Source organism: Tetranychus urticae, chromosome 3 (assembly GCF_039701765.1).
Source record: "Tetranychus urticae isolate SD_2017Ah chromosome 3, NJAU_TeUrti_SD_1.0, whole genome shotgun sequence".
In the NCBI taxonomy this organism is placed as follows: domain Eukaryota; kingdom Metazoa; phylum Arthropoda; class Arachnida; order Trombidiformes; family Tetranychidae; genus Tetranychus; species Tetranychus urticae.
Window position 1 is genome coordinate 14,634,122 of NC_142960.1, and position 263,099 is coordinate 14,897,220.

The 263,099-nt window shown below is 33.0% G+C and overlaps 32 protein-coding genes, 6 long non-coding RNA genes and 2 other non-coding genes across 60 annotated transcripts; 17 read left to right on the forward strand and 23 right to left on the reverse strand.

Moving 5' to 3' along the window:
- Nucleotides 1-3,306: 3,306 nt before the first annotated feature.
- Nucleotides 3,307-4,337, reverse strand: LOC112539042 (uncharacterized). Its single transcript, XM_025161214.2, has 2 exons — nucleotides 3,977-4,337; nucleotides 3,307-3,808 (listed from the first exon to the last, which is right to left on the reverse strand). Exons 1-2 carry the CDS (start codon nucleotides 4,233-4,235, stop codon nucleotides 3,633-3,635), a joined length of 435 nt encoding a protein of 144 aa, XP_025016982.2. The 5' UTR covers nucleotides 4,236-4,337; the 3' UTR covers nucleotides 3,307-3,632.
- Nucleotides 4,338-6,174: 1,837 nt separating this feature from the next.
- Nucleotides 6,175-7,851, reverse strand: LOC112539038 (uncharacterized). The gene is made up of 3 exons (XR_016199591.1): nucleotides 7,394-7,851; nucleotides 6,375-7,306; nucleotides 6,175-6,237 (listed from the first exon to the last, which is right to left on the reverse strand). It is a non-coding gene; the product is annotated as an uncharacterized LOC112539038 (long non-coding RNA).
- A 13,149-nt stretch (nucleotides 7,852-21,000) lies between these two features.
- LOC107363846 (uncharacterized) lies at nucleotides 21,001-23,203 on the reverse strand. The gene is made up of 3 exons (XM_089268767.1): nucleotides 22,652-23,203; nucleotides 21,494-22,495; nucleotides 21,001-21,430 (listed from the first exon to the last, which is right to left on the reverse strand). Exons 1-2 carry the CDS (start codon nucleotides 22,908-22,910, stop codon nucleotides 22,323-22,325), a joined length of 432 nt encoding a protein of 143 aa, XP_089124893.1. The 5' UTR covers nucleotides 22,911-23,203; the 3' UTR covers nucleotides 21,001-21,430; nucleotides 21,494-22,322.
- Nucleotides 23,204-26,483: 3,280 nt separating this feature from the next.
- Nucleotides 26,484-29,210, reverse strand: LOC107364294 (ubiquitin-conjugating enzyme E2 S). The gene is made up of 4 exons (XM_015931631.2): nucleotides 29,092-29,210; nucleotides 28,817-28,967; nucleotides 28,456-28,646; nucleotides 26,484-27,672 (listed from the first exon to the last, which is right to left on the reverse strand). Exons 1-4 carry the CDS (start codon nucleotides 29,098-29,100, stop codon nucleotides 27,379-27,381), a joined length of 645 nt encoding a protein of 214 aa, XP_015787117.2. The 5' UTR covers nucleotides 29,101-29,210; the 3' UTR covers nucleotides 26,484-27,378.
- Nucleotides 29,211-42,660: 13,450 nt separating this feature from the next.
- LOC107364291 (uncharacterized) lies at nucleotides 42,661-46,837 on the forward strand. Its single transcript, XM_015931628.3, has 2 exons — nucleotides 42,661-43,109; nucleotides 43,892-46,837. Exons 1-2 carry the CDS (start codon nucleotides 43,071-43,073, stop codon nucleotides 46,784-46,786), a joined length of 2,934 nt encoding a protein of 977 aa, XP_015787114.2. The 5' UTR covers nucleotides 42,661-43,070; the 3' UTR covers nucleotides 46,787-46,837.
- A 261-nt stretch (nucleotides 46,838-47,098) lies between these two features.
- Nucleotides 47,099-48,320, reverse strand: mael (germ-plasm component protein maelstrom). Its single transcript, XM_015931500.3, has one exon. The coding sequence runs from the start codon at nucleotides 48,119-48,121 to the stop codon at nucleotides 47,234-47,236; it is 888 nt and encodes a 295-aa protein (XP_015786986.1). The 5' UTR covers nucleotides 48,122-48,320; the 3' UTR covers nucleotides 47,099-47,233.
- Nucleotides 48,321-48,391: 71 nt separating this feature from the next.
- aay (phosphoserine phosphatase) lies at nucleotides 48,392-52,883 on the reverse strand. Of its 2 annotated transcripts, none has more exons than XM_015931501.3 (8): nucleotides 52,619-52,883; nucleotides 51,892-52,010; nucleotides 51,352-51,418; nucleotides 49,542-49,938; nucleotides 49,301-49,435; nucleotides 49,062-49,207; nucleotides 48,811-48,959; nucleotides 48,392-48,672 (listed from the first exon to the last, which is right to left on the reverse strand). In XM_015931501.3, the coding sequence occupies exons 4-8, from the start codon at nucleotides 49,685-49,687 to the stop codon at nucleotides 48,562-48,564; spliced, it is 687 nt and encodes a 228-aa protein (XP_015786987.1). In that variant the 5' UTR covers nucleotides 49,688-49,938; nucleotides 51,352-51,418; nucleotides 51,892-52,010; nucleotides 52,619-52,883; the 3' UTR covers nucleotides 48,392-48,561. The 2 variants fall into 2 exon arrangements, with proteins under 2 accessions (XP_015786987.1, XP_025016936.1); XM_025161168.2 differs by having other exon boundaries at nucleotides 51,260-51,418.
- A 499-nt stretch (nucleotides 52,884-53,382) lies between these two features.
- LOC107364180 (cytidine deaminase) lies at nucleotides 53,383-55,234 on the forward strand. Of its 2 annotated transcripts, none has more exons than XM_015931502.3 (5): nucleotides 53,383-53,675; nucleotides 53,762-53,953; nucleotides 54,499-54,630; nucleotides 54,694-54,860; nucleotides 54,938-55,234. In XM_015931502.3, the coding sequence occupies exons 2-5, from the start codon at nucleotides 53,944-53,946 to the stop codon at nucleotides 55,046-55,048; spliced, it is 420 nt and encodes a 139-aa protein (XP_015786988.2). In that variant the 5' UTR covers nucleotides 53,383-53,675; nucleotides 53,762-53,943; the 3' UTR covers nucleotides 55,049-55,234. The 2 variants fall into 2 exon arrangements, with proteins under 2 accessions (XP_015786988.2, XP_015786989.2); XM_015931503.3 differs by having other exon boundaries at nucleotides 53,832-53,953.
- A 1,922-nt stretch (nucleotides 55,235-57,156) lies between these two features.
- LOC107364186 (uncharacterized) lies at nucleotides 57,157-60,677 on the reverse strand. Its single transcript, XM_015931507.3, has 4 exons — nucleotides 59,921-60,677; nucleotides 59,280-59,542; nucleotides 58,919-59,026; nucleotides 57,157-58,843 (listed from the first exon to the last, which is right to left on the reverse strand). Exons 1-4 carry the CDS (start codon nucleotides 60,108-60,110, stop codon nucleotides 58,376-58,378), a joined length of 1,029 nt encoding a protein of 342 aa, XP_015786993.1. The 5' UTR covers nucleotides 60,111-60,677; the 3' UTR covers nucleotides 57,157-58,375.
- Nucleotides 60,678-61,923: 1,246 nt separating this feature from the next.
- LOC107364184 (sialin) lies at nucleotides 61,924-64,179 on the forward strand. Its single transcript, XM_015931506.3, has 5 exons — nucleotides 61,924-62,221; nucleotides 62,280-62,841; nucleotides 62,918-63,197; nucleotides 63,269-63,510; nucleotides 63,592-64,179. The coding sequence occupies exons 1-5, from the start codon at nucleotides 61,974-61,976 to the stop codon at nucleotides 63,904-63,906; spliced, it is 1,647 nt and encodes a 548-aa protein (XP_015786992.1). The 5' UTR covers nucleotides 61,924-61,973; the 3' UTR covers nucleotides 63,907-64,179.
- A 1,133-nt stretch (nucleotides 64,180-65,312) lies between these two features.
- On the reverse strand, nucleotides 65,313-66,905 carry LOC107364187 (chromobox protein homolog 5). Its single transcript, XM_015931508.3, has 3 exons — nucleotides 66,744-66,905; nucleotides 66,287-66,634; nucleotides 65,313-66,226 (listed from the first exon to the last, which is right to left on the reverse strand). The coding sequence occupies exons 2-3, from the start codon at nucleotides 66,596-66,598 to the stop codon at nucleotides 65,732-65,734; spliced, it is 807 nt and encodes a 268-aa protein (XP_015786994.1). The 5' UTR covers nucleotides 66,599-66,634; nucleotides 66,744-66,905; the 3' UTR covers nucleotides 65,313-65,731.
- Nucleotides 66,906-68,732: 1,827 nt separating this feature from the next.
- LOC112539051 (uncharacterized) lies at nucleotides 68,733-70,509 on the forward strand. 2 transcript variants are annotated; one of them, XR_016199594.1, is made up of 3 exons: nucleotides 68,733-68,833; nucleotides 69,932-69,974; nucleotides 70,060-70,509. It is a non-coding gene; the product is annotated as an uncharacterized LOC112539051 (long non-coding RNA). The 2 variants fall into 2 exon arrangements; XR_016199593.1 differs by lacking the exon at nucleotides 68,733-68,833 and adding an exon at nucleotides 69,711-69,854.
- Nucleotides 70,510-70,778: 269 nt separating this feature from the next.
- LOC107364231 (SMAD family member 2) lies at nucleotides 70,779-73,264 on the reverse strand. Its single transcript, XM_015931561.3, has 5 exons — nucleotides 73,084-73,264; nucleotides 72,593-72,830; nucleotides 72,225-72,496; nucleotides 71,954-72,091; nucleotides 70,779-71,571 (listed from the first exon to the last, which is right to left on the reverse strand). Coding segments are annotated over exons 1-5 (918 nt in total). The 5' UTR covers nucleotides 73,085-73,264; the 3' UTR covers nucleotides 70,779-71,302.
- Nucleotides 73,265-74,002: 738 nt separating this feature from the next.
- On the forward strand, nucleotides 74,003-76,026 carry LOC107364230 (palmitoyltransferase ZDHHC6). The gene is made up of 4 exons (XM_015931560.3): nucleotides 74,003-74,146; nucleotides 74,376-74,909; nucleotides 74,978-75,109; nucleotides 75,182-76,026. The coding sequence occupies exons 2-4, from the start codon at nucleotides 74,424-74,426 to the stop codon at nucleotides 75,746-75,748; spliced, it is 1,185 nt and encodes a 394-aa protein (XP_015787046.1). The 5' UTR covers nucleotides 74,003-74,146; nucleotides 74,376-74,423; the 3' UTR covers nucleotides 75,749-76,026.
- A 147-nt stretch (nucleotides 76,027-76,173) lies between these two features.
- LOC107363848 (uncharacterized) lies at nucleotides 76,174-77,611 on the forward strand. Its single transcript, XM_015931112.3, has 2 exons — nucleotides 76,174-77,141; nucleotides 77,205-77,611. The coding sequence occupies exons 1-2, from the start codon at nucleotides 76,268-76,270 to the stop codon at nucleotides 77,531-77,533; spliced, it is 1,203 nt and encodes a 400-aa protein (XP_015786598.2). The 5' UTR covers nucleotides 76,174-76,267; the 3' UTR covers nucleotides 77,534-77,611.
- A 138-nt stretch (nucleotides 77,612-77,749) lies between these two features.
- Nucleotides 77,750-80,658, reverse strand: LOC107363849 (uncharacterized). Of its 2 annotated transcripts, none has more exons than XM_089268780.1 (3): nucleotides 80,556-80,658; nucleotides 78,220-78,809; nucleotides 77,750-78,153 (listed from the first exon to the last, which is right to left on the reverse strand). In XM_089268780.1, the coding sequence occupies exons 2-3, from the start codon at nucleotides 78,766-78,768 to the stop codon at nucleotides 78,070-78,072; spliced, it is 633 nt and encodes a 210-aa protein (XP_089124906.1). In that variant the 5' UTR covers nucleotides 78,769-78,809; nucleotides 80,556-80,658; the 3' UTR covers nucleotides 77,750-78,069. The 2 variants fall into 2 exon arrangements, with proteins under 2 accessions (XP_089124906.1, XP_089124905.1); XM_089268779.1 differs by lacking the exon at nucleotides 80,556-80,658 and adding an exon at nucleotides 78,998-79,112.
- Nucleotides 80,659-83,904: 3,246 nt separating this feature from the next.
- Nucleotides 83,905-84,070, forward strand: LOC112539078 (U1 spliceosomal RNA). Its single transcript, XR_003082660.1, has one exon. It is a non-coding gene; the product is annotated as a U1 spliceosomal RNA (small nuclear RNA).
- A 160-nt stretch (nucleotides 84,071-84,230) lies between these two features.
- Nucleotides 84,231-85,798, reverse strand: Pur-alpha (Purine-rich binding protein-alpha). Of its 3 annotated transcripts, none has more exons than XM_015931352.3 (3): nucleotides 85,524-85,798; nucleotides 85,295-85,331; nucleotides 84,231-85,197 (listed from the first exon to the last, which is right to left on the reverse strand). In XM_015931352.3, the coding sequence occupies exon 3, from the start codon at nucleotides 85,187-85,189 to the stop codon at nucleotides 84,353-84,355; it is 837 nt and encodes a 278-aa protein (XP_015786838.1). In that variant the 5' UTR covers nucleotides 85,190-85,197; nucleotides 85,295-85,331; nucleotides 85,524-85,798; the 3' UTR covers nucleotides 84,231-84,352. The 3 variants fall into 3 exon arrangements, with proteins under 3 accessions (XP_015786838.1, XP_025017003.1, XP_015786839.1); XM_025161235.2 differs by having other exon boundaries at nucleotides 85,295-85,439; XM_015931353.3 differs by having other exon boundaries at nucleotides 85,440-85,798.
- A 6,234-nt stretch (nucleotides 85,799-92,032) lies between these two features.
- Nucleotides 92,033-99,180, forward strand: LOC107364057 (uncharacterized). Of its 5 annotated transcripts, none has more exons than XM_089268769.1 (11): nucleotides 92,033-92,285; nucleotides 92,370-92,561; nucleotides 92,685-92,896; nucleotides 92,976-95,138; nucleotides 95,214-96,033; nucleotides 96,278-96,362; nucleotides 96,842-97,196; nucleotides 97,260-97,770; nucleotides 97,858-97,951; nucleotides 98,021-98,184; nucleotides 98,258-99,180. In XM_089268769.1, exons 3-11 carry the CDS (start codon nucleotides 92,862-92,864, stop codon nucleotides 98,474-98,476), a joined length of 4,446 nt encoding a protein of 1,481 aa, XP_089124895.1. In that variant the 5' UTR covers nucleotides 92,033-92,285; nucleotides 92,370-92,561; nucleotides 92,685-92,861; the 3' UTR covers nucleotides 98,477-99,180. The 5 variants fall into 5 exon arrangements, with proteins under 5 accessions (XP_089124895.1, XP_089124897.1, XP_089124896.1 ...); XM_089268771.1 differs by having other exon boundaries at nucleotides 97,275-97,770; XM_089268770.1 differs by having other exon boundaries at nucleotides 92,066-92,285; nucleotides 96,275-96,362; nucleotides 97,275-97,770.
- Nucleotides 99,169-100,127, reverse strand: Spase12 (Signal peptidase complex subunit Spase12). The gene is made up of 3 exons (XM_015931356.3): nucleotides 100,039-100,127; nucleotides 99,797-99,943; nucleotides 99,169-99,440 (listed from the first exon to the last, which is right to left on the reverse strand). The coding sequence occupies exons 1-3, from the start codon at nucleotides 100,072-100,074 to the stop codon at nucleotides 99,303-99,305; spliced, it is 321 nt and encodes a 106-aa protein (XP_015786842.1). The 5' UTR covers nucleotides 100,075-100,127; the 3' UTR covers nucleotides 99,169-99,302.
- A 514-nt stretch (nucleotides 100,128-100,641) lies between these two features.
- LOC149093452 (uncharacterized) lies at nucleotides 100,642-101,600 on the reverse strand. Its single transcript, XR_016199592.1, has 2 exons — nucleotides 101,426-101,600; nucleotides 100,642-101,257 (listed from the first exon to the last, which is right to left on the reverse strand). It is a non-coding gene; the product is annotated as an uncharacterized LOC149093452 (long non-coding RNA).
- A 222-nt stretch (nucleotides 101,601-101,822) lies between these two features.
- On the reverse strand, nucleotides 101,823-105,137 carry Elp2 (elongator complex protein 2). Its single transcript, XM_089268777.1, has 4 exons — nucleotides 104,862-105,137; nucleotides 104,344-104,802; nucleotides 102,756-104,280; nucleotides 101,823-102,192 (listed from the first exon to the last, which is right to left on the reverse strand). The coding sequence occupies exons 1-4, from the start codon at nucleotides 105,064-105,066 to the stop codon at nucleotides 102,072-102,074; spliced, it is 2,310 nt and encodes a 769-aa protein (XP_089124903.1). The 5' UTR covers nucleotides 105,067-105,137; the 3' UTR covers nucleotides 101,823-102,071.
- Nucleotides 105,138-105,309: 172 nt separating this feature from the next.
- Nucleotides 105,310-143,041, reverse strand: rk (G-protein coupled receptor rickets). 5 transcript variants are annotated; one of them, XM_015931416.3, is made up of 10 exons: nucleotides 142,418-143,041; nucleotides 139,939-140,154; nucleotides 137,748-137,816; nucleotides 114,085-114,228; nucleotides 113,859-113,999; nucleotides 113,503-113,568; nucleotides 112,173-112,388; nucleotides 110,693-111,156; nucleotides 106,397-108,175; nucleotides 105,310-106,321 (listed from the first exon to the last, which is right to left on the reverse strand). In XM_015931416.3, the coding sequence occupies exons 1-10, from the start codon at nucleotides 142,684-142,686 to the stop codon at nucleotides 105,435-105,437; spliced, it is 4,251 nt and encodes a 1,416-aa protein (XP_015786902.2). In that variant the 5' UTR covers nucleotides 142,687-143,041; the 3' UTR covers nucleotides 105,310-105,434. The 5 variants fall into 5 exon arrangements, with proteins under 5 accessions (XP_015786902.2, XP_089124901.1, XP_089124900.1 ...); XM_089268775.1 differs by lacking the exon at nucleotides 142,418-143,041 and adding an exon at nucleotides 141,486-141,610; XM_089268774.1 differs by lacking the exon at nucleotides 142,418-143,041 and adding an exon at nucleotides 140,651-140,789.
- Nucleotides 143,042-143,757: 716 nt separating this feature from the next.
- Nucleotides 143,758-144,608, forward strand: Tcs5 (TP53 regulating kinase). The gene is made up of 2 exons (XM_015931422.3): nucleotides 143,758-144,113; nucleotides 144,176-144,608. The coding sequence occupies exons 1-2, from the start codon at nucleotides 143,822-143,824 to the stop codon at nucleotides 144,538-144,540; spliced, it is 657 nt and encodes a 218-aa protein (XP_015786908.1). The 5' UTR covers nucleotides 143,758-143,821; the 3' UTR covers nucleotides 144,541-144,608.
- An 890-nt stretch (nucleotides 144,609-145,498) lies between these two features.
- Nucleotides 145,499-146,631, reverse strand: ATPsyndelta (ATP synthase, delta subunit). The gene is made up of 3 exons (XM_015931424.3): nucleotides 146,427-146,631; nucleotides 146,191-146,344; nucleotides 145,499-145,792 (listed from the first exon to the last, which is right to left on the reverse strand). The coding sequence occupies exons 1-3, from the start codon at nucleotides 146,562-146,564 to the stop codon at nucleotides 145,581-145,583; spliced, it is 504 nt and encodes a 167-aa protein (XP_015786910.2). The 5' UTR covers nucleotides 146,565-146,631; the 3' UTR covers nucleotides 145,499-145,580.
- An 82-nt stretch (nucleotides 146,632-146,713) lies between these two features.
- On the forward strand, nucleotides 146,714-147,666 carry Vps60 (vacuolar protein sorting 60). Its single transcript, XM_015931423.3, has one exon. It carries the CDS (start codon nucleotides 146,807-146,809, stop codon nucleotides 147,452-147,454), a length of 648 nt encoding a protein of 215 aa, XP_015786909.1. The 5' UTR covers nucleotides 146,714-146,806; the 3' UTR covers nucleotides 147,455-147,666.
- LOC107364106 (uncharacterized) lies at nucleotides 147,531-149,375 on the forward strand. The gene is made up of 2 exons (XM_015931418.3): nucleotides 147,531-147,674; nucleotides 147,843-149,375. Exon 2 carries the CDS (start codon nucleotides 147,913-147,915, stop codon nucleotides 149,326-149,328), a length of 1,416 nt encoding a protein of 471 aa, XP_015786904.2. The 5' UTR covers nucleotides 147,531-147,674; nucleotides 147,843-147,912; the 3' UTR covers nucleotides 149,329-149,375.
- A 16-nt stretch (nucleotides 149,376-149,391) lies between these two features.
- On the reverse strand, nucleotides 149,392-151,662 carry TBC1d7 (TBC1 domain family member 7). 2 transcript variants are annotated; one of them, XM_015931421.3, is made up of 6 exons: nucleotides 151,347-151,662; nucleotides 151,058-151,233; nucleotides 150,520-150,660; nucleotides 150,319-150,452; nucleotides 150,070-150,199; nucleotides 149,392-149,973 (listed from the first exon to the last, which is right to left on the reverse strand). In XM_015931421.3, the coding sequence occupies exons 1-6, from the start codon at nucleotides 151,537-151,539 to the stop codon at nucleotides 149,917-149,919; spliced, it is 831 nt and encodes a 276-aa protein (XP_015786907.1). In that variant the 5' UTR covers nucleotides 151,540-151,662; the 3' UTR covers nucleotides 149,392-149,916. The 2 variants fall into 2 exon arrangements, with proteins under 2 accessions (XP_015786907.1, XP_015786906.1); XM_015931420.3 differs by having other exon boundaries at nucleotides 151,058-151,242.
- A 183-nt stretch (nucleotides 151,663-151,845) lies between these two features.
- Nucleotides 151,846-153,592, forward strand: LOC149093453 (uncharacterized). The gene is made up of 4 exons (XR_016199595.1): nucleotides 151,846-152,224; nucleotides 152,339-152,555; nucleotides 152,668-152,841; nucleotides 152,939-153,592. It is a non-coding gene; the product is annotated as an uncharacterized LOC149093453 (long non-coding RNA).
- Nucleotides 153,593-153,653: 61 nt separating this feature from the next.
- Nucleotides 153,654-161,358, forward strand: LOC107364279 (limbic system-associated membrane protein). 5 transcript variants are annotated; one of them, XM_089268778.1, is made up of 8 exons: nucleotides 156,524-156,664; nucleotides 156,958-157,033; nucleotides 157,507-157,721; nucleotides 157,802-158,006; nucleotides 158,350-158,529; nucleotides 158,739-158,870; nucleotides 158,945-159,301; nucleotides 161,043-161,358. In XM_089268778.1, exons 3-8 carry the CDS (start codon nucleotides 157,527-157,529, stop codon nucleotides 161,327-161,329), a joined length of 1,356 nt encoding a protein of 451 aa, XP_089124904.1. In that variant the 5' UTR covers nucleotides 156,524-156,664; nucleotides 156,958-157,033; nucleotides 157,507-157,526; the 3' UTR covers nucleotides 161,330-161,358. The 5 variants fall into 5 exon arrangements, with proteins under 5 accessions (XP_015787100.2, XP_015787102.2, XP_015787103.2 ...); XM_015931614.3 differs by lacking the exons at nucleotides 156,524-156,664; nucleotides 156,958-157,033 and adding an exon at nucleotides 153,654-153,979; XM_015931616.3 differs by lacking the exon at nucleotides 156,958-157,033 and having other exon boundaries at nucleotides 156,010-156,664.
- LOC112539040 (uncharacterized) lies at nucleotides 155,404-156,144 on the reverse strand. Its single transcript, XR_003082602.2, has 2 exons — nucleotides 155,671-156,144; nucleotides 155,404-155,570 (listed from the first exon to the last, which is right to left on the reverse strand). It is a non-coding gene; the product is annotated as an uncharacterized LOC112539040 (long non-coding RNA).
- A 2,196-nt stretch (nucleotides 161,359-163,554) lies between the features above and the next one.
- ND-49 (NADH dehydrogenase (ubiquinone) 49 kDa subunit) lies at nucleotides 163,555-165,539 on the reverse strand. The gene has a single exon (XM_015931406.3). The coding sequence runs from the start codon at nucleotides 165,393-165,395 to the stop codon at nucleotides 163,953-163,955; it is 1,443 nt and encodes a 480-aa protein (XP_015786892.1). The 5' UTR covers nucleotides 165,396-165,539; the 3' UTR covers nucleotides 163,555-163,952.
- A 280-nt stretch (nucleotides 165,540-165,819) lies between these two features.
- Nucleotides 165,820-166,811, forward strand: eca (transmembrane p24 trafficking protein eclair). The gene is made up of 2 exons (XM_015931410.3): nucleotides 165,820-166,135; nucleotides 166,280-166,811. The coding sequence occupies exons 1-2, from the start codon at nucleotides 165,883-165,885 to the stop codon at nucleotides 166,678-166,680; spliced, it is 654 nt and encodes a 217-aa protein (XP_015786896.2). The 5' UTR covers nucleotides 165,820-165,882; the 3' UTR covers nucleotides 166,681-166,811.
- A 297-nt stretch (nucleotides 166,812-167,108) lies between these two features.
- On the forward strand, nucleotides 167,109-168,091 carry LOC107364098 (uncharacterized). The gene has a single exon (XM_015931409.3). The coding sequence runs from the start codon at nucleotides 167,109-167,111 to the stop codon at nucleotides 167,892-167,894; it is 786 nt and encodes a 261-aa protein (XP_015786895.1). The 3' UTR covers nucleotides 167,895-168,091.
- On the reverse strand, nucleotides 167,990-169,369 carry Bub3 (mitotic checkpoint protein Bub3). Its single transcript, XM_015931407.3, has 2 exons — nucleotides 169,058-169,369; nucleotides 167,990-168,987 (listed from the first exon to the last, which is right to left on the reverse strand). Exons 1-2 carry the CDS (start codon nucleotides 169,259-169,261, stop codon nucleotides 168,199-168,201), a joined length of 993 nt encoding a protein of 330 aa, XP_015786893.2. The 5' UTR covers nucleotides 169,262-169,369; the 3' UTR covers nucleotides 167,990-168,198.
- A 734-nt stretch (nucleotides 169,370-170,103) lies between these two features.
- Nucleotides 170,104-217,676, forward strand: LOC107364094 (cell adhesion molecule Dscam1-like). Of its 2 annotated transcripts, none has more exons than XM_015931404.3 (17): nucleotides 170,104-170,704; nucleotides 171,367-171,774; nucleotides 175,192-175,353; nucleotides 177,967-178,251; nucleotides 186,601-186,897; nucleotides 187,323-187,619; nucleotides 193,422-193,553; nucleotides 194,181-194,348; nucleotides 202,694-202,764; nucleotides 203,825-204,650; nucleotides 208,717-208,869; nucleotides 209,400-209,704; nucleotides 216,189-216,231; nucleotides 216,298-216,346; nucleotides 216,415-216,488; nucleotides 217,147-217,297; nucleotides 217,370-217,676. In XM_015931404.3, the coding sequence occupies exons 1-16, from the start codon at nucleotides 170,626-170,628 to the stop codon at nucleotides 217,191-217,193; spliced, it is 3,396 nt and encodes a 1,131-aa protein (XP_015786890.2). In that variant the 5' UTR covers nucleotides 170,104-170,625; the 3' UTR covers nucleotides 217,194-217,297; nucleotides 217,370-217,676. The 2 variants fall into 2 exon arrangements, with proteins under 2 accessions (XP_015786890.2, XP_015786891.2); XM_015931405.3 differs by having other exon boundaries at nucleotides 170,436-170,704; nucleotides 209,400-209,711.
- On the reverse strand, nucleotides 190,338-207,821 carry LOC107364100 (uncharacterized). Its single transcript, XR_001569062.3, has 3 exons — nucleotides 207,626-207,821; nucleotides 207,217-207,506; nucleotides 190,338-190,755 (listed from the first exon to the last, which is right to left on the reverse strand). It is a non-coding gene; the product is annotated as an uncharacterized LOC107364100 (long non-coding RNA).
- Nucleotides 194,955-195,073, reverse strand: LOC112539075 (5S ribosomal RNA). Its single transcript, XR_003082658.1, has one exon. It is a non-coding gene; the product is annotated as a 5S ribosomal RNA (ribosomal RNA).
- Nucleotides 217,677-237,010: 19,334 nt separating the features above from the next.
- Nucleotides 237,011-238,203, reverse strand: LOC112539044 (ovochymase-1-like). The gene is made up of 4 exons (XM_089269879.1): nucleotides 237,985-238,203; nucleotides 237,840-237,924; nucleotides 237,402-237,733; nucleotides 237,011-237,324 (listed from the first exon to the last, which is right to left on the reverse strand). The coding sequence occupies exons 1-4, from the start codon at nucleotides 238,043-238,045 to the stop codon at nucleotides 237,068-237,070; spliced, it is 735 nt and encodes a 244-aa protein (XP_089126005.1). The 5' UTR covers nucleotides 238,046-238,203; the 3' UTR covers nucleotides 237,011-237,067.
- Nucleotides 238,204-239,413: 1,210 nt separating this feature from the next.
- Nucleotides 239,414-240,633, forward strand: LOC149093454 (ovochymase-1-like). Its single transcript, XM_089269881.1, has 4 exons — nucleotides 239,414-239,653; nucleotides 239,714-239,798; nucleotides 239,905-240,236; nucleotides 240,314-240,633. Exons 1-4 carry the CDS (start codon nucleotides 239,593-239,595, stop codon nucleotides 240,568-240,570), a joined length of 735 nt encoding a protein of 244 aa, XP_089126007.1. The 5' UTR covers nucleotides 239,414-239,592; the 3' UTR covers nucleotides 240,571-240,633.
- The last annotated feature ends 22,466 nt before the right edge of the window (nucleotides 240,634-263,099 follow it).

Genomic DNA, 263,099 nt, shown 5'->3' on the forward strand with positions numbered 1-263,099 from the left:
AAGGCAAATGAATCTAACAAAAGTTCAAATTGTTTTATTTTGCTCGATTAAAAAACTACAATTTACGTTTTTTTGAGCAATGCTCAACTGAGTAGTCCTCGAACTCTCTCTTTCCCTCTTTGTCCTTTCGTAAGAACGGACAAATATTACAGTTTTTTTGATAGGAAAGAGGGAGGTCGAGTTCGACTGAATCAGACGAAACTGAGGATTCGTCATCTGAATCACTTACTTTATCGTCAAGTTCAGGCTCTTCAACAAATGACGAATCCTCAGTTTCGTTGGCCATTTCTTCGTCATCGAAGATTCGATGATGAATGATGATGATGGAGGTGGAGGTGGAGGTGGTGCAGGCTCAGTTGGTGAATAAGATGGTGATGGTGGAGAAGGGCAATTTTGTGGTGGTGGCGGAACAGAATTTTGCACGGTAGCAGCAACAGTTATTGTGCCATCGCTGACATTAATCAATAACTTCACAGTGCATTGCTGCCCCATGGCGATGGTCGTAGCTGCCGCAACGGCGGAAAAAACGATTTCATGCCCACTCATGATAAAAATTGAATAATTAAATAATTGTGAAACAAAAAATGATTGAATAAATTGATAAAAAATGATAAAATAATTGGAAAAAAAACCAAATCAAGTTGAAAAAAATTGAAAATGAAGGGAACAGAAGAGAGGTCAAAATGAAATGTCAACTTTGACAAACTTGCAATGGTATTTTCTACCGATGTGACTTATTCTACCTGTAACGCTTTCTTTGTTTCAACTTTAAATGCTACATTGAATGACTTTATTTTGTTTTCAAATAAATAATATGAACATATCTAACGGAATCTGGCATTTCTTGCAACAAGGATAACAAGTGATAGTTGAATAGCTTTCCATCAAAAAGGACTCTCTTTCAAATACACATTCGGGTAGCCAAATCCGGTTCCAATCATCTTGTACGTATTTACAAAATACAAGATGTATAACCTGACTTCAATATGCCCTCACCAGGCTGCAAATTTCACAAAAATCATTGAAAGATGGGACTCAATGAATAAGTACAACTTTTATTGAGTTAAATAATTTTCAAAAAGACTTTAGTTTAATAACAATTTCATCAGACATTAAATAGATTTTATTAACATGTGAAAATGTGAAACAATGAAAAGTTAAATCACTGCTGAATCGGTGTTAATTTGAATATTTCATTTACTGTTCACCGATGATCTTATTGGTCGGATAACTATTACATTTCAATAGTGGCCAGTCTTGTATTTTGACTGCACAATAGGCACTGAGAAAATTGATTGATTTTGATTGGTACCAGAAGCAAAATAGTCTCATTGAGTAAATTTCATTTCGATCATGTTATTATCTACAGATCGCACTAAGAATTGTTTGCATTTCTGTTTTTCAAATACTTGCTTCATTTGTTACACAGCTTCTTAAAATAAAGTCAAGAAATATTAAGCTATGAGTAAGTAAAGGGTTGCGATGGACTTTTGGAAAAGGGATTTCATTGTACTTACCATAACTCAAATGCTCCATGACTTTCCAAAATGAAACTTCACGTTTTGATGAACGTAACAATCGGGCTTCAATGAGTTGCGATACTTTGATGGGTTTAGCCTTTGAATCAACCAAAGTAACAAATTTATCTGTTTTATTAACATTTGGTGAGCTTAATTCTGATGATAAAAATCGTGTTAACGAACTAGACCAAACAATTAAAGTACAATGGCACAGCATAAGAATACTTATAAAATTTATTTGCTGAGATATCAACATGTTTTAGTTGGTTGTTAGATAATAACTGTAAGTTGGACACATGAGGATGAATCTAAACGGAAGAAAAGATGATTGTTACTTACGTTAGCCTCCAAAAAGCCTATTGATTATTTTGTATCAGTGTCCGGATATTGAGTATAACTTGTTCAGTCTGAACCGGTCCAGTCTCTTGTGTCCTCTCACTTGTAGCAAAATTATATTTTTTACTGCAAGCTAATAGCTAGTTCGGTAACTAGTGAGGGTCACCTGTATTAATCAGGAGGTCGAGAAATAATAGGCCTTCGAAAAATAATAGTTTATTGCGTCAAAAAACTTGAGTTATTAATAAATGAGATGGAGGTTGGTTTTGGAAACTGAAAGAAAAAATTTTGCACTTTTGGCATGAGATTCAGAATTTTATCAATCGACATGATGAGTAGAGTATGACTCATCAACATAAGATCGATTTGGATATTGTCGTTTGAGTTAGAACTTAAGAAAATCAAATTTTTGAACTAGTAAGAAATGGAATGGTTTGTGTTATTGAATGGAAAATGAACAAACAGAAAATTTGAAACAATCAAATATAAAATATGATTATAATTCCGATACTCGAAATTATCCAGTTTTTTCGTACACCACCTTTATTGATGATTTTCAACTTCAGAGAACTGAACATACAACAATAAATTATATTCATTACAGAATAAAAGTAAAAATTTAATAATTAGATCATAATTTACTCTACACAGGATCATAAGCACTATCAAGTTCACAATTTAAATTGAGTTTACATTTGGTCTTTGCCATACTTCTTGTTATGTTACCACGAATTTCAGGAATTTTTACCAAACCATTGAGCAATTTATCAGCTGACCAAACGAAAGGTACGAATGCAGTTTCAATTACCGTGCCACGGGCTAGCTTACGGGCTAGCTTAGATAGCTCAAAAACAAAGTAAAAAAATTTCCCGGGTGCAGAAAGATGCTCTGAAATGATACGTTAGACAGTTAACTATCTGGTCAATATTAGCAGTATACTCATATTAATATCAACTCACTATTCTCATCACAGAAAAATTCACAAGGCAACTTAAAAAATCGGGGTTCAACTTTATCAGTTCTTGACCATTCAGTTGTGTTATTATTATCTGGCAACGACGAGTTCACTTTTGTTACTAAAGTTGGTAATGTGGATGTAACTTGTAGAGGAATCGATGAAACAAATAAAAGTTTACTTTGGCACAAAAGACACAAAAAATAAATGAAACAACTTGGTGAATGTAACTTCATTTTTGTTGAGTGAATGGATTATTTGTATAAACTAATTTGCCGATTCAAATGTTACATAAAAATGTTTGGTAAAGTTATAAGGATAACAAGTGTTAGTAAAATAGCTTTCCATCAAAGAGGACTCTCTTTCAGATAGATTTCATTGGGTTAGCAGAACACTAATCCGGTTCCGATCATGTTATTAACAAAATATAACCTGACTTTTAAGATTCACTCACCAGGCTAAAAATTACACAAAAATCATTGAAAGATGGGAAGATTAATGAATAAGTACAATTTTTATTGAGTTATTCAAAAAGACATATAATTCGTTAGTTTAATAACAGTTTCATCAGACATCAAATAGATTTTATCAACATGTGAAAATGTGAAACAATGAAAAGTTGAATCACTGCAGAATCGGTGTTAATTTGAATATTTCATTTGACTGTCCACCGATTATCTTATTGGCCGGATAATTATTACATTTCAATAGTGGCCAGTCTTGTATTTCGACTGCACAATAGCACTGAGAAAATTGATTGATTTTGATTGGCATCAGAAGAAAAATAGTCTCATTGAGTAAATTTCATTTCGATCGTGTTATTATCTACAGATCACACAATTTTTATTTCTGTTTTCCAAATACATCCTCAAACGTGAATTAAAGTAGTCGATCGCATCTAGCTCCGGTCGATTATACTTAAGAACCTCTTCAATGATCTGTACTGGGGTCAATAAACGCAATAATATCCACGGACCATAAAACAACATCGAAAGTCCTGAAAATATAAATATTTTTATTAGAATAAGTTTGTTCAAACTTCATTTTTTCCACAGCTTCTTAAAATAAAGTCAAGAAATATTAAGAGGTGTTGTGAGTTAGTAGTATTATATAAATAGAAAAGGGTTGCGATTGACTTTTGGAGCAGAGATTTCATTGTACTTACCAAACTTCCACTGCTCTATGGCATTCCGAACTTCACGTTTTGATGAAAATGAACGTAACGATCGGGCTTCACTGAGTTGAGATGAATCGGTATTTTTGGCCTTTGAATCAACCAAAGTAACAAATTTATCTGTTTTATTAACATTTGATGAACTTGATTCTGATGATACAGATCGTGTTAACGAAACAGACCGAACTATCAAAGTACAATGGGCTAAAAACAGAACAGTTATGATGCTTATTTGCTGAGGTATCAACATTGTTGGTTGTTTGAATTTAACTGTAAGTTGAACACATGAAGATGAATCTAAACAGATGAAGAGTGATGCTTCTTGCCTACTATAAAAGCCTATTGATTATTGAGTAACATTGCCACTAAATATTGACCATAACTTGTTCAACCTGATCTGGTTCGGTCATTTTTTCCAGCTTATTTGAACTTTAGTTCCGATTCTAACTTAAAGTCAGATTTAGTTCTCATTTACGTTAAATATCAGTTCCATTGATTAATTAATGCAGAAAAAATGCAGAAAATAAAACATTTTGTTGAAGTTATATTGAAATGAATAAGAGATTGTAAGAGGTAGATTTAATGAGTTTGAAGGATGATTTATCGAACGAAATGTTAAGTTTTTAATTTGCATTTAATTTTAAATTCCAACTCAAAAATAAACTTCACTATGGAAATTAAGCAAACGTTCGAAATGGAAATTACATTCGACTACAAAGGTTAATCCCGTTCACAGCTAGAATCTAGTTCACATTTAGACTTGAACATTTCCCTTGCTTTATGGAAGAGTCGCAAACCAAGTGCATATATTGTTTCCAAACCAGTGAAAAATGTATCAGTTGACCAATTGAGAGGGCGTGAAATCGTTCCAACTACGATATTACGGGCTTTGAAGACTTGCTCAACAGCATCCCAAAAAAGCCTCTCGGAGAAAGAAATTTTATCTGTTATAATATACAAAAGACGCAACAGTTAATTATCTAGTCGATGAGAACAACATTCACGATAATTTTTCAAATATGTACTTACTTTTATCTTCACAGACAGGGCAAATAGACAAAAATCTGGGTTCAAATTTGTCAATTCTTGACCATTCAGTTGTTTTAAAATTATGTGGAATCAATGAGTTCACCTTTGTTAATAAAGTTGGTAATGCGGATGTAACTTGTAGAGGAAGCGATGAAACAAATAAAAGGTTACTTTGACACAAAAGACACAAAAAATAAACGAAACAGCTTGGTGAATGTAACTTCATATTTGCTGTGTAAAGTGAAGATTCAAGTTAACTAATTAGTTGAATTTAATAGTTGCAATTTTTGTTAAGGCTTTTGTATCATTTCCACATAAATATGAAAACTGAGTTGGGCATTTTGCTGCAAAAATAACAAGTATCTTTGAGGACTCACCTTTGACACATTAGGCCAGCTAAACAACAAATCCGGTTTAGGTCATGTTATTTACAAAATGCGACCTAGCTTATAACTAACTTACAAAGTTTTGACTTTGTCTTACCTTTGCAAAAGACGAAACATTTCAAGATCGTAAATTAAAATCAATCGAGTTAATTTAACAAAAAAACATGTTAACCTTATAACAAATGTTTCTTTATTGACATTTAAAAAAGGTTTACAGTTAAAATCTGAATCAATGAAAAGCTTAAAATATTTAATTGAAATTGATTTTGAACTTAAATTATTATTTCTGTGAGAAAAGACATTAATCATGAGGTTTTGCGTTTGTTTTAAGTCATTTTAAAAACTGGACAAAGTTGAATCATCTCCTGTATTAATGATTAGACTCTCGATTGCTTCGAATCTAAAGCACGGATACTACAAAAATGGTAAAATTACATTTGTTTCATCTTGTTTTCATTCAATGATTGAATTAAGGATACTTAATACTCCCAATATGTTGCCAAGCTTCATCAGCACGCTGACGAAAGTATTTGAATGGACCTGGACGCAATCGGGTCTCGCTCATAACACTAAGAATGATGCGCCCTCGTTTAGTTAACACCAAAAAAATCGGAGCAGCTTGTGCAACTAAAAAATAAAACAGAAGCTAGTTAAATTATATATTACATTGTATATTGTTTAGAATATTTAAACGAATATTATGAATTGGTTATAAGTAATTCGGTACGAAAAATTATCGAAAGACATTCGAAACTAAAACTTTGGAATACTTGCGTCTTTTGGAAAAGATAGCCACATTTTTCACGAATTCAAGTGTATCTTTAATCGAGCGTCTTTCTGTAGGAAAAAAAATACATTTTAAAAGTTCAATTTAACAGTGTTTTACATAAAGTCAATAAATATAAGTTTGTAAAGTAATAAGAAAATGATGTTTCACTTGATTTTTTAAAATGAAACTTGAGCACTTTACTTACTTTTAAGGGCTTCAGTCGATTGAGATAGATTGGTATTTTTGGCCTTTGGATTAACCAAAGTGACAAATTTATCTGTTTTATTAACATTCGATGAAGTTGGTTCTGATGACACAGACCGTGTTAACAAAGTAGACCAAACTATCAAAGTACAATGGCATAACATCAGAATGCTTAAAATACTTATTCTCTGAGATACTAACATTATTTAGCTGGTTATTTGTTGATAACTGTAAGTTGAACATGAAGATGGATCTAAACGGAAGAAGAGTGATGCTTCTCACTTGCCTACTATAAAAACCTATTGATTATTGAGTAACATTGCCACTAAATATTGACCATAACTTGTTCAACCTGATCTGGTTCGGTCATTTTTGTCAGCTTCTTTGAACTTTAGTTCCGATTCTAACTTAAAGTCAAATTTAGTTCTCATTTCCGTCAAATATCCGTTCCATTGTGCAATTAATACAGAAAAATGGAGAACAGAAAATTTCCCCCGAAGTCGCTTTAAGTTTAAAAGGATTCCTACCAAGCTACTTATAATACTTTTCGAGGGTAAGGAGTAAATTTAATAAATTAAAGCATGATTCATCCAACAAAATAGTTTCGTTTTTACTGTAAATTCATTGCAAATTTACACGCAAAAATGAACTATGGGAGTTAACTGAACAATCTCAGCATAAAAATTAAGAATATAATTTGCTAAAAATGTTAATCAAGTTCACAGCTGGAGTCTAGTTCACATTTAGACTTGAACATTTTCCTTGTTTTGTGGAAGAGTCTTAAAGCATTTGCCCCTATTGTTTCCAAACCATTGAAAAATGTATCAGTTGACCAATAGAAAGGACGTGAAATAGTTCCCACCACGGAATTACGGGCTTTGATGACTTTCTCAAAAACATCCCAAAAACATCTCCAGGGGAATGAAAGTTCACCTGTTATGATATACAAAAGACGAAACAGTTAATTGCCAAGTCGATGAGAACAATATACTCATGATAGTTTTCAAAATATAGACTTACCATACTCTAAACAGAACAAACAAGGAAACGCACCTCGAGGTTCAACTTTTTCAGTTCTTGGCCATTCAGTTGATCCAAAATTATCTGGAATCGATGAGTTCACATTTGTTAATAAAGTTGGTAATGTGGATGTAACTTGTAGAGGAAGCGATGAAACAAATAAAAGGTTACTTTGGCACAAAAGACACAAAAAATAAATGAAACAACTTGGTGAATGTAACTTCATTTTTGTTGAATGAAGGGATGATTCAAGCTAACTGATTAGTTGAATTTTATGGCTGAAATTTTTGTTAATTTAAGGTTTTTGTATCATTTCCAAATAAATATAAAACTGAGTTGGGCATTTTGCTGCAAGAATAACAAGTATCTTTGAGGACTCACCTTTGAAGACACATTAGGCCAGTTAAACAACAAATCCGGTTTAGATTATGTTATGAACAAAATTTGAACTGACTTTTTATTTACTAATAAATGTTCGATTTGTCTTCCGCATGCCAAAGACGAAACATTTCAAGAGCGTAAATGAAAATTATTCGAGTTAATTTAACAAGAAATAGGTAAGTTACTTTTATACCAAATGTGTCTTTATTGATGCATAAAAAAGTTTACATTCGAAAATCTGAAGCAATGAAAAGTACAAACAATTGTTTCAGTCAATTGTTTTGTTTCAATCAGAAAGGATTTAAGTTAGCATTTCTGTGAGAAAAACAATCGATAGTTTTGGGTCATCGATTATGTCTGTGTTGGACCATTTTAAGAACTGATAAAAGTTTGTTAAACCATTACATCTCGTGTATTCATGATCAGACTACATGGAGTACTCTGAAATCTCGAGTCTAAAGTACTGATGATACAATTACATTTGTTTCATCTTGCTTTCATCCAACGATTAAACTAAAGATACTTTGCAATTCCAGTGCCTGGATCAGTGAGTACAATGCTTGATTAGCACGCTGACCAAAATATTTGATTGGACCTGGACGCAATGGGTTCTTCTCAATAACTTTATCCATGATGAGCCCTGGTTTGGTAAAGAGCAATAAAAATTTAGCCATCCTAAGGACTAAAAAAATAAAATATGGAAGTTTATTAAATTATGTACATTAGAATATTTAAACGAATATTGTGAATTCGTTGAGTAATGTGTGTACAACAATTATCGATAGACGATCAAAACTAAAACTTTAGTATACTTGCGTTCTAGGGGAGCGAGCACCACATTTTTAGCGAATACAAATGCATCATCAATCGGGCGGATAACTGTAGGAAAACATACATTTTAAAAGCTTAATTTTATTTGTTTGAAAGGTTACAATTACTTAATCGTTTGAAAACGAATCACAATCAAATTTAATCACAATTAAAGATGAATTCAATTTAAACTCAGAAGATTTATTCAGCCTTCCAAATCCTGAATGTTCAGGTTCTTTTAGGATCACAGTTTCAAAACTATTGAATTAGACCAAAGTCAAACAAAAGGTAGAGTTTCTTTAAGCTAGGATTAGCGAAACCACAAACCACAAACTGGTCAAACTGGAATGTTGTCTTAGGACAGGAATGTTGAACTGGACAGTCACAAGACTTGAACTTTATTAGCTTTAGAAAGCGAGAAGAACTGTTGCAAGATTAGCTTGAAAGCTTTAGACAGAATAGTCACCAAACTGGAACCAAAATAAGCTTAACACAGAGGCTTCGATCTCGACCCAAAGTATCAAAATTATCACAATTAACTCGATAGCTTTCAGCTCTAGCATCACTTGAATTTATCAAATCAGGACAAATAGACTTAAGTCTCAAGTAGCACAATAAGGAAAATTAAGAAGCACAATTGGAAGTTTTAAAACTAGAAAATTAACTAAATTTATTTAAACATAAAACTGAATTAGATGAAGTAAAGGTTTTAGAACCATGTGAAAACTCAGAAAGAGAGATTATCACGTTAAGTAGAGTAATCAAAATTAACTAGTAAAAAGACAATTAAACTGAGAATTATTAACCCCTTATATATGTTACATAACGGAAGGAAGGAACAATAGAATTAAGGAAAAGGAAGAATTGTGTAAGCTTCAAAGCTATGGTCACCATCTCTGTGACAACAGTAAACAATCTTATGATGTCATTGTTAGGGATTAATACAAAATTACAAAAACCAATTTTTATGATTAAACCAAAATTTTAAAGAAAAGAAAGATAAAGCTTTAAAGCTAAACAAATGAATTAAATGAAATTAAACAAAATGATTAATGGGATTGTTCTTGGGTAACTCTACCCTTCACATCCCCTCCACGATGACCAAGATCCCAAAGATCAATTCCATTCATCATCGTTAGGAATATCTTGCATGGCGTCAACATAAATCACAGTTGCATCAGATGAGCTTGAACTTTGCGAAGTTTTTGAACTTTTAGATGAGTTAGACTTTTCAGAAGCATTTGAATTCCTTCTTTTAGATAAACCAGGATTGTTATCCTCCTCTGCTTCTCTCTTTGCATTTTCAATGGTTTCCGCGATAGATTCATATCTTTTGCAGTCTCGAATTGCTTTCAATTGTCGCTTGAGTCGAGCTTGAGGCGATTGCGATGGCAAAGTCTTATGACTTGTAAGAATATCCAATTTTAGTTTGCACAAATCAGCAGTAGCTTGTAGCATCTCCTTGTCAGGCAAGACACAGTTGTCACTGAATACTGGAATTGGAATTCTTTTTCGACGGTTTGCTTGATTTTTCCATTCGACTGGCCAATTACATAAACCCTTTTTAACTCCTTCTTCAAATTCGTAGAGTAGGGCTGAAGTTACTCGATTACCACAAGTACAGGGCATTTCAGCTAATTTTACCGATGTAAATCGGCTATATCTTTGCTCCTGAGAGAACTTGAGGTGTGATATTTTGTTTATGACAATTTGGGCGATACTAAATTGTCATATTTCAAGGTCAAGGTGATTCAAGGTCATTGCGTTATTTGACCTCTAACTGATATTTGGAGGTCATTTTCTAAGGCTGCAAAAATTTTCAGATTGGTTGATGCTAGTGACATGTTCACAACTTATTCTGGTCGAAAGATATGAATGTTTGCACATTGATGTGTCGATCAATTGGTTTTAAGAAAAACGCATTTATCTTTTCAACGGTTTAAGATACCAACTCGTAGTAAGCATCAACCAAACTGAAAATTTTTGCAGCCTTAGAAAATGACCTCCAAATATCAGTTAGAGGTCGAATAACGCAATGACCTTGAATCCCCTTGACCTTGAAATATGACAATTGAGTATCGCCCAAATTGTCATAAACAAAATATCACACCTCAAGTTCTCTCAGGAGCAAAGATATAGCCGATTTACATCGGTAAAATTAGCTGAAATGCCCTGTAGATGCAACATTTTCATTGTGAATACCTCCATTATTATTAGCAACGATTTCGATATCTTTCCATTGAAGAAAATAAAGTCTTAAGACTGTGAAGGTTTCAACTACCGGAGAATGAGCGGTAACAGGCAAAGTGTATCCATGAAACCAAAGGAAAGCGATAGCATTTAAATGCATAGGATGCTCGAGATACGGTGAATAATAATTGTTAACATCTCTTAGTTTAGGATGTAAAAGTCGAATCTCTGCAACAGTCATACCAAGGTTGAGCAAATGATTTATTAAGCCATATCCCACAATCTTTTTAGCGACAGCCAAATATTTAATTACTTGATCTCGTGCAGTGAGCAAGCTTCGTGCATACTTCAAGTCTTTAGGACTTAACCCGTGCCATTGGGAATCAATGTATTCAATTTCCCTGTACCTTACGAATGTCTCGTAAACCACTTGCATGTTACCGTCCATAATTACGATCCAACATGGTCTTGGTCGCATTCGTCCATTTTCCCAGACGGAAATGCAAAGCATACTAATTGAGAATATTAGTTGCTTATCAGGGCAATCAGCAGCACTGTCATTAATGACTTTTAATTGCGAATCCAACATCGCAGGCAAGTTTGCTTTTGGTCGGTTAGCAAAACTATCATTCAGATAACCACGTCTCTGCTCACGATAAAAAATAGTAGCCTCTTTCTGTGAGGGCTTCGGTGGCTTGTACATTGACCTAGGATTAGGACATGAAGGAAACTCTTTTTCCAACCAATCTTGTACATTTTCTGCTTCAGCAGGGGCCAAACGCTCGAAGGGATCAATCCTAATGAAAGGAGTATTTGAATCTTCAACATCAATACAATACAAAATATTTGTTGAAGTTGTTGAAAGAGAATCATCATCTCTCGGTTCAACATATCTGGACCATCTTTTCCAGGCTATCGAGTAATCAATTAAATATTGAGGGACTCTTGAACATCTTGTTGTCGGCCATCGTCTTGGGACGTCAGGAATTGGTTTAGTTGAACAACTAGGAAGACCAATTGATAAACAAAATTGTTCACCTTCTTCGATCGGCTCGGTTGGGTCATATTGTCTTTTGACATTGTTCCAGTAAGCAGAACCAAAACCAGATTGAGCTCTTATCAATTCAGGGTGAAACTCAGTAGGATTAACTTGATAACCCTTTACGAAAAATGCACATCCCAATGCCTTTCTATGCCAACGTTGCTCATGAGTTTGGGTCGGTTCCTTCAATTTCAAATGGGCAGGAAGAATGCTTTTGAGCGAAATCGGCTTCCTATTTAGTTCTTCACGAACTGGACCAGATACATATGACAATTGAAGTGTTTTGTCAAATTCCCAAACGACAGGGCCATTCCTACATCTTGTTAGGTGATACAAGATATGATCAATTTTAAGTTGAGCATCACAGAATTGTCTGTGACACGTAAAGGTGGCTTCTCGGTAAAACTTTTTAATCTCCTCATTTTCAACTTCGCCATACTTCAGATAGCCATTAATTTCGATTGAAACCAAACATTTTGCATTAATGCACATAAACTGGTCTGCAGCATTGACTTTAGTCAGTTCGATATCTCCAGGTAAGGACTGCAACCATCGAATACATCCCAAACAATAGATTCTGGTACAAGTTTTACAACTTTTCGGGTTAATTGCGATCTGTTCGCATAACTGGCATGTGATTAGTTCTTTTAATCTTCCTAAATCAGGATGGATAACCTGACTAGCACCTAACCCTTTCCTTAAGGAATCAAATCTTATTCCATCAAGATTGGTATCAGCGACATTGAATTGTATTTTCTCCTTGATAAAGGACTCAAACCAGGTTTTATCATCATTTGATCTCTTAATATCAGCTTCTACCCATTCTTGGGCCTTCAGGAAATACTCAACTCTGTTGTAATAAGGCAGCTCAGATTCATCGATTGGCTTTGGAGCCGGAAAAGAACAATTAAATCTACCTTGAGATGGATCTGGTGGAGGGTATGGACTTGTGTCCTTCATTCGTCGGTCAATTGAACATAAACCAAGAGCAGTAGACTCAGGCAAAGGATCTCTAATATTTCTTTGATTAAATTTATTACCTCCAAGAGTGAATGTCGGGTGAACCTTGGTTGTAGGCTGGACCTTCTCATCCCAATTTCCCCATAACGTTTCCAAACGTTCCTTTGCATTTTCCTTTCGACCATCAGATGTCGAAGCTTGATTTTCACCATCGAGAGTTACCACAGGAATTGGTGGAATTTCTTTAAGCTTTGAAGCTAACTGTTGACCAAAAACTTCGGAGGACACAATCGATCCTTCATTACAGTCGAAAGAGTCATTAGAATCTTGATTGTCGTAAGCTGTTCCAGACATGATGATTTCTCGGAAAACAAAGATTTGTTCAATTTTCAAAGGTGAAACACAATTAAGTTTTAAAACTAAGTTGAAACCAGAGTTCAAATTAACAGCACAAGAATTAGTCAGAAGACTTCCAAAGAGATGATTCAAAATGTTTCACAAAATTTCAATTTGAAGACAAGAGTCACAGTTGACTTCACAAAATGTTGATTCAATGTTAATCACAATTAGCTTGAAAAAGCTTCGCACAATTAGCTTTAATAAGCTCGATGATAAGTCTGAAGACTGAGTAAGAAGTTGAAAGACTTCAAAAAGCACAAATTCGAAAGAGAATTTCTTAACTTGATTTAAATCAAAAGGCACAAATTCTGAACAATTAAGACTTAATTTAACACAATCAGTCAAGAACTTTGATGATAATATCAGGAGAAACTCAGAATTGAATTGAAATAGTTTTAAAACTGGAAAAATTGAAATAGAATTTTCAAAGGATAATTTGACCAAAATGTCAACTTGAAACAATGGAAGTACAAGTGAAAGTGAAGACACTTCTTGTCCAAACAGTAACTCCCTCTCAACTGTAAAAGCACTTTGAGCGCGAACTAATTGGAAAGCTTCATTAGCGCTAATTTTAAATCCTTTGAAGTTTTGAAACTTAATTATCTTAATTAAGTTCACTGAGATTATCTTCTTTTTTCTGGTTGTTGGACCAACTAAATCAGCATTAATGCTTTCGATAACTTCATTATCCATAATCTCACGATTAGCAGTTTTATATCTTCTCCTCTTCTTCTTCTTTTTGCTTAATTGTTTGAATTGACTTAAGTCAACAGCTTGATCATCAAAGATAGTCGATTTTTCAGACTCGGAATCATTTGCATTTGCATTACCATTATTATTATCAGCATCTTCAGAAATGTTTGAAGTTTCAAAACTTGTTTGATTATCACTTGATTCATTTAAATCACTTGAATTTAAGTTCAATTGTTCACTTGAAACGGCACTTGAAAGTTGCTCATTAACATCTGCATCACTTATGCTATTTAACATCTCGTTTTGAAACGCTTTCAAAGAATCAGGAATAATCCCCCGATGTGGTTTAGTAAGCTCTAAATTCCATGTAAACCTTTCTTGATCCTTAGGATTAACCAGCAGAACTGAACCATATTTTACCCCTAACACCAAGTAAGGGCCCAAAAATTTTGGAACTAACTTTTTAGTTGTACCAATCGAAGGCGCACAATTCTTTATGTAACAGAAATCTCCTTTTTGATATGGATTCCTCTTCGTTGTAGACTTAAGTCTTTCTTGATAATAATTAGATTTTTTCAGCAATCTTTCTCGGGCTAATTCTCTGCATTTTTCAATTGATTGTTCAATTGTCGAAGTTTCCAAACTTAACTGCAAATCTATTGGCTTTCTCAAAAATCTTCCAAACACCAAATAAAAAGGTGAAAATCGATGAATCTTGTGAATTGAAGCATTAATTGCTATTACCGCATCTTCCAAAGATGACTTTAAATCAAGCTTGTCTTGATCACAAATTGACGTTCTCAAACGTTCAGCAATTGTTCGATTCACTCGTTCAACAGTTCCTTGACTTTGAGGATGGTAACTGTTGCTCACATCATGTTTAATTCCAATAGATTTTAAATAATCATTTACTTCCCCTGAAAGGAAGTTTCTCCCTCGATTAGTCTGAATGACTTCAGGGAAACCAAAAAGGCTGAAAAACTCGTTTAGAAACGTAATTACAGTAGATGCATGTTGGTTAGCATAAACTTTTGCATAAACAAATCTCGTTAAGGAATCAATTAAAACCAAAATTACTTTCTTTGCTCCACTTTTATAAGTAATTGGTCCTTGTGCGTCCATTTCAACACGTTCAAAAATCATTTCAGGAATAGGCTTTAAAGCCGGTTCAGCGTAGGTTACATTTGTTGATTTACCCACATAACATTTAGAACAATTAAGACATAAGTCTTTTACCTTTTCGTATAACTTAGGCATCCAAAACCTTCTCGCAATTTGTAAATATGTCTTCTCGACACCAAAATGTCCACCAATAGGAGAATCATGTTCTTCCAAGAAAACTTTCTCCAAAACTTTGTCATTGATGACAATACGATTTATATCGTGTCCAATTGAAGGTTTATGATAAAGTAAATTGTTTAAAAACAAGAAACTTTCATGTAGCTTTGAATCTGGGTTAACTGCCATTTCATTGATTATGTTGCTGATTTTCTCATCTTCCTTTTGAGCATCAATCAATTTGATCTTCCACTGATCATCGGTTTGATAATGATAACAAGTTTCAAAACTTTTCCAAAGTAATGAATTCACTGCTTGAGCATCACTGATAAATTGTTCATCTTTGAAATCACAAAATTCACTTAAGTCTGAAGACTGCACAAAATACAAATTTTCAATGTATTCCAATTCTGGATCAATTGTTTTCCTATGATCCCATTCGTTTTGATAACGCGATAGACAATCAGGTCCATGTTGATCACCTTTAGTGTAAATTACTTTGAATTTATAACTCGAAAGAATTATTGACCATCGATTTAATCTCTGATTTTTAAACTGAAGCTTTGGAAGCTGACACAGGGCATGATGATCTGTCTCCACGAGAAATGTATCACCATCCAAATAGTGGTCAAACTTTTTAATTGCTACCAAAATAGCTAAACACTCTTTTTCACTTACTGAGTAACTCAATTGATGCTTTGCTAACTTCTGGCTAAAGAAGTATAATGGTTTCCAACATTTTACTTTCTCAATTGGAACCTCATCCAAGGATTTAAATCCATCAGGAACTTTTTGTTCAGCATCTTCTTGCAGCAGAATTCCACCAACTGCAATATCACTAGCGTCAACGCTTAATTTCTTCCTAAGTTTAGGATTAAAATGTACCAGTAGAGTTGTTTCAATCAAAGAGTTTTTTAACTCGTCCAAAGCTTGATGGTCTTGCTTCAACATTTTAAATTTTCTTTCTTTCGATACCAATCGATACAAAGGTGCAGCTAAATTTGAATAGTTCTTGATATATCTCGAAAAGTAATTATAACACCCTAATTGCGATTGCAACTGACGAACACTAGTAGGGTAAGGCAGACGCTTTAAAGCGGCAACTTTATCAGGATCTGGTCTTATTCCATCACCATTGACCAAATGTCCTAATAACACCAATTCAGTACAACCAAATTTGCACTTATCTGTTTTAATTTTGAGATTCCAATCTCTTAACCGCTCAAGAACTAAACTCGTGTTTTCCAACAATTCATTCCAAGATTTCCATTTCCATTGCCATCAGGCGTTACGAATACTGTTTTACCTCTTTCACTCGGAGGTATTTCGATTTGAAAATAACCTTGATAAAGGTCGAACATATTGAAATACTTTGCATCTCGAATTGCTTCCAAGCAATCATCTATCCTTGGCATAGGATGGTAAATGACTTTTGTAAGTCTGTTAACTGCTCGTAAATCGTTCAATAATCTAAATGAACCATCAGGTTTACCTATCAGCATCGCAGGTGAACCTCCCTCAGAATTTGATCCATCTTCAATAATATCGTTTTTCAAAAGATCAGCAATAATTTTCTCATACTCCTTACGTTTTTCAACGGTACAAGGATACGGCTTTTGAAAAGGAACATGATTATCTCCAATATCGATTTTAATCGGCCATCTCTGCCAGGGAACCAAGCCAAGATCTGCTTTATTTTGGCTAAAAACTTCAGGGTATTTCAATAATACATTTAACAGCTCCATTCGTTTTTCATCATCCAAATTTGGATCCATACGCTTCATAAGTCTCTCACTTAGACTTAAGTCTTGTTTTTCATTCTGAAAATAAACCGGAAAGATGTTTTCAAACTCTTTCGTCTCAGACAGTTCCATCATGAAATTCTGTCTTTCTTCAAGTTGAACAGGGACAACTTCTTCTTTTTTATACGGAGAATAAGGCATAACAGGCAGGAATTCCCCTTGGAACATTCCTAATCCTAAACAATTAACCATAGGCATTTCAGGTCTACCAATCAACTTCTTTGATTCATCAGCGGTACAAAATCTAAACATCAACTCCGGAGTGAGCCATTCATCTCCAATCGCTTCTCTTACATTCACTTGGTATCGGCCACCATAATTCACCATACCAGCAAAGAACACGTCGGCAAAACGATTTCCAAGCACCATTACTGGTTCCAAGTTCCTCATCACTTGAAACTTTATTATCCTCGATACATTCATCTTAGGATGCTTGAAAACAGCGAAGGCAGAACCTTCCACAGCTTGAACTGTATTTGCAATGATACCGCGTACGGCAACATTTGAATGCAAAGTAAAAGCTTTGAGTTGTTGAGCAAGATTTAAATCTATACACGCAGTACATGCACCAGTATCCAGTAAAACATCGCCGACTCTAACAACCTCTTTATCAGGATAACAGAATGTTAACCTCACCGTAGGAAAATTCCTAAATTCATCATCAATATTGGTTATTAGCTCGACTTTCTTAGTTTCAGAACTTTCAGTCATCATGAAACAAACGTCGGATGCATCTGGGGCTCTAGCTAACTTCATTACTCCATTAGCTTCATTTAAATCTGGCTTTTCCTCGCCAACATAATTGCTAGTTTCTTGCTTTACAGCATTTGTCTGACCTTGACCAAACGTCGGTTGAACTCCAGCCATCCTCAAATTAGCAGGCTGAAAACGACCATTAGACTGACTGCTACCACCACTTTGATTAGCATCAGTATCTCTGTTAGATTTTCTCGGCTTGCGACAATCCCTTGACGAATGTCCCAAAATTCCGCAATTATAACACCTGAAAGCTGGCTTTCGTGCCGAAGCACTGAAGGAACTGGAACTTGAATTCCTCTTCTCGTCCTTCTTATCACCACTATCTTTTCCACCTCGAAAAGATTCTCGTTTTGATTCGCCTCTCTCATTGCGTTTTCGCATCTCAATATTATATTCGTTTACTAACGCAGCAGTTAGATCTTGAATATCATGAACAGACTTTGACCGAATCAAAGTGTCCTTTACCTCTGTAGGCAATCGTATTAATACGTCTTGTATAAACTCACTTGGCGACGGTTCGCCTTTCACCTTAATTACCATAGTCTCCAACTTACGAATGAATTCGTCTGGTTTCATATCGAAGTTCCACTTGAGATTATGAAATTCGGCTGTAGCTTGAGAAATTACTGCAGGGTTTCTCAGCTTCTTCTCTAATGCAGCGATGTAACTCTTACTCGTATGTTTCTCACGATCCAATTCTCGTGCATACGGTAAAAACTCGTAAGCCATAGCCTTTTGTAGGACATATAACTTATCGTCTTCATGACAGCGTTCTAGACTCAAAATTCGCTTAATTGTTTGTAACCACATCCATGAGTCAACAGTACCAGGAGTATAGTTGGGCAAAACTGGAAGTTTTGGTTTACAACGAGAGTAAGCATTGACGGCTAGACTTTGTCGTCGTCGAGGTCTTTCATCCTCATCATCATCATCACTAGCATCCATTTGGTCTTTTGACCTCTCTCTCTGAACAGGAACATCTCGTTCAAAATTTCTGCTTCGGTTAACTTCTTGAGAAGTACTTGGTCCAAAGACATCATCTACTTCAGACACTTCATCATTACCAATAAGGTCTTTCACATCGAAACCTGGGTTAATTGTAGTTTTGGCAGCATTAATGCTTGGCAGCTCTGATCGACTCCAACGTCGAAGAATTGATTCAAGAAGTCGCTTTGCAGGAGGTGCAATTGACATCTTTTTAATTGAACCCTCTGGAGCCATCAACATGTGCTTAGGGTCCCATCCAACCAATCGAATTATTTCGCGAATATCGGCTTCAGAAACATTATTTTCCCTTAACTCAGTTACCCATGAAGGTATTTTCAAAAAACATTGACTTGAGTCAGTTGTGTCCAGCATTTCTTGTGTTACTTCGTGTACATTGTGAATGTAAAACATCGTTTTGATCGCATCAAAAAATTTAGCACGAATAACTGCATCGTTCTGAATGAACTTGATTTTCCATGTCCCAAGATGGGTTCTCATTGTAATAATATCGAGAGCTTTTAAGCTTGAATCTGGTGAAGTTGTTTGAGTTGAACTCGTATCACTTGTTTTGTCTTTATTTTTATCACTATCACCAGCCATGAAACAATAGTCGAACTCAACGGTTGAATTTAACAGCGATCCTGCCAAGGTCGCCATTTGAAAGGTTACAATTACTTAATCGTTTGAAAACGAATCACAATCAAATTTAATCACAATTAAAGATGAATTCAATTTAAACTCAGAAGATTTATTCAGCCTTCCAAATCCTGAATGTTCAGGTTCTTTTAGGATCACAGTTTCAAAACTATTGAATTAGACCAAAGTCAAACAAAAGGTAGAGTTTCTTTAAGCTAGGATTAGCGAAACCACAAACCACAAACTGGTCAAACTGGAATGTTGTCTTAGGACAGGAATGTTGAACTGGACAGTCACAAGACTTGAACTTTATTAGCTTTAGAAAGCGAGAAGAACTGTTGCAAGATTAGCTTGAAAGCTTTAGACAGAATAGTCACCAAACTGGAACCAAAATAAGCTTAACACAGAGGCTTCGATCTCGACCCAAAGTATCAAAATTATCACAATTAACTCGATAGCTTTCAGCTCTAGCATCACTTGAATTTATCAAATCAGGACAAATAGACTTAAGTCTCAAGTAGCACAATAAGGAAAATTAAGAAGCACAATTGGAAGTTTTAAAACTAGAAAATTAACTAAATTTATTTAAACATAAAACTGAATTAGATGAAGTAAAGGTTTTAGAACCATGTGAAAACTCAGAAAGAGAGATTATCACGTTAAGTAGAGTAATCAAAATTAACTAGTAAAAAGACAATTAAACTGAGAATTATTAACCCCTTATATATGTTACATAACGGAAGGAAGGAACAATAGAATTAAGGAAAAGGAAGAATTGTGTAAGCTTCAAAGCTATGGTCACCATCTCTGTGACAACAGTAAACAATCTTATGATGTCATTGTTAGGGATTAATACAAAATTACAAAGCCAATTTTTATGATTAAACCAAAATTTTAAAGAAAAGAAAGATAAAGCTTTAAAGCTAAACAAATGAATTAAATGAAATTAAACAAAATGATTAATGGGATTGTTCTTGGGTAACTCTACCCTTCATGTTAAACAGTTTCAAGTCAATAAATATTATTATAAAAGTTTGTAAAGCAATTAGAAAATTGGATTTCACATGAGATTTGAAACTGAAACTTAATCATACTTACTTTTAAGGAATAAAGAAAATGTTTTACCGTCTTCTTTCGGTTGGGATTCGCTGATATTTTTGGCCTTTGAATCGAACAAGGTGACAAATTTATCTGTTTTATTAACATTTGATGAAGTTGATTCTGATGATACAGATCGTGTTAACGAAACAGACCAAACTATCAAAGTACAATGGGCTAAAAACAGAACAGTTATAATGCTTATTTGCTGAGGTATCAACATTGTTGGTTGTTTGAATTTAACTGTAAGTTGAACACATGAAGATGAATCTAAACGGATGAAGAGTGATGCTCTATAAAAGCCTATTTATTATTGAGTAACATTGCCACTAAATATTGACCTTAACTTGTTCAACCTGATCTGGTTCGGTCATTTTTTTCCAGCTTACTTGAAGTGTGATTCTGTTTATACAATGTAACTTGAAGTTAAACTTCTATGAAATATTTTCCTATTTTATTTATTGACTCATTGTACCAAACCATTGTGAAAAAACAAATACAGAAAATCGTCTCATTGTAATCGAGGTGATAAATTTCGAGCGATTATCTATCAATTGTCAACCAAATATTAATAAGCCTTCGAAAAAAAGAGAGTTTATTTTGTCACAAAAAACTTGAGTTACATGAGATGAAGCAAATACATTGGAAGACTCTGAAAGGGAAAAATTTTCAACTTTTGGCCTGAGATTCAGTATTTAGTCAATCGACATCCTATGATGATTAGAGTATGACTCTTTGAAATAATGTTAGATCATATTAATAATATACTCTACACAGGATCATAAGCACTATCGAGTTCACAGTTTAAATTGAGTTTACATTTGGTCTTTGCCATACTTCTTGTTATGTTATCACGAACTTCAGGCATTTTTTCCAAACCATTGAACAATTTATCAGTTGACCAAATGAAAGGTATGGATATAGTATCACTCATCATATTGCGGCCTTTTATAACTTGCTCAAAAACAAAGTAAAAAAATTTCCAGGGGAGAGAAAGTTTCTCTGAAATGATACGTTAGACAGTTGGTCAATAAGAGCAACATACTCATTTTAATATCAACTCACCATAATTGAAACCGAAAGGACCAGCACCTCGAGGTTCGACTTTGTCATTTCTCGACCATTCAGTTATGTTCAAATTATGTGGAATCGATGAGTTCACATTTGTAAGTAAAGTTGGTAAAGTCGATGTAACTTGTAGAGGAAGCGATGAAACAAATAAAAGGCTAGTTTGGCACAAAATACACAAAAATAAAATGAAACAACTTGGTGAATTTAACTTCATTTTTGTTGAGTAAAGTGAAGATTTATATAATTAGTCGATTTGAACTTATAAAAATGCTTGGTAATGTTAAGATTTTTATTTTGTTTTCAAATAAATAATATGAACATATCTAACGGAATCTGGCATTTCTTGCAACAAGGATAACAAGTGATAGTTGAATAGCTTTCCATCAAAAAGGACTCTCTTTCAAATGCACGTTCGGGTAGCAAAATCCGGTTCCGATCATCTTGTATTTACAAAATATAACCTGACTTCATTATGCCCTCACCAGGCTGCAAATTTTACAAAAATCATTGAAAGATGGGATGACTCAATGAATAAGTACAACTTTCATTGAATTTAATAATTTTCAAAAAGACTTTAGTTTAATAACAATTTCATCAGACATTAAATAGATTTTATTAACATGTGAAAATGTGAAACAATGAAAAGTTAAATCACGGCAGGACCGGTGTTAATTTGATTATTTTGCTGACTGTTGATCGATAATATGAAAATTATTACATAGTGGTCAGTCTTGTATTTCAACTGTACAATAGGCACTCAGAAAATTGTTTGATTTTAATTGGCATCAGAAGAAAAATAGTCTAATATTATCTACAGATCGCACTAAGAATTGTTTTTATTTCTGTTTTTCAAATACTTGCCCCAACGTGAAAGAAAGTAGTCCATCGCTTTTAATAGTTCCAGTGGATTTTTCTCAAGAACATCTTTAACGATTTGCCCTGAATTCAATAAAGACATTGCAAACATTAATGGAGCATCAAGCACCTTCGCAACTCCTGAAAATATAAATATTTTTATTAGAATACGTTTTTTCAAATTTCATTTGTTACACAGCTTATTAAAATAATGTCAAGAAATATTAAGCTATGAGTGAGGAGTGAGTAGAAAAGGGTTGCGATGGACTTTTGGAACAGGGATTTCATTGTACTTACCATAACTCAACATGACTTTCCAAAGTGAAACTTCACGTTTTGATGAAAATGAGCGTAACAATCGGGCTTCACTGAGTTGAGATACTTTGATGGGTTTAGCCTTTGAATCAACCAAAGTAACAAATTTATCTGTTTTATTAACATTTGATGAAGTTGGCTCTGGTGATAAAGATCGTGTTAACGAACCAGACCAAACAATTAAAGTACAATGGCATAACATCAGAATAGTTATAATACTTATTTGCTGAGATATCAACATGTTTTAGCTGGTTGTTTGATAATAACTGTAAGTTGAACACATGAAGATGAATCTAAACTCAAATCCGGTTCCCTTCACGTTATTAAATATAACCTGACTTTTAAGATTCACTCACCAGAGTCCAAACCTCTCACCTCAAATTTTCATTGAAAGATGAAGATCTTGAGTTCATCAATTAATTCAATTCTTATTGAGTTAACTATCGATTGAGATCGATTTAATTTGACAGAAAAGTAACTTCTTTTTGTTGAGCAAAGGTATTAAGATTCAAGTAAAATATTAGTTTGTTAAAATATTTGTTAATGTTATGATTTGTATTTCATTCAAATGAATGAATATAATAACTATTGTGTGGCAATGTGGCCTTTTGTGGCAATGACACAAATTATTAGTTTAACAACTTTTCATCAAAAAGGATTCTCTTTCCAATACACATTTGGTCAGCAAAACACAATTCCGGTTTGCAAAAGGTTTACATTTAATATGTGAAACAATGAAAATTCCTGTTCAAAAATCAGTGTCAAAAAATAACAACATACAATAAACTTTATTCATTACAGAATAGAAGCAAATATTTAATAAATAAGATCATAATTTACACTACAAAGGTTCAAAGGCACTATCAAGTTGACAGTTTATATTCAGTTTACATTTGGTCTTCGCTATTCTGATTTTGTTTCTCTGTATTCCTTCCAAACCATTGAACAATTTATCAGTTGACCAAATGAAAGGACGTGCAACAGTTCTCACTATGGAATTACGGGCTTTGATAGCTTGCTCAAAAACAAAGTAAAAAAATTGCCCGGGTAGAGATAGTTTCTCTGAAATGATACGTTAGACAGTTAATTATCTGGTCAATAAGAGCAGTATACTCATATTAATATCAACTCACCATGCTCGAAACAGAAAAAACAAGGAAATGCACCTCGAGGTTCAACTTTATCAGTTCTTGACCATTCAGTTGTGTTATAATTATGTGGAATCGATGAGTTAACTTTTGTGAGTAAAGTTGGTAATGTGGATGTAACTTGTAGAGGAAGTGATGAAACAAATAAAAGGTTACTTTGGCACAAAAGACACAAAAAATAAATGAAGCAACCCGGTGAATGTAACTTCATTTTTGTTGAGTAAAGTGAAGATTTATATAATTAGTCAACTAATGGATAAAAATGTTATCAAGGTTTTGTTAATTTGTAAATAAATATGAAAACTAACGGAATCGGTTTTCTTGCGGCAATGACAGCAAGTACAATTGTAAGTGTATTAGTTGAACAACATTCCTCTAATAAACTCCCTTTTATACATTGGGTCAGCAAAACATAAATCCGGTTCATGTCATGTTATTCACAAAATGAAAGGCCTTACTATGAGTTAATCATCAGGCTTTATAACCATTACCTTCATTTTGATATTGAAAGATCTCAAGATACGTAATTCAAATAATTTGCCAAAAGCATTGTGGTCACACAAATGAATCTTTATTTGATTTTAAAAAAATGTTTACTTGTAAAATTTGAGCAAATCTCTATCGAGCAATATTCAAATTATAATAATATTAAGCTATTTAAGTTCATTATTGACAAAATCGAAATCACCTGTTAAACAAAATCATAAAACCTTATTTCTCGGCTCAGCACTTTTCTTGTTAGATATTTAAAGTCACACAAGAAAAAACTTGAAAAATCCTGTTCCATAATTGTATGAAAAACGATCTAAGTGGACACTATTATATCGAAGACTGTCAATCAGATCTGCCTGTCAACTGATAAAGACCGATATCCAAAGTTAACTTAAAATTAATTTGCTTTTCTTGGATATCAGCTATAAAGGGATTCCCTAATTTATGGTTTGCTCAATTTAACCGAATCCCTTATAACTTTGAACTTTCATATGATTCAATCTATTAATGAAAATATGATCAAAATAAAGATCCCTTATCATACAGTTATGGAATAGCCTTTTACATCGAACTGCTTTTCTTGCGTTTATCAAGCTTCTGACGTCTAACAAGAAAAGTACTATTAATAGATTGAGGAATAAGATTCTCTAATGCTGCACAACAGTTCGCTTCGATTTTGTCAAGAATAAACCCGAAAGTATTAATAGCTTAATATTAATTTACACTTTTGAATGTTGCTCTTATGAGATTTTGCAAATCAACGGAAACCGATGCGAATCGGAGTGAATGGAGGAAGGGGGATTTGTATGTAACTCGAAAGGCGCCTCATGAAGTATATGAATGGACCTGGACTGATAGGATTTTTATGCATGAAATCTCCCACTTTCCGAAAGTAATCCTCCGCAGCTGGTGCAGCTTCAACTAGTTTGCCGTAAAATTTGCCGTTAGCTTCTGAAAATATGAATGTTGATATTTATATTAAAATATGTAAAACTGTTTAAATTTCATTCGCTACTCAGTGTTAAAATTAAGCAATGGCTATTATACGTTATTCATGTGTTGTGAGCTAATAAAAAATAGAATCGTAATAAAGTTTTAGAACTGAAACTTCATTATACTTACTTTTCAAGAGAGATGGCCCTAACAATCGGGCTTCACTGAGTTGCGATACTTTGATGGTTTTGGCCTTTGAATCAGCCAAAGTAGCAAATTTATCTGTTTCATTAACATTTGGTGAGATTAATTCTGGTGATACAGATCGTGCTAACGAACCAGACCAAACAATTAAAGTACAATGGCATAGCATCAGAATAGTTATAATACTTATTTGCTGAGATATCAACATGTTTTAGTTAGTGTTAGATAATACTGTAAGTTGGACACATGAATATGAATCTAAACGGAAGAAAAGCGATGATTGTTACTTGGCCTCCAAAAGCCTATTGATTATTTTGTATCAGTGTCCAAATATTGAGTATAACTTGTTCAGTCTGAACCGGTCCAGTCTCTTGTGTCCTCTCACTTGTAGCAAAATTATATTTTTTACTGCAAGTTAATAGCTAGTTCGGTAACTAGTGAGGGTACTTTCATTGTGAAGCGAATTTTTATTCTGAGATTTCTGATGAATCGCGTATTATCTGAATGATACATGATGATTTATTTACAATTGTCGTACAATCTAACAAGTTATAAAATAGAAGAAAATGCTTTGATCAAGAAAAATCTTTAGACAAATCTTTCACTTTTGAGTTGAGAGTAGGAATTTTGTTAGTTTGTAGGGACATAAAAACTGATTCTATTGGTTCTATAATATTAAAACATTACTTCGATTGCCTTTAGTACAGTTCAATGATCAGCTACTTTTTTCAATTTATCAACAGCTCTCTTGATTTTGGCCATTGGCCTAAATTTTGAGCATCAATATCTAGAGAATGGTAGCGCAATCACCATTCTTTGACCAATCATTAGATCTTATTATGAGCTGTAACATAATGTTACTGAATACCGGAGAAAATCTTAGCTAATTAATTCAATAATGAATATCCCTTCAACACAACATAAGATTTGTGTGCGAGCAACCATTTACCTTTAAAAATCGATTTTCAAATCTGACAAAATAATTAATATAATGTTATAATTTTTTTTGTAGGATCTTGAATGATCTGAAATTTCAATATGTTATAATGATTTATTTTATTTATTTTGATTAGGTTATGTTAATCGATGCGAACTTTGAGCTTACAATGTTTAGAGGTTGACAAAGGTTACGATGGACAGTGTTTAATTTGATAAACAGTGTATTTAGTGGTGAATTTGGGAATAGAGATTAGTTAATTTAATAAGTGTTGCCTAGTAAATTTTCAATCTAAATTTTGTTTCCATATCATATTTAAACGGTTATTGATCGATAAAATTGAATAGTCTAGATTGTGAATAATTTAAAATGTAAAAAATTATCGATGGTCTGGAAAACGTTCAAACGATGATATAGTTTTCGTTTTGAATTGAAATGGTATATATAATGAATATTTGAAAAAAAAGTCAGTCTTCACGATAGTACAGAATCATATCATGAAATATTGGTTTTGGCCAGTATAACCTTTAACATGACACGAAACGAAAAACAATACAAACAAGCAAAAAATTCGTACTTTCTTCAAGGCAACTAACTCTTGCTTGAAGTTGATTAAGAAATATGGTGAGTAAGCCCATGGTCTTATGATAATTTCAATGAATTATAAGACGAAAATACCATTTTGTTGGTGATCGAAGTTTCTGTTTACATATTTCCTGCTCTGTTAAATAACAATATTGCTACAGAGGATGCAACCAGTCTCTTCAATTTGAAAGAAAAAAAACGATAAAAAAAGAGGCTCAGAGCGATCTGATTGAAAAAAAAGAAGATCACGATAAAAAGACAGATAGACATTGAGAATACAAGTAAATGAAAAAAAATTGAAAATAGTGGTATGCAAGATTAGGCATAGTGAGACTGGAGAGAAAGCGTCTTAAGTATCAAAGATGCTAAATTATATATAGTCAATTTACGTTTTCCTAAAACATGATCATTTATAATCTTTTAAGGGTCTTCTTTTTGTCTTTTGCAGGATTGGACTTTGTCTTAAGCCTTTTAGCTGGTGGTAAATTATCATTATTTGATTCATTATTTGTTGTGCTCTTGGAGCTTGTTCCTGCAACATCACTATCAGTGGTCTCCTTCTTTTCCTTTGGTGCGCGAGCATGAATTTCTGTCATCATCTGGGCCCTTTTGCAATAATCATCATAATGGTCTAATAACAATTTACCGGCTTCTTCGTTAAGAGCTGATTCTGGATTTGGAACGATCAGCAAACATTTGATTGTCTGAAAAAGAAAAAACAAAAATATTTTAATGTCAAGATAAATACGAGTAGTGAATATAGAGAGGTTGGTGGATAGGAAAATTCAAGATAACATTCAATAACGAAATGCGAAGAGGTTAATGCTAAATAAAAATGCCCGACCATGAGACTAATTACGAAAATTATTTGTATAAGAAAATAGAAAGAAAACAGAAATCAAAATTGTTGTCAAGGCTAATGATAGGGACAAGGCAAGCAACCTGGTAATTCACTTTTTGACCATGAAGCAATTCACAATTTTGAAGCAAGCCTTGATCTGAAATTAAAAGCTATGAATTGTCATAAATTAAGCTAAAAAAGCTAATTTATGCAACAATAAATCAATCAGGAAGAATAATCAAGAGTATAATAAAAAAAATTATAACAATCTAAGATAAAAAAAGGATTAGTAACAATAGCAAGAGACTGGCCAGATGAGTAGCTGAACAACTTAAGAGTGCTAATAAAACGCAATTAACTCATGATTTGAAATATGACTTAAATCAGGTGAATATAAATTATAGAATGAGAAGACAGTACAATAATCATTGGACCATAGACCTATTTGACTTTTCAATAAAAAAAAGATTGCCAAGAACAAGCTTCACCAGTCAAGCTTAACAAAGCCATCATTCAGGTAAAAAGTAACTTGAAGGGCTCTAAGATTAACATGGTGCTAAATGAGTAGGAAATGGCAAGATAGGCATGAAATGATATGTGAAAAGGGTAAATGGGAGATGTTAAAAGTAAAATGAATGATTCTTACAAGAAGAATATGCTTAATACCAAGATCAGACTTCCACTCCTTTTTCAAGGTATTTACACAGATTTCACCATTTCTTGATACGTTGGGATGGAAAACTTTAGTGATGAAGTACGCTTTAGGAGGTGCAGAAGGGAAATCTTGCACTAGTACCAATCTAACCCGAAAAGATCCTCCAGCATAAGGTGTTCCAGCTAACCAATAGCCCAATAATACATAGGTAAAAAAGAGAAAGTAGAAATTAGATTCAATTGAGATAAATGAACAAAGCAAAGATAAAGAAACCAATGGATGAGTATTGGATTTGACAGTTGAACCAGAAAAGTGAAAGACATTGGCAATGTAACATCTCACTGAGACATACCTGGACCATCAATAATAGCTTGAATATTTGTAACGTCTTCATCATTTAGAACTACTTTAATCCCTTCTAATGGTTCAGTAACCAATTTGTGAAGTTCTTTAGTGACTTGCTTAATTACATGAGGAGATAAATTTTCTACGTTTGAAGATGTCTAAAGAAGAAAGGAGAAGAAAATGGTGATGGCAAACAGATTTGGTTAAAATCATTAAAATCAAAAATTAATGACATTAATTAATGAAACCTTGCAAAGGTGATATTAAAAGAGGCATACTTACCGAAGACATGATGACAAATTAATCACCAATTTGATTCAAAAATTGCTTTTGTTGGGCTAATGTTTTTAACAGTCAAAAAAATGAATTCCTACCTGTAACAACTGATTCTTTCAAACACAAGAAAGACCAATAAGCAAGGAGATCGTTATTCAACGGTCCCTAATACCTTTCTTTGACGTCAATGCCATCTGCTGTTTGAATTAACAGTTTCAGTCATTTAAATTCAACATTCATTGCTTTTTACGGTTACAATTAATTAACAAGTACTTTTTAATCATATTTAACTAAAGCAGTGAATAATATGCAACAATTTTGCTAAGATTTATTTGAAATTTGACATACGTTCAACACAAAGGTCTTACTTAATGATGTCAAAATTAAAATCGATTCCAACCATTGTCCAATTCAAATCGGAATCTTTACTTTGTGCCTTGGAATGAGTTATTGAATTGATTTTTGAGATGAGAAATTTTACAAATGAACTTGTTTTTGAGATTGTTTAATTAGCTCCAAAATCCAGCCAGAATGAGAGTAAAAGTGAATCCAAAATAATCGGAATTGGTCATTTACTTTTGTTTTTTCTGTTTATTCTGGTCAACGCAACTTAATTCAAGTATTACAAATGATCAAAATAAATTTTAAAAATGTAAACTGGTTTCTGTCATTGGTTAACGTTACAGTAAATAAGACAGCAGTTGCCGATTCAAAAGTGGTATATTGAATTCGTTCTGTTAATTTAAACTGTCACCTCTAAGGTTACTCACATTTCCGTGTTGATAAAAATGGATGATCAAGATAAAAAGGGTACAAATGAAGATGGAGAAGCATTCCTGTTTCCTAAATACAGAGTGAAAATCAACGCAAGAAAAATTTCAACCATTTCTTTAATTTTTTAACATTCGATTGCTATAAAGATCAATATAAACTATTGTGATCGCTTCGAAGTTGTAATCAGAAAGCATTAGGAGTTATACTGTTGTAATACTGTTTAAAGGTTGAATCATTTCAGATAAAGGAGTTCTCACCAACACTCACTCGCTCAAATTAGTTAATTTGGCTTATTAATAAGATCGAAAGTCTAGATTTCTTAGCAAATCTTAAATCCAATGCGAATTGGAGGCAGAAACAGTACAGTTAATTCGTCATTAGCTTATTAGAGTCCCATTGTTAACACTTGTTACTAATAAAAAGACTCGGTTAACACAATCATCAAATTTATGCACGAATTGAAAGAAATAGACAGAAACGGATAAAGATTATTTTCTTTCAAAATTAGACTTTATTGGTTTGTAGGGACATGAAAAATGAGTCTATTGGTGCGATTAAAAGATTTCTCTAACGAACATTTTTCGAGAAAATCGAGTTCAAAGTTGAAACTTCGATTGCGTTTTCTACGATTATGGAAGCACATTTCTTCATGAGACTCTTAGAACTGATTTAACTTCTGATGATTAATCAGGAAATGTATTCGGTTTGATGCATAGAACTTTTATTTTTCTGCAAAACAGATCAGTCCGATTTTCAAATAAACCGATCGTTTTCTACGACAGTAAGAGTTAGTGAGCTGAAACTTATTATTTGCCCATAAAAATTGTTCCTTCAAATCATTGATTGAATATTTTTTTCAATAGACCAACAGTTCTCTTGATATTGGCCATTGGCTCCATAACTTTGAACTTCGATATTTCGAGACTGGCATCACATACAAACATCATTCTTGCACCAATTTATCTCTTTACTAATTAATAATGCAATGCAATTCAATTACTCTCCATTAGCGGATTTGCAAGATGGTATTTGGACTGTAATCGTGCGAGTAACAACTTATTTAACAAAACAAACTCATATAAACTCATATCTTGGTGAAAAAAGCAATTTTCTGGTTAAACTTGCAAATGAAATGCAAAGAATGCTGCCAAAGGCACGAACATTTCAGTTGTGATTTGAGACTTAAAGGCATTTGTAGGGAAATGAAAACGGAATCCATTGGTACTAATAAATGATTGATCTGATGGACAGTTTTCGAGAAAATCGAAGTCAAAGTTGAAACTTCGAACGTCTTTTGCTCAGTTATGGAAAACGATTTTTTCATGAAACTCATAGTACTGATGTAAATTTTGATGATGAACCAGAAAATTAATTTATTTAGATCAATAAAATTTTCTATTTCCTTTAAAACATATGTTGTATGACGTCCGGTTCCAAGTTCTTCTAACACACTTTGAGTAACAGAAGCTTCCTAGAAGCTTAGAATCACAAGTATGGCTCAACCGGGTTGAGTATTTCAATAAATTCAACAGGGTTGAAACTAAGATTTGACCGGGTAGTCAATACTTCTAAACACAGTAATAGTCCAAGACTAATCACAGTACAAATGTAATACCGAGTATTACTAGTAGTTTAACCAACCTAGTTGGTAAGGCTGAATATTCCTGGAATATTCACCAAAGGCACAGATTCCTAGAATCTAATAAACTTGAAGGACACACGTTGATTTCTGATTACAAAGGTTTAATCTATCAAAGGTCACTTAAAACAATTGATCAATTTAGGCTCTATTTATACAATTAATAAAAGGAAATCAAAAAGTAAGGATATTACACAAAAAATAGAAAAAGGAAATACTCGGTATTTCCAAGAGCAACAGCTCTTTAGCAACCCGGTTGCTAGTAACAGTAATTGCAAAGCGCGAACATTGAAATGCACAACATTCCCCCCGACTGAAACTAGACCACCGGTCCATTAGCACCAAGCGTTATTTCCATTGACTGGCCATCCACAACCCGTTCACCGGGTGGCAAGGCAATCCAAAACGTTGGCCTATGACCCACTTGATGTTGTCTCAGGGTTTGGTGAGTTCCTAACACTGTGTAGTCAACTCGAATGATGGAACCCAGTTCCGTGTTGAAGTGACGCTCGATCCTGGATCTCAGCTCACTTGCTCTCATACCAAGGTCTAAATCGATGAACCTTCTCGAGCGATTACCGTATCGTACGATGACATGAGGTGATCCCCGGTATTGGTTAGCACAGCGAATGTGGTTCATCATTCCTCTAGGTCTTGTATCCTGACGTGCTTGGGCTAGTTCTTCACGAACCGCATCTCGTTCCATCATTAAATCGATCACTTGAGTGGACAGATTTTCGTTCCTTTCATTGAGGCTGCGAATCCTGGATTCGAGCTCTCTAACATGTTCACGGCAATTATGTCCACGCTTAGGAACTCCACAATTCTCACAAGGAGCATTCGACTCCGGATTGTGTTCACAATTTGCGATGTGATTTCCTAAATCACCATAATTAACAATAACGTTGCAAGCTTCATATTTACACCGTACTTGCAAACGATTTAGAGTTGCCAGATTCCTGCGACCACCTTCCAAAGGTAAAGGTCCAATACCATTTCGCAGCAACTCATTCCTATTACACCGAAAAGGACAATACGGATTAGCAGAGGCTTCCAGGAAGCGTGCAAAACAACTCGAGCAGAAGATCGTCGGGCAACCTGGTTGCGGTGAGGTTACATGAACCAATGGATCAACAGCTACATTTAAACAAGTTAAACATTTGTAATCCTCAAACTCTTGAGGGTTAACCATTTGACGATGAGTCAGAACGTTATCGTCGTCTACCAACTGCCATTCCTGGACAGGCGGTGGAGGTCTATTATCTGGACCAACAACTATATTTGCACCAGCAATACCAATCGGTTCCCTGGGTTGACCATTAGGGTCCCATCGTTGAGCTTCGAAGATAATCTCGGGTAAATCACCACCATCGGCATCTTCCAAAGGCTCCCAGTCGAGATTCATTTTCTCACAATTTCGGTTGAACCCGGTTCAACAAACACAATAGATTCTGAGAATCTCACTTAAGTATTCCGAGAATACAGATTCACTAAAAGTTCCCAAGAGCTACTCAGTAGCCAAAAGATCTCCAAGATCAAGAACGATGTTGAAGGTGTTCCCAGAACACAAATCTTTACCAAAAGCAAAGGTATTCTTAATCGATTAAAGCAATACAATTGCAACTAAAGCAAAATCAGATTTTGCAAAACACAAAATTAAACAATTAAACAAATTTCCAAATGAAATCAAAAGATGAAGTTAGTAGAATAATTGTTCCCAGAACAATGAGGTTAACTTCCACTTCCAGTTGCGAGGGAAACAAGTGTCAATGGTTACCGAGTAACCAAATGTAATGACCAAATGCACCTCCAAATTCAAAATTTAACAAATTAATTTAACAAATACCCAAAATGAAAATAAATTAATTTAAACAGAAACAAGTATAATTAGTTAAATCCAAGCATTTCCAGCAGTTCATCATCTGCCTCCTCATTCCTGGAATGAGTTCCATGATATGGCCGCAGTCTAGAAACATGAACAACTTCTTTCTTGACTGGCCCTTTTAAGTTAATCAATTCATAATTAACAGGATTTATCTTCTTAATTATTTTATAAGGTCCCTTGAACCTATCAATAAACTTCTTGTTTCTTCCTTTAACCAATAAAGGCTGTTTTACCAGAACAAGCGAATGCAAATCAAACTCTGTTTCCTTATGCGTTCGGTCGTACAACTCCTTTGACTTCGATTGAGACCTTTCAATGTTCGATCGAATCAATTCTCGAGCTTTTCCCAAAGCATCTTCTCTCGTGGAAACTCGATTCCATTCAATTGGCAATCCAATCTTGGATTCCCAGGGAAGCCTGGCTTCCACACCATGAGCTAAATAGAACGGTGAATACTTAGTAACCCTATGAGGCGTTACATTGTATGCAAAAACAACTTCTTTCAGGAATTTATCCCACTCATTCGGATTATTTCAACTGTAATTGCACAAAGTCGTACCCAAATAGGAATTAAATCTTTCAGTTTGTCCATCACTTTGAGGATGATAAGCTGATGTAGGCAAATGTCTAATGCCAAAACTTTTCAGAAAAGTTTCAAACTCCTCAGACATTAGATTTGTCCCTCGATCAGTTATCAGAGTTCCTGGAACTCCAAATCTAAGTATCCAATCATTGAACAAAACTTCAATAATTTGCTCACTTTCAGTTGATTTCACTGCAGTTGCTACGGCGAACTTAGTTAGTCGATCATTGATCACCACAACATACTTGAAACCATTTTTCGACAGCGGTAGCTCCATAATATCCAAGCTTATGTCACAAAATACGTTCTTTGGACATCTTATCGGAATCATTAATCCTTGGCTAGCTGCAGGATAAGGCTTTCTTCTCTGGCACTTATCACACTTTCGAATCACATTGGAAAGATCTTTGCACATTCCTGGCCAATAAGCTCGACACTTGAGTTTTTCCAAACATTTGTTCATACCCAAATGACCTTCATTATGAGCTTCGCTCATCACAAGAATTCGCAATTCTTTAGGAATAACAGGCACAAGTTCTTTTCCTCTTTTAAAGAACAAAATCTGATTCAGAATCAGAAACTTCTTTTTCAATCTGCTTTTTGCTCTCTTCGTTAACTCACTAGAGTTCAAAAGATCCCGGATCTTTAAGCAATAAGCATCTTTCAATTGCACATCCTTGAACTTTGCAACAGGTTCAATGTAACAAATTGAAATATCATTCTGATTCAATCTTCCTGGAAGATTAATCTCAACTTCATCATCATTACTGATCTCCTTTAGCGGATAGCGTGAAATGCAATCAGCATCTCCATGCAATCGTCCACTACGATACTTGACAACAAAATTAAACTCTTGCAATTTGATTGCCCACCGCATCAATCTCGGTGTCAGTCTTTTCGATGATGTGAACCAACATAACCCACAATGGTCTGTAACAACAGTAAATATGCGTCCAAACAAATAATGGCGTAACCTTTGTAAAGCCCAAACAATGGCTAAACACTCCTTTTCCGTCACTCCATAATTCTTCTCAGCGGGGTTCAAAGTACGGGAAATATAGCAGACAGGCTTTAAATTACCATCACTTTGACTTTGATATAAGACAGCTCCAATACCGTAATCACAGGCATCGGTATGGATCTCGACTTTACCATCATTTTGAAAACATGCTAAAACAGGCTTACAAGTTATGACTCTTTTCAACTCCTCGTAAACTTTTCTTTCCCTTTCAGTCCAACTGAAAATAGCATTTTTCTTCAACATAATTGTTAACGGTCTAGCTAAATCACTAAATTTAGGAATGAACCTCCTAAAATAGCTACACAATCCAAGAAACTTCCTAATGTCTTTACAACTTTCAGGTTCCGGGAACCTCAGAACAGTTTCAATGTTACTTTGACTCGGAGAAATTCCAGCAGCACTAATATGATATCCTAGATAATCAATACTTTCTCGGTTGAAGGAACATTTCTCTTTTCTCAGCTTTACATCAAACTTTCTCAAGCGTTCCAATACTTTTCTTAAGTTTAGATCATGCTCTTCCTCTGACTTACCAAAAATCAGTATGTCATCAAAATAAATATAACATGAAATATAATTAAGTCCAGCGAGAACCCGGTTCATCGTTCGGACAGCAGTCGCAGGTGCATTCTTTAAACCAAAAGGCATTCGAGTAAATTCATACAATCCTTGAGGAATCACAAATGCAGTCTTGCACTGATCTTCAGGTTTCATAGGAATATGCCAATACATAGCTGCAACGTCTAAAGATGAAAATCTTATACAACCTTCCAAGGCATCTAAAGCATCTTCAACTTTAGGGATAGGATACGGGTCCAAAGCAGTAATCGCATTCAGTTTTCGATAGTCTACACAAAACCGAGTTTGACCATTCTTCTTTCCAACAAGTACAATCGGACTTGCCCAAGAACTTTCGCTTGGAATCGCTATTCCATCCTTCAGCATATCGTTCAGCAATTTACCAATAGCTAGCTTTTCTGATACAGCAATCGGGTAATACTTCTGGTAAATCGGCGGATGATTACCCGTATCAATCGAATGTACTGCATCCGGGATGCAACCAACATCTCCAGGCGATCTACTGAAAACATCTTCAAATTCAGCAAGATCTACAACAGCAGCAGAAATAACCGAGTTATTTCCTTGATTTGAGTTCCTGGAACTCACAGAATTTATTAATCTCCTCGTCTTCACGACATCTCCATGAGGTCTGGTTAATCTCACACTTTTGTTCCCATACGTTATCGTAACGTTATGGCGAGTACAAAAGTCACTTCCCAATAACACATCTTGGGTTAACTTTTTCATCACAATTAGACGAATCGGTATACAATGGAAATCTGCAAGCAGCTTGCACTCAGTCCATCCATGAGGAACGTCCACGTTCGTATTTGCCATTGTTACTGGACCAAAACTCCATACTTTCAAAGGTAGACCACATCGAATTCTAAATGAATCGCTGATTAGTGATACTCGAGCTCCTGTATCCACTAATGCTCTGCTCTTGATTCCATTTATTTCGATTGGTAACGTTGGCAGTGAAACATTTCCGAGAAATGAAGACAACGTTATCGGCAAATCTGATGAATGAATACCAATCTCACTGGTAATCATTTGCCAATCATCTCTGAAACTTTGTAATGTTTCATTTTCATTTGATACTCCCTGAGTACCTGATGTTCCTGGAACATCCCTTTCATTTTCCAATGTTCCCTGAACATTAGCATTTGATGTTCCTCGAACATCTCGAATAACAGTAGCTGAGTTCACAACAGCAGCACTTCGTTGATTCTTCAATTGTAAAGAATTAGCTTTTACCTTAGCAGCATCATAAACTTCAGGACAATGTTTCATGAAATGCCCAGATTTCATGCAATTGTAACAAACAACAGTAGAAGGATCTTTCCTCTTGAACACTTTGTTCGCTTTATCATGCGGCTTTTCTTGCTTTTCTTCTTTACTCTTTTGGCTAGGTTTTGACTCATTCGACTTTGAGTCAACCTTTCGACCTTTTTCAATGATAGCATCATTGACTGAAATCAAATGTTCGAGAACTTCTAAAGTTCTACGACCAATCAATGACGATGTGAAAGTACTCCTCATTGCAGGTTCCAAACCTCTCAGTGTATGAGTAATAATTTCACTCTCCGTCATATCTGGATTAAAGTCCATACATAATGCTAAGACAGAATGCCAATAGGCAGATAATCTCTCAGTCTTGAGATGAACCCGGTTCATCAACTTTTGATATATCGCGTGCCTATCCTCGTCCTTAACATAGGTAGCTAGAAACAGTTGTTTAAACTGCATCCACGATTGACCTTTTCCAGCAGTCTTAGGTAGATAAATATACCAATACCAAGTCGATGCTTCATCTTTCATAGCTGCACCAACTCCTCGTATAAGTTCACCTTCCGTCCAATAATTCAAAGCAGCAACTTCTTCATACCTCCTTAACCAACTCGCGGCTTTCTCATGTTCACCATGAAAATGAGGCAAAGGAACTGCTTTCATTAGAGCACCTCGAGCTCTTTCACCATTCTCGTTTGTAGAAAACTCATCCAGAAAGGAATGAATTCTTCTATTACCAGGTAACTGAGAATCAGATTCTCCAGTAGGATTCAGGGAATCCTCTAAACCTGTAGATTCTTTCGATGATGTTGGTGTTCCCTGAACACGCAACTTATTGCTCTCAAGCAATTTCTCTTTATCACTTCTCTGCTTTTCAGAAACTCGCAAGGCGTGAATCATATTCACATGATCATTCTGAGTTTTTCTAACATCAGCTAAATCTTTCATGAGAATTTCTAAATTCGTACCTTGAGATTGCAGAGCTGTCAAGACTTCTCCCAAAGTCTTTTGTGTCTCCTGCTGAGTCTTTTCCATATTAGCCAAAGACTTCTGAAAGACATTATTGTTGTGTTTCAGAGCCTCAATCGTTTCAGGCGATATGGTTGGCTTAGATTGTTGTTGCCTTTGTTGTTGAGGGACGAGCGGATCTTTATCATTCATTTTGAATTCCGGGAATTCTACTGAGTGTTACACTGTAACCAGAACAAACTTAGAACAGAACAATAGAATTCAGCAAACAATATCAGCAAACCAATAACGAATTCTACAAGCGTAAGTTCCAACAGCATAGGATTCCGAATCCAAAACACCAATTCTCCCCCACACAGAGACAAAAGAACCACCAAAAAAACAAAAACCACCAAATAATAGAGCACAGCTTAACACGAGAATCTCACAAATCGAAGGGCATCTCCACCAAATGTTGTATGACGTCCGGTTCCAAGTTCTTCTAACACACTTTGAGTAACAGAAGCTTCCTAGAAGCTTAGAATCACAAGTATGGCTCAACCGGGTTGAGTATTTCAATAAATTCAACAGGGTTGAAACTAAGATTTGACCGGGTAGTCAATACTTCTAAACACAGTAATAGTCCAAGACTAATCACAGTACAAATGTAATACCGAGTATTACTAGTAGTTTAACCAACCTAGTTGGTAAGGCTGAATATTCCTGGAATATTCACCAAAGGCACAGATTCCTAGAATCTAATAAACTTGAAGGACACACGTTGATTTCTGATTACAAAGGTTTAATCTATCAAAGGTCACTTAAAACAATTGATCAATTTAGGCTCTATTTATACAATTAATAAAAGGAAATCAAAAAGTAAGGATATTACACAAAAAATAGAAAAAGGAAATACTCGGTATTTCCAAGAGCAACAGCTCTTTAGCAACCCGGTTGCTAGTAACAGTAATTGCAAAGCGCGAACATTGAAATGCACAACACATATAAGTTCGATTTTCATTCAAACCGACTATTTTCATTAACCATAATAGTTAGGGAACTGAAACTCATAATTTTGCAATAAAAACTGTTTTCACACACCATGGATTAAATATTTTTTTCAGTTCATCAACAGTTCTCTTTATTTTGGCCATAAACCTAAAAACTTTGAGCCTCGATATTTCGAGAATCGTATCACATACAAGCATCATTCTTTCGCTAAACATTAGATTTCACTATGAGCTATAATATTATATGACTTAACACCCAATAAAATCTGAACTAATTCATTTAATAATGAAGATTCTTCTAACGCATAAGATTTGTGTTTAGCTTTATAAACCAAAGTCTCAAATCTGACAAGCTAATATCAAAAGGGTATAACTTTATTTCTAGGATCTCGAATGGCTTACTATTTCAATATATTATAGCCCAATATTAAATTCAATGTTTCGTGAAAGAATGATGATTGTAGGTGATACGATTCTCGAAATATCGAGACTCAAAGTTTTTAGGTTTATGGCCAAAATAAAGAGAACTGTTGTTGAGTTGAAAAAAATATTCAATCTATGATGTGTACAAACAGTTGTTATTGACAAATTATGAGTTTCAGTTCTCTAACTCTATCGGTCAAAGGACAAGGTCGGTTTAAATGAAAAACGAACTTGTATGCTTTACAGAGAATCGAAAAATTTATTTCAAAAAATAAGTGCACTTTCTGGTTCATCATTAAAATCTACATCCCTACTATGAGTTTCATGAAAAAATCTGCCTCCATAAATGTACAAAAGACGTTCGAAGTTTTAACTTTGACTTCGATTTTCTCGAAAACTGTCCATCAGATCAATCATTAATTAGTACCAATGGATTCAGTTTTCCTATCCCTACAAATACCACTAAGTCTTTAATCACAACTGCAATGTTCGTGTCTTTGGCAGCATTCTTTGCATTTCATTTGCAAGTTTAACCAGAAAATTGTTTTATTCACCAAGATATGAGTTTATATGAGTTTGTTTTGTTAAATAAGCTGTTACTTGTACGATTAAAGCCCCAACAGCATTGTTCAAATGCACTAATGGAGAGTAATTGAATTGCATTGCAGTATTAATTAGTAAAGAGATAAATTGGTGCAAGAATGATGATTGTAGGTGATGCCAGTCTCGAAATATCGAGGCTCAAAGTTATGGATCTAATGGCCAATATCAAGAGAACTGTTGGTAAATTGTTCAAATTATTCAATCAATGATTTGAAGGAACAATTTTTATGGGCAAATAATAAGTTTCAGCTCACTAACTCTTACTGTCGTAGAAAACGATCGGTTTATTTGAAAATCGGACTGATCTGTTTTGCAGAAAAATAAAAGTTCTATGCATCAAACCGAATACATTTCCTGATTAATCATCAGAAGTTAAATCAGTTCTAAGAGTCTCATGAAGAAATGTGCTTCCATAATCGTAGAAAACGCAATCGAAGTTTCAACTTTGAACTCGATTTTCTCGAAAAATATTCATTAGAGAGATCTTTTAATCGCAACAATAGACTCATTTTTCATGCCCTTACAAATGATCAAAGTCTAAATTTGAAGGAAAATAATTTCAATCGTTTCTGTCTATTTCTTTCAATTCGTGCATAAGTGTGATAATTGTGCCTTTTTAGTAACAATCGTTGTTACTTGCAAAATTTTTACGAGCGACATTTATAAAAAACTGATGACTGAGTTGAACGTTCATTGTAAACTCAATTTGACTGATAGAATCGAGTCAAAAACTTGATGGTTGATGGAAAATAAATATTTTATCGTCAACATCACCATCAATCAAGAAGAAAATTGCATTATTATTTCAAGTTTTGAGCTTATCAAGCAATATTATTGGAGCAAGATGTAAAAGGAAAAATGGAAGATGCTCTTCAAGACCTTTTCTGCTTGAATAAATGAAATTGGTTGCATGGTTCAAATTCAAATCAGTATCAAATGCATGAACACAACTAGTAGCTGTCTGGTTAATTTGATATTCAGACATTTGCAAGGTTTTCATTACATTCCGTTCGCAGCGGGCAACAGTACAATACAATCCCGACCATTATTGTTTTCTAGCTCATTGATTCGCAATTACAATGATAACCATTGGACTGATAAAACCCTTTGAGTTAATGTTAAGCGGAATCTGAATAATGGACAAATCATTTTGAGCAAACATTACTTTCATTGAATCTTGTCCACAATTGAACTTGAGATTTCCTCTCAACTCTTAATGTCTTACAATGGCAAATCGCTATGATTGCTGCATTTCTTGAGCTATTATTTCAAGTTTTGCTGAATTTTTCACAGTCTTGGCTATTGTCTGAAATTATTGAACAGCTAAACAACAAATATTATAAAATATTAAAATTAATTGCCCATAAAGAAGCTGAATTTGCTTGAGGTCAATAAATATGTATTTTTATTGCAAACCAAGCATGAGTACCTTTATTATATCGTATGGCCATCGCCTTTATCTTGATCATCCAATGTCATCAACACGGAAATAAAAGGAAAGCAAAGTTAATTTAAGATGACAGTTTGAATTACAAGTTTCAATTCAATATATCACTTTGCAAATTTATATCCAATTAAACTGTATCAATGATGGTTAGTCAAGAAACCAGCTCAACTTTCAAGTTAATTAAAATACCTGAATAAATTGACTGAAGACACTAACATACAATTAAGCCAGACAATCCAATGTTTAGCCAAATGCCACTTTTACTTCTTGAGCTGATTCAAACAATACAAAAGCTAGATGATTAAAACTGTCAACCAGATGCTATCAACAATATTGCCCTTCAATAAGCCCAGTGAGTTGATTTCAACTCTTTGAACCTAAAAAGCTTGCACTTAATCAAATTACCTGATGTAAACATATTGAACAGACAATATTACACCACTAAACGTGATGTATTACGGTGTCCCGATCAAAGCGGGAGACACTAAAAGTGACATATCTTTCGGCATATATGGTACATAATTATATGCTTTAGCTCATTCAAAAGGCCATTTACTCAGACACCGTAAATTCAATTCATTTTTTTCAAATAAAATTCGAATTGTTAGAGAAACGTGAAAAAGAGCGAAAAGGTCAAATCGATAAAGTGGCCTTTTTATTCTGTATTATTTTTTTTAAACATGTGTTCTGAGGTCGAAATTCAGATTTTTCGGTGTGCATAAAGTCCAAATATAAATTTATCAATATCAAAAGTCCACAATTTGCACCAAAACAGGCGGCAAATGATTTTGAAGTCATGAGTACCCTTCGATTTCGTGAAAATTTTTCATTTTTTTCAATTTTCCCATGTTAATTTTCCCTATTCAAATTCTCCTCTTTAATGAATTATGAATTTTCTATTTAATCAGCACTGACCTAGAGAGTTTTAAATTATGATATCTTAAAGTGGACAAAATTACCTTTCGAATAAACTCAAAATTATAAATGACCACGATCTAGATCAGAAAATATTCCACTTTTAGTCGCTCCCGCTTTGATCGGGACAACCTAATAAAATGATTTATTTATTTTAGTAGTTTCACTGAACCAAGTTTCCATGCTATCAATAACTAGTTGTAAAGTTATTCAGCAAATGTATACACATTAACTAAATACTTGGAAACCTAGTTACTCGGATGAAATATTACAAAATACATGAAAACATTGAGTAACGGTTGCTGTCTTTGATAGGTTGAAAGGAGAGGGGAAAAGGGCGAGAACCGGTCAACAAGAAGTGCCCTCAAGACTCGATCAGGTTTAGTTATCTGATGAAGATAGCCTCAAGAGATGATGTCAAGTACCAGGTACACTTCAATGTATTTTATCACTATTATCATTATTATTATTTAAATCCAGTTTGATTCACCATTAAACAAAATACAAAGTGTAAGGCCTAAGGCTCGGTTAACTGAGCCACCCGCTACTCCTTTTACGGGCCTGTCTTTGCTCTCTTCCTCTCTCTCTTGTCCCTCTATTTTCATCTGTGACTCTTCCTCTCTTACCTTTAATTTTGATGGTGATGGTCATCATTTGCTCTTAACCATTGATTTGATTAGCCATTCTTAAAAGTTGCCTTCATATTGGTTTATCCATCGTCGTTTACCAATGTTGCTACTGTGGACACGACTTCATTACTAGCTTTAGTAACTCAACCAATTGTCCGGGCTTCAGTCTCCGGACAATTATCAATCAACTACTTAAAATATATTTTTAACAATTCCAGTTTAATTTATTGTTGAAGTCAACGTTTTGTGCCATCAAAATGATTTGGATTAATTTATTTTTATACTTTACACTTCTGGTAAGTTTTACACCTTTCAATGTTTCCCAGTCGTTGTGTGTTGGTTTGGGTATTTAGTGTATCTGCACTCGAACTGCCATCACACTTTTGGTTCTTGTTTTGGTTCGTTTTATTGAAATTAACTACCATTTTCATGTAAAAGTTTAGGATTTCATACCTGAGCTTGAGTTAGATTTCAATGTTATATATTACAAGGATTGATAGTTATTTAACTCTAGCGTATAATAAAGTTGCCTGAAAATGTATAAAATTACTTGAAAGCTGGTTCACTTGAATCAGTAAACTAAATTGTTATTTTGAAAAGCGTGCTAATAGCGGAAGATAACTTGAATTTCATTTAAATACAGCTCAAATTTAATCTTACATTTTAAGTAACAATCCTTGATTTAAGTTATTCCTGTAATAATAACTTAAAACGTTTTCAATGTCAATGTTTCACAACTTGAAACATTGACACCTTCAATAAACATTTACAACCCAAACTCAGATTAACTTGTCAATGCTTTTAATGAGTGATTTAATATTCAACAATTAACAATATGTGATTGTCTATCAATGAGAGATCAACATCTAGGAAATAATTTCATCAACAAATTCGTTTGTATTTCAGAGTAATTTATCAACATTACTCAATGAGATTGAACAGTTGAAATAATGAAAAGCTCAAAATGATCATGAAAAAGAGCGTCCTTGGAATGAGAAGTTCAATGTTGTCTGTTATGAATTAGAAACATAAAAAGTGAGAAGTTAAAAGATTGTATTTATTTTTATGCTAATTTCAGATTTTGTGTGTCAATGGCCATTGGAGTGATGATGGTCCAACTGGAAATGGACTTGGTAAACTTTCAGCTCTTGATGTAATCTGTGGTAAAGATCATATGACGGTGCGAGCTGAATTTGCTGGACCATTTCACGGAATTGTGGCTTCCAAAGGAACTTATGGACAAGATAATTGTGTCTACATCAAACCCTATTCAGGAGTAACTCATGCCACGTTCAAAGTTTATTACGACCAATGTGGAACCAAGCCTGATCTTCAGGGCAGATATTATGAGAATACAGTTGTTATTCAATATGGAACCGATATTATTGAAGCTTGGGATGAAGCGAAGAGACTTCGCTGTGAATGGTTTGAAGCGTATGAGAAACCAGCCACCTTTCGTCCAGCCATTCCTGTTGCTGATCTTGATGTTGTTGAAATGAACTTCCAAGGCGATGACATCGATTGTTGGATGGAGATTCAAGAAGGTAAAGGACCTTGGGGACGTGAAGTTTCACGAATTGTTCCTGTTGGACAACCCATGACCATTGTGATTGCTATCAATGATTATGGAGGGGAATTTGACATGAGAGTTAAATCATGCTTTGCTCATGATGGCATTAAACCTCCAATACACCTGACAGATGAACATGGCTGTGTTTTAAGACCTAAAATGTTGACCAAATTTGAGAAAGTAAAAGATCCAAATGGCAAAGCAACTGTCATTTCTTATTCACATTTCTATGCGTTCAAATTTCCAGACTCAATGAATGTTCAAATTCAGTGTACTGTTGAAGTTTGTCGCCATGGTTGTCCAAATGCCTGTCAAAAAACACCTTACCAGCATCAACCTGACAGACAATTTAAACCGCAAGTATCTTTCTCATATGATCAAAGATCAGCTCCATCAATCTCCAACAAGCCACATGAGGTAATCAAGGAGCAACCAGAAGTTCAACAAGACTTGCAAGGATTAGCAACAAGTGATGTTTCATCTCTATCATCACCTCCACCGTCACCACCGTCACCACCACCATTCACAGTTTCACAGACATCACAGGTTAAACCAGCTTCATCATTACCCTCTGAGCCAGGATTATCTGTTCAACCATTTCCAACAAAAACTTTTGACTCGAAACGATTACCCGTTTATTCACACCAGGAAGACAAAGTACAAAATAATTCATCTGAAAATGTTAACAATCAAAATGTTGCCTCCAATGAAAATGATTCAGATGCTGATGAAGAGCCCATTGCCGAGGAAGGCGAGCAGAGCTTTAAGACGTCTGACTATCAACCACAATCATCAACCGATAATAAAATGATCGTTCCACAGACACCTCACCACCCTCCTCCATCTCCACCTTCATCTGATCCTTCAACCTCTTCTTCTTCCCAAGAAGATGATAAACCAATTTTTGTTCCTGAAAATGAACAAAAAGAATCAATTTTATCAAAATTTGCCAATGACAATCTTGACAAAGCTTCTGAGCTTTTCAAAGATCTTGGTGTTGCTGATATGGCTGAATTTGCTTCAGGGTTTATCCACGGAATCGATCCCAACAATAAGCCAAATATCGCTTCATTATTGGAAAACTCCAAAGTTCGAGACATGGTCGAAGCAGCGGGTATTAATTTGAAGGAAACAAATCATTTGTCTCCTCAAGTTCAACCCTTGATAAGTAAACCAAACCAAGAAAATAACGATCAAAATGACGATGACGAGCAATTGGCTTCTGAAGAATCATCTGCTGCCAATGAACATTTGACATCGCCCGTTCCAACTTCATCTTATCCTAATTCATTATTAAACAGCAAAGAAGCAGGTCACTTGCAACAGCAAAATCAACAACAGACTAATGAACAATTTAAAGAAGCAACCTCAACAGGAACTCAAAGGCAAGTCAATCAAAGTGATCAGGAAGAAGGTCAATTATCACAGATTAATAATAATATAAATAATAACAACAACAACAACATAATTTCCAATCAACAAAGTTCATCTTTTGGCTCAGTGAAGCCCACCGTTATCAAAGTGAATCAAAATGATAATCAAAATGTGAGGCTTGGTATGCCTAAACTTGATCAAAATGCGAACCCTAATTTGGAATCTTCAGAAGGAATTAATCTTGCACACAAGAACCTTGAGCCTGAAGCACCAACGGGATTGAATGTTGAGAATCCGGTTGCTCAAGTTGTTCCTTTACAATTAGGGATTGGTCCAATCAATGGTTTTGTCCCACCTAAATTCAACAACTTGATACCTCAGCCTCAGGGACTGCAACATCCTTTAATTCATCACATTCCGCAAAAACAGAAGCTGCAACTCGTTAATCGTCATCACCCTCATTTTCAACAAAGACCAATAATAGTTCCTGATGGTGTCCAATTTAGACCACCGCAAAGACCAATCCATCCGAAGCAACCATTGAATGAACCACCACAACGACCACCGCCATCTAATTTACCAAATATACCTTTACATCGAGCTGCATCACTTTTGGCCAATTTTGCCGGTTTATCCAATCTTAATTTACCATTTTTAACATCAATACAGAGGAAGGATAGTCAACGAAATAGCTTTCCATCTTCTCCGGTAACATCATCGGCATTTCCACACGGACCTCGATCATTTCGGTCCAAGCGATCATCGTCTAAAGAACCCATGGTTAGTGTTAGAAAAGAGTTTCAAGTGGTCACTTCAATTGATCTTGATTTCAACCCTAATTCAACTGGTTTACCCGAAATTTATGAAGGCCGAAGAGAGGAAATCATTTATGGTGTTTGTATGCCTTTTAATGGTTTAATTGTTTCTTTATTAACCATCTTAGCTATCATTGCATTTTCACTTATATCTTCATTTATTTTGATACGAAGAATCAATAAGATGAGAAAGGATAAGATTCAACTTTCATAGTTTAAATTATAGATTATATCTTGTAAATACAATAAAAGATTTCATTCTGCACATATTAACCATTCTCACATTTATTAGGAAGATTAAACCGACAATTAGTAAATCCAATGAGTATTTTATCATTGAATATCTTGTAACTTAATTGTAAATTGTTTTTTCACGAAAATGAAAAAAGTAAATCTTAGGAGAGCGAAAACTGTCAAAGATTAATGCACACTGACTCAAGAGTACTTAGAAAAGGAGCCCCATCTTTTAATTTCGTCGATTTGGCCAGTAATGACTAATGAAATGACAAAATGTGGAAACAAAATATACCAAAAAATCAAGTTTAATTGAATGAATAAATGAAAGATGAGAATTTCGAATACAAAACTGGGAATGAATTCAAAGAGAATGAAAAGAGATTTCATTTAAATTCGAACGAAAGATTCTTGCCGCCACGGGTTGTTACCAAAATTCTGGTTCACCAATAGGAGGTGGTAAATGTGCAGGAGTTATTTTTACAGGGTAGTTGGGACATACAAAATCCAGAAAACAGTAAGCAACAGTATATGCTAAGTTTCGGGCGCAATTAAAGGTACCTATGTCTTTGTGGTATTCACAGCATTCATCAGCAGGTGGAAGGAGGATTTTTTTATTAAAGTTATCCTTGAAAATTGCATACGCTCGATCTGCACTCTCAGACTTCAATCGACACGCAAATTTGACCATGTGAACGACATCCATTACTTGGAAACCTTCATAGAACGACAAGTTTTTAGCTTCCGAGGCCAATCGTCGAAGACATCCATCAGTTTGAACAACTCCGGCTTCTTCTGTGGGATAACTAAAAACAGGTCGAACATCCAATCCCGGTCTGCCTCTTTCCGCTTCTCTGTAAACAACATCAGGTTTTACAAATTCATCAATTCTTTTGATAGCCTCTTTTATAGCAGTATGATAATCTTCCGTGTCATCAGCTCTGGATGACTTTTGACTGTTCTCCAAGAATAAATTGTAATTTTTCACGGTGAATCCATGTACCGGTATACCATGATAATTTAGATACAGATCCTTTGCTGTTGCTGCATAACCCAACGGAACCCTTCCAGGATGGATAAAGTCGTGATAGGAATCTTTAATTCCATCTTTGATGCTGAATTTAACAATACCAACCTCGATCGGAACAAAAACATTGCTGCGAGTCCTGCAACTAATATTAAACTCCATTGCATAGAAATCTTTATTAATCATGGTTTCCATTGTTTCTTTGGCGAAGAGCTGGTTAACAAGTCTTAAGCTGGCAGTTGGGTCGAAAACTTGTTCCTCGTCTTCATTCTGATACCATGAACTCATGATGAAAGTTAATAAGAATGGAATTAAGGTTTAAACTTTTTAACAATAAATTTTTAAAAATAACACAACTTGACCGTTAGTCACGATAAAGCACTGGTTAGAAGAAGTAGAATAAGCTATTTTTCGATTAACTTGAGTTTAAATAGCAAAGGCTAATCTCACTAAGGGCAATCGTAGGAGGCTCCGACTGGGAGCAGCAATTACAATAATTTCAAAGAATAAGTTCAATAAATAAAGATAAATGTATCTTAATAATGGATACTTTTGTACTTAAGTGTTAATATTAATATTTATTTCAATATTTACATTCTAGAACAATTTACTTGCCGACAATTGCAAATTTATATTAATAATACATTTTATATGTGATTAGATACATGGTTTATTGATAGAGATTAGTGAAATTTACTTTAATTCGATGGTCAATGGTCGAGGGGAATTTAATTTTTATTTAATTCCTCTATTAGGTCATAAAAGCTCATCACAAACCATTTGGCTTCATTACGAACACTATCCCTCACCTGGTTACCACCAAATCCAATAAAGGCATCCTGAAACGATCAAAATTAAGGAGGGAAATGAGAAAAATGTTACATTAGATAAAGATTGTCAAGTAGCTGTTGAAATTGATTGAATAGTAACATTTTGTAAATAGAGGCGACAAAAACTCTCTATCGACAAGCACTTACAGCAGGAGGACAAGCCAGTAAGTCAGTGGCACCATCACCAATCATGACAACTCTCTGATAACCATATCGCTTCTTCAGATAATCAATAACTTGTGCTTTACCATCTTGTTGTGATGTTGGAGCTTCCTCATCAAAACCAGCATAGCTTCCTATAAGTTTTTATGAAAATGGAAACATGACAACTTTTTAGTTTCAAACTTTTTTACTTTTTGGTGTAACTTCAACCTAAAAAGAGTTAAACAGTTAATTACCATCGTAGTAGAATTTGATTCTGTTGGCAAAGATATTTTTCACTGGTATGCCAAGATCTTTTGCTAAGGGTTCAATAATTACATCAAATCCACCAGAAATAAGGTAAACGTCAATATCACGATCTTGAAGTAAACTTATCAGTTCTCTGAATTGAAATAAGAGGGAAAAGGAAAATATATAACAAATGTAAATAAGACTTATAAAGGCTCAATTTTTGTGTCAATTTTCAATGTCTCACCTTATTCCTTGGGTTAATCTTAAAGGTTTTGTTGTGATAAATTTTTCCACCATATGTTGTGAAGGTTTGATTAACTCTAATCTTTTGGCTAGAGCGTCTTGAAATGAGCAGTCACCTCGCATAGCAACTCGAGTCCTGAAGTAAAATGTCAGAACGAGAAATCATTGTTGAGTTAAATTGGTAAAATTGAAGAGTAATGAAAAGTCAAGATGAAATGATTTGGATTTAATAGTAAACTTACATTTCGGCAACTTCTTTCTCGACTCCAGCAAACTTGGCCAATTCGTCTATGGCTTCATCTCGGCAAACAGTTGAATCGACATCAAAACAAACAGCATCAGCTGATCGCCAAATGGCTCGAGTAAGACTTTCTTGTTTTGTTGACATGATGGAGCTGATTGAACGATGCAAGGATGAAACAATTTGATGTTTAACTGAGAAACTTTTCCAGAACAGATTTATAACTCGTTATTTATCTCCTTTGTATCAGCTTAACCAGATTTTAACGATGATTGACAACCGTACTTATATATGTTTATGTATATATAGATCAACAGCGGCTAACAAATGGTTTACGTTCAACAAACTTATTTGACCAAGATATATGTTGAGGTTGATCGTAGATTGAGATACGTTGGCTGTAGGAACACGAAAAAAAACACAAGTTTTAATCAGAATCAATTCATAAACTGTTATAACTCTCTTGGTAGGGTTGTTGTTTATTCAGGGAGAGGGAGAGGAGAGGAGGAGAGTTTTGTTTAAAGAAAGAGGAGAAAGAAAGTGAGGGAATTTGAATTGAAAAAAAACTCAATCTTCTTCTATGACAGGTCTGAAGTGAATTTCAGAATCCAACAGAATCTGTTTGATTTACTAAGAAATCAACTTTTTTATCAAATGAATTGAATTGCAGACTGGTGAGCGCATTAAATTACAATCATAATTAGATAATAATCGAAAGATAGACAAATAATCGTAAAGCAAAAGCTCAAGGCTGATTATTATCAAATATTAATCTTTTTCGTTTTTTTTCCTTCCAACAATCAACCAACAGATTAATTGTAATGTTTGTCATTTATTTAATCACTTGTATCATAGTTAATCGTCCTCTTTCTCCCCTTTCTTCTTCCTAATCTTAATCTTGAAATTATTGAGAATCGCCAGATAATCATTACATCGATAACATAATGATTTAACCGATATCGGTGTTGATATCAAGTCAACTGGCTGGACAGACTGACAACCATGGACTGGTAAAAGCTAACTTGATCTATCTATGAATCAAAAAGATTGATCCATGAAATCAATTAGCTTGATAATCACTGTAACATGAACAGAGGAATCTGATAAAATGAAAAACAAAAGCTAAACATTGCTGAAAGACGTCAGAAGGAAGATTTACGACATTTTATCTCATCATCATCATGTAATCATTAACTTATCATTTACAATCATAGTTACAATAATCTCTTTTCTAGTTAAGTGGGGTTAATAAAAATAGAAACTAAGAACCCTAAATTGTTCAATCAACAGATAGAAATGGAAACATAGTTTACTGAAGCAGGACTCGATCAGCCAATCACTCAATCTGTCTTTCTGGTAATACATTTTACCTTATCAATTGATAATATAAATCATAGCAATTAGGCAATGAATAATTCCCTATTAATACATATTAGTAATAAATACTTTTAGCCTAGGATTGACAACTCAAGCTAACACTACATAACAACATGGCAAATCTAGGTTCATCTTGATTTACCTTAGTTAACACTAATTTATCTAGATTAGATTAGATAGATTAGATTAATTGATTTTATCATTAATAGAGAAAAACATTCAACACAATCAATGGTTTTTGATGAATGCCGATAATTGATCATACGATCCGTTTAAGGATAAAATATTTCTCTCTTGGAAACCTGTCAAAAATGGGAATCGATTGATCATCAAAATAAATACCCAGGCACGTATTGAGCGCATTCATGAAATTTTCCAGTCAAATTGAAACAACTCTGCAATTATGATTAGGTTCAAGTACTCCGGAAACTTACAATAAAAAATCTAGACGGCAATTCTTGAGATATGAACAGGTTAAACCGGTCACTTGAATGAAAGTTTCTGTGAAATAAAAAATGAGAAAATGAAATGAATTAATATCAGCAAATCATGATTTAGTGTTAATCGTATGATGAAAGTTGCAAATTTGGATAAAATTGCATCAACAACATCCTTGCGGCATTTCGTTATAATATTTTGACCTCATATTGAAGATGAAGTTAAAAGGTAATTCTGCTTTGTGGGTTAACTGAATCAAATTAGTCAATTGCTAGCACGAAAATTTCATTACACTGCAATATTTAACGATTAGTTGATTTCATAAAATTACATAAGCTTCATTTTCTGAGAAAATATCTATTACAAGTCTGGCCTCCGGTTAATCAATTCAATAACCTTTGGAAATTTGATTCTTTGGTAAACATTACATCAACTGGGATTGCCTGATGGGAAACTAGGCAATAAAGGGGTTGTTTATGACCTCGGGAAGCAATTGAAACATCGTCGACAACACTTTATCATAGATTGAAACTTACCTCATAAAAAGGATAGATGAAAACATGGAAAAGGGAAAACACGATTGACGTTTCAATAACCATTAATGTTAGGTGCAGGTTTCGTCTAATAACCAGAATAATGCTCTGAATAGATGAGTCTAGAAAAAAAATACAAAAAGTGTAAGTCAATTATGAATTAAGTGAAGGTCTTTCCCCCTTAACAACAACACAACCATTTCAAGGCCGAAAGAGTTAAAAACAAAATTTCAGAGTCACAGGAATGTTCATGATGGGTATAATAAATCATTTCAATGGTAAATTGTATGCTTGTATGGATGAACCATTGGCCAAATCAAAACCTCTAATCTAGGTACAAGACTTAATAGATCAGTAGTTATTCAAGGTGAATCAGTACAATTTCAAGGTAAATGGATGTTAGTTATCAAGAGAAATAGCAATAAACTCTTTTTCGATCATTGAGATATGGAACTATTTGAACATTTGTAGACTCATTTGCCCCTAATGGAAAAGGTTCAACTAATTTAGAAGTCCTTTGAGGCTAAAATATGACAATTTATACGACTGATTGAATGACTCGAGCCCAGTCAGCGCTAAAACAACCTACTTGGCTCACTGACTGGCTTAACATCTATTCCCATTATTTGAAAACAACTCGAACCAACATTATATTCGCTGTGAAATTTGAAGTTCGACAACTCAATCAGAGTTAAAATTCCAATTCAGTAGAAAATCATTATGTACTTACATTAAATTGGTGGGAAGAATTACCATAAACAATCAACAATGAAAGCTGAATGTGAACAAAAGCAGGATGGAAATAAATGTATTATGGAAAGAAAAATAAACAAACGCAAGCAATAACCAAATTAGTCTTGCAGCTAACTGCAAACATCAGATCAGGAAACAATTAACATTCAATAGATATGTGATTAGATGGCAAAATTTGCAAATGGTAAAATTGACATTTAAGTTCAATGTTAATCAAGAAAATGCAATGCATAACTTTCCTGCCAATTTTTTTAAAGGAAAGCGTCTGCACAGTAAACAAACATATTTCACCTGCTTTTTTAAAGATATTTCTATCATATATCTGTATCAAGATGTGTACACAAGAAGGCAACAAACCAGTATCGATACGTGATAAAAATATCTGTTTGAAAAAATAAACGGTTTTGAACCATTTATTTTTAAGTGAAACAATCTAATTTAATTTATGGAATTATTTTCGATGTAAAAACAGAATTGGCTCCATTCCAACAGAATGGGTAAATATTATGTTCCTTTCCAAGTCATTTGCGCTTGGACAAAATCACCTGATAAACATGGTAATCACCTAATTTAATTTCAAGACTTGTAAATTGCTATCCAGTTAATTTGCTGAATGATTATCAAAAAGCGAAGATGTTACTGTTTAAATAACATGAGACAATAAAGATAAAATCCTCAACATATGATAAAATCGAGACCGTATCCAAGCAACAGTTTTAGCTTTTAACGAGATTCTTCTGCTGAACCTTACCGATTTGTACAGACTTTTTATATGAATTTTTGTGAATAAGAATTTTAATAAGAATTGCTCGTGGATAATAGAGTGATCGAAATTACTATTACTGTCTGTGATTAGATTTCAAGTTGATAGCTATCAGTTTGTGGTGATTTTCATCTTTTAGTATATTTTTTATCTTACCAAGGAAATCAAGGATCATAGCCCTTGGTTTTGGCTAGTGTTGATTGTTATGGGATTACCTTTATCATCATCTTGATTTCTGATTAATAATCTTCCAATACTAATTGAAAACCTGGTAAGTCTAATAACAATTCCAATAGCTTTCGGTTTCTTAATTGGTTTTTCTTTTCTTCTCTTTTTTTGCTTATCTTTGTTTTGAAGCCATCTTTGCCCTTATTCATCTTATGGTTATCTTTTAACTGATTTGTATCAACTTGACTATTGATTTTAGTATCAATTATTAACCTGCCAGTCGGTATCGTTTTATTGACCATTGACGCTTTTGGTCTGGATTCTATACAAATTATAAGCACAAGAAGTCTACAAGTATCTCAAACTCTAATATGGCCACAGGTTTGTTTTTCCTCTTTCGTATGACTTTCTTGCAGTAATGTAAAGTTGAACTGAATCTCATTTCTCGATGGATTTTCTTGCTTATCGTTGGATACGAAAATATAATTATCTATACTTTTCAGAATTTGTACTGTTCATGATGGTAAGATGAAGTTAACTAGCCAGAGAAATTGATTCATTTTATTTTGCTTCTGCTAAGAAATTCTGTGAAATTTATCATTTCTCTGCAATCGCATATCTATTTTGGGTTTCATTTTAATGGTTCACCCTTTTTAAATGATTCAGCGGCAATATCTATCACGAAATATGGGTGATCGCAGGTCCTTCATTTTCCGTTTAAGGCTTGCCACTGAAATCGATAAACTTTTCTCTTCCTCTATAAAAATTCCATTTAGAGTGAATTTATTATCAAGAGTACATCTAACATTGCATTGAATGATATTGATATAACGCCACTTACCTAGAGAAACTCTGCAGAATAACCATTTCAATAACCAATCGATTGTACAGTTGTTTTAATTTTAATTTCCCTCCTTTTCTTTTAGATGATCTGAGTGAAGACCAAAAGAGCGAACTTTTCAAATTGGCCAAAGATGCGTCAAAATTATCTTACTCGCCTTACAGTCGATTCCCAGTTGGGTGTGCAATTTTAACCTCAGAGGGTCAAATAATCACCGGTTTGTTTTCTTATAACCATCTAGCAACAATTCAATAATTCGCTTTTTTATTCAACACTCTAGGTTGTAATGTTGAAAATAGTTCATTTGGTTTAACAATTTGCGCTGAACGAACGACAATTTGTAAAGCAATTTCAGAAGGTAAAAAACAGTTTAAAGCGATTGCCGTTCATGCTCCTGCTGGTGGCCTCACATATCCTTGTGGCGCTTGTCGTCAATTTATTTATGAGGTAATGATTTGAATTGAAACAGGATTATAATCAAACGAAATGATTTATTCAACTATCTTTTTCTCTTTTTTCAATAGTTTGGACCTACAATTTGGATTTATGTTGTCGATCAAGAAGATAAATATACAAAATCAATGATCAAAGAGCTTTTACCAAACGGGTTTATGTTGTCTGATCATATCAAATAATTGTTCAGACAATCATTCATTTTTTTCAAGAATCATGCAGCTGTTCAAATTCGAGCTTTTCTGGATAAATTATGAAAATGCAGTAACGAGTAGTTGACTTTTGCCAAAAGTAGATTAGTATTAATTGTCTCAAATTGTCGTATTAATTTATATAAAATAATAAACACTTGTATTTATATATTGCTACGCGAAATGTAGAGTGTTTGAATGTTTCTTTTGGTGATTACAATCTGGTAATTTTCTTATTTCCAATTGAAAGATAATTTATGGCTATGCTAATGGTTTGATAATTGGTTGCTGGAAATATTGAATTTCACAAAACGGATACATGACAAAACTATCAATTTTCAAGTTCCTTAAATCATTATTATCTTTTATGTAGTTATTATTATAATAATTAATTGTTTATGTTTCCCTCAACATGAGCTGTTAAATTATGGATAAAAGAGATAAAATGATAGCTTTAGTCGCTATCACAAATTGAGATTCCCAATATTCTAAGGCCATAAAATTGATCAAACATTTTATTATTATAATAAAATTAATTATAATAATTCTTAATAATATTTTTAATAATTTTAATGATATGAAACAACTGACTGTAAAACACAGCTTGGAATTCAATATTCGCGCCATTTTCATTCAATTGAGTAGTTAAACCATTGAGGATTCCCAATTTAAATGATATCTTGTTTTTTTACTTTTTGACAATTACATGTTCAAATGAGTGATCAAAGAGTGCCAATTCCCCCTCACCAAGGTGTTGTTGCGGCACCTCCAATGATTTATGACTATTGGAATCAACAACCTCAACAAAAGCAGTCACAGCAACAACAACAACAACAAACGCAGCAACAACAACATCGAGCTACCAGCCAAAATATGATGGATTATGGTCACCCGCCACCAATTCATCAGCCACCACCATCTAATGTACCACTTTATCATCCACCACCAATGGTTGGTCCGTTACCTATGCATATACCTCCGAGTCAACATCATCCTATGATAGCTCAAATCCCACCACCGCCACCATCTTTCGCTCCTCCACCGAATGCTCAAATTCAACTCACATCTGTACCTAATCCACAATTTTTCAGTACTGTTCCTCCGCCTCCTCGACCACCAACAACGGGCCCTCCACTTGCAGCACCACAGCCACCCATTATACCTAAAGAACCAACTCGGCCTGATGCACCTTATTACGAGCTTCCAGCTGGTTTGATGGTTCCATTAGTAAAACTAGAGGATTTTGAATATCAACCATTAGATCCTGACCAAATACGGCTTCCTCCTCCAGCTCCTGTCAGTGAAAGGCTATTGAAAGCAGTGGAAGCATTTTACGCACCACCATCTCATGATAGACCACGAAATGAAGATGGCTGGGAACAATTAAGTTTATACGAATTTTTCCGACTTAAGTCTCAAGCAAAGAATGCTGGTAAAGAGACATAATATTGTCAGAAATATATAGAAATCAGATTGAGCTTGGCTGATTATATTTGTTAATATTTACAATCTAACATATTATTGAAAAATAAAAATGTTTTTCCAATCTTTATACTTAAATCCTCATCCTTACTATCCGTGTATCGGTAAATTGTGGTTCATACTACGTGTTTTGCTAGCTATTAATATATGTATTCATATGTATATGGTTGTTTGATTCGCAATATTATTTGCAATTAAACCGAATTGCTTTGTAGTACCAGAAAGCTAGATTTAGTTAGTCTTTCTTTCATTGGAAATGAGTACTTTAGTCCTTTTTTCCGTGCTTTATAATTGCTGTGTCAATTACTAGATATGGGTGCAGTCGTTATGATCTGCAAATAGACAATAAATAGCAACATATTACTACCATCTGATAACAGTAAATTTGATGCCAATAAAAATTTAACAGGATTGTTTCGGACTGATCTATGAACTGACGAGGTGATGTTAGTGTTAACCAGGAAAACGAAGGGTCTAAACAGACATCAAACTTGAAACCAACCCATCCAAGCTAATGTTCAATAAACGATAAAATGACAGAATACGAAAATATTAAACAGCATTATGACAAAACTTCATCCCCTTTGATTTTTCTAATAAATCTTCAACAGTTAATATCATTTTTTTCATCGAGAATTTTAATTAACTTTTATATTACTAATCTATTATGAATTATGAAGAGGTGAGCAAAATTTATTACAATGAAGAGTTTGATTCAATGAGTTAATTTGGATTAACACATCAAAAAAGTAAAAAATTGTTTTGAAAAAAAGACTTTGTATGATAGTTTTTATCCAATTTGAATTTGTATTTGTGTTTATGAGATTGGAATTTGTTCATTTCATAAAAGATAGATTAATCATCATACTTGATCATAATATCAAAAAATAAAACAATGGTATACTACTTAAATACAGTTAGTAGTAGATATAGATCAGGTATTCAGAACACTTATTTGAAATGATTGCATTATTTAGGAAGAGCCAAAAAAATACCAATCAATTTCATGATTAGTAAGATGAAAGTCTATGTCTTCAAAATTATTTGCATTTTTCACTCAAAACAGCCATTTCCCATGAAGTAAGTTTAAATTTGAGTCCAGAAGCGCAAATCAAAATAAGAGGATATTAATCTAATAATGCTAATATTGAGCTATAAATAATGTTCGAGTGATTCAATTTAGTTTTCAAATCAATAAAGACCAAAAAATGTAATCTCTGTCGAATGAACAATTCACTGAAATAAGATATGCTTATTAAGTGATTTGTTAGCTCATTTTCGTTTTTTTATCAAAAATTTATGATAAATGATTAAATTTTATCCAACTGAAAAGAAGTTGAACGATTTTGAATTTTTACAGTCTTATAAATTTTGCTTGTGTGGACTTAAGCATTCTAGCTCTGGACTTTTTCGATGAGAAATAGCTGTGACAAAGTTCCCAATTTTTTCTATGCAAATTTAACATTTAGCTCAGCAATTAAGTGAGATTGATGAAACAATTTTTTTCGCCCTCCATGATCGATTAGGTTTGATAATTTCTTTCTTACAAGGAAAGATTTGAAAAATTAATGATAACGAGAAAACAATGTTTTCTAAAAAAAATGAAGATACACAGAGTATCGAGATACGTAAAATAAGAATGATCAAAGCTGATCAAATTTCTGATTAACAGTAAAAAAAGTTTCATCAAGCTAGTTTAATTGTTGAGATTCTTGAGTTACCATTTGCTCAAAAAATATTGTGAATCTTGTGTTGTGAAGATTAGTAAGTGACTTGAATCACAAACTACTGACTGTAATCTATTGCATAAATTTGTATCACTAAAGGATTCAAGCGTTATGTTAGCTCATAGTATGAGCTGTCACCATGATTAGGTGGTCCTAAGTGCAAGATACCGACGGTGTGATCTTTTGAAGCAGTGACCAAAAATTCATTATAAGGTGAAATGTCCATATCGTAAACATCTGCTTTATGAACCATAACATCACCAAGGTATTCATGGTCATTTTGCATGCGACGAAACCTTTTCACTTTCCCTCCAGCGCAAGCAGAGTAGAGAAGACTTCCATTAGATGTGTATTTGAGTTTCCAGATGAGATAATGATTGATATAATTAAATTTCTTATGTTTTTCGTTAGCAGCATTTTCTGGTGTATAACTTGATATTGTATCACCTCCAATGACTATATGGCTCTTTAAACCATTACTTCTTGATGACCCGTAGTCTTCTGGTGTTGTAGCTATTGAATTGGATTCATATCCAACAGAAAATGTGTGCAAAGAAAGTCCTTCTAGTGTTGTAGTCTGTGAAAAAGATAAAAAAACTGAATAAGTATTGACCATAGATAAAACAATTTAAATTTGATAATGAAAACTTACTTTACAAACTCCATCTCCAGATAGGGAAACAAGTCCACTTTGATGGGATTTTACAAATGGCCAACTACGGTTCAAGAAACATATATCTCTGATTACACTAGTGTGGAGCTGAGGAAGGATAAACGAGAAAAAAGACACATTTATCACCTACATTGAAGATTTTTTGTAAGACATGAAAAATTATAGGTTTTTGTAAACTAAACATAATCAATGTTTTGATGACGGCGATATAAACTAACAAATTGAGTAAAATATTGAACATTTCATGAATGAATAAATCAACTAAAATACAAAAATAATGCAGCCTAAACCAAGGTTTCAGGATGAGATTGTTCAGCAAGGATAAATGTGAAGGACCTACATCGAAAAGAAATTCACATGGCAAAGGCATCCTGATGTCGAGCAGGTTAAGACTTTTTCCATTTGGGCCACAACAAACTACCATATTTGGATTGTTAGGATCAGTGGCTAATGCAGCTCGACCTCTGCAATGACCAACACAGTTTTCATAACTTTGAATTTGGTGACCTCGGTGGACATCTAACACAGCTAGCCGATGCGAGGTTGAAGAAGCCAAAATTTTGGTTCCATCAGGAGTAAATTTAAGACCTGTAATAGTGCGACCTAAAAGAAAGGGGAAAATAATGAAAAGTAAATGAGCAAATGAATAACTGAAAAAAAGTCGAATATAAACATGAAGTTACATCAATAGTGGAACCAGGTTAAGAGAATTGAAGAAGGTGAGTGAGAAGTTTATCAACGAAACGGAGAATGAAAGAGAAGGGAAAAACAGGGGAAGAGGCCCTCTCAAAACAGGGCAACTTTTATTGCAACACATCAGAACGCAAAAATGAGAAAGAGAAAGAAACGTAAAAGTCAATCTATAAGCTGAAAAAGAGGCCAACAGATTAGGTTAGCAAAGATTGAGCCTACATGTATTATCTTCATGTTAATTTTAAAATTGATCGAATCTACGATTGAATAGTGATATAAAAAACAAACCTGTAGTGGGTGAAGCGAGTTTGAAAGACATCTCATGTTTATGGAAACCTCTATTATGAGCTCGGTATATGTTGATTTTTCCATCATTACCTCCAGAAGTGAAAAGATATCTATCTGTTGGACTAAATACAACCCCTTTGACTTCCTTAGAATGGTGGCGAAGAAACATAGGTTTACCTTCGCCTTGCATAGTGCTTTGTTCAGGCTCAATTTTGTTAATGGACGATTATACCCATACAAATGAAAAATTATTCACACGTAATTGGAGGATCGGGCTTATTATTGCTTATAACAATTATCTTTTTCTTATATCCTTCTTCTTTTGGCACTGAACCTTGACCAATCCAGAATGGACTTGATTCAGTGAGTTGAAAATGATATTATTGGTTCATTATGCTTACCAGCGATCAGCTTATATTGTTGAAACAAATAGATAAACAATCTTGAAATGTGGTTACAAACATGGAGGATAACATCTATAGAATAAATAAATGTATTAGAGAGAGAAAATGATCAAGAATGAAAGAAATCAAAGCTAGAAAGCATCAATTCATTGGTTTAAAGCTTCTGAAACGTCATCAAATCAGGAAATGATTTTCTCTTAAATCTTCTTTGAAAGTACGAACAAAAGATGCTTGAGTTAATTCATAATCTACTTTAAAGTAAAAATAATTCGATGGTTGATAATTAATTCACAGTAAAACGATATTAATAAAAACACAAGATGTAAATTCAATTCAGATCTTAAGATGAGCCTTCAAAAACTGAACATAAACAATGTTTGACTCAAACATGAAACAAAAACTGGTTTCTGTGCAGAGCATGTGTAACCCAAAAAAGCATAAGGACGCCAAATTTAAAAATGAAAGCAAAGAAATTTGACAAATTATTATATTATAATGGAATAATTATCACAGATTAAGATTAATTAGAATCATCCAAGTCGATTTGTTCAAAGAAACAGATCTTTCTATTTGATAAACTCTTGATGAGCTGTTTATGATGTTTACTAAAATATTAACAATGAACAAAAATCAAATGTTGTTTAACCGTTCAAATTTTTATTGATTGTTTCCGATTATGAAATTAATATCAATAATACAATACTTTAATAATCTTATATTTTAAGAACTAAAAATAAACTAATATATCGGAGGAATAAAACAATTTCTGTTTTTTTGTGATTCAATTTAATCTATTTATACATCTTTTTATGGCTCTTATTGTTAAATATTGTAAACAGAAAAGGATTCTTATTCACTGTTTAACAACCTTTTCATGAGATTAACAATCCGAAATATCACCGAGACAAGATAATTGAAACTTACATATACATAGGCTAACAAGTGGTAGAGGCAATTAAGAGCAAGAATCGACATTTAGTTACAGTTTGACTGAAAATAGGTTGAGTAATCAACTAATTGTCTAGGGGGGATTACGCATTTCGAGCGTTGTCTACGTAAGTTTGATTTCCATCTGTCATGGATCGATTTAAAATTTGACCAAAATCTATTTTCTAACCCATTTTTACTGCAATTATTTTTTCCATTTCAACATTTCATCATGATTTCTATCAGTGCAGAGATTGTATGAAGAATCCACCTTCATTCCGCTGAACAGGAGGTCAATCTTTAATTTCATTGACGCAAGTATGTTTCTGTTGAATTTAACAACTATTAATAAACATGAATTTTATAAATCTAATAGCATGAAGATTTCATTGCATCAGGTTAGATAATTTAAAAACACCCTAATATTGTACAATCTAATGATAATCTGCATGATATTTGGTTATCAAATCACAGGACAATAGTTTTCCAATAGACGGAGCATTTAATCTTTAAATTTGCCTGAATTACTGCACTGGAAATAAGTTGGTAATAAATTAGTAAGTAGTTGATGCGAGAGGTCATAACATTTTCATAAAACAATTTAGATTGTTAGATAATTATGAATGAAGTTGTGAAAATCTTTTAGTCGAGTTAAGTTTTATTGTGTTTTGCTGCAACAAGTTGTTAAGTCCTAATTGAAACTGATCTCTTCCAAATCGAAAATGGTTCATCCAGAAAATCAAATCACAACCAATCAAAACCTTGGTAAAATCCATGAAGACGATGAACGATCAACCGGTTCCTCCAATGATTCCTCCAATGATTCCCACAAAGTCAGAGTTCCGTTTCGTTTTTACATTGCTGTCCTTGGCCTTTTCTCATCTTTAATGTGTTTCTCTGTCCGAACCATTTTCAGTTTGGCTATTCTTGATATGCTTGAATCTCCCTCAGAAATTTTGAATGCCACCGGGTAAGTAATATTTATAACGAATTAATAGTTTTCTGTAACATGTTTCATTGTTTAACAGGCCACCAAGACCATATAAAGTGCGTTGGACTGAGGAAGAACAAGGAATTGTTCTCGGTGCTTATTCGTATACATATGCAGCCCTTCAAATCATTTGTGGACGCCTTTCGGACAAATATGATGCTGCTCATGTTAGCACAGTGGCACACATTTTATCCCTTCTTTGTACTGCTTTAACGCCTTTGTCTGTTTACGGAGGACTTGGTTGGGCGATCGCTATTCGTTTAGTTCAAGGAGTTGTCCAAGCACCAATAATCTCAACTCTTTATGTCATCTTTGCTCGATGGTTCCCTCCAAATGAAGTTGGTCTTCCAATTGCTGGAGTACTGATTGGTTCCAATGTTGGCTCTGCGATGGTTATGCCGATAACTGCTTGGTTATGTCCTCTTGATCAATACTGGGAAGGATGGCCACTGTCGTTTTACCTGTTTGCCTCTCTTAATGCGCTCTTTGTCATCTTCTGGATGATTTTTGTTACCAAAAATCCAAAGGATAACAAATGGATTTCACAAGCTGAACTCGAGCTTATAAGCAGTACAAGAAAAGATACTACAAAGAAAAAGGTTTGTCCATTCGACTTTAGTAATTTCATAAAGATGGTTTCGATGTTCACGAACTAATTATTTTTGGAAAACCTAGATGAAAGTTAACTGGTCTGCTATGTTGCTTTCACTGCCTTTATGGTCTGTAACAATAGCTCGAGCAGCAAATTCATTTGCTTACATGTTAATGAACTTCAAAGCTCCACAATATCTTCAAGATGAGCTCAACTTCAATCTAAAAGATAATGGATTTATCAATGGACTTTTTTACATCGCAATCATGACAACCATGTTTGCCTCTGCTCCAGCGTCTCAATGGTTGATAGAAAAGGGCTATTTTTCCGTTACAACAACTCGAAAAATATTTGAATTCATCTGTAAGTTTCACTTAGCCGTTATTAAATATTATTTTAACCAGATTTCCTCAAACTCATTTAATTTCTACCAGGTAACACAGGATGTGCCATATCAACCATTCTCATTCCATTCACTGGTGAAGATCCATGGATCAAAGTGTTTCTTCTTGTCATGCTGATGTTTATGAGAGGCTTTTCAACTGCTGGCGATCAATCAATTATTTCAGAAATGGCTCCTGATGCTTCTGGTTTAGCTTTTGGAATATCCAATACATTTTCTTCAGCAATGGGATTTCTTGCTCCATTAATTGCTGGTTTGATCATTGATGCAAATGTAATTACAATCAGATTTGTAACAATGTTTCTTTTGTAAGTTTTTTCGAAAACAGATAACCAAATAAATATCTCATTACAGGCTGGCTCAGCTCATCCATGGGACATGGTTTGGATATCATCAGGAATCGTCTCATTAATTGGAGGCACTGTATTTGTCCTCTTTGCAACAGCTGAACCTCAACCCTGGGGAACCTTAGACTATGAACCAGGAAAATCAAACAAGAAACGAGCCGTAGGCAGAGAAACAAGTGTTATTCCTTCATCGGAAGTTTACCATGTTGAGGCTGAGAATTTAACACTTAAAAGGAAGAAGAAGGAAGTTGTAACTGAAATTTACACCATTTCGAATGCAACACCAAAGATGGGATCTGGAACTGCAGAAGATAAAGTATAAGTTAGAAAATCTTTCTCATTAGATTCAGAATTCAAGTTAAAAAATGATGCATTTGTATGGAACCAGAAGAAGGAACAACTAAATGAAAATATTGTAAATAATCAGTCCAATTTGATAACAAGAAATCTCTCTACATAAATGATTTAGAAGGTCACATGATTGGATATGAATATATCTCAGGTAATCTGATCAGTGTAAGAAACAAAGAATAGAAATGATAGCGAAATCGCTAGTTAAATTAAAAACAATAAAATAAAGAAACGAAAAAGCTAACCAATCTCAATTCATATTGATTTGACATGACAAAAAGAAACAAAATTTGACTTTTGCTTTAAAACAGAGTCTTAATTTTAAAGTTAAAGATGAAGATGAAGAAGCAAGAAATTAACTTTAGATTGAAAAACAAATCATCTGGTTAATCCTAATCAGGTAATTCATTTAGGTGGAGCGAAACTAACCTCACAATGGGTATCCAGTCTTGCCATAGGTAAAAGTTTTCAACTTACCAATGATAGCCATTTGATATTTTTATGTCTTTAACCGTGCAAAAATTAGGGAATCGATTAGATTGCAACTTTAAAGATAGAATGTGGAACTGCATGAAGAATAAGTTAGAAAATCTTTCTCATTAGCAAGCTGCTGTGATTCAGAGTTCATTTCAATTGACTTACATTTCATTATGATAAAAATCATATCTAGAAGGGGCTTAAACCGTTAAAAGTAGCTTAAATAATTGTAAACTTTCATTGTCTTATCAGAGCATTGAGGATTGGTTAGGAAGACCAATTGATCACAGTAAATATGAAAGTTGGAAGACACCAATATTTACCGGGATTATAAAGAATGGAAGAATCCCTTATCCAGCTACCAACTATTTTCGATGTAATTGGAAAATCGATTGGATTCCATCGAGAATGAGTAGTTTAATCCTTTTTTTCTGTGCCGTGATTTATATTAGTATAATCGCTGTTGTATCCATTACTAGTTATCGGTATGGTCGTTATGATTCACTTCATGAGGACAAAGTAACATCTCGTAATAGTAAACTTGATGTAAATAAAAATTTAACAGAAGCAGCGACTGATTCTGATGTCAGTACTGACCAGGAGGATGAAAGTCCTAAGCAGAAAGATTTAGAGCGTGGATCGACCAATCATCTGGAAACCAAGAGAACTAGAAGTAAACGACTTTTGGATTATAAAGATCAAACTGATTCAGATTCAAAATCATCAGACAATAACATTAAGTCTCCGGTACCTAAGAAAAAATCATAAAAAAAATTTGAATTAAAAGCTAACTCAAATTTTCTGCTCAATAAATTATTGAATTATTAATGAAATTAATTGATCACCTTGTATTTTTTTAATCGAAAGATTTCAAGCTAAGAAAGCCAAATTTGACTAAAGTAAATTTTATATTACTATGTTTATTATGAAATATGAAGAGGTGAACAAAATTTATTACAATGAAGTGTTTGATTTGATGTGTTACATTGGATTAACACATCAAAAAGTAAAAAAATTGTTTTGAAAAAGAGACTTTAAATGAGTTTTTCTTGCGATTTCAATATTTGTGTTCATGAGATAGGAATTTGTTCATTTCACAAAAGATAGATTAATCATTATACTTGATCATAATATCAAAAAATAAAACAATGGTATACTACTTAAATAAAATACATCAGTAGTAGATACAGATCAGGTATGCAGAACACCTATTTGAAATGATTGCATTATTTTAAATGAATTAAAAATTTACCAACCAACATCGAGCTTTGATGAAAGTTTTAGCTCTTGATATATGTTTGAACAATTTTATTACTTTGCTAGTTTTCGTCATTTCCATTAAAATCAGGAACCCACTTGAGTCTTTTTTCGTAGTAGCTTATTACAACTTGTGGGCAACGAATGTTGGCCTCTTCAGCCAAAATGAGATCGCTCTTTTTACAAGATTCCCATTTGATTAGGAACATCAGTTTATCTTCAACTCTAATCGCCCCGATTATTTTCTTGGGCTCTAATCCACGATCAAATCCAGTGACTCCGTCTTCTTCCTCGTTATCATCATCGGCTTCATCACTGCTTTCTTGTTTGATGTTAGTGAGCTTGGAGAAGGTTTTATTTTCACTTATTGCTTTCAGGCGTTTTTTCAAATCATTGGACTCGTCATTATCCGAACTAATGCTGTCATCTGAGGGAAAGAAACGGTTTGAGCTAGATCCATTTTCAACACAAGCTGGTGAAGGTGTCCCTGATGAGGATTCGATTACTCTTGCTTTCTTCTTACGACCTGAGAGATCATCCTCAACACGATCTCGACTCTGTAAGAGAAAAAAAATTATTAAAAATCTAAACTCAATGACTTAAGTTAAAAAACTCACTTTCTTTTTAACTTTCTCCTTTGATTTGAACTTCTTGGCTCTTTCTAATTCTTTTTCTCTTATTTTGGCTTTAGATCTTTCTTTTTTCGCTTGTAAATTTTTTTCAAATTCTTCCACTAGATCAGGACAGGATAAATGGTTTTCTGGTTCCCAAGTATTATCCTCTTCGGGCCAATCTTTCCACTTTATCAGGTACTCGATTCTTCCATTTTTTTTACGCTTATCAACAATACTTTCCACAACATACTCAACCTCTGGCTCTTCTGATCCATCACTGTCAACGTCGTCTGGTGTATTTTCAGTTTCACTCATATTTCAATAAAAAACGAAATATCCACAAACAATTTACTAGTAATAAAAAAGAAACACAAGGAATATAATTAAAAGAAATTTTTTGATGTACACAACAGATAGCAAAAAGAGAAAGTGAAAAGAGACATCGCGAGGCAAAACTTACATTGATATATAACAGCAATAAACAAGCCAATCCAGAAAATATTAATTCACAGACTGAACCCAGTTGAACTAACAATATGATATAAATAAAGAAACACTAATTAGATAAATGAGCGGTTGAATTTGGTTAATCGGACATATTATTGAGATGTTTGTTTGCTCTGAGCATAAGTAGATTCTGCTTGCAGACTGTTTGCCGCAGACGCACGCTTTTTTATTGAAATAAGAGACATCTGATGGAATAAAAATTAACTCGCAAATCTCATTAAATCTGATGGATTAAACTTTGAATTTTAATCTAGTTGCTCGATCACTGTGTAAGCAAGCAATTATCAAGAAAAATTAAGCCTGGCAACAGCCATAAAGCAGCAACAAGATCTCATTGTTTACCGATGATAAAAAATGACAATAAATAAATTATCAACATTATCAGAATGTATCAACATTGTAATCTTTTATTCAATTTTAATCAAAATTTTTACAAGATTGATGAAAAGAAAAGGCTAATGACAGTTATTAAATAAATATAACGATGAAATGAGTAGATAACAAATGATGAATCAATTGTGACAGTTCGTCAATTAAATAGAGGAGTCCGGTTGACCGGTGGTGTATTTTACATTTGATTGAGATTTGGGTTAAAAAGTCTTAATTGTTCTAGAAGGATGGTTGATTCCACAGATTGGACATTGGTCTTCATGGTTGGAACCTATTTGCTTAGTCCATCGCCAAATGCAGTCGATATGAAAGTCATGGCCACAGACATAATGCTCTCTGATTGATTTAAGAGGAAGACCACATAAATCACATTCATGACCACCTTTAATATCAATCTCACTTCCAGAAATTGAGGAATTCAAAGATGATGAACATGAACTGAAAGACAATTTTCGCTCTCGACTTCGTCTCCGAGATCGATTGATAGCAGCGTAACCAGGCATGGGTTTTAGATGGGTAAGCTTGGAAAATAGGAAACCAGAAAAAAATGGAACCAGTAACTGCAAGATTTACTTGTTGACTTTAAGTCCAAGCTAATTTAATCTTTCCAAAAAAACACAGCTGACAAGATTTGGTGATAATAACAATATTTTACACAAATATTAGCTTTTAGTCAATTTATTAAACGTCCTTTTAACACTTTCACTAGATAGACACTTTTGGTCACAGAAATAGTCAGTCATGTTAGGGCTTAAAAACAAGCTATCCATTTGGCAGGCATTGGTTGATCTATTTTTGAAGTCATTGGTAGAGTCAAGACGCACAAACAAATAGAGTTAATTATTAAGAGTTAAGAACTTAAATATGTTTAAATTAATTCCAATTCAGTTGATTATTTGCTGTATTCAAGTCACTATGGATTGATCACTAAACAAACTTATTGGTTCAATTTATGGGTTTCATTTCAACCTGCTCACTCATATTTGGCTCCCAATATTTTATTTCTCACTCGACTGAGGTTTGCCTTTTTAATCTGAAAATCACAATCAACTGAAAATAGCAGTTTTATCATTAATCGTTGCTTTCTTGGTAATTTGATGGTTTACACCAGACAAACAACCGGAATCCGAATCAATAATAAAATCCTAAATCATGAGTCAAGTGTATTAAAAACAAGACATAGACAACAATACAGCTTGAAGGTTACTTTAATCAAAGTTCAATCCTGGCATTTTGTTAGACAATCTAATTTAGCCAATTTTTGGATGAATTGTTAAAATTTTCCACTCCTTGGACTATCAATTATTACTATTGATACCAGATGTTTATTGTAATTTGATTAGTGGTATTGAGTCACGTAGATTGGCTATTATCATTGTTTTTATTATTAATTTGTTAACCTTAACAGACCTTTTTTTCTGGTACAGATTCAGTAATTTCAACCCAAATTGTAAACTAACATACTTAGATTGTTGATGATGATCTCATTATGGGTTGATCACCGTAAACCATTATTTAAAAGTTCATCATTCAGACTATTCTGTTTTGCTTTTCAATGAATGTCAATCAATGTGAGTGTCAATGGCAAACAATTTTAATTTACACGGAATTACCATTAAATCCTGTTGACAATTTATAATGAAAGGTAAATCTGTAAGTATATTCAGACAAAAATATCAACCATCCAACTGGTAAACACATTTGAGACAATTTCTAATGACTAATTTCCTTCTAATCATAATCATATCGAAAATATTGTTGACAATTGGTTGATACAAATTGACGTAGATTACTGAACAATTGATTACTAATGAGAATCTGCAAATGAATACGGAAAATCGCCCATTGAAATATTCCCATAAAACAAACCAGTTTCAATGTAATTTTCAATACTGATTCGGTTCCTTGAAAAATGGCCAAACAGGTGAAGAATGAAGTTTATCCTTTAATCTTTTTTGTTGAATGGTTCCTAAATTAAAAGAGATAATCAAAACAAGTTAGATATTCGTAATCAGTAAAAAATATGATTCAGAAGAGAAACATTCAGAGATTAATTACAAAAAATAACCGAGAACCGGCGACTCTGCTGATCCTCCTTAGGATTTACGCACGAGATTGTCGTGATTGTTGTTTTTGTTGATTCATACAAGCAATTAGTAATTAAATTGTTATCAAGCCAATCTCTCGATAAATCAACAAAACATATTAGTCAGTCAATTAACCAATTTGAAGGTGCAAATCAACAAACATTATTATTCACCTATCTGTTAAAATCACAGACAATCTGGTAAACTTGTTAAATCCTAGATCAAATGAACAACTACAAATGGCGAGTTTCACGAAAATATGAAACAATTAAGACTTGGTAGCTAAAATGAACGGTTACTTTTAGCGTCATTATTAATAACAATCTAATAATAGCTGTTAAGTTTTTGTTTAAATATAGTCAACATCAAGGTCACCAATCAGCTTCATATTATCTTGCAGGTTAACAATCAACTAACGGTTGCCATCTTGTTTTTGGGTTTATCAATGACCAGCTCTTTATGATTACATGAATAGCATCATGAAACCAACATTTAGCCTCACTCTCGATGTTGCCCTAAAAAGTATCCACAACCTAACCTAACCAACATCATTTGATTCCATCATTTTTAACGTTTTAACTCTAATGGTTAGTGGTGCTTTTCTGGTTTCTTAGTGCCTTTGTTGATTACCAGTAAATTTTAAACCTTTATATTACCTCATTAGATTACTCAGGTGGCTTTGGATCACAGTTGAAATGCATATTAGGGTAAGTTGAATTTTGATTTCATTTTAAAAGACCAATGTTTCATCTATTGACTCGTTCCATTGATTCAATCCTGTTTCTATTCCAGATTTTGATTTTGATCAGTGTGATAATGATTGGCATAGGTCATCGTCAATCAACAGAAGCGGCGCCGTTATTTGGATTCGGTAATCATGGCCATTTACCAGTTGAGAGGCCGATTCAGGGGGAACCAATTAGTCTTTGTGATGGTGAAGTTATTGGTGGCAAAATTTGTATCTACAAGTGTAAATTATGTGACATGCCAAGAATGTTTGTAATGAAATATGCCAGTTACATCGGTTGAAACGAGAAGGAATATAATGCTGAGGAAAAGCTTTGACTCCAAAAATAACCAAAATCAAACTGCAGTTGAAATGATTCATAAAATAAACATGTAAATCCATGTAGTACATGTAAACTGTATAACCAAAAGAGGATATTATTAACCAATTGGAATTATCACACCAATATGAAATAATAAACTGGTTGAATCAGTTGGAAAATATTGATACATTTACAATGAAATCAGCAATTGATTCACGCAAAAATTCCGCGAAAAGATTCCAATCTTTAAACATGTTAACGTATGCAGATGATTGTTATTGATAAGAACTGCAAGTTGATTAATAAAAGAGTTACACTATTTGAAATAAAAACACAATAGTGATTAGAAATTAAGATTTATGAAAATTGAAATCAATGATTAACTAAATTGAAATGTTTCAAGAGGTGTTGATTATCTGTGAAAGAATCAGGTTGAACGAAATCAAATGTAAACAGTTTGGGTTTAAATGGTGACAAGCTTTAATGATTTGGGTTTTATTAATTTAACTATCAATTCATTTCCCATTTAACGATGATTAGTAATTAAAATTTATGAAAACTTGAAATCAAAAATTTGAAAGCAATAATCAGCAACTAGATTAAAGGGTATTTCAAGAGATGTTGATCATCTGTGTAAGAATCTGGTTGAGTTCAAACACGAAATCAATTACAAACAGCATGAGTTTCAATGGTGACAAGCTTTAATATGATAGTGGGCTTTATTAATTTAACTGTCAATTCATTTCCCATTCTTCGCTAATTATGCTAATTCGATCATTATTAAAAGATGAATTGATTAAGGTAACAGTTTGTATTTCATTTTTTTTTTGTACATCAATAATCCATCCCTGGTTACATCTTGCTCGCTCGTTTTCAAGTCATTTACAACATAGAACAAATTAAACAATCTATTGAACAAATTTGATTTAAGATTGTTGATTACGATCATCTTTTCAGGTTGCGGATTTAGGAGAGGATAAGAGTGCTCAAGACATTGAACTACAAGGAATTCGAGGTGCACCCATTTGAATTAGGACTCGGTCCAACCATTGTAATGGTCCATTTAGATGTAGCTCTATCCAGCATGGCGTACATGTTACTGTCTGTCTTCTGTACTCAGCTCCCCAACCTTTAACAAAACTTATACGAATAGTACACATTCTGGTGAGTGCGAACACAGCTTCAAAACCTTGACTGACCGATTGAGCGAGTAGATCGGCGAAGTCTTGATTTTTGAAAATTTTCAAATTGCAACCTTAAAATAAGAAAAGAAAAAATGTTTTTTAATAAAAAATAAAGACAAAAATTTCTTAAGAAAAATCAATTTCAATAAAAATCCAACATAATATTACTTGATACAGATATTCTTAATATTCAATTCTAACATCAATTATCTTATTTATACCAAAGAAGAAAACAAAATTATCAAGATAGATAAAGCTCAAAATTAATTTCTTTCGTAGATTGAGAATGAAAATATGGACAAGATTATTGAGAAAAATAAATTAAAATAAGCTCAGAAATAATCAAATAATATTAAATCATATGAAGTAAATCTGATCAAATGTAATCATTCTGATTTTAGTTAAAAAAGATATAATGAAGAATTGTAATTTGTTTCTGTAAAGCTGACTTACGAGGAGGTATTTTGCAAACGGTAGCCGGATGCCAGCCGTACATTCGATTGCAATTAGGACTTTGGACGAAAATGCTGCTCTCACTTAGGCATTCGGCATAGACGTCCCCACCAATATAATACAATCTGACGCCCCGACCTTCGAAGATTAGAAGATAGAGGCAATAAAAAAAGACATAAATGATGGATTTCAACACAAAAATTCCATAGACAATACTCAGTGGGAGGCAAGGGAAGAATCAAAAGGTATAAGAATCAAAAAACCTACTCACCAATGTGCCTACGAGTTTGCTCAACTAAACTACCTCGGTTAACATTTGAAAGTAACCCTAAACAAAATCTTTCTGAACTTGATGGATCAGTGAATCCATCCACCGTTAGTGATGGCTGAGATGCGTGAAAAGTATCACCAACCCTGTTCTTCAACTCATAATATGCAACTGAACACCAAAATTCTGGTTCTGTATATGATGATGGTCGAGTATCAATAGTAGGACTTGGAGGACCAATTTCTTGACTGATGTCACTGGATTTATTTTTACCACTGAATAAGGAAGTTAGATTGAATAAAATAAGATCATTACACACTAAAACTATTTACAAAAAATGTGTAAAGATGTTGTAAAGAATCAAATGATACCTAATTTTGTCATTGACACGTCTGTCAATAATGTTTATTTGAGAGCTGGTAGACTCTATTGGTTCATCATCTTCCAACAAAAATCTGTTATCGTCATGTAACTCTTTGACTTGATCTTTGGAAATATCCTCAATATTGTAATCGTCTTCGGTTTCTTCTAAAGTCAGTCTTAAGTAAGGATCGTCTTGATTTCCATCAGAATCAATAAGATGTTCTTCAGTATATGATGTACCACTCACTAAGAAGAAAAAAAGAGAAAATAGTCCAGTTATTGAATGTGAATGAAAATGGCAACAGGCTCATAAAGAGCATCAAACCCTTTAAATACTTAATCTGAATTGAAATGATTTGCAAACAATAATTAGAAATGCATAAACATCGAGACGAAGATAGATGAACAAAGAAAAAAGGAAGATGCAAGACAAAGAGGAAAAGTGAAAAAATAACATTTGAGAAGCAAGAGGCTTGATTGTATACAATGATTTACTCACTTTTTATTAGAAAATGGTATTCCGTTGGTAAAAATTACTAACAGGTCAACACAATTTTTCACTGGGAAAAAACATTCAGTATTCACTGAAATTCAAATAACGTGAATTTGATAGATAAAAGAAATTAATTTCACAGTAATTAAAGAGAACCCAAAACAGAATCAGAATTAGGTTTAGCTGATCAATAGATTCATTGCATTCATTACATTGTATGAATGAACTGCATTTGCCCTTAGTGAATCCCCCATTTAAGGTGGAGCAAAACAATTTTAGCGCTGTTTTTGATTACAATATATTTTGATCAAAAAACTGTCAATAAATTGTTGTGAGCCATTAAATTCCGAACCAACGAAGATTTTAGAATTTCTGAGCAATTTAATTCAATTTACATGTTAAATGATAGTTTTAGGCATGATAATAGCTTGAAGCACACACAGTCTGATGTTTTTCCCTGAACAGCCAATCTTGTGTAATTTTGAAAGATGGACAAATCCAGTTTGCCTTAATTATACAATCTTGTGATTAAATATCTAACAGTTCCAGCTGCGGCAGTTGTAGCGGCAGGACGTGTGCTCTGAAAATAGATTTGTTAGATGAATGAAACAGAACCAAGCCAAAAGTCTGAACATTTTATCATTCTTAGGTTCATTACAGGTTTTATCTGAAATTGAAAATAGCTTTTGAGTTTCAGTATTGTCTTTATCTCACAATATTCACAATACCATTCAATAATATTGAACCAATACCTTAACAATATTTTGATACTTCAATATTTTCAATTTATCAATATTCATCAGACTAATATCAATCAATACTTCATGAAAATATTTTGGTAAACACAACATTAAACGCTACATTGACATCACATGTTTTTGTTTTATTTTGGTTTTCTTAATGTTGAGAAACCATTCTCATGTGTTTCTCATCTCATCAAGTTACCTTCTTTTTGTTTCTATTAAGAAATTTGTCAATTTAAATTGCTGTGGAAGGATTGGACATTAAATCACAGTTATATTTACATTACTCTTGGTGTTTAGTTGATTGTTAAAGATTGACACTCTAGGTATGTAGTTTTAATTTTTCATTTTGAAAGATTTCTTTTAGATACAATTATTGTGAGTCAAATTGACTGTTTCTCTATGAACATTTTCCCTCTGATTTTCTCATTGAAATAATCAATGACTAATGATTTTACTCATTCTCTATTCTTGATTTTGATACCAATCATTTAGAAGTAACTCCCTAATTGAACTTTTGTTTTAACCTTGTATATTTTTCTATTCTTTTCTCAGGCTCAGAATAATCAACCCACCTAGATATTTATCTAATGACAACTCGTTATGTCCGGTCTTTTTGGATACAGGATACTGCACTGGGGACCTTTACTTGCATTCCTGATAATAAAATGGGTGGCAATTACTACATTATACATGACAAGCATGTGGATGCCAATATTTAGCTCCTATATTTCAATAATTAATTATCTCATATTCTTGAGCTTTGTGGGATTAACTCTTTATAACTTCTTTAGTGCCATTTTCATTGGCCCTGGTCATGTCCTTTCCAAATGGACCCCAGACAATCCTTCTATCTCTGAAAAACTTCAATATTGTTCAATATGCCAATCATATAAATGGCCTCGCGCCCATCATTGTCGAACATGTAATAAGTGTAACTTAAAGATGGATCATCATTGTCCATGGATTAACAACTGTGTTGGCCATAAAAATCACCTCAATTTTACTCTTTTCTTATTATTTGCTGTACTTGGCGCTCTACATTCAGTTATACTTCTTTCTATAGCAATCTACCGAGGTTATCATGCGGTAATTTTCAAAACTCCAACAATCCAAATCTTCCATTTCTCATTATCTTAATTTTTTTATATTGACAGACTTGGTACTTTTATCACAGAGGTCCAGAGTCAGTTGTTCTTTTGACGTTCGCCTCTTTCCTTTGCTCAGTTTTCAGTATTGGACTTTCTATTGGAGTTATTATCGCCGTTGGTGGACTATTTTATGTACAAGTAAGTTTGAATTTGAAATGCCTCAATGTTTATTTTTTAACAATTCCAAATTTCTTTTCTTACTCATTTAAGATGAAAATAATTTTACGGAACCGCACATCGATCGAGGAATGGATCGTTACTAAAGCAGAGGCTCGTACGAGGACAGAACCATTCGTTTATCCTTATGATCTAGGTTACCGAAAAAACTTTATGCTAGTTTTTAGGGACAGTAAATGGATGGATGGGTGCAATTGGCCTATCAAAGAGGGATGCACTCAATATACCTTAACATACGAGCAAATCTTACAAAAAAAGGAAAAAAGACAGCGATCTAGAACATACAAAGTAATTGCTGAATATAATGGTAGTTGGTTTCCTTTATTCAGTCAAGGATGGCGAACTTGTCTCAAATTTCCCTTTAGTGACGAAGCTCGTATTTCATTGAATGTTAATGATGTTGTTACTGTCACACGATGGAAAAAGCATTGGCTGTATGGAGAGAAGATTCACCCGATCAATGAAAATATAATTAAGCCTAGAGGGTGGTTTCCGAAACAATGTGTTGTTGAAATTGCTGAAGACATACGTGAAAGAAGAGGAATGAATTTTTCAGAAGATCACTCCGCCAAATCTAGCCGACTCAGGAAAATCCAATGACAAACACTTAAACCTAACAATAAATTAAGTCGTCGCAAGGCTCAATGAGAAATTGAAAAAGTGCATAATACATGAGTGAGATTACTGTTGTGATTGTGGTTGTGAATTTTTTTCTTTTATATTATATTTCTTCACTCGATTCAAGTTCTGCCAAGTCTGTTGGCCCGTCAATTGTCCCTCTCTGTTATTTGTAATATACATATATTTAAAAGTCATTTTTTTACAAAATTCATGAAAAAATAACACCAATTTCCAGAACTCTGTTCAGACAATTTGAATTGCATAAAGTGTTATTAATTTTGGCTATTAAGTGTATTACACAGAAGGGTAATACACAGAAAGGTGAAATTGAATATCAGTTTCATCATTTCAAGGAAAGTAAAAAACATATGGTAAATATTATGAATAAAACAAATCGCGGTTGAGTTAAAGTGATTGGTATTAATCATTGATGGCAATGTATTTTCCTAGAAAACGAGTTACTGAATCAAGCTCAGCGAAATTTCAAAATAACATCAAATGTTAAGCAATCTGATGAATATGTTAATAAATTTGTCCTTATTATTAATTGTGATAATCAATTTTGAAAGTTGTTGGACATTTGGATCATTATTAGAATCATCTCATGAAAACTTGAAGAACTCATTGTTATGGACGATTCATTTGGATCCTTATCACGGTTTACTTAGTGGACCACAGAGAGTGAATGAATCAATGTATGATCAAGAAGTTCATCTCCAATTGGAAATATGTTCGTGCTCCAAAAACCATGATGAAAACAGAGACTGGACTGTTAACCCTCAAATATCTTTTGAATCCATCGGAAACAATTTGAAGTGTAGTTTTATTTGCGATGAAAAGGAGAAGCAATTTAAAAATAAATTAATTAATCAACCTGCAGATAGTACAAAGAGGAAAAAAGATGGTAAATATAAAGTTTTGCTCATTTCTTTCATTATAGATGAAGATGATTTTAACGAGGAAAGTTTATATACTTACGAGAAAAGCTTAATGACAAGCTTCGATTGTATCAAAACTGGAAGATGTCAAAATTTTGAAAATCTCAGCTTGCAAAGTGAATCATCCGATCACCATATAGCGAAACGATTTGCGAAGAGACTTTTCAACCGAACCAAAAAGAAGAAACCTGGCAAGAATGTAAAAAATGGAAAGAAAAGTCAACCTCGATCAGAAGCAGTCAAAGCATCATCGACATCTCGTTCGGATTTGCGATCAGGAAAACAACAAAAACAGGATAACAATAAAGCTCCATCTGCTTATTCCAACATGGCACAATTCAATCTTCCAAGTGATACAGATATTCGTGATCTTCAGTTACATCCAAAAGTCTGTTTTATGATTGTTTGTCCAGAACAGCAGACAATTAAGAATGGTAAGTTTTGAGTTTATTTTGTGGCCATTTTCGTTTTAATGAGGAAATCTTCTTTTCTTTCAGTTGGTATTTTGGATGCGAATAAAAGGCCAGTCCAGAAAAAACCAATATCTAAGGCTCCTTCATTTAGATCAGCATCCGAGGATCATGAATCACACGATAATCAGAAGGAAACCCAATCAGAAACTTCAACTACTGCAAAACCAACCACACATAAAGAAACAAGCACTACAATCAATACCCGACCTACAGAGAAACATACAACAAAAATAATGGAAACTCGTCATACGGAAGTCACTACTCCAATATTTACAACAAAAAAGGCACCAAGTTCTTATAAGCCTGAAGAAACAACACCTGAATATGCTGATACAGATGATGAAGGTGATTAAGAGAATAAATCTAGTATAAGATTATTACTAAAAGAAAAAGAATTTTGTATTTCTGTAGCCATTAAAATTCAAAAGGTGGTGAAGTATGATTTTATCAATAGATTTTAATTTAAATTCACAAGTTTAACTTAATATGCTTGGATTTAAACAGCATTTTTTATTCAATGTCTGAATGTTTGAAAAAAATATGCAATAAATTAAACATCAGACAAAAAATCAAGACAAAAAGGCTGTATAATATGAATTTTAAACTAAAAAATACATCAATCAAGCAAATTATCCAATGTCTTAATATAGTCATGTAAATACGATTTTTTAGTTTAGAGAAAAGTTTCTTAGATTATTGATGGATCGGTTAATATCAATCAATTATAGATTTATAATTTATCAATTTAACCGAGTTTGATGAAGTGAGAGATTAATGGTATTTTGTATCAAGTGTAGTATGTTGGTAGAGCTTTACTGGTGGAGTCAGGGACTTAAAAAGATGCAACTATTAGATGGAATACTATTAGAGTTGCATCGAATCCGCAAGTTTAAAACTTCTTGACCTTTTTCTTGCTCTTGGTTTTCATATTCCTGTATTCCTCATAAACTTGCTTCTCCTCGGGAGTCAGGCTCTGAAAATAAACAAAAAACAAATGTCAGAACGAGGCTAGAAATACAAAAGATGAATGTAAACGTACTTCTATGAAAGCGTTAAGCTCTGTTTGGTATTTCAAAAGCATTTCTTTGTTTCGAGCATCAAAAGAAGCCTTTTCTTCCTTGGATATTACTTGACTCCAAATTCTTGCAACTTCGGACATACGCTTTTGGGGTTCAACATTCACATATTTAGCCAATTGTTCAGAGGTAAATAGAGAGTAACCGTTCTTGGGTGGCTTTTTAGGCTCTCTTTTCAACAAATCAGCCAGTGAAATATTGGAATTGACGAAAGAAGATGCAGTAGCTCGGCTTCGCTGTGCTGGTGGATTATTTGCTTGGCCATGATATCCCCGAATTTTCAGTTGACGAGCTAACCCCATTCTTTCTACTGTCCTTAAATATTTAACTTTTTTGTGGATGTTTAATTCAAGATTCCATTCTTTAACAGCAAGGGTTATAAGTTCATGCTGGCTTTTGTCTGGATATTTTGCTCCGAGAGTTGAAACACGTTCAGCTTGATAGAAACACTGAGCAGCACCTGAGATATATGGATCACTGTCAAGCTCATCTATAGTATGTTCTTCACTCATGTCGCACTAAAAATTGAAGAACCCACAAGCAGATTTAAGAACTATAAAAAGAAAGAAAAATAAGTAAGAGAAAATGAGAAAATAAATCAACAATATGGATATCAAAAACAGTAATTTATGAAGATTTAAAACCAAAACAAGTAAAGAAATAAAAATACAAGGAAAGAAACAAAGATATCGAGTAGAGGAAAAGAGCAATGATGAAGAGGATAACAGAAAAGTTTCTTACACAGATTAGAGTTGAGAGAGTACCAAACGAATCCAGAGTTATTAATTCACAATTTAATACAATTAGATAATAAGCAATAAAGTGAAACAAGACATTAATTTAGAAACACAAGCAATAAGAATTTTGAGCAAACCAAAAAAAATGTTTTATAGACACGTTTAGCGCCATCTTACTTTTAAATGAACAAACATCACAAGCCATTGTAACTCTTTGAGTTAACAGCAAACGTGACTATAGTGATGTGCGATATTTATCCGAAGATTTGGCCGAAATATGGATGATTATCGGTATTTATATCGAAATTTAACATTGGTTTCAATGGCGAGCAAAAATAGCGATAAATATTGAGCGCTGAAATATCGTTAAGAATCATCGATAAAGATAATATCGCCCATCTCTACGTGTATAAGAAATTTTTTGTACATTATGTGAAAAATTATGAAGAAAATCAACTTTTAATTTGAAGAAATCATTCAAAGAGGTTACATGTAATTTATTCTTTCTTTTTTCTCTTTCTTTTCTTTCCTCCTGCACTGTCATCTATCAACCGATTGTAGCGGGGTGTTTGCGTTCGCGCAGCGCTCCAAAAATCATTAAATGAATCAAAATTTTTGATTCAAAAAGCAGAAAGCACATTATCTCTGGTCTTGTTTACAAGATAAGACTCTTATCATAAGAGTTACTTTGAACAAGAAATCCTTTTTTAGGATTGTTATTGTTCAGTTAGACTCTTGGTCGTTGTTATGTAATAAGGAGAGACTCGGTATTTTTGGTATAGATAATTTATTTCATAACTTATGTTTTATTTGCGTTATTTTGTTTTCTTTAACCACGACAAAAATCATAATTAACAAGCTTTGTTTGTACTGTCTAACAATAACATTATTCTTGTTAGACAATAATTCTACAGGCAGACTCTGCACCAGGTTTCTCCCACGACCATAGATCTTCCCGTCTTTCCTCTTCAAGTCTCTGTTCCTCCCTCTGCACGTCTCTGTCGTTATTCTTCAGCTTTCTTTCGTTCTGCAAATATCTTTAGTCCAACTGCAAGTCTTTCTTGTTGCTCTCGAAGTTTCATTTCTTCCTCTTGAGCTCTAATCTGAGGTCTAAAATCATCTATTTTGCTTGGATCTATTTTACTCAAATCTACTTTAACTCTTACAGAAGCAGTATTATCAAATACTTTTTTGTCTGAATCATTATTACCATCCATATCAACCTCCGAATTAAAATATTATGTAACCAGTAAATTAAGAATCAATTATCAGCAAAAGCAGTTTTTAACACTGAGCAGCACCTGAGATATATGGATCAATGTCAAACTCAGTTATGGTATGTTCTTCACTGGTGGCTCACTAAGAATTGCAGAATCCACAAGCAGATCTAAAAACGTTAAAAAGAAAGAAAAATAAGTAAGAGAAAATGAGAAAATAAATCAACAATATGGATATCAAAAACAGTAATTTATGAAGATATAAAACCAAAACAAGGAAAGAAACAAAGATGTCGAGTAGAGGAAAAGAGCAATGATGAAGAGAAAAACAAAAAAGTTTATTACACAGATTAGAGTTCAAAGAATACCAAACGAATCCAGAGTTATTAATTCACAATTTAATACAATTAGATAGGCAATAAAAAGAAACAAAACATTAATTTAGAAATTCAAGTAATAAGAATTTTAAGAAAAAAATGTGACACATAGAGATAGGCGATTTTATACCGAAGTTGTTACCGTGAGTTTAGTGAGCCTAGTGAGTGAGTGAGTCGGCTTTAGTTTTAGTCGATTTTTACACTTAGCCGGCTTTAATGAGTCAATTAAAACCTCACTAAAATAACTGACTTTGCATTACGAACTCAAGTTCTTGTGTTTTCAATAGTTGGTTTGACACTCACCAAAAAAGATCACAGCTCACTCCTGAAAAATTGAACAAAAATCTTTTCATTCATGACAATTTTGAATTTGTTAAACAAAACTGTGATAACTATGAATTGAATATCAATTTTAGATACCGAAGCCAGCCAGAAAATGCTGGACTGGCTGAAAACTGTAAAAATTGACTTGCAACTGACTGTAAGCTAGCTGCTACTAGCTTAGCTAGCTTGAAGCTAAGTTCGCTCGCTTAGCTAGCTAATCGATTAATTTCGACAACTAGAAACATGCAAACAAAAACAATGTTTGATTAGTTTTGAAATTTTTTGAAAAATTGATAACGACAATATCGCCCATATAAATGTACAGAAGTGAGTTGGAAGTTTCGGCTCACTAACTTGGTGATATTTTCAACTCAAGTCGACTAATTAGCTTAGTTTTAGATGTATTTTTTACTTTATAACAGAATCTTATTGTTATAAATTGATATTATAATTCATAGTTATCACAGTTTTGTTTAACAAATTCAAAATTGTGATGAATGAAAAGATTTTTGTTCAATTTTTCAGGAGTGAGCTGTGATCTTTTTTGGTGAGTGTCAAACCAACTATTGAAAACACAAGAACTTGAGTTCGAAATTCAAAGTCAGTTATTTTAGTGAGGTTTTAATTGACTCACTAAAGCCGGCTAAGTGTAAAAATCGACTAAAACTAAAGCCGACTCACTCACTCACTAGGCTCACTAAACTCACGGTAGTGTTTCCCGATATTGCAAAAAAATGACCCGTTGAAAAGTATCGGTATCAATCGGAAAGGTATCGAGTATTTAATGAGTACAATTAAAGCGTGAGTTTATGCAGTGAGTCATTCTCATGGTCTCCAGAAATAATTGAAAGCTGGTTTTTTCTCAATTCTGTAATACTTTGCCTGATAATTTCATCAAATTAAGAGCTTTTTTGGTATCGAGTATTTTTTTCAAAGTATCGAGTAATATCGACAGGCAAAGTATCGATACTTTTACTCAAAAAAAAGGTATCGGGGAAACACTAACTCACGGTAACAACTTCGGTATAAAATCGCCTATCTCTATGTGTCACATTTTTTCTTGAAATTCTTATTACTTGCATTTCCCAAATTAATGTTTTGTTTCACTTTATTGCTTATTATCTAATTGTATTAAATTGTGAATTAATAACTCTGGATTCGTTTGGTACTCTCTCAACTCTAATCTGTGTAAGAAACTTTTCTGTTATCCTCTTCATCATTGCTCTTTCCTCTACTCGATATCTTTGTTTCTTTCCTTGTATTTTTGTTTCTTTCCTTGTTTTGGTTTTATATATTCATAAATTACTGCTTTTGATATCCATATTGTTGATTTATTTTCTCATTTTCTCTTACTTATTTTCCTTTCTTTTCAACGTTTTTAGATCTGCTTGTGGATTCTGCAATTCTTAGTGAGCCACCAGTGAAGAACATACCATAGCTGAGTTTGACATTGATCCATATATCTCAGGTGCTCGTCAGTGTTAAAAACTGCTTTTGCTGATAATTGATTCTTAATTTACTGGTTACATAATATTTTAATTCGGAGGTTGATATGGATGGTAATAATGATTCAGACAAAAAAGTATTTGATAATACTGCTTCTGTAAGAGTTAAAGTAGATTTGAGTAAAATAGATCCAAGCAAAATAGATGATTTTAGACCTCAGATTAGAGCTCAAGAGGAAGAAATGAAACGTCAAGAGGAAGAAATGAAACGTCAAGAGGAAGAAATGAAACGTCGAGAGGTACCAAAAAGACGTGTAGTTGTGGAGGTATCTGCAGAACGAATGAAAGCTATTGAAGAACGAAAGAAAGCTGAAGAAGAACGACAGAGACGTGCATAGGGAGGAACAGAGACTTGAAGAGGAAAGACGGGAAGATCTATGGTCGTGGGAGAAACCTGGTGCAGAGTCTGAATGTAGAATTATTGTCTAAATAAGAATAATGTTATTGTTAGACAGTACAAACAAAGCTTGTTAATTATGATTTTTGTCGTGGTTAAAGAAAACAAAATAACGCAAATAAAACATAAGTTATGAAATAAATTATCTATACCAAAAATACCGAGTCTCTCCTTAGTACATAACAACGATCAAGAGTTAAACTGAAGAACAATAACAATCCTGAAAAAAAGGATTTCTTGTTCAAAGTAACTCTCATCTTGTAAACAAGACCAGAGATCATGTGCTTTCTGCTTTTGGATTTATTTAAGGATTTTTGGGGAGCTACGCGAACGCAAACACCCCGCTACAATCGGTTGGTAGATGACAGTGCAGGAGGAAAGAAAAGAAAGAGAAAAAAGAAAGAATAAATTAACCTCTTTGAATGATTTCTTCAAATTAAAAGTTGATTTTCTTTATAATTTTTCACATAATGTACAAAAAATGTCATATACACGTAGAGATGGGCGATATTATCTTTATCGATGATTTTTAACGATATTTCAGCGCTCAATATTTATCGATATATTGCTCGCCCATTGAAACCAATGTTAAATATCGAAAAAAATGAATAAAATTTATTCAATAAATGAATGTATCGCACATCACGTCTAGCGCCATCTTACTTTTAAATAAACAAACATGAGCCATGAAAAAATCAATTAATTGAATAATCATTACAATTGAAGGATGATTAAGAAATAATGCAAGTTGTAAGGATCAAGAGAACCCTTAATCACAATTGGAAATGACTAAAGCTAACAAAAATAGATAAAACTTGCCCATCAATACTTAATACTATTGGCCATGAAATCCTTTATTTATTTTGGCTACATTTCTTGTCTGAATGTGATTGGTTATTACAGGTAAAATTGAAAATAAAATGATTAACCAAACAAGTATTTTTAATTAAAAAACTAAAGTCTATTGAATGAGTATAAATTGAAGATGTTTAAAATTATCTAAATGATGATTCAAAGCAAAGTAAATTCAAAGCCACAAGCTTAGTCTCTCACTAGAGTGTATATAAAGCAAGTAAGAATCGGCTCAACTCATACTTACCTGGCTCCGAGAACCCCGTGATCAAAAAGGCGGGGACTCCGGGTCGAGGCCCTCTCATTGCACTCCGAGGGTGGCTGAAGCCCGCCACTAACTCAAAACGAGCTAGATGGGGAGTGAAATTTTTGGTAGCGGGGTGTTTGCGTTCGCGCAGCGCCCCAAAAATCCTTAAATAATTCCAAAAGCAGAAAGCACATTAACTCTGGTCTTGTTTACAAGATGAGAGTTACTTTGAACAAGAAATCCTTTTTAGGATTGTTATTGTTGTTCAGTTAGACTCTTGAACGTTATTATGTATTAATAATAAGGAGAGACTCGGTATTTTTGGTATAGATAATTTATTTCATAACTTATGTTTTATTTGCGTTATTTTGTTTTCTTTAACCACGACAAAAATCATAATTAACAAGCTTTGTTTGTACTGTCTAACAATAACATTATTCTTATTTAGAGGTAGTTGTTGAGAGAGCATTGCCACCTTCACTAGCTGAAACATTCACCCCACAATCACCGCCTGGGGTTTGAGGGCATCCTTGTGATCCACCTCCATTTGCACCGGTACCGCCACTTGGAATCTTCTCTTCAGACGATTCTCGCATTTTGTCAACATACTCCGTGAATATATCTCGAAATTTAACCCAAGACTTTTCTGGAATGGTGATTGACGAACGGAAATTGTTTTTTACCTCAGATATTCGCAAATAGATTCCTAGATTATTTTGCCCAATATCGAAATAAAATTTTTTACTGTCAGTTCGAACTAACTTTCCTTCAGGCAGTTCTCCTTCAAAACCCGAACTTGAAACTTTATCTTCTTCCCGGCAACCGTCAGAGTTTCCAAATTCGTCAAGCAAATCAGTCAATGCATCGCGAAACTCGATCATTCCTTGGGCAGGAATAGCTATTTGAGCACGCTGAACTCCTCTAGGCATTGTTTGAGAAACCCTCAAAAACCTTCCTCTATTATTTTCCTTTAGATCAAGATAATAGCGTCGATTATCTTTTACCATGACTTCTGATTTTAATTTTCCATCCTCTGGTAGACTATCAGGATTTGGTGGACCCAAAGATGCATATAGTTCACTGAAAGCAGTAAGGTGATCTCTAAACTCGCCTGCTGTAGACATAGCCAATGATAGTCGACTTTTCCTACCAGCAGTTCCAACCTCAGCAACTTTGAAGAACCGACCTCTGCGGTTTTGTTTGACATCCAAATAAAACCTTTTGTGCTGAATTTGAAGCATCTTAGTTGCTAATTCTATTTCATCTGTGGATGACATTTGTCCAGCTAAAGGAGAGGCAGAGATAGAATCCATGAAAACTAATGTAAGTCATGCTGGTTGGGAGTAATATTGGGTTGTATAAAAAATGAACACATTACTCACCGAGATAGACTTTTGATGTACCAACAAACACAACAGACTAAAATGAAACCAAAAAAAGGGAAAAGAGGCAGTAGTAAAAAAAGGCAGAAAGGAGAAAGAGAAAAAAGACAGGGAAAGAGAAAAGAAAGAGAAAGATGTCACAGACCTGTGATGTAAATTAATTTTTCAAATATTTTATGCTTAATTTTCAATCTTAAAATGAGTAATTATTTATTAATTTGAAGGTTACCTTGAAATTCAAAAACTTAAAAAGATTTAATTTAACACAGAGAAAAAAAGAGAGTGAAAGAGACACAAAAGTGCAGAAACACAAGTAACAAACGAGCAAGAGAAGATAAAGGTAGAGACAAAACTATGGTGATGGTTGGTATCTTCAATCCCACTGGTTAATTTGAGATTTTCAGTTGGACAAAAACAATTAATTTATAAGTGATTGACCGAATCAAAGAGTAAATTGAAAAATAAAATAAATTTAAATGACAGAAACAAACCTAAACCATCCAAGAAATAAATGTCTTGTACAAGAAGTAAAGATGAGAAGATCGATTAATCTCAAATCAAATCTTTGGTAAACCCGATCAGAGCATGAATCGATCTTTATTTCCTTGCCAATTATTCGATTAAAGATCGTCTGTCAAAAACCCATTTTTTGCTGAAAAAATGTAGCCTTTTTCAATGAACAGTTATCTAATTGATTAAAATCATCTATTTTTGAAATTACTATTTTGCTAGTAGATAAACGTTTTGTTTACTCAATGATTTCATAAATCTCAATTTTATCATTTCTTTATTTACTATTGAAATGATAAGCACCTAGTGACATCTTGTAATAACAAAAGTACCTGAAATTGGAAATTTCAAGTCAATTCAATACAAAGAGTAAAATTGACTGTTTAATTGACGTTAATCTTAGATTCAATATTTAATTGAAATGTCAACAAAATTTCAAGCAATTATTCTTCAATCAAAAAAACTCTTTCATCAGGTTGGTTCAAATTTACGTTCGCTTTGAATCTACTCCTCAATCTAGTTGCACATCTGATTTAAAAGTGCATTGAAAAGATTTGTGTCAATAAATCAAGAGCACCATTTTACTATTCTTGTAATGATTGTTGGTTGATTTAGCTTCTTTACCAACTTATCATCACATCTCGCCCAATGAACAAATAACTTAAATCATTGAGCATTAAAATTGACTATTAAAGGAATGACTTTTATTCATTGCAATATAAACACAGAGAATGCAATTTCGGTAAAAAAGCCAAATGTTTAACTGTGTTTTTATTCAATTAATGATTCTATCCATTGATAATGATATTGAATTGTAATTTTTAGCTCGACACTTTAATTAATCTTGAAACAAAGATTAAATTACTTTTCATAACACAAGGTGTCACTGTGTTGCAGAGTATTTTCATCTGTTTGTGTTTTTTTGTTGAATCTGGTTAATTCAGAATTATTATTTAAAACAATTTGTCAAGTGATATACTAATTTGTGATGATGATTAACTTCAATAAAACAAACCAAGCACAAAAACTTAAAACATATGTTCCTCTCTCTCTTTCAACCTTCGCCACTAGGGCTTTTTCAATATAACTCAATGCATTACAATTGTATCTTTCCAATCAAAAGCAGGTAACCCTAGCGGTAAATGTAAACGTGAAATATTATACTTTTAACTACGCACATTTCAACCATTGTATTTATATGTTTATTATGATTATTTTTTATACTGAATTTAACTAAACCATTTGTACCCTGATATTCCTATGTCCCATGAGAGACATATATACTCCGAACTTTTCTCTAACATTATCAATAAAGTTTGACTTAACTTTCAACTTTGCCTCTTCACTCCCTTGTGCTGCCCTCTCTCCTTCTTACTCTTCACTTAAAACCGAAAGGTTTTAGAATAGTAAGATCCCTCCCCTTTCTCTCTTACTTTTCACTTTTGGTTCATCTCCATAGAAAAGTAAGTTCAATCTTCCTCTTTTGACTGTTAACAGTTGTGAACGGTCACATTTGGCGCAGTCGACAGGATCTCTTCTCCTGTTTTGAACAGACGTATCTCTTGTCTCCATCTATCAGCCAACTCTTCCAGCCTAATTGTCCTTTGGTGGAACCGAACCCCCTAAAACCAGTTTGCCGACCCAGCTTCCTCCGTCCTTTGGTAACTCCTGAAGTTCAAGCTGTTGAAACTCCCGCTGGTCCTTCTGCTCCATCTAGTGGTCCAATTTAACCTGGTAAAGCCGAGAACAAAATGGCAAATGATCACGATGATACTAACCTCTCTGATCAAATATCCTCAGATCCAGATGCCCAAAGAGACAACCTCGACTCAAACCCAATCACAAATCCAAATCAACCAACCCATCCACCCTTGGTCAACCCAACAAATGTTCGTCTACCAACATTAATCCGTAATCCATACCTCCCGCCTACACCAGCAGTTCGATTCCAAGACCAAAATAGGAACCGTTTATCCACTACATCACAACTAGACACGACTATCGACCAACCAACGCAGTACATAACCTTACCACAGAAGAAGGTTCTCAAATGTTATACTGGCGAACCATCTGGTATCCGCATCCAAGCTTGGTTAGTCCTGTACGAAAGACATGTCAACACCAACGATCCATACACCCTTATCAGAGACTTAGTCTACAGCCTAGACAAAGAAGCTCTAAGTTGGTACGCCGAAGAAATCGCAACTGAAGAGCATGTTGATTGGAACACTGTCAAATCTTTAATGATCACTCGCTTCGGTTCTGAATTCAAGGACCCACTTCTCGAAGCTCAACGTATCCGTCTTGAGCGTACAGAGACAGTGACGGAGTATTATCGCCGTAAGATAAAACTCCTTCGTGAAGCAAAATTGGCTGAACATCAAGTCATCTCGCAACTAACTTCTGGTTTACCCTTTGCTTGGACTCTCCATATGAGCTCTGGACGCCCTCGTACACTCTCTGATTGGCTCGAAATAGCCACTGAAACCGAAATGCGTTACAAACAAAAGGAAAAATTCCTAACAAAGCAACAACCAAAGAAACCCGCTGCTAAAAACATTGGTCGCCGCACCTCCACATAACAATAGCCGCCCTCGTCAATCTGCTGAACGCCGTCCTCCAGCCTGTAGGTACTGTGAAAGACTTGGTAAAAAGGAAAACCATTGGCATCGTGAATGCCCTAATCGTTCTCAAACCAGTCAACCTCGACCATCGACCCACACTGCCGAGGAAGAACTCCATCCAGATGACCACGGAGACGTATGTTTCGCTAAAAACATATCTCCAATACTGAAATTCATCGATATTCCACTAACAATCGAAGGTATTTCCGTCGAAGCCTTCATTGACACCGGTAGTACAATCAGCATTATGAGTCTAAAGACATGTAAACGACTCAACCTTCCTATCAACAATAAACAACAAATAACCATCAACCAATTAGAAGGTTCAACTAAGAGTGTTGGATACACTCTCGCCTCAACTACCATCCACAAAACAACCAAGACGATCAAGTATCACATCATCTCCAACTTCCGCTATCCAATCTTAATCGGTCTCAACACCAGTATCGAATTCGGTCTTCACCTTAACCTAGAAGATAAGACTGTCAGCATTCGATCACCAGAGACTCAAGAATTAGTAACCCTGTTAGGAGAGACACATGAGAAAGATCAACTTGCCGCCCTCATTGAAAAACATAAATCTGCCTTCGCCCAAAATGAAACAGACATTGGCCGCATCACCGTTGCCAAACATCGGATTACCACTATTAACCATCCTCCAATTCAACTTAGGGCCTATCGTCGTCCTCAAGCCGAACTTGATGAAATAAGTCGTCAAGTTAAAGAATACAAAGAAAAAGGATTGGTTCGTGATAGTGAAAGTCCTTGGGCCTTCCCAGTCACATGTGTACCAAAGAAAGGTGGTGGTACACGACTCTGCATAGATTTCCGTCGTCTCAATGCCCTCACCATAGATGACAAGATGCCGCTGCCACGGATCAATGATGTCATTGATCGTCTTCAAGGTAGTAAGTACTTCTCGACACTTGACGTCAAATGGGGATATTGGCATATTGAGATGGACCCAGAAAGCATCGAGAAAACTGCTTTCGTAACCCATGAAGGACACTATGAATGGCTCGTCATGCCATTTGGTCTTAAAAACGCCCCCGCAACTTTTCAAAGAATTCTACAAAGAGTACTTGGTTCTTTACTCTACAACGGAGCAATAAATTACTTAGATGACATCATCATTTACAGCAAAACATTCTCTGAACATCTCCAACTCTTAGAGAAGATCTTCACTCTTTGCAAGGATAACAACATCAAACTGAAGCTATCTAAATGCAACTTCGCGCAAAATGAAGTTGACTATCTTGGATACATCATCAGTTCTGAAGGAGTTAGTCCATCCAAACAAAAGGTCAAAGCTGTTGAACATTTTCCTGTTCCAAGTAATGTCAAGGAAGTTCGTCAATTCTTAGGACTTGCAAACTATTATCGTCGCTTCATAGACAAGTTCTCAACCATCTCTAAACCATTAACCAGACTCCTCTGTAAAAATATTTCTTTCCACTGGAAAGATGAACATCAAACCGCTTTTCAAATCCTCAAAAACAAGTTAATCAATGAACCAGTTCTCGCTATTTACAACAAAGATGAACCATGTACCCTTTACACTGACGCTTCAAAGATTGGTATTGGAGCTACGCTAGTTCAAACTGACAAACATGGTCTTGAACATCCCATTGCTTATTTTTCCAAAGCACTCAACGAACACCAAGGCAACTATACCGCATTCGAACTTGAATGCCTTGCAGTTGTAGAAGCTGTTGATCACTTCGAAGCTTATCTTAGCCTCCCATTCAAAGTCATCACCGATCATAGTGCATTGAAATGGCTCCTCACACTCAAGAAACCCAAAGGAAGACTCTATCGCTGGAGTATCAAGCTCTCTACTCGATCCTATGAGCTATTTCATCGAGCTGGCGTCTCTCAACAACACGTTGATGCCTTATCAAGAGCCCCAGTTACTTTCCTCATCGATGCTGATGAAATCAAGCAACATCAAGCTACCACTGACTTTTCTCATATCCAACAATCTTTCAAAGTGGATGGCATCGTCACCGTGAAAACTCGTGGTTCCACTCGAGCAATCATTCCACCAACACTCCGTAATAAAGTCTTGCAGCATTTTCACGACGATTACAGTCACCCTGGGAAAAACAAGACTGTAAAACTTATTACTCGTTTCTATTGGTGGCCTCATATGATCTCAGACATCAAAGCTTATGTCGATTCATGCCGTTCATGCCAGCTTGTCAAGCAAACCCATCGTCCAAGTATTGGTCAAATGATCCTCCCTTCAGTTGATCTCGAACCTGGTGATCTCGTCGGCCTCGATACTATAGTCATGGGACCTGCAGCTGGTAGTACTCGACATAAGTACATTCAAGTCTTCATAGACCACTTTTCACGTTATGTTTGGGCCTTTCCCACAACCACCAACACATCAGCATCAGTAGTAACCCTCCTAGACAAACTTATTCAATCTGGTATTCGCATCAAAGCTATTCTAACTGACTGTCACAAGAACTTCCAAAGTACAGTCTTGAAACAAGCTTTCAAACGCCACAACATAAAGCATATCTTTAGTACTCCATATCATCCACAAACCAACGGTATTGTCGAACGTATCAATGGAACTTTGATGGTCAAAGTAAGAGCTGCTTTACAAGATCATCCTCATCGTAAATGGACAACGCTCTTACCAAAGATTGTCACAGATTACAACAACACTCCACACGATATCACTGGTTATGCTCCTGCATATCTCTTCTTTGGAACTGATCCAACTCCGACTTTCTCCGGTCAAACCAACAATCTCCAGGAAGCACGAGAATTAGCCCGGACCAGGACACGTACGGAACAAGAAAGAAGGAAACAAAGACATGACGCTAAACATCCCGTCGCAAACTTTGAGATTGGATCCAAAGTACTCAAGGAAGTACCATTTAACCATCCATCCAAAACTAAAGTCACAGCTAAGTATACAGGTCCATACTATGTCATCAAGAAGATCACGGACGTAACCTACATCATCTCGGAATCACTTTCAGGAACACCAATTCAAGCTCATTCATCCCAGCTCAAGCAGTTTGTTGATAGACAACAAACTCAAATTACAGTGGGCGAATGTGATGATGATTAACTTCAATAAAACAAACCAAGCACAAAAACTTAAAACATATGTTCCTCTCTCTCTTTCAACCTTCGCCACTAGGGCTTTTTCAATATAACTCAATGCATTACAATTGTATCTTTCCAATCAAAAGCAGGTAACCCTAGCGGTAAATGTAAACGTGAAATATTATACTTTTAACTACGCACATTTCAACCATTGTATTTATATGTTTATTATGATTATTTTTTATACTGAATTTAACTAAACCATTTGTACCCTGATATTCCTATGTCCCATGAGAGACATATATACTCCGAACTTTTCTCTAACATTATCAATAAAGTTTGACTTAACTTTCAACTTTGCCTCTTCACTCCCTTGTGCTGCCCTCTCTCCTTCTTACTCTTCACTTAAAACCGAAAGGTTTTAGAATAGTAAGATCCCTCCCCTTTCTCTCTTACTTTTCACTTTTGGTTCATCTCCATAGAAAAGTAAGTTCAATCTTCCTCTTTTGACTGTTAACAGTTGTGAACGGTCACAAATTAACAATTCAATCTATTTTTATTTTCCAAATTGCTCTTTGATTCGGTCAATCGTTTAATAAATTAATTGTTTCCATCTTGCTGAAAATCTTATGTTAACCAGTGAGATAAATTTGAACAAGCCAACAACTGTAGTTTTGTTTCCCAGTTTCTCTCTTTCTCTTACTCGTTGCTTCTTTGCCCATTTTCTTCCTTTCTCTTTCTTTCTCTCAGTATTTTTAATTAAATCTTTTTGAATTTTGAATTTCAAGGTAACCTTCAATTTTTTAAATTATTGTTCATTTCATGATTGAAAATTAAGCATAAAATAATTGAAAAATTAATTTGTATCACAGCATTTGTGACACCTTTCTTTCCCTTTCTTTCCCTTTCTTTCCCTCTTTCTTTCTCCTTTCTTCTCTTTCTTTCTCTGTTTCTCTCTCTCCCTGTCTCACTTTCTTTCTGCCTTTATCAAAATCTAATTTTCAGTCTTTTGCTTTGCTTTTTTATTCTATTTGTTTCTACTGTTACAACAATAGTGTTTCTCGGTAAGTAAACTGTTAACTTTAATTATTAACATTCACAACCAACATCATCTGCGAAAAGTTGATTCGCTTTGATTTCCATGCATGTTTTATCATTGCTCTGCCTTCTTTCTTTATCTCTCTCAGTGTCTTTTTGTTTGGTTCAGTTACACCATTTCCTAAGTTCTCTACATAGACTGTTGGCAGTCTGTTTTCTCAACACTAAAATCACAGTTTTACCATCCTTGGTATATACTTCCGTCTTTTCTTCTCCTTTCAACTATTTGTTAATTATTGGATAGCTCTAAATTAAAAGCTACTATCATGGCAGAAACTGTTCTCAGATTTGGTCCTGAATGGTAAGTTTCTCCCATCTATATTGAATCTTCTTAGCCACCATTCTCTATTTTTAATCCATATTCCATTCTTTCATTCAAGGCTCCGAGCTCTAACAGATGGAGGAGTCAGTCATCAGAGTTCTTCTGTTAATCCTGTTTCCAGTCACCAGAATACCCCATCTTCAGCACACACCATAACAACAGACAGCTCATCTTCTATTTTGCCAAGTAACAAGTATAAACTGGCTCAGTATCGTTATGGTCGTGAGGAAATGTTGGCTTTATTTGATAACGATATTGAAATGGCCCCAGAATTGAGGGAAATACCAACTTTGACCGTGGATAAATGTCAGCTACCTCTAGCTCTTATTCCGATAACGGAAGAAGAGCACCGTTTGTGGTCAAAGTCTGTGAATAGTGAGGCTATGTTGAGGCTTAATAAGATGAATGCTACTGGTAGCAGTGTTGAACGTGATCGAACAGAAAGAACTGCTACTGTAAGTAGTGTTAACAATGAAAGAACAACTGGTCCTCCCATACGAACCATACGAGGTGGTATGACCAGCGAAAGAAGTAGAGGACGAGGAAGGCCTACTTATTATCAAAGAACAGGAACATTTGATGAGAATGGAGAGACGGGTGAGCCTCGAGAAGCCTTTAGAAAAAACTATGAAAAGAGCACTAGCGTTAGTGAAGATGGGCCCAGGGAAAAAAGCTTCGATAGATCCTTATCAAGAGGTGAAAGCAGTGATGAAGGCAATAGAAACAGGAAGGACGTAAGACTAGCTGATAATTGGAGATCAGGCGGTCGAAATGATGATCGTAATAATTGGAGAGCTCGTGGTAGAACTGATGATAACTGGCAAAGAAACCATGACTCATGGAGAACTGATGACCGCGATGGATTAGGAGATGATAATCATAGAAATGGTCCTATAATGCGAAGAGGCTATGGCAATCATTATAAAAGAAATTCTGAAGGTTGGGATGATGTTGATGACGAAGAACGTAGAGGAAACTTACCAGAATGGAGCTTAGATGATGATATGTCTTGTGAAGCAAGAGTGGGTACATTCGATGCATCGGGAGCATTTCGTGAAGGGACCATGGATGATGACTTGAAAGATATTTCATCTGGTCACAACTCTAAAGAAAATAGTGTGAAAAAGAATACAGTGGATCAGAATAGCTCACTTAGTTCTGATAGTGTAAATATGGACAAAAATGAATCATCACAGAATGATTCTAAATTACAATCTAATTTAGATGAAGATCGTATTAGTACTCATTCTTATGAAGAAAGTAAAGGTATGATGGCTCCACCGATTTCGAACTTACCTGATAACAATATTGATTCCCAATATCAGTTGCAATCTCAGTTATCCAGTCAAACACACCAACAATCATTATTGCCACAAATTCAAAACCAGCTGCAAAACCAACAAATATCATCCCAACTGCATTCATCTTTGCAACAGCCATTGCAATCTCAATTACAAGCTCAAGCTCAAACACAGTTCCAGTCCCAGATGCAACCTCAACTACAGTCCCAGCTTCAGTCTTTAGCTCAATCTCAAATGCAACCCCAACTTCAACAACAGTTACAATCCCAGCTTCAACCTCAGCTTCAACAACAGTTACAATCCCAGCTTCAATCACAACTTCAATCACAACTTCAGCCACAGCTTCAGTCTCAACTTTCTTCTCAGTTGCTTCATCAGCATCAGACTCAAAGTTTATCTCAGCAACAGCCACAATCTCAACACAACACTCAGCATCATCTTCAATCTCTCTTAGAAAATTCGCATATTAACCATAAACCTCATCCTGAGGAGGATGGTTTATCTCATCTTGAAAAGGCTGCAGAGAACATGGTCGCTCAATGGACTGCTGAAGCAGACCAAGAAGAGAGAGTAATGAGAGATAAACAAAGTAATAAGATGACGGTTGTCCCACTCCATCATGATGATGCTTATAAATGGTTCTATCGTGATCCTCAGGGTGAAATCCAAGGTCCTTTCTTACCTCAAGAAATGTATGAATGGTCTTGTTCAGGCTACTTCACTTTAGATCTACTAGTCAGAAGAGGATGTGATGAAAGATTCTCTCAGTTGGGTGAGCTAATTAAAGCATGGGGTCGAATGCCTTTTATTACTGAAAAAAATCCTCCTCCGGTAGTAAGCATAACACCCCAAACACAACCAATAAAGCCTATCAATGCAGATGCAATTCCTTCTGCTCTATCGCCAAACTCTCTCTACTCGTAAGTTTTATTTATATTAATTGATTCTTGCTTGTTAGAAATTTTATTTTTACATATCATTTCTTAAATTTGCAGTCAAAACCCATTTAGACAACAACAAATCATCCAGCAGCGCCAACAAGATCAAATACAAAGACAGCTTTTTTTGAATCAACAATTACAAATGCAAACTCAATTAAGACAACTCCTGGATCAATTAAAGAAACAAGATGGGTTTTCGACACTGTCAGCGCAAGAACAACAGTGTGTTCTTGTTCAGCAATATGTAACTTCTCAACATCAAGCCGACCAAAGGCGTATGCAACCCACTCCGCCTCAACCGACGAACATTCCTGATGAACCTAAATCAGTGATGGAACAGCTGTCAAGACTTGGTGTACCGGTTGTCCGTAGTGGTCCTCTCCTTACTCAATCAACATCAAGCATTTGGGACTTGAATGGTGGTGTGATTACCGCTTCGGCATTAGAAGAGTTACAACGTAGAGAAAGAGATAAATTAGAGCTTGAAGAAAAGAAAAAGCTTCTGGAAAAAGAACAACTAGAAGCTCAAAAAAGAGCTGCACTAGAGGCTCAGCGTAAGCGAGAAGAAGAAATGAGAATTGAAGAGCTGACCCGTAAACTGGAACATGAAAAGAAACTCAGGGAAGAATTACTTAGGGATCAAGAAGAACGTAGGCGTCGGGAAGAAGAGGAAGAAAAACGGAGATTAGACCAAGAAAGAATGGAGTTAGAACGAGAAAAAAAGCGTTTGGAAGAAGAGAGACGAAGACATGAGGAAATGCTGAGAGCAGAAGAGCATGCCAGAAAACAAAGAGAAGAAGAGCGACAAAGACGCCAAAAAGAAGCTGAAGAAAATGAAAGAATCTTACGACAAGAACAGATGCAGCAAGAAATGGTAAGTTCTTTCGATTTGCATATAATCAAAGCAGAATAATATTTCATTACCAATTTTATCATGATCATTGATTTTACATCTGAAATTAAAAGTCAAAATCAAATGATTACTGTTTGATCTGGCTTTTCTTGAGATAAATTTTTGCAGTCTGATTATTTGCATTCATTTAGCTTAATTCGGATTATTCTAAAAATTTATTTGCTTTTATTTACACTATTCTAATATTTTTATTCACTTCAAGCAGACCCGGAAATCAAAACAGTCAAGCCAACAAAAACAAAACCAGCCAGCTCTACAAAAGCAACTTCAGGCTCAGCAAAATCAACAAGGTTTGTTGAGATTTAATTTAAATTTATCTGTTATTCATCTGTTTATTTTATCGTTGACCACGTTGACTCACTTCGTCATCAGTATTTGTTGTTGAAATTGCAAGTAGCTCTTATTGTAACCCAACGTGGCACTTTCTATAACAATGTTTTAATCTTGCTTGAATATCAGATTGCTTTCATGCTGTCTGAACAAGATGATTCTCTTGAAACCCTCAATTACATAAACTTTAATACTATCACGATTACCCGCTCATCAAATACTTTGAATATACCTTGATATAAGCAACGGTTTTATTATCTCGATAACTGATGAGTGAAATTCTATTAGACCACTTTTGTTTGCACCATTTTAATAATTTTCATAATTTTAGAAGACTTTTTGTTCGTTATCTTAATCGCTCTTTATATGCTGAAGACATTATATCGAATTTCATAACTTGTATTCACTAGCATTAATTATATTTTTTTTGTTTATAAAGTTAAAGAAAGAAAAGAGAACCAAAAACAGGTACAAAATCAACAAGCTCATTCGCAAAAAGAATCCAAGAGAATCTGGCCTGATCTAGCTAAATCCGAAAAGAACGATGGCTGGTCTTACAATAGTGATTCCCCAAGCCCTGATTCAAATGTGGTATCCTCTGTCGAGTTCCCATCCCAAAACCAGCTATGGAAACCTGATAATTTATCATCTGAGAAACACATTTGGGGTCAAGCCTGTTCAAAAAACTCAACAACCATATCTCTAGCTGAAATCCAGCGACTTCAAGAGGCTAAAGAAAGAGAGGAAAAAATTAAGCAAGCTCAAGCTCAGACTGAACGGCAAAATATTTATTTGTAAGTCATTTTTATATTATTTTTTATGCTCTACTATTGAAATTGGATTTCTGACTTTTTTAGCGATATTCTTTACAGAGAAAAACAATCAAATGCCCAACAGTTATTTGAGCAACAGCAGAAACAGCAAATGAAGAATCAGTTGACTTGGGCCAGAAGTCACTTACAACAAACGCAAGCTCCTGTAAAGACATTGACTGAGATTCAAAGAGAAGAAGCGCAAAAGCTTGAGAAACAAAAAAAGGTCGAAGAAAAGAAAACTGTTAAGCAAAACACGGTTACAAGCTGTGGAATATGGAGTAATGCAGCAAGTCAGTTATCCTGGAAAGGGTCTTCCACTAATGCCTGGAATCAATCCTCTGTTAATACCGGTTCATCAAATCAAACATCATCTTCATCGGGGCCAAATTTTTCAAGTAACATGGGTGAAGCTTTTTGGGAAACACCCGCTGTTAAAGAAAGCAAAACTAATGCACCAAAACAGCAAAAAAGTAGTGCCTTGCAGCACAGCAATAAGTCCAGTGGTGGTAATAATAGCGGGTGCAGTGGTAAATCTAAATCTAGAAAAGATGAAGTGAGTAATGCTTAGCATTTGTTTCAATTCATTAATGTTCATTTTTAAACAAAATAATTGACTTATTTTTCTAACATTGACTTATAGGAAGCTGTAAAGAAAGTGTTTAATCGGCAAAAGACAGATGAGTTTACTCAATGGTGCACCGAAGCACTGAGCAAATATAAATCATCTATTGATAGTAAGTTTATTTAACAATTCACTAATTTAGATTGAACTAATAATTACTAATCTTGTGTCTATTTTCTAGTTCCAACGTTTGTTGCATTTCTCAAAGATGTTGAATCTCCATTTGACGTTAACGATTATGTAAACTCTTATTTGGGTGACACTAAAGAAACAAAAGATTTTGCCAACCAGTTCTTAGAAAAAAGATCATTTTTCCGCAATCAAGCTAAAAAAGAAGCATCAGAGGTGAGCAGATAAAAAACTTCAAAGATAATTGAAAATTATTCATTACAAATTTTTCATTATCTCAATCTTTCAGGAACTGATGTGGGGTCCAGCTCCTGCTATAACTCCGTCCGTTATTAAATCCTCACACAATAATCCTTCATCCAACAATGGAGGAGATGGTAACTCTGGGGCCGCATCAAAGAAGAAGAAGAAGAAGGCAAAGAAAGTTGCTAATTCGATCCTCGGATTCACTGTTCAGTCTGATCCTGACAGAATTAATGCAGGAGAGATTGAAACGGTGGATAAATAAATTTTTGGTCAACTTTTCTGATGATAACAATTAGAACGCGGAAATTTTTCGAGAACAATGTTTTGATTCAAAAAAAAAGCTTCAGCTAATATCGCCTTGCTTCACAGTCATCTCCGCTAGTTCTGTCGTATTATCTTATTATCCCGTTATGCTGTTGCAAAGATTGTCTTTTTTAGTCTGGCTTCCCTTGACTGATATTCATTTAATTAATCTGTTATTTTGATTTGCTTTATTCTCAGAAATTTTAGCTTATCAAACCTTTTTTCGTCGACTCAACCAACTAAACAGAAAAGAATTTAATTTAAGGAAAATTATTCCATCAAAAAATCATCGTTAAATTGATTGTAAATTGTTGTATAATCACAATGATGAGGCAGCAATTTCGGTCAAATATTGATATCAATCAGATTTGGTAATTCGTTGACCTTATCTTGTCAAGTTTTTATTGTCATTAATATGGTAAAACGAGATATAACAGTAGCAAACAGATTGTAAATTCAAAAGATGATTTATTGCATTTTGCTCTTTGGGAAAAGAATACGAAAAGAGGCTTTTGAATGTGCCTCATGTTAACTCTATCCTGTCTTCATTTTGGAAATTACTCTCAGGCGCTGAGATGAGACAAAACGTGACAAATATGTTGTAACAACCTTTAAAAAAAGACTTTGTAAATAAGATTAAAATCAAATTGATTAGAACAAAAATGTTTTTTATTTTAAAACCAATATCGTAAAGTAATGGCGTTTCCCATTAACGATTTATTCAAAAGTTAAATAAGGTTCGCCATTACTTTCAAATTACAAAACACTTGCACAATAATCATTAATCATTTCTTTTTCTTTCCCTTGGAACTAGGTGAAGATGGACTTGATGATTCGTCTTCTTTTGTTGATTTTGTTTCTTTCCTTCTCTTTTGCCATTTAACTGGATTCCTTCTATACATAGGCCAAGGTGGAAGAGTAATCTGTTGACGTAGAAATAGATTGATAATTAAGAGTTTACATAAACTTGAGTCACGCAAATGAATACACAAATTATTTAATCCTTTTGTTGCCTAACCTAGTTAAATTTCAGTCATTTACAAAGAAATTTGAACTCTATTAAGCTGTGGTAAAATTTGAGACTTAATGGGAAAGGACAAATTATATACAAATTGTATCTCATATTATAAAAGCTGATTAATAGTTTAAGATTAATTAAGTTTTGTTTAGTCTAAACTTGTTAATTGGCTAATTTTGATGACTATTTATCAACGTCTAACATATGGAGGACTAAATTTAGCATAAGTCTTTCAATGCAAATCATGAATTTTTAACTCACCAAACAAGAGATGACAAACCCTGCACCAAGAGAGTAAACAGTATAAGAAAACTGTTCATAGTGATAGCCAATCGCGAGACCAATAACAGCAGCAGCTAGGATTAAGGTTTGGAATAATTTCTCGGCTTTTTTCTGGCCAACGAAGTCCTGAAGATAGGAATGATCAATGATATTAGTGTAATATAATTTTCCTTGTCAATGCTTCGCAATAATCAATATGAACATTAAGAAACAAGGCTTACCATATGGGTAGGAATGGAATCGAAAAATCCCGACATTGTATGAATTTAAAATAATGGAGATCGTTATAAGTAAATTTATCAAAGAACCAACAGAAGACTAATTCAAAATAATTGAAACTTTAAATTAAATAAATTTAGTAAACCTGTCTGTCAGTGATTGGTTACTACTGTAACTTGACAACGATTCAAATAGGGACCATTTCTGAATTGAATCGATTTTCCTAAGCTCATTCATTATTAAGGAAACCCAAAGATATGTTTTGTTTTGCTCTCTGTCCTTTCATAATATTTCAACAAAAAAGTGGGTTTTCATGATATTTAATTATTAAAAGCATTATAAACGAGATAAAAATTTGAAGATTGAAGCAAATTTAATTTGTTTAATATTTAATGAAAGATTATGTGATTTTTCAAGTGAAAAAAGAATTTGTGAGTTTAGACACCGAAGTCAGTCGATCCAAGTATCGACTGACTGACTGAGGAATCTTGAGTGACTGACTGATTCGAGATGTGATCTGATTTGAACAAGAAATTCTTTTAGGGTTGTTGTTGTTGTCCAGTTAGACTCTTGATCGTTATTATGTAATAAGGAGAGACTCGGTATTTTTGGTATAGATAATTTATTTCATAACTTGTTTTATTTGCGTTATTTTGTTTTCTTTAACCACGACAAAAATCATAATTAACAAGCTTTGTTTGTACTGTCTAACAATAACATTATTCTTATTTAGACAATAATTTTACATTCAGACTCTGCACCAGGTTTCTCTCACGACCATAGATCTTCACGTCTTTCCTCTTCAAGTCTCTGTTCCTCCCTCTGCACGTCTCTGTCGTTCTTCTTCAGCTTTCTTTCGTTCTGCAGATATCTTTAGTCCAACTGCAAGTCTTTCTTGTTGCTCTCGAAGTTTCATTTCTTCCTCTTGAGCTCTAATCTCAGGTCTAAAATCATCTATTTTGCTTGGATCTATTTTACTCCAATCTACTAAACCTCCTCCAGGAGCAGTATTATCAAATACTTTTTTGTCTGAATCATTATTATCATCCATATCAACCTCCGAATTAAAATATTATGTAACCAGTATAATAAGAATCAATTATCAGCAAAAGCAGTTTTTAACACTGAGCAGCACCTGAGATATATGGATCACTGTCAAGCTCAGTTATGGTATGTTCTTCACTGGTGGCTCACTAAGAATTGCAGAATCCACAAGCAGATCTAAAAACGTTAAAAAGAAAGAAAAATAAGTAAGAGAAAATGAGAAAATAAATCAACAATATGGATATCAAAAACAGTAATTTATGAAGATATAAAACCAAAACAAGGAAAGAAACAAAGATATCGAGTAGAGGAAAGAGCAATGAGGATAACAGAAATGTTTCTTACACAGATTAGAGTTGAGAGAGTACCAAACGAATCCAGAGTTATTAATTCACAATTTAATACAATTAGATAATAAGCAATAAAGTGAAACAAAACATTAATTTGGGAAATGCAAGTAATAAGAAGTTTAAGAAAAAATGTGACACATAGAGATAGGCGATTTTATACCGAAGTTGTTACCGTGAGTTTAGTGAGCCTAGTGAGTGAGTGAGTCGGCTTTAGTTTTAGTCGATTTTTACACTTAGCCGGCTTTAGTGAGTCAATTAAAACCTCACTAAAATAACTGACTTTGCATTACGAACTCAAGTTCAAGTGTTTCAATAGTTGGTTTGACACTCACCAAAAAAGATCACAGCTCACTCCTGAAAAAATTGCACAAAATTCTTTTCATTCATGACAATTTTGAATTTGTTTATAACAAAATTTTATTATTATAAATTGTTATTACAATTCATAGTTATCACATTTTTTAAAGTAAAAACATAGTCCATAACAGCCATCAGGCTATTAATTACATGAAAATCATTATCCTGCTAACTTGCATTGTTAGTATTAATACAATAATAAGATATCATTGATACCAGCAGATGTCTTAATATAAAGTATTGATATTGATTGATACGAGGATTATATGATTAGTAGTATTTGTTTATTTCAACAAAATTTTATGGATAATAACTTTACGATCATCAGCACAGCTTGCTAGTAAAATCTCGTCAGGTTTATTTATTCCAGGTTTGAAACGTAATTTTTTGATCTGCGAGGTATGACTAAGAAAAAAAAGGATTTTATTATTTCCACAAAAATGCAATTCAATATTTTAGAGATGCACAATACTTTCATGAAGTATTGATTGATAATATTGGTATTAGTTGACCGAGTATTGATATATTGAAAGTATTGAAATATCAAAAATATTGTTTAAGTATTGGAAGTATTATTGTCGATCTAATATTAGTTTCTCAGAATATGAATGTAAAGTTCAAATAATACATTCAGATAGTGAATCTAAGAACTTTGATGCGTTAAATTCAAGTCAAAAGATTTAACTCAACCTTTCCTCATTGAAATCTTTTCAATTGAAGAAATGAAGAAAAAATTCTGGGATTCTAATTGTACGATACTTGAGAAAGTAGAGATTTTTTCAAGACAAAGGTTTAAATAAAGTCAAAAACTTGATTTAATTTGAATTTTCAACTAAAAAAAGTATCAAATTAGTATCGATACCATTGTTCAAAGTATCGATACGTATTGCTCAGTGAAATATCAATACTATTACTCGTATCGATAGTATTAGTGCAACACTACAATATTTTAAACATTAGATACTTACCAGTTGTCAATTTTAAGCTTTAATTTCCAGCCAGCTTGCAATGACCAAGTGTAAAGTAAAATGATTCCGGTTTCTAATCCAAAAGCAACCGTGTAAGGAGAATCTTGATCATTAGCAATGTCAATAGCCATAATCGGGTCAGTTAAAACTAGAGTATGATTTTCCATTGCCTTGACAGGTCCAGTTTGACTTGCAGTCTCAAAGTTTTCATCTAAACTCCAGATTATTGCTTTCTTATCCCGAGAACAGGTAATGAAAAATAAATTATCAGGAGTCCATGCAACGTCCCAAATAATTCGACTATGCAAACAAGTCTTTTTATCAGTATTAGAAACTTTGATTACTTTCAGATCATCGTCAATTTTTTTAACTTCGTAAAGGCACCAGGTTCTGTCTCTTGATACTGAAACAATATATTTATCATTTGGAGAGAACCGAATTTGAGTGATTGTTAAATTATGGAAATGAAGCTCTTGTAATTTCTTGAAATCACAACGAATATCCCAAAGAATCATATTAGCGCTATCAGCTTTACTTGCTTTACAGGCAGTTGCTAATAAAGTTCGTTCTTTATTACAGGTTGTAGTAAAAATCTCGTAGGAATGTCCGTATAGTTTTTGAATTTCAGGCCAAAGAGTATTTTGTTGTAAAATCTCTTCCAATGGAGGCTTATCCAGGACAACTGTTTTAAAATACTCGTCCATATCAACTTCACTGTAAATTGCTTTATTAGAAAGGCCTAAAGGAGGTACACTGGCACATTCAGGAAGATCTCGATTGACTTTAAGTTGATTGGATAAATCAATATTGGATACATTGAAAAAACTTTGAAGAAATGATTTAGTTCCACCAAATATTCTCACGACTTTCTCTTCTGCTCCTGAAGCAAAAGTTAAACCATCAATCACAGTAAGACAATTTAAATCATAGCCATGAATCTGAGGTCTGGCAATTTCATGCCAGGTAATTTCTGAATCTTTATTTGACCAAGGAGCATGCAAACGTGTAGTTTGATCTAATGAACAAGTTAACAAGAAATGGCCATTTGGTTCCCATGAAAGATCAGTGACAAGTTCCCAATGACCACCTAAGCCAATTTCAGGGCTCCATGTTTCAGAATCTTTATTACGGTACCAAAAATGTAAGGCACCATTGAATGATTGTCCGATGATTTTGGTTAAATCAGTATTAATTTGAGCCCCAACAAAACCCAAAGCACAGCCTCCTACATCTCCAACTCGGATAGACTCAGACCATATTTCATCATCATCAGATTGTTGCCAGAGCACAATACTTTTATCCATTGAGGCTGAAAGTAAACCAATTTTTCCACCATGAGTATTGACAAATTGAACGGAATATATCCACCCTTCATGACCAAGTAAAACAGTTTCAATCTCAACCTCGAAATATTTTCCTTTTGAATTGAAAACTCGACCTCGTTCTGAATGATCAGAATCAATTTTAGAAATTTTCCATACACGAATGAAATTGTCTTGTGATCCCGTAGCCAAATACAATGTATCTAAACAAGAAAAACGTTAGACAGTAATAACAAGGACTTCTCATGTCTTGCCGAAAAACTTACCAGAGCCATAAGGAAGCAGATCGATGGATTGAATCCAATTTTCATGACCACTTAATTTCATTAAATTATGAACGTTTTTATAGTTGTCAATAGCCACAAGATGAACTAATGAGTCACTACCAACAAGACTAATGAAAGCAACATCATTGCCAAACATAAGCTGTTCATTTTGCATTAAACGTAGGTCAAAAATGAATTGATGTACGTTAATGGAAGCAACCAGCTCATCATTGAGCCAAAGTCCTAATTGTTCACTATTGGATGATGCACAAGTTAGATAGTTTACATTGTTACTATTATTTTGAGATTGAGATTGAAAGTTCATTGTTGTAACAATAGAGTCCACAGCTATCAGTCCATCTCCAATTCCAGAACATTTGTATTTTTGAACATAACTATCACCCTGCTTAGTCCAAATAATAGCGAGCCCATCCAATGAAGAAGATACAAAACTATCAACTGAAGAAACGAATATTTTATTAATTTTAATGTCAGTTGACCAATAAAACAAATCTTACCTGATACAATCCACCGAACACAATTAATCGGTTTTGTATGTCCATTTATAAGTTGAACATGTTTTTGTTTGACAAAATCATAGATACATATGGAGAGATTTGAAGGATAAAGAAGTAAATTGTTTCTAATATCGAAAGCATGAGGCTTGCGATTACAATTAGCTGATAAATAGCTAATTTCATGATTAAAAACTTCACCTTTCATAATTAATTGAAAATTAAACGATACCACAAACAAAACAAAATTCAATTTAACCACACATTTTCCATGCAATGTTTTCAAAACAAACAGGTGACTAAAAAAGTAAACTAAAGATTATGAGAGGGAAGCTTAATAAATTTCGCTCCATCTTCAGAATTTCTCTCAATCTCAATTTAATCGTCTAATCAGTGTAATAATTTACATTAAGACAAACCATTTCAAGTTAATAATAAATGAATCGAAATCTTGAAAATTTTATAAAAAGAGATATGTCTTTATGTACTGAGAAAACAACAATAGACAATTGAACAGTAAAAATAAACAAACAAATGAGTTGAATTTATTAATAGTCAATAATAACAACAAGTATATCAAGCATCTCGGTGAGTGAAAAAAATTAATGGTACATCTTCATCCAAATGGAGATCACGGGTATCGTCTTTGTCCATGTTAGTGGACACATTTTTCAATTTAGGACTAGTTAATGTGTCAATTTGGTCATTCCAATTTTTATCAGCCAATTGAGCCATGGTGCAGCTTTTACGAAGTGTTGATTCAAAATTTTCCGATGTAACCATGGTTTGGCAAGATTTAGAAACTCGGATGGAACAATCAGGAACATCAGGAGATAATAAGTACCTTTGTGCAGGCTTTGACTGTTTTCCCTCCGATTTACCAGCTTTACGATTTTCTTTAAAGTTTTGGTTTTCATTGGCGTTTTTATTTGAACGAAATATCTGTGAACCAACACTGGAAAAGGATTTAAAAAGTGAAGGAATAACTTGGAACGGACTTTTCAATGAATTATCGGAGGAAACTTTTCTACTTTGGCTCAAATTCGACCCCATTGGTTCATGATTATTATCAGCTGTTTGATCACTTCCATTTTCATGGCCAGTAAGCTCTCTAGATCCAGATAGATTAGTTGATTCGTCAACATGAAGCTCAGCATCTGAGCTTACTCCGACGCCTATGGGGCTAGCTGTTCCTCCCTTTGGTATTTGGGTTCGAATACTTAAATTGGATGACGCTCGACTACTCTCCGGTTCAGGGTATAAAGTATATGAATTATCATAATCTCGTTCAGGACTAAATAGATCATCATAGTCGTCATTGAAATCATCATCATCGGTACACTCAATTTGAATCTCGGTCAATGGTGAGCTTATAGAGTTAGATCGACTGGACAACATTTGGCTATCGGTTGCTATACTGTCTTGTAATGATGTTTCAGTTGTCTCGTTTTTAATGCTTTCACCTGTTCGGATAAAAAAATAAACAAGAAAAGATTAATAAAATTACAAAAAAATTGATATTCAAATAAATGTTTCACCTGATGACAAGACGAAATGTTTTTCCTTTGAATCTTTTTTATCTTTTCGAGACAATTCAGTTAGCTTATTGAAAAACTTGTTTGAATCTCTTGATGAGGCGACAACAGCAGCCATCATTATTTTTTCCGTTTCTCGGCCATACTTGGTCGTCATATTGTTAACATTTATACTGGTTGAAGCTTCATTTTGTTTCATCGTTCCTATCCGAGAGCATTCAGGACATAGAAATGTTGCTTTAGCTGAGGATGGTTTGAAGTTTACCAAGGAACTGACAACTGAATTTGACCTCTGTTTTGAATTAAAAGTGAGCAGATAGTCGTCAGCTATTGGAAGCCTCGCAGGACCCTTTAGATCATGACGAAAAACAGCCGATGAAGAATCACTGGAAACACTTGACCGAGTTGTGGACAATTTGCGAGTTGATGTTGATGAAGAGGCTGTCCAAGAAGATCGACGTCTAACCATAGCAGCTGATCTTTTGGTAGTCAATAATTGCGGTGATATGTAGCTGTGTCTCCATGAATCTGATCTTGATGAATAGTTGCCACTTGAAATTGAGTCCAGGCGATTATTGGGAGCATTGGAACGTCTTTGAACACTCCCTGAATCTGTTGCATCCAATTTACCAACCAGATCTTTGGTTACTGATCGTCCTTGCCACCATTTGGTAGCCATTTTACGGAACAAAGGTTGACCATTGCAACTACCATTAGGTAATAATTTATTGATTGAGACAGTTGATTGTGCTGTCGAAGCTAAGCCACATTTACAGACAAGTTGATTGCTGTCTCCAGAGCTCTTCTTGTCTGCCACAGAATTGGTATTAACAGGAGTATGACGATTAGAAAAATTGGAACTATTTCGACCCCGTCCTATACCTCGGGTAACTCTTGATTCCTCTATTCGTTTGCACAAAAGGATGCAATCTTTTTTAAATTGTTTCGTGAAAATGGCATATAAAAATGGATTGGCACATGAATTGAGAGGTAAAACAAAAACGGTAAAAACTTTGGCTTCAGCGAGTGTGATAAGCTCATAACCGGCAATCGCTGTTAGAGTAAAAAACGCAATGGGAGCCCAACAAAGAAAATCCGTAAACACCAACAAAGCCATTCGTTTGGCAATTCGAGAGTCATTTGAATTCCAGGCCTGAGATCCACGGATGGCACAGTACATGCGAAGATAGCATCCCATGAGAATGAAAAAAGCTAAGCCATTGACAACAATTAAAGAGATGACATAAGTTCTGGACCAAATGTCTGTTATCTCAAAGGGCAAGCAAACAGCAAATTTACGATAATCCGAGACACCAAATAGAGGTAGAAGAGCCATGACAAGAGCAAATATCCAGCCAACAGCCATAATGTAAGCAGCATGTTTCAATGATAAACGTTTATTCAGATGCATGGCATGGGTTATGGCATAATTGCGTTCAGAGGTTATAACGGCTAAAGTGTAAACTGAAAGTTCAGTTGAAAGGACTCCAAGAAAGCCAGCAATTTGACATCCAAATGATCGCTGCCAGGGAAGTGCATATACTTTGTATTGACCAAGTGTGGCTGCATCAACAACGGCCAACATGCCAAGATAAATGCCCATCAGAAAGTCAGCCATGGCCAAATTACAGACGAGAAATCGGGGAACATCGAGTTTGGATCGTCCAAAAATTAGAACCACAACAACAACTCCGTTTCCAAGAAGAGCAAGAAGAAAGACTATCCATACTCCACAACGAAGTGTCCACCAATCAAACAGATCCTCACAGGGTGTAAATGGACCTAGAAATAAAGTGAAATTGATATTAATCTATTAATAATTAAAATAGATTGTGATGATATTAATGTGAAAATGAGGCGAGAAAGAACGAAGTGAGGGAAAAATGTAATACAAAAAAAGGAGAAAAAAAGCAAAGAAAATATTGATTTATCTTAATGCTGATCGATTTTTCAATGTTAACATCTTGATAAATGGTATAATAGTTAATCGAAAGTAATCAACTCTTCATTCCCAAGTAATCAAGGTCTAGATCCAGGTTCATGGTAAGACAAAAACCATATATTCAGCAACACCTCACCTAGCTTTTAAGTAAACTTGATAAAGACAAGTATTTTTTGATTAAAATTTGAAGCAAAACAAAAAATTCAATCTTGAATAATGAAGATTCCAAGATTCATTTCAAGAAAAATATTCTGAATAAAATTGATTGAAATTGTCCAAGTAAAAGCCAAGATTCATGTCAAGTCAAGATACAGATTTATTTGTAATCCAAATGTGGCTGAAAAATGGCCACTAAAATGACCATCTTATAGTCATAAAATTATCTGAATTTATTTGGTAAACAAAGACATGTTTACCTGATCAAAAAGGTAGACATTAATGTTGAAATGAAACTCCCTGTTGATTTGTTGTTGTTTCATGGTGGGAGGTTGATTAAGGTAAAAACAAAAAGGTAAATTTAGGGTCAGTAAACACAAGCCAATGACCAAGGTTTAATCAAATTGATATTGCTATCCCAACAAATGAAAATGAATTGGGCAAACATGAATTAAGGTAAAAGGTAAATCAATAGATTTAAGATGAAGCAAAATGAACATTGAAAAGGTTTCAACAAAAGTAAATAGGAAAGTTGAGAAACGAGAAGCAAAAATTGATTCAATTGTATTGTAAATATAGAGCATTAAGTATCATATTTAACCAGTTAATTTGTATGTTTAATAGATCAACTATCTTACAATTAAGTTAATTTATTATTCACATTTAAATGCAACCAATATCTTGTAATTGGCCAGGAATGGTAAATGTATTATAAAAAGAGCTGAGAAGCAGACAATTTAAGTGTCCAGTTAACTTGAAATGTAAAGCTTTACAATCAGCTTGAAATATTGGCATCAATAATGGAAAGCTTAATTTTGTTGCTGTTTGTCTTGAATTACATTTAGTGTTACAATTTGATGAGAATCGTTTCAATGATTGTTACAAGTCAATTGTTGAACCTAATTTAAAACTGGGAATAGTTACAATCAATTGGCATTCATTGATATTCAACTCACACCAACTGATCATAAAATGGGAAAACAAGAAATGTACATTCACTGATGACAACAGATGAAAGTAAACTCTTGTTTGAATTGTTGATCATTTACAATTTAAAAATAGCAATTCAAACCTTTAAAACAAAAAGCTGTTCAATAATTAGTGACCAAATTGACTGGAAGAAATGCTATTAAAAAACCATTTTCAATGTAAACTGACAACTGAGTAAATTCGGGGTGAATTGAGGTGAATTAAGGGTCAATTTAGAAAGAAATTTAACTAAATTAAAAATAAATTGCTAGCGAATTGAGTCTAAATTTACTCTTAAGTCAATATCAATTGTTTAACAAATGTTAATTGCTTTTTTTGCCTCAAAACAAACAACTTGTTGACATTTTGGCTGCTTTTTAGGCCTGAGTTTTTTACTCAACCTTTCAAATGCAAAATCATTCAACATTTTGATCAAATAATTGCATTAATCATAAGAGTTTATTAAAAATATTCATTGAGCGTTGGTTTAATGTATTTCATGCAACAGTTGAGTTAACAATTAAATAGCAATTGCAATCAATTAGAGACAGTAATTTGAAAGTAACCTACAAATTGACCAATAAACAATTGACAATGACTATTCATTTGGATGTTAGACTGGCCAGTTAGCTTGTATTTAACATCCAATGTTTACATTGACCATTGGTAAAATCATGTTTACACAACAATAAATCCACTCAATTACCATTTAGCCAACAGTTATCAACTCTCATCATAATAACTATTATCATTCAACCTTTTATTGACCTCAAAATCCTCAAGAGTTAATGGTTATTACAATTGATGTTATAATGCATTATCTGTATCATCATTTTGTTGGCCATAAAGTATCATAATAGACACAATCAAGTTGATACAAATGTAACAATTGAAGGGACAATCAATTGAATAAATTAGCAAATTCAATCAACATTGATTCATTGGTTAATGTTTGCCAAATTCAATTATTATCAATGAAATGGCTTCATAAAGTTGAGTCAAATTTTCAGTTGAAAAAAGGTTGACATTAAAGGTAAAGCTGATGAAAAGTGTACTTAAATAAATTGAAATGATTAAGTGAGAAAATAAATTATCGAAATTACAGGGAAAAAATAATGATGATCATGAATATGATTATGAATGTTATTATGAATACTATTATGATGATGATTATGGTTAGGGTTTTGTTAATGGTTATGTTAATGGTTAAATTGAAAGTGAATTAAACTTACTTGGTTGAGGAAGGCACTTGATGGGATATTTGAAGACAATATTGTCATAATTAATCTCTGTCTTGTAATCATCGAGATATTCCTCTGAGAATTGGCTGATATTCATGAGAAAGGAATCAGTTTCCGGAGACCAAATTGGGCTTGAAGATGAATTGATTCGGGTTGACCAAATATTGGGCCAACTTGTATTCCAAATGGACATGTTTACATCATCCCGATGAAGCCAGATAATGTCTTCTTCAAAGTGATTGATTCTGTTGGTTGAGGACGATGAGGAAGCTTCATCGATCAGATTATTGTACGAGCAACAATGATAGGCATAGGAAAGAGCTAATACTTGGATTGAAGGGAAAAATTCTGGTCCCGGGAATGAGATTAGGTAAGGATTATTGTGAACTTTAATTTGTTGAACACCTCGCAAACCAATTGTGGGTAATGATGAAAATTTGTTGGCCCCTAAATTGCTGTTGATTAAAGAAACAGACTAATTAGTTAATTTAATTGGGCGAACCAAAAAAAACAAGAATAAAATGAAAAGGTTAATTATTCAGTAATTTAGTTGACATTATTTGTCAAGAAAAGGCCTTAGATTGGGTTACAATGACTTATTAATAGACTCGGCTAATATCAATTAACCCTGATATTGAGAAACCAGAAAAACCCAAAATGAAACAATGACAATTAAATCATTGATTACCATTGGTTTGATTATAAAATGAAAAGGCAATTATCAAATCAACCCAAATAACATTATGACCTAAAAGGCCTTACATCAACTGGTGAAAATTGGGTTTACTTTTAACCCATTTTGATTTACTCTGGTTTAAAGGTTTAACATCTTGAAGGTGACCAACAATCAATATTGGGTTTAGTAAATGATTTGAAGGGTTGAAGTTAAACCAATGATTTAGGTTTGTATTTACTTTGATAATCAAGTGTTGCTTTGAGCATCTTTTTTTTCTTGATTCATTTTTATAACCATTATTTTATTAAACTCATCTGGACTTTTCATGATATCAATATGATAACATTTGCTTTCACCATTTATTATTATTGTTATTGGCTTGATTATTGGAAACAAACAGTTACCTTCTTAAACAATATAGTACAAGATTCTGATGAAAATTGTTTCATAAGGAAACCAAAGTAAACTTCCCGTTGATATTTCCAATTTTATTTATTTACTCCCAGTGTGATACTTTGATTATTATAATGGTTGACTCAAAATAACAGCAACAACAATTGTTACTTCAAGTGAAAGTAGAAAGGGTTAAGAATATAAATAATTGAATATTATCACAGTATGAATAACTGGACATTTTGGACATTGATCAACAATTACCTTTTAATCAATCTGGATTAATAGAGAGTCAAGACAAAACTTGACTCAATCTTGACTCTTTTGTTTTTTGGGTTTTCTGGTTTCTTTAACAAATATTAGCTTCTTGTAAATTGATTACAATTAAATGTTACAACTTACAGATCTTTGAGATTGAGAAGAGGTAAAAATGAGTTTGGATGGATTGACTTGATTAAATTGTTTGATAAATCCAACATTTTCAGGTTCTCCAATCCTGTAAAGGAGTTTCCATGAATTTCCTGAATCCAATTATGGCTTAAAAATAGGTGAGTTAATTGGCTTTGAGTGATAAAATGTTTCTCTCCGATCATGGTTAATTGATTGTAACTGAAATCTCTGGAAAGAAACAAGAATCATTTGATTAAAATCATTTACAATTTGACTTAACATTTACAAATCGAGACACTCATTAAGTTAATTAGCAAATCAGCCAACTCTATAACAATTAGAACCAATTAATGAACAAGATTTAACCAAAAAAGATCTTAAAATTAAATTAAAACCAAATTATCCAAGGCTTAACAGACTGGTGACTGTAACTGTCAATAAATTATCAACTAATTGTGATTCAAACTCAATGGAAATGTTTAAGGAGATTTCCCTGATTTTATGGCTTAAAATACATGGAAACCAGATTCCATTATTTGGGATAAACTATGAGAAAGAAATCTATAAAAATCATTGAATTGTTACAAAAATTGATTCAACTTAATCTACTTTTACACTTACACTTGAGTAAAGTGATACTCAAAGGTTAATCTGATTGAAACAACAATTTAAGTTGCGATAAAAATTGTGGTTTCAAATGAACATTCAAATGATATTTCAAATGTTACAAACCATTAAACCCTTGAACCACTTGAGGTAAACATTGACTCAATATTTTCATCTTAATCAATTTACCATTTATTAATCAATGTCAATTTAACAGGAAATTAATTTCATTGTTTCAGTGATTTCAGATGATGAAAGATTCCAAGAAAAGGTTCGGTTGAAAAAATTTCCCTTTCCTTTAATCATTTCCAAATCTTTTCAAGACGATTGAAAATCTAATAAACCATTAAGCAATTAATCAAAACTGATCAAGTTAATCAAGTTAGTTGAGGACATAAGGGTTAAAGAAATGGTTTGTTTCATCAAATCAAATACTAAAAAAGTGATGAATTATAAGCATTCAGATCGATCATTCAAATTTCCTGAATTGTTTTATTATTGCTATCCAAGCTAAATGCGTTGATGTGTTTGAAGGATCAAGATAAAGATGTAAAAGTTCAATGGTCAAGACTTCAGCTTTGACTGAATCCAATGAACCAAAAAAAGGCTTAAAAAATGTATAAAGTCAACTGATTAAATCAGCTGAAAATTGAAAAGATTCAGTGTTGATTCAGTGATTTTTGCAGCCTTCAAGTGAAAAGTGATATCACATGAAAATGAATAATTTAATACTTACAGAAGCTCTAATTTGGCACAATTATTTAATGCTGGCAAATATCTTAATCGGCTTGATTTGACAATTCTGTGAATGGTGAAGAGAGGGCAAAAAGTATTAAAATCATTATGCAGGGAATGAGGAATCATTAATTTTATGGTAAAATGAATTTCACTCCAAGTTGTAGGATAATATTTGGATAATTTTTTTCTCCTTGTAAAGTGAATTCAATGATGATTTTGATTACTCCTTTTGAGGTTTATTTTTTTCCTTTTCATCAAATTTTTCAATAAACATTTAGTTTTTGGGTGAAATTAAATTTTGAACCAGAAAATATTAATATAAAATAATAAAATGAAGCAAATCATTTTACATACAAACTTTTCAAAGCTGCTGATGAGATACACAGTAAAGGTGAAACTGTTTGAATGTTGGTTCGATCAAATGAAATATGTTGAAGTGAATTTGCATTGGACAAGTTAGGCCATCGAGATAAGCCATGTCCATCTGAGATTACGCTGATTGGCCAAGGGTAAAGTTGATCAATTTAAATAGTTGATTAGAATGAGAAAAATATAAAGTTGAGCAAAAAGGTAAACTTACATTTTACGAAGTCTTGTGCAGTTGAGGAAACTTGAATAATCCAAAGACTTCAATGGATTACCCTTGATTTCAATCAGTTGTAGATAATTGTTGGAATTGAATGAATCTTCATCAATCACTTCAATTCTATTCTTATTGATCATTCTAGATATGAAGGGAAAAGAAAATTAAATTACAATCGAATCAACAAAATCAATGGAAAAGTCATTTTGACCACTTTTGAGCTCAAACAATTTCCAACAAAAACTCAACCTTTTTTCAAATTTCATCTGAAATTCAATCCAAACACCATTCCTTCACAATTTTTTCAGAATTTTTTCTAAATTAAATTCAATTTTCCATTTCATCTGTTAATTCACAGTTTATCATTCCAAATGAGTTGGAGTTGAAGCTTGGAGTTTAATATTTTGTTAATGTCTTCACTCGCATTTCAATTTTCATTTTGCTAACAAATTTTTGCTTTTTGTTGTAAGATTCAAATTTTTGATTCTCAGTTTGACCGATTCAAGGTTGATTAACTTGAATAATTAAATCGGTGAAATGTGATCAACTTGTGAGGTTTAAATATTTAATCATTTGTGCTTTTCCATTAAACAATATGAAAAAAAGAGTAAATTATGATATTTGTCATGAAAAATGTTTGCTTTTCTGTTCCCTTTCTCCTTGGCATTCCTATTCTGGTTAATAGACTGAAAAGCCATTCTCATGAGCATTCAGTCTAAGAGTTGATATAATGTTGAATCTATTTCTTAATAAAACAAACTTATGTCTGTCTGTGACTCTGTCTAGTCACACGTCAATTGATGTTGATTGAATTAAGATGAAGATAAAAGATGAAGCTTATATCATTTCAAATGAGTTTGTCTTGCTGCTATTCAAGGGATGAAACATTTCAATCAAAAAACCATCCCAAGATGGTTAAAGAAAAGTATATAAAGATTATTACTATTATCATCCTGATCATCATGAGTATATAAATGAATGGCTAAAATTGTCAATTACCCAATCAATCAATCATTTCAAGAGTAAAACCAATGATCTTTGGTCATTCAATGGAAACCCAATGAGAAAATTTTCTTCCTCAAAAGTGAAAAGATGAACCTAAAAAAAGTCCATTTCATTTTATTATTAAAGTATAAAGTCGAACGAAAATTTCACTTTCAATTGAAAAACCTTTTTTCAATGTTCCATTCTTTTGCTTGTAACAATTTTTATCTCATGATTATATCATGAAAATGAGAACAGCAAAACAAGTAAAAAATGTAAAGTAAAAGCTTGATACAAGTCGAGTTTACTTGAGTTTACATTTTATATCTTTCAACCTTTTTTCACTCAAACTCATCTTACTTTTGCATTCATTGGATTATTCAAAGGAAAATTTTCATTCTTCTTCTTTAATCATGATGAAACTGAGTTTAACCAGTTCAACTGGTACTCTTTAATAATGACAACATTTGGTATTAGCGTAAGTCTTATAATATTTTAATATAAATACTTAACTAGGTTGGTGAAAAGTTTCAACAAAAAAACATGATAAATAACTTGCACTGAGGCAAAGGAAAAGGTTTCACTGTAACAAGACGATAATAACATTAACATTAAACAAATGGCCATATTTAACTGCTTAACAAAAAGTGTTGCACTTTAAGATGAGATTTAAAGGTTTCGCCTTTGAACAATCATTCCTTTGTTTTCAAATAATGATGAGATTTAAATCGTTAGGACTTAAGAAAAGCTAACAATTGGATTAACACTTGAACAACTGTAATAACCATCAATAATAAGGAAAAGCGAAACATCGCAATTTCATTGAAATCTTTGAAACATTAACACAAGAAATCAAAAATTTGTCTTCACCTGAAATGTAAAATGAATACAGAATAAATCAGATTTTCGCCTCACAGTTCTTGCAAGCTTAATTGATCGACTAAATTCAAGTTAATGGAATTGAATTCAATTGCAATTTGAGCTTTAAAATGTTCATTTCAATGGTCAACTTGAATGGGAAAATGTTTTGAAAATTTAAGGTTAGAAGCTTTCTTGACAAGAAAAGGTTTGAATTGTCAAAGGCCCAAAATTACTTGAACAGATTAAGATCATTGTTCATGATAGATTCTGAAATGAAAATTCAAGTGTGAGTTGCGATTATTGAGATTATCAAAAATTTTGACCGTTTCTTTGCTCTTAATGCGATTGTCAATTTTGATGAAATAATTTTCTAACCTTTCGTAAGTTGATTTATTAGCACTTTGCTGAGCTTTTGTTTGGGCTTGAAAGGAATCGTTAGGAAAAGAAAGGCGAGAATTTATAATGTGACAAAAAAATATTCAATAAATCATCGTCAATACACTTTACCGTTAACATTATCATTGTTAGTTTCAATGGGTTGCAATGTTTTATTGAAGCTAAACAAAAAGCTGAAATGACAAAACAAGAATGAAAACAAAGCCAAATAATGGAGTCTAATAGAGCAATTCATCATTTCAAATGTAATCTTTCATCATACCAATCATTTTGATCATTCTAATCATACTCATGTTTCTCATATTCATGATCATTATCGTAATATTAATAATGAATCTCTCTATTAATATTTACTCTGGAATCAAGTAGAACTCATTTTCACCAACTTCACTTTTAATGGACAGAAAAAGACATTCAAAGATTCGCCTTCAAATTATCACAAGTATCTTTTCTTGGACAAGAAAAATGATTACAAGTTGACCAATTTAATGGTCCAGATAAATTTCAAGTTATATTTATCATTTCAACAGAGCATAAGGTTTCCCTTTTTTATTCATGGATAATATCATTTTAACACCGAAACGTTTTGCTCGTTCAATTTAACCAGAATAGAGATGAAATGGAATCACAAGAAAAATAAAAACAATGAAAAAAGTTGAGGTTAAAACGAGAAACTAAAAGTACAAAAGCAAATTCAGTGAAAAAAAGGATAAAAAAGGCTGAAATGATAAAAGACTGGAAAGTGTAAAGTAAACCTTCAACTGAATATAATGTAAATAACATTTACAGGGAAGATGAAATTCACTATTCAGAAGTTCTGGTCTAGTCAAGGTTATCATTTATTTTTTTATATTCATTCGAGACTCAAGTATTGAAGCAAAAAAGTGACTGGTTAAGATGCAATTCATCTCTGGAGTAAAATGAGAAACGGAAAGAAAGTTCAACGATCAGAAAACTGATTCTGGACAATTAGACTGAAATTAACCAACCATGATTAGCATCATGAGAAAGTCATTACAGGCAAGAGCGATTTTGGTAGAAATTGTTGGCAGAAGGAAAAAAAATGTTCACATTTAATTGAATGCTTTGAGTAGCAATTTTGTGTCTTTGAATCAAATATGAAGGTTTGAATAAAGCAAGAAATGTAATTGAATATTAAATTTTGGATAAAAAAAGTTTACTGACTTTGGATGAATTTCATTCAAGAGATAATCAAAATCGATATAATTGAAAATTAATAAATGAAACTCAGAGAATTGTTGAGTAGGAAATGAAAGGAAATTGAATAGTTAACTGAATGTTCTGATTTTGTCCTGATTTTTTGTTCTCGATTTCAAGACAATGGAATATTTGTTCGTTTGTTTTCACAAAAATTGTGAATCACTTTGTTCATCATTTCAACTGGAATCATCTTTGGGTGGAAGAGGCTCACAAATGGAAATTAATTTCAAATGTTCAGTTTTGGAAGATTTTCAAGTCATTAAGGACAGTTCTTTAGGTGAAAACTTCGAAGGAAAGCAAAAGTAACTTGAACTCAAGAACTTCATGAAATGAGGAAATCTTTGAAATTTATTCAAACTAAGCAAAGGTTTTGAAAGATTTGATTAACTTTTTGTTTCCATTGAAACTTGTCTCAACTCTCGTCTTTGATTGAATATGTAATAAGTTTGTCATTTGATCAAAGTATCAAATGATGAACTAATAGCATTGAGGTTAATAATGAGTCAATCTTGAAATGCGAAAAGTTGATCGATAAAAATATGTTAAAATATTCTGAATCGAGTTGATAGGAGTGAGAAAAGTTGACGAAAAAACATTTTAAAATGTTAACTGTTGATGCATAAACTATTGTCTTGATTCAGCGATTCAATGAGCAAAACAAAAGAGATAAAAGAAGGCAAAAAATTCAGTTCTTGGTGCAACAACATTTTAAGCTTTTGCTTCTTTTTTTTCTGTACCATGTTATTCATTTGAAAGACTGAAAAGATGATGAACAAGAGGAAAGTTTATCCAATATTATTATTAGATTCTTCATCTTATTCATCTTATTCAGTGTTTTCAGTTGTTTCTCTCCTTTTGATTTACCCTGTTCGGAGTGAAATGGGAGTTAAATGTTAATAAAATATTTTTTTTCTTCTCGCCATTTCTTCTGATAAAGTTGAAATGTTGAGTGAAAAAAAAGTCGGAAATTGTGTGAAATATTAACATAATTCAACAATGAAAATTTGCTATTTCTGGGTTTACTTTGAATGAAAATTATCATCATTGTTATGAGAAATAAGCGTCTGGTTCAATTATTTTTCATGATAATTCATTTTAAACGAGAATATAATTTCAACAGTGAAATTGAAGATGAGAGAAGCAAGAAAATGGCTTCATCTTTAAATCTAAATTTTTAAACAAAATTAATATAAAAGACGCAAAAATTAATGAATCAAGATAAATTGATATAACCTGAGAAGAGAGTGAACATGGATTAAAGATCAAAAGACGATTAAATGATTAAATTTGATTATCTTTAAAGTAGTCTTTAAAGGATAAGCAATGACATAATTCAGAATAATCTGTTTTAGGTTCACTCAAAGAGATTCAGTCTTTACAGGGAAAAAAATCGTTGATGAAATTCAATTTTGAGCTATTTGAACATTCACTTTATGAATGAGTGAATAAGCTTTTACTCAGTTTTACCGTAACATGAAAATTTGTGCAAAAAATGGGAAAATATTTTTTCTCATTTACAAGTGAAACGTTAAATTGATCATCGCCCACTTGATCCACTAAAAGTAAACCTACGCAGGTAATTGGTTAAAGGTTAAAATTAGTTTTTGGTAATACTTTTAGCTATGGTCAATGGCAACAAAATATTGGCCAGTGTCTTCAACCTATTGGCTATTTGTCAAGAGTAACAAAGTAAACTTGAAATCTGATAATTTCATTTCATCAGGAAATCATTATTGTTGAGAAAGAAATGAAAGAATGTAATCTTTTGTACTAACGATACTGGCTAATTTGATATTATTGCTGAAGATGCTTAGTAGTATAAAAATACGATGTTCCTATCGCAAAAACAGGGGACTTCCTATCACAACAAATGCAATTAAAATTAGGTTGAATTTGAATGTAAACAAACATATAGCTAATTAAATCAATCAGATAAGGGGTATTCAATTAACCTGAGCCAATCAATCTTAATGAAAACATGAAAATAAAATGTTTCTATCGCAATAATAAGGGGACTTTCTATCACAAACAAATGATTAGAAAACAATTAACCTGGTCTAATGAAATACCTGTACAAGATCAATATCAAAGTAAACATAGCAATTAAATTAATCAGATAAGAAGATTTAACCTAAGTCATGCTACTAACCTTTACCATGATTTTGCAGCTGAAAGTTTCTATCATACTGATGAGACTAATCAGTTTAATTTTCAGTCAAGCTTTGTAATAATACTAAATCAGATAAGTTTATGATAACTAGTGCAAGCAAATATAAACATTGAAAAAGAAGAAGAGCAAAATTTTCGCACGCGGGCTGATTTTCTCTCAAGGTATATTAGATGTTGTTATGTGGATACTGTTTCATTTACTAACGTGACATATACATGTAAACATCTAGCTAATCATAATAAAGTGATAAATGATTAATAGATTACAGCTGATATTGTTCATTTTCTCTCTTCTTGTTTGTTTACTTTTCTATCGTATATACACATTTCAACCTTATAATGGAAATCTCACAATCGCTTGATTATGACATTGTAAACATCGTTTCACTGTGGGATATTGGAAAGGTGACTGTTGTGATAGATAATACAAGACGTAAAAAGAGATATAATGCTCAAGTGATTAGAAAGGAAGGTGGAGTCTTCTTAGTTTTTGCTTCTGGTAAAGTTGTTGCCACCGGATTCAAGTCAGTAACATTACCCGGATCATTATTACAAGAAATATATCCAGAAAAAGAAGTTATATTCAAAAGGGTGATAAACATAACTGCTCACAGCTTTCTACCATATGGATTTAATACCACTGCTCTTATCGAAAGATATCAAGATACAACATATGAACCGGAGATATATCCAGCAGTTTATATCAGATTACATGATGTAACCTTGATTTACTATACAACAGGCTCTATCATAGTGACGGGTGCAAAAGAAAAACAACATATTGAGCTTGCGTTGAGTGAATTCTGCTCCCGCACTGCTTCAATAAAAGTATAAAAGCAGAGATTGAGCTTCAAACAAGACATTCAGTTTTCTTTCTCTACATCTTCAAGCTACTAATTACTTTACAAAGTGATCATCATCATCATACAGTCATCATGTCTTGGTTTTCATATACCTTCTACAATGAGTCTGATATTTACTTGCGGTTAACTTTTGTGCAAAAAATTCGTCGAGCTGACCTCCGAATCCATGATCATGGCTATTCAACTAAAGATGGAGTGTCCCTAACTGCTTCTGAGCTGCGATTCGTCAACAGTTACATTGTTAATTATTTTGAAGGACGACCTGCTGATTTGTATTATCGTGTTTCAATTTCAAAACAACCAGATGGCCGTTTCCTGATTACTAAAAAAGGAAACAATGATGCAATCACCGGTGTTGCTATTTCATCTGATTTTTGGAAAAATGTTTCACCCATGGTACGTGGTTTAGTCTACCTGTGCATTTCATTCTAATATTTTATTCTTTTATGAGTGAATGTTAAGCAGGGATACAAAGTTTTAGCTTATAATGAAGTAAGTAAAACATAACTTTTTTAATAATCATCTTCACCATCCGACCTCTCATTTCTTCTTGCATCTCTCAATGAATTTCTCCATAGAAGGTTCAACTGGACAATTAAGTTATTAATGGCCATGGATTGGGTGCGAATTTGATTGATGATAGAGCGGTTAGCATCAGCCAAACTATCAAACCGTTCAAGGATATGACCAAACACCTGACCAATGTCATGATAAAGCTGGTCGTCAATGTCATTGTGAGTGTCAATTGACACGACCAGACGTTCCATCAAAGTGAACAATCTATTTAGATCATTGCCTGACGAAGTTGGTGATGGAGGTGGAGGTGGAGGTGGAGGAGGAGAGGAACCCAAGTCAGAGTGACAATTCAAACTTACTTCAGCTTCACTCGAAGGAAGGCCAATTTCACTTCCTGATTCCGAGGCTGTGATTGATGACCAAGATGAAGAAGTAGAGCAATCCATGGAGGATGAGGATGAGGATGAGGATGAGTCCTCGATATCAATTTCGGTATCCTCTAAATCCTGGAGAACATGTAGGATCCTTGTAAAAAACTGTTCACAGCGATCAAGGTCACTTTCACAATTTATGTTGCGGAGAATGATGTCGATGACATCCCATAGCTGGTTAATAATTGATGGATTTACGTCGGACATTGTTGGAAAAGAATGTAAATTAACTTTATGCAAATAATAAAAGAGCAATACAATTGACTATGATTGATTGAATGACTAACATTACATAGCCAACTTTTCTTCGTGACCTTATCGCGTTTTGCGATCTAAACCTCATGAGGGTGAACATGAGAATCTTGGGAACAGAGGAACAAACGCCTGGACCTTATCTGATGAGAAAGTTTGGAGCTTCTTGAAGCAATCTGTAAGCTGATATCAGTGTTTTTGCATTGCAAAGCAAAATAGAGCGGAATAGTGACCTAAGGAAAATTTCTATGTTCAGGTCAGAATCAAAATTGATCCAACAGCATAAACCATTATATTTTCTTGACCAGTATTTGATGCCGAGTCCGAATCTGCTAATCCGACAGACGATTTCCATTGATTAAAAAATGTCAAATGTCTGTGATTAATACATGTTAATTGCAAGTAAACTTTCTACGTCACAATAACAATTCATCATAAAGGTTAAACATTGCAAGTATACATTGTAACAGTTTGCAGTTGATGTCAAGTCATGACCGGGCCAGGTCAGGTCGGGGTCAAAGGTCAAAGGTCAAAGGTCAAAGGTCAAAGGTCAAAGGTCAAAGGTCAAAGGTCAAAGGTCAAAGGTCAAAGGTCAAGGTCAAGGTCAAAGGTCAAAGGTCAAAGGTCAAAGGTCAAAGGTCAAGATCAAAATTTCGGAACGCGCGGTTTTTTTGCAGAATTGTTGTTGAAGTCCATGGCACATGACAGTTGGGGTCAAATCATATGTTATTACGTTTAAAAGTCATTTTTAAACAAAATAAGATATAATAGCATATGTATCCTATTCGGATGGAGCACTGACCAATATAGTGACTCTAATGATTCAAGTTCGAATCCTACTTGTGGCCATGGAGATTACTATCAAAATTAACCCGCAATAATTACTAATCACATGACACATGGATGACACAATGACTTGTTAGCCATTGTATTGGTTAGTGCCCCATCCGAATAAGATTAATATGCTATTATTTTTTACAATAAAATGTATCATGCTCCGAATATTTATAAAATAAACAGGAAATTTTTTCCTAAAAATTATGCCGAGTTTTTTGAGATGAAAATAATGTCACAAACTTGATTTTTAACGAAGTTATGAGCGATCTAGTTCACGGACTGTTTTTTATTTGAACACATTCATTTATAAGTACTAAGGAATGAGAATTGCATCATCTTTTTTCAAAGCGAGTCAGTTGACTAGATTTTCTTTTCAATTAGATGAGCGATTAGGTAATCATCGATACCGCTATTATCAATTTCATCGTTATAATCTGTGTGCATCTTTAAAGTAATTCTTTTATCCAATCATTTGTTTTATCAACTGTTTTATTATCTATTTCATCAACTGTCTCATTAACTTTGTTTTCATCTATTGCATCAGCATCTGTTTCATCATCAGTTTCTTATCATCTGTTGCATCAACTATTTTGAACTTATCATCTTGTTTATCATCATTATTATTTTCTTCATCAACTTTATCAAAGTCATCTTCAACATCCAAAATGGTGAGTGTCCAGGAGACAACCAAGGATTTATTGTATAATTCAAATGATAATGTTAACTCTCCTTCATGCAATCAATCTTCAGATCAGCCTTCAGCTTCTACAGTACAAAAATTGACTAAAAATCAAAAGGCAAAAATAGCAAAAAGGAAGAGATTAGAGAAGATGAGAGAAAGTGATGAGTCGAGTGAGTATAAGATGAAATATCTTGAAAAAAAGGTCATAGTTAGTCAGAGGAGAAGCAATAAAGCTAAGGCAAAGGTCGATCATTTTTTGCATCAAGGAGTAGTAAATCCAGATAAATATGATGACTATGTAAACAAAGCGAAACATTACGAAAATGTTTATAATAGAGCCACGCATGATCTAAAACTAAATTTGCAAAGATCAAAAGATTGTTATTATCAGAATAAAAAATCAAAATAAAGCTATTTTTAAGATTAAATTCATTATGAAAATAAAATAAAAATTAAATGCATAAACTTTGTTTCTTTCTATTTTTTTTTATTTCAGTCATTAACCTGTGTTTGCTGCTTGCGGTCCTATCCCGCGCTTGGAAATTTTATTGTTCACCCATGTGATTGTCTTTACAGTCCCTGTAGACAATTAGAAAGTTTTGACTTTGAGGAAAACATACAACCTGTATCACCAGAACGAACATTATCATGCCCTTCACCATGTACATCCTCAGATTTTAGTTTGTGTAAGGATTTATCTCCATCATCATCCTCATCTTCTTACTCAAATATGCCTTCATCCCCCCATAATCAAGATCATTCTATTGAGATGAATGAAATGCAGATGGAGCCTCTTGATCTATCAAGAAAAACAAGTGATCAACAGCAACAACAGCAACAACAACCAGATAATTCAGCTGTTAACGTTTTGCCAGCTCAAGAAGAGATGGAACCACTTGATTTATCATTAAAGGTAACGCAAAGACAGGAAACTACTTCTGCTGCTGTCACTGAGAGGGAAACACATGACTCAGTTTCTAATCGTAAAAGAGCAAGAAGTACATCTACTGACTATGAACAATACAAGTGTCCAATATGTGATTATGTCTTCAAATCTAAATTTGATAAGATGAATCACCGGCGAGAATGTAGACCACCAATTAAATCCGGATTCCAGTTGATAGCTTCAGGACTGTGTGATACATTAAGTGTTTTTCATTGTAAACTTGAGAACATTAAAAGTTTATTAATGCTTCAACAGTTCTTGGGAGATGATTTGAAAGAATTGTTGACAAATCAATCGAATGCTAAATTCTTAATCAAGTTTCAACTATGTTTACATGTCATCTTCACCAAACCTGATCAAAGTGTAAAATCATATTTTTGGACTAAATTTCAACCGGTTCTTCAGGCAGATAACTTTGATGAAATTGTCAACAGTTCATTACTATCACTAGAATCATCTATTGATCAATTTACTGAGAGAGGAAGCGGCTGGACTCTTGAATCTATTGCTTGTGTTGAATTGAGAATTGCTAAATACCGACCACACACCGGCTCTTGTTTCAACAATCCCCTCCCTCCTGAATTGGCTAAAAAGACGAAATCATTGAGAACAATTGAATGCAAAAATGAATGTTTCATTTACAGTGTATTGGCTGGTTTACACAAAGATATTGATAATCCGAAACGTCCTTCTAGATATTATCAATTTATGAATGATTATGATTTCAGTATGGTCAGAGGAGCAGTTCCGTTAGAAAGGATACCAGCATTCGAACGTAAAAATCTAATCAGCATCAATGTTTACACCTATGAAGTAGAGGAGAAGCTGATCATTCCAATTCACATCACAAAAAATGAGCAAACTTTACACGTTAATTTGTTTCTTTTTGATGATCATTATCATCTCATTGTGAATTTTCATGCATTCATGAGAGGGAGGCAACATGCAACCTACTGCTGTCACAGATGCTTGTATAATTTCAGAGAAAAGGATAAACTAACATCACATCTTTTATATTGTAAGAGACACAAGCCGCAGCGGATTACAATGCCACCTGCATCTGGTCCATTCTCACTTGTTCAAAGAAAAAATTACAAAAAAGAAGCTAAGCATCCTTTCATCATCTATGCTGACTTTGAAACACTATCAAAACCAGGTAATTTAGATATTGGTGAACTTAAGCAGAATGAGCCTTGTAGTTTTGGATTGGTTGCTGTTGATTGGAATAGAAAGGTCATAGCAAAAAGATTTTACAGGGGTGAAGATGTTGGTTATCACTTTCTACAAACAATCATAGACTTGGAAGATTATTTGAAAGAATATTTGGATCAACATCAAAAACCCCTCAATCTCACTGATGACGAAGAGTTACAATTCATTCAATCAAGAAAATGTCACATCTGTGGTGAGCGTTTAAACAGATTTAATGATGGACCTTCAGTTCGTGATCATGACCATCTGACTGGTCAATTTAGAGGCGCGGCTCATCAGGAGTGTAATCTGGAATATCAAGTACCTAGGACGATTCCAGTAGTTTTTCACAACCTGAAAAATTTTGATGGACATATAATTGTCCAAGCAATCAAGAAAAATATGTTTCAAACTAAACCCCAGATTATTGCACAAACTCTTGAAAGATATATTGGTTTCAAGATTGATAACTTCAATTTCATCGATAGCTTAGCATTCCTACCATCAAGTCTTGATAATCTATCTTCAATCCTTCCAGATGAAGTCAAAAAAGAGCTTTTAGAGCAAGAATTTATCAATCAAGATGTAACTTTGTTAATGAAGAAAGGTGCAATGCCTTATGAGTACTTGGACTCTCATCAACGCTTTGAAGAGACACAACTACCACCTATAAAAGCATTTGATTCATCTCTAACAAATTCATCGATTGACATCACAACATATGAAAGAGTCAAGGCAATTTGGAATCAATTCAAATGCAAAAATCTCGGTGACTTCCATGATATTTATTTACGTGTTGATGTTTACCTGTTGGCTGCTGTTTTTGAAGACTTTAGATCAAACAGTTTAAATTTCTTCAACATTGATCCGCCGCATTATTATTCTGCTCCAGGGCTAACATGGGCTGCTTCATTGAAAACAACAAACGCAAAGCTTCAGCTTCTTCATGATATAGACATGTTATTGATGGTTGAGAATGGAATTAGAGGCGGACCAACAATGGTTTGCAAGAGACATGCAATTGCAAACAATCCATCTTGCCCGAACTTTGACCCTTCAAAGCCTCAGTCTCACATCATTTATCTTGATGTCAATAACCTTTATGGTTATGCAATGATGCAGAAGCTACCTTATGATCGTTTTACTTGGTGTGATGTGAGTGGGGATGATTTCATTGAAAAGGTTTTGAATACTGAAGATTCAGCAGATGAAGGATATTTCTTAGAAGTTGATTTGGAATATCCACCTCATTTACACGACCTTCATAATGATTATCCGTTGGCTCCTGAAAAGATGAAAATTGGTAAAGACATGTTGAGTCCTTACCAGTGTGAGCTGATTGAGAAGATTGAAAATCAAAAATTAAAATACATTTCTCAACCAAAACTAATAACATCATTCCTCAAAAAAGAAAACTATGTAATTCATTATAGATCATTGAAATTTTATGTATCAAAAGGAATGAAAATATCTAAAATACACCGAGCAATCAAGTTTCGACAATTACCATGGCTATCTCCGTACGTTGATTTCTGTACACAGCAAAGGAAAAAGGCAACAAATCCTGCTCAAAGTAATTTTTGGAAGTTGAATGTAAATGCTTTATATGGTAAAACTATTGAGAATACCAGAAATCATTTACAGGTATTGGTTGCTGAAAATGAACCACAAGCAAATTTTCAACTACGGAAAGAACTTTGTGAAAGATTCATAATCTTGAATGAAGATTTGGCTTTAATTCAAGTTGCAAGATCTAATGTTTACATGAATAAGCCAATATCTGTTGGTTTCACAATCCTGGAGCTTGCGAAATTGAAAATGTATCAACTTCATTATGACGTTTTCAAAGAAAGTTTTGATCAAAAAATTGATCTACTTTATACTGATACTGACTCATTGATTTATCATCTTCAAACTGACAATCTCACTCGAGATTTGACTAAAGTAAACAGTGTAATGGATTTTTCAAATTACCCTCAACAACATCAACTTTATTCAAATGTGAATGAAAAGAAAATTGGATTTCTCAAAGATGAAATGGCCGGTGAAGCAATCTATGAATTCATAGGAATAAAGGCAAAGCTGTACGCATTCAGAAGCGCTAAAGGTGACTCAAAGAGAGCTAAAGGAGTTCAAAGATGTGTTTTGGAGCGTGAAATTACATTCAACGATTACATTGATTGCATTTACAATGAAAGAATTCAAAGAAAGAATGTAAAACGTTTAGCTTCTCGAGAGCATAATTTATCTCTAATCAGTCAAACTAAAGTTGCTCTTTCTCCTTTTGATGATAAAAGATATTTGCTTGATGATAAAATTACCAGTTATGCTTTTGGTCATCATAAAATAATAAATCAAGACATGTAATGATCATTTTAATTATCTTTTAATAAATATTTTTTCATTTGCTTGAACAGAGTTTTTTCATTCTCAATATGTGCACATTTATTGAATAAAATATAAAAATCTTTCAATCTTTTAACTGAAATAACAAACAAGAGGCAAAAGTAACCACATGCAACAGATAAATTATCTTGAATTTTAACTGGATTATAAGCATATCCATAGCTTATTCGTTCAATAAAATTGAGTATCAGTCCCATTGGCTCTCGTCCAAATGAATCAAAGTAATGAGCAAAACGATTAACATCCAAATAAAGAGCGACCCAATGACTGCCGCGTTCGTAACTTACGTCTAAGTTTATTATAATAGCGGTATTTCTTTCCATTGTTACAGGTAACAAATCAATAGGGAAAACACCTTTGAACCAAGAAACATCTTTTAAAATATTTAGGATCTCATAAGTTGATAACATGATCTTAATAATCGATGAAAACTTTTCTATCACTGTCTATTGTAATCAGATTATCAAATTGAGCAAAAACGATAACCTTGATTGATGAGGATAGTTTCTGAGCAAATTTCAAATCTAATCTTATATGTCCTCTCTTTACAAGTGATAAGGTTCCAGTTTCAGCTCCGATTGTACCATCAGGGGTTAAATCAAATGCAAAGAATGTTTTGTCTTTTTTGAAATCGGCATAACTTATATCAATTTGAGGTAGACCTTCATCTTGATTAAAGTATCGGTATAAACACATAAATTCACGCATGCATTGTCCTTGAGAGAAATTAGGTTGATAGGGTATACTTGGTATCATAATTCCATCCATAGATAATGCAATGTAATTCACTCCGAAATTTTTAAATTCATACGGGTTTGTTGCTAAGGAACCGGTAAATGCTTTATCATCAACCAAACCAACAAGTACTCTTTTAGGTAATGATCCAGAATAAACGTTTTCAATTGCAACAGAAGTTTGATCAGCAGAAATTGAATATGTTTTAACCTCATTTCGAGTGATGAAATATTTAGCAGGACCTTTTTCAAGTCCCATAATAATACTTTTTTGTGCTTCCGGAAAAAGCTTTACTCGCTTGATGAATATTGAAAATTTATCAAATTTCACTTTAAAGGGTCCATCATCAGTTCTTTTCATAAGTACAAAATCTTCCAACGATTTACTGAACTTGAATCTCAGGGGCACTCCATTAATCAATAGTTTATCTTGAGTACACATAGGCAGATGAAGTCTAAAGTACATATCACAAGGTCTAGGATCCTGATCCGTGTAACCTTCTGATCCAATATCAGAATTATTTCGATGTTTAAACAGTCTATCTTCGATATATGATAGATAAGGATAAGTATTATTTGCTTTGATAGTATTGATTGATCCAAGAATCATATCAATTTGATTGAAGAGTGCATTTCCAAAATTTTCAATTGTTGAAACTTTTTTATCTGCTGCGAGAGCTGTTCCATCTCCATTAGTAATATTAACCAATAAATGAACGTACGTTGATGCTAAATCAGTGAAATCTTCACTTGCAGGAATATCGATCTCATAGCTAGTTGCTTGCTCTAAACTTGCACCCGGTCTATACTCTACTTCATAAGTAGATTCAATAGCAGTTTGTGTTGGAGGAATAGCAAAAATTTGAATTTCAGATTTGCTTACTGGTAGCGATGATGAATGAAGATACTCCATTATGAAAATATATCTTTTTTACGTCGTTTAGTAGCACTAGGCTTCTTCCTTTTTGATTTGGTTTTGCGTTTACGTTTTCTTATACCACTACCACTTTGATTCAATATATTATCCAATTGACCTATGCCAGCTTCCAAAGCAGACCTTATACCTGCTTTGCCTTGTTTTTTAATAGATTGTCTCAAATTAGTGCCGGATAAATATTCATTGCCTATGTTAACACCGGTTTTTAATGCCTGTTTTCCTAGAAATTTCAATATTGGGACTCCAAACCTCTTTAAAAGAGACCCTATTCCATATCCTCTCTGATAAGGATGACCTTGAAAAAGAGTCAAGTCTGAAAACCCTGCACCAGCTTGGCGTTGGAAATGACTTGTGAAATCACTGTCACATGAACAATAAACTTTACGATTCATTTTGACTAAAAAATTTTTCTTTTATTAGGTTTCATAAAATCTTATACAACTGTTTTACGTTTAAAATGTAAACTTAGGAAAACACGTCCAGATTTAAAACGGATTTGTTGACCTGTTTCATCACAAAGTAAAATACTAATGTCTTCAATGTTATTCGATCTAACAGGATAGTAATAAGGATTATTAAAAGTTACATGAGCAAGAGTATTTTTACTTTGTTTATCCAATGGTACAACTCTCAACACCCTTGCTGAGACATCACCAACAAAATGATCATCTATGAGGTCAGTATAAATAAACATCAAATGTGCATTTGGTCCGGTTTCAGGCTGATATGATGCAATAATCTCTTTTGTTCTTCCTTTTTGTAATGCTTCGTAATCCTTTTCTAATGTATTTGTGTCAAAACCAAGTATCCGTAAAAATGATTGATCTTGAAACAATGGCATTATTGGCTTTGGAGATTCAGGAATAAATCCTCCGTGCATCACACATTTTTCCTTTTCCCTATCTTTTTCTTTGATTTTACGCATTTCAAACTTTGGAGCAATGAATCCGGCTTTTTGATTAGTGGTTACACCATCATCATCGATAAGGTTATCTTGGTTGTAGGCAATCTTTATATGATCATTCAGTTTACTAATTATCACTTCTATTGAATCACCTTCACTGTAGGTGAAATTTAATTTACGAAGTGGGCGCAAACCTCTGTATGAGATTGAATATGTGATATTACGTTTCAAGGGCTTATGTGCTGTAGGATAAAATATTTCTTGGACAGCAACCATCCAATCACCATCCAAATGCAAAGTGCTAGGTAATCTATTGACAAATTTTGAGATTGTATTTCCAGGAAATATATCCATGCTAGCAATTGAAACAAGATCAACAAAATATTCATTGAACATTTTCAACCCAACTATTGAATTTAGCAGGATAACCGTACCACTTGACAAAATATTCAGTTTTTCGTGTATTGGGGTTTATTCTTGTTTTAATTATTTTCTCAATCTTATACAAATCAGGTCTTTTCACAGTGAAAACTTCATCATGATAAAAGACTGATGTTATCGGTTCACCATCATAATCTGTGAGTCTATATATGTACCCTTGAGGTGTTTTCTTAACTTTCACAATATTGAATATTTCTTCAGTCCAATTTTTTGTTGATCCTTTTTCGAAAATTGATTTTGCTCTTGTTATGCGAACAGTATCACCAACTTTGTAAGGTTTTTGTTTTTTCAAATTAATTGGTTGAGCTTTTCTGATGTTAACTCTTGCCCCTTCAGGATTATCCAGTGCTTCAACAGGTGACATCTTAATAGTTCTATGATAACTTGAGTTGTATCCATGAACAATATCTTCCAATGCATCTATATATCTTTGACTATTTATGTAGTGTAAATATCTATAGATTCTAGATCTCAAAGTTCTATTGAATCTTTCAACAATTGCACATTTTATTACGTCATCAGTTGAAGTGAAATGGATACTTCCATGTTGAGAAAGGAAAGATTTAAAATTTTGATTGACAAATTCTTTTCCTTGATCCGTCTGAACTTTGAATGGTTTTCTTTTACTACTTTCAAATATTTTTTCAAAAGCTGAAATCATAGTTGATGATGATTTATCTTTTAATGGAATAGCCCATGCATATCTGGTCAAACAATCAATGACTGTTAAAATGTATTTGAATCTATCATTTTCTTTACTTAACCATGTCATATCCATCAAATCAGATTGCCATTGTTCATCGACTTCATCAACCAATATTGGTAAGCGTGGGAATTTTTTTATTCTCTTTCTGAATAAATTATATGTATCTTGCTCATTCAACCATTTTTGAACGATAGTAAACTTCAAACCAGGTACTTTTTCTTTCACTGTATTATACAATTTGATGACATTTCCAAATGACCCTGGTGATTTAGGATCAAAATAAATTGATTTTAACGCGGACGTAGATCTCTCCATGTTTCTGCACGTTTTTCTTTATACAGGTTTGTTAATTGTGGAAGCTGATCAATTATAACTTGATTCTTAATAAAATCTTTCAATTGAGGCTCATTGAAGATAATGTGCTCCAATACTCTATCTGTACCATTTGGTTTTCTTAGTGAAGCACGCGGTCTTGCTAAATGAAGATGATTCACAATTTTTTTAATATCACTAGCATAAATTGGTTCACCATCCTCAGTAAGTATTGCTCCAGCCTCATCAACAAGGTCATCAACATTTCTCAATGCCATTTCGAATTTATCAGGAGAAAAAGAGGGTCTAGGCGTAGATGTACTTGAGGGGAGTAATGGTAATTCAATCGGTCTATGAATTGAAGGTGTTTGCATGGGGCTTTGAATAGGTGCAAATTGCATTGGGCTTTGAATAGATGATGCAAACGAATTTGATTGTGGAGGAGGATGAGCGGGGTTAAATAATGTTGCTCCGTGAGAATCCCATTTCATTGTTTCATTGTCTATTGATTGTTCTGATTTCATTTCTTCTTCTCCATTGTCATCATAAGCAACAGCAGGTTCATCACTCTTTTTACTGTTTACTTCTTGATATTCAAGAACATGACCCTCTCTTTCTTTCGATGGCTTAGATACCATTTTGTTGAGAAATTCAAGAAAATTACCATCTCTCCCTTGTGTTGGTTTAGTTATCATATTGTTGAGAAATTTGACTTTTGTTGATACTGGAATATTACGATTCATGATTTTTTGTGCTTTACTTAATGGTCTGTATACATTTCTTTTGTACTGATCTTCAGAAACAAGAAACATACGAGTTACAGAATTCATTTTTATGATAGTTTATCAGATACAATGTGAGCAAGTAATGAAACAGCTGGCCAAAGTAGACCTGGTAATAAACCTCCTTTCTGATTTACAATTTTCTTTTTCAAAGATAAAGATGATTTACTTGCTAACTTTCGCATTTGATTCTTATACCTTTTTAATCGGTTTTTGATTAAAGGCTTTAACTTTATTGTTCCATTCAAAATTTGTTTTGCAATATCTGAAATTACTGCATAGATACATTTAGGGCATTTTTTCAAATACTTTTTACGCTTATCATGTGATTTACAGCCAGCTAAAACTTTCAAATGAGAATAACACTTGATTGCCTTTTTAAGAGACATAATGAAATTTTATCTTATCTTGCATCATCTTTTTTTCTTATACTAAATATGCTGTGATGTAATCATCTTCATCAACTACATTTGTGAGAAATCTCGTTTCCATCGGTGTATCAGGTTTCAAATCAAGGAATAGATAAGAGAAAGGTTTACGTGTTGCGTCTTCATAGATAGCTTGTAACTTTTTAGTTTTCCCAGGAAGCATTTGTCTCGCAATGTTTGTGACAATAGTTTGATCACGTGGGTTTTTAAAAAGTACCAAATATTGAGCATTAAGAGTTATGTTTCGCATTTCTTTACCACGTGAAAAAAAGTTTTGTAAAATTAGAATGACAGACAGGTTACGATGATGAGATCCTTTAGTAAACATTTCACTAATTATCTTTGAATTTCCAGCTTCTATCATCAGATCATCAATGATTATCCATTCCGGTTCTATTCCATCAAACTTTTGTATTAAATTTTCAGGAAGACCTTGAATGAAATTGACATTTTGCATCGATGAGAAAATAGGTTGATATTCACCATAAAAATAATGAATTTTTGTCGGCGCAGGTAGACAATATTTATCTGCATTATTTATAAGTTTTTTAATCCAATAAGTTTTACCACTACCCGTTGGACCTGAAACAATCATTGTGAATGGATGTTTCAAGTATACGAAATAAGTTTGATTAGACATGATTAGTTTTATATTTAAATCTTCTTTATTGTTATTTCTTAAACAGTTTGATTTTGATTTCTTATAATTTTATCAATGTAGTGATACAAATCTTGTACAATGTTCAATGAACATTTAATACTTGCACCTTTACGAGCATGAAGATAACATGGGCGTCTTCCAGATCTGATCATAGTGAAACTAGCATCATATTTGTCCCTCAAATTAACGGTTGGTATTTTCAAGCTCTTTAATATCATTTCAGATTCCTTTGATATAACACCAACCATATCAGCAGGGAAAGATCGGAAAGATTTGTAGAAAAATTTAATGATGTTTTCCATTTGACCATCGTTAATTCCTCTTTTTCTCGGTTTTAATCCATGATCATTTCGCATAATGGAATGAACCTCCTCTTTTGTAAATTCACAATTGCAAGTTTTTTCAAGATTGAGATGAACTATTTGACCCTTTCCAAGCATAGTTACTTCAACTGGATGATAATTTCCATTTATGTAGTAGCCCTGAGTATCAAAGTAAGCACAAATTGATCTGAGAGAGCACATGTTTGTAAAATAACTATTAGGATAAAAGTTATGGCAATACTTAGCAATTGAATGGTAATAAAGAAAGGAAACAAATGAATAATTGAATTGAACTGAATCTTTATTTATTTATATTGCAAATCAAGGAGGGAGCTGAATACAATATTGTCACTCTCTTTGAAGTGAGCAAGAGTAGCAAGGTCTACCTTGCGAGATTTGATATCTGAACTTGAACACATGTTCAAGGCAAGCAGATAACAATTATCCAGGTTAGGAGTAGTTTCTCCACTGATGCCATCCAATGATAGAAAGTCCCCTTCCATTTCTTCCTTGTTGTATTTCCTGGTCATTAACCAAAGATCAATCAGCTGATTCATTGGTAAATCTTTCCCTTGGATCAGGTAGACTAAACCACGTACCATGGGTGAAACATTTTTCCAAAAATCAGATGAAATAGCAACACCGGTGATTGCATCATTGTTTCCTTTTTTAGTAATCAGGAAACGGCCATCTGGTTGTTTTGAAATTGAAACACGATAATACAAATCAGCAGGTCGTCCTTCAAAATAATTAACAATGTAACTGTTGACGAATCGCAGCTCAGAAGCAGTTAGGGACACTCCATCTTTAGTTGAATAGCCATGATCATGGATTCGGAGGTCAGCTCGACGAATTTTTTGCACAAAAGTTAACCGCAAGTAAATATCAGACTCATTGTAGAAGGTATATGAAAACCAAGACATGATGACTGTATGATGATGATGATCACTTTGTAAAGTAATTAGTAGCTTGAAGATGTAGAGAAAGAAAACTGAATGTCTTGTTTGAAGCTCAATCTCTGCTTTTATACTTTTATTGAAGCAGTGCGGGAGCAGAATTCACTCAACGCAAGCTCAATATGTTGTTTTTCTTTTGCACCCGTCACTATGATAGAGCCTGTTGTATAGTAAATCAAGGTTACATCATGTAATCTGATATAAACTGCTGGATATATCTCCGGTTCATATGTTGTATCTTGATATCTTTCGATAAGAGCAGTGGTATTAAATCCATATGGTAGAAAGCTGTGAGCAGTTATGTTTATCACCCTTTTGAATATAACTTCTTTTTCTGGATATATTTCTTGTAATAATGATCCGGGTAATGTTACTGACTTGAATCCGGTGGCAACAACTTTACCAGAAGCAAAAACTAAGAAGACTCCACCTTCCTTTCTAATCACTTGAGCATTATATCTCTTTTTACGTCTTGTATTATCTATCACAACAGTCACCTTTCCAATATCCCACAGTGAAACGATGTTTACAATGTCATAATCAAGCGATTGTGAGATTTCCATTATAAGGTTGAAATGTGTATATACGATAGAAAAGTAAACAAACAAGAAGAGAGAAAATGAACAATATCAGCTGTAATCTATTAATCATTTATCACTTTATTATGATTAGCTAGATGTTTACATGTATATGTCACGTTAGTAAATGAAACAGTATCCACATAACAACATCTAATATACCTTGAGAGAAAATCAGCCCGCGTGCGAAAATTTTGCTCTTCTTCTTTTTCAATGTTTATATTTGCTTGCACTAGTTATCATAAACTTATCTGATTTAGTATTATTACAAAGCTTGACTGAAAATTAAACTGATTAGTCTCATCAGTATGATAGAAACTTTCAGCTGCAAAATCATGGTAAAGGTTAGTAGCATGACTTAGGTTAAATCTTCTTATCTGATTAATTTAATTGCTATGTTTACTTTGATATTGATCTTGTACAGGTATTTCATTAGACCAGGTTAATTGTTTTCTAATCATTTGTTTGTGATAGAAAGTCCCCTTATTATTGCGATAGAAACATTTTATTTTCATGTTTTCATTAAGATTGATTGGCTCAGGTTAATTGAATACCCCTTATCTGATTGATTTAATTAGCTATATGTTTGTTTACATTCAAATTCAACCTAATTTTAATTGCATTTGTTGTGATAGGAAGTCCCCTGTTTTTGCGATAGGAACATCGTATTTTTATACTACTATGCTTGTTGAAAGGTATTCAATTTTCATGGGATCATGTTTTAAACTGACATTGAGATTAGTCTCTTAATATCCACGTGACTGTGATCTTGTTCATTCTTTGTTTTGTTTCAGGGTAAATCTTGAGATTCACAGATTCAGTTAAACATCTTTTCTTGTTCCGTCTTTCCATTTGTTTCCTTTTTTGTCATCTTGATATGATATTATTTTTCTTTCGCTTTCAATGTTTTCTTTACATTTGGCTTCATCTTAAACAGCAGTTAGTTTGATTGTGATGAGAAGCGTATCACCAAAATAGGTTTGGAAACAACAGCAACAGAAAGATATTGGTACAGCCCAGTTTGAATTGTGTTGATCATGAGAAATGACATTTAAGTTTCCTCCTTTAATAACCTAGAAAATACATGAACGTTTTCACCCTGATTCAGTGACAGAGTTGAACAATATCTTTCAATCAACAATGTGCTCAACTTGTTTTCACTTTAACCATGTTAAATGTGATTCTAACTCTATTACTTTCCAAAAATGTTTTGCTCATTTAGACTGTAAACAAGTTCAACAACCTTTTACTTCAACATACACACACACACACACACTCACAAGCTCACATAAAAACAACAACAACAACAAAATCCTATTCCAATAATATGAAACTGTTTACCAAATCAAGTCTACTTTCATCAAGATTGTATTACTATTACTACGATATCAAATAGTATAGGTTATAAAAGACTCATTCATTTACGAGTTAAGTTGAGCCTCTTCAGAATGCTCAGTTAATATGATGAATGAAGAGAAACTGAAGAGAGACAGAAGAAGAGGTGAGAGACTGAGAAAAAGCATTTGCTTATGAAGACGGATAGAAAAAAATCGATTAATTCTCATGTAGAGATACCTTTACTCTCATTCAGGATTCCCTCTAGATATACCTACGGATTGAATCATCTCAATCTATCTTTCACTCATCTTTATCTCCTTAGCATCACCTTCACTCTACTCCTTGGGCCTATCATCATTTTGCTACTTTTTTACTTTCTCTTACCATTCGAGTGACTCTCACTTTTACATTCATCACCTCAACTCTTCATCCTCTCTCTCTCTGACAGCCTCAGTTATCCAATAATTGTACCTTCATCTAAAAACGTCAATGAAAGCGTAAAATATTGCTCTTCCAAAAATTCTTATTTATCTTCTTCATTTCCTCTTCTACTGCTCATCTTCAATTCCAATGTGAAATCATTTTCTTTTTTTGGATTTTCTTTTTTTCCAACTATTTTCATCTTTCACCATTTTTCGTCGCTTTGAACCTTTTTTTTCCTCTTCTTTCTTTCCCTATTATCATCATGGCTTTGCTGTTCTTCCTAACATCAAACGGTGTCTTGAGGGTTGAATAAATAATCTGGGCATAAATTTGAATTTCCATGTTGACAGGGAGCTCTGTTGGCAAAAATTTATCGTCTTACATTTCCTTTAACAATGGAAGCTTCCGGATGGCAACAGGTACCTCCGCCAACGCATTGCTACTTAAATCTCTGTTAAAAAGGGATAAAAAACAAGATAATCATGAATTATTTTAAGTCAACTGTTAAACATTACAATATTAAGGATGAAATTTAATGTGATTTGAACCAGAATGATTAATATTTGAGTAATCGTGACAAATAATGCAGATAAAAAACACAAAACAATATGATAATCATCAGGATATTGTTCAAGAGTTAATTAGAGTATAACAAGAAAGGTTAACCTTTAAATTATCCATGAACTGTTCATAGAAGATCAATTGACCTTATTGATTGTATTTACTTATTACTAGATTCATGAAAAATCCATTATCAATCATAATCATCAATATATTCTGATATTACCATCAATATCATCATTGAGTCAGAATTGTGGAAAAAGAAAGAAAAACTTGGATCCATCTTAATACGATTAAAGATTATTAACCCGATTCGATTCTTGACTTTACGGAAACTCTTGTTTCTATCATGAATATATATCAAGTGTATGAAGTGGCCAAAATGAGGAGCAAGTCAATAATTAACTAATTAATAATAGAGTGTAAATTAAATTGAAGTTCTGTGATCTATTGAGTAAAAACCTGATTCAAAGTTAACTTGTCAAGTTGCTCAATTGACAAAGTTATATTTAAACTTGATTTATGAGGTTGTTAAATAGCGAAACAGTGACAACATAACAAAAAGCTGAGCAAAATTAACTGATCAATGTGATACATCAACTTGCTTTGTGTGACAAAGAAAGTAAAGGTGTCCAAATTATGTACGCAGCTATTAACTAAATTTTGCAGACATAATTAAAGTTTAGAAGAGGTTATTGGATATCAGAAATCACCCAAAATGGCAATTAGATGATATTGATAAGTGGATGGAAGAAGAGTGAAAAAAAAGGTTTTCTCATCAGTCTTTTCGATTGTCGAGCTTGTAATTGTAGATTAAACTTGTCAATTCTAGGAGTTTTTATCGGTTGGTTGGATCAACTAAACTCTCGTCTCTTCAAATGACACAGCCCATGGATAAGGTGAAGGTAAATTGTATTAAACAAGACTTTGCTTTAACTTTTTTTCCAGGCACCAATTTAAAATCTGACAATATAATAAAAGAAATGATATTAATATAATGTGATAGATATATAGAAGTATAAGTTTCAATGTAAATATTGGCAACTCATGAAAGTCATATTTAGATTCAAGTTAAATATACATTTCAAGAATATTATCGAGAGTAGCACAAAAGAGTGTAAGGATTTAATGAAAAGCTTAGGATCATTTTTCATTCAATTCACATATTTAGGGTTAGTTGAGCTTGACTCTTCATTTCATCGTCATCTCCATCTTCACTTAACTTGGTCTCATCCTAATCCTTGCATATACTCAAACAGACCTGAGAGAGGAATGGCAAGTGAAAGGTAAAGAAGATGAATTTATTATTATTCTTGATCTTTTTCTTTCGTGATGGAAATTATTGAAAATCATTTCAACAATTTTTTTTCATCATTTTGTCAAACTGCATGGGTTGATGTAATATCATTATCTTTCCCTCACACTAACTTGTTGATCATAAATTTGAGTGTATGTCTGTGTTTACACTAGCGCTTAATTGTACTCTTGAATAATCAAAATTCAAGAATTGATGGATTGATTGTGATTCAATGAGTACTTAGTCAACTATGTCCAGACTGACTGGCTATCCAACAAGAGTAAATTTATCCATGCATATAAATGACCAGAAACACTTCACTCATGAAGGAAACTTTAGTTACTTTGTTGAGACAGTTAATTGATTAATTTACGAGAAGGTGAAGAGTGAAATTTTTCGTCACCAGCAAAATTTTCGATTCAATCCTTGTCCTTTGAAATTGATGAAATGTCGTTGGTGTTGGCAAGTTAAACAGATTATTCAATGAATTGCACTGTATGGGCCATTTCCTATCTACAATCTTCATGATTGATTTATTTAATCTACTCTTAGATCAAAAGGATTTCAAATATTAATCATTGGTTTTGCTAAAAGGATGGCTTATAAAAAGATTGAGAAAAAAAATAAGTGATTTAAGTGAAAATAATGGTCAAAAAGGGGAAACAGGCAAAGTTTAAGTGAGATTGATGTAACTTGTAACAGCATTTGTACTTACAATTCCTTTAGCTTAACTAGTGGTTTTAAAGAGTCCGGATCAATTTGATTGATATTGTTATTGGACAAGTCGAGAAGTATTAAACTTTCAAGCCCATCAAACATTCCTATTACAATCTCCTCAATCATATTACTGGTCAAAAACAGATGAGTCAAATCGGGATAGGATCTGAATGTTCCGTTAATCCAGCTCGTTAACTTGTTGAAACTAAGATTTCTGCAGAGAAAAGAAAAATCAATTAGATTTTCAGTGTAAGATTGTCCATATATACTTGGAACACGTATAACTTGTATTTCATGGGTTCTAACAAGAAATTTTTCCACTATTATCATTGACTGTCTTTGTTGACAAATCTAATACAGAAATAGGCTATGGCGATGAGACGAAAACTGTCATTATGGGTTGATTTGTAGACAAGATTGAACCATCAATAATTGTCCTCATTATTTCCCTCTCTGATTGAAGAAAAAGGTTAAACTTGAATGTCCATCAGATTAATGTATTTTGTCTATCACAATCCATCGAAAATATTGAATAGCCATTCTCAAGAAAATCAAGCATCACGTGAAAAATCAATAACGGTAGATGGTTAAATCCGAAAGGATAATATGGATTTCATTGAAAGGTTGAGAAATACTTGAAAACACGTCATCCATTACTAATGACAATCAGGAATTACATATTTGACCATTGATATTTGGACCAAATTTACCATTTACATCTACATCTGTAGTAACAGATATTAAGGTGACCAGGTCCAGAGTGTAAAAAAGATGATGCGAAGTGATAGAGCAAGAATATCTTTCCATTAAACAGTTTAACTTGTAAAACAAATCCAAGGAAATTCATGGTCCAGCTATTCCAAATGATGAATCTTTTACAGATAACTTATTGAACAAATGGTAACCTATGCAGCGAAATTCTTGGACAACTCGTTCCAGACCATTTAATTAACGAACGGCTAAAGGTACATACTTAAATTTGGTAACAATGAGTAGCTACAGATCAGAGCTTCAAGATGATATAAATCAAGCTATAATCCAAGATTGAATTCAGGATCATTTAGGACTTTTCATGTAGCTCGAAAATATGGGGGGGTCTAACTTTTTTGGCATAATTTTTGTCTTATTTTTGATCCTATTAATTAGTGCGTTATAATTTCGAGCTGCAAAGTCATCAGCATAAACTTGAGGTTTCATATTAATATAAAATGCTTAAATATACCAGATTTTAGGAATCGTAAGCGGATTAGAGGACATTTAAATAAGCTATTAATTTAGAGTTAAGGATTTTCGAAAAAATACAGAGACGCGCGAATTTCAAAACAGCCGAATAAACACTTAACTACTTCTTGCAAAATTTTCAAATTTCTACTGGACATTAATCATGATAAGATGTATAATTGCTGAAAATTTCAGTCGTTTATCTCCTTTAGTTCCTGAAAAAATCTTGATCTTATCTGTCCAAGAATTTCGCTGCATAGGTTAGATGGAATACGAGGGAAAATTGGTTCAATCAAAATGACAATAAACAATAATATAAATTACATTAGCAACAAATCTTGCAATAAAATTTGTGTAACATGTAGAGGCAGCAAAGAAAAGCTTTGAGTATCACCAATTTGACACTAAGTATCTTTCCAATTTACAATCCCAAGATGGTAATCATCAAAATTTAAATCACAAAGCTTATTATAGGGTGAAAAATCAGCAGCATAATCATAATTAAATTGGCCCAAAGAATTGGTGAATTGTCCGATAAAAGTAAAACAAAAAATGGTGAAACAAATAAAGAGAGGAGAGAGTCCAATAGATGTTTCCAGATTGATTGTCGTGAAATTGTATTGAACTTGTTTTTCATATATTTTACAAATCAGATTTATTTCTTCACTTAGTTTAATCAATTTTTGATGAAACTGACAAGTTGACATGACAGATTGAGATTTTGTTGAACGTTAACAATTTATATTAATTTGTTGAAGTAAGAATAATAGAAAAAACAGAAAGCAAATGAGAAACGTAACAAAAGGATTGAAGAAGAAACAGTGTGATTACCACGTGACGTTGATTGGGAAAGGCGCCAAAAAATTGTCTTTCGATGACAGTTTGCAAGCTAATTAAGTACGCTTGTTGATAAAAAGCCATTGATTAACCAGAAAATAAATAAAAATGGCGATGAAAAGGGAAGAAACTTGTCAATATTAGTTAACTCAACTCTCGTCACAGCTAATACGACCAACAGTAAAAAGCTGTTTAAATTAGCATAATATCCATGACTACTTTACACCTAACAAGAGATTTACTACATTTGTGCTTGTGTATAATTAACTAATGTTTTGTTGGGTTTATAAAAGATTAATAAATTGATTATTGATCAGTGTCAGTGAATAGTTTGATTATTGAATTAGGAATGAGTTGTTGAAAAAAGTGACATTAAGATGGCAAGTTATACGGTTAAAGCAAAGGTTAGAGCAACTTACAATTTTTTGGTTGCCGAGGAAATGTTGCCGGGAAAATTGATTAATCGCCTATTTGAACAATCAACATAAACACCATTACAGGAGCACTCGATTGGGCACTTGGGTGTAACAATTGAGGATAAACCACTTTTCAATTGATGAGTATTACAGCCTATTGGGATGATTACCGAGGATAAAATAATACAAAAGATCAATAGTGTAACACCATTGATATCAATGGGTTGGCGAGTTGGTTGTTGGTGTTGCTCCTGACAAAACAATTGTTTCATTCCAAGGCCTTCAATTTATATTATTGACCTCAAGTTTTTTCATAATTAAAGGTGTAACTGAATGTCGATCGACTATTGTTGAACATTAAAATGGTGAATGGCAAAGTTGGACCGTTAATAACAAGGAAAGCACAACTGAACACACAACTTTTGCTGCACAAGAAAAGAATGGAAAAATTCATTGGCTTAATGGATGGCTTATAAGTTCCTAGTTGTTTTCAAAGTCCAACTGTTGACCAACTTGTAGCAATTTAGGAGATCCATGGTAATTGAAAAGGGTTGTAAAAAAAGATATCACAATTTAACAAAAGAGTTGTAAAAACATTGTACTGTTACATCGTCCATCAACAAACTCGATTAGAGTTTGAGTGAGTAAATGAGGCTAAAGAGAAATGTTTTTTTTTCAATTCTTTATTTGTTCATTAAGGGGTGTGGCCCAAGGTGGCACCACTGTTCGCCAATCGCGAACTACAAATGTGTATCTTATTACAAATTCAAATTACAAGCACAAGCTTGTTTACATCATATTCAGCAAGAGAGGAAAGATAGAAGAAAGAAAGAAGAGAGAAGAACCGGACCGAAGGAGACTCGAACCCGGGGATTACATGTTGATAGTCAGACGTCCTAACCACTGGACTTCAATTCTGTTCCATTCAAGATTACATGCGCATTCAATTTGATGAACTATTAATTTTAAGTTTACTCAGTTTCATTCATTCAACTATAACTGAGATTGAAGAACACTTTTAATTGATTCATCTAAAGGTCAGATCTATCTTAAATTCATATTCATTGTAACCAGCACTAAAAGTAAAGTGCTGTCACAATCTATTAATATTAAAGCTAATCAAAACATTCTACTTTCTTTTCTCATTCAAATCAAGTTTATTTGTTGTTGTAAAATAAGTGAACAGGTTAATTGTACAATTTTAATAATGTTGATTCACCAAATTGTTAAGTTAATTTTCATTAATTGAAAGAACCGCCTCTTGTTATTCAGATGGAGACACAGTCGAAAGTTTTGTTGTGAAAATTCAGATACAAATCTGTGATTCACATGTGAATTTTCGATGTTAATTGTTTGCGACTTAAAAGTTCTGTTATTGTAAATTGTTTTGGACTTCTTGGACTAACAATGGCTGCTGAATTGGTTCAACAAGGAGCTGAAGCGCGAATCTATTTTCTGGATTATGTTGGTTTCCCTGCAGTTCGCAAAGAAAGGTTTATCAAAACCTATCGACATCCACAATTGGATGAAAGATTAACTAAATCCAGAGTGAGAGCTGAGGTCAAGGCAATACACTGTTTAAAAACTAAATCAGCTCTATTGTCAAAATCAATGCCAACCATTCTTGGTGTATCAAATAACGATATAATCATGACAAGAATCGAAAATGCTTCAACCTTTCAAGAAAATATTTTGTCAGGTAATTCGCAAACTTGTTTGAGATTATAAAAAAATGTTCACTCATTTACTTTTTTATTGCAGAAATTACTAAATCAAATGACCGAGTAGAGCAATTATTTGACCAAGTTGGAGTTGTGATAAGTGAAATTCATAAAAGTGGTCTAATACATGGAGATCTAACAACATCCAACTTTATGATTAAAGACGATGGTACAATTGTTCCAATTGATTTCGGTTTATCGTCATTTAGTTCATCGATAGAAGATCAAGCAGTTGATTTGTATGTGTTAGAAAGATCACTTTTAACGCTTGGATTTGACACAAGTCACTTTTTCGCTATACTTCTCGCCCGGTATGAAAAAGAAATGGGAAAACCAGGATTATCTATTATAAAAAAGTTGGATGAGGTTAGAGCTCGTGGACGTAAAAGAGATATGGTTGGATAATATTAACATCATTTCAAATTACACTGTATAATGTTAAATTTTTATTAAATTTTCTAAGAGATATTGTACATTAGATCTCTATAAAACTCTTTGTAACAATAGGCTGTGCGGGCTTTAATATTCCAATTTTGAAGTACGTTAATCATGGATTTTAAATTCATTCTCATATGTTCTGCTTCCATATAAACTTCATTTTTGTCTAAACTGCAGAATTTTTAAACCGTTTGAATTTGTGTTTCCATTGTGCTTTTACATGACTTCTATGGATTCTGATAATATTGATGGTTACAAAAAAGAGCTTTTAAATGCCAGAGTAATGCTGAAAGCCAGACGAAGACTTGATGCACAAGAGAAACTCGAAAAATTGGTCGACGATTTAAGACCAAGGGATGAAAATTTATTGCTTGAAACGTTAATAACGTTAGCTGATCTGTTGGATGACATGGGATATCATACAGATTCATTGAGTAGAAGAAATGAAGCTGTTGATCTATCGATAAAACTATTTACTGTTAAGCACAAGAAAGTAGCTGATCAGTTGATCGCTCGAGCTAATACAACCTGGACTCTTCTGGATAAACACGAAGAGCGAACTTTGATACTCAAATATGCCAACGAAACTAAATCAAGTATTCGTGATGCAGTTAAATTGTTGAAAATGCTCCCTACTTATCCAAATATTGATAAAGTAATGGCTGATTTGAGACAGAAGTTAACATGTGCCATCATGATTATCGAAGCTAATTCTAAGATTAATGGAGTGATGCAAAGCAAATCGAACATGCAAAATGGAGGAATTGCTCAGAGTAGCGAGACTGAAGATCAGATCATGCTCGACGAGCCATACGCTATCTAATCCTTGCTGACAGCATATGATACTTCTGGTTGATTTGGTAAAGTCTTGAAATAGATATTTCTTTATAAGAAATAACCAGATAACATGAACATTAAAAAATCATTTCATTTAATTCTCATGAATTTATTGTTTAATTTTTATCTAACATAATGAACAATGACCAGGCTACTAAAAACTTTCAAATTTATTCAATAGCTTTAATAATTGCTTCACTGACTTCTACGGCTACTTGAGCGGCAGCTTTTTCCTCTGGGCTTGATGCTTTACTTTCATCAGTTTGAGCATCCTTCAATGCGTCACGAGCAGCATTAACATCAAGAAAATCCAATGGAACTGCTTCCTCAGCAAGTATCTGCACAGATGAATCTTCATTAATTGTAACTGTTCCACTGCTCACTGTAAAAATAATTGAAAAGAATTATAAAAAACATATTAGTAAACAATAAGACTGAATAATACAAGGAAATAAGCAAGCTTGAATAAAAACCCATTCATAATATTACGAAAAAAAGGTAACCTTTAAGATGATGTTTAAAAGACGATACTGACAAAGATGCTAGCGTTTATACTGTCAAATAATTGTAGGAACCATTGAATCGAAATAGATTATCATAAGGAAATAGGTTTCATGTTCTTGCATATGCTATTATAGACTATCCTAGTTTTATAAGTTGACTCAATTTAAGGGCAAACCTATTTGAGCGAGCAAAATATGCTTTCGTTGATTTTACTCATTTTAAATGATTAGATATATTTTATAGGATCTAATTGAATTTAAATCTAACAAAATTTACCAAAATATTTCTTAGCATCTCCTTCATTCTCAAAAACAGTTACAACACCGGGCTTCAAGACTGCCAAAGTGGGTACATGTTGTGGAAGAATACCAAAGGTACCACTGAATGATGGCACATCGACTTGTTTGACGTCAGCATCTTTATAATGTACCTGTAAAGGTTTCAAAATACAAATAGATTAATTAGATATAGAAAATATGAATAAGAAAATAAAAAAAATCAGTTGAACTTACCTCGTAAGGAGATGCAAAGGTGAAACTCATTGAATAAGCACGAGAAGATAATTTAGTAGAGCTAGCAATTTGGTTCACATTGCTAACACGAGTTAAACCTCGCAATTGAGTTAAAGATGATCTTAGAAGCGATGCCATATTTTTTTGATTTAAAAATTAATAAATACGAACAAGGGAAAATAATATAGTAAATACTTAACCAAATTCAATTTGATCTGACAAGGTCAACACAGCTGATGCAAAAACTGAATGCGCATGTTTCTTTATTTATCTGTTTTATTTGATATTTCAATTCATTTGCCTGAGCCTGCAATTCATTCACTCCTTTTTTAAAAAGTCATTTTATATCTTTGTTTTTCATTTTAACTCGACAAATCAAGATGAATCGTCTATTTGGTCGTGGTAAACCAAAAGAAGCCCCTCCGAACATATCTGATTGTATTGCTAATGTGGACAGTCGTGCTGAATCGATTGAGAAAAAGATCCAAAAACTTGACGCCGAACTGATGAAGTATAAAGAACAGATGAACAAAATGAGAGCTGGACCTGCAAAACAATCGGTGATGCAAAAGGCCATGCGAGTTTTGAAACAGAAAAAGATGTACGAACAACAAAAGGATAATTTATTGGCTCAATCGTTTAATATGGAGCAAGCAAATTTTACTACACAAATGTTGAAAGATACGAAAGCTACAGTGGATGCCATGAGATTGGGTGTGACTCAAATGAAGAAAGAAAACAAAAAGGTGAACATCGATGATATCGAAAATCTTCAAGACGAGTTAGAGGACATGCTTGACCAAGCAAATGAAGTCCAAGATGCCTTAAAAAGAAGCTACGGTGTTCCCGATGTCGATGAATCAGAGCTGGAGGCTGAATTGGAGGCTCTAGGATCTGATTTAGCTGCTGATGCTGACACTTCATATTTAGAAGGTGTTCAGCTTGGTGTTCCTACGGCCCCGAGCAGTGAGCCCGGAAGTAGTGAACTGGTTGACGAGTTCGGACTTCCTAAGATTCCTGCCTCTTAAAGCGATTTGAGAAACTGGCATCCATCTTTAAAAGGAAACTGGCGCCTCCTACTCAGCTGTTTCTTTATTGACTATAAAACTGTTTTTCTTATTATCATTTTTTTTGAAAAAATCTCCAAAATGAAATAAACTGTAAAATTATCAGTGATTACAATCTACTTTTGTTTTAATTTATCTTACAAACATTAATAAACTATTCAACTAAATTGTTATCAGATCCGTGAGTATTATTTTGAAACTTTCTCTGTAACATCTATTGTTCAGAGACGAGTAGCCATTTTGGTCTTTATTGTTTTCTTTGTTTGCAACAGTTCCCTTTGTTTGTTTCTGCGTTTTTAGTTACCTTTGTTTATTGTAAAGTTTTTACTTTTTTAACTTGTTTATAAAGGTGCAATCGGATTATGTTAAATCATTTTAATGGTAATTCTTTATAAAGCCAATTCAAAAACATCGAGCTTATGTCTTCGCCAAAAGAGATTGATCTGAAATGTCCCATCTGTGAGCAAGAAAAAACAGCGTTCATTTGTGTAAAATGCATTTGCAGTGGCGATTTCGACAAATCAACCATGTTTTATGGTCATCGTTGTACAGCAGATACAGCTATCGCTTTTGATGCTAAAGATGCCACAATCGTCAAATGTACGATGAAAGATCAAAAGGCCTTCTCTAAGCTCCTGGAAGCTGAACAAACAAAACTAAATGAACGCTTCGAAGAGTTGGTTGCTGAGTACAAAAAATTGGAAGAGATTGAAAGTTATATTGCTGAATATGAGTTTAAAATTTCCAACATTAAAAATTTGATCAAACTTCGCAAGTCGGAGGCATCATTAGCCGAGAAACGTTCCCGTTCAATGGTCAAAGATGAAGAAAAGCTACGTACCCGTATTGAATCAACCCCTAATATTACAAAAGACTTCCGTGAAAGAATTAGTCGGGATAAGAGCCGTTTAGCTGACTTTTATGCTGAAAATAATGAAATCGAGGCCGAAATAAAAAAAAAGAATAGGGAAAATCTCTTGAAACTTAAAGATCTATTCCATTTTGAAAGAAAAGATCCACCAATGTTATATAATCAGGATACTCAAACAAGCTCTTCTACTGATTCGGAAACCGATATCATTAATGATAGATCCCGTTCTTCAGGATATTACACTAGAACGAGTCCTCATCATTACTGTATTGTTGAATCTTGGATTCCCGGAGGCACTGGAGTTTTGGATTATTATGAATTTATGGCACTGCGTAAACAACGTGAAAAGTTAAACAAGGAGTACGAGGATTTGCATTTAAATGATGACGAAAGTACTCGTGATAATCCTGCTTTTCGTATTACTGCTGCTCTATCAAATATATCTCAACTCATTTCCGTGGCCTCTGACATTCTGGATATTCGATTGCCGAAAAAACAAAAATATTTCGATTTTTATACAGCATACGATTGCTACAAGCCGAAAGAGCCCGAACTTTTCCCCTCAGAAAATGAATTATTACATAGAGCTGCCAAACTGAATGCAAATATAATATATCTTTGCCTTTCTCAAAACGTCCATTTTGATTTTTTGAATCCAAGCTCGACGGGTAAAAATTTAAACGCATTTTTTGATGCAAACAACAGTAACCTCGGCAGAACAGGACCCATCTCAATTCCTCAAGATGTAAGTCAAGTTATTGAAGACTGTTTGCTTCCCAACAATAACCTGTACACGGATTTTGAAGATTTTGAATTTATTGAAGAAGGCGATTGGGAAGCTGTACCGAGATCTTCGGTAATTAATATTCCTCACGATAATCAAAGTACTATTAATAGTGAAAGCATCTTGACTAATCTTGCGGAAACATGGTACAACGCGGTAACATCCTTTATTAGAGGATGATGCGATTTCATCTTAATAATAATCAATAAAAATGATTTTTCAGATAATATAATGTTTAAACTATTCTTCTTAAGATTAATCACATGAGAGCAATTTATTTAATTTCAATTGTTAGGCTGTTTTTTTGAGACTTCAATACGAATTAGAGTCAAGAGATCGTGAGCTTAGCAGACGAGGTTATTTAGTAAAACTTCTCACATTGAGAATTGATGTGACTAGCCAAAAAGCTAATTCTATATTGACAATTTTAAATTTTTAAATTAAGCTGTTTTTGTTTTAAATTTATAAGCTTAAAAATGATTAAAAAAAAGAGAGAAAAAAAAGAAATTATTTTGTTCACATAGACCAAGCTGTCAGCTTACGCCACATTAGATAGATTCTCATGAAGGAAAGGGTCTTTCATATAGAAAGGTTCAACTGAATGTTGTGAAAAGTCTCAAAGAAAAATGAATTTAAATTAGCCCAGGCAGTTTGGTTTGTAACTCGATAAAAAAAGTTTCTTGTGACAAGACACTTTCATGAGGTTGAAAAGAAAAGAAGAGAATTGACATGGATGATAATTTTAAGAGTAATTTTTTTGAACGATTCTTATTTTGTTTCCAACACGTTCCTGGTTATGTTCTCCGAAAATGATAGAGGAGTCGGCTGAAAGAAGATGAAATAAAATTTAGTTTGATTAATGTTCAAAAAATGATTTCATTTAAGAGAAAAAGAAATTTATTCCGAAGAAAATTTTCTAACCTCCAACAATTTTCTTCGAATTTCAGTAGAGGATGATATCGTCAAGAGATCGTCTTTAAGTTCCAACAATGTGTATTTGGCAATGATCGGCAGTATTTTGAAGGAACCACTAACCAGGCGATCCCAAAGCCTTAAAAAATAACAAAAAGGCGAAGATGATGAAGATGCGCGATGATAAATTTGCGCGCAAAGGAAAGGGAGTTACAATTCAATTAAAAATCAAGGTTGTCGCTGGTGGCCATCAATTACCTCACTAAGCAACTATCATGGATTATTCCAGAAAAGCATCGACAAAACCATACAGAGATTGGCAAAACGTCTATGGCACCCGTTTCTTCCAAGTGTTTTTCTAAATCTTTGTCTTCAATTGTAAATTTTTGAGCCTGCAAATTGAACAGAGGGGAAATAAATTAAAACAAAGTTCGCAATAAAAATTTAGCAACAATTTACCATTTTTAAAATATTTTGCCTTTGCTCTTCGAGTTTAAGAAGGAAGGTTCGCATTAACCAATAAGTATCAACGAATGGGAAACCAAAATTTTCAAAGCTCATGGCTATAGCATTACATGTAACATTATCTTGTGAAGCAAGCTAAAGTAGAAAGAATGAAACATTATTTTTATTTTTAGCAGTAACATCGTGAATTGCAATTAAATTGATTGGCTATCTCTAGAAAAATGAAATGGGTGCAATAATTCGCAAATTTCTAGTTTCGATTATTAAACATGTGGGAAAAAAGTGCACAAAAGTTCAGGTTTCGCATGGAAAATCAATTAATGATCAAAACAGGTTCTTGATCTTTCACGCTTCTTTCTTTTTCATGGCAAAACACGCTTCCTCACTCTCATCTACGTGTACGATCATGTCCAAAAGGCTGAAAAGTGGAGTCCATAGCAACAATCATATAAGCCATCAACAAAATTCTGGTCTTTAAAATTCAATTCACCATGAAAAAGAAAGATATGTAAAGTTTTATATGCATACTTACTTGCTTATCTATATCAAAAGATAGATCTTTAATTTCTAATATATACATTAACAACAATTTAGTACTGTTTTTGGTGCAACCATTGATCATTGAGAGACTTTTCAAAGCCGATTCGAGGAAATTGCAAGTTTCTTTGTGAATATTTTCGATATACTCATCACCAGGTTCCGTACGAGCTGTGATCCCTAAACAAGAGATGTAAAGAAACGGAAAGCAAAGAAAAAAAACAAGAAAAAAAGGAGCTTTAGAAAGGAGTTTAATTGAAAGGAAAGGGTCAAAAATTAATTACCGAGCAGTGTTTTCCAGGCAATGACTCTTCTAGTAGATGTTAATCCAAACTTGAGAACATATTGTTGTAATTTAGTCAAATTAACAGGTCTCTCTTCCAATAGCTTATCAATTGCTTTAAGATCAACTCCTTTCAAAATTTTATCATAATAAGGTAATCTAAAATTGCGCTCTTCTTCACCGGCCATTTGCATCGATAGAGTAATGGTAAGATCCTATCAATGGTCACAAAGGTCAAATTAGTTAAAAACAAAAAAAAACGTAAAATTAAGAATCACAATTTTGACATAATAATTTCCATCTTCACTATTGATAAATTACAAAAACAGTCCTAGCAACAAGAACCCCCTTTTTTCAGCTCTCAATCCAAGCCCTAACGGAGTAAAAAGCAACTAACCAGGTCTGCCTTTGAATCAATTCAATTGATTCAATTGGTGGAAACAGATGTAGAGACAAGGAAGCGCAAAATTCAATTTAATTTCTGATCTAATATGACAGATTTTTTATTCACAAACAAATGATTGCAATTCTTAATGAACTTATCTTAACCAAGGAATATTCATATTTCTTTTAGCCTGGTAACTTCTGTAGATTAAATGGTGAAAGCTCGATTTTCATACAATTGTATTACCTTTAAACTAACCGTTACTGTTAGCCTTTTGTTTTATATTTACTTTGCATCTATTTAACTTTCATTTTATTTTATGTTAACATTAACCAAATTGTTTATTTATTTTGATTTATTTTTTAATCCGTGAATATTTAGTTTCTCAAAATCAACCGTTTCAACCGTTACAATTAACAGTGCATGAAACTACTAGACATCAATGTCAACCTTCACCATGGACAAAAAGGATTCAGTCCAACAAGCTAAACTGGGTAAAGTAAAAAAACCAGGAATGTAGTAAATTTTAACTAATACAATCATCATTATCTTCATAATCATCATGATCATCATCACCATCATCACCCACTTATTCAACTTTAAACAAGTAAACATGGTGATAAAGCAAGCAATAGTAGCAAATCAATGTGTAATTGTCATCGCTACTTTACGCCCATGATTGATGGTAAATCAGCTGAAGAGGAAGACCAGTCAACACATACACACAGTCAAATTACTGTGTATATTTTATTGGTTAAAATACATGTTACTGACATTGGTAGATGAAAGTAAAGTCAAAAAATATGCTCTACAGTATGTGTAAAGGTTGGTTTTAAATGAACGTGAAATGAATTGCAGAAAAAGGACTAAATGAGAATGATATTTGTATGAAACAACTTCTCTTCTTCTCTCTTCCCTTTTCCTTTCCAACTCCCAGGGAACATTTATCATGGTATATTTGGAAGACCATTTTTGGATGATGAGGAGAGATGAATAAAAAAACATAGTCTCTATTTGTAAGCCGATGTGGACAGTGGATCATCTTTACACCAATATATATATATTTTTTGAAATATATTGTCAAAAAAAATATATTGGAAAGTTGGTTGAGGTGAACGTGAATCGCCTTAAATCAGTAATAGAGTTGATAACTTTTTTTTCCTCTCTTCCTTTATTATCATTATCATCACCATTATTATTATTATTAGTACTATTATCATTATTACACTAAACATTGATGGCAAAGGATAAGGTAAAAGATGTTGACAAGATTGGCACTTTAGAGGAATCAAAAAATGATAATAATGGAGGCAAGACGAGGTGAAAAAACAAAATGCTTACTCTTCAAAGGAATCACAATGGACTGTTCGTGCCTTTACCTTCCCAACTTCACATTTTCCCTGTTTGTCTGGTGTAAAATGTTTACTCGACTGTTGATTCCTGTTGATTACAAGTTTAAAAATCATTGTTCCAATATATTTTTAATCATTGAAATGTCGCCTCATTATCAAGTTAGATGACACAAATAATTTCAAGCTTCATCTTTTCCCTTTTTTTATTTATTCAATTCACGGTTTCATCAGTTGGTCCCCATCATTCAGTTAAATTATCAAATCACCCTAATGGCAATCATCATCATTATCACAGTATTTTCATCATCACCATAATCATCAAGTGCAGTTAAATATTTGCTCGAGAATCTTTCAAAGTTAATGAAATCTCAAATTGTCAACATCTAAACATTTTAAGGTCTAGGATGAAGCTTTATGCATAAATCTTGAATTTTACCTTGCAGTTTAACTCCAATGTTAATCAAAAATGGCAACAATCAACTAATAATAAAGTTGATATTGATGGTGAAAGCGCTTGCGTCCAAAATTTACACAACTAACTGATCATTTTCATCAGCCAAATGATGATGTTCATCTCACTCTGAACCATCATCCGTCTTTTTTTTTCATCACAAGTTTGTCCAAGTTTAGTTTGTTATTGAAACTTGCAAAAATAAAGCCACTAAATCACAATACAAATTACTCGACGAATCACCTTTTATACTCAACTTTGCTTACAATTGGTTTACTTTGTAAAGTTACATATGATTTAATTGACTGTTGTGTTTCAATTTGTTAACAACAATCGGACTATCAAGTGAAAAGTTTCAATGAAATTTGATTATCTCTATCCGATTAACAATAGTTACAGTTTTAATTTGCCTTTATTTAAACTGAAACCCGATGTTAACCTAAAAGGTGAGTTTTAAATTGTCAAATCTCAAATCCCAAACAAATTAACCTGAAACCACTTGAAACAATTTGTGCTTTACGACAATCAAAACATTCATATTGTCCGCTTTCTTTCAACTTATTAAGATAAACTATTATTGCAATCAAAATGATTGAAATAATTTGCTACTAACTTGATTATACCTCATTTGTCTTACCAAATAAGATGGATCACCAGACTTTACCATATTTGTTAATCATATCATATCTTTAATACCAATAATTACCAGTTTTATTTAAGAAAGTCTCACGTAATATAACAATCTAATTTATCTCAATCAATCAATCAACCAACTTGATCAATCATTCAACATGGCAAGCAAAAAAACCGAATCTTAGTGTATAACAATTGACAGGAACAATGAAAGTTAAATATCAGCTGATTTTAACGATTCAATAAATCTAATTGATTTACAATTTTACAAATATTTTACTCTATATTTACAATTGACTGATAAATTTGGTTACATAAGCGATGGTAATTACAGTGAAATGAATGTGAAAATGTTTTGATTAGAGTTGATATTGTTTTACACACAATTGATTCCAATGTTTAAGATGATTGCCAATATTTTGGTTAACTGGGTAAATGGTTACCTTAATAGCTTATTTTGTAACTTTTTCATCTCAACTGGAGTCACTTACAAACTTGAAAACTTGCCTGATGATAATAATAATGATAGGAATGATAATAATTTATATAAATATGTTGGATGAGAGGTTTACCAAAAGGTTTTTGATAAATACATATAAACAAAAGGTATAAACAAACTCATAACTCTTTCCTCATAACCATTTAGATCCGCAAGTTTTTTGTTTGTATCTTGTTTTGCACCTTTTGTTTCCTTCATTGTTATATCCAATTTAAAGACCAGGCCAAAAACCCTTAAGGATTGCGATGAAAATTTCAAGTCATGTTCACAGTTTTGAAATTGAGATATCAATATATACAGCAAGATGAAGATGATGATGATGATGATGATAATCTTTCACACACACACACAAACATACATTTATATAACTTTCATCAAGTAATAAGATGAAAAAAAATATAAATGGAAGGTAAAGTAAAAAAAGTTAACCAAGAAAAAAATGACAATTTTTAAGGTTAACTTCGTTTACTTGTCCCCTTGCATTACATTCAGACAATTTACAATTTAATCTTGATCATTTAACCAAATTACCTTGCACATTAAAATTATCTTGATAGAATTGGCAGGAAGAAGGGAAAGTTGTAAATGTATCTGAATATAATACAATAACGAAACATGTTTCAACAAAACAGTTTACATAATATTTATCAACTGTAAGTATGTTTTGTTGTATACCATGTGTATTGTACAATACGTTGTGATTGTTTAAATTGATTAGTCTTCATTAGATGTTGATAAAAAAACAAATCATCAATCCCCTTGTGTCCATTTACCAGGTAAAAACTAGGGTTTCTTTAGGTCTTTACATTGTGCTTTTCGTCTTCTGGCTTTGTTTCAGTTGATAGAGTTGTTACATGAAAGTCTAACCGTTGCAATAGCCAAGACCAAGTCCATTAAAAGAGAGACTGGAAAAAGGATAGAAAAGATTAATTTTAAAATGGACATTCAACTTGATTTTGTTATTTATATTAATAATATCTCACCGACCAATTGAAATTGACTCACCTATTATCTCTATTAGCTTGGAACAGAAGTTAATTCAATAAAGCCAAAAGATGTTCTCTGGTTGTCTTTGTAGGTTTAGGTTGTTGGTTTATCATTGTTTTTTGCTTTTAACCAAGTAATCTGTGGTGATGGTTTCTCGATCAGGGAACATTGGATAAAAAGAAAATTTTGTTACATGAATTGATCAGAAGAAATTTGAACAAAAATCATCTCATCACATAATAAACCGAAAAAAAAGCTAAACATGAAACTGTCAACAAAAAGTTACTGTTATAAGAAGCTAAACTCACTCTAATAACTGTGAACATATTTGCTCTTTTTTTAGACACTCTTATAGCTACTAACATCAATCTTGTCAGACGAACATGAAAAAACTAAAAATCATTTTCAATGTTGTTTTATTTTTTATATTAAGTTTACTCTAGTTATAACACTATTATATCAAATACACCTTTCTAAGGTATCGTCTTAATTATAATTGTGTCCCACAAAATTATATCTTAAATCATGGATAGACTCAAGGATGAGACAAAGAACGGAGTAAAGGCGCGTATAAAACCACATGTCCACCCAAGTCATGGGCAACAGTTCAATAATGGTTTTATTATTAAATTGTGTAACAAGATTTGGAAATCTTACATCGCTATTTCAACAATTAATGAAATTTCAAGTCAATCTATTATCCTAAGCCTTAAGATGGTTGCCTTCAAATTCTGGTTGCGTTATATTTATATTGATATATGAGATAACTCACCACCAACAACATAATCAACAAAGAAGGGTTATTTATCAAGAAGCTTAAAATTTGTTTGCTCAGAACATTAACCAGTCAAAAGGATTCAGATTTATCTCAATTTTTCAATTGTTGAAACATACCTGTTCTGTCAACCACAGAAACTTCATCACTTTGTATTTTCACTTTCATAACAACCCAAAAAAAGCTGTTGATGTCGTGGTTTGATTGCTATATCAACAGGAAAAGAGATGATTCAAAGTAAGATTAAACAAATTGAAGATCTAATAATATTAATAATAACTTGTCCAAATCACACTGATTGTTAATATTATTTTAATCAACCAACTTTTATCCATTTGGATGTCCAGATTTCATGTTTACCTTTCACCCAAGTTTTCCACTCTACCCAAAGCAAATATTGCAACCACTACTCAATTCAATTGTATCAATAATATTTTTGTGTTTCAAAATTTCCGCTCTCATCTTCAATAATTATCAATTTCACTGGTTGCTGATGAAAATCCAAATATATTGAACACTTAAACATTTAGGATTGTAACCAGAAAAAAATAAAGACAAGATGGATTCAGATTGAAAAGATTTATTGATTATCATTATTTATGTGAGGTAAAAAAGCATAACTTCAACTCTTGAAATGTATTCACTTAAGGTAAACAGACGATCTCTAACAAGAAAAGGTTAAATCATTTTACCAACCGAATAAAATTATCATTTGATAATCAGATGATAAATATAAACATTTCTGGTTATGGTAAATAGCTGTGAAATGAATTGAAATGAACCACATTATCAATTCAAGTTAATAAGACTTATTTTTAAGCCAGAATCAATTGTTGTGCACAAATTGGCTTTAAAAATCTTGTTTAATCATAAGACATCTCAACTTTAAATTCATTTTCACAATTTAGTGCATTAAACATGGATTCCAATGATCCTGTATTTCATACACTCATGTTGAGCATTAGAGTGGTTATGAACACTTTATGCTGTGAAGCAAATTGCGAATCAACGATCTGTTGATTGAAGCCTTAAGATCAAAAATTGAGTTTTAATGATTTTCATCTTTTCTTTTCTTACAGAGATAATTGTATTTATTGTGATGACATTTTTCCTGGTTGAATGTCAACCATCAAACTATTATTTACCCAGCAATCCTAACCAAAACCATCAACCTACTTACCATAGTTTAAATCCAGAAAGACCAGAGTTTATTAAAAGTATACCTAATTTATCAATTGTTACTGGTAAAGACGCTGTTATGAGATGTTCCGTTAAAAATTTAGGAAACAATATTGTAATTATCATTTTACTTTGAACCTTTTATCGACTTCCAACAATTTTTTAACAACTCTTTCCTTTATCCATTTGTTTCAGATTTCTTGGCATCATTTAGAAACCAATTCTGATCTCACCATTAATAAACAAGTTTTATCTTCCAATCCTCGGATTAAAATTAAACAGGATAAAAATGATTGGCTATTAATAATAAATAACGTTTCACTGGAGGATAGAGGCTTTTATATTTGTCGTATCAATTGGCTTGAACCTAAGTCACAACTTGGTTATCTAAATGTTGTCGGTAAGTTTAGGCCTAAAAGCCAAATCAAACCTTTATTTTTACTGACTGATCATTTGAGTCCCTGTTTGTCGTTAGGATACTCGAAACGATTGAAACAAATGTTGAAATATTAATAAGAAAACTATTGAAACTCATTAAGACAAACACTTGTTTGAATTGTTTCCTATCTTCCAGTAAGCATTGAACCAACCGATCAACTTTGGTGCTTTGCTTTTCAATTTATTTTATAGAAACGATTCTTTAACCCATTTATTCAAATTTGATTTAACTAATGTGATGACTTAGTGAATCAATCGCTTAAAACTAGGATTAACATCTGATATTGACTTTTGTCCATTTCCAGAGCCTCCAAGATTTGATGAAAGCTCATTTACAAGTGGCAGTGAAACAACGGTTCGTGAAAATAGTAATTTAACGTTAACTTGTCGTGCTTCCGGTAATCCGAGTCCAACAATTGAATGGCGTCGTGAAGATGGTCGGCCAATATATCAATCAAGTCCAAAAGGATTGTATCCGGAGACAGGTATGGTTAACTAGAGTAAAAAATAGACATGAAAAGATGATCTTCCAATTAGTCAATTGAATGATCCCATAAAGGATATCTTTTGTTTGGTAAATGAAATGGAAAGTCAATTTCATCTTTCTGTGTCTCCTTAACCAGATAGTTTTGCTATTAAGTGTGTGTTACTTAAGATAATCATTGATAATCCATTAATCTGATCTTATTAAAAGGGGTGCCTTCGGTTATTGGTGAAGAACTGAGTTTCACCCCAATAACCAGATGGAACATGGGTTCATATCTTTGCATTGCTTCCAATGGTGTACCTCCTTCAATAAGCCGTCGAGTGATAATCTATGTCCAATGTAAGTATCTAATTAATTTATTATAAACCATCAGAAAGAAAAGTGACTAATTATTTTCTTATATTTACTTTCAGTTGCTCCAGTAATTAGGATACCTTCAGTAAGTGTTACTGGAACCAAAGGTGCAAATGTAACTCTACAATGCTCAAGTGAATCAAGTCCAATTGCTGATCACAGTTGGCTTGATCAAACTGGTAAACTTATCGGTTCCTCTGGTTTACCCAATCTGAAAGCTGCCAATAAACAAAACAACAAAACGTCTGTCGATGCCAAAACCAGTTTAAAATACACTATTCAATTAATTAAAACGTACCACTTCAAGATTACCTATCAATTGACCCTCACTGACCTAGACTATGGAGACACAGGTCGTTACATTTGCCATGCGAAAAATATTCTTGGATTTGCAAAGTCAAGCATTTTCTTGCAAGGCAAGTCATTACCAAACCTAACTCCAACTCCAATACAAAAAAAACAATATTCAGACAGGGTTAGATTTACATTTTGATAGATTCAGTTGAGTTGAATGAATTGATAAAGAGTTGGACAATGATTTGACCATTAAATGTGAACCAATTTAAAAGATGATTTATGAAAGATAACAAAATGAAGTTCCATTGATAATATTTAAAACAATGTTTCTTTTTGTTGCTGGTTGACTGACAAATGTATCAAAATGTATAACTAAATATTAGATAATAGATTCAACCAAAAGGGACAAACAAAATGGTAAACATATGGATTTGTGAATAATTATGATATTAATAGCAATAATAGCGATAATAATAACGATAATAATGATGATAATAATGATAATATATATTGGTAAAGATACAAAATAAATATAGATTTTAATTGACAATTGGACTTGTGTGTTGAACCTGCAAGTGTAAATCAATTGACAATTGGTTGTAAGTGTTGAGTCGCGATTGAAAGTCAATAAATTGTTTTCCTTTATGTTGCTCCAATAAAACTAAATAATATAATTGATGAAAGGTTAATTTAATAATATAACACAAGAAAAGGTATACAAGATATGGTCACGAATTATCATTCTGATTCAGTTTGCATATCATCCCATGAGACTTTAATAATAACCTTTTGAACAAACTTGAACAGTACAATTTATCTTGCTTTATTATAATTACCTTTTGTATTTTTACCTTTTTCAGTTTCTATTCATCTTTCAACTTTTTTTGCTAGTTTCAATTGATTGAGTTTACATTAATTAAAACTAAACACAATTGCTCTTTTTTTTATATTTTAACCCATTAAACCGATAATTATTATAAAACTGGTCAAAACCCAATTCATATCTTAACCAGAAACAGCAGGAATACCAATAGTCACAGGTTCACCAAGTTAATAATTAGATGATGAAAAGGTATTTGCTGAACCACTCCCAGTCAGTCCCTTAATCAACTCCCATTCAATTGAATAATTATCCAAGTCAACACGTATTTCAATGACAATTTACCTTGCAATTCAGTCTCTTGCTCCTATTTAATATTACAGTCATTTGTTTTGAATCATTAAAACAAGTACTTTACCTTATGTTAACCATTTTAACCTCAACAAGATATCCTTCAATTGACCAATTACACTGGTAAACAGTAGCCAGTGATGGTCAGCTGTTTAACACTAGAAATGTAATCTTTCTGTTTATCCTTTTCAAGTGTTTAAGATTAGTATTTGAGTTGTTGAATAATTGATTGCTATTCAACGTGTTTATTATCATCATGGAATCACCATCATTATGATTAGTAAATCAAACTGATACTTGAGTTTATAAATGTTGATCCAGGTTAGATTTATTCATTAGCAAGATCATTTGGAGGAAGAAAATGTTATTAATAATTAACTGATTCACTGTTGATAATGTTTCTACCTTTAAATTATATTTTCATATCAAACTAACTTACTAAATCTAGATTACAGTAATCATCATCAATTTACGCCAAAATTATCTTTTACCTCAACTTTAACTATTTATTAGCTAACAAACCGTAAATCTCATCCCAATGTATAATACAAATCACTTTGAGTTTTTGCGGTTTTACTTCATTAAACATGTAACCATTACTTTTGTTTTAACCCAAAAAAACCTAACTTATTGGTCAACCTTTAATACCAATTCAATTTTAATCTAATTTCATCTTCTATTCTCAACAGTTAAGGATTATTCAAAAGCAATTGACAATTCAATTTCAACAAAAGACGATAACAATTTGGATTCAGATTCGGAAGCAAATAGCGCTGAGATTGACAATTCAACCGTACTTCAACCTTCCGAGTTAACCACAATTGCACCCAAAACCAGTTGGATTTCAAGCGATGTCACTTCAACCAGTGAAGTCAATTCAAATGAATCAATCAAAGATTCTGGTTCAATTTTGTTACCAATCAAATCAACTCTGATTACTTTAACAATCTTATTGAATAATTTATTGTTCAAATAAAAGGCTAAACCGCAATTACAATTGTTAAACACTTTGTTTTACCTGAAAATAACAAAATTTTAAAACTGTCAATTAAACTCCAATGAGAATCAACTCCAAATGTAAAGTGATAATCAACTGCTTTTTTTAAAACTCAACTTTAGTCTTAAGTTGATTGTTACTCTGGTTAAATTACTGACTAAAGTTATTGTTAGTTAACTGAAGTCTCATGAGAAACATAATTGAATTGTTTTAAGGTTTTTTTTTGCTTCACTGTTGTATTAACAAGAGCAGGTAAAAAAAGCTGGAAAGTTATAATAAAAGTTGCTGGTTAGATTACAATTTAATGGACAGGTTAATCCATCAAATTGAACATTAAACCATTTATCATGAGCATAATAATTTGAATAACTTTTAAATTATAATCATTACAAGCACAAAACAAGAAGCTAATCAAGTTAATTTAACATTCATTTCAACCAAATAGCTAATATATTCATTACACATTTAACCACATTTAAGTCAATAATTATTGGAGTTGTAAGATACATTAGTAATGGCCATTTATTATGATTCAATTCAAAGGTAAAAAGTTAACCAGTCAATTGATTAATGTTTAACTCTTCGTTTAACAGGTTAATTTAAATTTCCACCGTTAATTGTTAAGTCAGTTGACTAAAGATTGATAGACTGTTTAAAGTGTACATTTTTGATAATATTGGATGCATACACAAATGTAATCAAAAGTGGAAGCTGATTATTGAAGTTGAAATGAAATTGTATGTAAATATAAATAACAAATGAATATATTAACTTTGATAGGTTTTTGGATTGTTGTTGTTGTGCTGAGAGATGTTCACAATTGAATCATAAATATTTAAGGGTGAACAATCAAGTCAACAAAATGCCTTTCAACTCTATACACATATTGCAAGTGTTCATCAATCGTCTTAATACTTATTACTATTATTATTAGTATTACTGTTATTACAGTGAAAATGGTTGTTAATAATAATGATAATAATGTGTAAAGTAATAAGTCTTTTTGCTTGTTGAAGGTTTCATATCAAAACTGATCCAATGGTAAGTTATCAGTTATAACAAATACAAAAGTGTTATACATTATACTTTTACTATGCACCTTCATTTTACTCCTTTCAACTCTTCCTATCACCAAACCTTTACACTAAATCATGTTAACATGCAACTGATTATCAAGGGAATTCCATGTGTTATTTCAGTAGATTGCTGTATAGGTAAGAATCAACCATTATCTTGCCGTCTTCATATTCACCTTGATTTGTTCAAGTCAACACCAATTGTAGGATCAACCTTTTAAATCATTTTCACTCTTCAACATTAATGCAATCATGGATTCCATTAAAAGCAAACTAAGCGTCAAATTATTTGGATAACATTTTAACTTGAATTTGGTTAATTGTTCAGCTTACATTTGCTGATACATTTGAATACAAGTCAGTGTTGAGTTAACCTTTTGTTTGTGTGGCCAGCTTTGGACAGCTTTTAAGGCCTAACATTTGTTAGTTGTTTTCCTATCCAGTTAACCCTGACCACTGCTGTATAAGCTTGCATTTGTTGATTCAATTGTTGAACAGCTATTTTTGTGTTGACCATATCTTTTAATCTGCCAATGAATTAATCATTTCTTACTCTCAACTGTCTTATTGAATCGCTTTAATCTTGTTATCAGATTAACCATTTGACGGTTTTATTTCGATTGATTAATCTTTTCATTTGATCCTCAATTAACTCAACTTTTGGCACAATTTTAACATTCTAATCAGCTACAGTTATGGTCACACATGATCATAATTAACATGAGAGTTACATATTACCGTATTTATTTCTCCCATTAAAGACAAACTTTTCATGGATTAACTCATGCAAAACATTGTATTTATATTTATAATGATATTCTGATGAAACCGAGTCGCGTTAATTACCTCAAATTAAGGATGATTAAAATGAGAGAGTAAATTTCATTGAAAATGAATTCATGCCAGGACAATCGTTTTCTTATTAATATTGAATCAACATCATTCAACACTTTTTAACCATTATAGTTTGTTTGACAGGAATATATCAAATTTATGAATAGATTTTGATTTGCTAAAAAAATTAAAGTCGATTTTGTATTCCAAATTGAAAATAAACATTAGCAAATAAGGTTAATAACGTAAAATAGCATTCAATTGTTTATCAGAAAGTTGATAAATGACTACAAATTGTTAATTTTGACCAGACTGTACAATTTTGGACTTTTATTTAACAATAAAATTCACTTTAGCCTTTGAGATTTTCATCTCACTGAACAAGTGACGGAAAAAAGGATTTACATTACATGGCATTTTAATTACTTTAAATTTACGGACTTTCGATATTTTTGGGGTTAATTCAGCTATTGGAATAATTAATATATTCCTATTTCTGTTTCTTACTTTTTCTGATTATCAATTTTGTTTTGTTTGTTTTGAAAATATTTCATAAAAGACAGATTAATAAGAAGGCGATTAACTGTAGACAGTGATCAAAGTAAGAAAAATATATTAACTATTCTAATGGATGGAGTAACCCCAAAAATATTGAAAGTCCATAAATTTACTGTAGTTTATAAACGCTCTTTTTAACGATCTATTTCACCGAAAACGATATCTAAAGTACCAATGACGGCCACTACATCAGCAAGGAATGCACCTGCACAAAGTTTATCTATGGCTGCTAAATGAGCGAATCCAGGAGCTTTGATTTTACAACGATAAGGTCGGCTGGTTCCATCAGAAACAAGGTAAAGTCCAAATTCACCTTTTGGAGCTTCAACTGCGGTATAAGTTGATCCTGCTGGAACTTGATAACCTTCTGTGAAAAGTTTGAAATGATGAATCAATGATTCCATAGAAGATTTCATATCTGCTCGTGATGGTGGAACAACTTTATTATCATCAGCTTTAACAGGACCACTTGGCATTTTATTCAAACACTGCTCTATTATTCGAACGGATTGTCTCATTTCGAGCATTCTACAAAGATAACGATCATAACAGTCACCTTTAACTCCTACTGGAACATCAAACTCAAAATCTTGGTAATCGTCATATGGTTGAGTTTTTCTTAAATCCCATTTAATACCACTACCTCGAAGCATTACCCCGCTGAATCCATGATTAAGAGCATCTTCAGCTGAAATCACTCCAATATCAACGGTTCGAGCTTTAAAAATTTCACTGCCAGTTAGCAATTCGTCAATTTCATCAATACGATTAGGAAATTGAGTTGCCCATTGATAAATGTCATCCATTAAACCTAAAGGGATATCTTGATTGACACCACCGGGTCTAACATAAGCTGCGTGCATACGAGCTCCAGATACTCGTTCATAGAATTCACATAATTTCTCTCTTTCTTCAAAAAGCCAGAAAAATGGTGTAATGGCACCCAAATCAAGAGCTTGAGTTCCAATATTCATCATGTGGTTTAAACAACGAGTAATTTCAGCATACAAAACTCGAATATATTTAGCTCTTTTAGGAATTTCCATGTTCAATAACTTTTCAATAGCCAAAGAATAGCATTGCTCATTGACCATCATAGAAACATAATCAAGACGATCCATGTAGGGTAAGGCTTGAGTATATGTTTTATATTCCATCAGTTTTTCGGTTCCTCTATGGAGAAGTCCAATATGCGGATCCAATTTTATGATTTGTTCACCATCAATTTCACAAATAAGTCGAAGTACACCGTGAGCAGCAGGGTGCTGAGGTCCAAAGTTGAATCTAGCATTTTGGATCACTTTTTCATGAGGCTTTTCCCTGATGTAGTCATTACGTTTAGGCCTCCATTCAAGTTCTGGTTCATCGATAGCAACACCTAAAGGAGTTTCCCATGATTCATACCATTGTCTGTCAGGCCACCACTGACGAGCTCCACGAACTTGTTCAATTTTAGAATTAGATAAATTACTTAACACACCACCAACAGCTTGGTGACCTTTGATGAAGGTAAGAGTAGATGAAGTTCTACCACCAAGAGTACGTCCAATGTTGACCAAGTTTAATAATGAAGTCATGGTGGCTTTGTTGGTGGAGTATGCAAATAAAATTAATTTAGCAGAGAAAGATTAAAGAAAACAATTAGTAAATTAATCTTATGTGATTTATTTCATTGCTTTGATGTTTTCAAAACAAAACATTACACATATCGATATCGATAAAAATACAACTATCGATAGATTACATTTATGCACCAATTTCCGGCTATTATATAAAAACCTTGATAATACATTAAATTTTCACGATTTATGCTCAACGTAATTGCACTTTTGGCTTAATTTTAACAAAATTTTGTCAAAAAATTGCTATCCACAAGAAAATTAGCCGAAAATCTGAATTTTTAAGGACCTAATATTGGTTTTGTGGCATATAGATGTCGCTATTTGATTACATGTTTTGCTTAGCCGTAAAAGCTGGTTAACGTGTCTTTTAGCCATCTTTTAAAATAAGGTTGATCACAAACCAAATTGTTTACGATTAGTTTTATAATCAGTGGTATTAATTATGTTTCAATCTAGTGTTTCAGTAACTTTATTTTTAGTTTTTATAATTCAATTGGCTGATTGCCTTTATTTCCATATAGGGGAAACCGAGAGAAAATGTTTCATAGAAGAGATACCAGATGAAACTCTTGTTGTAGGAAATTACAAATGTCAACTGTTTGATCCACAAACTGGTGGTTACATGCCATCATCACCGGGAATTGGAATGCATGTGGAGGTTAGGGATCCTGATGATAAAATAATGCTATCTAAGGGTAAGTTTTATTATGATTATGCTATCCTAAATAGCTTGATTTGATGAGCTCTTGTGATGCTTTAGGCAGCAATGAATGAAGTGTCACTTTTGACTCAATGTAACTGTATTATCAAAACTAATTGAGATTATTCCTCTCTCACAGTTTACAGCTCTGAAGGACGATTCTCATTTACATCTCATGTTCCTGGTGAGCACGTTATCTGTTTGTATTCAAACTCTACTCGATGGTTTGCTGGTTCTCAGCTAAGAGTTCACTTGGATATTCAAGTTGGTGAACACGCTGTTGATTACGCTCATGTTCAACAGAAGGAGAAACTCAGCGAATTGCAATTACGTGTGAGACAACTTCTCGATCAAGTCGAACAGATCACAAAAGAGCAGAATTACCAGAGATATAGAGAGGAAAGGTTTAGACAGACCAGTGAAAGTACCAACTCGAGAGTTTTATGGTGGTCTTTGGGACAAACAATCATTTTGCTCGTCATGGGATTCTGGCAAATGAAACACCTTAAGAGTTTCTTTGAAGCAAAAAAATTAGTATAAAAGATCTATCATTTAAGATCCACGTCAATCGATCTTTTTCACTTGTCAACATCTGTATCAATTATTAACGAAAAGGGAAATTCTTTTCTTATGTACGGTGACAGAGCCTTATATAAAATCTTTTATTTTAATATCTGCCTCTGTTTTGTTGAATTATGTGACAGAATTTGCATTTAAATCTAATTTTTATGGTTAAATCGTAGGTTTGCAAAATTTGTAATTCCCGGACAAAAATACTCAACAATTATCGTGAGGATTCGATTACAGAAAAAAGCGAAAGAAAGTTGATTCACACCTTTCCTTGGTATATTGTTCATCGCTTACCGACCATCAAATTTTACATCAAATTTCGTCTCAACATTTCAACAACCTCAATTTATTTATTTGGTTCAGAATATTTTCTTTGCTTTTGCTTCTTCATTCAGTAAATGGTTTTAACGAGAAGTAAATCTTTACAATTGCTTAAACACAAACAATCAACCTGTCACCAGCCAATATTTAAACAACAAACTAAAACTAACTCTAAAAAATTTCCAAAAACACCGAACAAATTTCCATTAAAGCTTTGGGATATTGTAGAGTCCAAAGAAATACAAGCAGTTGAATGGCGGAAAGATGGAACAGCTATTGGTATTGATCCAGTTGAATTTCAGTATATTTTGAGAACCAATCAGTTGGGTTTTAAAACAGTAATTCTCAAAGCGTTTCTTAGACAACTAAACATTTATGGATTCCGTAAAGTCAATAGCGAAACAAATTATCTTGAATATGAACATCCATTTTTTCGCAAAAACAAACCAATTCTTTCAAAAGTTTTAAGAAATGTATCTTACAAAAATGAATTGGACCAGCCGCAAATAACTTCGATTACATCCTCACAGGAGTCAGGTATCGAAGTCAAGAAAGAAAACTCGATTGGTGAAGAAAATTTAAGCGAAGATCCGGAATCGACAACTCCATATACTCAAGATTCTGAGACCTTGACTGAAAAGACCCCGAATTTATCGCAAAAGAAAAATCTAAATAGTGATTTTGGTGAAGCTAAAGCAAGCTCTCCGAAAACAGTCCAGATCGAGGCATCGAAAGCCCCCGAATCAGTTTATGTTCACTATAACTACTATGGAAAGACTCGAAATGGTAAATTAAAAGAAACGAAGTCCTGCTGGGATGCAACATTTGCCGAAGATTTACCTGCTAATGCTTATTTTTTTTGAGCAACACAATTTAATCATTTGAGTGTTCAATTCCACATTTCACTTTGAGATGCTTCACAAAACCCGAATGCATTAATTAAATATGCTTTTAACTATTAATAAAGATCAAATATTTTGGATTTGTGCAAAAAAAAACAATAGAATACATAATTTATGCAAAGTGCAATGGCAAGATTTTTTTATAAAAAAACCTCAAGTTTTCTGGAAGATGAAAAGTCCAGATTAAAAGCAAGAGAAGACATTGATTGGATGAAAACATTGGTTGACAGAGAAAATTAGAAAAATGGTTAGGATAAATTATCCCTCACTTTGGCTTAGTTTCATGATCTGTTACCCTACGAATGATGATACTATCCTCAGGGATATCTTGGGATTGGTTCGTCTCGAAAAGGAAAGAAGATGCAATAGCTAGATAATTGTTATCAGGTGAAAAAGCGAGTGAACTTATGCTGGTTGGATATTTATGGAATTGGCAAAGTCTCTTCTTATTGAAACCATCCCATATGTTGACATAACCATCAGAGCCACCGGTAGCAAAAGTATTATACACTTTGTGGAACGAGATTGCATTGACAGGGTAAATATTCTCAATTCCTGTTCCTGTATCTTTGTTCCGATGACACTTGAAGGCATACTTTTTCTTTTGAACCTCGGGTGCAGGATCAAAATATTCAACAGATACTCTGCCTTCTATAGAACTGAGAACGTAACCCTGTTTATTAGGGAAACACTTGATGTATCTTGTCTGATATTTCAAAGAAGATTCCCGTCTTTGTTGTACATAAGACATGTTCCTTAGATCCCAAACAAGAACACGGCGACCAGCAGTTCCAACCACAAGTGTTTCACCACATATATCCATTGTGTAGATTTTTTCAGGTTGAGCAAAAGATCCCGATGGCGCGGGTGCTCTTGGATCCCACAATTTGATACAAGCATCCCAACCTCCAGTAATGACAACATTTATCTCTGGTGCATATTCAACACATCTAATTGCTCCATTATGAGTACCAGCAATTGTTTCCTTGCCAGAGACAAAATCAAAAATTTTCACTTGCTGGTCTAACCCTCCACTCCAGGCATGATTTGAATCCTAATGAAATACAAATTTCCAATGAGTTATATTTTACTTATTCACTTGAGAAACAAACAAGAAAGCTTACCTGAAACGCACAATCAAGAACCGGTGAATTATGTTTATACTGGGTTTTCAATTTGTTGACAGAAATATCATATAAACGAACAGTTGTATCCCAAGAAGCAGCGAGTAAAAACTGTGAACTATTCAATCCAAATTTAACACTTTGAATACAATCTTCTGGAGGTGAAGTCAACTTGAATTCGTTATTACTTTCCGAAAGAGTCATGTTAATTAGGTTAAATGTATCTATTAACAAATTAAAGAAATGTTGATCAGCAAACACCAAAAGGAGAGGAAGTTTGTTAACAAAATCAAGACAATGATATTGAATCAAGAAGGCGGTTAACTAAAATTCAAAAAAGCCCCGTGTAACTATAGCAACAACATAAAGGGACCGTTTTTTTAAGCTAACAATTAACTTCGCTTGAATAATCATTTGTTAACGTTTTTACGTTACAAGTCGTTCCTTTTCCCAATTAAAAAACAATTTCAATTCTTAATTTCCATCATCCTCTTAAAATTCCTCAAATTAGCAACCAATCACAACCTAACCAATAAACAGTCAATCATGTAAACTGCCTTCAAATAAACCATATTAAGATTATGATTGCCTGGCGATGAATAAACAGCTGAACACAATAATTAATTGCTAAACACAATATCGCTGGAACACAATCGATTAAATCTTCAAACAAAGCTTGCAAAAGGTTCACTGAAATAATACAAAATTGGCAATCATTTCATTTTATATCACATTGTATCAAAAAAGTGACTTTAGATTGCTTATTGACTCTTGAATACCCTAAATCGAGTTGTTAAGCCCTTCTAAGATCACCGATCTTGTTAATTCAATTTTAATTTCTTTAAATTTAGAGGAATAAGCTGACAATTATTAAATCAATTTCCAAGAATTTAATAAATCAAGAATCTTTCAGAATAATATTGTTTTTCGTTAAACCGAAAGATGACGCTGCATATAACGATAAAAGTGTTTCAATCAAAGTGAGAGTCAGAGTTTATTCGAACGGTGAACATGTTTATATGAGGATAAAAGTGTTATTCCGAGTCAACATTCAGTTGAGATGTGAATATTACAAGAATTTCCATCTCTTTCTTTTCTCTTCCTCTTCTTCCTTTTTTATTTTACCTCTTTCTCTTTCTGTCTTTGTACACATCTATTTCATTACATTTTATATCACTCAAATGTTGCCTCAAAATGTTAACATTAAAACAATGTTTTACCAGTTATCTTATAATCGGACAAACTTTAACTTCCAGCTCAACTTTAACCAATAGCCAATCATTTTAATTTCCAGTTAATGTGTCAAAAATGATCATCAAGCCAACATTATGCCAAAATTAAGTTGACAACAACATCAATAATTATAAATGTCCACTTTTGTGTTCCTAAAGTGAAGGACTGCAAGAAACAGAAAAGCCAACGAAAAATTTTTGTGTGTTGCTTACATTTGTTTCAGTGTTTTATTAATGTGTGATATCAACAATTTTCAACTGCTAAACTAACGTCTTAATAGCACACGGATTATGTTAATATAATTGATACACAATTGTAAATCAAAGGTTAAAGTGATGTTATCTTCCATAGTTAAAGTGCTTGCCTTTCACTACATTTTAATGTTAACTTACTCTCTTTTGTCTCAAGCTTATGGTGCGTATTTAACAATGGTTATCCTCTTCCTCCATTTGACTGTTATTATCCTCTCCCCAATATGACCTGTCAATTGTTTAAATTGAACTATCCATCAAAAATTTAACACTCATAAAAGGTTAACAAGATGAGGAAAGCTCGGCGAAAGGGAAGACAAAATTTTGCAAGATAATCTAACAAGTTTAGGCAACCAAATAAACTTTTATTTTCTTCTTCTTCTCCTATTCTTTTCTGTTTCAACTTCAAGATTCAACAATTCTTGAATGGAGCTAAAAATTTCTCTACAAGAATATATCAATATATTGGAAATCGTTGAAGCAGAACAAAGAGACATCAAAATAATTTAGACATTTGTCTTGATTTAAGGCAATGTCTTTACTATTCTTCCTTTTTGTCTTCGCATTTCCCTCCTAGAACCTTATATTATATTTATTTTATCGTTTTCTAGTGACATTCCCTCTTATCCATTATCTATTTTTCCCTTTCTTTATTTTTCTTCAATCTTCTTTTTTCATTTTCTATTTCATGTGATTTATCTCTGCTCTCTCCTTCCCCTTTCCTTCACATTTCCTATTCTGATTTCATCCTGATCTCATTCTGATAGTATTTGTAAATCTCATGTTTATCTTACTTTTTCTTCTCTTTCTCTCTTTTTGTTTTAGGTCAAGCACCATTGTTACTAAAGCGACCGTCCAATGTGACTGTATCACCGGACTCAATGGTATCCTTACGATGTGCTGCCAAAGGCAATCCTTTACCTCAAATAATGTGGACTACTCATGGCTATCCAGTCTCTGATTCAGCTCGGCTTCGGATCGGTGATTATGTTTCCTCAGAAGGTTCAGTCATCTCATTCATCAATATATCTCGTGTAAGCGTTGAAGAGGGTGGCCGCTACGAGTGCACCGCAATCAATGACTTAGGATCAGAATCGGCTCAATCCTGGATTAACGTTATTGGTCCACCATTTATTAAATTAATGAGAAATTTAACTGTTGTTGCTAGTCGCCCAATTTACATTAATTGTCCATACTCAGTCTATCGTTTATCAACATTATCCTGGTTCAAAGGTGAGATACATTGAGATCATCTCAACATCTCGACATTCAGCAAAATGGCAAACATTTTGTGCGGAAAATAATTTGTTTATTCTCATTTTTTGACATGAAAAAAAGATAAATTTACTACTCAAATAATGCCTGAACCTAAACTTAAACTCACAATGGTGTTGAAAAGTGTTCAACATGAAAACCAAATGAATTGGTTGGTTTACAATGGTTAAACAAGACAGCAACATCTTTGAGTTATTATTTCCTCTTCACTCTGTCAACTTTATTAACCAAACAAGAAGTGAAAAAAAAGAGATGAGACAAAGTTATCCATTGAAGTTACCAGTTGTAACAAATTTTGGTGTAACTTTTGTTTTCTCTTCAACTTTCCCTTCTTGTTCTGACCGATTCTTACACTTCGATGAACAATGTCATCGTTTAAGATTCAAACCAAAAAGCATTCATGAGATCCCCAGAATACAGGGAGTTGTCCTCGGATTATTTGAACCGTACAAGAAAAGAAAGAAAGAGAAGCAAAAAACCAAAGACTAATCGTAAATGAGAAAAATCCTCTTCATCCTTCATCATCACCATACTCATGAACATCATACTATTATAATTTCCTATTTTTTACACCAAAACATCAAGTTAACCTTTTTTTCCTCCAATTTTTTGTTCACTTTCATTTGTAACTTTTCTGAATCACATTCAAGTTTCATCACTTCTCAGGAGGAGGCATTTGAAACTTATCCCTGTTTCCTCTGAATCCTACTCGATTCACTCCATGATAGCTAATCTCAGAGTTGATCGGCCAGTCTGAATCTGAGTAAATTTCCATTCCAAAAGCAAACAAAGTCTCAGGAAATTTGATACAGAAAAAACAAAAACTCCCAGTGAGAATCTCACGCTTATTATATTATCATGAACAGAATCACTGATAGACACATAGGCAAAAATATGGGAAAATCTTGAAACAACTGCTCAAGGCAATGAACTGTTCTGATAAGATTCACGAATACAATGCTAAATGATTTGGTTTCCTACTGAAATTAATATCCATTAAAATTATCAGTATCACAGGAAAATAGAGTTTGAAATAAGTTAAACTCTGAAATGGAGTTAATTCTTATTCCAATGTTTATCATGTTTTCTTACTCCCTTCAATATAATGTTTCAGTAAAAATTACTCGATTCATGAAATGTTCAATTTCCTTTCAATTGTATTTCAATTCAATTGTTGAAACTTGAACATTATTTTATTTATGACCAACAATCTTTTCATCCTCTTATTGTTATTGATATTACATATTGTATATTTTGTGCTCAAAATGTGATGAACAATATTATTCATGTTTACTTTGGAAACAAGAATCACCTTCCGGTTGATAAAATTGAAATAAAAGGCGGAAAAATTTTGATAAAAACATATTCAATGTTCAATTCAACATTCAATTCGTTCTTCAATCTCTTTCCTTTTCAGCATTTTCCACTTTTTTTCATTTCGTTTCATTTTGAAACTGTTCAATGTTCAAACAGTAATTAACAGTTCAATTAGCCTTTTTTCATGTTATTTATTCATCATTGACTTTGTAACATTAAACAAATGTTTCATTACCAATTGATAGTTAAGAGTTACAATTGTTTTTAATAATGTTTAATTGACTCGATAGCAACTAATTCATTTGAGTTCTCTTTTCGTTCTTTTCATGATTACATGAAATTTGTTTTTGCCTTCTTGTTTTTTCTCCCTGTATCTTGATTTTGTTTGTTCAGTCGCCATTTCCCAATGAGTTATTTTTCAATGAATCTCACAGGAATCAATTGTGTTTACTCAATACAATAGATTGGATTAAAGGTTTGCATTTGTGCCTTTTGTGCTGTTTAACCACAAATAATTTCTAATTAATCTGATTTAACTTAATTAGCTAACCAGGTTTTCAACCGCAAAGGAGGAGGAAACGAGAATTTCATGAAACTGAATGGCTAGTAATCAAGGAAAAAGCAAACTATAGCAGGTTAAGCAAAAAATAATCACCAAAATCTAAAGAAAAGTTATCGTGTTTGATAATTCACCTTTCATCAAACCACCTTGATCATGTCAATACAAAACTCCAATCAACAACTTGCCTAGTGAAACCTCATTTTTGCCTGATATTGATCCAGAATTCAATGCTTGTCGATAGTCAAAGAAGCATTCTCAATGTGCAAATTGAATGCTATGCCTTACAGTAAACAATCAGCTTGTAATCAGGCAATTGGATGCTAACCATTATACTACCAGAGATTTAATATTTTGTTTAATTGTTTGAATAACATTGAATTGGTTGATGGTTAAATGTTCAACAATTTGATTGAATGATTGAAGATGGCAAAATAGTTTTCCCTCGTTATTGAATGAAATCTGATTGAAAATGCACTTATGTGACAAGCAAGAATGACCGGAGTTCATCCTCTTCCTCTCTTTTCAATACTTAATTGACAATATTTCCTTCCTAATCATGAAGTCAATCATCATCTGTTACCATTTAAAAGTTCATTGAAGTAAAAATAATCTCAAGAATGGAAAGAGATGAGAATGGCAAATGGAAAGAAAGACTGAATGAAAGAAATGATCTATTATTGAAAAAAAAGTGAAACGAAAATATCATTTCTTTCAATATTTCCTGATAACTTAACTTATCCTTTTCCGGATTCTTTTCTTTTCTTCCAATACTTTATTGTAAGCAAAAAGATGAAGAAGAAAGCGAAAAACTTTTAACTTAAATTAATTCCTTTATATTGAATCATGTAATATCTACAACAATAATAGTCATAATAATAATATCAGAAATGATAATATCATGAAATATTTTTCCCTATTTTGCTCTCTCTGGTCAACAATGTTCTGATTAAATTTGACCATAAAAAAAGTGAATGAAAAATAAAAAAGGTCACTTATATTAAACTAATGATTCGTAACAATACAAAAAGAGCATAAATAAAGCCAAATTGTTACAATCCAAACTTTCCCATCTTCAACATCGCCATCTTCATCATCATCTTCCCTGTCAACATTATTGTTTAAAAAGATGAATTGACCTTAATTTTGAAAATCTTTTCAATTTTAACTGATGAGACAAGAAACTCGCTTTTCACGAAATTCTGGTCAACAAACTGATCAACATTTCTCATCTCGTTTTTACACTCAAACCCAACCATTAATCTTAACCTTTAAAACCATTACCAATGATATTTACCAAAACAAGAAACGCAATATTTTGTTGCAAAAAATGATACAAAATATCAAGAAATGATTTCATTTTCAATTTAAATTTTCATGGTAAAAAACATTGAAACGTTGCTTATAAATGATTATCTGTCAAAAACTGAGAATCGACAAGTTGAAAGTTTCACAAAATTTTTTCCATTCAAGTTAAACTTATAAAATGTTTCTTTCAGGTGATCGTCAGCTTCCTATTAATCGACGTCAAACAGTCTATCCTAATGGTACATTAGTTGTCCACAATGTTTTCAGGCAAGAAGACGAAGGTGAATATAAGTGCCTAGTTGAAGATAAAGATGGTCGATCAGCTGAAAGACGAGTTTCAGTTCGTGTTCTTGGTAAGTAAACCCTTTAACCGAAAAAAAGCAAAAAACTTTCTTCACTTGATTACTTGATTGGAGTTATAAGGCAAAAAAAGTAAATGAAAGTCTCTCCAAACTAATCATAATATTAATACAAATATCATAATAATAACATGATATACATTGATAAAAACTAATCTAAAGCAAAGTTGGACAATAAGCTTACGCTTGTTTATTTGGTTTTTATTGTTGCATTATTCATAAACCTTTGGTTGACATTTAGATGTGTGTATGTCTCTCTGTGAGTTACCATCATGCAAGGAGTGAATCTATTCATTCCCTGAATCATGATACTACCTTGGTTCAAGAATAGCTCAGTTTGATCCCAATTGATAGTGGAAGAAAAGGATGAGGGCAAGATAACGCAAACATCTTTTCTCATCCTTTTTTCTGCTCTTCCTTTTCAATTCATCCATTCTCATCTTTTACCCTTTCTTCTTGCTTTCCACTCCTCATTTTGCTCATCTTTTCCCTCTTCTTTATCTTCCTTTCAGTCTGTTCATTTTGTTTGTTCTTTCTCTTGTGAAAATTCATTCTCATGATGGTTGACATAATCTATTATAACCTAAAATCCATGGGAAAGGTGTTTAGGGTCACAGTTTAACACGACTGATATTCACAAATCAAATGTCATTATTTAAATTTTAATTGGACTCAATGCATTTCCATTCACTATTCAAGTGGACAACAAACTATTCAAACATTTCACCAAACAAATTAGCGAAAAAATTCAACCGAAATCATTATTTCAGAGAAATCTTTTCCAACTTTTGTTCTTAATTGCGTTTTTTATATCATTTCAAAGTCCTTTTCAAAATTCATTGTTTCCATGAATGAACAATTAGAGCAAGTTTCATCTAATTTCAGTTTGCATAAGTTTACAAAGGTTTGATAGATTATCAAAAGAAATTAAAATTTAACCCTTTTTCATTCATCACTTTTTCAGATTATTCTTGATTAAACTAGATTATGCAGATATTTTTATAACCAAAACTGTATTCCCATCCTTTGGTCAGTTCATTAAGGATTGATAAGGTAAAAAATATTGAAAAAACTATCAATTTAAAATGTAAATTGAAATTGTTTTCCTTCAGTAATGCAAAGTTGAATTCAATATCAATTCAAAAAACCATTGAAACATCTTCTGATGAAGTTTCATTTTCTCGCTTAATATCCATTGAATATCAGGAAAAAATCATCTTCTGCTTGTTATTCTGATATTGCATCTTATAACCCTTTACCTTTTACTATGTTTCTAATCTGATTAATTGAATTTACTTTCATCTTATATAAGCTCAGTTTGCTAATTAATGTACCAGCAAAAAGTTAACAATACAAATCTTGAGAGAATTGTTAGTTAATTGTGATGAAAATAAAGTTCTGTATGTTACTTTTTCTCAAATCTTTTTATTAGCAAAAATGAACTTACCTTCCCAGACCTACTGGGAGTTGAAATATAAGAAAGCTGTATAAATAGTATAGAAAGGGAAGAAAGGCAATGGAGAAAAGAAGAAGAAGAAAATCCAAATTAAGCTAAAATGAAGCAAAGGTAACGTTTTAATTAGATGATAGATTCACAATTAAAAATGATGTCCATTTATTGGGACGTGAAAAATCAAAGTTTGGTCAGTTGATGATCTTGTTGATTATCAACAAGGCAAGTGACAAATGATACAGCCTTTAAGTCACGTCTCATGTCAATTCAAGTTTTGCAAGATTCATGACTGATTCACTGACAAGGCCAGACAGTTGCTCTTGGAGAGTGACTTGTTAGGCATCAAGATCAGTCAATAGGTTGGCTTGGTTGCTGAGTTGCACTTGAGTTTCATTGAAAATCGACTTTTCTTTGGTAAAATTATTTAATCGTTTCAATTATTTTCGATAAATTTTTTACTCTTGTTGATTGTATTGATTGTTGACTCCTTTTTTTGATCCCTAGACTTAATATAGCAACAAGGTTTACTCGAATCGTTTAAATGTAATTTTTCAAAATCTTTTTAAACCATTTAATGATACAATATTTGATATAATAATGATGGTAGTTTGAGTCAACATAATCAGAAGGCAATCTTTAATCATTAACCTTGTCTAACACAATCAAATGATTGTTTCCAGGATAACAAAAAAGTACAAGTAACAACAAACAATCATGTTAAAAGACCTTTAAGCATTAATCACTTTACCATTGAAAGTTTAATCAAAATAGCTTTACAATGTTTCTCATCATCGCCATCATGATCATAAGAAGAAACAATTCAATTCTGAACAAGATAATTATTATTTGTACAGCTTGATTAAATTCATTTAGACAGCAAAACCTATCATATACACTAAATCAGATTAGTTGGAAACAAAAAACTGGTTAAGCTTATCATTTCAATCACCAATCAAGCAAGTGAAAAAAACATAAAGCAAAGCTAAATCGAGTCAAGAACATAAGGAAACATGAAAAGTGAAAAGCAATTTAATCAATTTGTAAACTTGAACTTTTGAAATTCAGATTCCATCGCCACCCAAACCACCAACTAACAAAGCTAATCAACTAATTATCCATTAAAATCTTTCTTTTGTTCAACCTCTTTACTTCAGTTGCACCAACGATAATGCCTTTCAGTTTTGGTGGCAACCTGCAGGAAGGAATGAGAGCCTCAGTGACATGTACAATAACAACCGGCGATGTGCCGATTGATATTCAATGGTTTAAAAATGGTCAACCTTTGACGTTGACGAATGACATTCATTTAGAGAAGGTCGACGATTTTATATCAACATTGATTTTCAAGCCACTTAAACAAGACCACACTGGGATATATTCATGTGTAGCATCAAATGAAGCTTCATCCAACAACCACACAATTCATCTTTCAGTCGACTGTAAGTAAACAATCATCTTTACCATCAATTCACATTGTCAATTTATCCATCCTTTTACCTTCATTTCTTTTCTTTGAACTTTGTTTTTGTTTTTCATAAGGCGAACCTGAAAAAATAGCTGATATATTGATTGATTGACTTTACAGGAAAATGAAGTAACATGAACAATGAATTAGACGGTGAAAGTAAATCAACGTTCAAGTACAAGATAAAGTTATTTAGTTGAAAAACTTTCATTAGTCTATATAATATCGATAAGATTCATTGAGAAGAGGTGAACACACTGATGAAATCAAAGGTTTCAAGTTTGAACTTTGACTCAATGAATAAGAGAAACAAGTTAACATTAAAAGCAATTAAGATTTGACCCTTTTACCTCTTCATTCAAACCTTTCAACCTTTCATGATAATGTTCACTCAAGTTTACCTCTTTTGGTCAAAATCAACAAACAAATTTCAAGTTTCCAGGTTAAAAGTTTCATTTGCAGATTTCAATGTTGACCCATTGAAAAGGGCAAAATTTGCATAACTCATTCATGGAAAATTTCATTCAATCTCATGAGGCCAACAATAGTGAGGAAAAAGAGTCAATATTGACCCTTTTATCACCAGAATTGCAATTTTCTCATTTAATTAGCAATTATATTGTCTTGCAAAGATCATTACTTTTGGTGAAATTTATCGAGCTTTTAAAATGTTGCTTCTTTGACTTCACTTTGAGAAAAATATTGACAAATATTTCAACTCATTTCTGACAGAATCATCAAGTTAACCAACAACAGAGAGTAAAATAACATGATAAAGGTAAAAGTTTCAATTGAGAGAGAGAGTCAAACATCCTTTTTATCGATTCAACTTGCAGACCTTTGGTTATCATTAACAAAAAAGATGAATCTTGCCTTACCATTCTCGTCATCCTCGTCATTTTTATCTTTGATCATCATTTTTCCTCATCTTTCATCTTCCATTTTCACTCTTTTTTTGGGTTTCTCTCACTTCTCCTTTTTATAACTCAGTCAACCATTGACAAAATGTTGAATCACATTTCTCACACCTTATCCATTATTGATCATAAGTAGAGTGTCAGAAAATAATCATCAATCCTTACCTTTTTAAGATTCCTTTATCCAGTTCTCTCATTCCTGTAAACCTTTTCTTCATTTTCCTCACTCTCCTCAACTCTTTCCCTTCCCTTTTCAACCTCTCATTCCATCAGCTTTTGCACTTAATTTCGTGTCTTCACCAACAAGTAAAATTTTTACCCCTTTTCATCCACTAAACCTGAACACCTCAAAAATGCACCAAAAGCTTTTCCCGAACTTTTCATTTTTCCTTCAAAATTTTCCTTCATTCAAATTTCTAATTGACCTCTTATCGATCACCAATTCCTTGATTTATTGGATCCATCGATGAGAAGAAACTTGCAAATGTTGAATCTGTTTCTTTTCCTTTCAATTGTGAGAAGCAAAAAAAACTCCCAGTTCAACTTGGAGTTATTTTCTATAATATTGAGCATAATCTTGATATAATATAAAGTAAATCTGTTGAACAAATATAATTCATATTCAAGTGATGGAACTGTTTATTTGAAGAAAATGAAAGAAGTAAGAAAAATGTAAACTTTACTCACCATTAAACAGGGAAAAAGTTGTGAAGATGAAGATGAAAGATGAAAAGCCAAAGCAAAAATCTCTACTCAGCTTATTCCATATAAACAGCAAGTTTGATAAGTTAGCTCAACTTGGCTATTTATGTGATTTAAGAAATTGATGATTCTTATCATTTTTATCGCCTCAAGCAGTTGAGATGCAATTTGAGTCTCATGAGGAATTGAAAGATGATCAGAAGGATGATGATGAAGGAGGAAAGAAAGAAAGACTAAGACTGTTGCAACGAAAAGAGAAAAGAAATTTAACCCGAAAAAAAGAGAAAAAAAACATTGAGTTTTGGTTCTTGCATTTTTTTCACTTCCTTGTAATAGTACAAGATTTAGTGTGAATAATGACATTATTCAAAATAATGGGACAAATATTTTACCTTACGGCACAATATCACAACCCATTATTATTAGCATTATTATTAAACATTCAGATGAGTTTTTGTCGTCAATCGTGATTCCCATTCGTTCCTTGTGTTTACAGTGTCTCTATTAACTGTATTGGGTTCAACAGCAAGAATGTCAATTGCACTGAAATGAGCTTAATAAATATTTCATTTCGTTTTTTTTCCTTCTCATTCATCATTATTTTTCCTCATTAAACTTTGTTCAACCTTAAAGATGATAATAATATCTTTAAGGTGTTTCTCATCGTTATTAGCTTATTTTTATTTCATTAGCTTTGGATTCTTGTTTTTGTTTCCAGCTTGTTAGTTGTTGTTTATTGCTTCAGGGAAATGAAAAAAATTTCATGGTAAAAGAATAAAAAGGAAAAGATTTCTATTAATTGGGTAAATAACTCTAATTAAACAAATTATCAGCATTGTTTAATCATTCATTCCTCACTCCCAGTTGCTATAAGTTATCATAAAATCGATTCTTGTTATGAATCAAAATTGCAGGAAAATTTCCGATCTAAAAATTGAAAGAACTCGAATCTCTCAGAAAATAAAAGATTGGATTGAATGGAAATCAGAATTTTCAAGAAATCTGAATTCTCCTCAAAAATTGCACTTTTGCTCAATGAGTAATTAATCTGAAATATGAAGAAATAAGCTTGAAATTGAAATCATTTTAGTCTAAATTTAATATTCACTTGTTAATCAAATCTAATTGAACTCTGAAAATAAATGAAAATGTCTTTCATTACTTTTCCAACAATTTCAATATAAAATATTTTTGAAATGCTCTTAAGGCAGACACATAAAATCATTTAAATTAGTTGAATTTGAATTGAATTTCTTTGACAAATCAATTGAGGCTGATAATTTATCGTTATTATTATGATAATTTAATGTCAATGGTAACAATTGTTAAACATTAGTCCAATAAATTGTCTTACAAAAAGTATTGCTCGAGCAAAAAAAATCCAAATCTTTCAATGGAAATGAAATTGATAAAAGCATGATAAAAAAGTAAGCATTTTTACTTATTTTGCTGATGAGCAACTCAACACATTAGTACAGAAGAAGCAAGGCAACATTTAAAGTAGGCATAAAAAACACTCAAATTTTGGGCAAAAAACCAAGTCAATTTAACTGATTAACTGAGTATGTGAAGAGAAGGAAGATTTTACTATTGAAAGCGAAGCCAAATTATGATCTAAAAATGTTGATCACTTAAAAGTCAATCTTGTTGAATAGTCTTAATTTGTTTAAATGGCTTGTAAGCCTATTAGTAGCCCAAGAAAAGTACTCAATGGGAATTTTAAACTCAAACTTTTATTCAATTTCATCACATTCACATTTCAATTTATTTCATCTCAGTATTGAAGCAAAAAAGTATGAAAAAAATCTCATTCCTTTGAAAATGGCAAAATATTAAAGGCCCAGAAAAGACACTGAATTAGTGTGTATAAGTGTACAGAGAAAAAAAAGATGAAGATGAAAAAGAAGATGAAAATGAGGAAAAAAAGAGAGAGGCGAACATGATGAACAAAGTGATGAAGAAAATGTTGACTGGGAGTGAATATTATCATCATCAAGACAGCAGCAAAAAAAGAGCGTTCGGTTTGTTTCTTCATATTTACCTTATTTACTTGCGATTAAGAAATGAGTTTGAGAAATGAAAAGTTCATTTGATGATGAGAAAAACGTAGGTAACATAAATCCCATTAAATTAGCTGGTGTAATGCAGAAGATGGAAAAGTCTGCCTTCTTTTCACCTTCATTTTCAATCTAATATTTCATGATAGTTGCTAGTTACACCTGATATATTCAATTTGTTACTTGTTCATGATGATAATGATGATGGAAATGTTTTCCATTTTGTTCGTTGCTTCTTCTTTTTTCCTTTCATTTTCCAAGCTCAAATGATTTTATCAGAGTTACCAAGAAAGTAAAAAATTGAAGCCAAGATTTCATACTTTTTATGGATAATCAAAGGTTTTTGGCTTTTCTGGTTAGGTTTGAATTAACATTTTAAATTTGTAAAAATGTGAGTTTTCTGATTAACATTCAGCTCTGGTAGTTCAACTTTTTCATATACATGTTCATAATCATGTTATCAAGAAAACTTCAACTTTTCAAAGAAAATTATTTCTTTTCAAATCAACTCTTTCCATCTCTCAACATCAACATTTTTGAACCTGTGACTTGAGCCTCAATAAATGAAACTTTCAACCTAAAGAGGTTGCCCTTTGCCCATCAAATGTTGAACACAATGAGACCCTTTTTTCACGTAGAAAATTTTTCCTTTTATTTTGCATCATTTTCCATGCTCTTCCTCTTTTCATCTGCTGAGATTTCTTGTGGTTCCACATTATCATGCATTCTGATAACAATTTAATAAAGGCGAGTTTTGAGATGAAAATTACCATAATTTGAGTTAAAAATGATTTACATAATTTTCCTAGATTCAACTTGATTGTGAATCAATTTAATGTTTATTCACATAGAGTGTGATGAGAAGAGAGAAACATTTGAAATGATAATAATAATGTAAAAAGCTGAACGGCAAACTCTTAATTCTGATTAATACTGATTCCTCTTTTTCCCAGATAACTTTAATCTACTCAAAAAGTGAATCAATTATTTTTAAATTTCAATTTCAACTCCAATTATATCAATATTAACTTTACAAGTAAAATTGAGGTGAAAAGAAACGTTTCAAGCTCTGGAACAAAAAAGTGCTCATTTCATTTCCATTTAGCATTTCAATATTTCTTTTTCAATTCTAATTATGGAATTATTGAAATTTTCATCTTGAAAGGAAAACATTTCAATCTTTTCAGATTTATCATGTTCCTCAACATATTATTCAAATCAGTTCCAATCAATAACTTGATCTCAACCTTGATTGTGAATACGATTATGTGAAAGAAGATGAAAGAATGCAGAAAAGGTTACAATTGTTCATCAGATAATCAAATATTTTCTAATCAAGCATCTGATGATAATCATGTTTACCTAATTCACAATGAAAGTTTATTTTTTTCATGAGTTTCATCATTCTCTTTTGACATCAGTTTCCACTTTTATTAAGATAGATTCTGTCATTGGCATTTCCATCATCTTCATCTTCCTCTTTTGGGCCACTTGAACTTGAGCTTTTTCTGATTTTCGAGCAATTTTTCTCTTCTCTTTGCTTTTCCATTTGCTCATTACAAATAAGATAAAGATTAGTGGTCAATCCCTTTGGATACTTTTGGGTCAACAGATAACATTGAATAATATTGTTTGCTTGTTTCTCTCCTTTTTGTCCAGATGAAGCAAAAAGACTGCAACAGAGAAGAAAAAAAAGTTCATCCAAAAGATCAGGTTATTCTGATTGAGTTTCAGCTTTATTCTCTTTTTCACATTTCTTTAATCATTTCCCAATCTTTTCAATTATAACATTGAAGATGTAACTCAAGACCAAGATTAGTGTTGCTTTAAATACAATCTTGTGTTAAAATAAACTCACAATTGAGTCCGAATTGGTTCAAGAAAAAATTGAATCAACCCTTGATTAGTTGGCCAAATTATTATCTTTAGATTAACTTGTCATATTGACGAGAAAAGCCCTTTTTTAATCAATAAAAGTTTACATCTGAAATCATTTCAATGGGAATAAAGGTGAGGCTTTAACGTCAACTGTGTCAGAATTAAATGTGAATGGTGATAAAAGACTGATTAATGTTCATCATAATCATTAAGGAAGATGAAAAAAAGAGCTTCAATCGATTACTTTGTCACAACATGAAAAATGTTTTCAAACGAAAGGTCAATGGCTATGGTCAATGTTTACTAATTGATGGTAAATTTTCATAATTCACTTTCTTAAAGGTCAACATTTTAAACCTAAGAGTTTAATTTAGTTACGATAATTGGTTTTCACCAAAAATTGTCATCAAACTTGAAATTGCGAGATTACAAGAGAAGACTTTTTTCAAATGGCTTAAGATTAATTATTCAACAGATTAAAGATCAACTCGGAATTTTGAAAACTGTAATCTTGTTTAATCTAATTAGTCTTGTGATTAGAAACTGAAATGATTTAATCTGATTAAGATGTAAAGATTGGCAAAAAAGAGTTGAATCAAACTGTTTAATGATTTTAAAAGATGAAACAGATTCAACACTTCAACGATAATTACTGTTCAACGAATACAAATTAACTATTGATTGATGATGTTTGATGAAATTTCGTATCAAATGTGTGCACTTTAGACTAGAAATGCTCATATTGATAGACTTTGCCTCTCTCAAAATGGTTAATTTAAATTTTATTGTAAATCATTAATCAGGTAAAAAGCTGTCCAAGTTGGGATGAAAATAAACTTTCACCTTCCAATGATACTTTCTGTATTATCTTGAAATCCAAGTTGTTTACTCTGTTAACAATGGCTAATGACTCCAAATTATGATGGGTTTCAAGATAAACCTTGTAATCCTCTTAAGTTATCATAAGCATCATTAATTGTCTTAAACACAGTAACACATCTGATTAACAAAATGATCAACTAAGAAGATAAACTGCAGATTAACCCGAACTGAACATCAAACCATATTGAACCGTTGAACATGCATTCAATTTCAAATGAATTTCGTTCCATTTTACACTTCAAACATTTTCATCTTCTTATCCAAAAATTCAGACTTTCATTTCGCTTGAATTTTCATGAAAAGTTCATATCGTTTGTCTTCGAGAAAATTGTAATTAGAATCATTGATTCATCAAAATTAGCAGTCAAATGATATCAAAAGGTCAAATTCACTTTACTTTGAAGCTGAAAGTGGACTTCAGTTTAGCTTCAAGTTTTTTGCTCATTTCTAAATGAAATTCCAGCTTTTCTGAGTTTCAAAATATTCTGTACAGATAATGATTCTAAGCTGATGGATTGAAATGCTATAAAAGTTTGATGATTGCAAATTGTTGTTTTTTCATTTCAGCCCAATATCATTTCATCTTCATTTTCTGGTTCCTCTTGAAGCTTGCAGTAAATTTAACCTTTTGCATTTAGCTTTTACTTTGAAGCTTCTTCACTAATCTCATGACTGTTAAATTTGATTGATGAAACCTGAAAGCAAGAAATGTATTTCAATTGGTATGATTAATTTTGATGGTTTCGCGTCAACTAATTTATCATTTCTCACCTTAACTAGTAAACATCTAAATCTGTTTCCCTGCCTTCATTCACATTGTTATAATGTATATGTGTTATCTATACAACATTGTTATTATGAAACCCCAAACAATATTACATTAAAGTATCCAAAAATGAAGATGAAGGCAAAAAGATAATCAAAAGCATCATTAATCAATTGTTTTCATCATTACTTTTTACTTGCCTTTTCAACAACTTAATACACTTACAGTTGATTTAAGTTTTTAAAGAATCACAAGGAAAAGTTTCACTTTAAATGTTAATGCAACATCTCAATAACAAATGAATCAAGTGGGTAAAGAAAGGCTTTATTAGCATGCAAACCCAAAAAGGTTGACGAAAAGGCTTCAATTGTAATTTTAGTAAATTCAGTTCTCTATTCATCAACCCTTTTAAACATTATATTGATTCTCAATTGTTAACGACAATTTATCTTGTCATCATGATCATAATCATCAACAATTTATTCAATCCTTGGAGCACAATGTTTCATCATCAAATATTTTCATGACTCCATTTGTTTGAACATCATCATCTAATATCCTGAACACTTTCAGTTACTTCCGATAAATTGTCACCTTATTTACCTAATTTTTACTCTTTGCATTTCAAGTCAAACCATTTACAAACAAATTGATTGATATGAAAAAACGAAAAAAAAGTAAATGAAAAAAATGTGAAAATCAGCCAACAATTACAAGAGATTCAATTGCAATTACGAGCAATTTGCGTTCAAAATCTCGAGAAAATTGTTGACGAAATAAGATGAAAAGGCTTTTGAAAAACATTTCATTTACCTTCAACTTTTAAAGCATCACTTACTTCACCCTTAGGCTGTTGATAAATATGGACTGCAAGAACTAATCAGACTCTTTGACCGTAAATCTTCAGCAATCAACAAGTCAAGAAAGCGATGAAAACTTCACTTGAAAAATTTTAGTTTTTTCAAGTTCGATCAAAAAACAGTTTTAAATTAATTTCAAATCCTTTAATGATTTCAACCCAAAACGATTTTTTTAACTTAATTTCGATTCTTTTTAATTCCTCAAAATTATATTCTCATCAATTCATGATTATCTAATTGTCTTTTCAATTTTCCTTCTAGCTCCACCACAATGGAAACTTGAACCTGATGATAAATCTGTTATTGAGGGTCAAAGTTTGGTCATTGATTGTCAAGCTATTGGTAAACCTGAGCCTCGAGTTTTATGGAAAAAATCGACTGACCAATGGTCAATCAATAATTACAAGACAATTATAAGTGGAAGTAGAGTTCAAACTTTGGTTAATGGATCACTTTATTTTATTGAAATTACTCCTGAAGATTCGGGGAGTTACATGTGTGAAGCATCAAACGGTATTGGAACACCTTTAAGTGCAGTTGTCAAAGTAAATGTTCACAGTAAGTTGATATAATTTTTGGAGCAAAAAATTATCTCCTTCATCGGGTCAACAATCATTTCTTTTTTTTCATGGCAATTGTTGGAATTTGATTTTTCCTTTTCCCCTGATTTTTAATCAGAAAAATAATGAAACTGAATGACAAATGTTTTCCTTTCAACTCATTAGTCTATTGATAAATATTATATAATAGTTATAATGAATGTAATATGCATTATTAAGATCTTCAAGCCTCATTAATCAAAGAGAGGGAAAAGAGTTGATCTGAAAAGATTTATCTTCATTAAACAAAATCTTTATTATTGTATGAATAATATTAGCTTATTTATAATTATTATCAACCATCAACATGATTATCATTATTTATGTTTATTGTGATTAAACTTTTTCTCTCTCCTTCTATTAATTATCATCATCACCATTTAGTTCCTGCTCGGTTTACTGAACGCTTTCAATCAATCAAAGCTCAAAAAGGTGAAAGCATTGAGCTTGGCTGTGTTTCTCACGGTGAAATGCCCATTAAAATTGTTTGGAGTAAAGACGGTAAAAATGTTAGTCCGTTGATGATGCAGAGTATTTTCGAGGAAAACAATGCTCTGTCCAATGAATACATTTCCAAATTTTTGATCCGTTCAAGTTCGAGATCAGACTCAGGTCTTTACACTTGCACAGCATCCAATTTGTATGGAAGTGATGAACGAAAAATCGAGCTTATAATCCAAGGTAAGTTTCACCAAATACTCATTTCGATTGGAAATGCATAACATTTCATTTTTGCGTTTTGCGTTGAAGCCTTGTTAAGATCTGAAGGTTGATCGGAATTACGATCGAAAAGTTGTTCTTATTTAATCTTTTCGAGATGGTTCGCCAACAGAAATCGTTCATCAACTTTGCAGCATTTTTGTAGCTTTTGGTTGGGAAAGGATGAAAAATTTCATTCTCTTTTGATCGAAATTATAATTTAGAGTTTTTTCCATCTAAGGTTTCATGAGTTTGTTGAAGTTATCTGGATTCTGTTTTTGATATTTTTAGCACGCAAAAGTGGGAACAATTGTTTCTGCTTTCTTTGGTCATCAGTCAATCCACGCAAAAATAAATTTCAAATTCAAACTGAACACATCCAATTTCGCAGCTAGAAGTTATCTAATTCTGAATGTAAGTTGAGTTTCAGGAGAGATTTTTGTGTCACATTGTTGCTAGAATTTTTATTTATAATCAAAATCTGTCAAACCACTTTAATCACGCAATATGATTTCATGATAGAAATGAAATGGATTTAGACTGTTTCCAAAAGGAGCAACCTCAACATTTTATTATGCTCATGCAACTATCAGAAATTTTATCATCTTAATAACTAATGATGATAATTATTATGATCAAACAAAGGAAAGCTCATTGTTTAATCTTGTAACAAGAATGAAAACAGTTGCTCTGATAAAGATGGTATTATAATGGAAAGGATAAAATGATGAAATTAATGATAATAAGATTAAGGTAATTACTTAATTGATCAACCTACTGTAATATTAAATTATCCGAATGCAAATGGCAGACTTCAACTCACATCAGATTTATTTGAAACTTAATTTCCTCAAGTTATCGCGATAAAATTTACAGGCTTTAATCCTAAACCAAAAATCGACTTTCAAACTTTTCCTCAAAACTCAAAACTCCAGCACTTTTTCAAAGTGCTGGAGCCAGCCATTTCATACTAGTTATACTTTTGACTATAAATTGTTGCCGAAAATTTGGGTTTTAGTTGGTTGGAATTGAACTTGTAACCAATAAATGGTCAACACGTTGCATTTATTCACCTGAAGACATTCACGATTCAATTTGGTCTATTATAATATCAACAATAACATTCATGATGCTCAACTCAAACCTGATATTATCATTATTATTTATTATTTCAATAAGAAGAAAGAATTTTGCTCAGAATATTGTTTTACAGATTTTTGGTTCAACGAAAATTGTTTTTTTCCTTCTCTTTTGACTTGCCTAGTCTTTCATATATTCAAATAATATAAATATCAGTGAAAACTTTTATCATACTTTTGGAGTCTTTCCTTGTTTTTCAATAAATATTCATAACAGTCTCTTGAGAGTAATGAGAAAATAATCTTTAAAAAGAGGAATTCGCTTTTCTTTTGAATCAATGCAATTCGAATGTTCCTGGATGAAGGCGATGAATAAAATGAAAACTATGAAAAACCAGCAGCAAAAAATGTGATTCGTGAAATATTGATAATGATGTAAGAAATGATGAAAAATTTTATCATCAAAATTCGACAAATTCTGATGAAATTCAGTTTAAAATGAAATACCTTGAAATATTTTCCAACGAAATGATTAACGAAATTAATCCATTCATTAATCATCTAATACACAGATTATTCCTTCTAACCATGATTTTTTGCTCTCGAACAATCTAATATCGGTTCAACATTCGCTTCTAACTGAATATTATCCTGACTTTGAATTTCGATAGTTATACGCTTTCGATAGTTGGAGAGATTAAAGAAATGTAACGATAAGGTGAGAATTTCAAAGTTGACCTGAGAACGGATGAATTTTCCTCATTACTACTCATGATTTATGGTTGAAGAACTTTTTTCAAGTTATTGGTAAGAGTTGAACAGTATTATGGTGATCATGAAAAGAGCGTGGAAAACATTTTCAATTCAAAGATGAGCAAGAAATGAATGGAAATGTGAAAAGGCAAAGGAATAACTTGAAGAAAACTATCAAACATCTGAACTTGATGAACCTCCTGTTGAGACACATCAGGGGATGTTAAGAAGATAAAGATATATCTTGTTTCAAGTTATCATGAAGATGATGATGAGAATCACCAAGTATTGAGTAACTAAACTTTTCAATAGTTTCTTGTTTATCAGTTTATTCTGTTTCCATTTTACGTTAACATTAACTTTTCCCTTCCTTTTCTTAACATCTTTTACTCCTGAAAAGATGAAAGATTCTGGCTTCCATCAATTGGCCATGGAAAGTTGAGGCAAAAGTTTCATTGGTTCAACCATCAACTTGTTCAATGTTGCCTTGAACCAGCAATAATTCCTGTGAAAGATTTTCATGAAAAATCGAAAAAATAATGATAAAGATAATTTCGAGAGAAAACAAAATATTTCAATTTCCATTTCATGAAATATTGTTGAATATATTGAATTTCGTTTATGAATCGCCTTATGAATGAAATGATGAAAAGAAATCTTGAGAAATGAGAAAAAAACGAAAAAAAAAGTTTTGTTCAGATTATTATGACATGGAAATAATGTCAATGTAATACTTTTTTCACTCACTTTTTTCATGTTGAAAATTCTGACAAGTTTGTTTTTTTCATGAGATGGCTTTTTGTTTCTGTAACTTTTTTCAATTCACGATAAGGTAAAAATGAGAGAGAAAAAAAGATTGAACAAAAAGTTGTTGTTTAGTTGTTCATTTGGTTTAATATAAAAAGTAAACAAAATAATATTAAAACTGGGAGTTTTTTTCCTCTCACTTTACAGGGAATGAACTTGAATATAAATATAAATTTCAAGTCAATATTGTTGATACAAAACTTTACACCAAATGAAAATCATTGATAAAAGTTGCGAACAAGAAAGTTTATTGATTATATTTTTTCTTCCAGAATTGATAAGTTTACTCAACTTTCAACTTCGCCAACCGATAAGGTTATCATTATTATCATTAATATCATCTAGAAATATTTGAAAATACTTTTCATCTTTTCCCATTTTTGCCTCTTCTTTCCGTTGAATACTTTCAGTCAAAGTCATGCAGTTTGAATGTCGACAGGTTAAAATTATTTCGCCTTTTGCTTTTCTCTATCAATTCCCTGTGAAAAGAAAAGAGAAAAAAGGAAAATTTTAATCTGATTAGAATCTGTTGAGGGAAGAAAAGGCGTTGCAGGAGAAAACTCTTTCAACACAAAATGCTTTTCTCTTGATTTCAGTTTTTGCCCAAATTTAACCTAACAATTGGTTTACCAAGTCTGAATTAAAGTTATTACGGAACAGTTAACCCAAATGGGATTGATGAACCAGTTGGAATCACGATTCTATTGAATCATTTCTTGGTTCCTAATCAGGTTTTTTCTTCTTCTTCTTCTCGCTTTTCCTCCATTTTTACCTCTTTCAGCTTGTCTCTCCTGACTTCATTCTCAGTGACGAAAAGGATAAAATTCAATTTCAATTCAATATTACATTATGACTTTGTATAACTCAATGAGAAAAGGTGAACAAGAAAAGACGAAATTTTCTCAACTTCTTTCTTCTAAAACTGCAAAACATGACAAAATTCAACATTTTTCATCAACTTGGAACACTTTGTTTTCCCTGAAAAAAAACGCAACAAAATTTTACTAATAAACTGATTCAATGAGCTCAACTGTTGCAGAAAATTTTGCTTCCTTAAATTGAGACAAATCTCGATTCTGATTTGCAGCCTTCAAGAGAAATGGAAAAATCATCAAAATGTTTACTGAAATTTCATGAAAATTTTTCTTCGATCATTATTGAACAATCCATTAATCATTGGAATATCAATTTTTCCCTTTCAAAGTTTGATAACTTTATCGATAGTTTAAAACATTTTGATATGGATTAATAAAGAGTAATGATATTTACTGACGATCAATTGAAAAATAAGATTGAATAAGGTTGAAGATTCAGTGAACCATTTAAAGTTGAAAAGTTTAATAAGTTTCAAGCTATTTAATATTTAGAATGGCAAAAAAGGAGAAATGATAATTTTAGAGCTTTTTTTGTTCGCTCTTCAATTGAACAAAAACAAACAAAAGCTATTTAGCTAATAGTAAAGTAAATTGAATAAAATTGTTGAAATTATTTGAGGCAAAAAATGCAAATAAAAGAGTCACAATGAAACGAAATTTTCAACCAAGGTTGAGATTCATTATATTCATTATTCCCATTTTGTTATGAATAATTTTGATTGAGACAAAAATTGTTCTCATAAGTTTATTCTTTACTTTGACAAATGATAAATTGTTGATGAAATAATTTATTGAGATTTGCAATCATTAACTTTGTTTAATCATGATCAGTTGAACAGAAGATAATCAAAAAAACGGAGAAACTCGAGCAAATCTTTTAACCATCAACTATGCTGAACTTTTGCTCTTTTCGTTCACTTGTTTTGTTTCCTTTCTTTTTGTCATTTCATTCATTGACCACTCAGTGGACAGATAATGGTGTAGTCAGACAAAAAAAGAGACTCGAGATGAGCAGGAAGATGAAAGATGATGGGAATAGGATATTGTTGGACCAAAGAGAATGAAAAGAAAGAGAGAGAAAAAAAACATGAACAAATGAATGAAAAGATGATGACCAAGTAACATAACTTATATTTGGCTGAATATTTGTCAACATTTTCTGTTATTCTTCATCTACAACTGTTCCAATGTTCTTGATCATTGATCTTGTGATTAATCTTCAGTAATACAGATTTGACCAGATTCACCAATAAAACATATTAAAACAATGAGTGCAACTCAACATAAATATGCTTTTATGGAGTGGAAAGATGACAAAAAGAGAAACGAAATTTTCCACTCAAAACTCAGAAACTGATTAAGAAAATTTCGATTCATTTGCATCAGAGCTTCGATCATTGTTTTTGATTTGGTGATCGATGTTGCCTCGAACTGACTTTTTCAGAACTGATTTTAGGTTGAACTCGACAATTTGGGTTCGGATTGAATGGGAAAAGAGTCGAGACAATTAAGGTTCAAAGTTAATCTTTTTCTCAGTGAAAGATGACTTCAATTTAAAAGCTTGAACAACTTGAGCAAGAGAGTTGTGATTAATTTTCAATCGATTTCAAGATTTCTGTAAAATAACTATTCAAAGTCGAGTTTCAACAATGTTCGTTACCTGTTTATCTTGTAAAATAATAGTTTATTAAATGTCACCAGAGTTGATTGTTTTGCACTTATTTTCTGTATCATATTAAAGCTCAATGTATTATATAAAAATATTGGAAAACAAAAGTCAATATTGTTATAGCATTTGGACCTTTTGTTGTTTCACTTTCTCTACTTTACCCAAAGTCGACTGTTTTTACTGTAAATGATTAATGTTGCGATGAAAATGGAATCGACTGTCAACTAGAACAAACTCGGAAACTGATTCAAGAGCGAAACAGAAAACTCTTTTTTTTACTGAGATTAATGTATTTCTCTTCTCAATGAAATAGATTGAACATTTTCATGATAATGTTTTTCATTTGATTTTTTCTTCTCTCGGTCTTTTTGACTGAATATTCATGGAAACAAGACAAGGAGAAGGAGAAAAAAAGTAATACTTGAAATGAGATTGATTCTAATTCTGTATGTAATAATGTGAGAAAACAAGTCAACAAACGCAAAATGTAAACATTTATTTTCATGTTTTTTTCCCTTTTTTTCTGTACATCAAAACATCGAAAAATGTTGACAGAAATATTCACTTGGTAAACAATGAAATATTGTTGCATTCATTTCAGATGAACCCGATGCTCCAAATGGACTGAAAACAAGCAAAGTAAACAGTCGAAGCTTCCAAATCCAATGGAATGAACCTTTCAATGGAAACAATCAGATTAAAAAGTACATCATCAATTATAAACCCGAAAATGGTAATTATAGTTTCCACACATTTTCCCCTGCCTGTCATGAACAACTTTTTGTCCAATTTTCAATTTCACTCTAAATTAAATGTTATATGAAACAGTAAAGTTAACAGCAAATTTTATCAAGTTGATGGAGTCAAAAAGGAGGTTGAAAAAAGTCGAACCTTTTTTTCATGAAAAAAAAGTTACATCTCTATTCATTGGATACAATGAACATTGAATTAAATATAATAAAAATAATCCTTCAAGTGTTTTCCTTATTGACTTATTGATCTTGTGTTTTGTCCAAATTTTGTTTCTTTTTTTGAGTTTCAGATTAAGTTGAACTTTTCATTCTAAACGGTTCAACCTTTGTTGCTCTTTTCTGGTTCCTTTTCAATCTAAAAAGGAGTGAAATTTTACCTTTAATTTTTTTATCCTGTTTACTTAATGTAAACGTTTCAATGAAACATTCAATGAATTGTTTACTTTCCAGTATTAAAAAAGTTTTCATTGATCTGTTTGATTAAAACTTTACCATTGTTATTATTTTTGTACCTTCACTTTTCATCAAATTTCATCTTAATCTTTGAATCCTCTTCAATTGTTGCTCATAATAATTTATCTTTTGCTCTCTTTTGCTCTTTTTAAAAGGTATTTGGGAAACCAATGGAAAGGAGATTATCATAGAGCCAACTCGAAGTGAGGCAATGATTCGTGGTTTATCACCTAAAACAAGTTATCATATAAGAGTGAGAGCCGAAAATGATTATGGTAAAAGTGGTTGGAGTGAAATTGTTCCGGTTACAACTGATGAAGAAGGTAAGTTGGTAATTTATTAAAGACCATCATAATGATGATGATGATGAGGTTGACAATGATAATGATTTTTCTGCAAATCTTATATTCGGTAATGACCATGACAAAGAGCCTAAGCCTAAGGGAAGAGCTCAATGCATCTGGGTTAATGGTTGATCGTCTGTTTGCCTGGTTACCATCATTCAACTTCATCTCATTTTTCAATTTTACAATAACTTGCATCAATGAATATTTGCATCTGTATTAGGAAGGAAAAGCAATCTTCTTATATATTAATACTGTTTTGGTATTTTTCTGTCAAAATTTCTCCACACTCAAGCGGTCTATGAATTTTCTGTTAATAGCAAATGAAAGGTTTTGGCCTGAATGTCGCCCAAAAATATCAAATTTTTAGAATCCGACCCTGAACTCAGGAAAAGCAGATGGAAAAGAGACTAAGATAGACTGTAAAAAGGAAGAAAAGTCTAAAGAAAGACAAAATGACACTTAACGTTGTGGTACATGAAGAACGATGCACATTAATTTGCAAGCCTAAATTTTTTTGAATGTCTATTCATATCCATTCAATTTGGATTAATTTGGTATTTTAATACTAAATTGAAACAAAAAAGTCTACAACACCGGGGGTTCCCAAGTGGTCTCCCTCCCAAGTACTAACCCGGCCCGAAACTGCTTAACTTCGGAGATCGGACGGGATCCGGTGTTTTCAGTCTGGTATGGTCGTAGACGTTGATTTTGGCTCAAAACTGCAATATAAACATAGTGACTTAATCCAACAGCAAATATCAATATTTTCTTTCTTTAAGCTCAAATTCTGCATTCTAGCGAGAAAAATGTGCATAGAAAACTTTGCAAATGCCTCGAATGCACGAATTTCTAGTTTATTTCATTATCAGTAGAGGATACAGAGACCCGTCAGTAATTTGGACTCGCTTGAAATAGCTTATTTTCACTATTTGTCGAGCAACATAATTCATGATTTTCAATTTTCTTTAATCGAGAAAATTTATTCTAAAATGTTGCTTTAAGCTGATTTCGCCAGTTTTTGCATCAATATTTCACGAATGGAAATTAAGTTAAGTTAATTAATAACTAAAAAAGTCTAACTGAAATTAGGTTAAATCCAAATAAAATTTTGCCCTTTTTCAATAGGGACCATAAAAAAATTTAGTCTAAATTACTGGCAGGTCTCTGTATTTGTTATCAATCAATTTTTACATATTCATATTGAATTTGCCAATTATTTCAGTTTTCGATCAACAGCTAATTTGAATGTCAGAAATCCTTGGGCTTGTTTAGATTTAAATTAAATTGTGATAAATTGTTGTTCGATTTACAACTGGATTTGATTTTTTTTGTAAAATCTCGCAATTCTTAATTGATTGATCTTTTCTTTGAATTTTCTTCATTGAATTTGCTCTTGAAATCTTGTGATTTTTGACTTGCGATTAAAAGTCTAAGTTGAGATTATTTCAAAAATTGATTCAATGATGATGATAAATGATGAGTAAAGATGATTTAAGATGAAAATGATGGAAGTGATGAGGATGAAACAAGTTGAAAATTGTTTGAAGGTGCAAAGAGAAATGAAAAGGTAAAAGTATTGCAATTGATTGTCAAATGAAATTAAAGCTTATCAAAGGTTTCGTTGCTATTTTCAAGGTAAGTATAAGGTTTGGTGGGAAAGTGATGGTTGATTACATGACAGCAATTCAATGTGTCTGTATATTTACACATAAAAAGGCCTTTTTCTTGTACTCTTTGCTCTTGCTATTTTCAATCCCAAGGATTGCTCCATATTTACTCTAAATGTAAGTTGAAAGGTTGCTTCTTATTGGGAATTGTTACTTTGAAAAGCTCTTTGAGTAAAGGTTAGTTTCCTTTGAAATAACATAGTTTCAACTAACCAAATCAAAAGTTCAACCCTCAAGAGGCCTTCATCTTATTTATCGAAATTCATTACTATTGAGTTAAATTTTTTATTTTAATTGTGAAATTTTTGTTCCATCAAATTGAATCAATGGTCAGAAACTAAGAGACAAATTGATAAACTATCGAACAGTAGCTTTTCAATTCATCCAAAGAAAATCAATGTTTACAAGAGTAATTTTCCAATTTCATTATTGCAATTTCAACCTGCCAAACTCAATCGCTACTTTGACCCAAAATAGAAAATACAAAATTCTTTGAAAAATCATGCAATTCGAGTTTATCAGTTTTCCAATCAGCTTGTCAACTCGTTCACATACTGGGTGTTTTTATCCTTGACGCTCGTTTGTTGGCATATTTTGAGGATTTGAAAAGATGTTTAGTTGATGATAAATTGTGCTTTCCGTTTGCTAAATGTTGTTTATTTGATGGCAGCTTTTTTGCTCATCAATTGGATCAATTTACGATTAGATTGAGAGATGAAGTTTGAATTGTTTTGATGCAAGTTGATAGTGATAACTGGAATGATAAAAGTCAAAAGGCACAGGAAAAATGAGCAAGTTTAAGCAAGCAAAGCAAATCCACAGTAAATGGGAAAAGCTTAAGGCAATATTTGGTTGAGTATTAGAGTTAAAATGTGAAATGAATTTGACTTGAATGAAAGGGAAACATTTATCATTTGATTACCAATGAGCTTAAACAGGAGACTTGAAGGTTGGCCACAGGAAGAGATGAGCAAAAAGGATGAATCTTCATCATTCGGATCATCATGTTCATCATTATTATCATCATCATTTTGATCAACAAAAAGGTTCTTGTTTCAATGCTCAATCTTAAGACCATTAGAAGATGATGAAGATGTTGATGAGAAAAGAAGAAGAAGAAGAAAAAGAAAGAAGGTGAAAATGGATGAGAAAGTGAACTAATATTGGTATAAAAATGGCACAAAAACAGACAGAGTCAATGAATTTACTGAATCAACTGTCAATTAAGAGGCTCATTGAATATATATATTCACATAGGAAACGGTTGAAACTGAAAGGCAAGATAAACACAGTAAGATGTGAACTGTTCCCTTGTTCGCAAATTCACCCATTCCAATATTTAATTCAAACTCAGCTTATTTCCTATCCTCAGTTAACGTAAAAGACAAAATTATTTCCAGTACTCAAATTTAGTACTAAATTTTAGTACTTGAAGTTAGTACTAAGAATTAGTACTAACTTTTAGCCCTTAAAGTGAGCACTTAGAATTAGTGCTTAAATCTATTTGAAACAATCCTTTTTAATCTTTTGACCCTTCTGCTGACACCTGGTCAGTCTATCCAAACTATTTCCTCTATTTCCTCTCCAACCCAATAAAAGACAAAGATAATCCTTAAACAAGGGGAGAATGTGTTTTGACTTAAACCCTGACACTTAGCTTCAAACATTTTTCTGTAGACCTTTTTTCTGTTTAAAATAAAGTTTTTTCACTTTTCAATTGAGAAGTCTACAATTTTGGCGTGAACGACAGGATCGCTAAGATGTCAACTAAGTTTCAATTCTATTTTCAACGTGCTGAAAATCAGCAAGTGCATCTTGTGAAATATAAAGTTCATTCAGAAAACGAATGGGTCATGGTTGATCCGCAACATCGACTCATTTCTTCTCATCAAGTGATAGTTGCAAAGCCCTCCGTAGCGTCCGCTCTTGAAAACTTCACTAGACATCGAACTCTGACCGTCCAACTCACTCAGGACGAATCAACACCTTATGTTAATTGTGAATTTGGTAGTGTGCTTAGTGATGAAGGTGATGTCCAGCAAATGTCTGACAACTCCGAGAGCATTCCGACTTCTGCATCGACAAGTTCCAATCAAGACTCAGTTGTGTTACAAGCAGTGAGAGAGATGATGAGGGCTCAACAAGAAATGTTTTTCAACACTTTTCAATGTTTCCAAGATTCAATTCGACCTTTGGTCAATCAAAAAGTGCAACGCATGGAAATCTCTAAGTTCGATGGCAAGACAGAAGATGCAAAGACTTGGCTATCAACATATGAAAAGATGTGTGAGCACAATAACTGGGTTCTAGATAAAGCCAAGATAAATGGTCTTAAATCCAACTTCGAAGGAAATGCATTAAAATGGTTTAATAGCATGATCCGTGATAACGTTCCTGAGGACTGGGAACAATGGAAATCTTCTTTTTTACGGTCATTTGGTCAAAACCGAGTCAGCTCAGCCAGTCTTGCTCTTAAATGGGAGTACCGTAGTGGCGATATTTTTGATTATTACTACGACAAGCAAAGGTTAATTCAACTAGCTTTCCCTGATTTGGATGAGTACAACTTTGTAACTATGGTACTATTGGGGCTGCCTGATGATATTCAGAATCAACTTTCCAATCGTCAACTTCGAACCAAACAGGAATTAAGAGAAGCTCTGGAGATGATTAAACCTGCAAAAAGTGGTAAGCTGAATCATTCTAATGGCAAGAATCAATTTAGACCAAACCCTAAGACTAACACTAACTATAATACTAAACCAAAACAACAATCAGATAGTTTTGTCGCTCTAACCGAGAACCAAACTAAAAACCCAACTGATACCCTTGATGTAATCGAAAATTCATTAGACATGACTGAAATAAGTACTAAAAATGAGTGCTTAGAAAAAGAGCTAAAAATTAGTACTAAAAATGAGTGCTTAGAAAAAGAGCTAAAAATTAGTACTAAAAATGAGTGCTTAGAAAAAGAGCTAATAATTAGTACTAAAAATGAGTGCTTAGGAAAAGTACTGAAATTTAGTACTGAAAATAAATCAAATTGTTCTGAATCTTCAGATGCTTTCAATTGCTCAAGTTTAGAACCTAAAACTGAAATAGTTGTTAATGGTATACCTTTACAATGTGTACTTGATTCTGGTTCTGACAGAAGCTTCATTAGATCAAAGATTGCCTATGAAAATAATTGGAATCTTTTTGATGAATTTGCAACCATAAGACAAATAAATGGTGACTCTTTCAATTCAAATAAAGTTTGTAAAACGGACATTCAATTCAAAGGTAGATTTGCTAATGTAACCTTTTCACTTCTGGATACCCTACCATTTCCAATAATTCTAGGATATTCGGATCTCAAACGTCTAGGGATAGAACTTTGCCAAGTTGACAAAGATGCTTTCTTTTCTTGTCCATCTATCAAAGACACAAATGATGTTAAAGTAATGTTTCCAAAACTTTGCTCTCCTTTATTACCAGAATCCAACAATTTTGTTGAATTCAAGTTGAGAGAAAATCATGAAATTGTTAGGCGAAAACCTTATCCAATGTCAGCAAATAAATTAGCATTCGCCCGAGATAAAATAAAAGAACTACTAAGTAAGAAAATTATTACAAATTCTAACTCTAGCTATGCATCACCTGTTACTTTTGCTCCGAAAGAAAATGGTGATCTCCGTTTCTGCATAGATTACCGAGATATAAATAAACAGACAGATTTAGATCCGTTTCCTTTCCCTCTGATTGACGATATCATTTCTCTTTTTGGTGGCTGCTCTTTCTTTTCAAAAATTGACTTAAAAGATGGGTTTTGGCAATTGCCTTTAACTAAAGAGACCAGAAAATTCACTGCATTTGTTACACCTTTTGGGCATTACGAATGGACTCGTCTTCCATTCGGATGGAAAAATAGTCCTTCATTGTTCCAAAGACACATGAATACAATTCTTTCAGATTTAATTGAGACTGGTAAAGTATGTGTGTACATCGATGATATCTGTTTGGGTAGTCGATCCGCAGAGGAATGTCAAAAACTAACATATCAAGTTTTAACTAGATTAGATAAAGCCAATATGGTTATCAATGTTGAAAAATCTGAATTTGTTAAGCCATCAGTAAAATTTCTAGGTCGGATAATCGACGGCAATACCAAAACTACCAAGCAAGAATCTATCGAAAAAGTACGCAATATGCTTCCTCCTCATGACCTTCATTCACTTAGACAGTTTACTGGATTGACAGGTCATTTTAGGGCATTCATCGAAAATTATGCTTCAATTGTAAGACCTTTAGATAGATTGAAAGGTAAAGATGTTCCATTTGTATGGACTGAAAATTGCCAACAATCATTTGACCGTTTGAAAGAACTCATAACTTCAAACCCTGTTTTAAATTTACCAGATCTGAATTTACCATTTGAATTATGCACAGATGCATGTGGTCTGGGTTCAGGCTCTGTTCTCTACCAAAGAGACATTAAGAGACCAAGAAACCAACAACTTCGTGTTATTGGTTATCAATCTTATACTTTCAACAAACAAGAATTAAATTATTCCATTACTGAAAAGGAAGCATTAGCAGTCATCAAGGCCATAAAGTACTTTAAATCTTATCTTGAAGGGCGCTCTTTCATTGTTCACACCGATCATTCTGCATTAGCTTATTTAATGGAGCTTAAAGAACCTAAAGGTAGATTAGCTCGCTGGCAGCTTTTTCTTATGTCTTATGATATAAAGATTAATCACAGACCTGGAAGAATGCACTCAGATGCTGATGCATTATCTAGACTTTGTTTAGAACCAACAGCTTACGCTTTACTCTCATCAAGCTTATCTTCATTCAAAACTAGTACTAAAAGCGAGAACTCAGATTCAGCACTGAAAATTAGTACTAAAAATGAGCACTCAGAAGGAGTACTCAAAACTAGTACTAAAAATGAAAACTCAGATTCAGCACTAAAAATTAGTACTAAAAATAAGTACTCAGAAAAAGAACTCAAAACTAGTACTAAAAATAATCGCATGAGTAGTAATAAGCCTAAGCCTATTGAAAAGGCTCAAATGAACCAAATTCTTAAAGCATATCATGATGACCGTGACTCAGGAGGTCATAGTGGTTATTGGAGAACTTATTTTAAAATTAAAATGCGTTTTCAATGGCCAGGAATGAAACGTGATATTTTTGATTACATCAAGTCGTGTCACCTTTGCCAAATTAACAAATCCAAACCAAAATTTGACCCACCTTTTCTTCCAAATCATTCAAAGATACCATTCCACACAGTACACATAGATTTCGGTGAACTAGAAAAGAAATCCGATGTTAATAAGAAAACTAAATCTTTCTTGCTATTGGTTGATGAAGCTACCCGCATTATGCATGGTAAAGCCATGAAAGAGTCAACATCTGCAGTAATTAACTTTCTAAACTCTTTTAACAGAATTGACGAAATAAAAGTCATAATTTCAGATAATGGTACTGCTTTTACCTCAAGAGAAATGAAAGCTTGGGCTGCACTCAGAGGAATCACTCTGCGAAATACTTCACCATATCATCCAGCTGCTAATGGGCTAGTTGAACGGAAAATGAGAGATGTGAAATCCTTCATTGGCATATACAAAGGCTCAGGTGGTGACTGGAAAGACTTATTAGCTTCAGCCATACGCTACTCAAATCGTAGTTATCACTCTGTTATCGGGTGTACCCCGTGGTTCAAACTTTATGGACAAACTCCTTTGTTACCCGCCGATGAAAACTTTGGCCTCACATTACAAGATTTAACTGAAGAAAGTCCAAAAGACGATAATCAAGTAGCCAAGACCCGACAATCAAACGACAAAAGAAAATCTGGGAATTTTACCATCAATAAAGGCGACAAAATATTAGTTAAATTGGGCTATCATGGTAAAAAGAGAGTGCAAAAAGGACCTTTTGAAGTAGCTTCAGTCAAGTATTTTGATGGTAAACCAAAGACCATCATTTATCTGGACGAAAATGGAGATGAACATGTATCTCACATATCCAATATTTCACTTTATCACGAACGGAGTCGAGATTTTCCTAAGTAGGGGGAGATGAACTGTTCCCTTGTTCGCAAATTCACCCATTCCAATATTTAATTCAAACTCAGCTTATTTCCTATCCTCAGTTAACGTAAAAGACAAAATTATTTCCAGTACTCAAATTTAGTACTAAATTTTAGTACTTGAAGTTAGTACTAAGAATTAGTACTAACTTTTAGCCCTTAAAGTGAGCACTTAGAATTAGTGCTTAAATCTATTTGAAACAATCCTTTTTAATCTTTTGACCCTTCTGCTGACACCTGGTCAGTCTATCCAAACTATTTCCTCTATTTCCTCTCCAACCCAATAAAAGACAAAGATAATCCTTAAACAAGGGGAGAATGTGTTTTGACTTAAACCCTGACACTTAGCTTCAAACATTTTTCTGTAGACCTTTTTTCTGTTTAAAATAAAGTTTTTTCACTTTTCAATTGAGAAGTCTACAAGATGAATCCTTTTGGCAGCTTCATTTATCCTCATCATCTTCTTGTTTACCTTTAGTAAACATTAACCATTCATTTAGACAATAAAACAGCTTTTCCTTGGCTAACTCTTAACCTTTAACTTTCTCCTCATTCCTTCCTTACCTAATCAGTTCCAGATAATCCTCCAAGTCACCTTCAAGTATCAGCCACAGGATCAACAAGCATTCGTGTCTCATGGCAGGTAAGATGATTATCATTATCATATCAACACTTGACAATCAACTTGTGAACAAACGAATAGAAATACAAAAAACATTTTCTTCTTTTGTTCAAACTCTGAAGAGTCAAAACGACTTTTCACTTTTAAAACTGTTTTAACAATCAACTTGTAATCACTTTAGTTGGCATTTTGTTGGTTTTCAATTCAATTTAAAACCTTTTCCACCTCAAAACATGATAATAGATTTGACTTTATCAATCGTTTATGGATTATTCAGCCTTTTCTTTCCAGGGTAAAACTCAGAGGATGAAAAGTCCTTAGGAAATTGTTTTCAAATGATATCATCTTTTCAGTCTTTATTGTTTTCCAGATCAACTTTATCAGCTTTTTTTACATGTTTACTTGAGCTTATTCATTTTCATCACATTTATCTTGTTTATTGTTCAACTTTTTTTCATTCCAATATAAAAATGAAAAGATAAATAATCATATTAATAATGATGGTTAGCAAAAAAATATGGAATATGGAAAAATATCATTTTCGGTGAATTGATAACTTTCATTTTCTCACCAACATCACAAGTAATCAGTTTTACAGTTCTCATGAGCTTCAAGAATATCAGTAAATAATCTTTTTTTTGAATTTAGTTTATTGATCAATGATCAATATTGAGGAAAGATTTTCTTTTTTCCACCTGAAAAGTTCAATATTAATTGAATGAGAAACATCAGAGAAAAAAATAGAGTTTAATCCAAAAAAGTGAAACAAAAGTTGATAAGATTAACAAACAAAAAGGTTAAAAGTTGTTCATTTCAATGACAGTTGAATGTTGGTTCAACTTTTTTCAAAAATAATTATCTTTTCCATCATTTGTGTCAACTTTAAGAATGTTCATTAAGAAATGAAATTAACGTCACTTGTAATGAACGTTTCAAGACTTAGATTTTCAGCTTTCAAATGATCAGTTTAATGCGTAAAATGAGATTAACTTTTAATGCACGGAATTGCATTCTGATTATGTTTATGCGATTATTTAAAGTGACAACAATTTAAACTTTTTTCTGTTTATTCATTGCTCAGGCTCCTGTATCCAAACATCGGAGTAACACTGTTACTGGTTATTATATTGGTTACAAGAAGGTTGACGATAAACGAAGTGGTTCGTTTATATTTAAAACGGTCAAGGCTGATCCAAGTAAGCAACATTTTACCGAAGAGTTGAGTGGACTTGAAAAGCTGACCAAATACACGATTGTGGTTCAAGCTTACAACAATAAAGGTGCTGGACCTTTGTCGGAAGAGTTGTATGTAAGTACAACCGAGTACGATAAGCCGAGTTCACCCAACTTGAAAATACTATCAATTGGATCACACAACATTGAGCTTGCTTGGGATCCACCGAGTGATGACAATCCAATATTTGGCTATTTCGTTCGCTACAAGAAGCAAGATGAACACACTTGGCATGAAAATCAAGTTGCTGGTGAGGTTACATCTAATACTCTCATTGGCCTTGATTGTGGTTCACCTTATCATCTCTCCTTGTTGGCCTACAATTCAATGGGACGAGGGAAAAGCTCAGACATTGTGTCTGTCAAGACTCAAGGGTCCATTCCTAGAGCACCTGAAAAAGAGTCTCTTTTAACGTCCAACTCTAGTTTTCTGATTGTCCACCTCTCTGCCTGGATGGACTCGGATTGTTTGATAGACTATTTTTCAGTTCAATATAAGAAGGATAAAAGTGAATTATGGACCAAGTTGGAAGAAGGTTCACTCATGTCGGATAAAAATTTGTACATTAAAGGATTGGAACCAGCCTGTTGGTACAATATTTGGATATCGGCTCGCAATGGTGCCGGAACCACTGAAGCCGAATACAAAATTGCAACTCTAACGGAAAATGGAGGTAAGAATTTACAGGGAGTTGAAAAATTCCCTCCCAGTTTTGATGCTTGTTATCTTGTAAAAGTCAGAATACGATCAGAATAGCATGAAAAACTATTTCAATTTTCCAATCATTTAGAGTTTTCAATGATAAAAAGAGAAACTTGAAATTTTATAAATGAAACGGAAAGTGCCATTCATGGAATGAATAAGAATCTAAAAATCGATAACTCGAAACATTAAATTTTTTGAAAATCGCAAACTTTCAAGTTCGATGCTGACGAATGCAAAATTTTGCCAATTTTGACACATGTAATTAATTAATTTCTCAGGTGTTCTTTTCATGTTAAAAGGCAAATTGCTATCAATCAATGAAACCATTTACAATTTACAATTTTCGATTTTTCGGCGAGTTGAAGACGAATGTAATCGTTTTAAAGTCCAATCAGTCAAAAGTCATTATCAGTTTACTTTGGTAGGAACTCATCAAACAATGAAGTGATATTGTATTCAGTTGGTTGAAATGGAGATGAAATTTAAATAATACATCATCTTTTATACGTTTTTCTTGGTTCAACATTCCTTTTCTTTGTTTCCCTTTTTGCGGCACTTTTCTCATTTCTACTGATGATACTTTCCAACACTAACTTTGTGCACAGTTGAATGACATTTCAATTTGATAATGATGATGATGAGGTGATAAATTATTTGCCAGTTTACTCTTTCTCCTTCTTTCTTTTCTAAGCCTGATTCTCGTTGAGTATGAAAAATTGTTTTCGTTGAACAGTGAAAACCACAATAACTTGGAATAAAAGTCCATTTCAAATGCTATTTACCCTCAACTCTTATTTTCAAAAGCTTATCCACTTATCCAATGTTCACTTTTACCAACATTTTCCTCGTCATTTTCATCCTTTTTTGTTCAAAACTATTTTTAAACTTGAATAAACCATCAAACTTATATTTCTATTCCCATTCAATTCGCTCTTTAAATGACTTTCATTTTTCCTATTAACATTAATTTTCATTTTTGCTCAAACATCCAACTCAACTCATAATCAGCAGATTATTTGCATTATTGCTAACAAAATGATTTCAATGCTGAATCACTAAGGTGATCATGTCGATAACTTAATCTCTTTGACTCAATAAAATCGTCATTAGACGAGTTTGACTTCAAGTAAAAAACCAATAAAAGTTCAGTTTATTAACAAACGAAGCTAAAAAATCGAAAAGTTTGATTTCTTGTGTATTTGTATTAACGATTGAAATATTGTCTCAATGTGAACTTGAATTTGTTCATGAATTGTATTTAGTTGATTAGTTATAGTCAATATTTTTTAAGCTTTTTTGTGATGAAAAAAGAAACCTTTTTGGATAATTTGTGTAATTTTCAAATGGAAAAAATTCAATTCTTTTCTTACTCTTTTTGCTCTTTGATTGCCAGGGAATGAAATGGCTGAACAATTTGGTGAGAATGAAATGTTTTTCTCTGAGATTCTTGATAAGTAGATTGGAATTGACATGAGGAATCTTTTTCATCTTTTGTTTCATCTCTTTTTGTTTCACCTTATTCTTTGTACAGAGAGTTGAGTGTGAAACTATTTCAATGGAAGCAAGAGAAAAAAAAGATATTAAAGTGTCACATGAATTATAGAAATATCAAGAATCATGTTGATTATAAGTTCACAGGAGGTCGAATTATTATAAATTCAGAGGATTTCATTGTCTTACTGAGGCAATGCTATGAAATGAAAAAAGAGTAAAACTTGCGAATTGCAACTTTTCCAAACTTTTTCACTTTATTTTTATAATACATTAACAAGCAGCAGAAAATTTTCATTCTTCAGTTTCATTCTGAAAGTCATTAATGAGGATAACTCGTCTTTTTTTTGTCGACGAAAAAAGCATCTAAAAGAAAAGGGTTAAAATCTCATTTTTTTACTATTCATGCCTCAGCCTGCATTCAAATGGTTAATAACAAATTTTGATAAAATTGGCAAAAGAATAGACAATTTTCAATGAAATGTGGTGAGAAGTGGAAGAAGGAGAAAAAAGGAGAAAAAAGAAAAGTTCTTTTTTGTGCATTTTCCCATGAAATGATAATAGTTGAGCATTCTTTCATTATTTTTATCAAAATTTAAATGATTATAAAAAGATTATCAAAGACAGGAGCTTGTTATATTTGTATGTATAAAATTGTTAACCAAAGAAAGAGACAGAAAAAAATGTCAAACTTTAATCTTGATAACTTTTACTCCCAGTTTAAAAACAGTTCTGACTTTATCTTCATATTCTTTGTTCTTACTCCTTCCCATCATCATCATTTTCTTTATCCCATTAGCTTCTGTATTAAACAAGATGCGTGATTTATGATGAACAGAAAAGTTCAAAACCATTTCAGTTTGCAACAAAAAATAGAGCAAAAATGAAAACAAAATAAAAGCTTTAACTTGGGCTTTCTTATTAAACTATTATCTCGATTGAATTACTATTAAAACAAACTTAAAGTCAGTTTGTTCCACTGAATACAAATAAAGACTGAAACAGTTTATCTTTTATCGTGATAAGGCCAAGCTCGAACTTACCTTATGTCTCAATCAATTATCGATTGAACTTCTTTAATCTTTCGATAAAATTCATAATAAATTTCTTATAACATCAAAAATCTCACAGAAAAATTTGCAATTTCAATCTTTTGAACGATTTTTGACCTCATGAGTTTTAGAAGTAATGCCAGAAAAACTTTTCGCTGCAAAATCTTTCAGCTATTAGGCATGGGAATAAGCTTCGCCTTTCCTTATAACGATCGATTTTCATTGGTTCACTTTCCAGTAGCCTGTGATTTCTTGTTCTGGTAAATGTTTAGGTTGTGGATCTTTCACAATGAAAAATTATGAAGAAAAAAATTAATTTGAGTTTCCATCTGTGAGTACTCTACAAGGAGATGAGTTGTAAAGCAACAACATGATTTGATTCAGTATAAAATTTACTTACATTGTATTTAGATCTTTGAATCTCAGAACAGTTCACTTTGATTAAATTTCAAGCACAATGATGACACAAAGGTAAAAGCACAGATATTAGAGGCTCAGCATTTGAGTTTAATACTCATCAATAAACTGAACAATTTTCTTGAGACAATATCAAATCACACATTAAAATTACTTACTATTGACCAGTACATCAAAACAAAGGAAAAGGAAAAGGCTAAGGGAAAAGTGAGGGAAAGCTAAAGGGGTTAACTGTTAATCACAAACTGGAAAATAAATAAATAGTGAACAGATCCCTTACACATCAAAGAGTCTAATTGATGACTTGAATGCAATACACATTTAATTTTGTAACGAATTTCCAAATTTCCAGAAAAAGGTGAAAAATAATTATAATTTCTTCGAATAGATTATACCTAATATTGAGACATTGAAACATAACATTGAAAATGAACTTACGAGATATTTTCAAAATGAAAAATGCTATTCAATTCCAATTAAAGAGATTCTATTTGAAATAATGCAAATTCAGTATCTTTTATGTCAAAAATTTTCTGTTTCAAAAGATTCTCATTAGCGTTTAGTTTCGTTGGACTGTAACTCGGAGTAAAATCTACAGTTGATCAACCAATTGAAAGTTTTGACGACAAACAGATTCACAAATGATCAGACAATTGAACATAATTGTTATTTTATTGTTGAAAAATCAGGAAGAAACAATTATTAGCACAATAAATACAAAATTGCATATAAAAATGTATTAACAAAAGATGGAAACAAAAAGCTCAAAAATAGCACAATAAAGGAAATTTAATATACAAAGTTTGAATAAAGCGAATAGACGAGAGAAAGGTTTACTATTATATTAACCATGAATGGCAATTTAATTCATTTAACTTGTTCAAATAAAACATAAATAATATGTAATGTTTTAAATGAACATGATAACTATCGGGTTGAACATGAATGAGATGGAACAGCAAGAAAGGCAAGCAAAAAAAACCTAACCTAACCTAATTCAGGTTTTATGGTTCATCAAATTTATTCATTTTTCCATTTTTTCTCTTCTTCTTCTTCATTCATTCTCATCTTCAGAGTATCTCCATCAACAAGGAGATTCCTCAAATGCTCAAATAATATCGTTAATAGTGCCTGTTATATCTTCATTTGCCATCCTATTTGCTCTCATCATAACAACTTTTGCACTCGTCTATTGTCACAACAAATCACGATCATCTTCAATTCAATGTAAGTTTTTTTTGATTCCTCAACAATAATCATTTCCATCATTTCCATGACACTCATCATTCCATTGTCTACAAGGCAAATTAATATAAATTAACTCATTAACCAACCATTTTGATTTCATTATAATTCTCATCTCTATCATCCCCATCCATCTATTCATCATTTTTCATCTCTCTTCATCATAATTATATTCTCACTTAGAGAAGAAAAAAATTACTAAAAAAAGAATCAATTCATTTTCATTATTCTCATGTAAATATTATGCTTATTGTCACTTATCCTTTATCATTATCCTTTCATCATCCATATTAAATAATCATCCTCATCAATCTGTCATTATCAAATTATTTTCAATGATTTTTTCACCCTTCAATTTCATTTGAACATTTCTTCATCCTTTCCTCACTTCCCACCATCATTATCATGCAATTTATCGTCAAACATTCCTTCTGTTGACACAATGTTAATTATGATGGAAATGAAAACAATTTTTAAAAGCAAAAAAATTTTGATTCTTCCTTTTGCATTAGATGGAACCTCATCTTGTGGTGAAAGTCAACCTAAAGCTGAATGCCTTGCCTTGGATGACATCTCAATGGGTAAACCTAATTACATGGATAGTTATTCACGATCCGATGGACCTGATCCAGAGGCTATTTACTTGGCCTCACCTTATGCCTCTTCACGCCTTGGGACACCTATGGTTGACTCGAGTGACCAACTGAGAGAATGCAATCGTCCAAGCTTGAATAAACATTTATTACCTCGTAATTCACTTCAGTCAAGCAACACTTATGATGTTCCCCAGCAACGAAACCATCCAGCTAAAAGCACAGTAAGAGGTGCCCTATCATATACCTGTAAACATGAGCGTATCAATTGAATGTGCCAAAATACAATTGAACCTTGTAATCAGTCATAATCAACTTTTCAACTTGATACCAGTTCATTGATATTCAGCATCGCATGGTTACAAGTTTATCGATTGAATATCTTACTATTGAATTCAAGTTGAATCAAAGTTTATAATCACTGATAATAACCAATCATTACCAATGGTGACATTTGAGATGTGCTTTATTGACGATAATCGTCCAATCAAAAATTGCATTTTTCATGAAAAAATAATTGACCTTCAATCAATCAGTTCTCAACTTCCAGATTTTTCAGAGTTTTCCGTTTTGAAATTGATTTTCGAAAAGAATAAAAAAAGAATGAAAAAGTTGCCAAAATGTTGCTTCTCTTTCAATGTGATATTATCAATATTCACTTTTGAAATGTGAAACTTCATCTTGAAACAAAGTCTAAACATTGGTTAGATATTTGATGAGCAGCAAGATCAATCAGAAAAAGATATTGAATGAAATTGAGAACATGGCAAAATCAGGTGAAAGTAGAGTTGAACGTTTTAAACAATTTTTTATACGCTTTGAAAATAACAACTTCAGGGAGTGAAACAGGAAGAAAAGTGATAAAACTAAATTTTCATTCATTATTTATGATTTGAAGAAACAAAAGGCGAAAAATTGAAAATGAAAATTTTGCAAACAATTGATGGTCAACAAGCTTATCCGGTAAGAAGGAAATTCATGACAAAGAACTTCCTTCCGGTAAATGTTTACTCTAACATAACTTTTATGATTATCATTATATTCAGTGATATCATGTATAATATGTATATATAGGTGATGTAATATGACAGGGAGTGAAAATGACATTTCATGTGTTATAACTTTACAATCTAAATAGATAGTATTCAATATCGAATTATAGGTTTTTCAGAATAAGATGGAATGATGAGAAACAGAAGAAATGGTGAAAAAGGGAAAATATGAGAAAAGAAAGAAGATGATGAAGATGCCAGGGAAGAGAGAAGAGGATTATATGAAGAAGATAGTTGGAATCATTAAGGTGAGAGACAAAGAAATGAGAATGAGCACGATAATGATTATGAAGACTAGAGTATGAAATACCTTGTTTGTGATGATGATGATGATGAAGATGGAAAGAAAGCTTGAAATGGATGTGAATAGAATTTTGCTGTTCAAATGGTAAATCCATTTTGAGTCGACACTGTAATCCATATTTTTGTCCCATTTTCTTATCATCATTTTCATCTTCCTTTAGCATCCTCTTTTACCAATAAGGAAGGAAAAGTAGGAAAGGTAAAAATTGTTTCGTCAAAATTTTACTGACTAAAGACAGGGGAAAAGTTTCAAATGAAATGAATCGAATAAATTTTGAAAAGTTTCATTCATTCTTTTTTTTTCATCATTTCATTTTTTAATATTTGCATTTCATGATAAAAAGGAAATGTATTCAAAGTTAAAAGTAGCTTAACCATGAATTTTCAAATTGCTTTTGACTTGATGAGTGTGTTAAAGATGAAAATAATGAAGTTGAAGATTAAAATAGATGAAAATTTTTACCGTGAAAAAGGTCTCACTGTATGTTGAGTTGATAGGGAAAAGTGACTTCTCTAGGTTGTGATATGCTCTTTTTGTGGGTTCAAATATGAAGCTCAAGATTCACTTTAAAATGTTGATCCATTTTCACACCAATCAATGGTAATCCCAGGCAAAGCGATAGTTTAATATCACAAATGTTTCAGCTTTGAACGAACTTCAAACTCGAGCAAAAACTTCGATCGACTCAAAGTTGACCATTCAATGAGTTTCAATAAATATGACAAGTCTCAATAAAGTGAACTGAAAATTGAACCTTGAAACCTTTCTATCAAAAATTACAGAAAAATGTTGAACAAAAACGAGTGGGTAAATGTTTACCGTGAAAAAGGTCTTAGTGTATGTTGAGTTGTTCGGGAAAAGTGACTTCTCTAGGTTGTGATATGCTCCTGCTATGGGTTCAACTACGAAGCTCAAGATTCACTTTAAAAAGTTGATCCATTTTGACTGTTGATCAATCAACTTTTTCAACTTTCTTCGTGTTCGGGTCAATGTTTTATTGTCCACTTTTTTACTCGTCTCTCGATTGAAACAGTTTGCAGCTAAATAATGATGATCATGATTATTATGATTATCCTGATGATAATGGTGAGGGTAAATGTTTTGAAAGTTTAAGGATTCAGTTTAATGGATGGAACCTTTTTTTCAATTTATCAATCAAAGTAAATAACTCTTGGTTATGGTTAGACTTTTTTATCATCCAATATCAATTCATCTCGTTTCCCGTTCATTTGCTCGGTTCAACTTTTGCTCAAATTGTTTCAACTTTGAGCTGTGACCATACCGTGGAAATGATTAAGATGACTTTCCAATTCCCAACTAGATCCTGCCATCTCAATCAGACCTGATTAATAGACTGTTCAGGTTTTGAAAGTAGAGAAACAAAAAGACAAACCATTTCTTCTTCATCTTTTTTCGGACACTTATCATCGTCTTCAATTGTTCAGTTGCATTAATCAGATTTAAAAAGCAAAATTTTTCACCCTGAATCAGCGAAAAAAAGTAAGCAATAATATATCATGAAACCAGAAAAGGGAAAAAAATTTCCTTTCTTTTCATGAAATTATGTTTATAACCATTTCTAGTCTTGACTTGAACATCATCTTGTTACTCATCCAACAAGAGTCACCAGTGATGATGATACTGATGATGATCACTCTTATTGATGATCCTTATTGCTCTTGCTTTTTAAATCACTTTTGTTTTTTTCTGCTGATTCCATGATAAATACATTGTATTCAACTGGGTAAATTCAATATTGAATGTTGAAACAGAAACAAAGAACTCAAAAGACTCGCGCAAAGAGAAACATCAGTCTCTCAATAACATGCAAACTTTACCAGTTTTTATTATATTTTGTTCACTTTCTTCAAATCATTAATCCCATAGTTTATTGATTTTCATCCTTCGCCTTCCCTGTTCAGCACGACATTCACCCTGATTTACAGACAAAACAATGATTCAATCAAACCGATAAAGTGTTCTTATTTTCCATCTCATGGAGTGATAAAATTTTCACTCCCTTGATATAACTCCCAACATAATGACGACAGTTTAACGTCTCTTTTCGAGGAAAACTTGAAAATCTTTCATTCAAATGAACCTTTCAAATTGACAACATTTCGTTCAACAATCAACTGAAAATTGAAACAATTTTCTCCTTCATCTTAACATGAAGTCCAATTCGCTTCTTAGGAATGATAATTATATTAGCAAAAGAAAAACATTTAGCATCATGTGTGATAAATATCATGATAATTGAAACAAATTATCAAAGCATTGAGAAGAAAACAATTTTTCGAGTTTCGTCTTTTGGGAATTTGGTCAAATTACTTTTCAACTCTTTTCATCTTTTCACATGTAAATGTTACGATAAACTTTTAAAGCATGAATTGATGAAAAATTAAACAAAGCAAACCTTTTGGTTAAAGGTTTCATTAAAAATGTAGAAACCAATTTTCATACAAAAACTTTATAATGAAACCTCAAAGATTAACAAGGTTAATCATTTGTTTCACACAGCTTTTCCTAGTCACTCTATTAATCAATTGATTCATGTGCATCCATTTTATGCTCATGAATCTCTAGACAATTTTCAGTTGAAACTTTTGCCAATCCAAATTGGCTTCAAGCCGAAAACATTTACAATCAATGAGAAGAAAAAAAAGCGTGAAAAAGACAAAAAAATGTATTCCAAGCCTTTTCAACAATCCATACAAACGATGCTATTTAAAAAGCATAAGTTGATTAATACAAATTTACACTAATGAGATGAAATGTTGACTGGATTTGATTTGTAAGGGAAATCATGGTGAACTAATGAGAATGGAAACAATTATTAACGATGAAAGCGAAGGAAAAATGATGACAATTTAGTCTGCGATATTTATGTTTTCACTGTCATCTAATTGCGTTAACACGTTAATATTCATATTCATGATTTGATGCGTTTAATGAGCTTGTTCAGCTTTGCTTCAATGGAAATGTTTCACTTTGAGTTTACATTAAAAAACAATTGAAGTAAATTGGGTTCTTTTTTGTTGCCTTTTAAATCAAAAGATTTTTGTATCAATTCAATTGATATTGTGTTTGCTTTAGTTTCACAGCTTTTCTTTGGCAACCTCTTTGTTTGGGTTAAAGTATGCAATTTCAGTGTGTAATCATTGGTAAAAATAGTTAATTGTTTGCCTGGTTGAACAATTTTAATGATTACATTTAAGTTTATCTTTAGTCTAATTGTATGATGATGATAAATAGGGAATCTTGTCTTCTTCTTGTTCGCTAATTTTGAATTACAATCATTTCTAGTCACAATTTGAGGCTCTTTTTGTTCATGTTATTGTCAATCAAGCTGAACAAAACAACATTTGTAAAATGTTTTCTCCTCTGTTTTACATTCAATTTTGGTCGACTTCAAATTATTGCTCATTGCGTTTCATTTTTATTATTGTTAATCATTTTTGCTCATTTTGTGTTACTGTTGTCTGAATGAAGATGGTGAAACTGTTTCGGATTCATGTTAGGAAAAGATGAAGGAGAGGAAACAATCGATTTAACATTGTAAACTAAAATAGAAATGAATTGTTCAAAAGAGGAAAGTTATGATGAAAATGATGAACAGAAAGGCAGTGAGAGGCTGAAAAAAAACGTTGGCAAACTACTTAAGCCTTTTAATATCATTATTTGTATTATCTTGCAACATTGAACCTGGAATGTTGTATTCAATTTTGTTCTAATTATCGATCCTAACAGAATCATTCAATCTTAATATATTTTTTTCTGCCAGTTAACTCAGTTTCCATGAATTCTTTTCCTGCACTCTTTACGGCTCATTTTTTTTCATTGCTCACATCTTTACACTCGCATTGTCAGTAAAACTGCTCATAATTTAACGATGAGCAAAAATTCAGTAATGATTAATGAAACTATTACATTAAAACTATGCAAAAGGTTTACAGTCTAGTTACAATGACTTGACATTAAGGCTGAAGAGAGGGAAAAGTTGATGCATTAGAGTTGGACTTGTAAGACTGACTGAATCGTCTGGTAAGCTCAAAGTCAAATGTCAATAACTCGTAAAAATCAGACTCCAATTTAAGGCAAGTCAAGTTGACAGTCTAAAGCTGCCCAGTGGCAACTAAACTTAGACCCAGATGAAGCCTTACATAAGGTCAAAACAACTTGTTTGGTTAGGGTAAAACTTACGCTAAGACCTGAAGGAGAAGCAAAGTTGATGCAGAAGAGTTGATCAGTCAGGTTGATGCAAAGTCTCTGTTAGGTCCTCTTACAGAGACTAAAGTTGCAACTCCAAAGTTTTATTATTTTAGTGAATAAACTTTTTAGCGATTTTCATGAAGTTGTTGAAATGGTTAATGAAGTATTTTTTATTTCATTGATGCACTTTGCTCATCAATTTGATAAAGGTGGCTGGAAAAATGGACTGTGTTTATAACTGAAGATTTGATTTGGACAGAAAATGTAATGGATAAAAATTAGGGCATTTATTTTGCACTTACTTCTGTTAAATTGGTGAATAAGTAGATGATGAAGTTAGGGATAAGATGATATAAAGGAACAGAAATTGGATAAAATTCAGATATAAAATATCTGTATCAGGGTCGAGAAAAGGGAAGAGAGAATGATAATAATCCATCTAATAAGATGGATTCCTGTGGTGAAATAGATGACCCTTCTGTATGATTTGAGTGAATCAAATAGAATCATCAATTCTTGATTATTGCTTTTTCCTTCTCATCTTTTTCGTCTTCTTCATCATTCTTCTGTTCACAACATGATGTATTCAAACTAACATCATGTTAAACCTTTATGATTCCATCCAAATGTAAGAGGTAAGTTCATTAGAACCAGCTTCTCTTAATCACGACTTTGATATGAAATTCAGATATAGAAGGTAATAATGTTCACTCCCAGCCATTTAATAGCCTCAATATTATCCCAATGAATGAGATAGTTAAGTGACTATTAAACATTTAGTCCTACAAAAGTTGATTATCACAAATTAACGAATCTTTTTGTCAAATTCCTTCCATTGATAACATCGATGAATTAAACTTACGATTGAAACGACTATTCCAGTCAACTTGAATTTGTTACTCTTTAGTCAAATAAAGCTAACAAAATTTTAAATCGAGGAAAGTTAATCCAGTAAACTTGCAAAATTCAGCCAAGTTAATCCTTAGTTGTAATGTGAATAATGATAACGACTATTAAAGAAAGTTCAATTGTAGGCACATTTGTGAACTTAAATAACGCTTAAGGAAAAATGATTCAAAATGAGATAAAAAAAGTTCGATCAAACTTCTAATTTAAACTTTTCTTTAACTTTTTTTTCAGGACGAACTGAGAGTTTCTTTTCTTGAATGCATCAAACAACAAGGTATGTTTGGTCAATCATTAGCCTGCAATTAATTGTTTCAAGCTAACCTTTTTGTCTCATCTGTAGATGAACAAAACAATGCTAAACGTCGAGCGCAAAGTCAAGCCAATTTACTGTAAGTTGAAAAGTAAAATGTTGTAAACATTAATGAACATTTCTCAATGAAACTTTATCATCCTTCAGATGGAACTCACATGGTTATTCTTATGGTCACATTTTATATCCAACAAACTCTAGTCCTTTGAATCAAAATTATGGTAAATATTTTTCCCTACTTTATCATGTTCATGAGGGTTAAAGTGAAGACAAAAGTTAACAAGCGATTTGCGTTTTTATCCTTTCATTGTTGCTCAGTTTTATACTTTTTTTTGTTTCTTTCGTTGATAAAAGAAGTCGACTTGATGAAGTATAATGATGATGATGATGATGATGGCGATGATGATGATTAAGGCTTGGATTGATCTTTTTTTGCTCACCAATGATTATAAGATTAATAAATGTTGATTCAGCGGAAAGCTTATTGTCAGCTTTATTCCAATCTTTCAATCTCAAGTCTCATTATTGATTCTATTGCTTCAGTAATCACTTTTGCTTATTATTAGTATCATCATTATTATGAGATGGAAGACAAAAAAAGCGCAACTTTTTCCCAATGAACATCAACATTAACTCGCGATAACAATCAGATTAGTATTGTATGTATTGTTCAACATTACAAAAGCTGCTTTGTCAGCTTCGTATCATTAGCTTAACCATAAGTTAATCATCAATCGTCATTTTCAACATTTACCCTTTTCCAATCAAAACTGAAGCAAAACAAAAGCAAAGCAAAAATGAAGAGAAAAAAACTGATTTGTTCGTCATGTTTACTCAGGTTGAAATGAAACTGAAAAAAAACTTCTTTTTCCTTTCCAGGTTTTCGTACACAAAGTGAGCTTCTTCAGGCTTCACTATTGAAGTAACAGGGATTGTTAATGGTTCAACCTTGATATTGTTTGGAAACGATTCAAAGGCAACTCAGAGTAAACTTCAGCCGACGAGTTGGTTTCAAGCTGAAAATAAACTGGTAAATTGAATCATTTTCATTATCTTTTCTTTGGTTTTTGATGGACTTTTGTTTCTTATCCGTTTTCATCAGATTTATCGTTTTGAATCGAAGCCAAAGAGTTGTGAAGGAAACGAGAAAAAAGCAGCCAATCAACCATTTGCTTTCCACTCTGTCTTGGTGAATGAAAAATCATCATTTCTGAGGCTAACACAAACACAAACAACAATACTAATAACAAGATAATAAAAAGCAACTGTGATAAATATAATGTATATCTGTATAAATATATCATGTTGTGATAACTTTCACTCCCTTTCCTTTTTTCGCCCTCCGCTCTTTATTCAGAATTTCAAATTCTTCTTTTCGTCAACAAGAATAAATTTTTCTTTTCCTTTCACTTTATTACTTCTTTTACTATTTTTTTTACTTCATTCCTTTCGACTTTATCCTGCTCTTGTAATGATGGCTCAAGATGATGCTCATGATGATCAACATGATCCTTGAGAGACTGATAGCTATTTATTTCCGGTGAATTGTTACATTTTTTTCCGGAATCAACTTGAAGATGAGGGTAATTATTATCATGAAAATAGCCTTAATATTGACGAATGAACAGTAAAAAAACTTTATTTACACTTGAATTGTGAAATGAGAAAATGAAATTTGCTTCATTTTTTTCCTTCTTCATTTAATATCCTTTTAATCGACCTTGTTTCTCTGTCAAACTGTTGAGAAAAGTTCAATTCAATATGACAGGAAATGCTTTGAATGTTTCAATTCGCAAGTTTTCTTATGAAATGGACCAAATAAAGAGTTTGAATGTTTTGAAAAAAGTTTATAAAATTTTTGTTCATTCATTAAACCAACAATCGTAAGTTTATTGAAATTTCACAGTTAACTTTGCGGCTGGACTTATCAAGTTGATCCTAAGAGATAAGCTGCTCTGGGTTGATCAAAAGTAAATAAATCCGCCTTATTTTAAGTCAACATTCACATTTACAAGGAAATACAACTCAAGTTTGTGTTTACATTATGCAACAATTTCCTTTTCGATGAACAAAATTTCGTTGCCAAAACTTTATCACGTTTATTTGAAGAGTCGAGAAATAAAAATCATTATGCAAAATCTTAAAAAACCGATTAGATGGGGTTATCTATCTAATCAGGGTTCCTAGAGTGAATTTCAATGAAAATGAAAAGCTAGTGAAACATAAGATCAAGAGGTCAAGGTGCTATGTAAGATTAAAGGTTATCATGGTACAGAACATCTCAAATGATGTCGATAAACTTGTTCCATATCGGGCGTTACATTGCGTGTGAGAGGTGTGAGATTCATTCAGAATGGCGATAAAACTCCTGATAAGAAAATGAAATGTGCTCCACAGTCGGGGTGAAACAACTTGCTTGGTTGATGCAACAAGATGGACCTTCCAGGTTGATAATGAGCCTTTAGTTAGAGTCAAGGTTTGATTCTGTTTTTGTATCAAAAAAACTGAAAAAAGCAAGTTGAAGTTTGATGGACCAGATGAAACTTTGTCTGAACTTGAATGAATCAAAAATGGGTAATTATCAACTTTTCCGCCATCAAAGTATATTCAACTTATTGACACTTGAGATCAACTGAAGCTCATCATTTTTACTTCCTCTTCATCATCTTTTATATATATCCAAGATAATTTGATAACTTGTTCAATTCAATCAATTTTTTTCCTCTTCTTATTTATACATTAACATCATCCTTACAATCTGATGACCAATTTTTTTTCTTCTGGCTCACATTATCATCCATCTTTGCTCTTTTTTGTGTATTTGTTTTTTTCTTCCTCTTCTCCTTTAGTCTTTACTCTCTTTCAATATCCTTCCTCTGAATCAGAACTGAACATTGAACACTAAAGAAGGCAAAAAAGAAGGAAAAACAAATTTTTTTTCCAATCGATTCAATGAAATATATATTACTGGAAAGTTAACCGACAAAATGGATTCTTATGGACATTTATTATGATAATCCAATGTTATTAAATGTTGTCATCTCTAGACTGGTTGTAAAAAAGGGAAGCAAAGAAGAGAAAAGTTCCAGTTCAGAATTGCGTTGTGACTAAACAGATTAAGAATGTTAGCCTTTTTTGTCCATGCTTGTGAGTCTTGATAAATGTCTTGCTCAAACCTTATAAATATCTTATCAAAAGTCATGAAAAGAGAAAAGAAAAAGGCAGAATAAGAATAGCCTTTCGAATTGAAGGAAACAGAAAAACAATGACAAAAACTATTTGATAAAGAAAAGAGGAAACAAAATAGTAAAAAGAATATTTCTTTTTTTCGATGTTTTTCTTTCATCATCAATTCTAATGGAATAATGGAAACTTAACATGAAAAAAAGCAAGATAAATGGGATAACAATATTTCCAATATCAGGTTAGTTATCAAATGAAAAGATTAAATTCAATATCATCTTGTTATCAAATAAAACCTTGCGCTTGCAATTTACTTGAAATTTGAAGGTAATAAAACTTTACTCCCAGCTACAGTTACTATCAAGATATAAGTCGAAATATGATGAAACAAGATTAACATTATCATTAGCTTTTTTATTGAATTGCAATAGATGAAGCTCCAGACTATCAACGTGAAATAATGAATCAAGTGAGCGGCTAAGTTAGGTTTTGGAGTGAAAACTGGGAGTGAATTTTTTATGCGCTATTTTGTCAAAGTTGATTTACAGGGCTATTCAGCCTCATTTACTTCACGGGGCATCCAATATCTAAAGAAAGAACAATGCTAGGTTACTTATACCTGAACGCTATGCTTTTGAAGAACAATTTTTAGAAGTTTCAAGGTCATTCAAGGTCATTCAAGGCCATTGATTTATCTGACCTCTAAACTACTTCTGAAGGTCATCTTGGTATAGCCCATCCTTTCATCGCTCTAATTTCATCTCAAAGTACCAAAAGTAACTGAAATGAAGATATCATTCACGAAGTATTTATCGCCAGAATTGAATGAAACTTGTGTAACTTCTCAGAGAAGAATGCAAACTTTTATGACATTCATTTTTCAGAGTGAAAAAGTGTATGGAATCTGAAAATGACATCTAGAAGTCGTTTAGAGGTCAAATAAACGGATAAACTTGAATAACCTTGAAACTTCTAAAAAATGTTCTTCAATTCTCAAAAGCATACCGTTCAGATATAAGTAACCTAGCATTTTGGATCAGCATCATTTAGATTTTGGATAAACTCTGAAGTAAATGAAGCTGAATAGCCCTCTACATAGATGGATAAGTGATACAGAGACGAAAAATATTAGCTTTTTAATTCCGCAATTGTTTTTTGAGTAACAATTAAGTCAATAGTTATCTTTTTGTGTATATTTTCAAGCTATTGATAAATATGAACCAATAGCACGGCTTAGTTGGTCACGACCGAGCGCAAAATATATATTTTTGTCATTATCGTCATCTGCTGACGCAACTGAAAACCCTTTTACATCAAGCGCGGATCATATACAAAATATAATAATAGATCACCATGACGAACCTAGAGTGCCACCAAATGAAATGGAAATACGAGAATCGCTTGATTCTTATTGTCATGATTACTACTGTGTTGACATCGACGAAGAGCTTGTAATGCTTACCAACATGGGAATAGACCCCCAGGATCTTCAACTCCAACATTCAAGCCATTGGCTCACATGTACGAATTTCAGTAAAAAATCAATAATGCATATTGTTTGTTTTATAATGCATGAACCTCTTTTTTTGGATTTTTATATTCGGTTTTAAAACTTCATGATTGTTCATTTCTAAGACATTCCTTCCTTTTTACAAGATAGACACTGCATGTAGGCAAATGAATTGTTCAAAAGTGGCGTGAGTTTAACCCGGATACTTCTTTAACTTTGTTATAATAATCTCAAAAACAGTGATTCCTGCGACTAAGTTAATAAGTCTGTAGTTAAAAGCTTAGTTTTCGAGGATGAAAAACAAAGCTCTAGATTATATTGACTAAAGGACAACACATATCTTCGGTATAGCGGTCTTAAAATAGTGTCATTGGTTTGAAAAGTTAATATCTCTGGTAAATGTACGCATTCCTTAAAATCTAGGAATGAAATATTATCAGAAATAAAGAAACTAAATTAACCAAACAAACTTTTATTAAAAGTCTTTTTTGTTTTTAAGATCCTGCATTGATTTAATAGAGTCGTTATCGTATCTGTGAGCTAGTTCAATGAAATAAATGCGGTGAGATATTGTATCATTCTGTAAGGGGTCTACACACTCATTAATCATTTCCCCTTCACAAATTATATCATTGTCCAATTATAACTCTTTACTCATTTACACTAACCTTATTGGTCAAGATGAACAATCTTATCATTCAAATAATTTGTATATAAAGAAATCCTTTTTACTACATCTTAGTCAGTTGTCACTTATAAGTCAGTACACACTCGTCAATCAACAGTCAGTCACTGGTCAATCACTGGTCATTCCTCAATCATTATACTTGATACATTTTTATCCTTACCTTACAGTATTGTACTCAACCTTCCGTATCCTTTTACCTTACTCTGTACTTCCAACCTTCATTCCGATTGGCCCTATTGTGATCAATCTACATTCAAGTTTAAACTTACAATAAACGTGCTCTCTCTAGTTAACCTTATACATCTTAAGTTGTGACTTTATTTGTTGTTAGCTGTGTACACATTTTCCTAAGATAAAGCTTAAAGCCTTGGCTGATCATCCCTCGATCTCGATACACAATCGGTCTTTGCATCGCTTGTGGTTCTTTCACGAACCCTGACCCTAAAAATTCTTTTTCACGTGTTTTAGAAAAAACAAGGATCGCGAATGAATCCTTGGAAAGATTCGCGTATTTCTTCGCAATCAAGTCCGAAAATCCGAAAGTCCGATTTCTCGTAATCCATTGCAGCTAAAAGTTCCGATTTTCGCCATAATTAAATTCGATCTTGAAACAATTTTCTGAATTTGATAAGTTTTCTATTAATTATACGTAAATTGCCCACCACCAAAAACATTTAAACTTTAGATACAAATAAAGATGAACAGAATCTGAGTCAGATGGAAGAGGTGAAAGATTTCCAGTAATGAAAAAGAGAGGAGATAAATTGTGAATAAGATAATTGAATAAAAACTGATTTGATGAAGCGTAAGAGAGAGAAAAAACTGTTCCTATCATCTGAATCATCCATATCATCATTGTCATCATCAGTGTGCTCATCTTTTATTAAACAATCACTTGTTTGTTGGTTTTGGACAAACTTTTTGACATGTAAGTGTCTCATTTGACATCAATAAAAAACCATTGGTCCAAAGCATTATAAATAACAAGTCAAATAAAAAAAGTTGATAAGTTAACATAAAACTAGCAGATCATCATTATTTTTGTATAAATTGCAACAATGGAAGAGAAAGAGAAGGAGGAAAAAAAAGACTCTGTTCAAGAGTAAAATTTGTTCATTCTTCTAGACTCATTTCACCCATACAATTCATGTGTGTTTGTTTAACCATCGTTATCATGCAAAAGGCAAAAAGTCACAAGTAAACAATTGACACCAAACTGGATCCATAAAAAGGTTCAACATTAAAAGTAAACAAAAAAATCCAAATCAACTCAAATGGCTCTATTTATGTAAAAAGTTAAACTTGAAATTGGTTCATCATTGGTTGCAACAACAAAAAGGATTGAGGAAAAAAAAATTTATATCGAGTTGAACATTTGTATCTTGACCATCATCATCATATTCATTGTTGACTGAATAACATTAATTTTGCCTTTGCAACTCCAACTTATCATTCCCAGCAAGTCCAACTTTCAACTTTTACTGACCAAATAGTAACTCGTTTTGCCTCATTTAACCAGCTCATCATTGAACGATTTTTTGTATTATTTTTTCATTCTTCTTCAGGTTCATGATGACTTTTAGTTTTATTGCATTCTTAAGACTTATTATCTCATCACTAATAATCTTAGTTGAATCATAAACCAGTTGACCAATCATTTTATCAATCAGTTTGATAAGCTTAATTTGTGATTCTCATCATCGTTATCTTCATCCCTTTAGATCGTGCCTAAGAATGTTCATGGAAATTCATGCGATTATTCTGCCATATTTCACTCCATTCCCAGTTAGACAATAATCGTCTTTAATCAAGTGAACATTATCGGATAAGGAAGTATATTGACATTTACGATTTGGTTCATTTGAATTGTTCCCTAATTGGATAACAAATGAACTTTTGGTGAACAAATTTCATCCATTGTTCAACAATTATCGCGAGCATGTTTAATCAACTTTTCGTGATTCAGTTGATTATTCATTGAATATGATGAACATGAATAAAGGGGAAAGAAACAAATGATTAGGTTTTATGATGAGTTCATCGCAATTGACTTTAGCCTGTTGGTTGATGATGAATAAGCAAATGGTTTCATGTGGTAATCAAATTTTGAATGCAAGATAATGTAAATGATTCATGAAATGAGAATCATAATCAACATGAATCTGATATTCTGTGATTGGCCATTATCCAAGATTGATGATCAACTCATTGATAGCATTTGTATCTTTTTAGCTACACCAATCAGTTGGTTGACTTAATTTACATTTAGAGATACAAATTTGGTAACGATTATTTTCTGGTGGCAAATGAGTAAAGAGCTGTTTTATTATCATGATTAATTCAGGGAATATTATTATGAAAATATTTATTGACCTTAACATTAATAATGAAGGGTAGAGTTACCCAAAACCAAATTAAATCATTTAATCATTTATCACAAGGTTGATTATTAAGAGTTAAAAATTTTAAACTAAGATTAGAATCCCTTGTGCATTACACATTTTTCATTTTTTGTTTCTCACCAATTTTGTAATCAAAAGACTAAGTCTTTTGTCTTTCTCCATTTTTCTATTTTTCTGTCTAAGACATCTTTCGACAATTGTCTAAATTTGTCTAAATTGATAAATTCTTTTTCCTTTTCCTTTGTTTAAGAAATCGGGTTTCCTTCCGATATAATTGGTATAAATACCAGAAGTTTTTGATTAATTAATTGTCTTTTTCTAGTAATCTTCAACTTATGTTAATTTCATGTTTAAAACAGTCAAGTGAAACACATTTAAAATATAAGTAAAATACAGTACTTTTCTATTCATTAAATTTCCTTTTCTAGTATCCATATCTTTCAAGACTAAGTCTAATCATCGTTCTTGCCCCTGTAAAGCATCGAGAAAATCCAGTTTTCCATCTTTACAATTGATTGTGGTAAAGTGCTTTCTAAGTTTGCCTAAGATAGCCTGTTCGAAGTTCAACAGTTTGGTAATAAAAGACTAAGTCTATGATTCTAGAGTTAAAAGCTAGTGAACTATTGGTAGTTATCCTGATATTGCTTTCCGAGTTATACTGTTCTACCTTAAGCTTATTTTGGTTAGAATTTGGTTTTACCTTTTAAAAGCTTTCTGACTCGTGCCTGTTCAGCTTTAGTAAGCTATACCTGTTCAGATATTTGGTCTAAGACTTAACCTACAACATTCTTTGGTTGAATTTGTGGTTAAGAGAAGATAATCCAACAATAGTCTAAGACTAGTTCCAGTTGAATCTGTGGTGATCCTAAAAGAACCTGAGTATTCAGGATTTGAAAGGCTTGAATAATCTTCTGAGTTTAATAAATTGTGTTTGATTTGTACGCAATTGAAGTGAATTTATTTAATTTAGTAAATTAGTTTAAAACTATGAACTCTTCCTTTCAATTGGCGACCTCGGCAGGATTGCCATTAAATTCCTGTTATGAAATTGACTATTGCTTCGTAGTTAGTGAAGGTGATAAAAGTGAAAAAACTAACAGTGACAAAACTGATCCCAATGATCAGAGTGATAATGTGAATACGTCTAAGACATCAACAACACAGACTCAAACTATGCCAACACCGAAATATTTTATCAAAAATATGGACGTTATTGAAATGAAACTCTACTTGAAGAATTGGAATGTGCGATTCATTGACAACGATGAAATTGTGAAAGAAAAGTTCTACGAGGCAATACAAACCATGTTTGCCCTCGAAAGTGTATTTGATGCAACCGATGAAATGGTTGGTGAGACATGTTTTAACGCTCTTACGAGAAAGACAAGTTTTCCTGATTGGATAAAAGAATTGAGAGCTCAAGGCGTAACTGAAAACGATATTCGAGAGATAATCAAGAAAATGGGTTTCGAACCTACAACGATGATGCTGACTAGTGACGTCTCAATTAGAAAATTGCCGATAGCATCTCCTGCGAAAAGATTACTCGAATCTATGGTTAAGAAATGGGCTAAGCCTACTGAATCAATTGTTACCCGACAAATTATCAACCCTGGTATTGATGTACAAGACATCTTGAACAGAACTTTGCCTGATAACTCTCAACATTCTCAAAGTCCTCATGCCTTAGGCAATAACGCAACGGTAACTCGACAACAGATTGAAGATGCAGATGAAAATGAACATCCTGAAGATGCAGATAGTGATGATGAACCTCGTGCTTTAAATGAAACCGTAGTTTTACCAGTTAATCAAACAATTCAAACAACAGTTCCTAGAACAGAAAAAGTTGAGGAGAAAGCTAAGGCTGAACCTAAAACTTTTGCAAAATGCAAACCAAAGCTACCTAAGCTTCCTGTTTACACTCAAGACGCTATGGATCCTTGGCAATGGTTACAGACAATTAAAAGGATTCTATCTTTGGAACGCTGTCATGATGACGATAAGTTGTATGTTTTGCAGAAAGCTATGGCGTATGATTTCTTGCCCTATGCTAAAATTTTAGATAAAGAAAAGCACACCAGCGAGTCATATATTGCTGCATTGGAAGACAAGCTGAGAAATCCAGCGGTAATTTCACAAGCTACATCTGAGTTTCATCAATGTAAGTGGAATTTTGATTCACACCCTGCTGAATTTATTAGAAAGTTGGAAACGATGGTAATCAAGGTAAAAGGTGAACCGTCACCTCAAGAATTCATACAAGATGTACTGATAAGATTACCAGCAGAAGTCAAAGACTCATTATTTAGGTCCAAATCAGTTCACGATATACAAGATCTAACTGCCGCATTGGTCAACGAGTATAATATTGAGTTGAGAAAACGCTCTGAGCGTAAGGAATCCAACAAAGATAAGAATGAGAAACGAGGAGATGACCGTAAGCATGCTGCCGTTAATGTTAATACTAGTGGATCTAGTGGAGCATCAGCATCCTCATCAAGTCGTACGGGGAAAACACCTTTCAGGTGTTACAATTGTAATAATTTGGGTCATTCATCAAGAGAATGCCGTCAACCCAGAAGGTCTAAGACCAGTGAAATTCCTAGTTCTAACAAGAATGAAGGTCGAACTGAACGGTTTCAACCAGCTCAGTTAAGGATGGCTAATGCACCAACGTTTGGTCAAAGCCAGAGTCAACAAAATTCGAATCAGCCACAGGCTAAAGAATCAGCTAATTTGGTTAGAGAAACTAATATTATCAATGCATACATGGCGAGAGCACCAGCTAAAGATTATTTATTCATGATGAATGAATCCGATGGTAATCAAGAAGTTGAATTGATCACCAAAATTGATCCGTCACCAAGAAACTTTCCGACAGTCAGAATGACTTTATGTTACCCAACGAGGGAAATATTTAAAGTAGGTGATGTGTTACTGGATACTGGCGCTTGTACAAGTTGTATTGATTATCAATTTGCCCAGAAAATGAAAGCCTTCATTATGAAGTCGAATGTTTCAGTTCGGGGTATAATTGCCGATGCCTACCAAACTGTTGAAGGAGCCGCTTATGCTATTTTGAAGCATCCGAAAATGTCTAAGACAAGGATAATCAAGTTCCAGGTAATGAAAGATTTGGAACCAGTGATGGTCTTAGGTAATCGATTCGCCGACGTATATTTTGTTGGAATGGTAAATCATGGAGGTAGATACCAAGTGAATTTACGAGAAAGTGCTGAAAGCGGATGGCTAAGCCCTGAAGTCGCTTTTAGATTTTGCACCGCTGAAGAATCCTGGGGATTGCTTAATGTGCCTGAGATACCCTCTGTTAACACAATTAGTGTCAAAACAGCCGAACAATTGTTACTTGATAGTTTGCCGTATTCACCCTGGATGGATGAAGAATTAAAATCAAACTTTCAATTTCCACAAGTGGAGGTGGACCGACTTCATTATATTCAAGAAATGTCTAAGACACCGGAATTCGAGAATGTAATGCCGATTTATTTGCAAATTGAACAACCTGAACTTCAATTAGCTGAAAGACTTATGAAAAGGATGGATCCTAAATTGAATACTGAAAGACGAAACGAATTGTTAATTGTTCTTATGGAGTTTCAAGAAGTTTTCAGTAAGACTAAGGCTGATATGGGATTAGTTCCTTGGCAGAAATGGCCAATTAAGATTGATATTGGCGATCAGAAGATTCCTCATCAACAACCCTATCCATGCACAATTGAGAAACGACGTGAGTTTCAAAAGATAATTGCCGAATTGATTAAGCATGACATAGTCGAGAAGAGTAATGCTCCTGGAGGATCTCCTGCGATGTTGATTGGTAAACCAGATGGAAGTTTCAGACTATTAAATGATTTGAGAGCCGTCAACAGATTAACTAATGTGATATTTCACCCGATGCCAAGAATTGATGATTGTTTGGAAGCAATCAGAGGAACTAAGTTCTTTAACATGTTTGACCTTTACCAAGGCTATTTTCAAATTGAAATCCCTCCAAGTGAACGAGGTAAAACAGTGTTTTTGACGCCTGATGGTAAATACCAATACAAAAGGTTGCCTATGGGCCTAGCTTGTGCACCTTTCGAGTTTCAGCGACTTATGAACACAGTCCTGAATGGTTTAAATTATACCGAATGTTTGGGGTATTTTGACGATATTCCGGTTATGGGAAAAAGTTGGTCAGAGTTATTGTGTAACACAAGATTAGTGCTCGATCGACTTAGAGACTGGAATCTGAAAATTAAGACTGATAAATGTCAGTTTGGAGTTACCGAATTAGTGTTGTTAGGACATCTTGTCAATGGAGATGGGATTCGACCTGACCCTAACAAAGTTGCTGCATTGAAAAAATTACCGTACCCTACAAGTGTGAAACAACTTCAATCGATAATGGGTTGTTACAACTATTTTTCAAGGTATATTAAGAACTATTCAACTTTGGCTGCGCCTTTGTATAAGTTGATTTCCAAGGAAAGAAAATTCAAGATGCTAAAGCAAGATCATCAAGCGTTAGATGAATTGAAAAGTGCCTTAATCGAGGAAACGATGCTAGTACATTTCGACCCTGAGTTAAAAAAGAAGATCACAGTCGATGCAAGTGATGTAGCAGTGGGAGGAATTTTGCTTCAAGCAGACCCTCATCAAGAAATTCCGAGTGAATTTGAATCAATCAATGATGTTCCAATAGACAAAGTCAAGCATTGGAAGCCTTTATACTTCTTTTCACAGAAGTTAGCAAAACACCAACAGAGTTACTCTGTGTCTGAAAAAGAGTGTTTAGCTGTGTTAGTAGCAATTAAGAAATTCAAGCATTATTTGGATGGATCAGAATTCTTAGTTGAAACCGACCATCATGCATTATGCCAATTGCCGAAATTAAAGTTTAAAAATCAACGAATGGAGAGATGGCAAATCATTCTATCGAGTTTTAAATACAAAGTTATTTACACCAAAGGTGACAAACATGGTCCTGATTGTTTGTCAAGGTATCAAACTGAATGGTCTCCGAAGCTGTTAGACCCTGAAGCCGACTTCATAGAAGATTTGTTTTGGATTAAATTCATCAATTTTGACGAAAGTGAAACTGATGCCGTGATTGCTGAATCTGAAATTAATGAAATCAAGTTACTTGATTCTCTGGTAAAAAGTCAGTTTAAAACTATTTACTATTACCAGACTGATGACAATTGGAATGAAAAGTTGAGAACTGCACAAGTCGAAGACATTGCAATCAGTAAGATTATTCTCTATTTAATTATTGATCCGAAATCAGAACTACACAAAAGTTATCTGATTATGAACAATTTGCTGTTCCGTAAACCAATGTTTGGTCACGACATAAATCGAGTTGTTATAAACGAGAAGATTCTGAAAGAATTATTTCAAGAGGAACATGAATCTCCTCATGGTGGACATTTTGGTGTTGAAAAAACTTATTTGCAAATTGCAAGACGATTTTGGATGGAGAAAATGTATGACAAAGTCAAAGAATTGTGCCAAAATTGTGAAAAATGTTACCTTGGAAAGTCATCTAATGTTACTTATGCTGAACCAAGTTTAAAACCGGTTCCTGAATCAATCTTGGAAAGATTGGAAATGGACGCTCAAGGTCCAATTACGTTTAAGAATGGAGCTAAAAAAGTAATACTGGTTTTGATTGACACTCTATCAAGATTTGTTTATGCGAAACTTTTACCTGATCAAAAGTCTAAGACTGTTATAAAGTTTCTGGATGAATATTTCAGCGAGTTTGGATTTCCTTCAGTAATTCAAACTGATAGAGGGAGAAACTTCCTTTCAGGGGACGTTGAAAATCATATGAAGAAGTTGGGGATAAAACATGAAGTTTCAAACGCATATCATCCTCAAAGTCAAGGAACAGTTGAGAGAATCAACAGAACAATTGCAGAACGTTTACGAACATCAATTATGAATTTAGAAACAATCGACTTAAAGTCATCATTGGAAAATGCTGTCATAGCAATCAACTCATCAGTGCATAAAATCACGAGATTCTCGCCGTATTATTTAGTCTTTGGTAGACAATTAAAGAAACCGATTGATCTACACCTGAACTTGAACTCATCAGTTAACGATACAATTGAAAATTGCCGAAAGTTAGCTCGTGAAAGGCTTTTAAAGCAGCAAACTTATTATCAAGAGAGGATTCAGTCTATGACTAAAAGAAATCCTTTCAAAATTTTGGATTTGTGTTATGTGAAAAACAGTGCACCTTCATTGGGAACGACCAAGAAATTAGTTAACAAATTTTTTGGACCATTTTTTGTTTTGGGAGTAAAACATGGCTCAGTACTTTTACTCAATCCTGAAAATCATGAACGATTTACAAGCAATTTGGAGCTGACAAAACCTCATGTTGGAATTATTCCAGATAAGTTAATTCAATTGAAAAATGAATTGTTAAGAGAAGCTGACTTAGTCAACACACTTGAAGCAGATGATCAAAATGATAATGAACACTTAAGTGAAGCATCTGGAGTTAATCAAGATTTAAATCAAATTGATTTAAATGAATCTAATCAAGTTGGAAATGTTTCTAATTCAAGTCTAAGACTAAGTGCCGCCAATCAAACTTTGCCTGATAGTTTGGAAGTCAATATTAACTCTGATAGTGAAAAATCAACAACAATTGAAAAATCAAATCAAGTTCAAAAGTCAAAAAAGCAGAGAAAAAGAAAGAAACGAAAGTATGTTACTGCTAATCGAGAGATTATGAGAGATAATCCAGTCATTAGTGGTCAAGATGTTGAAAAACTTGGACCAGTAACAAGAAGAAGAAAAATTGTTTCAGTGAACTGGATTAAGTTCGAGAGCTTAAAAACTCTAAAAAGTCTAAGACTAAAAGTGAAAAAGTTTAAAATTAGCGCAATTAAGCATTTGGCTATTTTTCGCGCTCTTAGTGCATTACAGTTGGGGGAGACACTAACTGTCTCACTTTCACTTCTGCCTCTAATTAGTCAAGTTGACATCTTTGATCAGTCATTGTTCTATTCTTTTCCCTTTCAAGTTCATTTTGATTTTTCTAGTTTTAAACTATCTTTTCCTGAAAAGTTCAAACACCAAGTTCAGTCTTTGACTATTTTGTGCAAATTGTTAACTAAATTAACTAAGTTTGTTAATTCAGTTTCATCGAAAAATCCAAATTGTGAGAATTTTCAAAATTCTGTTCCAGCTTTAAGACTAAGTCTGTGCTCATCAAGCTTAAATAAGCTAATTGGTTTCAACCTTGATTCAATCGATCAAGATTCAACAGTGAACTTTGAACAATTAACATTCAGTGAACAATTCAGTGAACAGTTCAACGAAAACCTTTGTTTAAAACAGATTTACTTTTTCATCGAGATGCCGTCATCAGTAGTTTCAACCGCATCTTCATCAAGTTCTGGTTCCTATGCTAGCGCTAATACTGTTATTCAAGATGCAAGATTTGCAATGAGACTTCGAAGACAATTAGCCAAAATTGTCCCTGTGCCGGTCATAGACCTGGAAGCTTCTGAACTTGCTTCAAATTCAAGAGACAACACTAATGCAATGGAAACTGATAATAGTAACAATGTTACTGCTCAATCTGGATGGGATTGGCCAGGAATGGAAGATGATATGAACTCATCTACTAAGACAGTGATTCATTTGGATAATGCGAATGTTCAAGACGCGCTTAATCACTATTATGACCCGTTACCAGAGAAGACAGCCTATGGACTTAGTTCATTTTCAAAGACTTTCACTGATAACAGTCCTTACCCTCCACCAAGCGCAGATCAAGGACGAAGGTATTGTTTATTTCCTGCACCTAAAAGAACTGCAGACCCTCATGAATTTCTGAAGCCAGAATTTTTCATAAACGCAAGAGAAGACGTCAAGAAAGACATTGAAGAATCTGATGCCGATAAAAAATGGTTTAACTCATTCATCAGAGAGAAGATTCAGTTAAATGTTGTCGAAGACAATTTGGATAAAGTTAAATTTGCTACGCTGAGAAAAGGATACACTGCTGCTGAGGTAATCCACCCAAAATTCAACGAGTTTAAAACTATTATTACCTGTATTCTGTGTGAGCAAGTTGCTCTTAACCCAAGAAGTTGCCATCAATGTAACAAAATCTATTGCCTTGGTTGTGCAAAATGGCTTCAAGCTCTGCCAATCGATTTGGAATTGGAAACTGTCAAGCAAGCTGATGGGTTTATGTGTATAAATCAGAACTGTTTAGTGGATTTGCAAACGATGGGATACCCTAAGTTTGGAGAGGTCAAAGACCAGTCTATTGTTCAATTCTATAAAGACGCCAGTTTCAGATGTCATAGAAAATTCTGTGAACAACAACATATCAGTTGTAATATTCTGCATCACTTACAGAAGTGCCGAAGAGGTCCAATTAAGTTCAAATTCGACCGAACTTTGCAGTTGACTTTTATGTCTGGCCCTATTCGAGACGAGCTCAACAAGCGTCCTAAGGACATCAATTCCTTGTTGCCGGTGCATTTGAAAAAGCAAGAGCCCACGAAAACAATTCCTCAAATGTGGCATGAAAGAGCTCTCTGCTATGCATTCCTTATCAAAAGTTACGAGAGGAAAGAAGTCACACCGATTGAAATGCGTACTCAAGCCAATTTTCAACTGAATTATTGGAACAATAAAAAGAGAATGGCTGACCCTACAGAACCTTTGGATGAAGGTGAAGAATGGGCTCTACAGATTGGATTTCCGAGTTGTGCACCTGTTCCTATTCCTGATGTGCCTCGACGATGGCCTATGGCCAGAAATAGCACAATCCCATACTATCTCCTTGCTGAGTCTGAGACTTGGAGACGATGGGCAAAATATGTTGATATTGATGCTGATAGTGTTTCTACAACATCTTCATTGGTACTCTACTCTCATGATCTTAATGATCCAGAGTCACCATTTGTTTTATCTGACCCTTTCGAACGTATGGCTCCAGCAGAAGCGGACTCAGTCCAAGACTGGATAAGGGAAAACTTCCCTAGTTGCAAAAATCCATCAAACATTTATAGAGAGTTAGCAGTTTCTACCAAGGAAAGAACTGTGATAACAAGAAATCGCAAACGCACTCAATTGGCTCAATCTTTCCAGAATCGACCTGAAGCAAACATTCCGCCAATGCTTCAAGAACAACTCAATGCTATCGAAGAAATGTCGGCAACATGCCCTGATAAGGAGTTAACTTTTTCGATTTCTATGTTTAATGTCAGAATCAATGAGAATGGATATTATCGACCTCGACCGTGTTGGATAGCAATCATGGATGCAAACCTGGAAGTGGTATACGAAACTTTCGTTAAGTATCGTGAGATTGACCACGTTGATTCTCGATTCCATGGTTTGACAGTCAAAGACTTGAAATACGCTCGCAACTTGGCTACTGCTAGAGACCAAGTCATCAAATTCTTAGCTTGTGCAAAGAAAGTGGTTGGCTATGGATTAATCAATCATTTGAAAAATTTGGGTCTATCTCGAGATGAAATTAAGGTGTTACACCCAAAGCTCCGAGATATTAATAATTACTATTCACCATACATTGAGCATCCCATGAATATACATGCGATTGCATTTCTTTGGTTTCATGGATACACTCTTCCTGCAAACCCTCACTCTCCAGTGGTCGAAACTACTACGGTAATGAGACTCTATCTTTTGCAATGGAATAAAATTGAACGAATGGCTGAAGTTCATGGTGGAATTCACAACCAGAATTGTCAACAGACTTGTGGCAACCGAGTTACTTCTGGATTGCTGAATGAATTTACCGAAGGCATAGCCAAAGGAGTATGCAAATGGCCAGAGGAGTGGAAGAAAAACCCTCGAAGTATACGAATCCCTGAGTTCAATGATAATTGTATTCTCCCTGATAACGAGATTTTGAAAAGAACTGCTGAACTTTGCAAGCAGGACTCAAAGAAAGTCAAAGGAGATACTCCGCAATCAAGAAACAAGAAAATTGTAGAGATGCTTAAAGCAAAGAGGAGTGCAGAATCATCTGAATCTGAGAATGCCTCAAAGAATCAAAAAGTTATGGACCCCAATGAAAAGTTTCAAACAGTTTGGGAAGATATGAGAAATAAAAAACCGGATGATGGCTCAGCCGCCGCCTCAAGAATGCTACAAGAATTAGATGGATGGAATGAGGAGTAAAATGATTTAATTCAATTCTGGGTTCTTGATCAAGGGTCCGAGGATGTGAAGGGTAGAGTTACCCAAAACCAAATTAAATCATTTAATCATTTATCACAAGGTTGATTATTAAGAGTTAAAAATTTTAAACTAAGATTAGAATCCCTTGTGCATTACACATTTTTCATTTTTTGTTTCTCACCAATTTTGTAATCAAAAGACTAAGTCTTTTGTCTTTCTCCATTTTTCTATTTTTCTGTCTAAGACATCTTTCGACAATTGTCTAAATTTGTCTAAATTGATAAATTCTTTTTCCTTTTCCTTTGTTTAAGAAATCGGGTTTCCTTCCGATATAATTGGTATAAATACCAGAAGTTTTTGATTAATTAATTGTCTTTTTCTAGTAATCTTCAACTTATGTTAATTTCATGTTTAAAACAGTCAAGTGAAACACATTTAAAATATAAGTAAAATACAGTACTTTTCTATTCATTAAATTTCCTTTTCTAGTATCCATATCTTTCAAGACTAAGTCTAATCATCGTTCTTGCCCCTGTAAAGCATCGAGAAAATCCAGTTTTCCATCTTTACAATTGATTGTGGTAAAGTGCTTTCTAAGTTTGCCTAAGATAGCCTGTTCGAAGTTCAACAGTTTGGTAATAAAAGACTAAGTCTATGATTCTAGAGTTAAAAGCTAGTGAACTATTGGTAGTTATCCTGATATTGCTTTCCGAGTTATACTGTTCTACCTTAAGCTTATTTTGGTTAGAATTTGGTTTTACCTTTTAAAAGCTTTCTGACTCGTGCCTGTTCAGCTTTAGTAAGCTATACCTGTTCAGATATTTGGTCTAAGACTTAACCTACAACATTCTTTGGTTGAATTTGTGGTTAAGAGAAGATAATCCAACAATAGTCTAAGACTAGTTCCAGTTGAATCTGTGGTGATCCTAAAAGAACCTGAGTATTCAGGATTTGAAAGGCTTGAATAATCTTCTGAGTTTAATAAATTGTGTTTGATTTGTACGCAATTGAAGTGAATTTATTTAATTTAGTAAATTAGTTTAAAACTATGAACTCTTCCTTTCAATAAAAACTTTTACTTCTCGCCTAATTAGATTGTTAATCGAAACCCATCAGTGGTCAATTGATGGGGAAAGCTGCACAGAGTGAACACAAATTTACCATGAAATACATTCCAGAACATTGAGTAAACATTTCAACCAATAAGATCAAACCATTGATATATTTCACCAAGGCTCAAATTATCATAGTTTCATGGTAAAGTTAACTTTCGTTTTCAGGTAAACAAAATTGCTCTTCCAATATCGCAGCCTTTGTGAGCTTCTCTCATTATCAGTGTTAGTAGGGCGGAAGAACACGCTTCATGTTGAAATTAGGAACGAAATTCTGTTTTAATAGAAAATTAGCTTTTCGAAAATTCGATTGCAAAATGTTTGCACAAAAAAGGCAGCAACGAAGGAAAAAAACAAAGTGATCTTTTCTTTTTACACATTTCTTTTCATCAGAATTCTTCTCTTTTGGTAATGAAATTCGATTTCGTTTCCAACTGAAATGAAACCCTAATAATGCATCTCAATTAATTTTCATCATCTCGAATGGTGAAGAAGCAGGGAAAGGAGAAAATGAAAATATGAGTTTTCATTGAATATATTGAAGGAAGAAAACAAGAAACAGCAATTAGTATTGACAGAAAAGAGGATTGATGAAAAAAACATGAATGATAATATCGATACAGAATTCACTGGGAGTAAAAGTTATTGTTATTAAAGATTGAATTGCGAAAAGCTGCGGTGTTTTGAGTCATTTGCTTAAGGATCAAAACTTTTATTTTGGCCAATGATGAACAAAATTTTCGAATCTCAGTAATGCTCTTTTGTCACAATTATCATATCACATCATAGTAATATTTAGACATTAGAATCGGAGAAACAGACATAAAGAGGGAATTGTAATTTGCTCTGAAACTAGTCTTCATTTTTATCGATTTTCATGGCATCTTCTTCACTTTCATTTTCCAATTTGGGTCATCAAAAAATTTTATCGAATCATGATGATAATGATAATGAATATTTATATGTTTGTATGTTTATTTTCATGTTTTGCAACAAAATTTGTCTGCACAAAATATGAACTTGATTGGAAATGATAACTTGGCAAATGAAAGGTTATTAAGCTTGTAAAGCGAAATTAGGAATTCAAATGAGCTGATTTCAGTCAGAATTGATGATAATGATGGCGATGGTAACGATGAAAATAATGATGATAATGTTAACAGATGAAAAGAAAAACGATAAAATCTAATTCACTTGTACACATTTGCATATCCAATGATGTGATGCGAAAAACAAATTTTGATAAATTTGTTGAAAAATCGATTAATGGTTATCATGTTTATCCTCTTTCTCGTTACATGAAAATATTAAATAAAGGAAACTTATTATTTGCCGATAAAAACTGTTAGTTATCAATGAACGAACACTTTTTCAACTTTTCACGAGTTCTCTTGATTTGGACCATTGTTCAAAAACCTTGCGTAGTAATATCTAGACATGAATGCAAACACATGCTGTAATGTTATTGTATTAATATAACAATCGTACAACGTTGAAGGCCAACTACAAATTTAGAAAGTTGCTAAACACTCAAATTCATTGATCTTGTAACATTTGCAAATTAACTAAATGCAATGTACTTCATTAACAGATCAATTGCTATATCAGTTCAATGTGCGAAATAATCAAATACTAACACAGTTAGAAGTTTAAATTATGCAACTCGTTTATTAATTAGTTATGAAAGACATAGGACGTACTAACAATCGATTTAGTAATATGGTTTCCAGCAAGCATTAGGAGCCAACTTTCCAATAATGTCATTGTATTTGAGGGCTTCAGTGTAAAGGGTGAGTGATTCTGGACCTTCTTGACATTTAGCTTGGAATCCAACCAAGTAATGTTTCTTGTTGTAAGGACGAGCTGCGAATACTGCTTCATCGCAGTCGACGAGTTGAGAACCATCAGCAGCGAGTAATGAAGCACAAGCTTGAGTGTTTGATAATTGGATTCTACACTCTCCTTCAGCTATAAAGTAAAACGGAATACTTTGGTTAGTTATATTTTTATGCAATTACAAGATATAATTCTCTCTAGAAACTTACCGAAGTTGTCAAAGTATTTAGTTTTGATACTGCTGTTGAGTAAAGGACTCATACGAATACGTAAAGCTTCAATATCTGGATTGTTTTCTAGAAGACAAATTGGTGTGAATCGATCGTCAACTGGCCAACGCAAAGTCAATATAGCAAAATCATTTGAACGAGTTTCTGGATCATAACTAGGATCGACCCAAAGAGCAGAGACATTTCTCTTTGTTCTATCATTCAATTGAACTTCTAACGAATTAGCTTTTAGATCGCCAATACAATGAGCAGAAGTAGCAACATGTTGATCATCAAGCAAAACAGAGCCACAGAGGTTTTTGTCTTTGCCACTTTTATTATTAGCCAGAGAAAAGGATAAAGTATAATAGTTAAAAGTCAATTTATGTCGAAAGTATTTAAACTTATAAGCAAATAATTTGTTGTTATAATACTTACATAACATTAGTAAACCATGGAAATCGACTCAACTTTCCTTCAAATAAGCTCGTTTCGAAAGGTCTTCCAAGTGAATCACCGCATTCTATGACAATAAAGATTACGAATTAGTTGAACGACAGCTTAGTTGTATGAGTGATCTTACCACAAGCGAAAGACTGATTGATCGAAAAGACCAAAAGAGAAGCAAACAAAATAAAATTCATTTTAATACTGTTGTAATATAAATTGAAGTGTTGTATCTTAATAAACTTTTGTAGGATTTACAATGATTTCATTACGATTTAACGATCTCCTTTTATACTTGAAATCAATCCTATTCTTCTTATAGCTTGAAGTCTTTTCGCTCACACGAAGTCTGACAAAAGTGACATAATGTGAACACAATAGCTAATAAAACAACTGAAAATGATGATTATTGTTTGATTGACATAGTCAAATGGAGATTCTTTATATTGCAGATGTTTAGTCCTAATTATATGTACTTTTTTCAGCCTAATATTAACAGGGAAAACAATTGCAATCGTTTTGCGAGTGCAAACTTCATGAACGCACAGAGAAAATTGAACATCTCGTCTCTCCAGTTATTAATTATATCGATTTGAAATATCTTTCCATTGCTGTGTATAAATATATTGAATATTAAGATGAGAATAAGAACGAAAACGGCATTCACACTGTATTTTAACTCATCTAACGACAAACTGGACTAAAATTTCAACTCTCTTCTAACTCGTAAACTTGATTGCATTTAGTTCTTGCAAATGCGGAGTATTGACTTACAAAACTTGAACTGATTTATCAATTGATCGATTGCTGAAGTATATTGCATTTAGTTCATTTGCAAATGTTGAAAGATCAATGAAACTGAGTGCTTGTAACTTTTTAAATTTTAAGTTGACTTTCTTTTTGTCCGATTGCTATATTATTACCTGCTATATATTATAATACTATGTTAACATTACCATAAACAAACGAAAAGCAAACAAAAGGATATAAATTGTCGCTTTAAAATTGAAACAATTTCAATGGAATCATTGTTGTTTGACTGCAATTTGTATTGTTGTTAATTAATGAATAATTCAATTATTTTTATTCAACATATTTTGGATCAAGTTAGCTTTCTGTTGCAACTTGATCATTAGCAGAATGAAAAGCAATGAAAATGTTCTTTTATTGCTTTCCTCTTCCTCTCAATATTCAATATCGATACTTATTCAGTGTAAAGAAAACAAATTACACTTCACGTAATTATCAATTGTTTTGCGCGTGAAAATTTCATTAACGCACAGAGAAATTGAACATGGACTATTTCAATTCTAAATCTAATATTTGGTGTTAGCAATTTTACCAACACTAATGGGCTCAGTTTCTATGCAATTGCAAACTTTCAAAGTCTTGCTTGTGCGTTCATGAAGTTTGCACTCGCAAAACGATTGCAATTGTTTTCCCTGTTAATATTAGGCTGAAAAAAGTACATATAATTAGGACTAAACATCTGCAATATAAAGAATCTCCATTTGACTATGTCAATCAAACAATAATCATCATTTTCAGTTGTTTTATTAGCTATTGTGTTCACATTATGTCACTTTTGTCAGACTTCGTGTGAGCGAAAAGACTTCAAGCTATAAGAAGAATAGGATTGATTTCAAGTATAAAAGGAGATCGTTAAATCGTAATGAAATCATTGTAAATCCTACAAAAGTTTATTAAGATACAACACTTCAATTTATATTACAACAGTATTAAAATGAATTTTATTTTGTTTGCTTCTCTTTTGGTCTTTTCGATCAATCAGTCTTTCGCTTGTGGTAAGATCACTCATACAACTAAGCTGTCGTTCAACTAATTCGTAATCTTTATTGTCATAGAATGCGGTGATTCACTTGGAAGACCTTTCGAAACGAGCTTATTTGAAGGAAAGTTGAGTCGATTTCCATGGTTTACTAATGTTATGTAAGTATTATAACAACAAATTATTTGCTTATAAGTTTAAATACTTTCGACATAAATTGACTTTTAACTATTATACTTTATCCTTTTCTCTGGCTAATAATAAAAGTGGCAAAGACAAAAACCTCTGTGGCTCTGTTTTGCTTGATGATCAACATGTTGCTACTTCTGCTCATTGTATTGGCGATCTAAAAGCTAATTCGTTAGAAGTTCAATTGAATGATAGAACAAAGAGAAATGTCTCTGCTCTTTGGGTCGATCCTAGTTATGATCCAGAAACTCGTTCAAATGATTTTGCTATATTGACTTTGCGTTGGCCAGTTGACGATCGATTCACACCAATTTGTCTTCTAGAAAACAATCCAGATATTGAAGCTTTACGTATTCGTATGAGTCCTTTACTCAACAGCAGTATCAAAACTAAATACTTTGACAACTTCGGTAAGTTTCTAGAGAGAATTATATCTTGTAATTGCATAAAAATATAACTAACCAAAGTATTCCGTTTTACTTTATAGCTGAAGGAGAGTGTAGAATCCAATTATCAAACACTCAAGCTTGTGCTTCATTACTCGCTGCTGATGGTTCTCAACTCGTCGACTGCGATGAAGCAGTATTCGCAGCTCGTCCTTACAACAAGAAACATTACTTGGTTGGATTCCAAGCTAAATGTCAAGAAGGTCCAGAATCGCTAACCCTTTACACTGAAGCCCTCAAATACAATGACATTATTGGAAAGTTGGCTCCTAATGCTTGCTGGAAACCCTATTACTAAATCGATTGTTAGTCCGTCTTATGTCTTTCATAACTAATTAATAAACGATTTGCATAATTTAAACTTCTAACTGTGTTAGTATTTGATTACTTCGCTCATTGAACTGATAGATCAATTGATCTGTTAATGAAGTATATTGCATTTAGTTCATTTGCAAAGTTAAGAGATCAATGAAACTTAGAGCTTAGCAACTTTGTTGTTGGCTTTATTGTTGTATGTTAACATTGCCATAAACATAAGAAAAGCAAACAAAAGGATATAAATTGTTGCTCTAAAATTGAAACAATTTCAATGGAATCATTGTTGTTTGACTGCAGTTTGTATTGTTATTAATTAATGAATAATTCACTGATTTTTATTCAACATTATTTCAAATCAAGTTAACATTCTGTTTCAACTTGATCATTAGAAAAATGAAAAGCAATGAAAATGTCGTTTTATTGCTTTCCTCTTCATCTCAATATTCAATATTGATATTTATTCAGTGTAAAGGAAACAAATTACACTTCACTTAATTATCATTATTTTCATGACTTTTTCTTCTTCTTTTAGCGTAATAAATGATTCCATATAAATAATGGTATAATATTCATGGGACACTCATTGAAGATATTTCATGTCGATATTATTACATAAAAAGAAAGAGTGAAAAGAGAAATGAATGAGTCTCACCAAGTTACATGAATTAATTTCAATATTACATGATTATTATGTAAATTATTTATAGTCAAACAAGAAATAGCAAGGAAAGAGGATAAAAGATGGAACAAGGTTATTCCATTGAATCGCTGAATAACCATGTAAAGAGAAAATTTTCTCTGCTTTACTTTTGTTCTCGTGTTTATTTATTATTTAGGAGCCATGAAAAGGTAAGGCTCATGGGTGAATTGAATTTGGATTATGATATTCTCTGTTATTAGGGTTTAAGGGCACAATTTCTCAGTTCACAATCAATTCCATTTCATCAGTCGCTCGAGCCACCAAACATAAAACATTCTCAATCTTTATTTGTCTACGAGTCGCACAAATTCAGAAGTTTTGCTGGGTTCAACAAATTTTGGGAATTTTCAATTTAACTTCAAAAGTCTTTTGCCAAATCAAACTTTTCAGTCCATACACAAAGTAATATAAAACTTTGGATTATATGATAATATCATATTTTATGTTTGACCAAAAGAGCAACGAATTTGCAACATTTGTCTTCGTTTGCTGGAATCAACTTCGTTTTTGACTTCGCTCGACTTTTGCAAACTTAAATTGATCAATTTTAAATAGGAAAAGTTCCGTTCTTCTAATGAAGAAAATCCTGCAAACGAATTTCAGTTTTTGTCAGTTCTTAAGTCATGAAACCTTTAGATCATTGTAAAGCTAACAAATCTTGATTGACAAAGACAATGAATTGAAACTGACAGAAAATGTGTTTCATAAAACTCTTTGTTGAAGCGACTGTCTTTGCTCGTTTCATTGTTCAAAATGATTTTCATTTCTAAATTTGAAGCAGGAAAAACAATGAAATGAAAACAAAAGTCTTTTCCTTCGGTCGCTCATTTTTTGCAACTTGAAAGACGTTCATTGTAAAGTTACTTTACAGTGTTTCCTGACTTTTTTGCTTCATTTTTTCCTCTGTCCATCTTTGGGTTTATTGTCTAGTTCAAGTCCATTGGAAGAGAAAGAAATGAATGTGAATGATGACCACATTGGAAGTAGATGATGATAAAGATGGTTCCTCTTTTGTTCTCTTTTCATGTTTACTTGTCTCTCTCTTTTTGCCTCATTTTCTTCTTCTTCTTGTGTTCATCATTCTTGAAATGAGCAAATTCACCGAACCGAACGAATTATGACTTCTTTATGGTTTACTCGTATATTCAGTCTCTTTATCATCCACCATTCACCTTCATCATTTGGCTTTTGTCTATGTCCCTCTCTAGTGTCCATTTTGATTAAAAAATAATTCATATTCTGTCTTCATATCTATTGATTATTGATATTTATCTCCATTCCAACTGGCCATCCAATGATAAAAGTGCAATAACAATAAACATTCTCATTGTTACAATATCCATTGTATTTTCATTAATTCAAGTCAACATTGTGGCTTCATCACTTGTCAATGAGCAAAAATCAAAATTATTTTTTCTTCTGCCACCATTTCATGTATTTTGTTCAGTGAAAATTGAAACTAAAAACAAATGAAACTCTTTATTTGTGCCCATTGAATGTGAAATGTTCATTTTCATTTCATTGATTCTCCTTTTGCTAAATAATGTTTACATTTCAATTTTTATTCTTACAGTTTAGTTTTCACTGAAAAATGTCCGAATTTCAAGGGAAATTCATTTGATCGGATAACATGAAATTGAATGAGCAAGTTGACAGAGTATGAAAATTGTCGAAACACTGAATGTGGCGATATGGAAAAACGAATAAAAGTTTGCTCAAATTTCAATATCAAGATAAGCCTTGATTGAGTGAAAATGAGAACAATATATGAAAATGTATCAAAAGGTAAAATAATTTTGTCATATTTGTGCGCAAACATTTAGACAAGTGAAAGCTTTTGACATTCAAAAAGCTTCTGTTTCCAATTTTAAATTCAACTCGACTTCAATGGTTTACAAGACATTCAGCAAAAGCACAGAAAATTGTTGAAAATTCGAAGGTTGAAATCAGTAAACATGATGAATTGAAGCCTAATTACGATTAAATTTACTCAAAAGTTATTCCTCTTGTTAGCTTGCGATTCTTCATGAAACTAGATTCATTCTGGCAACTTTTATTGAAGTAATTTGACTGATTGCTTAAAAAATTTTGAGTTAAATGGAAAATCTTTTTTCAATACTTTTATAACATTATTTCATTTTTTGGAAAATTTTCAATAAGCTTTAGGGAATCTTGAATCCAGGGACTTGAAGTGAAATATTTTGAATGTTATCCATGAATGAATTCATATTGAATAGATAAAGATGTTTTAAGTGAATGTCAAGAGTGAAGAGCATTAAAAGATGTCAAAGATGTTTGTAAAATGTTGATCAATTTGGTTATTCTGATAAAGACTAGTTAACGGACATTCATCAGAAAAGAGTTCAATTGAATTTTCTATCAGCAAGTGTAACACTTTCTTGTTGACTCTAGTAACTAATGATAAACCATGAAGCATTTCAAGCTTTTTCAGAATTTTGTTGGAAATCAAAGATTCTTTTTTGGTTCAATTTTTCAAATTAAACTCATTTTCTAGGTTTCCTTTCATCGTTGAAATGATAACAGTTTTATTAATATTTTGAAAACGAAACCAATTTCATTTTTTACTTCCAAAGAAATGATTCCAAGTAACTGAATATTCAATAAATCATCCAAGAGTGAATAGCATTTCAAATAAAAGGTAAAACTTGGGCAAAATGTCATTAGAGGTAAATAAAGGTTGAAAGCTTCAAAGGTAAACATGATATTGTGATTGTTTCAATAATAACGAAAACTTTGAAATTTCATCTTCTCCATCCAAGTTGAACAATTAGATGAAATGAAAAATGTCAATTTCCATCAGAAACATTCTGTTGATAAACTCTAATTGTTCAGTTTCAAGTTATCAAGTGTTTTCCAATGCAATCAAAGTTAATAAAAGTTTGTTTCGTTAACTTGAAATGAATGGAAACTTTTTTTCTGCAAATTTTTATTCAACTTGCAGCTTTGAATGATTTAATGAAAAGAAAATTTTCGATTGAAATTGCGATATAAATGCAATGATTCATTGGTTTTATAGTTGATTGTAAATCATGATTAGAAGACTTTTATGGAGAAACTATTTTTCATTGCACTTTCTGTCCATTTGAATTAAATATTGAGTTAATGTTGGTTTTTATCAACTTGATATTATGTGCTATAATAAAAATGGTTTTGTGGATGAAGCAAAATGCTAAGAAACTAGTAATGGAAGAGTTATGAGTTACTCTTAGCCAGTCAAATGATTTCACATTTATATTCATAATAAATGTGAAATATACCGAGATAATCAACATCATACATCTAATGATAATGATCAAGATGCTTTTGGGATTTAATAGTCAGCCTCTTTTCAATCCGTTCACTTGGTTCATGTTAAAGGGCAAAAGGCGCAATTTTGTTGAAAAAAGGCAAATTAAGATGAAATTCATCTCATGCAATAAAGATTGCTGTTGTTGTTGCTTTTGAACATTCAATATCCAATGCCATTGATTGAGGCTATTGAGATGGTGATGATGAAAATTGTCAAGATTATCAACTAATCTTGTTCATTATCAATGTCATTATGGAGTGAAACCTTTTTATCCATAAGTACAAGAGTCTTTATTTTTATTAAAAAGTTTTTTTTGTTTCTCTACTCTTGGAAAACTCAGTCTTATTTCCACCATTACACTCGAAAGTGTTTATCAGAAGCGATTAAATCACAAAACTGTTGTAACTTTAATTGGCGTGGACTTGCATGGAAACTTGGCCTCTTCACCCAGTCGAATAAAAATTGGTACACTGAATCGCGTTTCATGCTCATCTTGATACGCATTGAACTAAAACGCCAGAAACTTGCGTTCAACAAAGATGGCGCCATTTATGCTTTTTTTCTCATGCTTTCACATGTGCATGAGCCTTCAAATTACGCGCTCTTGAGTCATTATCTAGCTAACACCTCAATTGGCAAAGCTATTGTTCTTTTTGTATTCTAATAGAAATTTTTCAAGCGCCATTTTTCACCATCTTTTCAAGCGCCATTTTTCACCATCCTATTTGATTTACGTGTTTTTTGTTGAACAAATAATCATTTAACATGAACCAGGTGAGTTTACATGTCTCTTTTAACCAACAAACATGTCAATATTTTAAATTTTTCATTTTCCATATTCCAGGAAACTCAAAAATTATTCTGTGGACACCATCAAGGAGTCATGTTTTACATGCATAAATGCTTGAAAACATTTTGTGTTGAATGTTATGACGCCCGAGGAACATGCCCATCATGTGAAATCCCTCTCATGGAACAAGATTTCATCTCCACAAACATACAAGTGATCTGTGAACATGATAATTGCTCGACTCCAGCTGCATACAGATGTGACTGCTTGGAACTTGCCTTATGTGAATTACATCTACTCTCAGTTCATCGTAAAATAATTGCAAGCAAAAGATGTATCCCATCATTTATTGAAAACGTCAATGCTGATGCTTCATGTGTTAAATGCAATAAATTTATTGCTACTCACATGAATGATGTTACAGGTGAATATTTGTGCGAAAAATGTAACAAGGAACATGCTTCTTCAAATAGCGTACCACTTGAGGCGTCAAATATTTCTGAAAATTTAGAGCGTTTTCATTCTACAATAAAGAAAAACCTAGAGACATGCAGTCGAAAATTGGAGGATTTTTATGCAAATATAGCCAAAGAAGAAGCCACATTCCATGAAAACATTTCCATTATTAAAAATGAATTCACGAAACTTCAACTTGAAAACAAGTCGAAAGCCGATTCATTGAAAGAGGCTATTAATCGTGGTGAAAGTTTTTTGTCATCTCTCATGGATCAAGATCATGTACATAGTGTCAGGTACTTGATCGAAGCTAACATGTTGAATAAAAAGGTAGTTCAAGCCAAACTTGAATCATGGATAAAGGAATTCTTGGAATCACTTGTAGTTCCACAATTGATCAAATTTTCATTTGATATACACGAGTCAAGGTCTTTAATGAGTATAAGAAAAGTCATTGATCATGATGCGATGGTTCAAACTAGATGTGACGCTCATCACGGTAGCCAGAGACCAATGTCCACAGAAAACATCTTAGCATTAAGCATCAATATGCTTGCAGACCAACTTCCACACACACATGATTGCGGTAACCTTGACTGTTATTGCCAATACATTAATAAAAAACGTCCACATGATTCTGTGAATCAACATCAAGCAAAAAAGCGATGCCCACCTGTCGGACCTGATCCATTTGAGTCCCATGACAGCGATGAGAGTGAACATGAAGATGAACATGATTGGGATACTGTATACACTGAAGTATACACTGAAGACAGCTTCGAAGCCATGAAAACCATTGCGCCCAAGACATCATCAGCCAGTGAATCATCTTTAATTCGCTTTCATGACAACAATGAAGTCACTGTTAAAGTTACATCATTAAGATGTCCACTCTGGTTTTTTCTTGAAAAACCTGAAATGGTTAAAAAAAGAGAGGAAATATTGAGTGAGCTCAATAAGCCTGAGGCAGGTCTAATTCAAAAGCTGAGTATTCGTCCTCATGAACGAGTTGTGATCCAGGATAAACTTGGTTATGGTCCTAGAATGAAGCGAGCATTTGTCAGGTCTTACAATCAAGAGAGAGGAACATGGCTGGTTAAACTACTTGATTATGGAAAAGACATTAACATAAGTTCAGATAATGTTTTCACGATTCCTTCTGAGTTTCATGACATTGAGGAAACATGTTTCAAAGCCAGTCTTATTGGCGTCAAACCTCGCTCAAATTTTTGTTTTGTCCAGGAGCTTGAAAGAAATGCAACAAGTTACATCAACAAGTACCTCAAGCCTTCAAGTGGCCGTGTTAACGTGATTCGTGAATACCAAACAACAAACGATTCCACATTTTGCCGAGTCTCAAGTTTCATGAATGGCAAAAAAATGGATTGGGCTAAGGAACTGATTGAAGCAAATTTAGCACTACCAATTGAATCAGAGTCCAATTGTTTCCTCGCGAATGAGGATTATTGTTATTTAGCTCATTATTATGGAAAATGTTTTCCAGGATGTGAACGTGTCCATAAATGTCCATATTGTTCATGTAATCATTACCTCAAGAATTGTGTAGCATTTCGGCGCGAATTGAAAGAGAAAGAGGGACAAGTTCAAGTGCAGAAATGAAACATTTATCATTTTACATGAACAATTGTTAGCATAAAACATAACATCAAACATTGTAACATTGTAACATGTGCTTAATATAGCTTCAAAATTTGTTTTATAACATAATTCATTTCATTGCCATCTCTGAATTTAGAAAGTTTATCATATTTTTCTGACACAATAAAATACATGTTAGTTGGACTCAATCCGATGCATTTTGCTATTGTTTTCATTTCTGATGTCAAGCCATGCTCAAAAGTGTACATTGATACAAAGGGTGATTCAAGGAGAACTTTGTTAACTTTGATAATGATTACATCTTCAATGTTAGTGTAAATACTTGATATCATGTAACTTGATTCATTTATCAAAACAATTGAGTTACAACGAGTCTTTGACTCATCATATCGTGATGTTGTATAGACAGTTCCTTTATAGTTAATCATGGGGCATTCATATAAATTTGAACTATCTATGTTGTTTTCATGACAAAAAGATTCAAGTGATGGATGAATATGAGCAATCTTTTTCCTTGACTTGTACGTGAAAGCATGGTTGCTACTATCTTTACACAGAAATTTTTTTTCTAGTTCGTTCAAACAGTTATTTTTCATGAATCTTTGTAGATTTAGATTATGATGAAGCTTGATCACATGCAAGTTAGCGATAGTTTGCGGTAGATCAACAAATTTTCTACACTTTTTCTTTATGCAGCCCATCTCGTTTTCAGAATTAAATGCAGAAATTGTGCATGCAGGTCCCAAAAATGAAACTGACTGTGCCAAGTGGGAAAGTACGTGCAAATTGTACGTCATAAATTCTGCACCGTATAAGCATTCAAGTTTAGCACTGAATTCGTAAATCTTTTCTTCTGCATGAATCAAATCACGTTTCATGATTGGTTTGGATTGTAAAATGCAAATTGCTTCCGAAAGCATGGCTAGATGAGCAATGTATCTTGCGGGCATCTGATCTTTGAGAATAATTGGAAAGAAATATAGTAGAAAAGAAGCATACTCAGTTGCCTTCCAATCTTTCCATTCAGTTAGTGATCTTGGCTTTCTAAAATGCTCACTTGTTACTTTTATCGCTGCAACTCTACGATCCATCAAACTGATTTTGTCTCTGTTACCAAGATAATATGCAGTATTCCTTTTGCTCACATTGAACCAAGCATTTTTGAACAAGTTCTTGATTACCCCTAAATATACAGCATGCATGATGTCAACGCTGAAGCCCCAGACAATATCAAAGGTCGTTAGGTAAATGAATGAGCTTGTTCCTTTGAGAGAAAGAATCACTCTTTCATCCTCCACGTTTCCTTGTGCATACATCAAGAACTCTTCTTTCGTGCGCAATAATAGCTGAGAATCTTCTTTCGAAATCAATGGAAATTTCATTGAACCATTGACAACATGCCCTTGTATTTTGCACCAGTCACAAGCATAACGAGCATTGAATTGTTTCACAGCACGAAGATAAGCTCGCATTGGAGCATCAGCTATCACACAAATGAGCTTAAATTTACGGATAAATTCTTGTTGAGTCGAGTCACATCTCCATGAAAGTCCATGTGATTCTAGAGCTCGTAATTGATCAATGATTGGATTGAAAAATGTCAAAGCGTTTCTTGGTTTGACTGCACCGACAAAAATACCACATAGAATAACATTTTTCATGCGAGTTTCCGGTTCCAATTCATTAATCATGAGAAAAACTGGAAATACTGAGATCTTACTCGATTTTGATGCAGGCACTTCATCGGTGAACATAGTGAATGTTAACGAATCATCATCATTTGTCGCATTTAACGCTGCCTCTGAATCATTAATATCATACATGTAATCATGATTGTGCCTGTTCACATGCTGCAATTTAGATGAAACTAAAGGAAGAATTAGTTCGAGTTGTTTCGCCACATCTAGTCGCAAGAAAAAGTTTCCATTTTTCAGTTCAGGCGAAATTTCTTCGCCATTGCAATGATATGGTGAGAATTGACATGGTTTTCCAATATATGGCCCATGAGCATGGTTCTGTTCACAAAGAAACCAATAATCTTTTGGGATTGTTTTAACATATTTATTCCAAAATGTCCAAACTTGTGTCACAGAGCCATTTACTCGACATCTTGCCATCAATAAATTCACAAAATTGATGACATGTTCAAGTTGTGATTTACTTAAATTGACATCGCACACGAGTTTACCAAGTAAACAATCAATAAGCATTTCATTGTTGAAGTTTCCATTGTCACTTTCCTCCATGTGCACACTTGGGTAAATTTCATCTTCAATCAATGAACTGATTGATTCACTCTCGCTATTGTGAGCATCGTCACTTTCAATATCGCCAAGTAAATTATCAATGAAATTGATTCTATTCAGCTGGCGTGCACGATAATATGTAGCACGGGATGTAAAATTCATGTTTTGTTAATTATCACACAAGACTAATGATTACTTTTAAATGAAAAACGAAACCATGTGTTATCATGTATAATCACATATGTTCAACTCTAGTTTAATTTTGCTACTAGAGGGCCTTAATTTAAATGCCTTTTTCTTGTTTTCAATTCTCTTGAGAATTATTCAATTTTTTTATCTAAATGAATAATTTTACTTATTTCCACTTCCTTTTTGTTTTGAATCACATGCTTCTTCATTAATACATTTTGTGCAATCATTTTTTCGTGAATCATATTTGTTATAATCATGAATCCTTTTTTCATGTCATCAAATCTCAGTGATCAAAGTAATAAATTTGTTGCAAGTGCCATGAAGAAACCTGGTAGAGGCCGGAAGAGAAAAATTGAAAAGCCACCTGGACAACTAAATCTAATGGATTTCATGCAAAAACATCAACTTCAAACTGCTGTGGTATCATCTGCTTGTTCACTTGGCTCAATTACCCAGAAGTTACCAGAAAAGGCTAATGATGGCACGCTTTTCATTCTTGTTTTCGCCACCAATCGAGACATCAAGTTAATAAAACCAATATTTTTACTTGTAAAAGAATCAAGTATTACGAAAAGCTATGAAAATGGTATTTATGTGATTGTTAGATTCAGGTTCAATGGAGAATCATTGGTTGGTCGAATAATGATGATTTCATGTAAGTATTTCGTGTGAATAATGATAAAAGCTAACATGTAAACATGTAAACGTTTTCGTTTTTTAGGTCATAGGGCCATGTTGGAAGCTTCTTTGAAAGATATGATGATCAAGCTAAGTTATAAACCAGGATTCGATTCACTTAAACTTGAATCATTCAGTTATGCCATAACAAAACCTACAGAGCTGCATCGAGCTGAGCTAACAGACAAACGGACAATTTTTATATCATCAGTTTTCAAGAAAAAAAGTGCACATGACGATTGTACAAGTGAAATTTTCCATGATGGCGCAGGTACAAGCAAAGATACTCCCACAAATAGGAAAGATATTCCAGATGCATCATTCGAAAGTGATGCAACTGAAGAATATGAATTTGAAGGCAGCGAGAAAAATGTTTTCGAGATTTCAAGTGGAGATGAACAAGATTATCATGATAAGACGAGCGATGATAAAGTGACAAAGAAAAAGAAACATGTCCATAATTACAATGATTCAAAAATAATCGCAAAAATTCTGAATGATCAAGCAATGGACATCTCAAAGGCAAATACTGAAATCACATATGCACTTGACAAGCTTGAAGAAACAATTCCCACGCTTCCAGCTTCTGATACTTTTACTCCTGTGGTAAAAAATCTCTTGATTGTATGTAAAAGCTTGAATGTCAAGATAAATTCAAGCAATAACAATAACCCATCTGAAAAACTGATACCACTCAAACGTAATATTCCTTTACAAAAGATTCATGGAAAGGTGAGTCATTTTGATGCAAATCCATGTTTATATAGATCATTAATTTATCTCTATGTCCATCCACAGGAAATCAATATCGGAGGCAAATTGACTTTTCCATTGGTAAATTATTGCAAGGCAATCGAGGCAAAGAAACCATGCCTTGTTATCTCAAGAATCATTCGTACGTGTTTTCCAGATAAAATGAAACTAAATTGTGAAATAAATAATAAACCAGACAATACTAATTTCTTATGGAGACTTGGAAAGGATCATGTATCAGATTCAGCGCGAATTCAAGCAGGACAAGAGATAATTGACATGTTAATTGGTAAGCATGGTAAAATACTTATTCATTTTCATTGTTAATTTCAAAAAATTTTATCATTAATCTTTATTCTTAGAGCATGCACACATCATTAAAGATCAAACTGGAATGACGCTTTCTGGGTATCGTGATTGTATGTACCAAATCAACAAAGCCTTATATGACTTGAATAGACGCGTTCAGCTAAAGAGTAACTCTTCAAATAATGAGGCTTTGAATGAACCAAGTAATGGTGGTACAAGCTATCAAAGTGATGAACATGAAAAGAACGACGAAAACAATGCACATGATAATGAAACTGATTCATTATCAGAATTAGCCAAAGACTCTGTAGTTTACATGTACTAAGATACATGTACAATGTACATGTCTAAGATTCATGTCACCATCATCATGTACGCGTACATTTATGCATAATCATGAATTTCATTTAGAGCTTTCATATTTTTTGTAATTTTTCATTTATGCGTTTATGTATCTTTCGATTTTTCTATTTTTCTATTTTCTATTTCTATTTTTATATTTATCTATTTTTCTATTTTTGTTGACATGTTCAATGTTTGTTTCATTAAAGTTAATATTATTTGTTGAAATCCATGATCTAAAAATATATTTTTATGAATAGTGAAAACAAGTTTCATGAACGCGGATATTCGCGTTGTTCATCCGCGTCAGGTTTCTCTAACGCACATTAACTTGGTTAAACGTGCATTTTGCTGCATTACGCATTGCTCGCGCTAAATCTGAGACTTTTATTCGGCGCGCATTTTCTGGCGTGTATGCCGCCTTCGACTGGGCATAGTGGTGTTAGAATGACTGGAGAACTGGATCAGCGAAAACTGGAGCTGATTTTGTTGAGGTGGCACTCGGGGGTATATTTTACTAGAGTTTAATCATAACAAATAATAAAAAGTTTTTATCATGTTTTTCGAAACCCTCACACGAATTTGCATTCAGACAACAATTGACTGATGTAAAGGAAAAAGGTTGATAATGCTTTAACAATCAACTTTAACCAGTGACTTTTCGGATTCGATTGAGATTTCCGTTTCTAACTTAAACATCTAACAACTAATGTGACAATGAAAAGTGAATGACAGTTGAATTTTAAGGTGACACATTATGCACTTAACACTATCAACCCGATTCGCTAACAAAGTAAGTCTTGGAGAATCTGAATGCTTCGCAAAATCCAAATAAAAAGTTGATTCCTCTTTCAATCGGTAGCTGATTAGATTTTGCAATTTTGACCTTAAATGAAAAGAACAAAAATTCAAATTTTTCATTTTATTCTCTCGGAAAAACAAAATTGTTCAAATTAGGTGATTCAGTTGTTTTCTAGAACCAACAATGTAATGCTTGAAGCGATGGTTTGAAGCATTTAAAGCAACAAGCCGTCATTGGAATCATGATTAACATCAGAAGAGTCACCAGAACAAGAGTGGAAGTGAAGTATAGTTAAAATAGACTTAAATCAATATTCGGTATGTTTTTTGTTGCAATAAAGCAAGACATATTCACAATATGCATCTCCTCTAGATTTGATCTCCTCTATTCTAGATCCTCTTTTGTAAAAGTTACATCTCTGAACTTCTTGTGACTTCAATTTTTAGTCTTTTTGTGAATTAGCCACTTCAAGACAAAATTGTCGTAGATTATGAGCGCTAATTTTCTCTCCATCAGCACAACTGCTGTTAAAGGATGCAAGTTCCTCAAGTGGGGACGCGTGAATTCACTCTTTTGAATCACATCGGCGTACTCCAGTTGTTCCATCAAATGAGTATACTGGTGAATTCCGACTGAAAAGTGTATCAGAACAATATGTTTGGGCGGCGCTGCAATAATTTTTATCATTTTCAAGGTGTCTATCGCAACCACTACCAACACAAATAAACCCAAGAGATGAACGAACCTGTTGGTAAGTAGGTTTATATCCATCTTCGCATGTGTAAGTACTTGGATTAGTACAGTAACTGGAACCATAACTCCATTCAACAAAGATTATAATGATTGCTGCATAGATATAAATAAAATTGTATGAAAACATTTTCTTATAGATTTATAACTGAGCAATGAGTATCAATATTGAATTGTTTGAATGAATCGCTTTTATACACTTTTATTATCAATGAACACGCCCTTTCGACACCAATTTAGGCTATTCAACACTCTGTAAAAACAAGTGATTAGTCTACGAAATGAGACAAATGTGCTTAAATATTTGTCATAAGTAATTGATCAATTTTCTAGCTTTGATTTTGCAATGCAGTTAAAAGGGACATGAACTGCAAAGTGGACCTTAATCTCTTTGGTGTCGCATTAAAATATTTTGATGAAAAGTGATTAAATCAATTCAGAGAAACCAAACTTCAATAATCAAGACCAATCGATTTTTAATCCATTTATTTGCTTTATCTTCATAAAAAATGCAAATTGATTGCTTAATCATAGAAACGGAAATAACAAAAATTGTTTGTTCACATCATTCATTGTCATTTTGTGAGTAAATAAAACTCAATTTCTGATATTTGCAGACCCTTCCTTGCATTTCTCTTGAGCTTGGCTTGTCGTTTTCTTTTCCTTCGTCTTGCTGTTTGTAAGTCGTCATTGTTGGTTATCATAGATGGATAATTATCATTGCAGTGTGGGTGAAACATTCTGTAGACAATAATTGTAAAGTTAAATGTCAACCAATTTTGGTAGCAATTACAATTTACAGTTTAATCAGCTTTTGTCTCCATTTGCTGACTTGGAAATGACAAGAGAGAGACAATAATTTTTCAGACTAAAATTAGCTAATGTTTAACCAAGCTACTAAAAATATGTATGCCAATTTTGATCAAGTTTGGTATAGAAACAAAAGAGTTATTAAAATCAAAACACGATTCCAAAACTTTTGCAATGCACTGTAAGTTAATGAAATGAGTATAATGAGATGCTCATTCCTTAATGTGGTCACAGCAAGAGTGAAGATATCAATGGTTCACTTGAGCTAATAGTCCTTAGTACTCGCAAATCCACCGAAAGAATAGATACGTTCATCAACAGCAACAGCAACATGATTGACTCGCTCAAGTCCACCTCCAATTTGCTTCCAAACTAACGTGTTGAATCTAGTGCCCATACCTTAATTGAAAGCCCAAGAACCAACTGTAAGTCTATTACTGGATCTACGATCTTTTCTTTCGTTTAGGCTAATGATGAATTTTCAATCAGATAATTTTTCTTCGTGTTTTTGTGATTTTTGAAATGAGTGAATGCAATTAATTGAATCAATAGAGATGTAAAGATAATCTTGAGAATTGAAAATAAATTTATTTGTATGGTTCATTTTTGGACCTCTTCACATCGTCCAAGCACAATTACTAGCATTATTATGATGAAAAGAGTAACAATAAAACTAATCATAATAGTAACAATAATGTTTATAACATGATAATACTTTACTGTTATCATATTTTATTACCTTTAGACAACAATAATAGAATCACGTTGTTACTTTACTCTTACAGCTTATTATCATTACTATTATAATAGCTCAATGTTTGCTATTATTAGCTTTACAACTATTAATATTTACTTTATAGTTTCATGGTAAATTATTATACTGTCATGGATCAAGCTAATTATACAGCGTTTTTCCCATTTATGTTAAGGTGCTTGAGAAGCCACTATAAAATGACCAATCAATTTATTTTAATTTTTCTTCTGACAACTCAATTAAGACTCAAAATGACTGCTCTTCATCAAAACGATCAAGCGAGTTCGATCGATGAATTCTGTAATGAAAAAATCTTTCGTACCTGGTTCAAGTCTTTGTCATTTAATTTTAACCAGATTTCGAACTCGATTCACATTTTTTGGGTTCTTTCACTTCACCTAAACATTCATTGCACATAAAAGTTGGATAGTTTAAATGATTGTTAATATTACTTGCTAATTGACGGGAAACCATCGACTCATCAAACATGAAGTGTTTTCAGATTCATTTATTCAGTAAACAAAAAAGTTGATTCAATCTGATAGGATTCTTATGGGAGTTTCAGTTAATTACATCTAATTTAAGATTAATTAAATGGTCAGTTGGATTGATTGTTTGCAATAACAATTAGATGATTTTGACTGGAAACAAAATGCTATGTCTTTGCAGTTCAAAAGCTTTCCATGATTTTTTTGTTTCAAGATCAATGATTGGATCAGAAAATTTTGTGGTAAAACTTGAAATGGAAACGTGTAAATGTTGGAATATTTATTTATTCTGATACGTTTTTCCACCAGGCAAACACCCAACTGTGATTAACTATCGCCCATGAAACAACTTTTCCTGAATCATCATCATTATCCTCATGAAACTGATAAAGAAAGCTTGTTCCATTTTCACTCCCAAGTGTCTTTCAAGTTTAACTTGCCAGTGTTATCGGAAAGCCAAGAGTAACTGACTTCAAAGATAACCATTTCATCTTATTACATCTTGAAGTAAATGCTGAGAAATGCAGAAAAAAGAATCAAAAAATTGTAAAATTCAGTTTAACTTGAATACTTGCAATTTGCTTTGTTTAACCTTTTTGATTTTCAGATTTGAAATTGAAAATTTGCTTTAGCTCAATTGGCCAGCTAATGATGCAAACTGTCCAAGTTTGAGTCTTTTAGTTTAAACTTCAATTTGGACAAATGAATCTGTTTGTGATTTGCTTTGAAAATTGAATCTTTCAAAGTTTATTTAATCTCATCATGGAAACTTGGTCGAATAGGAAAAGAATGGAAAAGGTTTTTTGCCTTCAATTCTCATTGGTATTCTTGATGAATACTTAGGATTCATATCTGATGAACAATGAGACTGTTTTGCCTTTTCTAATGGCTTTGACAATCAATTGATTTCCTTTTTCATTCTTACCTTGAATTGGACCATTGAAAGGACCAGAGTAAAGATTGCGACCAAATGTGAAACCTTCAATTAGATGCAACCAAACATCTCAGGAAATGTACTTTTATGCTCTTCTCTGTTCTTGTCCATCTTTTGTTTCTCATCCAATTTCATTTAATTCACTTCTCAATGTGATACCAATTATCAAGTCAAATTGTCTGACCATCTTAACTGTGTGACCATCAAAGCCTGAACCCAGTCTCAAGTCTTCTGATAACAAAACCTTGTAATTTGATGAGATTGAAAATGGACTCAAAGTGTAATCACACCATTTTAGCTTGCAACATTTTCATCTCCATTTGTTGTCCTTCTTATTGTCATCAAATTGAATGAATTTCATTAACTCAAAATCGAGTGAATACGAGAGAAAAAGTTGAACAATTTTCCTTTGTTCCAATCACGTTCAACTGTCGACTCATTAAATGCTGATAAATTATCACAGATAGTTAATTGTCACCTCACCAAGGCAAACAAATGGTAAACGTTAATGTTGGTTAGAGCGGAATGCCATTAAAAGCCAAAAAGTCGATAACAATTTTACCATTTTTTTATCAATCAAAATATTAATTCATCAAATATTATGGGATCATGGTGAGGCTATAAGCAAAGGGAAATAAAAACGTGATCTGATTGATAAAAAAATGATAATATTGAACAATTATCGAGGTGAACTTGCAATGAACCATCAAATGAATTATCTAGTTTACTCATTTTTCCCATCTTTTCTTACAAAGGAAAAGGTGAAAATGTTGGATAAAAAAGGAGTTTTCACGTTAAACGGTTCCAATGATCAATTTCATGGTGATGTATGATCAAGACAAATGAAAATGATTTCCCATGTAATCCAAGGTTTGCACCAGAAAAATGTTGCAAAATGAATGGAAATTTTGGAAAAAAAAGATTTCCTTTCTTTAGGGTAAACTTGTTTCAGTTTCGCACTAAATTTTCAAAGTAAAATGTCAATTTGATTATTCAAAATCAACCGATTTTCATTAAAGCAAAGCTAAAGGCACATTTAGACATTAAAACAATTTACAATTCAATGTAAATTATCTAGAATCGAGATTCAAAATTAAACAGCTTTTGATTTTTGGTTCAATTTTTAAAACCAGAAAATTGGTTTACTGGTTTTGGGTTCATTTTGCTCTGGTTATTTGATTTTGGTTTGAACAAATTTTCATATAAAACCAAAAGCTAATGACATTAAAAAAATAAACATTTGGTTTCTTCATTTTTTCACTGAAAATGAAGGAAATGCTTTCGGAATGGGAAAAGATATTATTCAAGCTTTTTGTTTCATGGAACGAGTTGATTGAATCATCAGAATTTGGTTGATTTTATCCATTATAATGAAGATTACTTGATTGACTTTTTTCCTTATCATTTGAGTTATCATTTTGGACATTTGGTTTTCTCCTTTACTCAACAATTCCAATTGAATTGACCAATTGATCCCATGAAATCTATTAGCACACTTTGAACAGTTGAAGGTAAAAGGCTCATCATGATAAGTAGGATACAAAAAGATGGGAATTACCTTTGAGAATAATAAATATTTTTATTCATTTTCATCTTCAATAACCAATCAAAGAGGTAAAATTAAGTGTTCAATGAAATGTTTACCAACAGAAATCTCACCTTAAAAGTGATTGAGGTTTCAACTTTAAAACTGACAGGAAAAGGTTAACAAAATATTAGCTATTCACATTGAAAAGTTCAATTGATTATCATGATTAGATTAATCTGGTTGTTTGCTCGTTTCATCAGAAAATAATAGCTTTAGCAAAGAAAAGACCAGGAATTTTACCTTTTTTTTCTCAGTGTATTTGAAGATGAACAAAAAATCAAACTGAAAATGAAATCGAATTTAATTTAATTCGATTTATTGAATTTTATCTTTAAAATTGATGTGATTACGATTCCCTTTATCATCAATAATTTGATTTGAAGCTGAAAAAGTAAAATAAAAACGAAATATATTTTATTAGTTTTGATTCATTAAATATTATAACATTTCCTGTTTACCTTGGACCAAAAAATGCTATTGAAAAAGCATATTGAAGTTTACAACTGAATCATTCAATATGATACTTCATCATCATCATCATCATGGTCTAAGATTACATTGACAAAAGGACAATGGAATAAAAATGAAATTGAAAGAGCGAAAATGATTTTTTTACCTCTTTTCTTCTTCTTTTTTAATGTTATTTTGATTGATCGTCGTTATCAATAGTAATTGGTGAGGTAACATTATTCCGTTTCTGGGATTGGTCTCATCATTATCATGATAACAATCAATGAAACAAAATTATATCAAGCAAAAAATGGCAGAAACGTTGAGGGACGAAAAAGAAACCATAACATGTTGGAAATACCTTGGCTTTTGTTGAAACGACCTTTTCGTGGCTTGAATTGTTAATTTTGATGGAAACCAAAATTGTCAGCCTTTTCTTACTTCTTCCCTTCTCAACTTTACTGTTGGGTTAATACATCAACACAACCAATCATTAGTATGAATCTTGAGCTAAATGTTTCATCCAATCTTGCGTGAAAATAATTTAATCCTCAACGTCTTTAATCTTTTCTCCTATTTTTTGCTTCTATTTTCCTCTCCTTTTTTGCCAACAACGTTTCCTAAACATTCTGGCATTAATATCAATAGTTCAATATCATACTCATTATCATTAGTGTAAGTAGCAGCAGCATCATGAGATGATATTAAACTTGTGATGATGATTAACTTCAATAAAACAAACCAAGCACAAAAACTTAAAACATATGTTCCTCTCTCTCTTTCAACCTTCGCCACTAGGGCTTTTTCAATATAACTCAATGCATTACAATTGTATCTTTCCAATCAAAAGCAGGTAACCCTAGCGGTAAATGTAAACGTGAAATATTATACTTTTAACTACGCACATTTCAACCATTGTATTTATATGTTTATTATGATTATTTTTTATACTGAATTTAACTAAACCATTTGTACCCTGATATTCCTATGTCCCATGAGAGACATATATACTCCGAACTTTTCTCTAACATTATCAATAAAGTTTGACTTAACTTTCAACTTTGCCTCTTCACTCCCTTGTGCTGCCCTCTCTCCTTCTTACTCTTCACTTAAAACCGAAAGGTTTTAGAATAGTAAGATCCCTCCCCTTTCTCTCTTACTTTTCACTTTTGGTTCATCTCCATAGAAAAGTAAGTTCAATCTTCCTCTTTTGACTGTTAACAGTTGTGAACGGTCACATTTGGCGCAGTCGACAGGATCTCTTCTCCTGTTTTGAACAGACGTATCTCTTGTCTCCATCTATCAGCCAACTCTTCCAGCCTAATTGTCCTTTGGTGGAACCGAACCCCCTAAAACCAGTTTGCCGACCCAGCTTCCTCCGTCCTTTGGTAACTCCTGAAGTTCAAGCTGTTGAAACTCCCGCTGGTCCTTCTGCTCCATCTAGTGGTCCAATTTAACCTGGTAAAGCCGAGAACAAAATGGCAAATGATCACGATGATACTAACCTCTCTGATCAAATATCCTCAGATCCAGATGCCCAAAGAGACAACCTCGACTCAAACCCAATCACAAATCCAAATCAACCAACCCATCCACCCTTGGTCAACCCAACAAATGTTCGTCTACCAACATTAATCCGTAATCCATACCTCCCGCCTACACCAGCAGTTCGATTCCAAGACCAAAATAGGAACCGTTTATCCACTACATCACAACTAGACACGACTATCGACCAACCAACGCAGTACATAACCTTACCACAGAAGAAGGTTCTCAAATGTTATACTGGCGAACCATCTGGTATCCGCATCCAAGCTTGGTTAGTCCTGTACGAAAGACATGTCAACACCAACGATCCATACACCCTTATCAGAGACTTAGTCTACAGCCTAGACAAAGAAGCTCTAAGTTGGTACGCCGAAGAAATCGCAACTGAAGAGCATGTTGATTGGAACACTGTCAAATCTTTAATGATCACTCGCTTCGGTTCTGAATTCAAGGACCCACTTCTCGAAGCTCAACGTATCCGTCTTGAGCGTACAGAGACAGTGACGGAGTATTATCGCCGTAAGATAAAACTCCTTCGTGAAGCAAAATTGGCTGAACATCAAGTCATCTCGCAACTAACTTCTGGTTTACCCTTTGCTTGGACTCTCCATATGAGCTCTGGACGCCCTCGTACACTCTCTGATTGGCTCGAAATAGCCACTGAAACCGAAATGCGTTACAAACAAAAGGAAAAATTCCTAACAAAGCAACAACCAAAGAAACCCGCTGCTAAAACATTGGTCGCCGCACCTCCACATAACAATAGCCGCCCTCGTCAATCTGCTGAACGCCGTCCTCCAGCCTGTAGGTACTGTGAAAGACTTGGTAAAAAGGAAAACCATTGGCATCGTGAATGCCCTAATCGTTCTCAAACCAGTCAACCTCGACCATCGACCCACACTGCCGAGGAAGAACTCCATCCAGATGACCACGGAGACGTATGTTTCGCTAAAAACATATCTCCAATACTGAAATTCATCGATATTCCACTAACAATCGAAGGTATTTCCGTCGAAGCCTTCATTGACACCGGTAGTACAATCAGCATTATGAGTCTAAAGACATGTAAACGACTCAACCTTCCTATCAACAATAAACAACAAATAACCATCAACCAATTAGAAGGTTCAACTAAGAGTGTTGGATACACTCTCGCCTCAACTACCATCCACAAAACAACCAAGACGATCAAGTATCACATCATCTCCAACTTCCGCTATCCAATCTTAATCGGTCTCAACACCAGTATCGAATTCGGTCTTCACCTTAACCTAGAAGATAAGACTGTCAGCATTCGATCACCAGAGACTCAAGAATTAGTAACCCTGTTAGGAGAGACACATGAGAAAGATCAACTTGCCGCCCTCATTGAAAAACATAAATCTGCCTTCGCCCAAAATGAAACAGACATTGGCCGCATCACCGTTGCCAAACATCGGATTACCACTATAAACCATCCTCCAATTCAACTTAGGGCCTATCGTCGTCCTCAAGCCGAACTTGATGAAATAAGTCGTCAAGTTAAAGAATACAAAGAAAAAGGATTGGTTCGTGATAGTGAAAGTCCTTGGGCCTTCCCAGTCACATGTGTACCAAAAAAAGACGGTGGTACACGACTCTGCATAGATTTCCGTCGTCTCAATGCCCTCACCATAGATGACAAGATGCCGCTGCCACGGATCAATGATGTCATTGATCGTCTTCAAGGTAGTAAGTACTTCTCGACACTTGACGTCAAATGGGGATATTGGCATATTGAGATGGACCCAGAAAGCATCGAGAAAACTGCTTTCGTAACCCATGAAGGACACTATGAATGGCTCGTCATGCCATTTGGTCTTAAAAACGCCCCCGCAACTTTTCAAAGAATTCTACAAAGAGTACTTGGTTCTTTACTCTACAACGGAGCAATAAATTACTTAGATGACATCATCATTTACAGCAAAACATTCTCTGAACATCTCCAACTCTTAGAGAAGATCTTCACTCTTTGCAAGGATAACAACATCAAACTGAAGCTATCTAAATGCAACTTCGCGCAAAATGAAGTTGACTATCTTGGATACATCATCAGTTCTGAAGGAGTTAGTCCATCCAAACAAAAGGTCAAAGCTGTTGAACATTTTCCTGTTCCAAGTAATGTCAAGGAAGTTCGTCAATTCTTAGGACTTGCAAACTATTATCGTCGCTTCATAGACAAGTTCTCAACCATCTCTAAACCATTAACCAGACTCCTCTGTAAAAATATTTCTTTCCACTGGAAAGATGAACATCAAACCGCTTTTCAAATCCTCAAAAACAAGTTAATCAATGAACCAGTTCTCGCTATTTACAACAAAGATGAACCATGTACCCTTTACACTGACGCTTCAAAGATTGGTATTGGAGCTACGCTAGTTCAAACTGACAAACATGGTCTTGAACATCCCATTGCTTATTTTTCCAAAGCACTCAACGAACACCAAGGCAACTATACCGCATTCGAACTTGAATGCCTTGCAGTTGTAGAAGCTGTTGATCACTTCGAAGCTTATCTTAGCCTCCCATTCAAAGTCATCACCGATCATAGTGCATTGAAATGGCTCCTCACACTCAAGAAACCCAAAGGAAGACTCTATCGCTGGAGTATCAAGCTCTCTACTCGATCCTATGAGCTATTTCATCGAGCTGGCGTCTCTCAACAACACGTTGATGCCTTATCAAGAGCCCCAGTTACTTTCCTCATCGATGCTGATGAAATCAAGCAACATCAAGCTACCACTGACTTTTCTCATATCCAACAATCTTTTAAAGTGGATGGCATCGTCACCGTGAAAACTCGTGGTTCCACTCGAGCAATCATTCCACCAACACTCCGTAATAAAGTCTTGCAGCATTTTCACGACGATTACAGTCACCCTGGGAAAAACAAGACTGTAAAACTTATTACTCGTTTCTATTGGTGGCCTCATATGATCTCAGACATCAAAGCTTATGTCGATTCATGCCG

What these genes read in the sequence shown, in the direction of transcription:
- LOC112539042 (XM_025161214.2), bottom strand. Translation starts at nt 4,235, where the DNA reads ATGTTGATACCTCAGCAAATAAGCATCATAACTGTTCTGTTTTTAGCC. An exon ending in CATAGAGCAGTGGAAGTTTG is followed by an intron (nt 3,809 to 3,976) that starts GTAAGTACAATG and finishes TTATATTTTCAG; the next exon opens with GACTTTCGATGTTGTTTTAT.
- LOC107363846 (XM_089268767.1), bottom strand. Translation starts at nt 22,910, where the DNA reads ATGTTGATATCTCAGCAAATAAGTATTATAACTATTCTGATGTTATGC. An exon ending in GAAAGTCATGTTGAGTTATG is followed by an intron (nt 22,496 to 22,651) that starts GTAAGTACAATG and finishes TTATATTTTCAG; the next exon opens with GAGTTGCGAAGGTGCTTGAT.
- LOC107364294 (XM_015931631.2), bottom strand. An exon ending in AGCTATTATTGATGGTCCAG is followed by an intron (nt 28,647 to 28,816) that starts GTATGTCTCAGT and finishes GCTATTGGTTAG; the next exon opens with CTGGAACACCTTATGCTGGA. An exon ending in GTATTAAGCATATTCTTCTT is followed by an intron (nt 27,673 to 28,455) that starts GTAAGAATCATT and finishes TTTCTTTTTCAG; the next exon opens with ACAATCAAATGTTTGCTGAT.
- LOC107364291 (XM_015931628.3), top strand. Translation starts at nt 43,071, where the DNA reads ATGATTTGGATTAATTTATTTTTATACTTTACACTTCTG. An exon ending in TTTTATACTTTACACTTCTG is followed by an intron (nt 43,110 to 43,891) that starts GTAAGTTTTACA and finishes TGCTAATTTCAG; the next exon opens with ATTTTGTGTGTCAATGGCCA.
- mael (XM_015931500.3), bottom strand. Translation starts at nt 48,121, where the DNA reads ATGAGTTCATGGTATCAGAATGAAGACGAGGAACAAGTTTTCGACCCA.
- aay (XM_015931501.3), bottom strand. Translation starts at nt 49,687, where the DNA reads ATGTCAACAAAACAAGAAAGTCTTACTCGAGCCATTTGGCGATCAGCT. An exon ending in AGATTAACCCAAGGAATAAG is followed by an intron (nt 49,208 to 49,300) that starts GTGAGACATTGA and finishes ATTTCAATTCAG; the next exon opens with AGAACTGATAAGTTTACTTC. An exon ending in TACTGGCTTGTCCTCCTGCT is followed by an intron (nt 48,673 to 48,810) that starts GTAAGTGCTTGT and finishes TGATCGTTTCAG; the next exon opens with GATGCCTTTATTGGATTTGG.
- LOC107364180 (XM_015931502.3), top strand. An exon ending in AGAGGGTCAAATAATCACCG is followed by an intron (nt 54,631 to 54,693) that starts GTTTGTTTTCTT and finishes TCAACACTCTAG; the next exon opens with GTTGTAATGTTGAAAATAGT. An exon ending in GTCGTCAATTTATTTATGAG is followed by an intron (nt 54,861 to 54,937) that starts GTAATGATTTGA and finishes TTTTTTCAATAG; the next exon opens with TTTGGACCTACAATTTGGAT.
- LOC107364186 (XM_015931507.3), bottom strand. Translation starts at nt 60,110, where the DNA reads ATGCAAGGCGAAGGTAAACCTATGTTTCTTCGCCACCATTCTAAGGAA. An exon ending in ACTCGCTTCACCCACTACAG is followed by an intron (nt 59,543 to 59,920) that starts GTTTGTTTTTTA and finishes CCTTTCTTTTAG; the next exon opens with GTCGCACTATTACAGGTCTT. An exon ending in CTGGAGATGGAGTTTGTAAA is followed by an intron (nt 58,844 to 58,918) that starts GTAAGTTTTCAT and finishes TCTTTTTCACAG; the next exon opens with ACTACAACACTAGAAGGACT.
- LOC107364184 (XM_015931506.3), top strand. Translation starts at nt 61,974, where the DNA reads ATGGTTCATCCAGAAAATCAAATCACAACCAATCAAAACCTTGGTAAA. An exon ending in GAAATTTTGAATGCCACCGG is followed by an intron (nt 62,222 to 62,279) that starts GTAAGTAATATT and finishes ATTGTTTAACAG; the next exon opens with GCCACCAAGACCATATAAAG. An exon ending in AAAAATATTTGAATTCATCT is followed by an intron (nt 63,198 to 63,268) that starts GTAAGTTTCACT and finishes AATTTCTACCAG; the next exon opens with GTAACACAGGATGTGCCATA.
- LOC107364187 (XM_015931508.3), bottom strand. Translation starts at nt 66,598, where the DNA reads ATGAGTGAAACTGAAAATACACCAGACGACGTTGACAGTGATGGATCA. An exon ending in AGGAGAAAGTTAAAAAGAAA is followed by an intron (nt 66,227 to 66,286) that starts GTGAGTTTTTTA and finishes TTTCTCTTACAG; the next exon opens with AGTCGAGATCGTGTTGAGGA.
- LOC107364231 (XM_015931561.3), bottom strand. An exon ending in CGTGTCAATGACAAAATTAG is followed by an intron (nt 72,497 to 72,592) that starts GTATCATTTGAT and finishes TTCCTTATTCAG; the next exon opens with TGGTAAAAATAAATCCAGTG. An exon ending in CGTTTGCAAAATACCTCCTC is followed by an intron (nt 71,572 to 71,953) that starts GTAAGTCAGCTT and finishes TCTTATTTTAAG; the next exon opens with GTTGCAATTTGAAAATTTTC.
- LOC107364230 (XM_015931560.3), top strand. Translation starts at nt 74,424, where the DNA reads ATGTCCGGTCTTTTTGGATACAGGATACTGCACTGGGGACCTTTACTT. An exon ending in TCTACCGAGGTTATCATGCG is followed by an intron (nt 74,910 to 74,977) that starts GTAATTTTCAAA and finishes TTATATTGACAG; the next exon opens with ACTTGGTACTTTTATCACAG. An exon ending in GTGGACTATTTTATGTACAA is followed by an intron (nt 75,110 to 75,181) that starts GTAAGTTTGAAT and finishes TACTCATTTAAG; the next exon opens with ATGAAAATAATTTTACGGAA.
- LOC107363848 (XM_015931112.3), top strand. Translation starts at nt 76,268, where the DNA reads ATGTTAAGCAATCTGATGAATATGTTAATAAATTTGTCCTTATTATTA. An exon ending in ACAGCAGACAATTAAGAATG is followed by an intron (nt 77,142 to 77,204) that starts GTAAGTTTTGAG and finishes CTTTTCTTTCAG; the next exon opens with TTGGTATTTTGGATGCGAAT.
- LOC107363849 (XM_089268780.1), bottom strand. Translation starts at nt 78,768, where the DNA reads ATGAGTGAAGAACATACTATAGATGAGCTTGACAGTGATCCATATATC. An exon ending in AGCTTAACGCTTTCATAGAA is followed by an intron (nt 78,154 to 78,219) that starts GTACGTTTACAT and finishes GTTTATTTTCAG; the next exon opens with AGCCTGACTCCCGAGGAGAA.
- Pur-alpha (XM_015931352.3), bottom strand. Translation starts at nt 85,189, where the DNA reads ATGTCATCCACAGATGAAATAGAATTAGCAACTAAGATGCTTCAAATT.
- LOC107364057 (XM_089268768.1), top strand. Translation starts at nt 92,862, where the DNA reads ATGGCAGAAACTGTTCTCAGATTTGGTCCTGAATG. An exon ending in TCGCCAAACTCTCTCTACTC is followed by an intron (nt 95,139 to 95,213) that starts GTAAGTTTTATT and finishes TTAAATTTGCAG; the next exon opens with TCAAAACCCATTTAGACAAC. An exon ending in CTAAAAAAGAAGCATCAGAG is followed by an intron (nt 98,185 to 98,257) that starts GTGAGCAGATAA and finishes TCAATCTTTCAG; the next exon opens with GAACTGATGTGGGGTCCAGC.
- Spase12 (XM_015931356.3), bottom strand. Translation starts at nt 100,074, where the DNA reads ATGTCGGGATTTTTCGATTCCATTCCTACCCATATG. An exon ending in ATTCCATTCCTACCCATATG is followed by an intron (nt 99,944 to 100,038) that starts GTAAGCCTTGTT and finishes TCCTATCTTCAG; the next exon opens with GACTTCGTTGGCCAGAAAAA. An exon ending in GGTTTGTCATCTCTTGTTTG is followed by an intron (nt 99,441 to 99,796) that starts GTGAGTTAAAAA and finishes CTACGTCAACAG; the next exon opens with ATTACTCTTCCACCTTGGCC.
- Elp2 (XM_089268777.1), bottom strand. Translation starts at nt 105,066, where the DNA reads ATGAAAGGTGAAGTTTTTAATCATGAAATTAGCTATTTATCAGCTAAT. An exon ending in TGTTCGGTGGATTGTATCAG is followed by an intron (nt 104,803 to 104,861) that starts GTAAGATTTGTT and finishes TCGTTTCTTCAG; the next exon opens with TTGATAGTTTTGTATCTTCT. An exon ending in AAGCTTAAAATTGACAACTG is followed by an intron (nt 102,193 to 102,755) that starts GTAAGTATCTAA and finishes TTTTTTTCTTAG; the next exon opens with TCATACCTCGCAGATCAAAA.
- rk (XM_015931416.3), bottom strand. Translation starts at nt 142,686, where the DNA reads ATGAAACAATTGTTTTGTCAGGAGCAACACCAACAACCAACTCGCCAA. An exon ending in CTTCCATTGTTAAAGGAAAT is followed by an intron (nt 114,229 to 137,747) that starts GTAAGACGATAA and finishes CTTCATATCTAG; the next exon opens with AATGATCAATAAGAATAGAA. An exon ending in ACATTTCGTCTTGTCATCAG is followed by an intron (nt 106,322 to 106,396) that starts GTGAAACATTTA and finishes TTATCCGAACAG; the next exon opens with GTGAAAGCATTAAAAACGAG.
- Tcs5 (XM_015931422.3), top strand. Translation starts at nt 143,822, where the DNA reads ATGGCTGCTGAATTGGTTCAACAAGGAGCTGAAGCGCGAATCTATTTT. An exon ending in TCAAGAAAATATTTTGTCAG is followed by an intron (nt 144,114 to 144,175) that starts GTAATTCGCAAA and finishes TTTTTATTGCAG; the next exon opens with AAATTACTAAATCAAATGAC.
- ATPsyndelta (XM_015931424.3), bottom strand. Translation starts at nt 146,564, where the DNA reads ATGGCATCGCTTCTAAGATCATCTTTAACTCAATTGCGAGGTTTAACT. An exon ending in CCTTTGCATCTCCTTACGAG is followed by an intron (nt 146,345 to 146,426) that starts GTAAGTTCAACT and finishes AAACCTTTACAG; the next exon opens with GTACATTATAAAGATGCTGA. An exon ending in AGATGCTAAGAAATATTTTG is followed by an intron (nt 145,793 to 146,190) that starts GTAAATTTTGTT and finishes TTATTTTTACAG; the next exon opens with TGAGCAGTGGAACAGTTACA.
- Vps60 (XM_015931423.3), top strand. Translation starts at nt 146,807, where the DNA reads ATGAATCGTCTATTTGGTCGTGGTAAACCAAAAGAAGCCCCTCCGAAC.
- LOC107364106 (XM_015931418.3), top strand. Translation starts at nt 147,913, where the DNA reads ATGTCTTCGCCAAAAGAGATTGATCTGAAATGTCCCATCTGTGAGCAA.
- TBC1d7 (XM_015931420.3), bottom strand. Translation starts at nt 151,539, where the DNA reads ATGCAAATGGCCGGTGAAGAAGAGCGCAATTTTAGATTACCTTATTAT. An exon ending in CTTTTGATATAGATAAGCAA is followed by an intron (nt 150,661 to 151,057) that starts GTAAGTATGCAT and finishes TTTCTACTTTAG; the next exon opens with CTTGCTTCACAAGATAATGT. An exon ending in TTCGAAGAAAATTGTTGGAG is followed by an intron (nt 149,974 to 150,069) that starts GTTAGAAAATTT and finishes ATCTTCTTTCAG; the next exon opens with CCGACTCCTCTATCATTTTC.
- LOC107364279 (XM_015931614.3), top strand. Translation starts at nt 153,892, where the DNA reads ATGAAATTTGATTATCTCTATCCGATTAACAATAGTTACAGTTTTAAT. An exon ending in AAAATTTAGGAAACAATATT is followed by an intron (nt 157,722 to 157,801) that starts GTAATTATCATT and finishes CATTTGTTTCAG; the next exon opens with ATTTCTTGGCATCATTTAGA. An exon ending in GTCAAGCATTTTCTTGCAAG is followed by an intron (nt 159,302 to 161,042) that starts GCAAGTCATTAC and finishes TATTCTCAACAG; the next exon opens with TTAAGGATTATTCAAAAGCA.
- ND-49 (XM_015931406.3), bottom strand. Translation starts at nt 165,395, where the DNA reads ATGACTTCATTATTAAACTTGGTCAACATTGGACGTACTCTTGGTGGT.
- eca (XM_015931410.3), top strand. Translation starts at nt 165,883, where the DNA reads ATGTTTCAATCTAGTGTTTCAGTAACTTTATTTTTAGTTTTTATAATT. An exon ending in TAAAATAATGCTATCTAAGG is followed by an intron (nt 166,136 to 166,279) that starts GTAAGTTTTATT and finishes CCTCTCTCACAG; the next exon opens with TTTACAGCTCTGAAGGACGA.
- LOC107364098 (XM_015931409.3), top strand. Translation starts at nt 167,109, where the DNA reads ATGGTTTTAACGAGAAGTAAATCTTTACAATTGCTTAAACACAAACAA.
- Bub3 (XM_015931407.3), bottom strand. Translation starts at nt 169,261, where the DNA reads ATGACTCTTTCGGAAAGTAATAACGAATTCAAGTTGACTTCACCTCCA. An exon ending in TTCTTGATTGTGCGTTTCAG is followed by an intron (nt 168,988 to 169,057) that starts GTAAGCTTTCTT and finishes GTATTTCATTAG; the next exon opens with GATTCAAATCATGCCTGGAG.
- LOC107364094 (XM_015931404.3), top strand. Translation starts at nt 170,626, where the DNA reads ATGTTATCTTCCATAGTTAAAGTGCTTGCCTTTCACTACATTTTAATG. An exon ending in ACCATCCAGCTAAAAGCACA is followed by an intron (nt 209,705 to 216,188) that starts GTAAGAGGTGCC and finishes CTTTTTTTTCAG; the next exon opens with GACGAACTGAGAGTTTCTTT. An exon ending in TCCTTTGAATCAAAATTATG is followed by an intron (nt 216,489 to 217,146) that starts GTAAATATTTTT and finishes TTTCCTTTCCAG; the next exon opens with GTTTTCGTACACAAAGTGAG.
- LOC112539044 (XM_089269879.1), bottom strand. Translation starts at nt 238,045, where the DNA reads ATGAATTTTATTTTGTTTGCTTCTCTTTTGGTCTTTTCGATCAATCAG. An exon ending in CAATCAGTCTTTCGCTTGTG is followed by an intron (nt 237,925 to 237,984) that starts GTAAGATCACTC and finishes TTATTGTCATAG; the next exon opens with AATGCGGTGATTCACTTGGA. An exon ending in CCATGGTTTACTAATGTTAT is followed by an intron (nt 237,734 to 237,839) that starts GTAAGTATTATA and finishes TAATAATAAAAG; the next exon opens with TGGCAAAGACAAAAACCTCT.
- LOC149093454 (XM_089269881.1), top strand. Translation starts at nt 239,593, where the DNA reads ATGAATTTTATTTTGTTTGCTTCTCTTTTGGTCTTTTCGATCAATCAG. An exon ending in CAATCAGTCTTTCGCTTGTG is followed by an intron (nt 239,654 to 239,713) that starts GTAAGATCACTC and finishes TTATTGTCATAG; the next exon opens with AATGCGGTGATTCACTTGGA. An exon ending in TAAATACTTTGACAACTTCG is followed by an intron (nt 240,237 to 240,313) that starts GTAAGTTTCTAG and finishes TTTACTTTATAG; the next exon opens with CTGAAGGAGAGTGTAGAATC.